The 271756-nt window shown below is 44.3% G+C and overlaps 1 protein-coding gene across 1 annotated transcript; it reads left to right on the top strand.

Annotated features, from left to right (window-relative positions):
* Positions 1-36005: 36005 nt before the first annotated feature.
* On the top strand, positions 36006-175252 carry DYRK1A (dual specificity tyrosine phosphorylation regulated kinase 1A). The gene is given in 13 exon segments (XM_042957290.1): positions 36006-36075; positions 81849-81934; positions 136419-136615; positions 141466-141585; positions 143583-143771; positions 147892-148039; positions 152184-152470; positions 154999-155145; positions 157202-157342; positions 165822-166013; positions 166015-166129; positions 166847-166971; positions 171916-175252. Coding segments are annotated over 12 exon segments (2292 nt in total). The 5' UTR covers positions 36006-36075; positions 81849-81924; the 3' UTR covers positions 172537-175252.
* The last annotated feature ends 96504 nt before the right edge of the window (positions 175253-271756 follow it).

Here is a 271756-nt window from a genome sequence, read left to right as displayed (position 1 = left end):
CTCTTGCCTATCTATCTTCTGTTTTCATACTCCAATGGCAGAGTTGAGTTTCTGGGAGTGAGCCTGGATGGCTCCCAAAGCCATAAATATTCACTATCGGGCCCTCTGCAGGCAAATTTGTTGACCTTTATCTTGAACCACAACTGGTTCTATACCAATCTTTTCTCTCTCTCTCTTTTTTTCCCCTTTTTTTCTCTTTCTTTCTTCTTCTTCTTCTTCTTCTTCTTCTTCTTCTTCTTTTGTTATCAACTTTATTTTCTTTGTTAAGCAATCAGCACACCCAGTGTGGAGCTCAAACTCATGACCCTAAAATCAAGAGTCACATGCTCTACTGACTAAGCCAGCCAGGGCACCCACCCCCCCTTTCTGTCTAAGTTTTATTTAAAAAAAGAAGTATAACTGGATAAAAGACCAGGTACATTCTCCTCTATTGATAACAACTGCCAACACCTTAAGATCTCTGAATATTTCTCAAGGGTGCTTCTTTCTGCCTTTTAAACAACATGGCTTCCAATCAGAAAAGCCAATACACAGTATTGACCTGGGAATTATATAGAAACAGGGCATTCATTACTCATATCAGCCTTGCAGGTTTCCTGTAAGACAAAGTCAAACAAGGTTACCTATCAATTTCACACAGCAGTTAGTGACAAACTGATCTCGAATGATAAGGTGACCTTGAGTTCATTCTCTCTAAAGCATGATCATCTCACCTTTGGACAGGTGGGATAGGTGCTTATGCATACCTTAACATCATAAATATCTCTCCATCAGAATATACTTGTGTCAATTTGACCAGGAACATCTTCCAGGCTATTTGGCAGTCACTTTGACTCATTCAGCTCATTTATTCTTGAAACCATAGCCAGGTAACACACAAGCAGCAGGTGCTCTGTTGGTTCGAATGTACTATTACTCCTTCTGGAAAGGTCAGTTGCTGGTGTCAGTTGTGGCTTTGGATATGAATTGGCTTCCTCAATGGCTGCTTACCCAAGATTTGTACACCTGCATGAAAAGGCAAATGCTAAAAAAGAGTTAATGTTTTTACATGTTGGGGTATCCACATATTGCTTTTAAATTATCCACCCTTGTGTAGACAGGTGGCCGATGTCATCCCAAACAAAGGAGTTCCATAGGCTCTCAGAGGAATATGGAGGCAAAATCTCATACGGCATAGACCATGCATAATAGTGGTGACAGTGATGATGATACTATGACACTACCTGACGTAGACTGAATTTTCAGTCAATCTCCTGGGACTCATCCTACAGGATTTTCCTTCCCCTTGTAGGTCACACTCAGCCATAAGACTTGCTCCAGCCAAAGGTTTGTCGCAGAGAAGAAGAAGCATTAGAAGCCATCACATCTCTTTTCCCTCTATGTAGAGTCAGGCATGTCTCAAGAGAGACTTGCTTTTATTTTATTTTATTTTATTTTTTTTAATGATTTTCTTTTTTTTTTTTTTAACGTTTATTTATTTTTGAGACAGAGAGAGACAGAGCATGAACGGGGGAGGGGCAGAGAGAGAGGGAGACACAGAATCAGAAGCAGGAAGCAGGCTCCAGGCTCTGAGCCATCAGCCCAGAGCCCGACGCGGGGCTCGAACTCACGGACCATGAGATCGTGACCTGAGCTGAAGTCGGACACTTAACTGACTGAGCCACCCAGGCGCCCCTAGAGAGACATGCTTTTGGCCCAGGTCCTGAAATAAAGAATACGCGGTGCAGAGCCATAGATCGCGGACATGTATTATGAAGAACAGATCAGCCACAGCAAGCCGCAGAGACTTGTTAGAACAAAGTTATGTTGTAGCATTGGGATTATTTGTTAGTTATAACCTAACTTAGAGAAAGCCAACTAATATGATGATAACTTGGATTTTGGGTGATTTTTCTGTGATGCTCAGAGCACTAAAAAGATTATATTCTCCTGGCCAAACACTAGCAGTGTGGGAAAGGTGAGTTAGACGTTTTAACTTGCTTAGTGTTACCTAATCAATCAATAATTAAGATTCAATAATTAAGATAACATCTGCAGACAATCTATCCTCAAAACTCACCAACATTTCCTAAAGTAAACACTAAAGACCATACTAGTAATATTCTTACATTTCTCCCCAGGTCATTAAGGTAAAAACCATTGATCATGTTGTTGAAAAATATTCCCAGATTTTGCTTTTCATAACTGCTATGGGTCATCTGTTTGCTCAGTTGCTACTACTTGGGGGTAAAACAAGAAATTTTAAACCCACAGGTATAGTACATCTAAATGTATAAAATGTAGATAAATGTTGTGAATGCAAAGGAAATATCAGCGTATTAATTAAATACATGTATGGTCAATTTATCGTCGGTTGCAATAAAAAGCGCCCAGTGACAGGGATGCCTGGCTCAGTCGGTTGCAAGTTTGAGCCCCGCGTTGCGTGTAGAGATCACTAAAAAATAAGGAGAATAAACTTAAAAAAACAAACAATTGTCAATTAAAAAAAGTGTACAGTAACAAAGGCAATGTGACTTCAGCAACGATAAAACAACAGACTACGGAGCACACAACACAGACGTAGAGTGAAAACAGCCAGAGAGAATCCTGATTGGATGATAGCACTTCTGTGAATCTCAAAAACTGGCAAAAATCTATCATGACAGGAAACGGAGCAGGGGGGTTACCCAGATACTGGTTGGGAGAGGGCAGGAGGGAGCATTCTGGGGGGCTGAAAATGCTCTATGTGCTGATCTGAGTGCTGATGGCACAGGACACACACATGTGAAAATCCCTCCAGCCGGTCACATAAGACTTGTGCACTGTGTGTCAGTTATTCTTTCCATTAAAAAAAAAAAAATTTAAGGTAACCTGCTTTAAGATTCATGAATGAAAACTTGCCAGTGGGAGCATGGGGTATTTTGCAAATGTTGATTGTAAAATTCATTACCCCCTTAAGAAAACATTTAAAACCAGTGTTTAAGTCCAATGGTCTTGGCAACAAGTTGACGTCCGATAGTAGAGTCAAACAGTTAATAGCACTAACTCGGTAGGACACGAGAAAGCTCCAACTGACAAATAGGATGTAACTTTTACACTTAAAACTTTTTAAAGTTCTTTTCTTCTCCCAAAAAGGATGCCGTTGTAGAAATAGTAAAATTCAGATTCTTTGATTGAAGATTTTATTTGATTCTTCATATTAGGAGCTATGATTAGACTATGGAGTGATTCACTGTGATTACGATGTATTAGAAAATGCTGTTTTAGGGGCGCCTGGGTGGCTCAGTCGATTAAGCATCTGAATTTGGCTCAGGTCACGATCCCACCGCTTGTGAGTTTGAGCCCCGCGTTGGGCTCTGTGCTGACAGCTCAAAGCCTGAAGCCTGCTTCAGATTCTGTGTCTCACTCCCTCTCTGCCCCTCCGCCCACTCTCTCTCTCTCTCAAAAATAAAAAAACATTAAAAAAAGTTTTTTTAAAAAGAAAGAAAATGCTGTTTTATATGTTAAATCTTTTATGGGGATATTGTTTACCTAGTTAGTGTTTAAAGCTTACAATGAATAAGATGCAGTGGTGTCTCTTATGAAGACTACAGAGGAGGACAGGTGTCCTGTCCTGAATGAGTTTACAGTGTCATTAGGATTTACCAAAAAATATGCTCAAAGTAGGTGACAGATGATGTAGATGGGAAGCCAAGTGAGTATTAGTACTAACATATCGCAGAAGCAGCGGGGCAGAGACAATTGGAAAAGTTTTCACAGAAGATTTAGGATTTGAACTTAACCTTGACAGATGGGTAGAATTTCAAGTGGGCATGGAGTTTTCCAGGCAAGAAAGAGAGCAATGTGAAGAAGAAATAAAGGTGAGAAACCACCAAGAGAACTTCTCGCGCCTGTGGTCTATGGTTTGACAGGCTAGAAGTTTGCATGAGGCAAGAACAAGGGATGTGACTGGAGAGGTGGATGCTGGCTGTGAGTGTCATGCTCATGATTTTGAACTATGTTTGCTGTGTGGAGTCACCAAAGATTTCTGAACGGGTGCTTAAGATGGTAAAAAAATTGCATTTTCAGAAGGTTATTTGAAGGCTGCTGTTTGCAGGATTAATTGGACGGAAAACACCCTGGGATGCAGGGAGACCAAGCCGGAAGCATGAGGTGGTCAAGAGAGGAAAGCTCAGCCCCATGGTGGCCGTGGTACAAGTGGAGAGGCAGGGATAAGAACCGGTGGATCCTCTAGAAATGAATGGCACCGGCTGGTTGGCTGATGGGGATGAGGAGAACCAAGTGAGAGGTGAGAGGGACAGTTTGGTATTATCTATTCTCTTGTGGGCCAGTCTGATTAGCTGGTGGTGGCTGCTTGAGGTGGTGTATAGAGCAGGGCTGGGAAGCCACCTCCAAGTCCTCCAGAAAGACCAGAGTAGACAATCAATTGTGCTATTGACCTTGAATAGCCAAGGGGAGGCCATGAGTGTAAAGAACTGAGCTTTATTTAGCAGCAGCATGCTTTTACAATACCATTCAGCTTCTGACTCAGTTCTTCTTCAGTGAATCCAGCAATGCAATGCAATTCAATTCAATTCAATTCAATTCAATTCACCTCAATTTATGTGGCACATAATTGAGATCCTGAAGAGTTTTTGGTTTAAATAATCTGTTCTTTTGGGCTTCCGTGTCACCACCGACTTCTGGTCTTCTTCCTCTAACACCACTTCTTGGTATCCTTTGTCAAGTCCCTTCCCTCGCCCTCCTTGGACCTTCAAATATTGGGATTCCGGAGGACTTATCTTGGGCTCTCTCCCTTCACACCTCTCTTATCTATCTCCATGGCTTCAAAAGCCATTTGAACACACAGAAATTCAGAAATTTATCTCTACTTTTCTCCTGAGATCATTTGGGCACACACAACTGTCTATTCAACATCTCCATTTGGATTAAACTCAGGAGATCCAAAACTGAACTCAAAATAATGCCTCACTAATCTACCTCTTTCAGTATTTCCTGGCTCAGGAAATGGCTCTACCATGTACCAGGAAGTCACCTTTGACAATTTCTCCTTCACCCCTTCCTCCAACACCCCACCCTGCTTCCCTTCCACAATACAATCAATCACCAAGTCTTATGAAAACATAGTACCTCTCATATTATTTCTTATTTGTTTCTTTTTTAAAAAAAATTTTTTAATTAAAAAAAAATTTTTTTAACGTTTATTTTATTTTTGAGACAGGGAGAGACAGCATGAATGGGGGAGGGTCAGAGAGAGAGGGAGACACAGAATCTGAAACAGGCTCCAGGCTCTGAGCTGTCAGCACAGAGCCCGACACGGGGCTCAAACTCAAGGACTGTGAGATCATGACCTGAGCCAAAGTCGGACACCCAACTGACTGAGCCACCCAGGCGCCCCATTTGTTTCTTGAATCCATCCAATTCCCTCCAGCACCAACACTCCAAGCCAATTGCCATGGTTTTTGTGTTTTTTTCCCAGTTCAACTACTGTTATTAATGTGTTTTTTTCCCAGTTCAACTACTGTTATTAATAACCCACTGTTATTAATGAAATGCACGCTTTTCCTCTGTTTTTTAAAAAATTTTTAATGTTTATTGATTTTTGAAAGAAAGAGAAACAGAATGTGAGGGGGGAGGGGCAGAGAGAGAGGGAGACACAGAATCTGAGCAGGCTCCAGGCTCTGAGCCGTCATCATAGAGCCTGACGTGGGGCTTGAACCCACAAGCTGTGAGGTCATGACCTGACCTGAAGTCAGATGCTCAACTGACTGAGCCACCCAGGTGCCCCACCCTTTTCTTTTTAAAAGTTACTGTAGCTTTGTAATATGTTTTTTAAATTTTTTGTTTATTTATTTATTATTAACAAAAAATTTTTTTAATGTTTTATTATTTTTGAGAGAGAGAGAGACAGAGAACAAGCAGGGGAGGGGGCAGAGAGAGAGGGAGACACAAAATCGGAAGCAGGCTCCAGGCTCTGAGCCATCAGCACAGAGCCTGACGAGGGGCTCGAACTCACAGACCGCGAGATCATGACCTGAGGTGAGGTGGCCGCTTAACCGACTAAGCCACTCAGGCGCCCCAAAATTATTTATTTATTTAAGTAATCTCTACACCCAACATGGGGCTGGAACTTCAAGACCCAGAGATCAAGAGTCTCATGCTCTTTCCTACTGAGCCAGCCAGGCGCCCCTTATTGTAGTGAGAATATTTTTATAAAACCAGAAGTGGTTGCTATCAAATGCTTTTTTATTGTCAATAGAAATAATCAATTATTTTCTCTTTGAATATTTTAATATCGTAAATTGTTTTAATAGATTTTTTAATAGCAACACATCTTTTCATTTTCTTTAATGTATTCCACATGTTCATTGAAATAGTCATGTAATGTTTGTCTGATATTTTATTTAGAATTCCTGCCTCCTCAGGTTTGTTTGTTTATGTTGTTTGGTTGTTTGTTTAAGTAAGCTCTAGGCCTAATGTGGGGCTTGAACTCATGACCCTGAGATCAAGAGTTGAATGCTCTACTGACTGAGCCAGCCAGGTGCCCCACCTTTTCAGTTTTAAATGATACTACTCTGTCATTTTGTTTATGCTACTGTAGTTGGGTTTTTGTTTTAACATTAAGCTATCATTGCAGAAAAGGTTGGGGACATCTTGTTTGCAATCTAGGACAATTTAGATAGTATTGGCATTATCTATCTCTTAAAGATTGGGTTGAATTCTATGGTTAAATCCATCTGGCATTTTTTTGTGAGAGGCTTTGTCATTTTAGTTTCCTGTCTCTTCTGGGGTCGACTTTGTTAATTTACATTTTCCATGAAAAGTGTTCATTTCTTTTTTTTTTTTAAGTTTATTTATTTTGAAAGAGACAGAGACAGCTCAAGTGGGGGAGGGGGAGAGAGAGAGAGAGAGAGAGAGAGAGAGAGAGAGAGAGAGAGAGAAACCCAAGCAGGCTCTGCGCGGCCAGTGCCCAGAGCCCGATGAAGGGCTTGAACCCACAAAGCCTTGAGAATATGACCTGAGCCAAAACCAAGAGTCAGACGCTTAACTGACTGAGCCACCCAGGCATCCTGAAAAGTATTCATTCTGGTTTCCTATGCATTTGCATAGAGTTGAGCAACGCATTTCAAGTTATGCTTTAGCAGTATCTCAGGAGTTCTGACTTAGTTTTTTTAATTGTGATTATTTCTCTAGATATTACGCAGTTTCAATTGTTGTGTCTCTTATACCCGAATGTTGTTTATGAAAGAATTTTTCAACTTCCAGGAAGTAGCACCTTTTTGGTTTTTAGTGTATTATTTATATCTAGTTATACCACATTGTGATTAGGAACTGGTATTTTGTGCTATTGCTATTTTGAGGAATTATTGGTTATATGGGGAGAAGAATTGAGATTTTTTTGTGATCTAATATGTTATCAGTTTTTGTGACTGTTCTGTGAGCACTTAAAAAGCAGCTTGTTGTGAGAATACAGTATATGTGTCATTGTCATCTACCTCAGTAAGTACGTTATTCAGATCTTTTACATACTTATTCATTTCTGTTAATTTGACCTGTCATAGAGAGAGTCTTCTGTTTCATTCCTTATGTTTCTAGTAATTTTTGTTTTGTGGGTGATAATGCCTTTAAAATATCCTTTTTTTGTCTCTTTTTTTTGCCTTGAATTAACCAATGTGTGAAATAAAAATCATGTTACCTGCTCTCTTTCTTTAGCGCTTACCTCATATTTCTTTACGGATTCTTTGATTTGCAACCATTGTGTAAAACCCTCCAGAGGGTTCCATCTCACACAGAGAGAGGGTAAAGTCTGTCTGATGGCCTGCAGAATCCTATGTGGCCTGGCTTCCCTGATTACTCATCCGTATAGTTCTCCTCAATCCCCACTTCTTTATCAGCTTAATTTTTCTCTGTAGGACTCCTTGTCATTTGACACACCGTATATTTTCTTGTTTATTATCTGTCTCCTTCTTCTAAAACAAAGCATTTTTAGGGTAAGAGCTTTGTCGTTTTGGTTCATGGGTAGTTTGCGGGCACCTATTATACACCTGACACACAGTAGGACAATAAATACTAATGAATGAACAGGTGAACCTTGCTGAGTCACTCTGTTTTAGGTATTTCTCTTGTAGACGGTTTGGCTTAGTGATCCAAATGGAGATGATTTTTTTCTTTAGATGTCATATTTTGACCCCTCACTATAAGCAATGTTAGAATTACTATTCTTCCTCTCTGTCCTTTTCCTCCTACCATGCAATTCTACTAAATCACTAGGTTTTCTTTTGAAGTTCACCTTTATGTTTTTAAATATGCTGATCCCTCATTTATTGGCCCTAAATGATATCTCTGTATTTCTGGTTATAAAAAGGATGGAGAAATACAGTTCCCACCCTCTTTCCACATTGCCCACAGGCTTTCTGAGTTATTTCATTTTTTACATTCTCCGGAGTTTCAGTGTTATTATTCTATTTGATCAGCACAGTCTCCCTGCTTGCCATATAGTTACATGGGCTTAATGTTCATCACTGCTTTATATGTGGTCATGCTATCTTAGCTGGTTAAATTGCATTCTGTAGTAATTTCTTTAAAAAGTGTTCATGGGAACGGTAGTCCCTGTGTGAAATTCTGAGGTTGCATACACTTCCCTGGAGGAGGCCAGGAATGCTCATTAATTGCTGTTGTGAAAAAGTCTGGGGTTCGTGTACTCCTTCCTTCTTATAAGGAGAATGGCTATCTATACGTCTGGTTACCAAAGACAACCCCAGTTCATGCTGTTGCACCAATGTAACAACTAATAACTAATAACCCATTTTGACTCCCTCGGTTGTTCCAGTTAAATAACAAATTATGTGGTCATCCTACATAACTTGATCTTTTTACAGGATGCCTAAAGAAGTATCTTTGAAGAACAGAAACTTTGAGATAATATAGTAATGTTTATCCTTTTATGTGTGTTTTTTCCCCCTGGAACAAGTTATTTCCTTATACTCTATAAAGTCCTCTTTTATCTTTGGAAAGTTTTCTTGAATTGTATCTGTAAATATTTTTTCATATACTCTCTGTTCTCCACCTTGTCTTCATTGTTGTTGTTTTGTTTTGTTTTCTTCTAATGGAATGAAGGTTATGTATGTTGGATCTTATTGGTATTGGTCTTCCATATATTCTTTCTAATCCATTAAAAATATTTATTCATTTTTATTTTATTTTTTTCTTGCTCTTCTTTTTCCTATGTTCCATTTCCATTCTCACGCTTTCCACAGTGTTCTTTCTTCTTTGCGTTGCTCTCAGTTTGACCTTCATTTCCAGGATTTTTTTTTCAATTTCCTTTCTAAGCTTTCATTTTGGGGGGTTGTCTGGGCATTTTTCCTGGCCACTTATATCTCTATTTGAACTTTTGCATTGTAGGGGAAACACATTCACTGAGCTTTTGTAGTTCAGTGTTATCTGTTCGATTTTCATCTACTCTCACAGTGTTCATCTTCATTACAGCAATATTTTTCTATCTAACGTTCATCATTTGTCATTTTTTTCCTTTTTTCATGTACTTCTGACTATAATTATATTAGTTCTATTTTAATTCACTTTGAGATGAAGTAGACTGAGTAGACTAAGTTTTGTATGGACAAACACAGGTTCAGATGGAGGAGAGGTCAAGGTTATGTTTCTGAATATTAGATAGTGTGCCTGGATGCACTCTTTCCACTTTTATTTCTCCCAATGACAGGGGCGCCTGGGTGGCGCAGTCGGTTAAGCGTCCGACTTCAACCAGGTCACGATCTCGCGGTCCGTGAGTTCGAGGCCCACGTCAGGCTCTGGGCTGATGGCTCGGAGCCTGGAGCCTGCTTCCGATTCTGTGTCTCCCTCTCTCTCTGACCCTACCCCGTTCATGCTCTGTCTCTCTCTGTCCCAAAATAAATGAAAAAAAAACGTTGAAAAAAAAAATTTATTTCTCCCAATGACCAAAAGTCAGTTCTGCAGTGCTGTTCCTAATGCTGAGTCTCTCTGCTCCAGCTTTTCTCACTAACAAGATGCCTCTCCTGCAAATATGGCTTTACCATGTGATTTTTATTCAGTACCAATTCCTTGCCTATTAAGAAGCTGTGTCCATTTCAACTATTAAAGTCAGAAAAAGGGGCACCTGGGTGGCTCAGTCGGTTGAGCTTCCAGATCATAATTTCGGCTCAAGTCATGATCTCACAGTTCTCTGGCTGACAGCATGGAGCCTGCCTGGAATTCTCTCTCTTCTTCTCTGTCTGCCACTCCCCTGGTTGCTGCATGCACTCTCTCTCAAAATAAACATTTTTTTTAAGTCAGAAAAAGGGGAGTCTGAGTGGCTCAGTCAGTTAAGTGTCCAACTCTTGATATCGGCTCAGGTCATGATCTCACGGTTCGTAACTTCGAGCCCCAAATCAGGCTCCACACTGGGTTGGTCTGGCAAATTAGTCTCACACACACATAAACACACACACACACACACACACACACACACACACACACACAAGTAGATGGAAAGGCAAGAAATACTACTAGTGATAAAGAGGGACATTTCATAATACTGGAAGGGTGAATTCAACAGGAAGACAGAGGAATCATAAATGTATGTGTATCTAAATGTATGTATATCTTCAAAATATGAAAAGCAAAATTTGTCAGAAATTAAAGAGAAATAAACAAATCCACAATTTCTGATCTCAATAACTGATAAAACAAGCAAGAATAATCAGTATAATCACGGTAGATTTGAATAGCATTGATAGCCAAATCAACCCAATTGGTATTTATAAATCATTTCACCCCAAAACTGCCCAGTAACACTATTTTCAAGTGCCCCTGAAATAAATCATACATTGAGCCGTATATTGATTTACAAGTCTTTTCAAAAATAAATAAATGAGTAAATAAATAACTCATTTATTTTGAGAGACAGAGAGCATGTGTGCATGTGCACACACACACACATGTGAACACAAGCAGGGGAGGGGCAGAGAGAGACAGAGAGAGAGAATCCCAAGCAGGCTCTACACTGTCAACACACAGCCTGATGTGGGGCTCAAACCTATGAACCTTGAGATCATGTCCTGAGCTGAAATCAAGAGTCAGATGCTTAACCAACTGAGCCATTCAGGCACACCAGTGACACACAAGTCTTAACAAATCTCAAAAGACTGAAGTCACACAAAGCATGTTTCCTAACTACAGTGAAATTAAAGTTGAAATCAAAAACAAAACTAACCAGTAATATCTGAATATTAAGTAACACATTCTTAACTAACCCATGAGTCAAATAAAAATCAGAATGAAAATTGAACATATTTTGAATTCAAACCATAATACTTTTTTAAAAGTTTGTATTTATTTATATTTGAGAGAGAGAGAGAAAGCGCACACGTGCTCACACATGCAAGGAGCAGAGAGAGAGGGAGACACAGAATCGGAAGCAGGCTCCAGGCTTTGAGCTGTCAGCACAGAGCCCGACGTGGGGCGCTCAAACTCACAAACCATGAGATCATGACCTGAGGGGAAGTTGGATGCTTAACCGACTGAGCCACCCAGGCGCCCCTAGCAAAATGTGGAGGATGTAGCGAGAGCAAGGCTTAAAAGAGAATGTATTGCTTTAATGCATAAATTAGAAGAAACATTGAAAATTAATTATTTAAACTCCATCTGAAAAAGCTAGAAAAATATGATGAAATTTAACCCAAAGAAAGTAGAAAAAAATAAAATACTTAGGAGCAGAAATCAGTGAAATGGAAAAATAGGCTGACAATAGACACAATCAACAAGACCAGAAGTTGGTCTTTTAAAAAGACTAATAAAAATAATGTAACATTTATCAGACTGATGAATAAAAAAGAAAGAAAATACAAATTATTAATATCAGTCATGAAAACTGAGATATCACCACAGATCCTACAGACATGAGAGCATAATAGAAGGACATTCAAAACAAAGTTAAGTTGACAGGTTACGTGAAATGGAGACATTTTTTGAAAAAATTCATTTATCAAAATAGATACAAGAAGAAACATAATATATAGATATTCTCATATCTTTTAAAGAAATGGAATCTATTATTAAAAAATAGTCTTTCTATAGGGGCACCTGGGTGGCTTAGTTGGTTGAGCACCCAACTCTTGATCTCAGCTCAGGTCTTGATCTCAGAGTGGTGAGGTCAAGCCCCATGTTGGGCTCCGAGCTGGGTGCAAAGTCTACTAAAACAAAACAAAACAAAAGGCCCACTATAAAAACATCAGGCTCAGGTGACTTCACTGGTAAATTCTTCCAAAAATTTAAGGAAGAAATGATACTAATCTTATATTACTTTTTCACAGAAATGAGAAAAAGGGGATATTCGCTGACTCATTTTTTGAGGTGGTATAACTTTGATAATAGAACCTGACAAAAACATTGTAAAGTTATAGACCAATATCTCTGGTGAATGCAAAGATCTTAAACAAAATATTACCAAATTAAATCCAACAATTTAGGTTAACATATCATTACCAAGTACATTTAGCATTTGAAAAGCTATTATTAACTAAAAAGTCACTAACAAAATAAAGGAGAAAAACCAAAGTATCATCTCAATAGATGCAGAAGAGTCCTTCAGTGAAATTCAATACCCATCAGTCACAAAAACACTCAGTAAAGTAGGAAGAGAAGGATATTTCCCGACTTGGTGAGAGTATCTACAAAGGCCTATGGATAATATACAAAAATTCTGAATTGTGAGATAGCAAATGCTTTTCCCTCTGGGTTCAGGGAAGAAAAAACATTTGCTCTCACCATTTATCTTCAACATAATACTGGCGGTTCATATCAGTGCAAGAGCAGAAGAAGTAAGGGACAAAAAAAGCTTATAGTTTGAAAAGAAAGGAGTGACTGGGTGGCTCAGTCAATTAAGCGTCCAACTCTTGATTTTGGCTCGGGTCATGATCTCAAGATTTGTGAGATTGAACCCCATGCTGTTAGCGCAGAGGCTGCTTGGGATTCTGTCTCTCCCTCTCTCTCTGCCTCTCCCTTGCTTATGCTCTCTCTCTCTCTTAAAATAAATATATAAACTTAAAAAAAAAGAAATTGAAGAAGTCAAAGTGTTATTCACCGATGATTGTATACACAGAAAATCCAAAGAGAGTTATACAGTCTATTAGAACTAATCAGTGAATTCAGCAAAGCTGTGGGATACATGGTCAAAATACCGAAATCAATTGTTTATATACATTAGCCACGAAGAAATTGGAGAATGAAAACTAAAGTGAGAAATCTGTTTTAAACAGCCCTTCTAACACTACTGAAGATGTTTACTTTTCCTCACTCCTCACTAAAGCCTGTGTTGATCACTGCTATCAGAGATGTGAAAGACACTCTAGTGGAAAGGTCTGTGTACATTTAAAGTAGTATTGTGGGTAAAGTTCTCATCCCAGAGTGTTTTAGACGGGGAGAACTTTGCACGGGGAAGCACAAGCAAAACTGAATCATGAGCAATTTGTGGTATTACCTTCAGGGTATCCATAAGTTAAACCAGATCATTATTCACAGACTTGGAAAACGCTGGGACAAGAAGCCATGGCTGTAAGCCAAGAAAGAAAAAAATCAGATATTTCCTTAATACCCATTTCAAAAAGAGGAAAAGCAATTAGAAAGCAGCCCATTAAAGGGAAACACCAAGCCAGTAGGTCTCCAACCAGCTATCGAATGTGCCCATGGTACAAATGATGCAACAAATATGTTCTCTTGCTTCTGCCCAAGTTTCAGGAACCGGCTCTTTGAGTTCTTGAGCAGTAAAGAATCTGAGAGATGACTCAATATACTCTCCCCACCCCACCCCCATCCTTTGCACAGATGAGAAATGGCAGCCCAGAGGGGCTGTGAGGTTTGCCCAAAGTTGAAGCACCCATGAACTGCAGAGTGGTAGCACACGGGCCAGCTGACGCCTCTTCCGGGGGCCTCTGCACTCTTCTGCCTTCCTTCTGTCGGGTTTTGAGAGAGAATTTACAAAGCGTTTGAAGCAATTTGAAGGAAAGACCACCAGCCACAAAGGTAACCTGGTGTCACCAACAGTCTTGGAACCTGGAGTTTCCCCTGTAGGGGAGGAAGGACTTTCCTCTACCCTCCTAGGCTGTGTAGCTGGGTGTATGAAATAGACAGACAACAGGCGCATTCACAGCAGAAAAGGTCGACAGATGTATTCACTTTTAGTATAATGCACACAGGGGCGTCGTAGGGACAAAAGAGAATACTGAAAGGTGGGTGAGACTTGAAAGCTTATGTATGTCTTAATAGGGGAATGAGGGGGGTGTAGCCAACTTAGGGGACGGCAGATGACTTTAGGGAAGCAGGGGGCCCTCAGAAGACTAGATGGGATGTATGACAGTTTCTTCTAGTCTCATGTCTCCAGTGATGAGAGTCTATCTTCCCTGCTGAAGACACTCCTGGGAGGGGATAGATGACCAAGTTCCTTTTGGAGATGTCTTCAGGCAGATGAGGGATTTCAGAGAGAGTCGGCCCTGCACCTGCTGTTCCTCAGTGCCTTCCGTTCAAAATAATCAATGTACCAAAAGTCATATGTTGGGGTGGCTTGTCCTGAAGTTCTTCATGGGAAACAGTCTTTATACAAACTCTTTCTTTTTCTGCAGTTCTCATCACCTCTCTAGCAGGCATTCCAGAGTGAATCATTAAAAGCTGGGTGTGGGCGGTGTGGGAGGGTGGGGTGGAAGCTCAAAAAGACTATATGGAGAGAAATGCTTCAGACTATGGACCTGGGATTCCCCAAGACAAGGGTCATCTGCCCCTCTCCTTTCTATCCCAGAACTTGCCATATTACAGTTTTTCTGGTGTATGGCTGGTCTTCCCCACTGGTCTCTCTTTCAGATTTGGAGCCCCATCCAATGTATCTTTGTATCTCCCGCATGATCAGGGTATCTGACACAGTGCAGGTATCCAAATACATGTGGAGTCAATTCATGTGGCAACTTATAAGTCGGTTTGTAAAAAATGGCGGCTGTAGGCCCGAATGTGTCATCTAAGAGAACAATGTAGGATGAAGGCTAGTTCTGGTTTGACAAGTTGAGACCTCCGGTTTGTTGTTGCTGTTGTTGTTTCCTCATTTACTTATGTTTAACCACTCACTGTCTGGATTTCCTTCTTGACAAAAACTTGTAACATACAAAGTCGTGAACGGTGCATACTTGCACTCTCACTCTAGGGCAAAGGATTCCGGTCCCTTTGCAGATCCAGGGATCAGAAAATGGGCCGTACTCTAATACGATGTCACGGGTATAGACGGAACAATTAACTCCCAGCTGGGTTTGATCTATCCTGTGGGGTGCCTGGGTGGCTCAGTCGGTTGAGCGTCCGACTTCAGCTCAGGTCATGATCTCACAGTCTGTGGGTTTGAGCCCCGCATCGGGCTCTGTGCTGACCGCTCGGAGCCTGGAGCCTGCTTCCGATTCTGTGTCTCCCTCTCTCTCTGCTCCTCCCCTGCTCATGCTCTGTCTCTCTCTGTCTCAAAAATAAATAAAAAACATTAAAAAAAAAAAAAGATATATCCTGGGGTTTTTCGGGCTTAAAAATGCTGCAAAGTGTTGGAACTGACATTCCTTTCATACTTTTCTCCCTTATGGAGAGATGTGTCTGCTTTTTGTCGTTGGAGCTACTGACTATCAGGGACCTCCAATCAATAGCTTGGACAAAGCTGCAGGTACAGCAAAAGTCACATGGAAAATTGAAACACGTCACAGAAAGCAGACGAGAGATGGGCGCCTGGGTGGCTCAGTCGGCTACGCGTCCGACTTCAGCTCAGGTCACGACCTCAGGGTTCGTGAGTTCGAGCCCGGCGTCAGGCTCTGTGCTGACAGCTCACAGCCTGGAGCCTGCTTCTGTGTCTCTGTCTCTTTCTGCCCCTCTCCCCGCTTGTGCTGTTTCTCTCTCTCTCTCTCTCTCTCAAATAAATGAAGAAAGCAGATGAAAGAAAGATTAGTAAGAAGGGAGGATATGAAAGTTGTTCCTAAGAACCTAGCAAATAAAGGGGCGTCTGGGTGGCTCAGTTGGTTAAGCATCTGACTTCGGCTCAGGTCATATCTCACAGTTTGTGAGTTGGAGCCCCACGTCCGGCTGTGTGCTGACCGCTCGGAGCCTGGAGCCTGCTTTGGATTCTGGGTCTCCCTCTCTCTCTGCCCCTCCCCCACTCAGGCTCTGTGTCTCAAAAATAAATTAAAAAAAAAAAAAAAAGAACGTAGCAAATAAGGAAGGAAACCAATATTTCTTGGATGTCCACCAGGTTCGTGGTATTCTGGGCTCCTTGTTACTTTTTTTTTTTTTTTTTCCAGAAATGAGAAGTGGGAAGAAGCCTATTTTATGATAACCTGGGCGATTAGAACCTATAGAGACATAGAGCCTGTTTTTTCTCCTGATTACCAATAATTGATTGTAAAAAATTTGAAAAAAGGCACAGAGAAGATAAATGTCACCTGAAATTGTACTACCCAATGATAAATATTACAAAAATTTATTTTAATAATGTACTTTAAAAAAAAGTATGCACTTTTTATTACAAAATTAAATACTACTACTTTATAACCTCCTTTATCTTTTAACAGACTGTGATCATTTTTCTCATGTCATGAAATATTCTTTTATTATGTGTTCTATTTTGACATGGTATGCCACATTTCTTGTTTTTCAATTTTTTTGTTGTTGTTTTTTTTGTTTAGAGAAAGAGAGAGTGGGGGAAGAGGGGAAGAGGAGAGAGAGAGAAAGAGAGAGAGAGAGAGAGAGAGAGAATCCTAAGCAGGCTCCATGCTCAGCATGGAGCATGACACAGGGCTCGACCCCACGATCCTGGTATCATGACTAGAGCCCAAATCGAGGGCTGGGCCCTCAAATGACTGAGCCTTCCAGGCGCCCCCATGATATGCCACATTTTTAAACCGAGGCTCCCCTGCTGGATGTTTAGGTTGTTTTCAATGTTTCAACTTGAGGAAATCCTTGAAGCTTGTGAAGGAGGTGTGGGGGCTTGGCCCCGGGAAATAGATGAGATAAGCAAATGTTGGAAGCCAAGGAGTTTAAACTCAGGTGGGGAAATCACAATTTTCTTGCAACATTTGAAGGCTGGCATTTTTTTAAAGATTTCATTTCATTTCATTTCATTTATTTATTTAAATGTTTATTTTTGAGAGAGAGAGAGACAGAGCACGAGTGGGGGAGGAGCAGACAGAGGGAGACACAGAATCCAAAGCAGGCTCCAGGCTCTGAGCTGTCAGCACAGAGCCCAACACGGGGCTCAAACTCATGAACTGTGAGATCGTGACCTGAGCCCGAGTCAGATGCTTAACCAACTGAGCCACCCAGGCGTCCCTTAAAGATTTCATTTTTAAGTACTCTCTACATCCAAGTGGGGCTTGAACTCACAACCCTGAGATCAAGAGTCACACACGCCACTGACTGAGCCAGCCAGGCACCCCGAAGTTTGGCATTTCTAAGAAGAGTTTGACTTGGTCTGTGCAGAGCCAACAGGGATGACTTCGGGTTGGCGGAAACTCTGGGGAGATCAATTTCTGGTGCATAAAGACGGACTTTCCTCCCCCAAGGGCAGTCAAAAGTCTGGTTAGTTTCAGGAAGTCCTGAGTTTCCAGCTGGTGAAGATGCTTAAGCATAGGCTTAAGATCACGTCTGTGAATATAATGCTTTAACTACGTTTAGAGAGACTGGAGCATTTTAGAGTGTGGAATAAGTCACCTGTTCACCTATTTTTTTTTTGGAAGGGGAAAGCCAGTTGGGAAAGGCTTCAAAAGTGAAAATTTGAATGCAATGTGCTTATTCTATATATCAGGGCCCAATATTTGCATAATGATTGACAGTTCACAAAGATGATAAAGAATCCCCATTTATCTTTTTATTTTTCTTGTTACTACTTTTTTATTTATAAGAATCCCCCTTTTAAAACGAGGGAAAAGATCCAGAGAGGCTAAATCGGCCAGGACCTTACAGCTGGGATGCGGTTGACCCTAGACGAGATCCCCACATTCTTCATCCCTACAACCACTTTTTTCCCAATTGCTCTGAAGATTACTAAGGTCACCAACTCTTCTAGAAAGTCCAGATTCACAGGACATTGCCTATGCCCTGCTTTCCTGCAAGAAAATGAAAATCTTTTCAATGACGAATGTGACCAGCATGTCGCCATACAGTTAACAGATAAGGTCTCCTGTGTGTTTTTTCTGGCCCATAGCAGCGACTTCACGATTAGGGTTTGGACAGGTTAAGGGCCTGGCTCTTCCCATTCTGATAGCCTACGAGCTTATGATGCCTCAGATGACTTCTGCCCAGGACAGAGCGCCCTTCCTTAGTGGTCTGAAATCATATACCTCGAATATATTGGACCCTTTCAACTCAGAACCCTGGACCCCTGGGCTTCGCCCTCCGCTCTACCTGCCTCGCTGCACAGCCCGTCGCCCAGGAATTGGTTCCTGCTTTCTGCTTCCTCCTGAATTCTTGCCTTCATCCCAGTCCTTCTCGGACTAGACATTCTAGAAGGAAATGTCAAGGTCCCATTTTGGCGGCATCTTCAGGTGACCAGCTTCCTGCTGCACCCCTACGACCCCTGGCCCCCCCACCTTCCCATCCCCCTCCCCTCCACCCCTCCATCCCTCCTCTCCCCCACCCTCCCCCCAACCCGCCTTTCTAGCCAGAGTAAATCAGAAGGTACCATGACAGTGACATCCCCACCCCCCAAGTCACACTCCTTCCGTGCTTCACTGAAGCCACTGCAGCCTTTCCTGTGGGTTGACAACCCTCCCAGTCAGGATCCCCACCAGTCTTCAGGAAGCCTGCATCCACTGTGGGAGGGAGAGGAAAGCCGGAAGCAGATGGCCACCCCCTTTCAAGCCCTGGGTGAAGAAGTGTATTCCTCTTGGTTTTAACCATTTCCTGGTTTCAGCTGCTTGCCTACTGAAGCCAGCTCCTGCTGTCTTGCAATTCTGTGGTTGTTTGATTCTCACCAGAACATTTATTTGGTAACTAGTATATGCCAAGCACGGGGGAGGGGAGGTAAAAAAAAGCCAAGTGAGTTAGGTCTCTGCTCTTGAAGAGCTTCTTTTTCTCCCGGCTGACGGAAAAGGGAGCTTTCAATAAAAACACAGGAAGGTAAAGGCTTTGGCCAGGGAACAAGGCCTTCCAGGGGGGAGAAGAGTATGCAGAAAAAGGCCAGTTATGTTCTGGGGTCTCAACTGGCCAAGAAGGACCTAGGGGTTAGACTGTGACACACTAACAAGTAGTAGAAATGTTATACCCTAGGGGCGCCTGGGTGGCTCAGTAGGTTGAGTGTCTGACTTCGGCTCAGGTCATGATCTCACAGTTCATGAGTTCGAGGCCCGTGTTAGGCTCTGTGCTGACAGCTCAGAGCCTAGAGCCTGCTTCGGATTCTGTGTCTCCCACTCTCTCTGCCCCTCCCATGCTCGCTCTCTCTCTCAAAAATAAATTAACGTTAAAAAAAAAAAAAAGAAAGACAGAAACGTTATCCCGAAAGCTAAGAGAGCCCTTTGGGTTGTTCAAATGACACAGCATTTGAGAAAAAGTCCCTGTGGCCCTGGAAAGGAGGGTGACAGAGAAAGGAGACAGGGAAGCTAGGAGGGGGCTTTTCCTCTTTATTTTATTGTGTTTTGTTTTCCGCTTTTCAAACCACGTACTTGAATTGTTTTTATTAAAAAAATTAAACATTATCTGGGCAATGGGATTAATGGCTCCTTTTGTCTGGTCCTCTATACTCTGTGTGTTACATATTTAAGAAGGAAATGTAATAAATAATTTTTGCTTTTAAGAGTCTGGAAGTAAATTCAGATGTGGGAATAGACAGACGTGTTTGCTTTCCTTCATAAATGGACTTTTGACTATTTGGCCCTGCCCCTGAGTTACTAACAGTGCAGGCAGGCAGCTATATAGATGTTAAAAGACTCAGCAACACAGGGGCGTCTGGGGGGCTCAGGCAGTTAAGTGTCCAAACTCAGCCCAGGTCATGGTCTCGCCTTTCCCCGAGTTCAAGCCCTGCATCAAGCTCTGTGCTGACAGCTCAGAGCCTGAGGCCTGTTTCAGATTCTGGGTCTCCCTCTCTCTCTCTGCCCCTCCCTGGTTTGTGCTCTCTCTCTCTCTCTCTCTCATGAATAAATAAACCTTAAAGAAAAAATTTTTAAATAATAAAAAAAAAGAGTCAGTGACACAGAGGTCCTTCTGAAATCTCTGTCCACTGAGAATGCCCGAATTTATAGTTTCTCAAAGTGGAGATACCTGGGGTGAACTGCAGACTGTGCACGAACACTGGTTTGAGAAACACTGCGGTGGTAGAACTAACTATTTCCATGGTAATCACGAACAGAACTGTATCTCTTACGTGGAATTTTCTTTTGCTGGCTTTGCTGACTGCAACAATCTTTCCTCTTGTGCTAGAGAAATTCCATCCATTTTAAGATCAGAAGAGAACATTTCCTGCTTCTGTACAAATCGCTGGACAGTTTCCCCTAAATTTTTACAATTGCCTAAAACGTCAGATGGGATGGAGGAAAATAGGAAGCAAATGGCTAGAGCTCACCATTCATTTAAAAAATACAAAACGAGATTGTATTTATGGTGGACCAGATACAGTGGTAGTGGATGAAAGGCTGAAAATGTAGGATCCTTGCCCTAGGAGCACGCTGGTGGTTAAGAGACAGGCATGCAAATGCAGTATAATAAAGGGACGCCACTGCCACAATCACAGACGTCTTTTGAATTGGATAGAAGCAAAATAGCAAAAATGTTGAAGACGGTAGCAGGAAACGCACATTATCAGTAAACACTGTAGGAATATTAAATGATGTCCATTACGTACCTACATTAAAAAGCCAAGAAAATAATCCCCAACTCACGAATTGTTGAGCTAGCGAAGCGTTGAAGTAAGTGACCTTTGTAGATTTCTGTGTCTTCTACCTAATTTTTAATTCCACATACTTAATTGTTTTTCAGTTTCATTAGGGCATTTTCTCCCAACCTGTTAATTTTGAGGAAGCTATTATATACCTATGAATCAATATATTAAAGTGCATTCCTTTTCAAGTCTTGCCAAAATGTTGCAAAATACTGTTTCAGGGGCGCCTGGGTGGCTCAGTCGGTTGACTGACTTCGGCTCAGGTCATGATCTCACAGCTTGCGGTTCGAGCCCCACATCGGGCCCTGTGCTGACAGCTCAGAGGCTGAAGCCTGCTTCGGATTCTGTGTCTCTCTCTCTCAACCCCTCCCCAACTCATGCACTGTCTCTCTCTCTCTCTCAAATATAAATAAACATTAAAAAAATTTTTTTAAATACTGTTTCAAGCTATTCTCAAACAGTGCAAAGTATATACTATTACATATTCTATTTAACCATTCACATTTTCTATTTAGCCTTTATCTTGATGTCACAGGAAAAGAAAACGTTAACTATAATTCGTGCGATAATACTTGGTAAACATTCTTACATGATAGGAAAGTTATGAATATTGTTCTCCTTTTCATTTATTTTTATTTTTTTTAAATTTTTTAAAAAATTTTTATTTTATTTTTTTTTAACGTTTATTCATTTCTGAGACAGAGAGAGACAGAGCATGAATGGGGGAAGGTCAGAGAGAGAGGGAGACACAGAATCTGAAACAGGCTCCAGGCTCTGAGCTGTCAGCATAGAACGCAACGCGGGGCTCGAACTCAGGGACCGCGAGATTCTGACCTGAGCCGAAGTCGGACGCCCAACCGACTGAGCCACCCAGGCGCCCCTTGTCCTCCTTTTTAAAGATGGCACCGTTAGATCCAAATCTTGGCATCGAACAACCTTGGAAGCAACCTCCTGATGCTAGGAGAATGGAGCACTTGGTCAAAGGTCTCATCAAGAGGAGGTAGGAGGGGGAGGGCAGAGGCTGAGGCAGGGAAAAGGTCCAGGTTAGATCCCCCGGGGAGACAGGAATAGAGATGGCCACAGATAAATCAGAGTGATGGGCATCTAACACTAGCCTAACCATTACATACAGCTTTCCAGTTTTCTTTCCTTTGTTCCCTTTTATTTCTTTTTTTGCAGTAAAGTTAAAAAAAAATAGAAATAGAAAAATTAAAATTAGAAAAATAAAATCAATAAAATCCCACCTCTCTCCCAGATGAGCATGGAATGAATATATATACAGGCAGGGAATAAATAGCCAATAGACATATAAAAGACAGAAGACCTTAAATAATCAAAGAAAGGTAAATTAAAACAAGAGAGTGGTAGAGAGTGGGAAAAGTCATTCTCACACATGACTTTTACGACTGCAAATTGGTGAAATCGCTTCTGAGGGATATTTTGGCAACAGGAATCAAAGCTTTTTAAGGATGTATGCCCTTACCTCACCCTGAGGAATAATAGCTGGACAGGCGTGTTAAATGTATTTATGCGATGTTTATGCAGCTTTACTTATTTATTTGTTTTAAATATTTATTTTGAGAGAGAAAGAGAAAAACATGTGAGAGCGGGGGAGGGGCAGAGAGAGGGAGAGAGAGAGAGAGAGAGAGAGAGAGAGAATCCCAAGTCCCTATGTGAGGCTTGAACTCACAAAACGTGAGATCGTGACCTAAGCTGAAACTAAGAGTCGGATGTTTAACTGACAGAGCCACCCAGGCACCTCTGTACAGCTCTAGTTGTAATAAAAAAGGGAAAACTTCCTTAAACGATAAAGGAACAGTTAAATGAATTATGGCCCACTCAACTGATAGAATACTTGCAGCTGTTGAAACAATCACCTCAATGTTACTTGATTAACAGAAAAATGTGTTCATAACAGAATTGTAAGTAAAAAAGGCATGAAATGCACCTCTATGTGTGTACGCATTCATTCCTAAGAATGTCTGGGAGTGTATATGTCAATATGAAGATATGAATAAGGTTTATCTCTGGGGACACCTACGAATAATCTGTACCTCTTTACTGTTTTCCATTTCGTAAAACTGTTTGCAGTGACCATATATCACTTTTATTTTTTTTGGATCTCAGATGTAGAGAACTGAGTACAGCTGATCCCGTAAATGTATTTTCTCTTGTGACTTAAAAACAAATTTTAATGTTTATTTATTTTTGAGAGAGAGAGAGAGAGAGAGAGAGAGACAGAGTACAAGCAGGGGAGGGGTAGAGAGAGAGAGAGAGAGAGACAGAATCTGAAGCAGGTTGCAGGCTTCAAGCTGTCAGCACAGAGCCTTATGTGGGGCTTGAATCCACAAACTTTGAGATCATGACCTGAGCTGAGGTCGGGTGCTTAACTGACTGAGCCAGGCTCCCCTCTTGTGATTTTTAAAAAACAATTGTCTTGTGGCACTTGGGTGGCTCAGTTGGTTAAGCGCCCGACTTCAGCTCAGGTCATGACCTCATGGCTTGTGCTCATGTCGGGCTCTGTGCCCACAGCTCAGAGCCTGGAGCCTGCTTTGGATTCCGTGTCTCCCTCTGTCTCTGCCCCTGCCCCTGCCCCCTCACACTCTGTTTCTCTCTCCTTCAAAAATCAGTAAACATTAACAAAATTAAAAAAAAATAATAATGGGAGAGCCCCTGATAATCTTTAAAAAAAAATTACAATTTTCTGGATGGCTAGGTCGGTTGAGTGTCCGACTTCAGCTCAGGTCACGGTCTCGCTGTCCGTGAATTCCAGCCCTGTGTCGGGCTCTGTGCTGACAGCTCAGAGCCTGGAGCCTGTTTCAGATTCTGTGTCTTCCTCTCTCTCTGCCCCGTGTGCTCTGTCTCAAAAATAAATAAACATTAAAAAAAATTAAAAAAAAATATTTCTTTCTCTAGCTTATTGTAGGAATACAGTTTATAATACACATGACATACAAAATATGTATTAATTGTATGTTCATGTTATTGGTAAGGCTTTTGGTCAACAGTAGACTCTTAAGAGTTAAATTTTGGGAGAGTCAAAAGTTCTCTGTGTTGGCTGTAATGGGAAGGGGGTGTCTGCACCCCTAACCCTGTGTTGCTCGAGGGCCAACTGTATTAACCTCTTGGTTCATGACATACTACCATTGTCAGTTTAAATAATGCCCGTCTCTTGTCTTATTTTGTTTGTTTTTCATGTTTTATACACATGAATTACTATTAAATTCAGAGCAAACAGTAAAACTTGTATAAGGGGATCAATCAAGGACCTTCATTCAGAAGTCTATAAGAAGAACATGGGTGTCAGATTGAAGCCACACCGCTGTGCAGGGGTAAGTTGTCAATAGTCCACCTTCTCACCTGGTATGAGGGGCAGAGATAGGAATATTTGTTAGTTTGTCCTTGGAAAGTTTGGGTTCTAATTCCTGGCAGGGCTCCATCTAGTGAACTCCTGGGCTTAGTAGGTGCACCACCAAGATTGGTCATTAACACAAGTGGAAACAAACAAAAAATCCGGGCATCTTGGCTTGGATCTGCGAATTAGTTTGCTAGGGTTGCCAAAACAAAGCACCACAAAGCAGGTGGCTGGACAGAAATTTACTGCCTCACAGTTCTGGAGGCTACAACTCCAAAATTCTGGTGTCAGGAGGTTGGTTTCTTCTAAAAAAATTTTTTTTTAATGTTTATTTCTGAGAGAGAGAGAGACAGAGCACGAGTGGGGGAGGAGCAGAGAAAGAGGGAGACACAGAATCCATAGCAGGCTCCAGACTCTGAGCTATGGGCACAGAGCCCGATGTGGGGCTTGAACCCATGAACTGTGAGATCATGACCTGAGCTGAAGTTGGACACTTAACCGACTAAGCCACCCAGGCACCCCAGGAGGTTGGTTTCTTCTAAAGGCTGTGAGCAATAATCCCAACTTCTCTTTTAGTTTCTGGCAGTTATCCCTTGGCTTGTAGAAGGTGTTTTCCTTTGTCTTCCCTGTGTGTGTTTCTGTCTCTGTCCAAATTTCCCCTTTTTAAAAGGACATAAGTCATATTCGATTAGGGTTTACTCTTGATTACCTCTGGTAAGAACCCAATCTCCAAATACTCTTGAGCCATCTTGGTGTGGAAAGAATATGGGCTTTGCAATTACACCTGGGTTTCAATGTTGGCTTTACCAGGTACTGGGGGTATGACCTTGGGAAAGTTTTTTGAATTACTCAGAACTTATTTTCTCATCTGTATAGTGGGGATGTAATGTTGCTATGAGATTGGAGCTACCCCAGAATGTACTGGGTAAATGGAGGCTATTATTATTTGTGAGTTGGGGGGGTCTTTGCTTTTAGAGGTTCACTTCTATGATTGGATATATCCGCCACTGGGTCTGCTAGGGCTAAGTCTCAGATGACAGTGATGAACCTGGTCAACACTGAACTGGCATTTCTACCAGAGTCCTTCCTGCCTACCTGTGTTCACTTGTTTGGAGTCAGTACAACTTACATGTTCCTTTTTAGGTGAAGCCCTATATAAAACTAATTTTACAGCACTCCAACCTGGGCACGATAGTTCATTGATCAATATTGTGTAAGGCTGTCAGGCTGGGGGTAGGGGTGTTGGGGAGAAGGGATATAGCCTTCTAGATATGAAGACCATCAATGCTTTCTATTATGCATGACTATTAGCTCAAGATTCTGCCTCAACCTGATCTTCCAGATTGATTTGACTGAAGACAAGGACACATTTCCCGAGACATTGCCATAAAATTTTGCAGGTTACCTAGAAGTTTAATTATGCAAGTTTCCTTCATCACCAGCAATAAAAATTTGACTCAAATCTAGTGTTACCGGTTGTAAATGCTTAAGTGTTCTGATAGAAGTGAAACTGGTGAATCAGGGTGGGGTGGGGAGCAGGGAGAAGACGAGCCAGTGGAGGAAGAAGTTGATTGTGTAAGTTGTGTAAGGAGAAGTGTGAGCTTGGGAAGAATCAAGGTAGGATCTTTCACCTCAGTAGGGACGTGCTTGGCTACTTCCTTCAAAAACAATCAAGCCGAATGTGGATTTTAATTGCATTAGTGAGTCACTTTTGAGGAGCAGCAATCCAAAAGAACTTAAAAAAATTTATTTATTTTTGCGGGGGGTGGGGGCAGGGAGGGGGGAGGAGAGAGGGAGGGTAGGGGCAGGCTACGCCCTGGGAGGAAGTGGGGCTCCAACCCAAGAACCCTGAGATCATGACCTGAGCAGAACCCAAGGGTCTGATGCTTAACTGACTGAACCACCCAGGTGCCCCCCAAGTGAACTTTTGATAACATGGAGAATCAGTCTGAAGTAAGCTATTTGCCTGACTACTTTTTAGCTAATTTATGTGAGGTTTAGTCTGATTTTTTTCAGGGCCTGGCTAATTTGAGTTGTTGCCTTATACCAATGTTCTGGTAAGTGTAGGAGGGAAACGTTTGTTGTAAATCATTTAAAGCAAGTATCTTTCCTTGAGTCACATAGGATAGAGACCAGTACTTAATATGGGGCCTTTCTGTACGCCAACAAGATCATATCTGTTGCTAATGTATTTGTGAACAGCTTAAAAAAACTGGAACACTATTATATGATGGGAAAATAAGCTTAGAAATCAATAAATTTGTGACTTGGTGTAAAATAACACCCATATCATCCTTTTTAGCGTAACATTTTTAAGTGCCATTTAATTAGCATTGGTACAGAATATAATTTTTAGCCAGTGGCTGTCTACTGCTTACAATGTAGCCAGCACAGCATGGCTACTAGCATATCTAGAATTTAATGCCTGGGAAGCACACCTAGCGATATTTAGCCAGGCGGAAGGGGTATATAAAATAAAAACGCACGGAAGCCAGAATATTAATGAAGAGCGGTGGGCGAAAAGAATCGGGAAGCGGAGATGGTGCATCAAAGAGGAAAACAGGGAGTCGGGCAACCAGGATACAGTAATAGCTCAAGAGGATGAATGTTGGGGGCATTCCGATCCAGAAGGAAAGGCTGCGCCCAGAAAGGTGGGGAGGGGTTTGGAATAGGTGGGAAAGCCTGGGAGAGCGTGCACAGCCTAAAAAAGTTTTTATGATGGCTCCGTGCATAATATCTGATCGTTGGCATTGGCTGCCGCAAAAATCGAGAGGCAGGATTTAATCAAGGTGGCAGCCGCAGGGGCATCCCTGATTCGGGCGAAGCGTCCGGAATTCCTGAGATGTCTGAAACGCGGAGGCGGCCTTTTCCCCACCCCCGCCGCGGCCTCCGTGGGCATTTTCCGGCGAGGGGGGCACGCGAACCCTTCGAAGAACAGTTGAAACGCGCGGCCGTGCGCACCCGGGCCGCCCTCCCGCGGCCGGCGCGCTCCCCGGGGATGAAGGTGAGAGCCCCGGGCCCGGGCGCCAGGGGGTGGGCTTCCCGGGTCCCCGCGCGGCCGCAGAGCCCGGCCCCCTCCCCCTCGGCGCGGGCGGGGCTGCGGGCGCACGACGCGGAAGCGCGGGGTTCCGGGGGCGGCGGCGCGGAGGCCGCGCGCGCTCCCCGGGCCGCAGTCGGCGCGGGCGCGGGCGCGGGGCGGGGCGCGGCCAGGAGGCCGGGGAGGCGGCGGGCGCTCGCGCACAGGCCGGGCCGCCGCCTCGCCCCCCTTCGCTTCCCTTCCCTCCCTCGGCCCGGCCGTCCCCCTCCTCTCCCCTCCCCCGAGCGAATCACGCGCCCTCCTCTGACACTCGTAGCGGGCCCGAGCTCCGAATTTATCCTTCACGTGACCTGAGGGGGTTGGGTGGTTGGTTGGGGACATCGGGGGAGAGGGAAAGGAGGGAACGGAATCTGCCGTTGCCCGAGCAACAGGCCCCGCCCGCCGGCTTGGGGCCGGGGGGCGGGAGGAGGACGTCAGCACGTCAGCCGGGGTTTTGCGTTTTGATTGACAGTTGCTATAGCGACCGGGTCGGTCCGTCGCCATTTTGTTGGTTGGTTTTTTTTTAAACCCTTTCGCTTCCCGCCCGAATAATAATAAAAAGCCCCATTGGAGTGAGGCGGGGGTGGCGGCGGCAAGAGCGGCGGGGGGATTCGGGGAGACTGCTGCCGTCGCTGCTGCTGATCGCGGCCCAGGTCGGGCTCTGGGAGCGGACACCTCGAGCGGGGGGTGCGGGCGCCGCCGCCGCCGCCGCTTCTGCTGCTGCTGTTCCTGCTGCTGCTGTTGGTGCCGCTGCCGCCGCCGGCGAGCGGGCGGGACCGGTGTGAGTGTGAGAGTGTGTGTGAGTGAGCGTGTGCGAGGGCGAGTGTGCGTGCGTGTGTGTGTGTGTGAGTGTGTGTGTGTGTCTGTCTGTGCGGGGACTCGGGGGCGGGCGGTTCGGGCTCTCCTGGCGGAGGAGCCGCCGCCGCCGCCGCCGCCGCCGCCGCCGCTCGGGCCCCGGCGCTTCTCGCTGCGCAGGTTTGGAGCGCGCGCCATTTTGTGAGATTTACAAAATCCTCCTCGGGAAGAAGCCGCCGGGAGCGGCCGCGACTCGGCGCCCGGCCTCGCCGCCGCCGCCCTCCGCGCCGCGCCGGGCCGCGCGGCCCCGCCGCCGGGAGTCGGGGTCCGGGGACTGCGGTATTTGCCGGGGAGGGGGCTGTCGCCTCCCCGGCCCCGGGCGCCGCTGGAACCGCGGAGCCGGAGAGAGACTGAGAAGGCTGCGGCTCGGCCGCGGAGCCGGGAGCGCCGGGGGCGGAGAGAAGCGGCCGGGGCGGCGCTGGCTGCGGAGGCCGCGGCGGGAGCGCAGCGGCGGGAGCCCGAGGCTGAGACTCACCGGAGGGAGCGGCGCGAGCGCCCCGCCATCGTCCCGGTGAGTGTCCGGCCCGGCCGCGGCCCCGCCCGGCCCGGCGCCCGGCTCCCCCCGCGGCCTGCAGCCGGGCCCGCGCCGAGGCCGGCCGGGCGGAGGGAGGGACCTGCCATTTTAGGAGGAGGCGCCGCGGCCCGGGGCCGGCCGCCGGGGGAGGGAGCCCGACAGGCCCGGTCTCGGAGGAGAGGCGGGTGCGAGCGGAGGGAAAGTTGCGGAGGGTGGGAGCAGGGGCCACGGCCTCCCGGGAGCCGGGGCCTGGGGGCCGGAGAAAGCGCCAGACCTTCACTGGTCGCCCGAGCGGAGGGGAGGAGGTTGTCTTCCTCCTCCTCCTCCTCCTCCTCCTCCTCCTCCTCCTCCTCCTCCTCTTCCTCCTCATCCTCTTCCCCCAGCTCCTCCCTCGTCCCTCCTCTCGGTCCCCACCAGTGTGGGATCCGCCGGGGTTCTCCGCAAGGACAATGCACGGGTTAAGAAAATGGGGCTGGCTGCTGGGCGAGGCGCCGGGGAAGGTCGGGAGCCGGGTCCCTCAGCGGCCCTTGGGGTGTGTGCCGGAGCGAGGGCACTCGGCGTGCTCCGAAGTTGTGCAGTGAGTGCAAGTGATCCCGGCCACTCGAGGTGGAGTAATGACCTGTTTAGCAGCCGGAGGAGTTGGTGGCTGAGAATGCGTAAATTATAATTGATACCTGGCTATTGCAACAAAACTTCACAAGTCTATTTACAGGCACAAACCCGCTCTCGTTTGGATCCACCAAAGCTGCCGAATTTCTTAACACCTTTCGAAAGGCCCCTCCCTAGTCTGAAATAGTTAAAAATGGCAAAATTAGTGAGCGATTCCGACTAATGGGCTCTGCTTTTCGTCCAGCACTAGATTATATGGTCCTCGCAATCTAGGTGCAGGACTTGAATGCCAACACCGTTTGGTTTTTGAATTCCGCCCAAGTTGTTAGAAAATACACCGTATGGCATTGTTTTCACACGCATTTTTTAAAGATTAGGATGAAGGGTACCAGGCAGTATTGTCGGGGTTTTACATGTATGAACTTGCTTTTCCTACCGGTAGGAACTGTTAACCCATTTCACAGATGAGGAAACTGAGCTGTGACTCATCCAAGGTCATACAGCTGGGACTCCAGGAGCCAGGAGTCTGTAGCCAGCCTGGGCTCATAATCACTAGGTTATAACCGATTATTATAAACACTGGCAAATTTTGGAGCGATCTGTGAATAATGACTCAGGGTTCTAACCCAGAGATTGTGCCCCTGACAGTGTTGAGCATGGAATTAACTTTGTCTTTGCGGAAGTGGAAAGATTGAAAGGAGACCCTCATAAAGAAACTTGTCAGATCTTCCCTCCACCCTCCCCACCCCCCCCCCCCCAAAAAAAAAAAACAACTATGTAGGCAGTTCTTGATTGGAAGGAATTAAATATTTTTTGGTGCGTTTTGTTCTTCACACTTAATTTTAACTGTAGGCATGACTTAAGTATTGATGAGTCATGAGAAAGTTTTGTGTAAAGTTATTTTTAGGAATTTTTAAATCTTTGAATAGAATTCCTGTATGACCTCTTGTACCTTACATACACAAAATGTTTAAGAATGGATATATTTAGTTTGATTTGGGGGAGTTCTAATAATTCAGTGGAATTACCTTTAGGTTTTGTTTTCCTAAATTTGTCATGTCTTGATTGTTTAGTTACCTTGAGAGAAATAATTATCTTCAGACAGACTATAAATGTGAGACTAGAAGATAGTTTCAAAGAAACAGCAGTTAAGAGAAAAGTTTACTCGGTTACAGTTAAGATTTTTAATATACACATGACTTACACTTAAAGTACCCCAGTGCTTTTGGAAGATTTGTCTTGAAATAGCCCCGGTGCTTGTGTTGGCTGTCCAAATTCGTTTACACTTCCAACCTTATCAGAAAGTTAAGGACTCCTGTTAACATGTGTACCAAGTTCTGTTGTAAAACAGTATAAAAAGTTCATAAGAGGCATAAGCTCAGAAAGTCATTATTCTAGGGTCACCTCTGTGTAAGGTAGCAGGCACACTTTAAAATCTAAAAATGATTATGACTTGAAGGAATAGACTTGAATGAATGGATGGTCATTATTGGTAGGGGATGGGAAGTGGACCAAATGAGCTGGTGGGATCTTTGTTATAAGGAATTTGGGTATAAGATTCTTAAACATGTTTTAAAGACATTTTGGTGGGACTTATTAGAAACTTAAGAGATACACAGAATTACTGTGTGTTGGGATTCAAAAATTAACCCATTACTCCAGTCTTTTAGGGGAACTGATGTTCAAAATAAATGAAAATACTCCATTTTAATGCAGTGTCTTGTTTGGGAATGTGTATAGTTAAAAAAAAAAAAAATATCCTTGGTTAGTATATTTTTACCTCCTAGAATATTGTCAGATGACTGTCCGGTGGGTTTCAGTTTATGGATAGTTATTGTGTTGATGACTTAAAGATGGGGGGGGTGGTTAGGGAACTGGTATTTAAAGAATTTATATACATAGGTTTTTATAGTGCTGTGAATATTTATCTGCCAAAGCAAAGTCAAAGACAACTTACAACAGAAGTTACAGAAGGACCTTTGGCTTGCATTTTGTTTTGAAACTAATATGCAAAAAACGAATATGCTAATTTGTATCGAATTTTGGGTACTACTTGAAAACATTTTTTTTTTTTTTAAATAACAGCTTAGCTACTTAGATTACTAGGGATGTTTTTACATGTGTGTTTATGGTTGGTAAGTATCTAGTTTGGGGAAGAAAATTTGGATAGAAGTAACTTTATTATGAGTGCAAAGGGAATTGCTTAGTAAAAGTAAGTTTAATAGGAGTCTTCATTTTTGACTTTCTTTGTATTTGTGATAAAGGTGTCAATCTTTTTGCTTCAGAATTAGCTTCTCTCTCACTTCAAAGAACTTTCACATTTCCTACGCCCACGCCCCCAAGCAATTTCTCTCATTGCCCCAAGAAAAAAAATGAAACATTTGAACCCAGCAAAATGCAGAAACTTCCAGGAAGAGTCTTTATAAAGAACTTAGCACTTACACAGAATTTTATTGCTCTTACAATTTTGTTGTATTCCTTATCAGTAATTCCAGCTATGAGCTAAGAATCTCTACTTTCTGTTGAGTGTTTTGGTAGGTATACCTGTTTTCTATTTACAAGTAAAAATACTACTTGAAGTTATCAAACACGGTCACCTGAAACTTGGTGCTAAGACAGTTGGCCTTGTCAGGGTATTGTGGGACTTGAGTATACACGGTGATTATGCCTTTAAAAAAATTTTTTTTGAACATTTATTTATTTTTGGGAGACAGAGACAAAACGTGAGTGGGTCGGGGGCAACAGAGAGAGAGGGAGACACAGAATCTGAAGCAGGCTCCAGGCTCTGAGCTGTCAGCCCAGAGATGGACACAGGGCTCAAACTCATGAACTTTGAGATCGTGACCTGAGCTGAAGTCAGATGCCTAACTGAATGAGCCATCCAGGTACCCCTGTGCCTTTTAAAAGACTTCTTACCGTGTATTATCTTCACCGCTGGTCAGTGTTTTGATGGCTAGAGAAATTGTGGTAATTCCTAACCACAGCTTCTACAGTTTTTGAGTAGACATTTGGGGAGGCTAAAGTTTTTGTTTAAATACTTGGAAAAGAATCATCAAATTATTTCAGGTTATCTAAAACTTCTCAGTTGCCCCTAAATGAATAAATTTTTTGAAATCTTGCCTGCAGCGTTAAGCTGCAGCTGTAAAGTTTATCGTTGGTTATGTGAAAATGAAATGTTGGTTTCACAGGACAAAATAATTAATCAAAGATTCGTATTAGGTGATTAAAGACAAGTTGTGTTCCTTAGTGGCTACAGGCAGCCTGAGTTTCATTTTTTAGTGTATGGAAACAACATGGTTTGGAAGTATTGCATTATATAGGCCAGCTAAACATTTTTCAGAAGTTAAGCTTTTGCTTTGAAATCCTTTCAGAATTGTATAACGAGTTAAAATTTTCTTTTGGAGATAATAACTTACAGTACGTTGAATGTCTAAAGTGATGTGGGTCCTGGTGGGCATACTTTGTGCTAATGTAGAACCACTTTTGGGATTTTTGACAGTTGATTTTTTCTACCAGAGTTACGCACCTCCGTTCTAGAAGGGGATTTTTGTTTTATTTTATTTTGTTTTATTTTACTTTATTTTATTTTATTTTTACTTTATTAAAAAAAATCTTTTTTAATTTTTTTTTTCTTTTTAACTTTTATTCAGGTTGTGAGAGACAGGGACAGAGCAGGAACAGGGGAGGGGCAGAGAGAGAGACACACACACACACACACAGAATCCAAAGCAGGCCCCAGGCTCAGAGCTGTCAGCTCAGAGCCCGACGCAGGGCTCAAACTCACGAATGGTGAGATCATGACCTGAGCCTATGACCTGAGCTGAAGGCAGATGCTTAACTGACTGAGCCACCCAGGTGTCCCTTAAAAAATCTTTATAAATGTTTATTCACTTTTTGAGAAAGAGAGACATACAGAGCTTAAGTGGGGGGGGGGAATGGGAGGGTGGGGAGCAGACAGAGAGGGAGACACAGAACCTGAAGCAGCCTCCAGGTGCTGAGCTGTCGGCACAGAGCCCAGTGCTGGGCTTGAACTCCCAAACTGAGATTAAGACCTGAGCTGAAGCGGATGCTTAACTGAGCCACCCAGGTGCCCCTAGAAGGAGATTTTGAAAAATTTATAGTACCATTAAAGTTTTGACAAGGTACTTACCTTTTGCTTGAGGGACATATGCTCATATGTAATAATGCATGATAGCTTAAAATGTATTTTTACTTTAGAATTGTTATGAATTTTCTGTTCCCATAATTAAAATGCTTGTGTAAATCAGTGGGGAGGAGCTTAGGGATCTGGTTTAACATGGAACAAATCTGGTTTTCAACATCCCTTTTATTTTACATAACATCCCTGTTCATTAAGTAACCCTGTAATTTTTCTAAGTATATCAAATTTCCAATGACAAGAGTTGATTTTTCTTTTTTAAGTTTTATGGATATTTGTGGTTAGGGTTTGCATCTGACACCCGTCCAAAATGTGCATAATGTCTAGTTATAGATGGCCATTGGGACAGCGCGGTCCTGTGGACAGAGTACAGGCCTGTGAGATGGTGCTGGGCAGAGGCTCCAGAGTCAGGCAGATCCGGAATCTCAGCAGGTCCTGCCACTCACTGGCCGTGTGATTTTGCTAAGCATTGGTTTCTTCCTCTGTAACACGGGGTTTGTGATACTTCCCATAGTGCTCTCGTGAAGGTTGGGGCAACACATGCACATTTCTTAATAGCTTTCTCCTCTCTCTTCTCCCTCTTTTTCCTCCTCCATTCATACTCATGGTTATGGTCCCAGGATAAACGCTACTTCTTCAGAGAGGCTTTCCCCCAAACCCCAGTCTAGGTAGGGTTCTTTGGCTGTGCGTTCTTATAGGACTCTGCTTTTTTTTTTTTTTTTTTTTAATAGCTCTTATTGCAGATAGATGTACGATTATTCGTATATATTCACAGTTCTACTCATATAATGTCTGTCTCTTCTCTCCATTAGATGGTAACATCCACCTGGACAGGAATAGGTCTTCGATCACCCTTCCAGTACAGCAGAGGTAGATAGACGTATACGTGTATAGAGGATGGAATGAGGAACCTATCTGCCGAGTCCTGTCCCAGTACCACTCCATGATTGTGCAGTCTTGGGCAGAGTAGCTTCTCTGGGCTTGAGTGTTTTATATGCCAGACGTGCACAGCACCAGCCGCCCTGCCCAGGAGTTTGAGACTGGAATGAGATACTGTAACGAGTGCTTTGCAAAAGTGTAAAATGCCATTTAAACATAAGTTGGTACAGTAGCAATAATTTCAGTGGTGGGGTTACCCAAGAATTTATAATTAGAGTTTCAGCTTTACTGAATTAGTTAAGAAGTTATTAATATTTGTTATACACTTCAACTTTCTATATGCATTAATTAGAATACAAGATTGGGCCTTTGTTCTGATTAAATACAGTAGCTTAAACAAGAAGTTTATTTGTCTCTCCTGGAAGTAATTTTAAGGCTAATGTGGTGGCTCCATGGTAGAGGGGACCTTGGTTCCTTCCCTGTGCTTAGGGAAACCCCACTTTCTGTATGGTAGAAGACCGTTCCCCACCATATCCACCATCTAGGAACAGATGTGGCGAAAGCACGTCTCCTTTTAAAGACAAACCTGGAAGTTGCATACGTGACTTTTGTTCACATCTGTTGGTCCAAACTTGGTCAGGTGGCTAGCTGCAAAGGAGGCTGGGATATGTGGTCTCTGGCAGGGTAGCTGGTTGGTTGAAAATCTGTTTCTACTGAAGAAGAGAAGGGGGGGGATTATGAGGCATTTCCTGTCACACCTTGAAATGTTTTGGAAGAAACATACAGAAATAAACCTTGAAAAGACAACTTACTGCACTAATTAATAAGACTTATTTTCCATATTTGGTCATCAATCTTCTGAACTGTGGTGTGCACATTTAAATAGATCACTATTTAGTATCTGCGATATACGCGTATATGGTCAGATTAGAAAACATGTAGCTAAACTTTTAGTAGTGAAGGAATTTTGGCACGTTATGTTACTGACGCTTTTCTAATAGAAACGTGGTTCTTGGTTGCTGTGGCTATATTTTATGTAACCAGTATTTGGAGTCTCAGCTTTTGAGTTTTATTTTCATAGTTTCCTAGTATGTATTCTTAAGGTATGTTTTCATACTCATACTCTCAGCAGACAATTCTGGAATAACACCTGTGTCTTGTCAGGTTTTCAGTAAATGTTTGAGCCCCTGAAGTTGTCAGGATGATAGCAGTGATGTTTAGAAATAAGTTTACTACCCAAGTATGTTCCTCTTAAGTTTCTGTGGGTTTGAACAAAGAGAGTCTAGGATTCCTTTGAACTAGAGAGTGTTACTATTTGATCTAGTGGAGACCCGAGAAACTAACGGTTCTCAAACAGGCTTCTGGAGAACTTCTCAGTGTTGTGAGAGTTCCCAAGCTCAGATACTTCTCTTTCTATAGGTTTGGGATGATGCTCTGGAATCAACTTTCTCTTTCTTTCTTTCTTTCTTTCTTTCTTTCTTTCTTTCTTTCTTTCTTTCTTTCTTTCTTTTGAATTTATTCTTAGAGTGAGTGTGCACGGGAGGGGCAGAGAGAGAGAGAGAGAGAGAGAGAGAGAGAGAGAATCCTAAACAGGTTCCACACTGTCAGCGTGGAGCCAGATGCGGGGCTCGATCCCACGAACCGAACCGTGAGATCATGACCTGAGCCAAAATCGAGCCAAAATCAAGATTCAGAAGCTTAATGGACGGAGGCACCCAGGCGCCCCAGGAGTCTACTTTCTTAATTAGGACTCCAGGTAATCCTGTTACAGTACAGTAGAAACATCTTGAGAAACACTCATAGAGTTCATCTTCTTCATTTTGGGGAAGAAAATGGATGTAAAGAAGCAGCTAAATGACTAACCACTGCCCCAGAATAGGCTGGTCTCCAGGGCTGGTGTATGTTTTCCCGACTCCTGGTTCTTTGTTCTTCATACAAACGCAAGAGAGGACGAAATACCAACTGCATTGGGATTTTATAGGGATATGGGTCATTCTCAAATAGTTTTTTTTATGTGTGAGCTCATTGGTAGTGAATGGTTGGATCACTTAATTGTCCTTTTAACAAATAGAGGTAGTCAGATGAATATTTAAAGGTGGGAGGTTGAGGTTTTGAATAAGGTGTTGTTACTCTCAGTGCTGTAGTGGACAGGGTCGTGGACGGGCAGCGTGAGGGGAGATGGTAGGTAGGTGCCTGCCAGGCACGAGGAGAAGGAACCAAGTAGGTCTTGTCCCCGTTCTTACTTTCTTTTTCAAAATCTGCAGTTCTCACTGTCAAATTCGTTCTTTTAGATGAAGCGAAGAGCTGGATTCCCTAATTTAAGATGGAAATATTGCCAGAGGAGTGTGCTTTATCTGTATATCAAGTTAACACTTTATTCTCATGAATTAGCTGGCGGTCATTTTAGAAATTGGAGATGAGCACCTGTACTAACGAGAGAGCTTTGTGGGAAGGGTGGGGGGAAGAACAGGGCACGTGTGCCCTTGCCGGAGGAGAATGAAGGGCATGTTTTTGGAAAGTGCCAGCTTGTGGTAAGTCCTGGAAAGGTTGATGGAGGCTTTTCTGGTGGCCAGAGGTTGGTGGTATTAGACTGACTGCTGGCCTCCTATCACTAAGAGTGTTGGTAATGAAACTGTGGATAATTTTGAGGAAGACCCGCTTGATTGCTTGATTGGGAGTAGAAGGCTTTTTTTTAAATTCGTGTTCATCATTCCTTTTGAGCGGTCTTATACCATGTCAAACATATAGGAATCGTTCTGATGACCTAGGGAATTTTAGTTCCTAAAGATCACCAAGTAATAATGTCCTCGTGATATAAAAAAAAAAAGAAAAAAAAGAAAAAAAAAGTTCAAGGCCTATAGAATGGCGCCTTATCACCCTCCCACCCCCACCTCACGCTCCGTAGGTCATAGTTGTTGTTTTCCTACCAGAAATGTCCTGTGCATGTAGGTGCAACTGTATATATATGCATTAAACATTTATTGTATGTGTGTGTTACAAAGCTGTATGTTCAGTGTGATCCTGTTATTTTTTAAAATTTAGTATTTTTTAAGGAAATTCTACCTCCAGTGTGGGACTTGAACTCACGAATCCCAAGATCAAGAGTTGTGTACTCCACCGACTGAGCCAGCCAGGCACCCTTGATCCTATTTATTTTTTAAAGTGCACAGACATTGTGATTGTGTGTGTGTGTGTGTGTGTAGTGTCTGTGCAGTTAAGAGCGAATGGGATCGTGCCAGACACGCAGATTTGCATCTTAAGTGTCTTGATCTCTTTGGGCCGTATTTCCCTATCGGCCATATGATATTTGCTTGTTGTTTTTAAATGGTTAGGGAGTATTCCGTGTTATGGATGTACCCCAATTTACTCAATCTCTATTAAAGAACATTTGAATTGTTCTTGTATTTTTGTTTTAAAGTGTTCCAGTATACATCCTTGTGCATATAACTGTGTTCTCTAGAACACTAGCCCTAGATTACATATTTCAAAGGGAAATTACCGGTTCACCAAGTATATGCACATTTGAATATGTCTTGCGAAAGTGTCTTCTCAAAAGTAGCACCAATTTCTACTTCACGAGCTGGGTCTGAGAGTTCAGTTTTCCAGATCTCACCAATACTGGTGTCGTCAGAATTTTAAATCTTTGTCAGTTTAATAGGTGAGTAATGATGTTCAGTTGTTTGGATTTGCATTTCTTTAATTATGAGTGAGTTTGAACATCTTAAGTTGTACTCGGAGTTTTGTACTTTAAAAAACGAAATATTCTGTCAGATACATAATTAAAAATATTTTCTGATTTTCCTGCATTTCTTTGTTCTGTTGAGTGAAAAATGGATGTTTCGACAACCTGTAGATGCTTGTAATTGTAAACGCTTTGATAAGTCGTGCAAGGGGATTCTTGCTCCTCATCATCTGAGTAAACTTTTGACCGGCCTCTGTATGAGGCATGCGCATCGTGCTGGTAGGAGCTCTGACTACAGAGGTGGGTGAGATTTGGTTACCTGTGCTGTTAGTGTTGACGTAGCTGTTGGGTGCAGGCACCGTCGTCATAGTAGAGACCACGGCTGCTGACAGGGAGAGGAGTTGACATGTGAAGGACTAGAAGAATGTAGAGAAGTAAGGATTCTGGGGGTTTGAGTGAGCCTTGAGGAGGAGGGACTGAGTCTTGGTTGAACCTGGGGCATTGGCAGTCTGCTGGGGGCTGTCCTGTGGGTGACCTGTGGTAGCAGGGGAAGTGAGGGGTGACTCTGGAGAATGACAGATTCGTGAGCCCCGAGTATCAGTGCGTGTGTGTGTGTGTGTGTGTGTGTGTGTGAGAGAGAGAGAGAGAGAGAGAGAGAGAGAGAGAGATCCTGGAGGAGGGATAGGGACGGTTGCACTGAGAAATGACAGTGATGGGTCTTACAGATTGTGAGGCATTTAATTTGGGGCAACTGAAGGAGGTTCCACAGGGCAGTGATGAGGGGTCTGGGTTGGGGAGATGACAGTGAGAGAAGCAGGGCCTGCCTGGAAGGTAGCTCGTTCTAGGTGTGTAGGCTTGGAGGAATACGAAGAGGTGAAAGGTACAAGTCAGATGGGAGAGCCAAGTTTGGAGCGCCTTAAAAAGTCTCAGTTATTTACTTTTCAGCAGAACAAGTGAATATCGCTGTGTTCAAACAGCAGCGCGGCCAAAGTTGTGGAGATAGAAAGGAGAGAATTGAACCTAGGTAGCGGTACGGTGCCGGAATGATGGGTTTAGCGGGACGGTTGAGAACGTTTCCTCCCGAAGGCCTGAAGGAACTGTCAAGGAACAGAAGATGGAATTATTAGTGTAGTCAGGCTTCCATTAAGGACAGCTGGAAATCGTTTGTAGCACCATTAAAGATGGGCTTAGAAATAGGGCAGTGGGAGAAGGCAATGCTGCAAGGTGTGACTCTGGGAAGGAAAAGGTTGTATCATAATACGTGGTTTGCGAAGTATAGAGTAGCTGAACACGTGACAGAGTATCTTTGTGTTTTCCTGAAGAGTCTCATCTTCTCTTTCTTTTCACGTGTATCCTTATCAGGATACCAATAATCTAAAATGTATTTATCTCGTGAGGTGTTTGGGATTATTTATGGAGCACCTCCTGGTGCCATCCGTGGAACTGGGGCCTGGGCGTCAGTGCTACGGCAAAGCCTACCGTGGGTGTCCTGATGGGAGTCAGGATCTGGTGGGAGATCTTTTGGGGTCTCTAGAGTAGGCTCATGGACTTAGTCTAGGGTAGACATGAATCTTCATTAAAGGGAACACAGAGTCCATGAAATTGAGTGATTTTGGTGTTGCCTTTTGAAGGTCAATTTTTTGGTCTCATTTTAGGTTCTTTCGGCAGTTAACTTTGAGTTAAAGTTTATTTGAATATAAATAGGACTCTAGTCTTTAAGACAAATTCTGTGTGCTGAAAAATTTGTTCCGATTTGATCATTTCTCCTTGAAAAGAACAACTGTCATCTCAGTAGTGTTTTTTTTTTTTTTTTTTTAACTTCATCTTTACATCAAACACATTCATTACTGAATGACATTACTTCCATGGTACAAAAGATTTTGTAAAAGTTTTTTCAAAGTAGCAGTGGTAGGAAAATTATTAGGATCTCATTTGAGCATACTATTATCTAATCTCACCTTTTCAACTTCCCTATAATGGTTCTATGGTACAGTTCAAAACATCAGGAAAGCTAGGTGAATTTACCGAAGAATTGGCCCGAAGGCCCGCGGTTACTCAGCAGTATTCCAGTCAGCTCTGCAGAGGGAAGAAATTGAAGACAGGAGCCTGAGGATTCAGGAGAGACCGCTTGGAGGAAGGCTTCTTGCTGAGTAAGACGAAGATCCAGACACAGAAAGGATGCAGGCATAGAGGGAGAGTCGAGAAAAAAAGGAAAGTTCAATAGCATGGGCAGGAGTGAAAGAGTGATCTGAGCAAATGAGGAGCAAGAACAACTTTGTTTTTTAACGTCTACTTATTTTTCATAGAACACAAGGGCGGGGGAGGAGAGGAGAAGAGAGAGAGAGAGAGCAAGCTCCAGGCTCTGAGCTGTCAGCACAGAGCCCGACGCGGGGCTCGAACTCACGGACCGCGAGATCATGACCTGAGCTGAAGTCGGCCGCTCAACCGAAGTCGGCCGCTCAACCGACTGAGCCACCCAGGCGCCCCAAGAACAGCTTTTAAACGGTACATTGGGACTCCTGCTAGTCACAGGACCCCGCAACTGGATGGTGTGGCCCCAGCTCACTTCCACAGTCTTACCTTCCGGGTCTCCGGACCCCGTCTGGGCATGTGCTGCTGCTTCGGCCGGTAGTCCTCCCCTTTCTTGAAGTCAGCTCCATTTCCTCCTTCACTTTCAGCTCAGATGTCACCTTGTCAGGGAAAGCTGCCCCCCAGCCCCTGCCACCTCTTCGTTTTTAATATCTCCTGTCTTGCTGCATTTTTCTCTATAGTGCTTATTACACTTGATAATTTTTTTTAGTGCTTAGTTGACTAATGCCTTTCAGAGAGAAGGGGCAGTGGTTGGCCCCCTCCCCCCTTCTTTGGGATTGGCAAGTGTTTGGCACATCCTGAGCACCAAGTAAACATTTATTTGTTGAGTGAATCAATGAACTACATGTTTTGATCTTTACTATTTGGTCTCAAGGACCCAAGAACTGTCTTCTTAAAGATAGGACTGGAAAACCATGTAGCCAGGAAAAAGAATTATTTGCTCCTGGATTCCTTTAACAATGCCTGTGAAATACCTACTGTTTGTGAGAAGCCAGATGTTAGGAATATGGAATAGAAACATCGTGCCTTTTTATTTTTTATTAAAGTTTATTTGACTATGCTGTATTGGATTGTGCCTTCTTTATTAAAGGAGCACATCATTTTCGTAGTTTATTGAAATAGTTACAGCCCTTAGTGTTCATTTGGAGAGGTTTTAAAAATTGTGGAGGGAATCAGCCTGGATACTCTTCACGGTTCCTAGCCAGCAGAGTGAGGTTCATTCTCCAGTGGTCTCTGGAATGTCAATCTGGCATTTGCAGTAGCCAATGTCGGGTTCACATTTAAAATAAGTGCTAGCTTTGACTTCATCTAAAAAGTGACGGAAAAGCGAAGACGGTGATTTGTTTGGATGCTTTTTGGCTTTAACTTTTTCAAGTTTGGACAACAGAATGAAAATGATTCGGGAAAGTTCATTGTATGGATGGATTTTTTTTCTTTTTTTAAAGAATGAGTTTCGTAGTTAGAAAATTATTGAAGCTGTTGATCTTGTCAGGTGAATGAGCCTTAAAAAAAATTTTTTTTTAACATCTATTGTTGACAGACAGAGCATGAGTAGGGGAGGGGCAGAGAGAGAGAGAGGGAGACACAGAATCTGAAGCAGGCTCCAGGCTCTAAGCTGTCAGCACAGAGCCCAACGTGGGGCTTGAACCCACAAACCGCGATATCACGACCTGAGCCAAAGTCGGACGCTTAACTGACTGAGCCACTTAGGTGCCCCCAGGTGAATGAGCTTTTAAAAGTTTATAAGGGATTTGTTTAAAATAGTTCTGAAACCTTTCTCAGTGACAGGTCTGTTGTAAATATTTAGGAAAACAAATATTCAGAATTATTCAGTAGCTGTTGAAGCTCTCCTCTCTGTGCCTGGTGCCATGCTAGGCCCTTGGGAGTGAGTTACACGGACATAAACGTCCTTGCCCTCATGAGGCTTTTCAGTATAGTCAGGAGCTCCCTGGAGAGAAATGTAAAGGAAACACGTTCAGCATGAGCACTTCCTCCTTCCCTCCCTCCCTTTGTTTATTTCTTGAACTTGTTTTTGGTGGCAACATGTTAAGAGTCCTTCAAGCTACGTGTTGCTTTATCTCTGATAACATAGGAAGGAGGTAAAGGGGGGAACATTTATAGTACCATGTAAAATAGAAATTTAGATCTTCAGGGTGTTGGTAGCTTTTTAAAAAAGTTAATGTCGATCAGTGAATTTATTCTCTTAAAAAATAAGCTATTTAACGATAATAGCAACAGTAGCTATTATTAATTGATTGCCTGCTATGGGCCAGACACTGTACATATTCATTATTAGTTATTTTAATATTCTCAGCCACTCTACAAGGTGGTTGGTCGTATCTCTGTTTTATAAGCTAGAAGGTTGAGATGTAGGGAAGTAAATTTGCTTAAGGATCATCATAGCAGATTGCATATGCTGCCTCCAGATAATAGAAAACTTAGTTGAATGGGTAAGTGCCATAAAGTTAAACATTTAGAGAGAAAAGAGAGAGAAACATAGAGCTTCTATAATCCATTAATTGAAGAAATAGATACAAGTTCTGGTATACTGGGATTGATGCCTTGTGCTACTGGTTCATTCGTTTTTTCCAATAATAAACAAAAATGTGTAAACGCTTTTTATTTTTTTATTTTTTATTTTTATTTTTTAATTTTTTTTAATGTTTATTTATTTTTGAGACAGAGAGAGACACAGCATGAACAGGGGAGGGGCAGAGAGAGAGGGAGACACAGAATCAGAAGCAGGCTCCAGGCTCTGAGCCATCAGCCCAGAACCCGACGCGGGGCTCGAACTCGCAGACCGCGAGATCGTGACCTGAGCTGAAGTCGGACGCTTAACCGACTGAGCCACCCAGGCGCCCCTGTAAACGCTTTTTTAAAAAAATTGTTTTTTAAAATGTTTTGTTTATTTTTGAGACAGAGACAGAGCATGAGCAGGGCAGGGGCAGAGAGAGAGGGAGACACAGAATCGGAAGCAGGCTCCAGGCTCTGAGCCGTCAGCCCAGAGCCCGACGCGGGGCTCAGACTCACAAATGGCGAGATCATGACCTGAGCCGAAGTCGGTCGCCTAACTGACTGAGCCACCCAGGCACCCCTAAACGCTTTCTATATTTGAGGAATTCTTTATCTTAAGGGTCTTGGGGGGAAGTAGAAATCTTCAATTTTGAAAGCCAAATTTGCTCACTTTCTCTGCATCTTTTGGAGTTGGGACATGGTCGTGTGACCTGGGGCCTCCAGGCCACTACCTCAGAAGCTAGTGATTTTCAGAAGCAGACACTTTGTCAGATCTGTGTCCCGCAGTGCAAGGGGATGGCAGCTGCACCTGTTTCCCGGAGGTGGGCAGCGACAAAGATTCAGCTGTAGCGTTTGGTTCCTGGTGTCACTGGCGTCTGTCCTGGTTGCAGTGACTGAACCATGTGTTGTCTCCACTGGACCAGATCTGTGGTTTGAATCTTGGGTGTTCTTCATTATGTAGCCTTCCAGTCTGGCCCTCCTGGGGTTTTCTGTGAGTTGCCTAATATGCTTTAATAACTTCCTTTTCAGTTTCAGCAAAGCCAGAGTTAGTTTCTTTTGTTTGCAACTAAGAACCTTTACTTAGATGATGCTAATTAAGGTAATTGACAATTCCAAGAAACTCCAGGGTCAGGGTTACTTGCATCTAGATTAGAATTTATTAGTGGGAAGAGTTCATGTATATTAAGTGAAATAGTTACATGCTGGCTGCTTATTGATTTAATGAATTTGCTGATTTGAATTTGCCTCTTCTAGGTATTGGGGATACAGGAGTGACAAGATAGACAAGATCCCTGCCCTCACAGAGGTTAATTCTGTTGTGAAAAGTAGAGAAAGCAAGAGAGCAAATAACAATGGCAAAGAGTGCTAAATGCCATGATAAAAATAAAGGTGGGGTACTGTAATAGATAACGGGGTGTGGGTAGGTTTAGGAGATGTGTCTTATAAAACATTTACTTTAAAATCATCGTCAGGAGTCGTGACTTGGGTTTTTGACTATGAGGCAGTACATTCTGAATTTACCCACCTTCCGTAACCACCTAGGAAACTGGACAAAATACATGAAACAACGATTTTCAGGTATTGAACAACAGGCAGTACAGAACTGTAATCCCTGACAGATGGGGAGCAAATGAGATGAGCCCTTTGATGGCCCAGCTTTCTTCTTGGGAGGCAATTTTCAGATCTCAGTGCAGGGAGGGGGATCCCAAATAGAGCCTTTGGCCTCACTGAGTTGAGGAAGCAAAGATTGGAGTTGGGGTTCTGCTCCAGCAGAATGGTTCTGTTTTGAGGAGCAGGGTTCTGGAGAGAAGGGAGCTGGGCAGAGCATAAGTCTTCTTAGTGGTCCTCTTCAATGATTGATTGAAGATTAATCTGTGCACATGTAGGGTGCAGTTTCATAAAGGAACAGTTCCTGGGGAAGAAATCCACTGGAAAACTGTAAGCAGAACAATTCTCAGAGCTCACATAGGGCTGGGAAATAATTTGAGTACCTTGTAGCCAGAAGACAAAAGTTCTTGTTAAATGCTGTGTTCATTGAGACTCCAGAAGGGTCATGTCTTAGTAGTGGGGCCAAATTGGTCCTCAAATAAAGGCTTCTCTAGATCTCACTGGAAAATGTTTAAAAACAAGCCTCAAAAGGCACAAACTAATCTTAAAGGAATGTAATTGCCTGCAAAGTCCAATACTCTTTAAAGAAATATAACAAAACCTAATACTTAACAGTTTAAAATGACCAGCATCCAATCAAAAATTCCTAAATATGTGTAAAAGCAGGTTCACCTGGCTTATAGTTAGGATATCAGTCATTTGAAACCAACCCAGAACTGAAAGGTGTTAGAATTGACAGGCAAGGACATTAAAGCAGTTATTGTAGCTGTATCCCATATGTTTAAAAAGGTAGAGACTGGAAAGGTGAAAAAGAGACCCAAATAAAACCATTTAGAGGTGAAAAGTAATGTGTGAGATGAAAAATACATTGGCTGGCATTAATGGCAGATTAGACATTACAAAAGAAAAGATTAATGAATTTGAAGACCTAGAAGAGAAAACTCAATAGAAACAGACAGAAATGACAGAGATAATGGAACTAGCAAACAGGGTAGTTCAGATGGCTTTTATGAAACGTAGGGTCAGATTATGGTTAACGTTGGCACCTTCATACGTGAGTTTTGCTTAAAAAGAACAGTTGTGAATGCTACCTGAATTTGGCTTGATATGTAGTTAAGAGTAGTTGAAAATCAGTATTTCAGTAAAGCACTGGGGTATATGATGGACGAACTTTATTATGCAGTAGTGTTTAGTTGTTTTTTGGTATGTAACAGTGTTTCTCCACAGAGTTAGAAACTTATACAGGTATGATCTCATAGTTTTTGGGGGTCTGAGGCCTGGGTACAATTTAGCTGGGTCCTCTGCTTTAGGGCCTCAGGGCTACAGTCAGGATGTTGGCCGGGGCTCTGGTAACATGTGAGGCATGACTGGGGAAAGATCTCTTTGAGACTCATTCGGTCGTTGGTAGAATTCAGTTTCTTGTTTACTATTGCACTGAGGGTCTCAGTTTGTTGCTACCTGTTAGTAGGCATCTGCCCTTAGTTCTTTGCCGTATGGTCCTTTCCAACAGGGCCACTTCACTTTCTCAAAGACAGTAAAGGAGAGTGTCATCTCTTCACAAGACAGATGTACACTCTTAGGTATCATACCTGCAGAAGTGACATCCTATCACTTCTCCTGCGTTCTCTTGGTTCTGAGAAGCAAGGTCCCGGGCCCCGGGTCAAGGAGCGGGCCATGCCACGAGGCCACGAACAGCATGAGGCCATGTCATAGGAGCCATGCTAGGGTCTGTCCAGTGTGTAGTGGGGAAGAGTGCATTCCGTGGAGTCTGATCTAGGTACCTGGCTTTGAATCTTAGCCCTGTCTCTTCCCAGCTGTGTAAACTGAGCCTCGGTTTTCCTTTGTATAGAATTGGGATAATAGGTGTCTACTATTCATAGTATCGTGAAGAGTAAGTGAATGCGTATAAAGTGCTCAGGACTTTATCCTACCAGCTCCTACTCATCTCTTCTGTCTCCGTTTAGATCTCACATATTTAGGGAGGCCTTCTCTGATTCCTCTTTGACTCCTTCTAACCTCCTGTCTACGTTAGGTTTAAAATACCGTGAACTTTTTCTTCTCATCACTTCACACGTTTTCCACCTGAATTTTATAGCTGTGAGGTTATTTATTTATGTAGCATCTGCTTTCTTTAGCCTAAGCTGCTTGAAAGCAAGGGTCGGGTCTGTTCTGTTCACTGCTGTGTCTTCAGGGCTTGGCACATAGAAGACTCCATAAATGTTTGTTGAGTGACTGAAAGAATGAGGTTAAAATGCACGTGTTGTTGCTTTGAGAAGGCGTTTTTTGTGTCACCGTACTCTGTTTTCGCAGGTACTGGAGTGGCCAGCCTAAAAGATAAGTGGTTAGAAACATTCGTGGTCCTGTGTGCCTGCCCACTAGCTAGCATGGGGAGACTGAAGCATAGTAGTCTTTAAACTGATGGTAAGGGTTTCCAGAGTGGACACTAACTAGTGGTTAAAAAAACCCCAAAAAACGCAAGAGAACTAAGAGGCCTAAGGGACGAAGACATGAATAAAAATCACTCCTGGTGGATCCGAAGCAGAGTACACGGTGGGAAGCTTCTCTTCTCTGTAAATGTGCTCTGCAGACCCGTCCTCAAGATGCTGTGGTGTGGAGGAAATCCGCTCGGAGAAAATTGCCTTCCTGAAGCTTCCCCATGCCCATTAGCATGTTATAGCAAACCCTCTTGTCACCCGGTAATGCGGAAGGACAGACTTTCTCAAGCTTGCTCTGTACACTGTGTGAGTATACGCCTACCACAACCTAGTAAGGTAGTATTTTATTTAATGGATGATAAAATTTAGGCTTAGAGTTGAAGTAATTTTTCGTAGTGGTTGGTAAGGTAGGATTCAAACCAGGCTCAGCCCTCACTCAGCGTTACTATTCAGTGTTTGCTTCTGTGGACTGTGTTGTTAGCAGATACTAGGTGAATTTCATGAGTGCAGAAACCATGTGTATTTTGTGTGCGTTTTGTGTCTAGGACTAGAATCTTGCTTGGCCCTTAATACATGGCTGAATGTTGGCGTTTTGGTATTATTTTATACTGTGTCTCAGCTTCCCAAGTTAAATTACAGTTGACCCTGAACAGTGTGGGGATTAGGGTTGCTGAACCCCCCTGTGCAGTTGAAAATCCACAGAAACCTTTTTTTAAAGAGAGACCTGATTTATTTATTTTTAAATGTTTTATTTATTGAGATGTATTTATTATAATAATATAAATTTATTATTTATTATAATAATAACATACATTTATTTTATTTATTTTTATTTTTTTTTCAACGTTTTTTTATTTATTTTTGGGACAGAGAGAGACAGAGCATGAACGGGGGAGGGGCAGAGAGAGAGGGAGACACAGAATCGGAAACAGGCTCCAGGCTCCGAGCCATCAGCCCAGAGCCTGACGCGGGGCTCGAACTCACGGACCGCGAGATCGTGACCTGGCTGAAGTCGGACGCTTAACCGACTGCGCCACCCAGGCGCCCCTTATTTTATTTATTGAGCGCGAGGGGTGGGGTAAGGGCGGAGAGAGAGGGTCACAGAGGATCTGAAGCGGGCTCTGCACTGACAGCTGCGAGCCCCACGTGGGGCTTGGACTCACGAACCGCAGGATCATGACCTGAGCTGAAGTCACTCAACCGACTGAGCCATCCAGGCACCCTGAAAATCCACATAAACCTTTTGACTCTCCTCGAAGTTAACTGCTAATAGCCTGCTGTTGATTGGAAGCCTTCCCCATAACAAATAGTTGATGAACAGATATTTTGTATGTTATACGTACTATATACTGGGTAGAATAATACGTGTTTCTTAATTTTTTTGGTAGTTCTCGGCTCTGCAGTTCATCTGTGAATTTTTTCAAATTGTCACAAATCTCCAAAAAATTTTTCCAATGTATTTATTGGAAAAAAATCCTCATTTAGGTGGACCCTTGAGTTTAAAACCATGTAGTTCAAGAGTCAACTGTACTTGTAAAACTTGAGAGTTTGGTAGGTAACGGCTAGTGTAATCCAACCAGTGTAATGTATAACAAAAAATAACTTATGTTTTCACTTTGGGTGATCTAGTAGAGTTATGTCCCCAAAGAGGAAACATTTTTGTAGTCTTGGTTCCTCTCCTGTCACTTTTAAATTTACTTTTATTACCAAACCCTCTTGAGTTTTGTTTCTGAAATAGTCTTCAATTAAGTTCTTTCTTCACATTATTGTTAATGACCTCTCCAGAGATCAGATTAGTCTCTTTTGGCTTACTGCATTAGTTTTCTTCAGAATTTTCAGTTTTGGGGTGCCTGGGTGGCTCAGTAGGTTGGGTGTCCGACTTTGGCTCAGGTCATGATCTTGTGGTTCGTGGGTTCAGGCCCCACGGGTTCTGTGCGGACAGCTCAGAGCCTGGAGCCTGCTTCAGATTCTCTGTCTCCCTCTCTCTCTGCCCCCTCCTGCTCGTGCTCTGTCTCTCTCTCAAAAATAAACATTTACAAAAATTATAAAAAAAGGAATTTTTAGTTTAACATGCATGTAATCCAAATTGAATACTAATGAAAGGTTTCTAATGAAAAAAGTTGTCCCCAGACACACCCCTCAGTAGTCCTGCACCCTAGAGCAGGGCTTCCCAAACGTTGTCACCTCAGGGTCTACACGGGCACGGTAGAATACAAGAGGCTGTCTAGGTCCCGAGGTCTTTACGGGATCTGGGCTCATCTGAAATATTCGTGGCCCTGCGTGCCCTGCCTACTGGCTCGCGAGCTCTTTTACCTCAGCTCTTGGTTTCTTCCGTCTACCTCTCTGATACGCTTATTGTACCAGTCAGGATGCTTTTGGATGCTGGTACGGAGATCCGGACTCAGACGAGGTTCAGTTGGAAGTCCAGAGGTAGGATGGCCTCTAGGGCTAATTGATTTGGTGGCACAGTAATGTCTTCAGGGACCCAGTTTTTCCATCCCCCCCTCGAGTCACTCGCTGGCTCCATGCACAGATTAATTAGGTGGCTGCAGCAGTTTGAGGAGTTGTATCCAGACACAACAGTGTCCACAGGAAGAGGAGAGAACTCTTTCTTGTAGCTGTGTAAGAATGTGGAAACTGCCCAGAAACTCTTTGGTAGACTTGTCTGGGTTGTATGACTGTTTGTGAAACGCTCACTAGAAAGGGAAATGGGGTTACCTTTGACCAGTTGGGCATCATCGTGGAGCTGGCTACACCGTCCCCTGAGCACGTGCCTAACTGGGGTGATGTGCACATGGGTCTTGAATGAAAACAGCTTCTATTACAAAGGAAGAAAGGAGAGGTTGGAGGCTGAGTAGGTTAGGTAGGTAACCTTGACTCTGTTTTTGTATTTAGCTTAAAATTTTAGATACTATTTGTTGACTTTCTATTAAGGTAGGTGAACATTTAACTTTAACCCTGCCTTAATACTTTTCTCTTTCCATCTACCCATTATAGTTACATTTTTTTTTTCATGAAACATTTGGTATTTATGATTATGTAAGTACACTATGGAGCTATATTGTATACTATGATTACATTTCCCTCCTTGTATAGTTTTGTTTTTCCTGGAATTAACAATTGTATTTCCGCTTGCTTTGTTTTCTAGGTCCGTGTGACTGAGTTTTCCCATACCTTCCGTTAGGCTCTCAATATAGTTTTTTGCACAAACATATCAGATAGCTAGTTCTCCTGTCCCCACAAGAATCTTCTTAGGGGACCCTTCATCAAGCCTTGCCTGTATGAAATTCTTGCTCTTTGGGCCTAATAGTATTACTTTTGCAAATCTCCAGCAGGGTTGTGTCTTCTGTTTCCTGGTTCTCTGACCTTTACCTTTCCTGTTTTTATCTTTCATTTTGCTGGAGTACAGCTTTCGGTGCTTCCTTTGGAAGGGTGCATGAAAGGTCAATTTTTTGAGACCTTGTCTGAAAGTATCTTTAATCTGTTTTCCCTCCTGATTAGAAGTTTTGGTTGGGTATGGGATTGTAGGTTGAATATAGGTTTTACTGCAAGCTTCTGAGTATATTACTTCATGGTCTTCTAGCTTCATGTAGCAGATATAATTTGTATTCTGGATTCTATTAAAACAAAAACTATGGAAAAGTTAGAGAACATAATGAGCTTCCAGATACTTGTCACTCAGCATCATCATTTATCAATTCATGGCTGCTTTCAAAAAAAAACCAAAACAACAAAAAACCGGTATTCCTGCCTACCCCTCTTTCACTTGAGTTTTTACAAAAACCCAGATATCTGATTTCAGTTGTGAATATTTCAGTATATATCTCTAAAAGATAAGGGCTGATTTCTAAACTATAACCCCAGTACCATTATCATACCTTAAAAAGATTAATAGTAATTTTTCACATATCCAGTAAGAGTTCAGATGGCCTGGATTGCCTCATAATGGTATGTTTTTAAAACGCTTGATTCAAACAGGATCTAAGTAAGGTCCCTTAATCGATCGATTGCTCCTCTGCATCTTTTTTTTTTCCTCCTTGACTTTGTTGAAGAAACGGTGTCTTCTATCTTGTTTTACCTCTAGTCTAGATGTTGAGTGAATCCCTGTGGTGTCATTGACGTGTTCCCCTGTCCCTTGTATTTTCTGGTACTTGGTAATAAGATCTAAGGCTTGATAAAATTCCATATGTAATGCTTTCTCTTTGTTTTTTGTTGGGAGGAGGGTGGTAGGTAGGGAGACTGGTCCGTGGGTGGGTGATCGGTTTCCTTTGGGAGGGACACAATATTCGAGGCTGTTGGCAGCCGTTACATATTACATACATCCATTAATTTATTAGTAGATTCTGGTCCTTTTTGTATGACCCCTCCCCCATGTTTTGTTGTTGCTGTTCATTCTCTGGAAGTTTTAAGGATCTGTTCTTTGTCTCTGGTGTGAAGTTTTGTAGTGATGTGCTTTGGTGGCTGGTTTCATTGTGTTGGACCCATCCTTTTACTTTGGAGGTACCTGTTCTTCAGATATGGGTAAGTTTTTTGTATGCTTTCCTTGATAACTGCTTTTCTTTGGTCTTCTCAAGTGACGTACACTTGGGTTATCTTGTCTATTTGCTATTTGTTAATTCTTACTCTTCTTGGGAGATATTTTTCAACTTTTATCTTCCATCAGGGTTATCATTTGTTCTTTGTTTTTTATTTTTCCTTGAAGTTTATTTCCTTATTTTGAGACAGAGAGAGTGTGGGGGAGGGACAGAGAGAGAAGGAGAGATTGAGAATCCCGACCAGGCTCTGCACTCTCAGTGCAGAGCTCGTGGCGGGGCTCAAACCCACAAACCATGAGATGAAATCAGAGTCAGACGCTTAACCGACTGAGCCATCCAGGCGCCCTGCCTTTTTTGTTTGTTTTGTTTTCTGTTAAACTAGCGTTTTGTTCTACTTCACGATAACATGTATTCTTTTACCTCCTCAAGCACATGATAGTATAGTTTGACACCGTTGTTTTTTTGGTTGTTTGTTTTCCCTCTTTGTGGCATTGCCTCAGTTTCCTCTGGATTCCCATTTTTCTGCTTGTTTTGACTTCTGTCTTTAACGTTGGCACCTTTCCTCAAATATTTGGCCATTTTCGGGCTGGTGGCTTTCACTTCAGGGTAAGGTGTGGTAAAGTGGATGGAAGCTCTCTGTGAGGTGTGAGGCTGGCTTCTTTACTGAAGGCTTGGTGTGGAGATCGAGGAACCCACGAATAGGAGTGTCCCCAGTGCTTTCACTCCAGGCCTCTGGCTGTCGCCTGATTGTCCCCATGCCTGGGGGAGAGGGAAGGGATATTCCTGTTGCTGGTGTTCTGGAGGCAGAATTGGGGAGGGGAACTGGAGTTCACAGTTCTGTGTCAAGACTCTTCATGGATTCGGTTTTGGTTTCCCGCCTCAAAACTGCTCTCTGTTGCACTTGATGTCTCCAGGTCCAGAGCGTCTGTTCATGTCCCCCATAGATTATGCCTTTGGGCTCTTTGCAGACATGGCGGTTGCCAGCCTGGACAGAGCTGGGACTGCAATTTGAGATCTTGCTGCCTTATTTTATTTACTTGTTTACTGAAATGAACTCAGAAATGTTTGCAGGTATAATACAAGTAACTTCTGTTTCCTGAACCACTTGAGAGAAAGTTGTTGACATGATGTCTCTTTCTTTTTGAATATCGTAGCGCATAATTCCTACAAACAGGGACACTCTCTTGCGTAACGTAACGGTAATACCACCACAAAAGGCAGGAAGTTAATATTGATACATCACAGCTGTCTGATCCCTAAGACTCCATTCAAGTTGCGGCAGTTGTCCCGGGAGTGTTCTTTATGGGAAGAGGATACAGTCTAGGATTACTTATGCATTTTATCGTCATGTCTTTTCAACTGTTTTGATCTAGAACAGTTCCTCATCTGTTCTTTCTTCTATGACGTTGATATTTTTGAAGAATACAGGCTGGTTATTTTAGAGTCACCGATGCGTGTTTGTCTGATGTTTTCTTTGTATTAGATGGTACGTGAAGCATCTTTGTAGGACTATCGTAGAAGCGACGCTATATTTTTCTCATTGCATTGTTAGGTGGTGTACTCCTGGCGTTGTGTTTCTGCTGTAACAAATTACCACAGATTGAGAGGCTTAAAAACCACAAATTTATTATAGTACGGTTCTGGAGTTCAGAAGTCCAAAATGGATCTCACCTGGGCTCACATCAAGGTGCAAGCCAGCTTCCATTACTTTCGAAGGCTCTGCTGGACAGTGTCTGTCCTTCTTTTGCAGCTTCTAGAGGCTGTCCGTACTCTTTGACTTCTGGCCTCCTCCTCCATTTTCAGAGTAGTCGCTTTGGACCTTGTCCATCGTCTGCTGCCGTCTCCCTCTCCTTCCTCTTTCACTTTTAAGGACTGTTGTGATGATACTGGTTAATCTCTTTATTTTAAAGTCATCTGATTGGCAAGTTCAGTTTCTCCTGCAACCTTTATTCAACCCTTCGCCCTGTAAAGTAACACGTTTACAGGTTCTTAGGATCAGGACGTGGACATCCTTCGGGGGGGGGGGGGGGTAGCGTTATTGTGCCATATGATCATATGATTTCCCTTTGTCCTGTTTTCTGATAATGTTCACTTTGATCACTTGATTATGGTGGTGCCTTCAGACTTCTTCATTTTAAAGTTAATCCCCGCCCTTGTAATTAGTGTGTGTTTTGTGTAGAGGTACTTTGAGACTATGTAAATAGCCCATTATTAGTAATCAGACTTCTAATTTAGTCACTTATTTTATATCACTATGGGTACCTGATTTTCTATTTTATGTAATGGGTAATAATCCATAATTGTAGTTAGTTACTTACTTTAATGCTCCAGTTGTCCAGGATTTTGTTAGAAGAAGCTCCTTCAAGTTGGTGTCTGTGCCCTTTTGGAATGTCTCCAATATGTTTTGAGCACTTTGCAGGCTTATCTTGAACTTCTGTCTCAGTCTGGAATTGGAATTGGACAATTTTTCCAAGGAGCCCTGTTTTTATTTTTTAAATAATCCTTTGTTTTGAAATAATCATAAACTCACAAGAAGCTGCAAACATAGTTTAAAGTCCCATGTACCTCCTTTATCCAACTTCTCCCAATGGTGAGTTTTATGTTAGCTCTACCAGGATACCCAAATCAGGAAATTGACATATCTGGTACATTTCTGTTAACTAGACAACAGACAGACCTTATTCGGTTTTTAGTGTTCTTTAAACCTACGTGTGTGCGTGTGTAGTTCCTTGTAACTTTATACCGTGTCTAGATTTGTGTACCTATCCCCACAATCAAGATAATAGAACTGCTCCATCACTTTAAAAGAACTCTCTTCTGCTATCCAACCCCTTTGAATTCCCAGCAGCCCTACAACCATCAGTTCATTCTCCATGTCTGTGGTTTTGTCATTTCCATATGTTGTATGAATGGAAGCTTACAGTGTGTAGCCTTTTGAGATCAACTCTTTTAACTAAGCATAATGCCCTCGAGGTCCATTTGTTGTTGAGTGAATCAATAGTTAATTTCTTTTTATTGCCAAGTAGTATTCCGTAGTATGGATGGACCAAGTTTGTTCAGCCGCTCACCTATGGCGGGACATTTAGGTTGTTTTCCAATATATTGTGTAATAATATGAATAAAACGGCTTTCAACGTTTGAGTACAGGTTTTTGTATAAATGTAAGTGTTCCGTTTCTTGGTGGTATATGCCCGAGATTGAGATGGCTGGGTCACAGGGTGAATGCATGTTTAGTTTTGTGAGCAGCTGCCAGACTGCTTTCCAGAGTGTCCGTACCACGTTTTGTTCCCAGCAGCAAAGTACGAGGGATCCCGTTTCTCAATATCCTTCTCACCATTTGGTGTTACGACTGTTTTTCATTTAGCTGTTCTGATAGGTGTAGTGATATCCTGTTGCGGTTTTAATTTGCATTTCCCTAATGACAGATGATGGTGAACAGCTTTTCATGTGCTTATTTGCTCTCACTTCTTCGGTGAAGTAACTGTTCATGTCTTTTGCCCATTTTCTGATTGGATTGGTTTTTTTTTTTTCTGCTGTTGAGTTATGAAAGTTGCGTATTCTAGGTGCGGGGTCTTTGTTCACTGTGTGGTCTGCGCGTGCTCTCTCCCAGTCCCTAGCGTATCGCGTAGCTTGTCACTTCATCCTCTTAGCAGTTTTTTTCAGAGTGAGCGTTTTAAATTTTAATGAAGTTCAGTTTAGTAAATTTTTCTTCAGTGGTTCGTGCCATTTGAGTCAAGTTGGAGAACTCTGCCTAGAGCTCTGGTTCTTTTCATGGAAATGGCATTTAATACGCAAGTGCCGGGCATTAGGTATGCTCACTGCTCTCAAGGTGTGCATGCTCCCAGGCTCTCAGTGGACAGAGCCAGAGAATATGTGTGTGTCCTGAACCTTTCCGGGATCGGGGTGCCTCGTTTTCTTGGTACTTCCAAGTGTCAGCATTCATTCTGTGGCTTCCTTCATTCTCCTCTAAGTCCGCTACCACAGTCCGTCTTCTTTGCACTGTCTAAAAACCTGTTTCTCCATCACCGTCTTTCTTGTTTTATTTTCCTTTATTGATTTTAAGTAGATTTTATATTCATTGGAGTTTTGTGAGAGAGCAAAGGTAAATGCATGGATTACCGTCTATGTTGAATGTATATTTATTGAAGCTGTAATATTCCCCTCTCAGATCAGTTTTTGTCTTTGATTATCTTTTTTTTTTTTTTTTTTTTTTTAAATTTTTTTTTTCAACGTTTTTTATTTATTTTTGGGACAGAGAGAGACAGAGCATGAACGGGGGAGGGGCAGAGAGAGAGGGAGACACAGAATCGGAAACAGGCTCCAGGCTCCGAGCCATCAGCCCAGAGCCTGACGCGGGGCTCGAACTCACGGACCGTGAGATCGTGACCTGGCTGAAGTCGGACGCTTAACCGACTGCGCCACCCAGGCGCCCCGTGTCTTTGATTATCTTTTGCACTGCTACCCTTTTTCGCCTTCCACCCTGATTGTGCTATTCCACAGCCTATAATCTTTCATGATTCTCATTTCCATGGAATGAAGATCCAGTATTCAGGTTCTCTTTGTAGTTGTACCTCTGCCTACCTTTCTGATCTCTTTTTCTGCAGCCCTACTGTATTTGTTCCATGTAGAGTTATTTAAGTAGTTTACATTTCCCCACATGTGTTGCGTTCTCCTTTTCTCTGAACTTTCATTTGGAGCACATTATCTGTACTTCTTTTACAACATTTTCCATAGAGCACAGATCCTGGCATATAGTGGGTGCTTGGTACATTAAATAAATAATACTTCCTTTAAAATGACGCCATTCAAACTGCTTTTATCCACCTTCGTTTCCTAATGGTATCATATGGTATCTTACATAAGTTTCAAAGCAACTCTGTGCACCACTATTCATCTTACATAAATGCTGCTGAATGCTATGGTATTGCCCAAGGTCCATAGGAGTTCAACGACATTTAACAGGCATTTGTGTATCTTATTATGTGGCCAGCCCTGATTTAGATGCTACAGACCCTTGGGGAACAAAGCTGATAAGCGTGCCCCTAGTGGGACCAACGTTAGAATCCTTAAATTCCAGCTGTTGTGGGATGGGTTTGAGGGGAGGTCTTCCATAACCTTAGTTACTCATCTCAGATGTCCTCTCCTTTAGTCTTTCCTAACTCTCCTGGAAGGAGGCAGGAATGGGGTAGAAAGAACAGCTCCATCTTCTGTGTTCTCGTTAGTTCCTTTTGTGTTTACGTGTACACAGCTTTATTCTAGAAAGTGTTTGTAGTACCATTATTTGTATTTGGGGCCTTTGCTAAGTTGAACTGCTGTGGGCAAGACTGGTTTTTTTTTTTCTTCCTGGTATCCAGGATGCTTGGCACATCGTGTATAATATTCTCAACGATTCTCCGAACTCGTTGATAGAGATTGACATTTACCCATGATTGTCATTTCTTAATAGTAGGCAACAATACTCTTCCTTACCCCACTGACTCTATGTAAAGATACAAATCAGTTTCAAAACCTCCACTCCATACACTCTGAAAGAGGTCATCTACGGGTTAGTTTTTAGTGCAGTTTAATAAATCAGCTGTTCTGTTTCTGGATGTGTCTGGAGGTCTCTAGTCTTGAGGTGGAGCCTTGACCCCGTCTCTCGTCCAGCATTAGCCAGCTGGTAGCGCCTGTGTTATTTGTCAAAGAAGTGCGTTAATACAGTCTGTTAGAATTTACTAGCCTTTTTTTTCAAGTCCAAGAAGATAAATTATTTCAGAAGATCTAGAATATTTACTTTCAAACATTTTGCAGACAGGTACATTGTAATTTTCCTTTGTATTTGCATACAAAATGTTAAACTTGATCTTAGCCGAAAGGCCGAGAAGCGATTGCATACAAAATGTTGAGCTTATCTATGGCTGTTTCACAAAGCAGGCCAAACCTGGTGGCTTACCATTTCTTCGCTCACAATTTTCCAATCTGGGCAGGGCTTCTTCCTCCATTCTGCGTGGCAGCTGCGGGGACTGGAGAGTCTGAGATGACTTCGTCTTTCACACGGACGGTGTCTGGTGTGTCTTCCTCTGCACGGCTGTTTCTTGTAACACGCGCTTTCTCACGGTGTGATCTTGGGGTGCTTGGACTTTGTACGTGGTTGACTGGATTTCAGAGGTGGTGACCGGATTCTAGAGGTGCCGACGGCAGGAGCCGCTGCGCCCCCTGAGGCCTTAGGCCCGGACCCGGCACAGTGTCATCGTCGCCAGCTTCTTCAGTCCCGCAGTGAGTCTTGGGCCCGTCCGGATTCAGGCGGAGGAGACTGTAAGATGTGGTCACTGGCAAGAGTGGCTTATTGGGGCCACCAAAGAACATTCCACCGCACGAACAAATATCTTTCTGAAGGGGAGAAGGGAAAAAAGATGACTTCTCCGTTCTTTTTGTTTTGTCTAATCGTACTGGCTTATTCGTTTGATAATGCAGTGTTTGTTAGAGCTCTGTTCAGATAGCTGTGTTGTGTTAGTATAATTTGTCAAATTCAGTTAGACTGTGTATGGGTAGGGTTCATAAATCCACATTTGGGGATGGGGAAGAAAAGATCATGAGTACTTTATGGGATGCTCGGCTCCAATTTCACCTAAGCGAAAGTATCGAAGTACTAGATAGAAACCTTGAATATGTACTTTGTGAAATAAGTGACATAAATCTCCTTTTGGGTCACATGTTACAGTCCATAAAACACCTGTGGTTTTTCTCCAGTAATCCTGTGCTTGTCTTACGTACTGGAGAAAGAAGAGGTAGACCGTCCTCACATCTTCTGTAAGAAACCCAAACAGATCTCTTTTTCCTTAATGTGCAGGATGTGACAGCTATTTCATTTAAACGGCTCGCATCTGGATTCTATTTTGAGGTCATTCTGCTACTAGGCAATGGGTATGACCACGGAAATTCATGAGAAACATTGTGGCCCACAGACCATATAATCAGTCCTTTGGAAAGCTTAAGGCGAGGTGCAGATTTTGGGGGTTGACCCCAGACTTAGCATATTCAGAAGTCTTAGAAGGGATCTGGGTGATGTCAAGTCTGAGGAGCAATGCATTCTCCATGGGGGGTAATATCACCCCCACCAGGGTAATAATTGTTGGAGATGAGGGAGTGAAAAAATTAGGTATTAACGATGGTTTGTGGCCCTCTAAAAGTCAACCCTACCTGACAAAATATTTCAGGTTTCATTTTTCTTATTAAGGAGAAATTTAATTTAAATTTGATTTAGTTCTCTTCCCCCCCCCCCCCCCCCCCCCCCGCCACCTCTGAGGATGGGAATACTTTTAAAAAGGTTGAGAAATATCGTCCTGTGAGAAATATTCTGACATCATACCTGCCCCACAGGACCTGTGACCCCCCCCCCCCCCAATCCTGGGAAACTGTAGTATGTGATTTGGTTAATGTTTCTTAAGACTAAGATTTTACTGACGTTAAGTGGAATTTCTTTTAAAATATCTAGAGAATGGAAACATTTTACTCTATGGCATTTTGCATCCAAGTAGATTGATTTTTATCTTTATGAACAAAGCACTGCTGGAATGGACTCTGTTCTGGGATTTAAAAACCTTTTAGCTCTCTATTAGCAAAAACTCTTCGTGTTATTTAGCTTGTTAACACACAGCTCGCCAGGATCCCTTGTATGCCACAGGAAAGAGGTGTTCCTGTCTCGAGGGAGTGAGGCCTGTCCCTTTGCTTCTGTCTCCTGTGTGGTGCAGGCCGTGGTGGGGGAGGAGGGCTGCGAGGGGTGGAAAGCAGGACCTCCAGTGGCCCTGTTCACGGTGGGGGGTGGGGGGTGGGGGGTGGGGGGGCGGGGGGCGGGTGGGGAGGAGGAGTGTAGGAGTAATACTGTTCCCTGGGTTTGCTGGCCTTTTCCTCTGTTTTGGGCTAGGTATAAATGGAAATGCTTTTTTGTGGGGACGCCTGACTGACTCCTTTGGTAGAGCATGCAACTCTTGATCTTGGGGTTGTGAGTTCGAGCCCCACGGTGGGTGTAGAGGTTACTTAGGGTAAAAAAGTCTTCCAAAAAGATGTGGAGTATGAGAGGATGGTGGTGGGAGAAGTAGAAGAGAAGTTTCCAATATACTACTTTCTGTAAAGAAAACTGCCACATTTTGATTTGGGTATTTCTAGGTCCTTCAAGGGAGTGTTGACATTATTTGTACTTGTTTTGTTTTCTGTGTAATTTGTGCAGGCTCAGGACAGTTAAAGATGTAGTACATCCAGAAAACTGAAGGCCTCTAAAATCTGCATTCACCTCAAAACACGTTGCTTGGCAGCTGACAAGATGCTGGGCTAGATTATTTGTTGAATCAGTGAATGAAAGTCATCCACAGGTTATTTTGAAAAATGTAGTTTTCTTTTCTGTGATTTTATTTTTAAAATTTTAATTTTTGTTAATGTTTATTTATTTTTGAGAGAGAGACAGACACAGTGCGAGCGTGAAGGGACAGAGAGAGAGGGAGACACAGAATCCGAAGCAGGCTCCAGGCTCTGAGCTGTCAGCATAGAGCCTGACGTGGGGCTTGAACCCACAAACTGTGAGATCGTGACCTGAGCTGGAGTCGGCCGCCCAGCCGACTGAGCCACCCAGGCGCCCCTGTTTTCCACGATTTTAGAATCCAGTCTGTAGAATAGTGTTGAAGGAAGAATGAACTGGGAAGATAGAGGAATGTTGGGGGCCAGTGTTTTTCCTACTGCCATGCTTTTGACTCTCCCTAGCCATCAGGATCCTTGTCTTCAAACTTGAGTTATTTTGTAGATGGTCTTTTAAGAGCCCTTCAGGGTCCAGAATTTTATTACCCAATATCGTGACCACATTAGAAATACCGTCAGGTTGATGGAGTTGTGAGAGGGAATTCGTTCCAGTTGCCACACAAACAGCAGGGTACATAGTTAAGCTGCTGTAACTGAGAGCCGGCTAATGGATGGCCCCAAGAACAGAGTCGTCTGGAGGTGAATGGCCTGGTTGGTGGGGGTGACTGCCTCAGTTGGTCTTTCAGAGACGCAGATTTCTTTTATCTTGGTTTGCCACCAGACCCCGAGGTGTGGCTCTCAGTTGTGTTGTCCTTGCCCCAGTTTACAGAGAGACACAGAAGTGTTCACTCCGTGTCTTCCAGCCCACAGGTGGCACCCCACCCTTGTTTGCACTTTTCATTTGTCCGTGACAACTTTGTCCCATGGCCATACTTAGGCGAAAGGGAGGCTGGGAAATGTAACCTCTCTGGGCAGCCATGGGCTTGGCTACAATTACGGAAGAAGGAGGGGACTGTCTTTGCCACAGATAGTGTAGGTGAAGCTATTTAATTTTCTTAGTATACTTTTGGGGGAAGCTTTTTTACTTAAGGTCTTTATTTAAAAAATATGCAAAAAATTATGTAATTACTATAAAGAGGAAGTTTTGGCAAGTGATGGGTTAAAATGCTAAGTAGAATATATCAAAAGACAAGTTTTAAAATTAACCAGAAACCTAAAACTAACCAGCTCTAACTGATGACACCTTTGTCTCCTCAGAGTACAAGCTCGGTAAGAGTTGTTTAATCTGTGGGGCATTCTGTGTTCATAGGAACATTTAGGTACACGTTCAGTCACAGGCCACGTCTCTGTTTTCTGGAGGAGTAGCCCATAGTTCATTTCAGTAAGCTTGCCCAGTAGAAGGAAGCTCCTTCTTAAATACATACCATTAGGCCTCTTGGGCTCTGAATTCTTATCAGAAGTCCCTAAATTTGGCCCTGTGTCAAAATCGCCTTAGGGCCCTTGTTCGAAATGGGTGTTCTGGCCCTACTCTCTGGAGGTGCTGGTGGTTAGGTTTCTGAATCTGAATTTTTAACCAGCCCCTCAGGGTGATTCTGTTGGAGCTGTGAGGCGTCTGGGGACCATGGCTGTACATAGTCCGTGCCTCACTTGCCTCACATGCGGAAGTGCAAAATTATACCTATGTGGCTTCATAGGGTTCAGAGAGCACGAAATGAGTTGTATTTGTAATTATTTCACAACTAAAAAGTACCATCCAGAATTTAGGGAATTTAGAGTGGTGTTATAAGTCACGTCCGTTCCAGGAATCGAGCTTATTTATTTGCCCAACAGACCCAAGGGGTAAGTGCTGTTCTCTCCAGAAATAACTATAAGGTAGAAATCTGGGTTTCCTGATATTGCATAATTGAACGGGGATTCAGAAAAAGTTATCTGCCCAGCGTAACTACCAACAGGGGAACAAGCCGGCCAGATAACTTACGTACTTCTGTTTCCACATGGTTAAGATACCATGTGTCAACTTGATGACTTCAGTTAAGTACCACGTTCGGTGTCATTAGCGTGGGCAACTTGGAGCTTTGCACTTCGGCGAGGCCGGCCTGAATGTGACACGGTCTCTGCCCATTGGGAAGTTACAACCTCATAGAGAAGACTTCCGAACAGAACTTCCGAACAAACGTTCTTAGGAACGTTTTTTGTTTTGTTTTTTTGTTTTTTTTTAAAGACTTAATCCTGCAGCCATAACAGGGCAGGATCTGAGTACGATGTTCGATGTTCGGATGTTCGCGTTCAGAGGAAGGGAGAGGTCCGGCGAGGTGGAGGGCGCAGCTGGAGACGCGAGTGACTTCCCTCTTCTCTCCCCCTTCCCTGAGAGAGAGCAGCCTCCGGCAGGTCCTCGGAGGACTCCTCTCCCCCCTCGTGTCGGGACCTGGGAGGCAGATGAGATGCTAGACCAGCCTGCGGGGGTTACGGCTGCGCCCCCTTCCCTGAAGTAGAGGGAGGCAGAACGAATCCGACGGTGCGGACCCTGTGCTGGGCCCTACGCGTGTCACCGTAGCCGTTCCAGCGGGTCCCGCGAGTGGCACGGGCCGGGTTCGTTAGTGGGAGGAGCGTGGGTCTCACAGCCTAGAAGCACTTGGCGGTGCTGGCGCCGGCTGTGGCTTCTGCACGGATAATCGAAAACGTGGCTGTTCCTGGGGGGGCGGCTTCACAGCACATCTCAGACCCATCCTTCCTTTCGGCCTGGTGGATTTGCCTCGCTTTCGCCCCGGCAGCCTTTCGCCCGGGCGACCTGGCGGGATGCTGCGGCTGGAGATGCGGGCTCAGTAGGAAGCTGCGGGGCTTGTAGCCGGGGAGAGCGGGGAGAGCGGGAGGAGCGGGAGGGGAAACAGGCGGCCTTTGGTGGCCGTGAGTCTCTGCGGGAAATGGGAAGGTTGGTTTCTTTGACAGCGTGCCAAACGTTAGGGTTCAAGTAGTGAGAAGGAGAAAGACACGGTTGGTGCCCTCACGTTACTGACAGCACCTTAGCGTTTGCTGTTCGCGTTAGATTATGTGGGAGACGTGCTTGATGAGCTCTTCCAGGTTGGGGGGCTCCCTGTCGGGTTTTGATGAGCATGAGTGGGGGGGGGATTTTACACGGTCTGTCTCCTAGCGGTTGTCTTTATTATTTATTGAGTTGTTTTTTTTAAGTTTATTTATTTTGAGAGGGAGAGAGAGGGGGAGCGAACAAGTGGGGGAGGGGCAGAGAGCGAGGGAGAGTGAGAATCCCAAGCAGGCTCTGTGCTCTCAGCGCAGAGTCCGATGTGGGGCTGGATCCCCTGAACCTTAACTTGCTTAACTGACGGAGCCACCCAGGCGCGCCTGGTTATTGTCAAGAAGCTTGAACGAACTTACCAAAAACCGGTAAGATTGCAGATCATTCCGAGCGAGAGGTGCCCGTAAATGAAACACACTTTTTTACATGATCCAGGAAGACAAATACAGATTGGAACACTGTTCGGAGGTGACGTTTATAGAATGTCTTTTTTGTGTTAGTTTGCTGTGGCTGCTGTGACAAATCACCGCAAACTTAGTGGCTTAAAAGAATAGAAATTAATTTTCTCACAGTTCTAGATGCCGGAAGTCTGGAATCCGTATCGTTGGGCTGAACTCAGTGTGTCTGCGGGGCCGTGGCTGTGCTTCCTCAGGCGTCTCTATGAGGCTGCTGGCATTCCTTGGCGGCTGGTCACGGCGTCACTCTGGTCTCTCCCTGTGTGGTCACGTCACCTTTTCCTCTCCTGTGTCAGATCTCCCCCTGCCCTTCTCTTTCACGGACACTTGTGATGGCAGGCAGGGCACCTGGGTATCTCCTCAGCTCGAGATCTTTCACTTACTCATCATCACATTAGCAAAGGCCCTTTTCCAAATATGCTAACACCTGTAGGTTTCAGAGGTAAGGATGTGGATAGTTTTTGGGGGGTGACATCTTTCAACTTCCACTCCTGTAAATTATTTGGAAGAGTAGGAAGGTAGCTTTTGAAACAGTAACTTTTAGATCTCTCATGAGTATGTTTCCCGTTACAGTAAGAGTTCATAGTATGTCTTGTAACATTTCAGTGTTAGCTTGATGATCCAGATTTGGGATCCAAATTGGGAGTCTTCACCCCAAATTTCACCACGCTGCATGTCATTTATAATAATGGTTTTAAGCTACTTGTCTCTAAATAATGGGGGTTATTCTTTTAGGGCTGGCTCAAGCTGACAGTGGTAATTTTTATCAAGCATTTATTAAAAATGAATCTAAATTTAGGCAAATGATTAAATTGTTGGCACTTAATTTAGCAATCTAGGAATTTTAATGACTGAGAGGGTGCAGATTGCAGGATAGAGGGAAAAATATACTATGATTATACTTTTTCTAATGTGGCTTGGTTATATCAGACTTGAAAATGTGTTATAGTTGGACTGTTTTTTTTTATTCTGCTCCTTTGTTTTAGCTAATTTTGGACAAATACAGCTAGCTCATTGTGGATAAACTATGAACACACATATTAAACAGCGTTAAAAAAAAAGAAAAGATGTTCACACTTAGAGTGGATGGTGTCAGTGGAGGGTTTTTGAAGTTGTGAGCTAGTCATGGACATAAATGTGTGCATGTGTGTGTTAATTTATATAAAAACTTTGTGTGTGTGTGTTTATTTGAGAGAGAGAGAGCAAGAGGGGTAGGGGCAGAGAGAGAGGAAGACGGGATCCAAAGCAGGCCCTGCACTGACAGCTGAGAGCCCGATGCGGGGCTTGCGCTCTCGAACCGCAAGATCATGACTGAGCTGAAGTCAGACGCTTAATTGACTGAGCCACCCAGACGCCCTTGGTTTTATTTACTTTTAAATATTTATTTATTTTGAGAGAGAGAAAGAGAGAAAGTGTGCATGTGAGTGGGAGCAGGGGAGGGGTGGGGGGGGAGCGAGAGAATTCCAAGCAGGCCCCACATGCTGTGCAGATTCCAATGCGGGGCTCCATCTCAGGACCGCAAGATCGTGACCTGAGCCCAAATCCAGGGTCAGATGTTTGACTGTGCCACCCAGATCGCCCATGTGTATTAATTTTAAAACCTGGTTCTTTCTTGAACCTGCCTATTGTTTTGTCAGCCTTTAAAAAAGTAGTCTTTTATTTCTCGGAACATCTTAAGATACATATTTTGAAGATCTTTTTAGTTATTCCTGTTATTTCTAGTTCCTTGGGTTGTCTGTTGGATTTCTGTTGTGATGGAAGGTTTTTTTGTGTGTTGTAAATACTGTGCATGAGATCTTCACAGGGACTTCTGAAGGTGTTCTGTATTTTGAGGGCAGGGCATCTCTGTTTTCAAAAGTGAAAGTCACCGACACTTTCCACTTCTCATAACCCATTTCCCAAATGTGATAACCATAAACATCAGTCTGTTTAACCTGCCTCTCGCTGAGTACAGTTGTTGCCATGGTTTTTACTGCTACATATGTTACATTATACATTATAAACTCCAGCATACAATTTTTACGAGTTTTGAGTACATGTTTTAAACTCCAACTTAAAAGTTTTTGTTTTAAACAATCAAGTCTTTTAATAAATCATGAGAAGCAAAATATATTTATGAAAATTTACTTATTTGCATTTCAGACACTTTTTATTCCTTTGTGTCGATTTGTGTTTCCATCCATTCTCATTTCTCTTCAGTCTGAAGAAATTCTTTAGCATTTTTCATTGGGTAGGTTTGCTGGCAGAGAATTCTCTCCGATTTTGAACAATCTTGCAAATGTCTTTATTTTACCTTTGTGTTGGAAGGTTCTTTTCGCTGCACATGGAATTTCGGGTTGATCATTTTTTGTCATTCAGCACATGAAGGGTGGTGGGCCACTGTCTCTGGCTCCCATTGTTGCCGATGAGATGCTATTGATTTTACTATATTGTTCTTCTGTGGATATATAGTGTCTTTTTGTGCTCTGGCTGCTTTCAAGATTTTATCTTTGGTGGTAAGCTGTTTGCCCATGATATGCCTGGGTATGCTTATAATTTGAGAGGTATTTAGCCATGATTTCTTCACATTTTTCTGCCTGCTCCTCACAGTTTTCTGTGATTTCACTCACATGTGTCAGAACATTTTATATTCTGTAGGTCTTTGAGAGTCTGGTTTTTTTTTTTTTTCAGTTTTCTCTGTTTTATTTTTTTTTATTAAAAAAATTTTTTTTTAATGTTTATTTATTTTTGAGACAGAGACAGAGCATGAACAGGGGAGGGTCAGAGAGAGAGTGAGACACAGAATCTGAAGCGGGGTCCAGGCTCTGAGCTGTCAGCACAGAGCCCGACGTGGGGCTCGAACTCACGGACCGTGAGATCGTGACCTGAGCCGAAGTTGGACGCTTAACCGACTGAGCCACCCAGGCGCCCCAGTTTTCTCTGTTTTAGAGTGGGTAATTTCTATTGACCTCTCATTTTACTGATTTTTTTCCCCTGCTGTCTTCAGTATGCTGTTAAAATCCATCCAGACATCTGCTTTAGAGTCTTTGTTTGCTAAATCTAACATCTGGTCCATCCTGGGGTTGGTGTTCTATTGACTCCTTTTTTCCCCCCTTGATTGTGGATCACATGGTTTTTTCCTTTGCTTGTTGACTAATATTTGACTAAATCTTATTTTCTTCTTGTTAAGTGTGTTAATGTTTATTCTCGAAGGCTGGTTGGTTACTTTGAATTTATATATATTTGGTTTTATACTGTATTTTGCAAGATCTATGGAAAGCTCAAGGTGAATCCCCTCTAATATGGGGGGATGACTTCCAAACTGAGTCTTCCTTCATATCTTGCCCTGGGTTTGGTTTTAGACACTATTACTATTGGTTCATAGGCTATATTCTAGGAGATCCGGCCCTTAGTCTTGAAATGAGGAAAGGAAGTTAAGAGTATGTGTTTGTCCTGGTTTTCTAGTGAAATAGACCCAAAGGGAGATACATGATTTATTATAGGGAATTGGCTCACCTGATTATCAAGACTGGGAAGTCCTCTAAGATCTGCTGAGGGCAAGTTAGAGACCCAGGAGAGCTGATGGTGTAGTTTGAGTTGGAGTCCAGAGGCCTGGGAATCATAAGAGCTGATGACTTAAGTTCCATTCTGAAAACCCACAGGCTCTAGCTAGACTTAAGAAGAGCCAGTGTTTCAGTTTGAGTCCAAAGGCAGGAAAAAGGTTGGTGTCCCAGCTCAATGTGGTCAGACAGGAGTTCTCTCTTATTGTGGGAGGGTCAGCCTTTTTATTTTTTAATTCAGGCCCTCAGCTAACTGGATGAAGCCACCCACATTAGGGAGAAGTTTATTCAGATGGTAACCTCATCCAGAAGCACCCTCACTACACACCCAGAAAAATGTTTGACCGAATGTCTGGACACCTCATGACCCAGTCAAGTTGACACATTTAAATGAACCTTTGTAAGATATTCATTAGATCTTTCCACGGTGCCTGGGCAGGGACTCCCCACATGCCTACACCTGCTCATTCTACATCATTTCTGTTCTGTTCTCAACATCTTAGCAGTCACTCTTTGCTAAGCTTTGAGTAGACTCACTCTGTCCATGTGAATTCTGGTCCTCTTGGGTCCCCTTTTGCACAGCTTCCTTCTCTCTGTTGCCCTGTCCACCAAGATTCCAGCTGCTTCCGTTGTTGAGATCTTTACTTCACATCTCAGCAGGACCCCCGTGCTTTGCTTGGACTCCAGCTCCTTCCGCCTTGTTGAGAAGTTGTCCTCAGAGAACAAGGGCAAAACAGGCTCAGTGGAGGAAAGTGTTCTTACAAAATAGTAGCTATTCCCCTGGTTATATTTCATAGAGCGGGCACATTTTTAAATAATGCAATGATGTGGGCTTTTGGGCCAGAGGGTTGGACTCTAGAGTAATCGAATTCCACTTCCTGCTTAGTGTTAGAGTCATGGCTGAGGCAGGTGTTATGGGTCCCAGGCTCTGCAGGAACATGCAGCGATGGGGGGTGCCATTCATGAACTCCCCATTAGTGGATGGCTTCATTCTTTTATTCTTTCTCCACGTGTTCTCCTGTAACGTTCTACTTATTTCTGATGTTAGTCCTGTGTTCTTGAAACACAGGAAGCTAGTCAATTCATTCCATAATTGTGAGACTTGCTTAATTATTTGAAGGCATCTACTCACTGTTCCTCTAGTCTTTCACTGATCTTGGCTGATGAGCCTTGGTCCTTGCAGATTCCCATCCATCTATTATTTTCTCAGAAGTTTTAGGTTTTCTCATTGCCACTCATTGTGTGCATCTAGAAGTTAAAAGAATTGTGAGCTTGAGAAGCTGTACGGATACGAAGACTACACATTCAGATCTCTCCTGTCATATTCTTGGCAGGAGTATTTCTGACACTCCTTTCTCAAATCCAAATTGGTTCCCCTTTTTATATTCTGTTCGTAATTCATATTTCATATCTGTTAGCCCAGTTTGCAGTCCTATATTACTGTGATTTTTGTCTGTTTCCCACGTTGGATCATGAGTTCTCTAAGGGCGGGCGTAGTGACGGTAAATTGTGCCCTTGTGTCTCTGGTACTCGGCACGTGATCATTGAAGAAATGGTGAATTTAAAAGTCTCCTTATGTCAAGACATCATCTGATTTTTAGGATAGTTGCGTATATGCCGTTATTTGGCATTATTTTTCATTTGTTTCTGTAAGTGTAAAGGATGATACTTCCGAAGTGTGTACAGATGTACGAACGTCTCTCTTTTGACTTCTCCCCGCTCCCACCCCATCACCTTCCCAGGCCCATTGTCCTAACTAGAGGTACTGCTCTTACAGCTGTGCAGTTCATCTTTCTGGACTCTTTCCTGTGTATTTTCATTTATGTATAAGTATGCTTATGTTGTCATTACATACGTATGTTATCTTTGTACATACTTCTGTGTAGGAGTGGGGTTTAAATGCTCGGTTAAAGTGGCAATCAAGTATTATTTGACTTTTATCATTGATTTGATCATTAGATCTTTTTCAGTGTTTATTTTACTTTCAGATATCCTAAGTAAGGCACATAACTTCTAGACTTTGGTTTCCACATCTGCTAAAGGATTGATTGGAATGAGGTGAAATTGAAGTCCTTGTAACTGTCTGATAATTAAATTTGATGTTACTATATAATCCATCTATATTAGATATGAAAAATGTGCTATCTGCATAATATAAAAAATGTAAGAAGATGAAGAACATGACTGTGGGTAGCAAAAGGAAATGTTGGGGGGGGGGGTTGTTACAGTGTTCAGTTTTTGTCCTCCAGGAGTGGCTGGAAAAGAGTAGTGGGATCATCTGTTTTGGGGACTTTGGCACTAGGGAGTTTGTGGTGTATCGATCTTGCGAAGGTAGCTGATGATATCCTAAAGGGGATTTCTACCTAGCTCCCTGGATTTTCACACCACAGCTGTACATTTAGTAACACAATGAATGCTTCTGGAAAAATTGTGTAGAAACCAAAACTTACATAGGTAAATCTTTGTTAGTGATTTATTTAAAAATATTTTATAGAAAATAGTTTCCCAGGCTACTTTAACCCCTTTCTCCTCTCCCCAAAGAGAAACAAACAAGAATAGAAAAGCAAATTTTGCTGAGTTAACGGTTTGTTTGTAAGCTCTCTTGTGATAAAATATAGCAGAATCTTTCAATTTCTTTTAGTTTCTTTTGTCAAGTAGCTCACATATTGTATGGATTAAAGCATTGTATTTCTAATACTTTTTTCATATATCATCACTTTTATTTATTTACTTTTAATGATTATTTTTGAGAGAGAGCGAGACAGAGCATGAGCAGGGGAGGGGCAGAGAGGGAGACACAGAATCCGAAGCAGGCTCCAGGCTCCCGGCTGTCAGCGCGGAGCCCGACGCCAGACTCGACCACCCCTTTATTTTTTAAAGGAACTTTTAATTATGGAAAACTTAAGAGATACATAGGGAGAGTAACATAATGAACCATTGTGTCCCTGTCATCCTTGCTTCCGCAGTGATCAGGATTTTGCCCGCCTGGTTTTTGAGCATTTTCAGTGTAAGTAATACCGTACTTAAAAATAATTCTTTTTTTTTGGGGTGCCTGGGTGGCTCAGTCGGTTGAGCGTCCGGCTTCGGCTCAGGTCATGATCTCACGGTTTGTGAGTTCAAGCCCCACGTCAGGCTCTGTGCTGACAGCTCAGAGCCTGGAGCCTGCTTCGGATTCTGGTCTCCCTCTCTCTCTGCCTCTCCCCTGTTCACACTCTGTCTCTGTCTCTCTCTCTCAAAAATAAACATTAAAAAAATGTAAAAAAAAAAAAAAAAAAATTCTTTTTTTTTTTTTTTTTTAATAAAAAATTTTTTTTGAGAGAGAGCACGATTAGGGGAGGGAGGGGGAGAGAGAAAAAGAAAGAATCCCAAGCAGGCTCCACGCTCAGCATGGAGCTGGACACAGGGCTCAATCCCACGACCATGAGATCACGACCTGAGCCAAAATCAAGAGTTGGACGCTCAACCGAATGAGCCACCCAGGCGCCCCCAGATTATTCTTTTTTAAAAAAGAGTTCTGGTGTTTAACAGGAATAAAACTGTGCCCAAGCTTTATGTGGAGTTGATAATCCCACATTTCTTAGCACAGACAACATTCTCTGTGGCAGAACGGCTAGACTTTGTGCTTTTTGCACTGAAGTGAGTTCTAGAACTAAGCCAGCCATGGCGAACTCCGTTGCTCCGCCACTAGATTTCGTGTGCCACCTAACTGTACTTCTCGTCGTGTCTTAAATACTGAAGAGTTGTAACTCACTCGTTTCAACAAAGCAACCCGAAGCAGGTGTTTTAGGAGACGACGCGGCTTGACGATCGTGGTTTTTCTCTTCTGTATTGAGAGTCTGCCGTAGTTGAGGAAGCCGGCCTTCCCCAAGGGCGAGATGAGCCAGGCTCGTCCCATTTTCCGGGGCTGGAAGCCGGCACGGGTGCAGTTAGGTAGCTACAGTCCGAGGCCAGTGGCGTGAGGCCCGAGAGTCTCGGTGTAAACGCTGCTCTGCAGGGCTGAGGAGAGAGGGGTCTGCGGGCAGCGTGGGCCGGAGACTTCCGTGGAAGGCAGCGCTGGTGTTGGGCCCGGAGCTTGGCGTGGACACCCAGAGCGGGATGAGGAAAGCTCGCGGAACAGCCCCAGCAACAACGTGGCCTGTACCCGTTGTGGCTGGAGTGTCAGCTTGGGGAAAATTGGTGGCAGGAGAGAAGACTAGAAAGGTGAAGGGTAGCGGTAGCGTGAAACGCACCGGTGGAGAGAGTCGCTCGGCACAGCTGACCGCAGAGCTGTGAATGCTTCACACGTGCTGTGTCACTGATAACAACAACCTCACGGGATCATCCTCACCTTGTGGGTGAGGACGGACACGCGGTCATCTAGGAGTTGGAACCTGGCGCGAGCCCACCCGCTAAGTTGTGGAGCCTGGAGTTAAACCGGGGCAGGCCGGCTGCAGGGCCTTGAGTCAGCAACGCGAAGTTAAGCCACACTAGGTGCTTTTTTGGGTCTTGGTGCGGACAGTGACCTGCCAGTGTATTAACTGATTTTTAAAAAATAAAGACCTTTAATAGTTCATTAGCGTGAGCCTTTTACCTGTATTGGAGTTTTAAAACTTGGGTGTACTTGGAGGTGGTTCTCCTAGTTGTGGCTGTGAGCTATAGGTAGCACGATGGCTTTCACGTTTAAGGTGTCGGTTGAATTTCTTGGGCCTTTTTGTTTGTTTGTTTGTGACTGATTATAAGAGATGTGCTTATTTATAAAAGTTGTGATGGACAGAAAAGTGTAAAGAAGAAAATTTAAAAATCACCCAGAATTTTATTAGCCAGAGACATTCATTATTAATCTTCTATATTTTTCCTCAGAGATTTTTCAGTGTATTTATTTTACTTTCCTGAGATTGTGCTTTGGAGGGAAGGTTTTGTGTTCTTTCTGATACAGCGTGTGACTCTTTCCCTTAAGTCATACAGTTATCGTAAGAACTGACTTAGAGACATAATATTTTGTCATGTGAATACCGTAATCTCTGTCACCTTGTCTTTTTAGTGTTGAAATCTTTTATTTTCTGATTTCTAAATTATTTTTAATGAGACTTGTATATAAAGATGTCGTATTTTCTATCACGAAAGGGATTTCTAGATACGAAATCTAGAAATGGATCCATCTAGAGATGGAACATGAGACATAATAGACCACAAGTGGACCACGTATGAGAGCCGCGTGAAGAAAGGAACACTGCGTGGGAGCCGTACTTAGTGTTGCAAGGCTCGCGTTTGAGTAGACCGTGTACACATTTGGAGATCGTACATTGAGAAAGCAGGAGATTTGAGCAGGAGAAATGGACTGAGGCTGGCTAATTCAGTTGAAGGCACGTCGAGTGTCTTCGTGTTCAGTTGGAGGAAAGCTGAGGAGCGTTTGTGCACGTGAAGAGGGTTTTGTAGGCTGTGTGCAGCTCTTTTCCGTTCCTTCAGTGTGCAGAAGAAACATCAGGAACTTAAGTTTGTATAGGGGAATTTAGCATAGAATTTCTAACTACGGATGGACCATTTTGCTATAGTTTGTCATGAGAATTCATCTTTGAGATGGCTAGATTTTCACTGTTAGGGTTTTTTTTTTCTGCTTAAGAAGAAAGGGGTACTTAAGGTGGTGTTCTAAGGGTTTTTCCAGACCTTTATTCCTAAAATTTATTTTAAAATTAATTTCAGCTTTCTCACCAATTCTGTGTCTCCTGGTCTCATGTGGAAATAAGAGAGCAGTAACACTATGTTAAGATTTGTAGTTTTGATTGAAAGGACAAACCAAGAGCGCAAACAAAACGCTGTACAGCTAGAGAAGTAGCATGTTCGTGTATAAAATCGATTTGCACAGCTGTGAACAGGGTCCCGGAAGTTGAACATCCACCTGGTGACGCCAGTGGAATTTGAAGTATAAAGGCTGGGAAATGTTAACATTAACAAATAAGTCATAAGTATTAAGATTGTGGCCGTGTGACTGCTGATATCCATGCCGGTCCTTTTCACAGGATTTCTATTGATTAAAAAAAAAAATTCTAGGTTAAGATTTTAAGGTCTAGGATTCTAGGAAGATTTGGTTTCATGACAAAATGCATATTCCTTTAAGGAAAATTTGAAAGTACGAAAAATAAGAATAACAGTTTTCTTCAGTTCCTCTCTCTGGAGATCACTGCTATTTATGGTTTATGGATAACCTGTCAGGATTTTTATTTTATTTTATTTTATTTTTTATTTTATTTTATTTTATTTTATTTTATTTCATTTTATTTTTTTATGCACACAACTATTTTTCTGTCCTTTAAAAATGTAATCATACGGTGTCTGCATCCTGCTTTATAACTCACTTTTTCTGTATAGAACAATAGTTTCCATGTTGTTTTTCATGATACCGATGTGTTTATTGAACATCTACCATGATAAAATAGAAATATGAAACTCACCAAGCAGTAGATAATATCACTGGAATAAGAGTATAACAGAAGTAACCAACAGAACATGGTGGTGGGTCATTAAATGCAAATTCAAGGAGAGGCTGGAGTGGCTTACAGCTGGATGAGGGGGAATCGAGGCGGTCTTGAAGGATGGGTAGGATTTAGGTAAAGGGTTAGGCGAAGAAGGGGCAAACTGTAGGTAGGGGAACGATTTGAGCGTCGGTGCAGAAGGAGGCAAAACGGCATTTTATCGAATGCCATGCCACACTCTGTGTTCAGGACAATGAGATTCGAGCGAATGTTTTTAAGTTACAGAGGGTAAGTTAAATCCAGAGGGTAAGTTAAATCCAGGTTGAAAGTGCTGTGCTTCCGGAAGATCTGTGTGGCCGCTATATGCCAGATGAGTTGAGATAGGGGATAAGCTGCCTTTTACGTTCGGTGGTTTCCAAAGTGGGCTGTGCTCAGAAATCACCTGGATTTAAAAAAAAAAAAAAAAAAAAAAGAATTCTTGGGTTCTTCTGCATGCTTCCCGAATCAGTATCTTTGGGTGTGGAGTCTGCAGTCGAGTTTTGAGAACCTCCCTTAGTGTTTCTGAGAATACCACCAGGCCCAGCAGATGCTTTTCGAGGAGGATCTAGAATACCAAGTATGCAATAAGGACCTAGACCAAGGTGGTGGCAGTGGGCATGGAGAAGAATTAAGGCATGAAGCATTTTGAAAATTGGCCAGGACTTAGACCACTTCAAGGGCTAAATAAGTCAGTTTCTAGGGGCGCCTGGGTGGCGCAGTCGGTTAAGCGTCCGACTTCAGCCAGGTCACGATCTCGCGGTCTGTGAGTTCGAGCCCCGCGTCAGGCTCTGGGCTGATGGCTCGGAGCCTGGAGCCTGTTTCAGATTCTGTGTCTCCCTCTCTCTCTGCCCCTCCCCGTTCATGCTCTGTCTCTCTCTGTCCCAAAAATAAATAAAAAACGTTGAAAAAAAAAAAAAAAAGAAGTCAGTTTCTAGTGATGTCGCTGGGAGAGTGCTGGTGTTAGCGACAAAGATGGGAAGGTGAGCTCTGTGAGGAAGGAGGTGAGGGTGCGTCTTTGGTGGGGGGAGTTGAGGTAGTGACATGGCACTGTAGGCGACACCCAGCGGCTCGTTGTAATAGCTACTGAGCGGGAGGGGAGTGTGGAGAAAAGACTCCGGCATTGTCAGTTCAGAGTAAGGCTTTGAAGTATTTCTTTTGGTGGGACAGATGGATCGAGAACTGAGCGGAGGGGGCAGGGGATGAGGCTGCAGGTAACACCTGAGGTTGGGGCTACACGTGAAAGAGACATGGGGGCCTCGAGGCCACACACATTTTAGGAATTTTCTTAAAAGTGTGGCTGGGAAAAAGAAGTGAAACTAAACTCATTTACTACTCTTAGTAATCGTCACGGGCTGGTTGAAGGAAGATGTAAGCTACTAATAACAGTGTGTGTTTTTGATTATTTCTGGGCCTGGTTATTTTTCTGTATTTTGGAAATGTAAAGATAATTAAAAGCAGAGGTTTATAAAATTGTATATAATTATATTTGTATAAAGGTACATGCAGCCGACTAAGTATATGTGTGTGTGCACTTATGTAAATTAATTATACATAATGTGTGTTTTATAAGTAAAATTATATGTGTGTGTCATATAAATATATATGACCACTGTAGAAAAAAATCAGTGCTATCAGAAAGGATAGAGCAGAGTGGTCTTCCAGAGTTGTTCTTAAAAACTAGTCCTGAGAAGGACTTGCAGGCTGTCGATTGAACACACACTCTTCCTGAGAGTCCTGTGTCTGATAGGAATATATAAATGAATGAGATGAACCCAGCTGTTCAGGTTGGGGGGGGGGGGGTCACTGGGGATAACTAAGCATTAGATCTCGCTCTGAGAAGTCCCTTAATTCCTTTTTAATTCCTTTTATGCCCTGGGATCGGTTTGAATAATAGAAGGCTTGAGTACATTATGTGTAGGTGATATGAAACATGTCTTTAAGCAAGCACATCCGCAGTAGCGGTTGAAAAAGTCTCGGTGTTCGTATTACTTTTTTTTTTAATTCCTTAATTAGCAAGTGGGTGAAAACAGGCTCCAAGGCTCAAAATTGATGCTTGTGGGAAGTTGGAAATAACCCAAATACCCCCCAATAGGTATTTGTTTAAAGTAAATTTAGGTCCGTGCAGGGGTGTATGCTCCAAGCATAGAGTAAGGTGCCGCAGATACAAATTGTTGATGTAAAGGTGTGGAAAAAAAATGAGCAGAGATGCCATAGGATATCGGAATTTTGTGTGGCTTTTGGCTGTTCCTATTCAGTTTCTTCTCATTCCCTTTTTAAAAAATAATGAACAATGTAGAGTTTTATAATTAGAAACGCAGTCTGCTTATTTCAGATAAATGATGGGAGAAACACTTGAGGTCCTTAATCTTTTTTTTTAATTTTTAATGTTTATTTATTTTGAGAGAGAGAGAAAGAGGGAGACAGAATCCCAAGCAGGCTCCGCACCACCAGTGTGGAGCCCGGTGCGGGGCCTGAACCCACAAACTGTGGGATCATGACCCAAGGTGAAATAAAGAGGCTGATGCTCAACTGACTGGGCCACCCAGGCGCCCCTTGAGGTCTTTAATTAAAAATTTTTAATGTTTATTCTTGAGAGAGAGGGAGAGAGAGACACAGAATCTGAAACAGGCTCCGGGCTCTGAGCTGCCAGCACAGAGCCTGACATGGGGCTTGAGCTCACGAACTGTGAGATCATGACCAAGCCGAAGTCGGATGCCCAACCGATTGGGCCGCCCAGGCGCCCCTGAGGTCTTTAATTTTAAATGGAGAGAAGACCATCGTTGTTCAGTTCCAGCTTCAGGACAGCCTGCTGGCCAGCGGTCGTTTTTGTGATCGTGATTGGGCTGCAATGGTGACAGCGTGTTTTGAGGCCTGCAGTTCTGATGAGAGTGGGCTGTATGGGGAGACTGGAGCAGGGAGTGCAGATAGGACCGGGAGGGCCTTGACCGTGGCAGGAACACTAAGAGGTGGAGCGATGAGGCCAGCTGGACCTTTCTGAGGGGAACCCGACGTAAGAATTTGCAGAGTGGATGTGTGTCGCAAGCAATAGAAAAGAGGTCCTAGGTGATTAAGGTTCTAGTTGGGAGACGGGGGTGACGGTGACACGTGTAACCTGAGACTGGGGATACAGGAAGGAGAAATGGATTTTTTCCCCCAGTCCTGCCTGGTCTTTCCCCCCTTTTTGTTTTGAGCAGGGGAGAAGGTTGAGGAGATTGTAAATTCAGTTTAACATGCTCCTGGGAGCACTGGCTTTGGAGTCCTTTTGGTTGGATTTGAATTTTCTCTTTACCGTTAGTCTTCGTGTGACTTGTGGAGACTCCACTTCTCTGGGCTTTAGTTTCCTCAACTGTAAAACGGGGATAATAGTACTACTTACTTACATAATTATTTATGGGACTTAAGTGAATTAAAGGAAAATATGTGTACAGTAAAGATAAGACATCTATTCAGTGGTAACCAGGAAACAATAATACCTGGCACATTCAAGCCTGGTTTACTGGGTGGAAATGTGGGCCCGGAAGTCTGCAGAGAGAGGCAGCCAACCCGGTACCGTGTAAGAGCCCGTGTAGCTCCGCATATAACTGCAATACTGGTTGACTTTCATCCTGCATCTTCAAAATGAGCCTTCTGGAACTTAGGTTTGCCTGTGATATATTTCTTAGTTTCTATTTTATTTGGTAGTCACTCTCTCATAGTAGGAATTAGGTTTCTGGAAAGTTTTGTGGTCTGAGAATTTGAGGAACTTAGACTGGATGTAAATATGTTGGTAGTTGGCCTATTTTGAATTCGTGACAGGGCACCTGTACTTGACGCTTACTGATCATGGCTTCCTCCTAGAAACTTTCTAGTCTCTCCTCTCTGGTTTTAAAAACGACATTTGTCAGTGCATTCTGTTACAAGTAATATGCACATGAGGCATTTCCCTCTTGTTTTCCTGTATGTATTGTTGTATACAAATAGTGCCTAATTTTGTTGGCATTTGAGCCCAGATATAGATAGTTCCAGAGAGGCCAAGTAACTTGGTGCTTGAAGTAGCAAAAATTTGGGGCCACGGTTATGTAATCCACTCAGCTCTTAGTTCTTCAACCTTCTCTTTAATGTTTACTCAGGGTTGTGTTTTTTTCACATAGTTTCATGAGAAATCACATCTTCTTCTTTCCTTTAACATGTATGTATCTCAGGTACCTTCACTTCCAGTATGCCATTGGAGTCATGTAATTGTAACCCTTCTTTTTTTTTTTTTTATCTTGCCCAAGGCGTTGGTGCTGTAGTGACTTACCTGCTTTTGGTTTATACCTTCTTTTTAGTTTGCCTCCTTTAATATTGTTTGGTAAAGGGAATCTGTATATCAGTCCGTTATATGCTGTGATCAGATTTTCTCTGCTAGACTAGAGGAGAGTTTCTTTTCTGTTCTTCTAAACTGAAATGCTTTTTACAAATTAACTTACTGCCTATGAACTGTACTTTATGTTTGGGACGGTTGAGGTGGAAGACTGAGTATGGGGTCTAGAAATCAGACATAGACACCCTTTGATTCTTGGATCTTTGTAATTTCCTCATGACTGTTTCAGCGCTTATTAACGAGGGGCATTTTGGTGTGAGGCCAGAGTCCACAAGCTGTGACCTTAGGCCAGGTAGGCTAATCTCTGAATTCGCTCTCCTCATTGATGAAATGGAAGTAACATTGCCCACTTGTCGGGCTGTCAGGAGATGAAGTGTGTCAGCCTGTGTACAGTGTCTCAGTTGAGTGGTTGGTGCGTAGTGTTGAGCAAACGTTTTTTTTTTTTTTCCCTGTCGTTTTGCACAGGATTTCTTTGGGATTCTCCTGTGCTTTTTGCCTTCTTAATTTTTTTAAGACGATGACTGTTTCTAGGGGTTTTGGTGGAGTCCTAAATCGTCTTGGTTTTAAGGATTTCACCTGAAATCCCGGTTAGCGAAAATGCTTTTTTGTCCGTGTTATTTGGTCCTCTTATTGGGAATTAGAATTAATAGATTTCTTTTCCTTGTGTTAGGTTATCAAAACCATATTTAAAACTTTTCTTTTTGCTTTGACTCCTTTGGTTATCATGACTCTAGAAAACGTGTTCCTAAAATTGTTACGTGGAAAAAGAAGACATTTCTTGTCTCTTCCTTAATGTTAGCGTAAATGAACAGAAATTTACAAGGAACGCCAGTCACAGGATAGTTTTTCGATAATCATGTTGTAATTTCAGTGCATGGAATCAAATTGTAGATCTGCCAGCTTAGTTGTCCCCGATTTCATTTTTGTAGCCTGTTCTGTCTTGGGAGTGGGTAGCTTATTTTCAGATTGGCATCTTCTGAACTGTCTAAATTGCCCTTTTAAATCCTATTGTGTATTATATTTTATTTTTTCACGTGGATGAATTTTTTTTTTAAAGTTTATTTATTTTGAGAGGGCAGGAGGGGCAGAGAGAGAGGGAGAGAGAACCCCAAGCAGGCTCTGCATGGTCCTTTCAGAGCCCCAGTGCGGAGCTCAGTCTCACGAACTATGAATGAAATCATGACCTGAACCACAATCGAGAGTCGGACCCTCACCTGACTGAGTCACCCAGGTGCCCCTGGATTAAATTTTTTAATTGTGAAATACACATGTGCGAATATTATACATACCATGCAAAATTAAAAGATGTTTAAAAAACAGCTGTGTGCTTCCACACGGCTTAAGAAATAAAACAGTCCCTACCAGTACTTCCGAAGCCTGTGTCGGGCTGATTCTTTTCACCTGCTGCTTGTGATATACCTACTGATTTATTTTGAAACTGCATACACTTTTTAGTTGTATGTCATTATAAAACATTGTGACATCAGAGAGGAGACGTTGTATCTTCCACTTAGTTCATTAACTCCTGAGTTAATCTGGATTTGCCGTATGAAGCTAATGCGCTCATTTCAAACACAGTTTTGCCGATCTTGATCTTTGAGGATTAGCATTAATTTTCTAAATCTCAATCCGTCACTGCTTTTAATTAGGTGTCTCAGGGTTCTCCCTCGCTCTCCTTCACCTTATCTCTCCCTCCTTCCCTCTGTAGAGAGAGACCCGTACTAACAGATGGAGTCTGACGCCTACCTGGGCATTCCGTGCATTTAAACTTCCATGCGTTGAAATTCTGTCTCTGCAGATGTGCTCTAGGTTACTTTCATGCAGTGATTTTCAGACAACTAAACAAATGGTGTGTAGGTTTAGCTTCAAAAATCAGTTAAGCTCAGTTTCTGGATTGTTCATAGACCGCTTTATTGCCTTTGGCAAAATGTTTGCTAAAACATACTCTAAAAGATCTTGAGGATTATAGGAGGTTCCCGTGGTAGGGAGAGTAGAGGCTTTTCATTAGCATCTAATTGAGCGCCATCATTTGTGAATGACTCCATTTGTAGGGGGAAAGGTGAAAAATTCACTGTGGGTTTTTCTCAGAAGAATGTAAAATATGACTGGATTTTCAGACTTTAGAAAGAAAATTGTGTTTGTAGTTTGCAAAGTCCATCTGGTGTTCGCTGTTACCTACTTATTGTCATAAAACCCTGACCTCGTAGGAGCAGATTTTTTTTGAAAAGTGACCGGCCTGAAGGATATATGGAATTATCGGTAGAATCTTAATTTCAAGCAGTCCAAGGTCAAGACTTACGGAGTTTATTATCGCTCAGTAGATGACGGTTTGGTTGCCGTGTGTGTCCTCAGCAAGTTTCGTAACTTGTAGAGATGCTTTCCCTGTTGCTAAAGGCTGCTTTTCAAATGAGTGGTGATTAATGGATGACTTTTCTCAATTGGACAGGCTTGAGGCATGCTTCTTCCGATCCTCAGATACGCAGTCTGTTGTGCCACTGGCCTGCCCGCATTTCTTACCTTTAGATATTTAATACAGTGATGGAATAATCTGCTAATTTCTAACTGCTTTTAGTAGAATAAAAAGACTGCTAATGCTTTACCTGCTTTTGCTTTTTTTCTTATGAAGTATGAATTATTTTTCTCTCGTATCAGTAGTGTCTATCCTTTTGAAACCATTGAAGTTGGCAAAGTGTCGGTAACATTGTAAGTTAACATTTTATAGGTGAAGAATGTGATGTTAAGAACCCAAGAGATTTGATAGTATATAATTCATAGCTAGAGATTTAATTCACATTTCTTGTCTCCATGGTCTATGCTGGAATTGTAAAGACTTGACCATTCATGAGTGAAAAATTTTTAGAAGAGTATGTCTTTGATATAAAAATCCTTAATCTTGAGGTTTCAAGTATTATTTTTTAAATAAAACTATTTTGAGATAGTACTTCAATGTTCATCCCTCTACCTGTCCATACCCACCCCCTCAAAGTGGGTACCAGTCGGTTCCATGTCTGAGGTTTTACTGTAGAATCTAAACTGGAAAAGTGGTTCTTTAGAAGTGGAGTCTGGAATATAGGTAGTGATTTTAGACATAAGCGGTTCCTAAGTTACAGATAATTCATACATTTAAACCTCTGTCGCCGAGCTGCTCTTTCCAGTTGCTGCTATTTGGAGTACAAATGTCAAGCTTTCAAAGAACTTGGGAGTTCAAAAATAGAAGGAGAAATGAGTGAAAAGCAGACATATTTGAGGGCAATAAATACACATTCAAATCTGTGACCATTTGCCTACAAACGTTCTTCTTCAAACAAGCTTGGTTGTTTTTACCTTTATTTTGTAACACGATTAGAATTCTACCAATTAGGGATTCATTTGGACTAACTCGCATCCTTGTTGAAAGTTGCAAGTATTAAAGTGAATTATTTCCGTCTAGTTGATTTCTTTCTGTCACATACCTGACATGAATCACACTGAGGCAGTAGAAGTTTTAGATAATAATTTAGGAACACAGAACTTACTTAGGAGAAAGGATTAGGAAGCAGGATGATTGGGATTCCCTAATGTAAAATTTAGGGAATTACAGACATCAGGATCGGAGAGAGTGCTAACAAAGAAAAACAACCTAGTTTAGACTTTGTTCAGACAGGGAGAGGATCTGCAATTGTATTCTAAGGGGTCCTCAGTGCCCATGACCAATAATATCTTTCAGTATCACTTAAGTTCCTTTTGGCTGGCCTGGGAACTTGGCCAACGTGAGCAGCATTACTTCATTAGTAATATTTACTGAATTCCACAGTATCCGTTGAAAAAGTAGGTTTGTAGACTGAACTCATTTATAAGTTAGGTTGTAGCCTGTCCTTGTCCTTGTCTCTTGTCTGTTATCACCTGCTCTCAGCTGATAACATTGCGGTTGCCATTGCTTTCCCATCAGTCACTATAAAATTTGCTGCTCATTTGTGAAATACCAATGGAAGCAGTAAATAGGAAGTCCGGTGCAAGACTTACAGTAAAGTAAGAGAAGCCACTTGGGGAGCAGAAGCGGCCTGTGGGCTTAGGTGGGGGCAGTTGAGCAGTGTCTCAGAACTTCATTGACAAATAACCTTGGTAGATTGACAAGTTAATCTTAACCGTCAAGCAAATCGAACTACCTCTGATAGTAAGCCATGATGAGAAGTGAATTCACATTCATACTGATTTGTGAATTGATGGTTATTACAAAATGTACATTTCCCCCCAGATAAATTACATAGAAGAGTGAAATATTGACTTTATTTCATACCTAGAAATGCCTGAAGTTTACATCGGTGGTAGACAGATTTTTGAAACCTTTTCTCCCTGGCAATGGAATACATTACATTATATATATGTATAATGGATTTTCATTAATGAAAATTATTTTCAAGTAAGCTTAATAAATGTTAGTGTACAAGTTTACAGTCACTGTATCTCTGTTTTGGGGATTGTAGTTACGTTAGATGTTCCTCAATTAGGGGTGATTGTCTTGCATCCTTATCTCTTATCATAATCTGTTTTTCTTCACACAGTGTTATAGTTTTGCTGCTGGACTCTTCCCTCCCTCCCCCCACCCCATCAGGATGATATGAGACTTGAAAGAAGACGATGCATACAGGTGACTCAAGTTTTGAAATACAGTAAAGCTATGGCTGTCTGAGCGAATGTGGGAACTGGTGCTGTATTTTGAATGTGGGTGCTTTCTGATAAACATCGTAGTGGGGGGAATTATATTTAGATCGATAAATACAAAGATAGTTGTGATATTTAATAAACTTGACTTTGGAATCTGTTTGATATTAGTGACTGAGTAGTGTGGTATTAACACAAGTACAGCATAGTAATTGCTAGTACATGACTTTTTCAAAAGTGGTTGGTTGGCTAATACTTTGGTAAAAATTGAAGCACTTCTGTCAAAAACAAAAAAATATTCACCTTTATGGTTGAATGCATGTTTCCTTCAGCTCCCCATTAGGATTGAGCAAATCTTTTAAGGGCATACAGAGTAGGTGTTCGTGTATCTAAATTCAGACTGACAGTTAAAGTAAGGATATTATACCCATATGTATGATTCCTTGGAAAAATAAAGTCTGGGATTTTGTTTTTTTCTTCCCTTGTTCCCTCCTTCATCCTTTCCTCCAGCCCTCTCTCTTTCTCTTCTTCCTTCCTTCTTTCCTTTCATCCTTTTGTTATTTGTATTTACATGGGAGAAGCAGTATAAAGGCATTTTTGAAAGAGTATTTTTGATTGAGTTACTAATTGAGGTGATCTTATTAATGGAAAATGGAAAAATGGAGGCTAGCCCATCTATGGCTGTGTTCACACTCTTGAAACTACAGGGTGGCTGATGGATAAAGTGGTAACTTTTAAACTTGTATATTCTTTAAATCACACTGATTGTGAGGCTTTTTGTTGAACCAAGTGCCTTATATTTATAGACTTTGTCAGGATAGTCTTATTGGGTTATATTTATAAACTGTTTGAAAATGTGGTCTTTAACTGGGAACGAAGTAATGACATAAACCTTACATAGAGATTTAATCGCATTATTGGTGTAGCTCTTAAAGTTTTTGTGACTGGTTTTTGTTTTTGGTGATCTATGCTTTCTAAAGGAAAAAGATTACCTTTTTGACTTTAGAGTGGGATTCAAAAAAATGTCTCTACTATTTTGAATGAAGAACTGTGTTTTGAATATATTTTTAAATGAAATTGTAGATGAAATAATGTTTTACATTAATGCGGGATTCACAGAATCTTCTGGTAATTCTTTTTTAAGTAAAAGGTGATTGGGTAATCCTCTTTGATCCGTCTCTCAGACGTGCGCCCTAGAGCTGCCCCGTGTACACGTACTGGCTGAGGGGCTTGTAAAGTCATCGTGGTGCCGAGGCTGAGTGTCACTGTCCTAGAGAAATGAGTAGGAATATTTACGGAGAAAAACTTTAGAATTTGATGAAAATTTTGTTGTCCGATTTTGTAAGTTTGACCTCTTGGTGCCGGAACAGTTTTCAGCACTGTCGGCCCGTGGATTGCTCGTCGGGCACCATAGGGCACATTGGCTTTCCGAAGTAGGTGTTCACTTTCAACCGAGGTCAGTAGAGACACCAAGCATTTGTGGGGTATCTCCTGGATTTATCCATGAATAGTTAATGATTTTGGTTGGAGGTGTTCCTGCATGAAATTTTGAGGTCGTGGCAAAGTTGCTCTTTTCTTTCTCCTTTAATCTCTGTGAGATACAAAGGGTTCCCAAACAGCCTTTTTCTTGAAAGGCTTATGGATGGCATGAGGTGTCTAAAGAGTAAAAACAGTTTATTATAAAGGTTACTTAGTCACTTTTATGAATGCCGGAACACAAAAATTCTACGAAGATTCGATTTATGATCTAATGCGGGCTCTCTCATTTGGCCTGGTGTTCTTTAAAAGTTATCAACACTTGGCGGCTTATGAGGGAAAAACTCAAGAAGGAAGATCTGGCTTTCTCTACATATGTATTAGCTGTTGCTGTATTTCCCTTTTAATGACTTAAAGGTTAGTAATTGTTTTTGAGCACGAAATTAGCAGCTGTCCTGATCATCATTAATTAAGGCAGCAGTCACTCTTGTGTTCCTGTGCACACATTTTATTGTACTTCACCTGATAGAACTTGACCACACAAACGCTCACGAGGAGTTCTCCCGTGAAAGCTATTTCTGGAATGCTGCTGCGTACTCGAAAGTGGGTGTTCTGTTCTCCCTAGGCTTTCATGGCACTGACTCTCTCTGTTGGTTAGATGCTACGACGCCCTGCTCTGTCATCCCACTTGGGTGGTTAGGTGTGGGTCCAGAGCTGCTAGAAAGTGTGTTGAACTAGGTGTTGACTGATGATTGGTCTTTCAAAAGCAAAGGCTTCAATAATAGATTTTTCTTGAGCACCAAGCTAAAGTCAAACTTCGATGCTCCGCTAGTACTTGTGTATATGGGTATTCTCATACCCTTTAGATTTGAGGGTCTTTTTGCATATTGAAAAATAAGACCATAAATGAAGCAAAATTGAATTGTTTTTAAATGCGGGGACAAAAAATTATCTGTGGCCAAACAACTATTGGGCTCACGTTTGCCTTGTACCGGCTACTGTAACGTACTGTGACAGGTGGCCTGCCCACAAGGATCCCTGTGCCTAGAAGCTAAGGGCACCGTTCAGTTGGGGAAGTGGGAAGATATGTAAACAAACGCTGCAGTGGATATTTGTCATCAGTTCTTAAAACTTCTGTATTGAATTCAAGGCCTTAGAGTAAAACCAGAAAGCTCTCTTTGGTTAACAGCATTCACAGTACTTGGCCCTCACCTGACCCCCACGTGCCGACGTTTCGCGAATCTACTTTCGTGTCCTACTCCTTTCTCCTGAGCTCCAGACTCCCGTGGCTGCCCCCTGGCTGTCTGTTCTGCGCACATCCCTGCCCTCCCATTCATTCCCGTTAGAGATGAGTGACAGTCTACCCAAGCACACCGTCCTCCTCGGAGCCTCGGAGCATTCTTTATCCTTGTGAATTAAGAGGTAACCACGTTTCACTTATTCAAGATGCAGAGGGGCACTTGGGTGGCTCCGTTGGTTGAGCTTCGGACTCTTGATCTCAGCTCGAGTCATGATCTCAGGGTCATGAATTCGGGCCCCATGTTGGGCTCCACACTGGGCATGAGCCTACTTAAAAAAAATAAAAGATGTAGAATCACTTCTGAGATTGCATTTGGAAAATGCACTGCCTCAGAGATTATGGTGTACATTAATATAAAAGCTCTTGCCTGTTTTTTTCCAGTTTGTTGGATCAAAGGACCTCCCACCTTATTTGTTACTTATGCTCGTGAGTATCCAATGGAACATAATTTGTGGAAAGCTGTTGGATACAGCAGTCCATACCATGCTTGATGTTGGCATCGTCTTTAACAATTAGGATTGTCGAACAATAGTCATAGGTTAGTCATTTTAAAACTTGAAAGAGTTCTGGAACATATAGAACTACAACTCTTTTAGGTGGAATGCCTTGGAAATTACTTTAAATTGTGCTGATTTGCTCATAGGGTCTTTGTCATATTTCTTAAGCGTATGAATTTAAGTGCTTCAAACTAATATGGCAGAATTTGAAACTTTAGATTCTCTAATTCATCTTATTATTTATTTATTTATTTATTTATTTAAAAAAATTTAATGTTTGTTTATTTTTGAGAGAGAGAGAGACAGAGTGCGAGCAGGGGAGAGGCAGAGAGGGGAATCACAGAATCCGAAACAGGTTCCAGGCTCCAAGCTGTTGTCACAGAGCCTGATGCGGGGCTCGAACCCACAAACTGCGAGATCATGACCTGAGCTGAAGTCGGACGCTTAACCGACTGAACCACCCAGGCACCCCTCTAATTCATTGTAAAATGTGAGTTTTCTAGGGCAAGGTTTCCATATTTAATAGTCGTAGGAGTATGGCATATTATTAGGGTAGCAGTTAGAAGTCAGATCTGTAAATTAAAAGAAAAAATGAACTTTTAAATCTCATTCAGATGTAGGGTGCATTGGGTTTGCACATTTTAATATTTTGGCACATAACTGCCAGTTTGCCTCCTTTCGGGATTGTTCTTCACACAGCCCTGTGCATCTGGTCTTTATGTTTTTCCCTTCTGTAGCTTCTACTCATTTCTTAACCCTGGGCAATCAGATTCCACTTCTAATAATTGAACAAATTTATTGTTTTTGGTGAATGGTAAATCCATTGGATTTATGTTTTGCTCTCAGTCTGTTACTTTTTCTCCCTGTTTATTAAGTAATACGCAGACACTGAAGAAATTTGGAAATTTGTAAGAATAGAGAGAAGTAGGAGGAAGTTCCCAAAGTTCTGTCCAGTTCACACTGGCACGTTTCCTTTCAAGTTTTTGTTTTCTGTGCCACTTTTGACATTCAGGATGGTGTGCTTGGGTTAGAATGTATTTTATGTTATTTACATACTCTCTTTTTTTGGCTTAGCATTGGATCATAAATATTCCCCTGTGTCATCGAAAACTTAGCTAACTTAGTGATCTGCTGTCAGATCACTTGAAACTCGAAGCAAATCTGGAGCATTCGGAACTGTAGCTTTTTTGAGGGTGAAGTACTTTTGGAAATGCACTTTAAAGTGTGCTGATTTGAGGATATTTCATTAGGTGATCATTTCCTAGTTGGATATCTCCTATTTGACACTGGTTTTAAATTTTTCTTTTCCTTTTTTAAAGTACTAACATCTGTGCACAAATGTTTGGTTATGTGTTAAATTACTTTCTTATAATTGAGTCCTAGGAGTGTGAGTATTGGGTTATAGAGTTTTGAAAACTTTTAAGGCCCTTGATACAACTTTTCAGAAAACTCTTTGGTAATATGTACCAATTTATACCCACTCGCATTACATGAATGTGTGTCTTTGGATACATCTTTGTGAGCGTTGAGTTTTACAGTTAAAAATAACTCTAATTCAGCTGGCAAAAAGAAGAATCTCCTATTTTAGGAAATACAAAAGTAATAGTGTATACTCAATAGAGGAAAAAGTTTTAAGTGCTTCAGAAATGTCCAAAGTAATAATTGGTGCCTGGCTGGTCGGAAGAGCATGTGACTCTTGATTTTGGGGTCGTGAGTTCAAGTCCCACAGCAGGTGTGGAGATTACTTAAATAAATAAAACTTAAAAAAAAAAGAAGAAATGCATAAATTAGGCAACAAAGCTAATAGTTTGGTAGATATTCTCCTCCCAGGTTCTGTCTTTCTAGCAAGTCATTTTTATTTAATGCTTTTATGGCATTTGCACTCGTTCGCTTAACTGTTGTTTTGTCCCACCTGGTCTGACAGTTCCCCAAGGTCAGATGGCTATGGCTTATTCTCTTTGTGTACCCTGTGTCTGTTGAGCAGGGTTCCTGGGACATAAAAATGGCTCGGTGAATTCTTTGCAAAAATAGTAACTTTTGCCATCCTTATCCCTAAATAATATTTTAATGTGAGCGTCTGCTCTGATAAATTTCTTAAAATGGTTTTAAGACTTCCACATTATCTTCCGTCTCCTCTCCCTTTAGTATTTCATGTTTGTATTATTTCAGCTTCTAATCGCTAAGTGGAAGCAGTTAATGATGATATGACTAAATATCACATGAAAGAACATACGATATTTACGGGAATGATGAGAAAGCTAAGGGTAGCCACATTGCAGAGTTGAATTTCTTAGTCCTTAGGGCCTTTGTTCTAAAACCCAGGTGAGAACAGATAAACTTACATTTGTTAATTTTAGACTTTAGGGATACTTACTATACGTATCTCCAAAGAATGTTTGAGTTCTGGGAAGATGACAGCAGGACATAGTTTTTTGAATCTCCACAGTTTTCTCTGAAAACAAAGTAACTAGAACAGCGAAACGGATACCTCGTGGACACCACCTCTACAAGATGAAGTGAACGGTGTCCCCACAAACCCCAATGCAAGTGGGTGAGGGCCAATCTCCAGTAACTACAAGACGTGCACGGTGTCCGTGCTTGTACAGAAGGAGGCAGCAGGCCGTCTGAAGGGCCCGAGAACAGGAGAAACGCAGGATCGCCAGCAAAAACTCCCTGGAAAGGGTGGCCAGCAAATTTTGAGAACAGTAGCGGAGACAAAGATGTTTTCAAGTTTCCAGGATATATGGGGCGCGTGGCGAGTTCTGAGGGTCCGAGCCGTCTGGTCCCTATGAACTTTCAAAGACAGTTGAAGCTCCTTTCCTGGCCAAAGCCCTGCACTTGAGGAGACACTGCTGGGAACGGAATCCAAAATAAGCAGGATGGCGACGGTGGAGGCAAAGGGAAAAAAGGTCGGATGAAGTGAGGGAAGGTGAACACACAGGAGATCTCACTTACGAGGCTGTATTTCAGTACCCTTCATGGAGACATAAAAGGACCAAAACCAGAAAAGTTCTTCAGTTTTCTAAGTTTTTTTTTATTTTAGGGGTGCCTGGGTGACTCAGTTGGTTAAGTGTCTCACTCTTGATTTCGGCTCAGGTCAGGATCTCATGGTTCGTGGGTTTGAGCCCTGCATTGCGCTCTGCACTGACAGCGTGGAGCCTGCTTGGGATTCTCTCCCTCCCTCCCTCCCTCCCTCCCTCCCTCCCTCCCTCTCTCCCTCTGTCTCTGTCTCTCTCTCTCTCTCTCTCTCTCTGCCTCTGCCCTTTCCTGTGCTCATGGTTTCTCTTGCTTTCACAAAACAAATAAGTAAACTTAAAAAAAAAAAAAAAGTAAAAATAAATGTTTTTTATTTTACATGAAAATGAGCAACAGGCAAGGATTGCAGTCATATTTCCCACAGAGCTTTTGTAAGAAGAAAAGAATAAGGAGCAGAGTAATATTTGTGCAGACAGTGAAAGCGTGACAGAGAGAAATGTCCATAAAGCTAATGAAAACGATAACCTAGTGTTTTAGAACAAACCCAAACAAATTTAGAAAGTGATATGAATGTGAATATAAATCCGGGTAGAAATCCTAGAAATGTGGTGGTAACTGAAGAAACGGGGAGAAAGTCATTAATAAAAATCTAGAAGCCTAATCTAGAAGGAACACAAGAATGAACAAACACAATAAAGAATTTCTTTAGCGAACTGGAGATAAATAGAAAAAAAAAATTAAACAAAAACTGAAGAAAAATAACCATCTAGAAAAAGGTGACAGTTGTTAAAGATAGGCAGTAAGGTTTCAACATATAGTAATAAGAAATCCTGAAGAACAAAAGTAATGAAACTTAATATATACTAAAAGTTAAATTTCCTGAAATTAAAAAAAAAAAAAAAAAAAGGATTTGCCACCACATTTTGAAAAGGTATGTTGTATACTTGTGTTGTATGGGTCCAGAAATGACCCAACATGTAGACATATTTTTTAAAAATTACTGGACTTAGGGGCGCCTGGGTGGCGCAGTTGGTTAAGCGTCCGACTTCAGCCAGGTCACGATCTTGCGGTCCGTGAGTTCGAGCCCCGCGTCAGGCTCTGGGCTGATGGCTCGGAGCCTGGAGCCTGTTTCCGATTCTGTGTCTCCCTCTCTCTCTGCCCCTCCCCCGTTCATGCTCTGTCTCTCTCTGTCCCAAAAATAAATAAAAAACGTTGAAAAAAAAATCTAAAAAAAAATTACTGGACTTAAAAGATTCTTGGTGGGGCGCCTGGGTGGCTCATCAGTTGAGCGTCTGACTTTGCTTCAGGTCATGATGTTGCAGTCTGTGAGTTCGAGTCTCGCATTGGACTCTGTGCTGACAGCTCAGAACCTGGAGCCTGCTTTGGATTCTGTGTCTCCCTCTCTCTTTGTTCCTCCCCCACTCACATTGTCTGTCTGTCTCTCTCAAAAGTAAAGATTAAAAAAATTAAAAAAAAAAGATTATTGGGGTATCTAGGCAAAGACATAAGTCATTATTAAAGGGAAAGAATAGGGGTGCCTGGGTAGCTCAGTTGGTTAGGCATCTGTCATCGGCTCAGGTCATGATCTCATGGTTCGGGAGTTCAAGCCCCACACTGGGCTCCGGGCTGACAGCTCAGAGTCTGCAGCCTGTTTCAGATTCTGTGTTCCTCTGTCTGTGCCTACCCCACTCGTGCTCTGTTTGTCTTTCTCTCTCTCTCTTTCTCAAAAAACAAACAAACAAACAAAAAAACGTTAAAAATTTTTTTTAAGGATTTAAAAAAAAATAAAGGGAAAGAATAATTAGATTACTTGATTTTGATAGTAACACTTTATGCCAGAAGCAGTGGGGTAACATTTAGTATTCTCAACAAAAACAAAAAAAGAAAGCCTGGAATTTTATATCCAGCTAAATGGACTAAACTATAAAAACAGACAAAGTGTTAGGAACACAGGTATGAATTTGGGGAACTTTGGTTTCTTTTTGAGCACTTCTTGAGGACTCTACTAGAGAATAAACTTGGGCAACCCAGAAAGACTGCAGGGACATGGATAGAAGGGGAGCGTTAAACAGATGCTTGTGGAACTGAAAAGTGAATGATGGTTATCTGTGAGTGTGTTCTAGAATGCCCGTGCTCTCTGCAGTGAAGGTGCAGTTCAAATAACTGGAAAAATGAAAGAAGAAAGTTGCTGATTGCTTCATAGTTCTTCATGGGGAGTAAAAGGGTAGTACTTCAAATGAGATGCTCGGAGGAGAGGACAGTTTAGGGGAGACCGTTACTCGTTAAATTTCGGTGAGGATTTTAAGTAGGGAAATCAGCGGGGCCTACTTCTTCAACTCAAGACACGTAATGAGAGGGAAGGAAAACAGAAGAGGTTTGGGGCTGGCTATGCCAGAAATATGTTAATATAGAACTGACTATCAGAACAAAGTACAGAGCTCTAAACCTGTTTCTTGTGGAGAACTAGAAGCATAACGATGGTAAGAATACCTTGTAATACACAGAGTACATGGTGTGTACATAGCACACGCCCAGGAGATGTGCTCTTATTTTTATGATTAGTGTTCTCACCCCATCCAATCATTACCGTACTATTTATGTTTATTGGGGGCTTGCATTTTCTTAAATTTCTCCTGAATTTGAGAAATTGGGATGTCTTTTCAAACTACACGTTAATGTCTCAAACTTTATGTTAGGCTTGTATTACCAGAGTTAACAGTCCGTTCGAATTCATATCTCATTTACACAACTTAAAATTTGTTTTGAAGGACTGTTTTATCTATTATTGGGATTATGCTACTTTGTGGCCTATGATTTGGACTGTGGAATTAGGCAGAAAGCATTTCCAGGAGCAGGGTAGGCGGAAGGGGAAAAATTGTGATGGGTAAAGGGTGTTATTCTTGGAACCAAGATAGCTGAAAATTAACATTTTGCTTTTTCATACTTACGAAATGATGAATGTATAACATCCATTTTTACATGAATATCTTGTTGCAGTTATTATATTTTTCAACAATATCCTTCAAAATTGAAAGATACCTGAAATACTTAAGCTCTTCTTTTTCCCCATTGAGTAAGACACAACATGTTTGTAATTTTTTTCTTCCTTTGACAGCAGGGACTTTTTCCTATCCCCTCACCTTTTTTATAAGGTGGGGGGGGGGGGGCGGGGGCGCACGCACGTGTGTGTGTAACTATTCCATGAAACATAATTTATGTGCCATAAAAATTTATTCATTTTATGAGTAAATTTGAGTTTTTGTTGATTGTGCAGCTCTCACTACCACAATCCAGCTTACATACTGTTACTTAAAAATAACTCAAGTTCAGGTAGAACTTCTTTAAAGAAGACAGTGAAAGTCACCAGTGATCCTAACATTCAGATTTACTTTGTGTGCTTTGTGGCTCCTTTAGACCATATTTAAGAAACAAAATCGGGGTCATATTTTACTTTTTATAGTCTTTTACAATTTCAACACTTCTCCATCATTAATATTCTTTTATAGCATCATTTTTAATGGCTAATTGGTATTCTACAAATTAGTTACTATTTAACCTATTCCCCATTGTTGCTAATTAGTTCATAAATAATGTTTAAGTGAACATTATTGTGTAGTCTTTTTGTTCCTCTTTGATTTATTGCCTTAGGTCTAATTCCTCGAAGTTGTAGTTGTTGAATTAAAGGATATGTACATTTTAAAAGACTTACGATACGTATTTTCAAATATGTTTTAAAGTACAATTGTCACTTCTACCAGTTACACATCAGAACTTTCCGATGCTCTAGAATCCTGGCGATTTCAAAATGTTTGTTAATTTGATAGACACAGTAACTTAATTATTTTCCCTTGCACATGTTTGAATGTTAGTGAGACCGAATATGTTCTGTGTTATTCATGTGTTATGTTTTATGTTATTCATATGTGAGTTTCCTTTCAATATTCTTTGCTGGTATTTTTTTGAGGTTGTTGTTGTTGTTGTTGTTGTTGTTGTTTTAATTTGTAAGAGATCCTCATTCAAGCTTTATTGTAATACCAAGAACTGTTACAAGCAATTTACATTTTTTTAATGCGTTTACTCTTCATGGTAACTCTGAGATAGGCATGATAAGCCCAGCAGGGATTAGGAGGCCTGCCCCAGGTTGATCCTGTGAATGTAGCTAGGATTCAAACCTGGGAGCAAGCGTGACTCTAGACTCTAACCAGTTACTTAGTTACTGCCAATCAGACATTTTCCAGTTTGCATTTGTCTTTTTAATTTTTGTTCCCAGTATCATTATACAGGATTTTAAAGTTTCTGTATGGAGAAACTAGGTCTTATTAGTGTAACACCTGGGACATAATAGATTCTCAAATATTTCTTGAACAAATGAGAACAAACCCATTAATAATCTGTTGATGGTGGTGACCTTTTATTTTCTGGATTGTATTTCCTCTTTTAAAGAGATTCCCAAGAGTTTCATAAATAATTTACTCTTTGGTTTCGATAAAATATAATAAGCTTATCTGTATTAGCTTTTCTGGAAAGTCTGTGGAAGTAACTGCTGCTTTAAAAAGGAACATTGTTCTTAGGCAAGTATGAGTTGTGAAGAATGTGTATTATCAACAGTGATTTGAATTGTAAATTCAAGTGAAATAAAATATGTGTTTTGGTTCTAGGAATAATTTGATGAAGTTTGGTTTTTGTAGTTTTAGAAAATGGGTAGATTTGGCCACTGTTTAAAAAGATTTTTGAATAAATTGTGGTTTACTTTAAGAAGTAACAAGCTATAAAAGGAAAGCCCAAACTAAGAAAGCTGAAGTAAAAAGTTATTACGGTTTAAGATTTGGATATTGTAGATTACTTTCTCTAAAGGTGTGTAATTTAAGATTTTACCTCTTTCTAAAAGGTTTTGTCTTCCTTTTCCTCTGATGTTTGACATCAGGCTACTTTGTAGTCTTTCTTTAGTTTGGTCAAGACCTGTATATCCTTCATGCTAGTCTTTTTAAAACGTGTAGCATCTTGGGGCGCCTGGGTGGCTCAGTCAGTTAAGCGTCCGACTTCGGCTCAAGTCATGATCTCACAGTTTGTGAGTTCGAGCCCCGCGTCGGGCTCTGTGCTGACAGTTTGCTCAGAGCCTGGCGCCTGCTTCGGATTCTGTCTCCCTTTCTCTCTGCCCCTCCCCCACTCACACTCTGTCTCTGTCTCTGTCTCTCTCAAAAATAAATAAGCATTACAAAAAAATTTAAAAAAACGTGTAGCATCTATATCGTTGAATGGATCTCTGTATTAGAGATTAGATTAGAGAGAAACACAGATTTATCTCCATTTTTATACACCATCCCCGAAATACACTCCATGGAATCAAGTACTCCAAAAAGCAGACACTTGAAAATGTAAATATTTATCTTCTTAATGTAAACCTAGATCTCCTTTCTGTAAAGTTATAAAAGTTAAAAAAAAATGTGTTGGATATTTGCTGTTTCTCTAACCTGCTCGTTACAACCAGCGTTCTTTCCTCCTATTAGAAGTAGTATTTTTTAGGCTATGTTCAGCTGACATGTTAAAAATTCATATTTGTACTTTTCCTCTGTATTAAGCAGTAATTACTCAGTTTACATGCGTATGCTAGTACTTCATTATGAAAGGAAAAAATAATCAGTTTTCCTTATTCTCCTTAGTGGTAAAATCACTTTTAATCTTAAATTTTTATTTTCATTTATTTTTATTTTTTTATTAAAAAAATTTTTTTTTAACATTTATTTTTATTTTGAGAGAGAGACAAGAGAGCTTGAGTGGAAAAGGGACTGAGAGCGAGAGACACAGAATCTGAAGTAGGCTCCAGGCTCTGGAACCCATGAACCGTGAGATCATGACCTGAGCCGAAGTTGGACACTTAACTGACTGAGCTTGAATTTTTCAATTCTTGAATTTTTCAATTCTTCCTTTGGTTACTTCTGTAACTGTAAATATAGTAATGTGTTTATAGCTCTGTTTTATTATTTAAAAAACTAATGACTGTCCTCCCAGAAAGACAAAATCGAATAGCTCTCTATGCTGCTTTTCTTCCTGCCAATTTGTCTTCTTCTAAGTTTTTTTTCTGGGGGCGCTTGGGTGGCTCAGTTGGTTAAGCATCCAACTTTAGCTCAGGTCATGATCTTGTGGTCCGTGAGTTCGAGCCCCACGTCGGGCTCTATGCTGACAGCTTGGAGCCTGGAGCCTGCTTCCAATTCTGTATCTCCCTCTCTCTGCCCCTCCCCTGCTTGCACTCTGTCTGTCTGTCTGTCTCTCTCTCTCTCTCTCAAAAATAAACATTAAAAAAAAATTAAAGTTTTTTTTTGTTGATTATGACTAAGATTTTATAAAACTGATTTAAACCTCTCTTTCTTGATCCATCACTTTTAGACAGTTTCTCTTGATTTCCCAAGATACTCAGTGAGGGTTTTAAGACCTTTTTTATATTTCTTAACTACATCACAGACTTTACCCACCAGATAGTCACTTTTACATTGTATGTACATAAGTGTATACACTTTTACGCAGCTTTCCTTAACTAGAACTGAATCCCATGTTTTGTTTTTGAGATTCTTTTGAAAATTGAAAACAAAAAACTGTCCTGGAAAAGTGGAGAGAGGGAGATGTAAATATTGTGTCACTAAGTTTGTTCCACTCGTAGGTGAGATGCTAACCCTGGGACTCAGGTGTGGTGTTGGCAATATAATGGTTGGTTTTGTAAGAGGATTTAATTGTCTGATACTGTATGAGTTGATATGCATTGAACTTTCACCAGAAAGAACTTTTTTAAAAGCCTCAGATGCAGAGTAATTGTTTATCACACTTGCCGTCACCTTTGGTCTATACATGACCCCCCCCCCCCCTTTTTTTAATAGTATTCTAATAGTAAATACCTGTGCACCCCTGTTGCCCAGCTCAAGAACTTCACTTCCTCTGCCATGTCAGCTTCTCCCCCTGTGAGAGGACTGCAGACAGGTTGGGTGTTTACGGTGAGCCATTGGACTGGCAGGCTTCAGTTCAGCAAGTGTGAATTGGGGTCTTGGCAAGAAGGACTCATTTGTCCATTGCCAGGTTGAGGAGGCCCCAGCGAGAAGTATGGACTGCTGGATTGCCCATCTAGCCCTTCTAGGCACGTGACTTAGTATCCTCACAGGGTCTTTCTTTGGCCTTAGCCTGGGTTTCAGTGGCTGAGACTCCGTGTGTTGACTAGTGGGTACTTCCTAGAGGCACCCGGAGAGGAGTGACCATGTGGCAGATAGTTGTCTTCTTTTTCTCCAGTTTTCCTTTCTCACCCAGGATGGCACTTGCCACTTCCACTGTGGTTTCTGGTGCCAGCTTTCAGCTGGAGGGCTGACATTCCTTTGATCGTTGGTATGATCCCATTGGCCTTTTGTCCTGAAGAAATCTGTCAGAATCTTTGGTTTACTGTTAAGTCCCTATTCTGTGCTTTAATTAATTGATTTTATTTTTGTGACTCCCTACTACCATTTTGGCGGATATTATGGACAATATGAACAAGTATGCTCAGTCTAGCTAGTGCTCTAGATTTTCTTTTTTAAAAGGACCCTCTTCTCCCATCTCAGGAAACTGAACTTCTAGGTGTGGTGTTGATTTCTTTTCTTGCTGGTAGTCTAAGAGGATTTTTTTAAAGCACTATTCCAATTATGGCCTTGGTTCTCTGTTTACTGGTGAATTCTGGTAGCACAGTTGACCCTCGAATGATGCAGTCGAAAATTCAAGTATAATTTTTGACTCTCCAAGAACTTTACTACTACTGTTAACTACTTAACTACTACTGTTGACCAGAATTGTTGCAGGTAATGTAAACAATCGATTATCATGTTTTGTTTTGTATGTTGTATGTATTGTATACTGTGTTCTTAAAGTAAGATAGAGAAAAGACCATGTTACTAAGAAAATCGTAAGAGAAAATACATTTACAGTACTCTTTATAAAAAAAAAATCATGTATAAGTGGATTTGTGCAGTCAAACCCTTGTTCAAAGGTCAACTGTATAAAGAAGTAGGTGGCCTTTTGGTCTCAGGAAAACATTCCTGCTTTAAGTAGTATACTTTAAGTGTAGCACTTAAACTTGCCCATGTGAGAAGCAGCCGTGTTGAAAGTCAATACCTGTACTTCATTTTCTGCCTTTGTGACTTTTGGTTTGGGTCTGTTTGGAAGCACTTTTTTCTCTGTCCCTGATCTTTTCACATGTTTTACCTCCCCATGGACAGATACATGGCCTCTCTTTATTACCTTGAGTTTTGGAGGATGACTGCTTTTCTCTTTCAGGTGCTTCCCACGCAAAGCTCTTGAAAGTGAAATTTTCAGGGGTGCCTGGCTGTCTCAGAAGAGCATGCAACACCTTTTTTTTTTTTTTTAATGTTTATTTGCTTTTGAGAAAGAGAGTGGGGAACAGAGGAATTCAAATGGGCTTCACACTGACAGCAGAGAGCCCCGTGTGGGGCTCCAACCCACAAACCATGAGATCATGACCTGAGCTGAAATCGGCTGCTCAGTCGACTGAGCCACCCAGGTGCCCCAACTATGCAACTCTTGATCTTGGGGTCATGAGTTTGAGCCCCATGTTGGGTGTAGAGATTACTAAAAAAAAATAAAGTGAATTTTTCATATTCATTAAAAAAATTTTTTTTTAATGTTTTTATTTATTTTTGAGGGAGAGACAGAGTGTGAGCTGGGTAGGGGCAGAGAGAGAGGGAGACACAGAATCCGAAGCAGGCTCCAGGCTCTGAGCTGTCAGCACAGAGCCCGACCCGAGGCTCGAACTCGGGAATCATAATAAGATCATGAGCGGAGCCGAAGTTAGATGCTTAACTGACTGAGCCACCCAGTTGCCCCTTTATTGTTCATTTTTAAAATAAGAATAAATAGAAATCTGTCCTCTTGTTTTCACATGACATGGAAATTGACAAGTAAATATTTAATACAGTTTAAGGTGAAGACACTTAACAAAGATGAAACTCTTATTGCCTTGATAAGCACAAGGCAAAATGGGTTTTTAACCCTCAACTTAATTTGTGAGAATCTTGTTTTGATTTAGCGATATGCATTAATAATGGTAATAGTTAAATAAAGGCCTGATCAGTCAACTTTTATATTTCCACAATACTTGGATGAGGGAGCAAAAATACATTTAATATAAAATAACGAGTATTGATAATGTTCTAGGAGTCTTTTTTGTTTCATCAGGGGAAGGAGGAAGAAGATGAAACCATACCCCACATTGAAATAGTTGATCCACAAGGGTAAAGAATATTCCAGGCTTTAAAAATTTATGTCTTTGATACAGATTTAAATAAAAGTTTACCTTCTGTTTTTATAAGTGGACTTAATGAGAAGGAGGGGGTAAAAGAAAGCATGGAGATTCCTCTTAAGTTGGAGACGACAGATACTTGGCTTAATCTTGCGTAAAAGATGGTTAGCAAAACAGAATGGTGGCAGGCTCATTTTATGGAATGAGGTTTTACAAACTTGATTAAAGTAGTTGCCCAAAAATGTTTGAATATTTTTCCAGATTAGATGGCTTCAAATTAATCTACTTGCCATATTTTAGAATTATAAAGTTACATTGTATATCTCCCTAAAATACAAAATCGTTATGGTGTGAGGTCATTTCAGAAAATCGTGGATGACTTATTATTTGGCCTAATAATGGCCTGTTCAGACATTGAGAGGTTGGAGGCTTCTTATATATATTGAGCATCATTAATTATCGATGAGAAGTTATTTAAATATATTTCTTTTTACCATATAGGGGAGAATGTAATTGGGATACTGTATTTAAAAAATTAATGATTAAATTATTCTTAGAAAACTTATTTTCTTTAGTAGGAATTGAATTCTAAAATATACTTTAGTAATGAAGTTTTATTTAGTGAGTTAACTATTTTTAAACATTTTAAGTGTTTAATTTTGGAATCTGATAGTACTAGTCATTGACACTTTCCTAAACTAAACTCCACAATTTAAGTAGCTTAAAAATTTTTTTGATAAACATTTTAAATTCAGGGTGTTTTATCCTGGAGTACCTGTAACCAGGCAGAGGATGTCTCCTTGGGTCTCTAGGCCACTAAAGAAAATAAAAGTGCCAAGGTTTTAATTTTTCCCCCTTCAAGGACAGGAAAGTTTCATGATATGAAGAATGTTTAAGAGGTGGACTAGGAAACATTCCTGTTTACATGGAAAATGCTTTGTTTACTGATGTTGATTGGAAGCTAGTCTTAGGATTGCTTTCCCAATGTGGAGGGAATAAGAGAAGCCTGAACCTGGGAGAACTAGCCAAAATGTTAAAGGCTCATGGACAAAAATGTGAACTAAATTGATTTAAAAATTTTCTCTTATTTCTCTTCTTGCCTTTGTCCTTACTATTAAAGGAGGTTTGTAAGCATTCCAAGTAGTTAAGCACACCAGATGATACCTAAAGTTTGAAGTGAAGTGACATTGAGTCTTTCAGGGAGTGGATTAAATGCTTTGGGTTTGAGAGTGATTTTCAAACTTTTCTTAAGCCTTGATTAGTAGATGCTGTAGGTGATGGCATGGGGAATGATTCCGAGCTACTCTTTTTTGAAAGCTTATATTTAAATATAATTTTCATATGTGCAGGTAAACCAAGATACTTATTGATTCCTGACTGATCTATTGATTATTCATAGATACTGTTTGAAGATGGTTTGAGAGGGCTTTGATTTTCATCTATAGATAGGATCTTTTATGCACTATTTTTCTAAAAAGCATAGTTTCTTTTTTAATAGAATGAGAGGTTAGTATTAGATGATTTTTAAGCTTTCTTCCACCTTTAAAGTTCAGTAATTGATCTCTCTCCTCCAAGAAGCTGACTCTGGTTTGGTTTTATTGGACTTTAAGTGGTTTTCATCCAGAATCTCTAAGTGGAGAGAACATGAGAAGAAGTTAGGAGACAATTATGGGTGGTGGGTGCTTGAAGATGGTGAAGTGGCTTCAGTTTTCTTAAAGGGGAAGATAATATGCAGTGATATAGGACCAACATGCTGTTTTCTTTCAGTCTCGTGCTCAAAATCTGCTCTGTGTCTTAATTCAGTGTAGTTTTCAAATGCTGAAAGTCTTTCTGGAGACATTTACAGACATTGTGCGGAAAAACAGATTTTAAAATCACTAACTTCCTTGGTATGGGATGAATCTGTACTCCATTTAGAAGGAGAGAATTGCTAGGATAGGTGGGACAAGTTGATCTATTTTAAAATAAAATTGTATCTTTTATGAAGATAGAATTATAAGGCACAAATGGGAACTGTGTCTCCTTGACATGTTTCAAAGCATTTCTCTGAATATGTGAGATTGAAGAAATTCTCTCAACAACTAAGAATTGTCTGAACACTGATGTTCTTTAAAATTATCTTTGTAGTTGTTAGTATGTACTGACAGAGGTTTTCTTTAATGTTTTATTCCTTATGAGAAAGTTTACATGTGAATATAACGTGTTTATATTATGCTTATATCTTAGTTGAACTTGGTTCCAAAGAGTCTTGTTTACTTGGTCCCAATTTGCATATCCTAAGCCCTATAGGTTAATACTTAATTTGGGTTTTATTATTTTTAAATTATTTTTGAAGTTATATCGTAACGTGTCGTAATCAGAAGCAAAATATTATTTTTCTTCAGTCTGATAAAATTTAAGACTTCTAGCAAGCCATGTGTTCTGTTATACCCACCTTTCATTTAGCCTTCCCATAATAGAATAAATATGCTTTGTAGGATTCCTCAAAAATGTAATGTTTGAGAATCTTTTTAAATGTATAGAAAGACATTTACATAATGCTTGCTTTTGACTAGGTGGGGGAAAAGTTGAAATGTTGATTGCAGCTTCTGTTAGAAAAACTCATCTATAGAGTAAAAAGTTAAAATGATAACAAATACACTACTTTGTATTCTGTGTGTATTACCATTGGATTGCTTTTGGAGTGGAAGGTAAAATATGATTCTAATCCTTTACAGTTGCTGTTAATTTTGCTCTAAACCTGAAAGTGTTAACAGCAACTTGAAAATGTGACAAAGCTCAATTTCATTTCTTGTTTATTGCTTGTTTTCCTATTGGACAATTGGAAGTAGCTCTGCCCTGGCAACTAAAATAGGCTATTTGCATAACCTAGTTTGATTGGCTAGCATTCCGACTAACAGTTCCAATCATATGGTGCCGGTTTAGTGGTAGGCTATGCTAATTAGCCGCTGTTGCTGGGGTTCTGGATGGTTTCTGTGTGCTGTTCTGCTGCATTGTGTTGCCTGGTGAGAGACGTTGATAAATGAGTGTTTAATGATCTGCAGCAGTTCCCACTCACTGCGGGCAGGCGGATTTTAGAACAGAAGTGGAAATAAGGATTTAATTGCTCTGCTAAATACCTGTAACCAAAATATGTATATTATATCACGGAAGCTAAGTTGTATAAAATCTTCATCTAATTAAATACTTTAGAGCATAAAAGGGAAATATTTAGCTTTGTCTCAAAATATAACTCCGGTAGCAGCACTATGCACAGGTTTTCTAAAACCCTGTTAAATAAAATCGACTATTTTTTATTCCAGATGAGAAATAGTACCATTGCAGTAAGTAACATACTTGACTTTTCTCATGATGTTAACCTTTCATAAAGGTACATGTTTGTTTTTCATAAATTGCTGCAAGCTTTGGGGCAGAATTTGTCTGGTACTGCCCATGTAATCTAGCAAATAGCATAAACTCGAACTCCTGGTTCATGTTCTTCTGTTCAGTTGGAAGATCAGGTGTTATTCACCACCTCCTGCTATTACTGCCTTTCTAATTTAAGTCAGATGTTTTAACTGTTGCTTGTACTATATATATTTCTTGGTTGACATTGAGTCTTTATCGGGTGCTGTTAGGTGGCAGATTCCGTAGGAAATACAAAACCCAGTGCTTTGTTCAAGGAACATTAAGAGGTAAAGAATAACTACTTGGTAAATACTTGCAAAGTTAGATAAAATTGAAAACATTCATACAGAAAGTGCCATAAGGATTTATCCAGAAGAGTACAGGAAAAAAAAAATCAGGCATTTTAAGAATAGGGACATGGGGAATGGGTTGAGTGTTTGGGGAAGGCTTAAAGAGGAAACCCATAGAACTTGTTAAGGTTTTAATTTTTTTTAATGTTTTATTTATTTTTGAGAGAGAGAGAAAGAGAGCGCTAGCAGGGGAGGGGCAGAGAGAGAAGGAGACACAGAATCCGAAGCAGGCTCCAGGCTCTGAGCTGTCAGCACAGAGCTTGACTCGGGGCTCAAACTCACCAACTGAGATCATGACTCGAGCCAAAATCGACTGAACCACCTGTGTTAAGGTTTTAAACATGGCTTAGGATTCAAGTAGCTGGAGAGTAATAGGAAAGAAGAACACTTGAGTGTGAAGAATAGATAGCAGTTGAATGAAAGTAATTTTTCTGGTGTTTCTCATTTGTCCAATACAGATGGTCACACTGATAGATCAAGGGCCCCCAGTGTCTTAGATATTTCACTGCCTGGGCTTCCAGGCAGGCTGGTTGTCCTTCCCTTAAAATAAGAGCTGCTGTTGTAGTGTTCTAGCTCTCCTTTTCTTTGGCTTTTCTTCACTTTGTTTGGTGGCAAGCAGTGCTTTTCCCTTTTGTGTCTGTTGGTTCAAGCATAGGACTTTTTAACTTCTTTTCCTCCTTCCCTTTTGGCCCTAAAGCAGTGAAATACAAGATGGCACCAAAAATAATTCGTGGGAATTTAGATGTCCGTCAAGTCTACGAACTTTTACAAAACCCTTTACTTGTTCTGTCTTTAAGAGTCTAGTTAAATTAGATGGATAAGCTAATTGGACAGTCTTACAGCCTTGGAAAGAATAAAAGCAATTAAACAGTAACATTTGATTTGTAAAATGCTTTCCTAGGCATATATACTTCATTCACCTACATAGTCAAAGGAACATAGACTCTTGGACTCCGGGAATTTAGAATGGTGGTTGAGGTGTGTCTGTACACAACTGTATCCCATGGCAGAGCATGCACACTGTAAGAGAAGTGGAAATTCGGAAGTGGGAGTAATCCTTTTTGGATCAGGACTAGGAAAAGATGTGTGGTGGAAGTGGTATTTCCCATGGTGTTGGGTAATGGATAGGATTTTAGTAGGTGACAGCGTAAGTCAGTAGGGTGTGGCTGATGCTATCTAGTTGAAGGTGGAGGCCCTTTCCGAACATTTTGTTGACTAAGGTTGATAGTAAAGACACGCTTATTGAGGGCCACGAAGGATGGATGGCACTGACTTTCAAGTTTCTCTTGTAAAAAAAAAAAAAACAAAAAACGGATTTTTAAATTCTTTTTAAAGCAGTATTTCAGTTTTACGAAGACATGTCTTCTATGAATGTTTACAAATTTCAGAATAGACATTTCTTTGATTTTAAAATACTAAAACACAACACTGAATAATTTCCAGGTGTTTGATCTTTGTGACTGGAAAGTTTGAGTTGCCATCCCATGAGATGGGATGTGCTGTCGAAGAAGCAGATTTGAGAGGGTGTGCCTATAAAAAGTCCTGTTTTGGATGGGCTACAGCTTCTTTTAACAGCTTTATTGTATTATGATTGTCATATAATAAGCTTCCTCCTATTTAAATACACGATTTGATGGCTTTAAAGCCACATGTACCACCTGTGAGACTTTTACCACCACCAGGATAATGAACATATCCATTCCTCCCTCAGAAGTTTCCTTGTAGTTTTTTGTAGTTCTGCTTCTTGTTCGTTCCCACCTCCCCCCAATCCCTAGGTGACTGCTGGTCTGTTTTCTGTCAGTACACATTACTTTTTCTAGAATTTTGTATAAATGGAATCATTTTGTCTGGTTGGCCTTTTTTGTCTGCTTTGCACTCAGCACATTTTGAGGTTCATCCATGATGGTAGTACATGTCGGTAGTTCATTTCTTTTATTACTGAGTAGTCGTTGTGTAGATACATCACAAAAATTTACCATTCGCTTGTTGAAAAGACATTGAGTTCATTTTACAGTTTTGGTTGTTAGAAATAAAGTTGCCGTGAATATTAATGTACAAGTCTTTGCATGGTCATGTTTTTATTTGTTTTGGATGAAAACGCCTAATAATGGCATGACTGGATCATATGGCAGGTGTATGCTTCCTTTTTTAAGAAACTGGTAAACTGTTTTCCAAAGTGGTTGTGTCAGTTTGCATTCCTACCAGCATCGTAGAGGGCCTTTCAGTTCCTCCACATCTTGCCATATTCGGTGTGGTCATTCTTTTTATATATATATATATATATATATGTATATATATGTGTGTGTGTGTGTATATATATATGTATACACATATATATATGTATACATATATATACACACACACACACATATATATGTATTTTTAGTTTTAGTTTTAGTTTTTTTTAATTTTATTTTTTATTTTTTAAAATTTACATCCAAATTAGCATATAGTGAAACAATGATTTCAGGAGTCGGTGTGGTCATTCTTTTTAATTTTAGTCATTTTAATAGTTGTGTAGTGATATCTCACTCGTGTTTCCCAGTGATTAATGATGTTGAACATCTTTGCACATGCTTGTTTGCTCTGTATATGTTGTCTTTGGTGAAGTGTTTGTACAGATCTTTGTCTGACTTTTCTTCCTACTGTGGAGCTTTGAGAATTCTTGATCTATTTTGGATACAGGTCCTTTATCAGATAATGTGATTTACAAAGATTTTCTCATAGTCCATGGCTTACCTTTTCATTTTCTTAAAAAAATATCTTGGAAAACAGATACTTAAAATTTTTATGAAGTGAAATTTATGTCTTTAAAAATTTTTTAATGTTTATTTTTGAGAGAGAGAGAGCGTGAGCAGTGGAGGGGCAGAGAGAGAGAGAGAGAGAGAGAGAGAGAGAGAGAGAGAGAGAGAGAAAGAACTGGAAGTGGGCTCCAGGCTCCAGGCTGTCAGCACAGAGCCCGATGCGGGGCTCCAACTCATGAACTGTGAGAACATGACCTGAGCCGAAGTCGGAGGCTTAACCGACTGAGCCACCCAAGCGCCCCTGAAGTATAATTTATTGATTTGATCTTTTTATGGGTCATGCTTTGGAAAACACTTGCCTAATTGTCCCAAGATCTAAAAGGTTTTCTTTTTTTCCCCCTTACCTACAGATTTTATAGTTTTAGGTTTTACATTTAAGTCTGTGATCCATTTGGAGTTAACATTCGTTATGGTTCTGCAAGGGGTAGCTAAAAGATCACTTGTTTTTTTTTTTGTTTTTTTTGTTTTTTTTTTTGCAAATGGATATCCAGTTATTCTAGAACCATGTGGCAAAAGGACTGTTCTCTCTCCACCTTTGTATCCTTGTTGAAAATCATTCGTGGGTCTGCATCTTTTCTGTTCTGTTAATCTGTTAGTGTATCTTGATGCCAATACTGTAGTTTTTATTACTATAGCCTAATAACATGTATTGACATCAGTGTTAGTCCTGCGGTTTTCTTCTTTTTTAAAATTGTGACTACTCTGTGTTGATTGGGATTGTGTTGAATTATAGATAATTTTGGGAAAAATTGACATCCTAACAGGATGGATTCTTCAGACTCATGCACGTGGTGTAACTCTCCCTCTGATTCGATTTTTCTTTAATTTCTCTAATTTTTCTAATTTTTAGTGTGCAGGTCTTTCAGTGACATTTTTGTCATATTTATACCTAAGTATTTCATATTTTTGATACTATAAGTGGTTTTTAATTTTTAGTTTCTGATTGTAGTTGCTGGTACATAGGAATACAACTGAGTTTTGTATATTGATCTTGTTTTCTGCAACCTTGCTAAATCACTTAAAAAATGTTTTTTAAATATTTATTTATTTTTGAGAGAGACCGAGCACGAGCAGGGAAGGGGCAGAGAGAAAGGGAGACACAGAATCTGAAGTAGACTCGAGGGTCTGAGCTGTCCACACAGAGCCCGACGCAGGGCTCGAACTCACGAACAGTGAAAACGTGACGTGAGCGAAGTCCAGTGCTTAACTGACACAGCCACCCAGGCGCCCCAGCTTGCTGAATCGCTTATCTTTAATAGCTGTTTGGTAGGTGCCATGAGATTTTCTACATGATTCTGTTGTCTGTGATTAGAGACAGTTTGCTTCTCCCTTTCCGGTTTGATTACCTTGTATTTCTTTTCTTGCCTCTCTGCACTGGCTGGAACTTCCATGGAATGTAGAATACATAAAGAACATAGAATACAATGTTGAATTGAAGTGATGAAAGAGGCTTGTCTTTTTCCTTATCTTAACAGAGAAACATTCAGTCACCACCACTGAGTGTGGTGCTAGTCTTTGCCCTTTATCAGGTTGAGGAAGATACCTTCAAGTCCCGGTTTGCTAAAGGTCTTTTTTTTTTTTTTTAATTGAGAATGGTTGTTGGGTTTTGTCACATTTTTTCCTGCATCTGTTGAGATTCACCAGTGTGGTTTTTTTTTTTTTTAAGTTAATTTGGTGAATAACATTGATTTCTGAATGCTAAACTGTTTCTGAAATAATGGCCACTTGGTAATAATATATTGTCTCTTTTTAAATTTATTTTTATTTTTTGAGAGAGAGAGAGAGAGCACGGTGCTCATGCAGGTACAAGCAGGATAGGCAAAAGGAGAGGGAGAATCTTTTTTTTTTTTTTTTTTTTTTTTTTTTTTTTAAATGTTGGTTTATTTTTGAGAGAGCATGGACAAGGTAGGGGCGGAGGGGGTTGGCGGGGGGGACAGAAGATCCCAAGTGGGCTCTGCACTCAGAGCAGTGTGCCCGATACAGGGCTCGAACTCATGAGCCAGGAGATTATGACCTGAGCTGAAGTCGGACACTTAACTGACTGAGCCACCCAAATGCCCAGGAAAAGAGAGAATCTTAAGCGGGGGCTCGATCTCATGAGAGATCATGACCTGAGCTGAAATCAAGAGTGGGACGCTCAACTGACTGAGCCACCCAGATGCCCCATATTGTCCCCTGTTTTTAGATTGTAGGATTCCGTTTACTATAATTTTGTTTAGTAGTTTTGTATCTTCTGTTCATGGAAGTTCTTGGGGTTTCATTGACTTTTCTGTGTTGTTTTTTGTTTTCTGTTTCATTGATTTCTACTCTGGATGTTGATCATTTTTTTTTTTTTTATTCTTTCACTTTGAATTTCATTTGGATTTTTTCTATTAAGGTAGAAAACAAGTCACTGATGTGGTATGTTTTGGTTTAAATGACACTGCTGTATATTTTCTATTTGTCCCATCTGTTCTTTATTCCCCACTTCCTCTTCTGCGTTCTCTGGATTAACTGAGTTATTTTTTATGTTTTGATTTTTTTTTTTTTTTTTATGATTTGATGTTGGCTTACTTAACTCTTTGTTTTTTAATTTAGTGATTGCCTTTTATCTTATCATAGTCTACTTCCAAATAATACCACATCCCTTCACATGTAGTGTATTGACTTTACCATCGTGTGCTTTCATTTATCTTTTACTGGTTTTCAGCTGTTTTTAACTAGATTTTATTTGTACATATGTTACAGATGCCACACTACATTATTTTTAATGTTGTTTAATAGTTCTCTTTTAACGAGACTTAACTTACTAGAAAAACTGTTACACATTTGCCCCTGTAGATACCTTTCCCTATGTTCTTCATTGTTTTGTTTAGCTCCTCTCTATATCTGAACTCTTTTTCCTTCATCATAAGTGCTTCCTTTAACATATTTTGTAGTGCGGGCCTAGTAGGGACACATTCTTTCATCTTTTGTATATCTGAAGATGTTTTTATTTCTCTTTTGTTTTTGACAGATGTTTTCAGTGGGTATAAAAATTCTAGGTGATAACTTTTTTTCTTTCAGGAATTTAAAGGTGTTGCTCTGTTTGCTTGCATCGTTTCTTATAAGAATTCTTTCCTCATTTTCTTTCCTTTCTATATATATATATGTTTCTTTTTTCCCTGCTGCTTTTAAGAGTTTCTTTTTATCATCAGTTTTAAGCAGAGCAATTTGATTATGATGTACCTTGATGTAGCTTTCTTTGTTTCTGGATCTTGGGATTTGTTGACTTTCTGGCTCTGTATTTGTAATTTTTTTCAAAATTGGAATATTTTGGCTGTGAATTCATTTAGCATTTTTTTCTGCTTAGCTTCTTTTATGAGGAAATTAAGTTACATACTCATTAGGGTATTTGAGGTTGTCCCAGAACTTGAGGAATGTCTTAAATTTATTTTAGTCCTTTTTTCTGTTTTGACAGCTATTTTAGGTGTGGAGCAGTCAGTTGAAATTCTGCAGTACTTTTTATTGCTGTGCCTTCAAGTTCACTAATCTTTTCTTCTGCAGTGTCTAATATATTAATCTCACCCAGTGTTTTTAATTTTACACATTGTGGTTTTCATTTGTACATGTTCAGTTTGTGTCTTTTAAAAAATATTTTCTGTGATTCCCCTTTATCTATTTGAGTATGTGGAATTTGGTTATAATACTTGTTTTAATGTCTTTAGCTGCGAATTGTGAGAGCTGTGTTGATTCCAGATGAATTTTTTTCTCTCGTTATGGGTTGCGTTTTCCTGGTGTTTTGCATGCCTGGTAATTTTGACTGTGTGCCAGACATTTGTGAATTCTGACTTTGTTGAGTGCTGAGTATTTTTCCATTCTTACAGATTTTCTTGACCCTTTTTTCTGGGATAGGTTATTTGAAAATAATTCAGTCTTTTGAGTCACACTTCTGAGATTTTGTAGGTGAGACCGGCAAGTATTTAATCTAATTATTCCTCCCTCCTGTGAAGATACTACCCTGTGTAATTTATCTTGATGCTTCCTAGCCTGGTGGTTGTGTTTGTTGCCCAGCTTTTCAGGGTTTGCTGGCAATCTTTGGCATTCCTTGGCTTCTGCTGAGTTCTCTGGATCCCTGCCTTCATCTTCACGTGAGGTACTTGCTCTGTGCATGCCTCTGTCCCAGCGTCGTCTTCTTATAAGGGCACCCGTCCTACTAGATTAAGGTCCACCCTAATGACCTCATCTTAACCCGTTATGTCTGCAGTGACCCTATTTCCAAGTAAGGTCACATTCTGAAGTACTTGGGGTTAGCACTTCAACATGTATTTTGAGGGGACACAGGCAAACCTGTAATTAAACCCCCTCCCCTGAACTACCACTTTTATGTTCTTAGAGTCTTTTGTTTTTCACTCCTCCTAGGCTGCCTGCTTTCCTTTCCTCTGCTTATCTTACTTAAAACGACCCTACTAATTCTAATTCATCATATTTAGAGGCATTTTTATTGTGCCTTTTATTATAAGTATTTACATGGCTGTTTCTTGCACAGACTTGTAATTTGTTTGAACAACTGGAGAGGACTCATTTTTGGAATTGGATTCCAGCTCTTTGCTCCCATCCCAGTACCGCCTGTAATATTTTATAACTAGTGGGTACTTGAACCGACTATATTAAGAAGTGTGTCTAAGCAGACAAGTTGGAGGAGTGAAGCATTTTAAGAAACATTTAGGAAGAGTTGGAGGCTCAGGAATCTGGAGTTGGGGAACCAGTTAGGTGATCACAGCAGGTCCGACATGCATGAATTTAGTATACAAGTACTCACTGAGCTCACTCAGTACAGAATCCTTTAGTAGGTGTTAGGTAGACCTGTTGAAAATATCAGATCTGCTTCCTGTCCTTAAGGAATTTACTTTCTGTGGAGAGTTAGGACATAGGAGAACGGAGAAGATGCGTACAAAGGAATTTCCTAAGGAACCCTAGACAGAACTTGAAGAATGATTAGTCCTTCAGGGTAGGGAATGAAGAAGAGTTGAAGAAGCATGGTATGACTCCTGGCCGGGTGGCCGAGTATTGTTAGTAGAAACGGGAAGTGTCAGGTAAAGGCATTCTCTTTCTGGGGTGGGGTGGTGGTGAAGGTGGATGAAATAAGGGACAGCTCCTTGAGTTCACATTGCAGAAAATTGAGAAACGGATAGTGAATTGATGAATGTTGGCCTTGCTTTGCCATGAAAGGGAGCGCGACGGATGATAGAATCAAGAGCGGGGCTTCCTGGGTAGGTGATGCACTGCCAGTGTTCACAGCAGGAGTGAGAGGGCTAGAGAACTGGCAGGTGATACTGGGAGGATCGTTTCTGTCTTGCTGATGAGGAAACTGGGGCACAGAAGACTAAGAAAGGTACCGAAGGATGTAGGTAGTAAGTGACGGAGCTAGAATTCAAACGTGGGCAGTAATCATGGTGCTTTCAGGTGGTCATCTAGGCTTGCCTCTGATACTTTTCTTCCAGGCCGCTCATTTAATGTGTTAAGTCTTTCATAAAGAAACTGTAATACTGCCAGACAACTAGAATACCAGCCTCACTTGTCACTTATAGAAGAGGAATAAAAGTAAGAAATCCCAAGCAATTCTGTTGATTTAGACAACGTGCAGAATGTACACCTGAAGATAATGGAACTATTTTTGATCGGTTAGTAACTAAGGAATAGATGTCAGTTGGTTTAAAATAATGAAATGGTGTGTGATATAGGCAACAAATATTTATTGAGCATTTATTGTGCCAAGAATTCCTCTTGGTTCTAGGTATATACTAGGAGATAAGACCTAGCCCTTGCTTTCGTGGAACTTCACGTTCTGACGGATAGAGCTACACAGCAAACCGCTAAACAAGTAGCCAGTAGGGGGAGGTGCGGTGTTTTGCGAGGAAGGTTAGGGGTGTTCTCTCCAAGGGAGTGCTTGACTTCTGGTTCATTTGACTTGTGTCAGATGAATACATTTATCTGTGGGTTATTCCATTTTATAGTGACAATCACAGTCATGCATAAGATCTTGAAAATCTGTTCTTGTATCCTGAACCACTTACACTTTTTTCCCACTTGGAGTAGGGGAATGACAGTCGTGCGTATGAAAGCCCAGGCAGCTCCAGATGGGAAAATAGTGATTTGTAATTGCTGTCCGTTTTGTCACAAAGCCAAGGAAGAGGTGGGAATTCAGTGTCAATATTGGCAGTCTTTTTTTTTTTAATTTTTTTTTGATGTTTATTTATTTTTGAGAGAGAGAGACAGACAGACGGAGTGTAAGTGGGGGAGGGGCAGAGAGAGCGGGAGACACAGAAGCAGAAGCAGGCTCCAGGCTCCCAGCTGAGAGCACAGATGTCCCACACGGAGTCCGAACTCGGGAACAGCAAGATCATGACCTGCACCCAAGTCAGACGCTCAACCAATTGAGCCACCCGGGCAACTCTCAGCATTGGCAGTCTTAACATTATTGTTCATTTGGGGGTAAGGGCTTCTCTGCTTTTAAAACCTTGAGTAGATTTTGCTATCAGAAATGTCTTAGACATTAGGAAAAGAATGCAAAGATATGCAGGAAAATTTTGTTGCTGAAAATCCCTGCTGGTGACCCGTACGTAGTCTCCATATTTCTCAACAGTTAATGTGGAAGAATATTTTAGGACTGAAAGTTGGAAAAAGTTTTCCCGAGCACTTGTCCTCTCAATTCACTCGTTTTGCATAAAATAGATCACACTGCACTGCCTCATTTTATTTATCTCAAGTATTGTAGGATCTCTAAAAACAAAGGCATATTAACTTTTTTCTAAAATATACTGAACTATGTGTGTTAAAAATTATTTTCTTTTTAATGTTTATTTTTGAGAGAGAGAGCGCACGCGCGTGCGCGCATGGGCAGGGGAGGGGCAGAGAGAGAGGGAGACACAGAATCTGAAGCAGGCTCCAGGCTCTGAGCTGTCAGCACAGAGCCCAGTGTGGGGCCCAAACTCATGAACAGTGAGATCATGACCTGAGCTGAAGTCGGTCGCTTTTAACCGACTAGTCACCCAGGTGTCCCTGTTTATGCTTCTTAATACCATATTTGCTCAGTGCCTGTTGTATGCTATAGGCACTGTGGCCACCCCTACTTCCTGCTCTTGAAGCATAGGGTCCAGGGTAGGTGGGAGGGGCTCCTGCTCTGCCGGTATTCTGTCTGTAATTCTTGTGCATGGTTTTGATGAGATTCACTGCTCCAGCAGTAGATACTAGTCTAAGTGACCATTCCTCCTTGTAGCACTTGTCCTCCTTGTTCATGACAGCGATGGCTTAGGAGGGGAAGAGAGGGCACAGCTTTACGTGTGATAATCTCTCTAGTCTTCTAATAGCAGAAGTTAATTCTTTTGTATCCCTCTCCTCAATCTGTGTTTTGAGTCTCATGAGCTGAGTCAGGCAGCAGTGGTTTTTGAGTGTTACATGCTCGTTCACCAAAGATTTGTCCGTGAATGAAGCAGCAGTTCCATTCTTAAGGACCTTGTATTATAGATGGGGTGAAAGATACAATAACACAAACACATGTTTTATTTACCTATATAACTACAATATTTCCTATTATGTAACTATGTGTAATATATAAATACATACACGTGTGTGTGTGTATGCGTGTGCGTGTGTGTATGAATGATAGTTTCAGGGGGCCTCATACTAACCGTACTGCTTCTGATGCCTCAAGATCCCAAATCCAGCCTGCTGCTCTTTTTGATAAATACACAGCCACGCTCACTGGTTTAGGTATTGTCTGTGGCTGCCTTTGTGCTACAAGGGCAGAGTTGATTAATTTCAACAGAGACTTTATGCTTCACGAAGTCTAAAATATTCACACTTTGGCTTTAAGAAAAAATTGACTGACCCCTGCTCAAGACCTTGACAGCCATTGGTCTTGAAGGTATGGTTCAGCTTCAAAGCTAGAAAATAAAGATTGATCTGAGTAGCCAGCAGTGATGACAGATGGTTGGAACTTTGGGAGTGAAGGGGTAGTTTCTGTCCACTGGGTTTGGGATGGATCGCTGTGCTAAATCAAGAGGTGGGGGGTGACTAATTTTGCTTTGAGGTGGGGAGTCTCTTATGTTTTCTGAGAGCATTTATTGTTGGTGTTTTCTAGTAAGTGTGAGTTGTGTATGGTGATTTAAAAGCTGCGCGTTAAAATGATAAAGTAATAAAAGCATATATAAAGTAGATAATGAAAGCTGCTCTTGTTTCCCTAGGGTCCCACTTTTCAGAAGTATTAGTTATTAAGAGCTGTTAAGAGATGGATTTTTCTGTCTGTATTACCTTCTTCCAAATAATTCAAAAAAAATTTGCATTTCTGATCTTCACATTGTGATTTCTTCGTTGACTTTGTTCCTCAAAATGCAAAGAATAATGATTGCACAGTTGAGTATTTGTTACCTGTTAATGGAAAATATTGCAGAAAGGATTTTAATAGAAACTTCTCCGTTGATGAGTAGACACTGTAGATTTTTAAAATTATCCTTTATACCAAATATTAATCATTGCTATTGTATTATTATTATTATTTTCAGAGAGAGAGAGCATGCGAACAGGGGAGAGAGGGGCAGAAGGAGAGAGAGAGAGAGAATTTTAAGGAGGTGCCACACTCAGCGTGGAGCCCGATGCGGGGCCTGATCTCATGACCCTGGGATCGTAACCTGAGCCGAAATCAGGAGTCAGACACTGAACCAGCTGAGCCACCCAGGTGTCCCATAATCATCACTATTTTAAATCTTACAAATCTGACTCAAAATTCTTGTTCTAATGGAGAGGCCCTGTAACCAGATCACCTGGGAAGTATTTGAAAAATATTGATGTCTGGTCCCCTTTCAGACGTAAGAAAGTCCAAATCTTTAGAGGTTAGGGTGTCTTCTGTATTTTTAAAACTCCCCAAGTAAGCTGTTGAGTACGTAGCACTTTTTATACTATAACTGTTTTCATTATGAAAACTTATAGAAAATAAGAACATGCTTCTAGACTAGGTCATGATTTCTTCTGGAAAAACAAATTGTATACTGAGATTTTTTGAATTCAGATACTGAAAACATATATATCAGTAACAGGGGTTATTTAATTTGGTTTGAAGGCTCATGTCAGTCTTTCTGTCTCACCCTCTGCTTTTGTCCCTGTTCTCTAAGAAAAAGTCTACCCTCTCAAAATCAAAAACAAATTTCTTAACTTTGGGGAGGTAACTTTGTATTAGTGCAGACCCTTACTAATTGTAAGTGGCGTACGTGTGATCAGTGTTTTCAAACTTGGAAAGAATATTTAAGTATACACTAGCCTTTCTAGGTAGATATTAATATCTGTATTCATTTTGGTAGGCTACCAGATGTAATAAAAATACCCAACACATCAGTGGTTTAAATCTGTACATTTATTTCTTACTCATGTAACAGCCCACTGACTTCTACCCCAGGGGAAAATTGTCCTGCTCTCTACAGTTATTCAGGGATGGTGGTGGTTTTTCATGTGTTCTATACATACAGTATCCACAGGTCATCACCCTGGGTTTTAGCTTCCAGTTACTGGGTTGGGAAAAAGCATGTGTACAGGGGAGATTTTTATGGGTGAGGCCTGGTTGCACCACACATCACTTACGTTGATCTTCCATTGGCTGGATCTTAGTCATGGGGCCATGTTAGCTGCAGGGGAGGCTAGCTGCAGGGAAGCTGAATGAGGCGAGTTGCATCAGTCAGGAAAAAGAAATGCCTTTAGTTATTGATGAGCAATCTAGTCCATATGGCAAGTGACTAAAGATAGTTAGACACTGATTTATGCTATGTAGTTACTGCTGTCATTGTTCCTTTGCTCATTCTCCCGTGTTTCTGCTAAATAACATCCCCTCTGCCCCGCCCACCATGATCTTTTCCTGGGGGTGGGGGTGATGGTCCCTCATTGTTCATTTATATGTGATAGTCAAGGTTCTTGGATGCAGACAGCAGAAATTGATGCTCGGTTAAACTTGGGTAGAAGAATGTGAATTTCACGGAGGGCTATACGTTTGCCCCAGAATTGATTAGAAAGCTGGAGCCTATGCTAGAAAAAGACGTAGGAACCAAAGAGCCAGGCAGCAGAGGACACAGCCAGGGTTGAGCCAGAGGCCCGTCTGGTGGGGGTGCCATTCCCGGCGCTTTGCAGTGAGTATCTGTGTGATTATGCTCTCGGTGTCCCTGCATCTTGCAGGAGTGACCCCTCAAGTTTCTAAACTCTGACTGAATGGGAACATTTGACTGTTCAAACTCTGGTTACCAGCAAGCCCTGGTTACCAAGGAGTAAGGAAGAGTGAATTTTTGTTGCCGTTTGGCTTTCGTGTCGGTGGTGTAGTTTTGTTTCGTTTCATTTTTTCTTTCATGATACCCGCAGACTGTGATGAGTGCCCAGATCATGCATGACCAAGGAATGACGAACACTTCAGGACCTTTCCGTCAGGAGATACGGTCCCATGTTATGGTGTATGATAGGAGACAGTGTTCCAGTCTGGATTTGGCCACTGACCTTTTTGGACAAGTCACTAAACCTCTCTGGGTAGCAGGTGCCTCTTCTGTATGTAAATTGCGACGGGGAAGTTGATAAGTCTTAGGATCCATTCATCCACTCGTCAAGTAAACATGTAGTGGGTGCCTTTCTGTGCTGGCCTAGTAGGGATGAGTGAGATAGCCCAGCCTTCCCGTAGTTCAGTGGGTGAGCAGAGAAATCATTTGCGTAGAGCTTGGGTGAGGTCCAGCCCAGGGCGGTAGGGCACCTGTGAGGAGTGCCTCTTCCAGACGAGGGGGTGAGAGTGTCGTGGGCAGGGGATGCAGAGGCCGTCGTCGTCACGCACGCACTCGTTTATCGCGTGGCCGCGTGAAGCCTTTGCATTGCTGTCGTTAGGGGAGTGCGCCGTTGAGACCAGACCTTCCCTCTGGGTTCTGATTGTGAGGTGGTGCCGTTTGTGGGCACAGAGCACGCTTGCTGTGCAAACGGCAGAAGACTCAGGGAAGAATGGAGCCCGGGAGCAGTTCGCTCTAAGCTTCTGGAAGGTTCCTTAGGGACGCTGACATTCGATCTGGGTCTTGAAGTTTGAGTTCAGGATTTCTAGGAGCAGAAAAGGGGAGAACCTCTTGACAGGGAGCAGCGTCAGTGCAGCCGAGAGGACAGATGAGAGAAAGGCGGTCGTGACACAAGAAGTGTAAACGCTTCACCCTGGAAGCTCTGGGGTTTGAAAGTGTTGGGGGTTTTGAAACTTTCTGAGGAAACGCAGGTGACAGCATTGGGGAGAATTCAGGCGCGGAGACCAGAGAAGGAGCAGTTACCGGAGAGACCCCCGTCTTCACTTTCTTCTGAGAAGTGGTTGACCGAACACGGAAGCGAGCAGATAGCTTTGTGAGCCGGTTCCGAGTCTGGAGCCACAGAACGTAGTGTGACTGCGCGTGTGCGCGCGGGCGCGCGCGCAGGGAGGCGGAAGTGAGAGAGTGACCAAAGCAGACGTTTCTAGCCCGTGTGGATGGACGGGAGACGCCCCTGGCAGGTCGAAGCGGTCGTACTTGGCCCTCGTGCCTGTTCCCCGGCCATGGTGGGCGCGGCTGACGGAGCGAGCGAGCGAGCGAGCGAGCGTGCCCTCCACCTGAGGCTCAGCTTAGCCTCGGAGCCTCGGAGCCTCGGAGCCTCGGAATCTGTACTCGTGCGTGTTCCACACGGCCACCGGCGGTCTGCGGAGGTCGTACTCGACAGGAAGCCTGGCGGCCTTCTCTGTTGTAAGGGACGGAGGGGGAGAGGCCTGTACTGCTGTGTGGTCCCTCCCCCCTGCACTTTCTCTTTCTCGGTCTTCCTGCCTGCGGAACACCGTTTTCTGAAATGCTCGCGTTCACTCGTTTGTTGTTCGAGGCTTCCGCCCATCACCGGCAATAAAATACCAGCTCTCGGAGGCTGGAGACTTGGCTCATCTTCATACTGTGTCCTTAATGCCACAGACTCTGTCTGGAACTGTACCGTGGGCGGCTCACTCAGTTGGGCAGCCGGCTCTTGATTTCAGCTCAGGTCATGATCTCCTGGTTTGTGGGGTTGGGCCCCGCGTTGGGCTCTGTGCTGACAGCACAGAGCCTGCCTGGGATTCATTCATTCATTCTCTCTCTCTCTGTCTCTCTCTCTCTCTCTCTCTCTCTCTCTCTCTCTCCCTCTCTCTCTCTGTCTCTCCCTCCCTCTCTCCCCCTCCCTCTCTCCCTCTCCCTCCCTCCCTGTGCCCTTCCTCCACATGCATGAACTCTGTCTCTTTGTGCGTGTCTTTTTCTCTCTCTTCTAAATAAGTATTAAAAAAAAAAGTTTCTAGGAGTCGCAGTTTAAAAAACAGCAAATACAAACAGTACCATTAACCTTAGTAATATATTTTATTTCACCCCATATATTTAAAATACAGTATTTCAAAATTAAAAGTTATTTATAAGATGTTTTACATTCTGTGTGTGTTTTACATTTGCAACGCATCTCAATTCCTACTAGTCTCATTTCAAGTGCTCCGTTAGCCATCTGTGACCAGTGGCTCCCGTACTGGACAGCTCAGGTCTAGAGCATAGCAGGGGCTCAGTAAATACTTGTTGAATGAATGAGTGAGTAAATGAATCAGAAGAAGATAGATTGGTTGTTAAAGGAGCATGTAGGTTCGAGGAAGGGTTTTAGTTTTACAGTGAGGACATAGGGCGTGTTTCCGTGTTTGATAGAACCGGGGGGAGAGAGGTGGAAGGTAACAGGAGACAGAGGGGTTAACTGATGGAGGACGCTTCTGAGGCGGCGGTCGGGAGTGGGTTCTGCAGCCCCGGTAGTGGAGGAGAGTTGTCTTGCTGTCTGCTCTCCTTTGAAGAGGTATGTTCTTTGATTCCATTTTAAGAGGCCCAACTCCAGTTTGTTTAGCGTAGAGTTTATTCGTTTTGAGGAGGAGAGAGCCAAGAGGGTGCACGAGCAGGGGAGGGAGAGACGGGAGAGAGAGACTCTCAGGCGGGTTGCGTGCTGTCAGTGTGGAGCCCGACGGGCTCGATCCCACAAACCGAACGGTGAGATCATGACCTGAATTGAAATCAAGAGTCAAGACACTTAACCAGCTGAGCTACCCAGGCGCCCCTAGCATAAACTGATTGGATTGTGTTATAAGTATTCCTTTCCTCATTTTAGATATTAGAGAGTGGAGGGTTATTTTAAAAGCCTCAAAAGTGGTTTCTCTAGCGACTTAAAAACAGAAAAGACCGAATCATTATATTGTGTACCAAAAACTGATGTATGTCATTTATGCCTCAGTTAGAAAAACATTTGCAAAAGAAAGGAAAACATCTTTTTAGGTGGAAGGTAGGAAGAAGTGTCACTGGCACGTATCACCATTTTTACCTTGGTGTCATTCAGCTATGAGAAGAAGTATTTTCTGTGTTAAAAATTAACCAGGCCTGATTTTCAGCATTGTGATGATACTTGGCATTATAAAATCATGTACTGTACCTGTTGGAATATAGAGCAGTTATTATTTCCCCCACATTATCCCTCAGCCCTTACATACGTCGGGTTCTTAAACAGCATTTTACATAGTGTCTCGTGTTACGGGGCATACTGTGCACGTGAGGTAAAGTTCTGTTTGAGGAGGAGACGTAGGCATGGGAGCACCTCTGTGGTGGTTTTAGATGCTCGTGGAGGTCACCGGATGTAACGAATCTGAACAAAGCGAGGCAGAGAAACGGAACACCAGTTTTTGAGGTTACGGCTTCACGGTGTCAGGCGTTGATGTTGTAAGCAAAGCTTTTAAGGATCATCTTTAAAAGTATTGTAATAAATAGAAATTATGAACATATCCGTAGGATTAATAGAAAACATGAACGGTTCCAATATTAAAATGTTTAAGTCATTGGCACAGTGTCCCTGTGTGGTATCGTGCAGGGAGTCAAAAAGCGTGGTGTCCAAAACAACTTAAGAGGTAAGATTAGATGACTTTATTTTTACTATTTTTTAAAAGTTTATTGTTATTTATTTCGAGAGAGCATGAGCAAAGAGGGGCAGAGAGACGGCGGAGGGGAGAGAGAGAACCCCAAGCAGGCTCTGCACTGGCAGCGTGGAGCCCGATGCGGGACTCGAACTCACGAACCGTGAGACCGTGACCTGAGCCGAAGTCAAGTTGGACGCTCAACCGGCTGAGCCACCCAGGCGCCCCAAACCTAGAGGACCTGATGGAAATCCAGTGACCACAAAGTCACTGGTATTGACGGTGGAGGTAGGCTCCTGACTGCGCAGAGTCGGGCGCCTCTCCCCTGTGTGTAGATAGATACGTAGCGCTCATCTCACCGGGAAGCGCGACATCTTCGTACACTCCCGACGGTGGCCTGCTCGGGCGTGTCGCGTGCTGCCGGAGCTGGAAGCGACTGTGGACGTGGTCATTCAGGGGTGTTCGACCTCTTTTTCTGCCCAGGCATCTAGAGCAGGTTGGGTTGCTCTGTCAGAAACAGAGGCTCCCCAGGACAGTGCTCTGGAGACAGGAGAGGAGAGTGATGTGTGTACTTTGGAGCCGCCTCAGATGAAGAGTGATGATATTCCCGCGGAGAGGGGCGGAGAGGGGCCGTTTGGGCGTGGGGCATCCCACGCTCCTGTAGCTGCTACACGGGCTGCTCCCAGGGCCAGTTTTCTTTTTCTTGGCTCTACCTTTTTCGTTCTCCTTTCATGCTTTTGTCCTTTTTCCTCTTTCTCTTTCTTTTTTTTTTTTAAGTTTATTTTGAGAGAGAGAGAGAGAGAGAGAGAGACAGTGCAAGTGGGGGAGGGGCAGAGAGGGCGAGAGAATCTCAAGCAGGCCCCGTGCTGTCGGCACAGGGCCCGCTCAGACTCATGAGTCATGAGACCGTGACCCGAGCCAAAATCAGACGCGTAACCAATTGAGCCACCTGGGCGCCCCACTCTCCTTTCTCTTTTCGACAAAGTTTTTTAACTATCACGTGCCTGATAAAGTGCGAAATACTAGGAGTCAGTCTTTAAAGTTCAGATCATAATACATTTAAGGAACTATCGTCATTCAGCTTAGTACCCTTGCCTGCCTTTCTGAGCGTCATCGCTGGTTTCCAAGTCACCTGGGCTCAAAACCTCTGAGTCATTTTTGCATCTGGCTTGTCTCCTCTCTTCCATATTTAGACGAGCACTCAGGTCCTGTCACCTCTACCTCCGAGGGTCTGTTCATACGTCTCCTTCCTTTTCTATCATTACCCTCCCTCCTGAAGGCTCCCACAGTCCTGTGCTTGAACTGTTGAAATAAGTCCCTGATTGATCTCTGCTTGTGGGCTCTCCCCGTTCTAGCCCCTATTACACACCAATTCTGTTATCAGCTTAAATAATAGAACAGTTACTGAGTACTTAAATGTGCCAGATACCACTTTAAACATTAACTCTTTAATTTTCATAATAATCTTAAGGTGCAAGTACTATTATTAACTCATTCTGCAGATAGAAAAGGGATGCACAGATTTTATTAACTTATCCAAAGTCACACAGTAGCTAGGCAGTAAGTGGCAAAATTGAATCTCGACACTCTAGAATGTGAATGGCTAGAACCAAAGCCACAACTGGAGTTGTGTCGCTCCTGGCACACCTTCCCTGGCACTCTCTTAACCTGTTTCACACAGTCTAAATTCCTTAGCTTGGCAAGAAGACTCTTGGGCCCGGCTTGCCCTTCTGTCCTTAACCTGCTCCTTTGTCTGTATTCTCCAAGCCAAAGTCGAGGCGACATTTGAACTCCTTGCAAGACAAGTGAGAGTGGATGGGGCAAAGTGATTGAGGCACTCAGTGATTGGAAGTAGGGGAGGAGGGGGTGTGCTTGAGAGAGTGTGGGGGTGCCTCCGAGGGAGGGAGTGTGTCATAAGATTAGTCTGCGAAGGGAGGTTGGCGCCCGAGTGTGGCCCGCTCTCTAGTCTTGCCTTCTCCCACAGGACATTTGCATGGGCTCTTTACAGAACTAGAGACACTAGAGAACTGGCCTTTCTGTTTTGTGAAACTCGATGTGAAGTTTACTCGTGTTCTCTAGACTCCTGTGTAATTTCCTCTCTCTTCTGCCACAGCCACCCACTGGTCCGTTTTCACTTGAATTCAAGCAGGGTGTGTTTGGGAAGGGGCACGCAGGCTGGGTGCCGCTTCCCGGCCCCTGTTTTCCTCGCCGGTTCGGTTTTTCTTCGCTCCTTTGCAGGGTTTCAGCAGTCTCACTTTTTAGGAGGGGTTTCCATGTCTCTTGAGCACTCTTGCGCTCACTCCCGGCTTTGGGGCCTGGCTCAGGGTGGCGACGAGAGTGTTCTCTGGAGACGCAGTCAGTCTGGCTTTCTTAACGTGTGAACCTGGGAACTTGGGGCCCCTCTCCAGCTGCTTGACTGGAGCTTCTCTCTGTAAAATGCAACGAGTACCATAATGATGCCATCTCGTTTATAGAGCTTCTGGGGGTACCAAGGCATACTGGAACGGTGTTTGGCACGGACTGAAAGTTCAGTGAATATTACTAATTCTATTTTCATTACATTTTAAAAATTCTGACTACTTAAGAGTATTCCAGTAAAGGGTCATGGAAACTTGTTTTATCCATACAGTTGTTATTCAGGGTACTCTAAAAAAAATTTGCCTGTTTGAGAGGTAAAAATGAAGTCTCCTTGTTACTTATTATCGATTGACTTTTTGACTTCCGGTTAGTTTTCTCATATACTTATTATTCGTTTGTGAGAATTGCATCTTTTGTCCTTTCTGAAGGGAGGGGCATATCTCGGTGTTAATTGTATTATTAGAGAATGTGTTAAGGATACCGTAGAATACTTTGGACAGTAACGGGTTCCGTACTGTTTCCATCTGGCATAGAACTCAGGTACAAGTTTTAAGCACTTTGGCACAGCAGACTCGGAAGAAGGAAAACTAATGATGAGCCCTAAAATGATGTATTTATTTGCTACATAAATATATTTTTAATGAAGGGTTACCTTTTTTTTATGTTATTAAATTTTATAACCTCTATCGAACGGTTATAACAGTTTGCTCAATGCCTAACTTTTAAAGTGTCTTTGGTCAGATGAATATCTTGCCTTTTGGCCATTTTGTAATGGAAAATCCCGTAAATATACAGTGTTTTAATTGGAATCACAAAGCCAAATGATTGCCTCATCGGGTAATTTTAAGTATTATGCTGCAATTCAATATAGGTACCCAAGTACTTAACTAGATTTAAAAATATCTTGTATGTTACAGCTGTTTTGCCAGAACTAAAAAAGAGTGAGGGGTGTGTGTATGGTTCTCTTTTCTGCTTGGGATAGGAGAGAGGGAAAGGTTTTTTTTAATGTGTTGGGTTGAGTTTTTGTGGTTTGGGTCCCCCCCCCCCCCCCCCAGCTGCTCTTGGTGCGCCTGCTTGTGGTATAAAGATCAGGGAAAGTTTGAGGCAGCTTTCTTTCCAAAGGAACCTTCTGTGCCTGAAACTTAGTAGCATCTTCAGACATTTCTTAAAATGCCGTCCGTGGTTGTGGCACAGTCGAAGGTGATGGGCGGCCTGTGGTAGGTGACCTTCCTGCCTATTTCTAGCTGCCTCTTTCCGTGTTTGGGCACGGCAGCTCCTCCTCGAGGGCAAGGCAGCTAAGCAGGCCGTGTTCAGCTTTTTAATGACTTCATACGATTTCAGCTTTTAGATGCATTGTAATACATAGTTTCTCTTCTTTCTGTACTTCCAAGTTTTTGGAAGGCAACTTTAGTGTGCTTACGTAGGCCTTGACAGAGTTATGGCCAGGAGATCTGAAGAAAACTGGAACAGGGTGGGAGAGGGCCCATCTCTGGGTAATTCAAGTTTTATATGTATGTGTGTGCACGTGGGTGTATACATAACATTCTAACATTTTTCTAGATAAATAGCATTTTACTGTGTTTTTGTATAGATTTTTTTTGAAAAAAAAGAAACATTTTAACCACCGTTCTTTAAAGTGCCTCTCTTAAGCTCTAAGCAGACTGTTGGGCAGCCTTTTCTTTCTCTGGCAACAGTCTGTAACATTTCACATCCATGGCATCATACAAGAGAAGGCCTCTGTACTTTGGATTTACGTGATTGGACAAGATGACGAATCCTATTTCGTGTATGAGGAAAGGGACCTGTTTGTTGCCATGCTGCGCTTGATGCTTGTGCTAAGGCAGGCGAGCGGAGGGCTTAAATTCTAGTCCAGCGTATGTCAGGATCGCAAGATGAATGTTCCGGATGGATTCCTCATTTTTTTCTGTGTTCTAAATGAATGTGCTATTTGCATGCTATAGAGGAATCTGTAGGGATGTAGAAAGCAGGGCCCGGGTCCAGAAGGTTTGACAAAAGTGATTATGAACAGCTTGGAACCTGCACTTACCTGTCTGGATTGTTCCAGTGTTCCCCCTTAGCTGTCCCACAGATGACTGACCTGGGAGAAGTGAGGGAAAACCCTTTCTTCTGACTGCAAGTAGGGAGTGGCCTTCGTCGAACGCACTTGTCATGCCGTTGCCAGTCTGGCTGCCCTTTTGCTGTTTGGCGTGCCGGTGACCGCTGCGATAACCTGGCGTAGGTGACTGGAGTCGCCAAACCACAAATAAGGGTCCCTGAGCTGGTGGGGTCTGTATGAGAGACCACTCTGAGACTGAGACCGATCGTGCTGAGCTGGGGAGGGTCCCTGGTGTCATTCCTCTCACTGGAAGCCACGCCAGAATCTCAGGGTCAGCCGCACCATGTGGTCGGAGCCGTATAGTTTCTCAGCTTGCTTGGAAGAATTCGTTCTTTGAATATGACTAATAAATTTGTCGATTTGAATGACATCATCTTTGTAAAACACTAGGAGTGTTTATGGAGGTTGAACTTCCTGAAGGCCGAGTGGCTGCGGTGAGAGGGTGCCTCCTCCCGTTAAAGAAGAGGCTGGCTTTTGGACCGTCTAGTCGGGACCTCGGTCACTTGCCCATTTTCTCTGATGTTCGTCTGGATGCTTGGTGGAGCTAGCGTCACAGCTTGTGTAGATCTTCTAGATCTTTTACTTATTTATTTTTTTTAAACATTTATTTATTTTTGAGAGACAGAAACAGAGTGTGAGCAGGGGTGGGGCAGAGAAAGAGGGGGACACAGGATCTGAAACAGGCTCCAGGCTTGGAGCTGTCAGCACAGAGCCTGACATGGGGCTTGAACTCATGAACTGCAAGGTCATGACCTGAGCTGAAGTCAGACAATTAACCGACTGAGCCACCCAGGTACCCTGATCTTCTAGATCTTCTCAACAGTGGTTGTGGATGTTTTTCTTAGCGGCGTGGTCTCAGGTTAGCCTGATTGGTTACCCGTCGAATTAATGATATTTTGTTTTATATTTTATTTTACTTTGTTTTGTTTTATTTTATTTTAATTTTATTTATTTTATACATATATTTTTTAAATGTTTATTTTTGAGGGAGAGAGAGAGACAGAGCATGAGCAGGGGAGGGGCAGAGAGAGAGGGAGACACAGAATCGGAAACAGGCTGCAGGCTCTGAGCTGTCAGCACAGAGCCGGACGTGGGGCTGGAACCCATGAACCGTGAGATCGTGACCGGAGCCAAAGGCAGACACTCAACCGACTGAGCCACCCAGGCGCCCCTGATGATGTTATTTTAATCCTCGGCTGGAAAGAAACTCCCGTAATTCAGCTCTTGTATATGTGACCAACACACTGGTTTGGTGTGATGGCACTGATATTTCCTGAAAAGGCTGCCTCAGCGGGTCGTGGCTCATTAGCTCTTCCCTTGTGCTGTTACCTGGATTCTGCTAGTCCAGGAGGCATCTTTTTCTGCCCCTCTGCAAGGCTGTCCAGTGAAACATCTAAAATTAAACTTCGGTTAGAAACAAATTCACTTTTTATGTTCTCCCAAAGGATTGGGGGGTGTGTGTGTGGGGGGGGGTGGTTACAGTATTTGTAAATTTAAGACAATTATAAGGCAGCAAGGATCGTGTGACTGCAGTCATGAAGATAAACTTTTTTACGGCATTTGCCTCAACAGCATGTTTGTGAACACTTTGTACAAGCGACCGTTACTTCAGTTGTTGTGTTAAATACGTTGCTTTCTTTCACATATGTTTTTTCTGGTAAAGCATCTGTTTTCAGTTTTCCAAAAGTTTCGTCATAGTTATTTAAAATCATGTATCAGGTAGTCGTACCTAAAATTCTGCAGTATGTTTAATATATTGCAGCGTATTAATAACCTTCCATCTTGTTCTGGGATTTCTAAGTCTTCTAGTGGCAGATTCACTTTACAAACGGCGGGTGCACATTTATGTTTATGACTGTCTGTGCTCTTTATGTTCAACTGCTCATTTAGTCACTTGGGCAGCACTTCCTTCTGGGGCTTCTTCTGTGTGCTGAGTGAGCACTGTTGTAAGTCCCGGGGATTCAGCAGTGAACAAAGCTGGACGAAGGGGGACGTCCTGGTGGGGTTTACGTCTCAGTCCCGTTGCACTAGGAGGTAGACCTTGGGCTTCCGATCACACCACCAGCCACCAACCAGCCACCAGGCTGAGTTAGGTTGGACTTGACTTCTTAAGAGGTTAATCTCACCTGTTAAGTTTGTCTAGAGACACTCTATCTTTGTCTGCCTGTTTTTTGTTTTTGAAACAAAAAACTTCCCCCACCTTATTTCTAGAAATTAAAGGATCGAAGGTTACTTAACACCTTGTTTCTGACAGAGTGGGGAAAACTTTTATTTAAATGGGCTGATTACTGATGAAACATTTTTATATTCTGGGTACTGTAAGAAAAAAAATATTGCTTTCTCCTCTACCTGGAATTTTCATGATTACTGATAACCCATAAAATACCAGGAGGTATTATCTGCTTCTTTATTTTTACCACTTAACAATGTTTTATAATTTTAGAATATTGGGGGCCATATAAATATAAACACATTACATGTTATACCTTGTATGGTGTAATAATTTATGGAATCCAGCAGCTATATTTTGGGTGGCTATTTTCATCTTTTTTGTGTGTGTTCCAGATGCTATTCCTAAAAATAAGTTCTTGACTTCTTATTTCTGCTGCGAGAATGTAATTTGCCTTCTGTAATTGCAAGGGTTAAGACCCGTTTAGTGTAAAGTAAGATTTTGTGTGTTCCAGTTGTCTGTCTGTCCATCTGGTCCATCTTAGTGGTTGCTTGCGAGCTTAGCACGTGCACCCTTAACTTACACGGTGGTGTATTTGCCTTTTATCTGTCCTGTACCTGGTGCTGTGGTTGTCATCTGCATGACGTTTGTAAATGATGTAAACTCTACAGTTTGTTGTTATTTTTGCTGTAAACAATGAGTTCTCTCTTAACACTACCGACAAGAAATATGTTTACTATTTGTCTACGTATCTGCCGTTTCTGTTGGTCTTTATTCCTTAGTGTGGATCTCCGTTTCTGTCTGGTGTCATTTTCCTTCTGTGAACTGTGGACATTTTTGGAGTGCCAAGTCTGCTATTGAAGACTTTTTTATTTTCGTTTGTCTGTGGAAGAGTTTTGCCCGTCTTTTGAAGGCTTGTTTTGGTGGATACAGAATTGTAGGTTAAATGTTTTTTTCTTTTATCATTTTAATTAAAAATTTCTTTTTACTGTATATTTCTGAGAGAGAGAGAGAGAGAGAAGGAGAGAGAGAGGGAGAGAGAGGGAGAGGGAGAGGGAGAAGGAGAGGGAGACACAGAATCGGAAACAGGTTCCAGGCTCTGAGCTGTCAGCACAGGGCCCTGTGCAGGGCTCGAACTCAATAACGGTGAGATCATGACCTGACCCGAAGTCCAGCGCTTAACTGACTGAGCCACCCAGGCGCCCCTTCTTTTATCATTTTAAGATGTTGCTTTGTTTTTTTTTTTCCTGGTGTGCATGGTTTCTGATGAGAAGTCAGTGGTTCTGTATGTAAATGTGTATTTTCTCCCCATTCTGACTGCTTTTATGGTTTTTTCTTCATCAGTGCTTTTAACAATTGAGTGCCTTTGTGTGGGTGTGCGCACATGCATTTTTTTTTTTTTTTTTTAAGAGAGAGGGTGCTCACACATGTGAGCAGGGTGAGGGGCAGAGAGAGAGAGAGAGAGAGACAGACAGACAGACAGACACAAAGACTCCCAAGCAGGCTCCGTGCTCAGTGCAGAACCTGACCCAGGGCTTGATCCCACGACTCTGGGATCATGACTTGAGCCGAAATCAAGAGTCAGGCACTCAACCGACTGAGCCATTCAGATGCTCCTGTGTATTTTTATACTGCTTGGGTTGATTGATTTTGGATCTGTGGGTTGATACTTTTCATTGAATTTGGGAAAATTTCCAACTGTTATTTCTTCATAAATTTTCATTCCCCGATTTTTCTCTCCTTTCCTTTTAATACTTCCTCTAGATAGGAATGTTTGCTTGATTTTGTTGTGAAGGTTTTAGATGCTTGTCTCATTTATTATTATTTTTTCCATTGTATTTTATACTTGTTTTCAGTTAGGTTAATTTCTGTTGCATCGTTTTTACATTCACTGATCTTCTGCAGTGTTTAATCTGCTGTTTGATCCATCCAGTGAATTTTTCATAGTTTTTCATTCTGTAAGTAATCTGTGCACCCAGCGTGGGGCTTGAACTCATGACATTGAGATCAAAAGTTGCACATTCTACCAACTGAGCCAACCAGGCATCCCCATTTCAATTATTATTTATTCCTAGAATTACCATTTGATTCCTTTTTATAGTTTTCTCTTTATTCAGTTTTGCTGTTTGGGGCCACTTGGCTGGCTCAGAGGAGCGTGCAGCTATTGATCTCTGGGTCGTGAGTTGGAGCCCCGTCTTGGGTGTAGAGATTATTTAAATAAATAAACTTAGAAGATTTGCTGTTTTTTTCTTATTTTGTCTGCATTTTCCTTCTATTTTGAAGCCTTTGTATGCCTGTTTTTTCCTCTGCCAATTTCATTATTTCTGTCATTTCTGGATCTATATAGGTGGATTTGTTTTCCTCCTGAAGCAGGCCTCCTTTTTCTGCTTCTTTGTGTGCCTAGTGATTTTAGTTTTTTTAAGTAGGTTCCATGCCCAACATGGGGTTTGAACTCACAACTCAGATTAAGAGTCGCATGCTCTACTGACTGAGCCAGCCAGACGCCCTCTTTCTAGTGATTTTTGATTGGATACAGGCATTAGAAATACTAGGTAGTTGAGCTTCTGGGTTTTGTTGTCCTTTGAAAGGTGTTGAATTTTGCCCTGGCAGGCTGCACACTTGATTCTTGAAGGTATGTTTCAGTGTCTGTTGGGACAGGCAGGAGGCAGCCAGGATGGCTCTACTGCTGAAGCTTGGATGTTTTTTGTGGGGGAAGTCTGCTTTGAATGTCCGTGGTGTTTTTGGGTTTCTCCACCCTAGCTGATTGGAGCACTTACGTTTCCTGGGTGCTGTGCGAGTTCTAATAGCTGTTCAGCTCCTAGCTCCTGGCGCATGCTTTTTGCCTCGCCTCCCACAGGGACCTGTACCCAGCACTTGGGCAGCTTAGTATTTGACCAAAGAATCAAGGGGATTTCTAGGTGTAGGATAATGGAGCTCCTTCTGTGCAGAGCTCCCTCCTTTCTGTGGCCTGCCTTACCAGTTCCAGCCTGGACCTCCCATCTCCATCCTCCCCACTCAGCAAGACCCCTCTGTTGTGTTTGGGCCCCCTCTCCCCACACTGGACTGTGGAAATTGTCTCCAGATAGAAAGCCAGAGTGATTGTGGGGCTCCCCAGGTTTGTTTCCTTTTTCTCAGGGATCACAGATCTGCACGGCCTGTTGTCTTGGGTCTGAAAACAGTGCTTTTGTGCAGCTGCCCAGTTTTGCTCACGGTGCGTGAGGTAGGTCAGTTACGAGGCACTGATGTGATAAGCTTTTAAAAGTACGTGTTTTTATCCCTATCCCATAGTTATTCTTCACAATTGAATTAAAGTTTCAGACTGAAAAATTTCAACATTTATTTGGATCTTACACGAGCAAATTCGTCGTGTTTGTAGACAACTGAATATGCTATTTTGGCTTGTAGGTTAAAGCAAGTTGTGTGTGTGTGTGTGTGTGTGTGTGTGTGTACACGTTATGTATGTACACTCATTTTGTCATGACATATACTGTCCACTAACTAGAAGGGAATAAAAAATCTATTTGTCCTTATCATTAGATAATTTACGGAGCCCTAATGTAGTTTACATCTTATTTTCATAGTTTTACTTTAATATGTATTTCTTTAACACCCGTGGAGCCATGCAGTGTGCTATGTGCTCGGGATATAAAAACGAGTAAGAGAAATTGTCGAGCAACAGCTCTAGCCTGTGCGGTGATTAGACTATTCTTTATTTCTGACTCATGAGCCCCTCATTTTAAAAATACTTCTTCCATCCTTACTCCCTTCAGCTCTCTCCCTTCTCAACCATTTCTTCATATTCTAAATATTCCTGATAGATTCAGTTCATTGTTTCACTGAACAAATATTTGTTGAATGCAGGCCACGTGGCAGGCACTGTTCTTGGTACTGATGATACCTTGATGAATAAAACTTTTGTCATGGACTCCTATCCAGTTACCCTCTTCATCACAGACCTGTGTTTGTAGCCATCATTTAAGTGCAGTCGGCTCTTACTTTAACATTCTTCTCCTTTGTTATGGGTGTGCCTTGTTGCAAGTGATCTTGGCACATTTTCCTACATAATCTTGGTTGCCCTCCCCTCCTTTCTCAGGGGAGTCTATCTCAGAAGCTTGGCCTCCTAAGAGTTTCCACATTTTGTGGATGTTACAGTTTTAATTAGCTTGGATTATTTTCATTTATTTTTGGTCTTTAATACCGTACTTTCTCTTTAAAATCAAATGTGGTTTAAGATGTCACAAGGATGGTCCCCTATCAGCGTATTAACAACAAAAGAAATTCAAGCTGGCTACAGGCAGAGCTACTTGTGGGTTTCACATCCGAGATAAATAAATGGCTTTTTTCTTTGCCGAGGGTCTTCTCCTAGGCTTTTCTCTTTGATGTGTGCTCTCTGTGTCCGGCTGCCTGTTTGAGTCTCGCCATCTCCCAGTCTCCCAGATCTGTTCATGGAATGCTTCTCTGAAGAATCACCGCTAATTTCTATAGTGTTATGGTCCCTGGTTTAGGTTTTTGCTGAAACATCGTAACTGGAGTGGAATGAGAAAGCTACTGCTAGTTGTTCTTCCTTTTTCTCCTCCCTCCCTTCCTTCTTCCTTCCTTCCTTCCTTCAAAATTTTTATGAATATTCAAAAACATACTTATGGTAAAAAAGCTCCATATAGTTCAGAAGGATATAAAAATGCGCACAGGACCCCACTTGCATACTTTTTCCAGCTTACCTTTTACACTATTTGGCAGCAATTTAAAATACTATTTTGGTACTGAACTCCAAATAATGATTATGAAGATAATTTTGAATTAAATATTATAAGACTTGATACTACAGCATGTATTTTGACACATTCTTGAGCTAAAATATTAAAGCTCATTTTTAGTTTAGTTGGACAAGGATTACATATAGCATGGTATAGATAGATGTCAGGTTAAACCATTTGAAATGGCTGTTTTGTAGGCCAGAGGAGGTCTAAGATTAGCAGTTTCCTACAGGTCAGCCTAATACTTTATTAACATCATAGGATGAACTGAGTCCTTGTTCTTCTTAACATTTGACTTGAAAGGGAAGATGCAGGGGCGCCTGGGGGGCTCAGTCAGTTGAGCATCTGACTTCAGCTCAGGTCATGATCTCACAGCTCAGCTCGTGAATTCAAGCCCCGCGTCGAGCTCTGTGCTGACAGCTCAGAGACTGGAGCCTGCTTTGGATTCTGACTCCTTCTCTCTGTCCCTCCCCTGCTCATGCTAGTGCATACTGTCTCTCTCTTCTCTTTCTCCTTCAAAAATAAACATAAAAGAAAGGGAAGAGGGAAACTTTGGAAAGACTAAAAACCGTGGCGATGGGCCTGATTATAAAATCAGGTAAAGAAGGAATTCTCGTATTAGTTTGTCTTCCTGGATGGAGTCTTGTCATAGGAGAAGAATGAATGAATGAATGGATAACTTAAATACTTGTGGGAGGAAATGAAACTTGAGTATCTTTCTGCATTGCACGCATAACAGTTGAACTCAGAAAGGAGACAGTGAGCATGTGGCAAACACACCTATATACAGACCATAGTTACGAGGCCCCATCACTGGGACTGTTAGTAGTTGTGATAGATGGTATAGTAAGTAGCTAAAAAAAAGTACTACAAGTGAAAAACATAAAGTGATTTCTTGTTAGTCCATGTTTTGATTACCTACAGCAAAATTTAAAAAGAACATTGGATTCTTTGTCACCTAGCATACCACCCTTATGTACAGGAGTGTGTATTAGTGTTTTAATAATAATAAAAAGCCCCAAATAATTAACCAGGAAGGCAAATCTCTTGGGGGGAAACCAGCCCTATGGTGTATTGTATAGTCACAATTCTAGCTGAGGTTTGGGTTATGTGCCACTTGGATTAGTTGGAAGTAGCTTTCTTTCATTAAGTTAAGCAATTAAATTGTTTTTTAGATGATGTTCGAAGCCGCTTTGGCATCGTCTGGTGGCCTGTTAGAAATGCAGACCCTCAGGCCCTACCCTAGATGTACGGAATCAGAACCTGCATTTTTCACAAGATTCAGAGGCGATTTGTAAGCACATTAATGTTTGTGAAGTACTGTTCTAGATCATGGGTGGCATTGTCACCTCCAAACAGTGTCACGTTAACCTCTCGGTGCTTGGTGAATTTAATGCACGCAGTTAATCCGTTAATTGATGGGATCTAGATTGAGAAAATGAAACAGATATTTTGGGAGGATAGTTACAATAATCAAGCAGCAGCTGTCAGTTTCTTTGTATTTCTTTCATAGCTATCTGGATGTCACAGAATTGTCCATCCCTTCCTCAAAGTGTATCCTTGAGTCTGATTGTACTCATGCGGGATGATTTGTTGATATTTCGTGATTGTGAGTATGTGTGCGTAGGTGTGTGTGTACATGCCCGAGGCAACAACAAAGTATACAAATTAAAGGAGTAATGAGATTTTGATGAGTCAAGGATGGTAATCTATACTGTAGCATATAAAATAACTGAAAAGTGGGGGCTCTGGGTGGCTCAGTCTGTTAGGTATCCGACTTCAGCTCAGGTCGTGATCTCAAGGTTCATAGGTTCTAGCCCCGCATCGGGCTGTCTGCTGTCAGCACAGAGCCTGCTTCGGATCTTCTGTCCCCACCCCCAGCCCCACACATGTGCTCATTCTCTCTCAAAAATAAACATTAAAAAAAAAAAAAAAGATCTCTAAAAAGTAATAAAATAATTTGTGTGTCTGGGAGGTATAAAAATCTCAGTCCAGCAGAAGGTAAGAAAGGAACATGAAATAGTTGGAGTAAATAGAAGGGTTATAAGTGTACATACATAAATGAAACCCAGGTACATACTGTTTACAAGAGACAAACCTAAAATGTAAGGGAATGGAAAGTTGGCAGCGAAAAGTGGACAAAAGGCATACCACACAAAGAATGAGAAAGTGTGGTGTGACCATATTAAAAAAGGGAAGCATTATTGGAAATAAAGAAGGGCTGTTTATGATGATAAAAGGCTTTTATTTCAGTTTATCTATTTATTTTGAGAGAGAGAGTACAAGCAGGGGAAGGGCGGAGAGAGGGGGAGAGAGAATCCCAGGCAGGTTCTGCGCCCTGTCAGCATAGAACCCCACATGGGGCTCGAACCCATGAACCGTGAGATTATGACCTGAGGTGAAGTCTAGAGTCAGACGGTTCCTGACCGAGCCACCCAAATGCCCCAGGATATTTTTAATACACCTCTCTTGCTAACTGATAGAACAGGACGAGAGCAGAAATAGAAAACCCACATAAGAGAGGATACTTAATAAAATTAGCAAACTCAAAAGATAGGAGCCGGCCTCGTTAGCCAGTCCTGAGTTGAAGGAGATAGCACTAGATTTACACCTACATTGATAGAAAAGCTTAGAGGCTGTAATGAAGAACTTGATGCCAGCGCATATGAAATGTAGACGAAGGAGCCATACTCTTAGAAAAATAACAATTTACCAGACATACCAGGAAATACAAAATTTGAATAGTCCTCTTAAAGAAATACAACTTTTAAGTAATTATTAGCTTTTAACTACCCACAAAGGAAATTCCAAGTCAAGATGGTTTCATCAGTGAGTCCATCACAAAAGGATGATTATGACCAAATTGTGTTCCAGGAAATGCATAGTCGGTTTAACATTCAAAAATCAATCTGTATATTTTACCACATTAACAGTGGATCAGAAAACTCATGTCATTTCAATGGATGCAGAAGAAGCATTTAATAAAATTTAGCATCCATTTGTGAGGGAAAGGTTTTAGCAAACTATGATTAGAAAGGAACTTGATTCATTTGTTAATGGTCATCAAGGAAGAACAAAACCTACATCAACCGCAGTACTAGAGATACGTTGAAAGCTTACTTTCTGAGATCGGGAATAAGACAGGAAAGTAAGTACCTGTGTCCCTCTCTGAGCACCGCCGGGTTCGAGGGACAGTGGCAAGAGGAATGAGGTGGGGGGAAGAATAAGGAATGGGAAGGCGAAACTATCGTTCAAACGTCCAGAAGTGCTAGTGGCTATGGCAGCCTGTTACACGATGCCGATACATTCATCATGGCCAGAAATTCTGTCGAGCAGCACTGTTGAAGAGAGACGGTGTGCAGTTTCAACCACAGTGCCAACATAGGTTTATTTGTTTTGTGATTTTGGTGAGCTAATTCTAAACCATATACGGACATGCAGAGGACTACGAATAACCCAAACCATTGTTGAGGAAGTACAGAATTCTCTACTGGATATTAAAACTTGTAAAGCTGGTTCTTGCACAAGGTTGAAAGAAATCTAGGTAGGTCTGTATCCAGTAGAACAGCGTAGAGAATCCAAAACCAGATCCAAGCGTGCACGGGCATGTGATTTATGATACACATGCCTTGCAGAGCAGCAGGGAAAGTTTGTCTTTGTAATAATTGGTCCTGAGTCAGTTGAATGTCTGTTATGGGGGGGATGCAGCTGAATTCCTGTGGTACACATGCACAGAAATCAAATCCAAGAGCACTGCCCATCTAGATGCGAATGGTGAAAACTCACCTGCTAGAAGATAACAGCATTTCTTGATGACTTGGATATAAGGGAACATTTCTTAAACGGACACCAAAAATACGAATTCTAAAGCAAAAGGTGATGAAATTAGTAGATTGTACTCATCAAAAAAACACCCTTAAGAGAGTGACCATGCAGACCACTTACAACCGACAAAGGGCTCGTACCCAATATGTGTTAAAAATAGGATGTTTTAAATTTTAGAAATGTATCAGGAATAGTCTTTCTTGATAGAAAAATGGAAAAGCAACCTAAGTGGATCTTTAAGCGGCCTTCAGTAGATGAAAAGCTGCTCATAGCCACCAGGAAACTTGTACACGCTCATGTGTTGGTGGAGAGCCACCACATACCTCCAGCAGTGGCTGAGATTAGGAAGACTGAGGGTCCCAGGTGTCAGTGAAGGAACAGAGCAGAAGGGACTTTCATAAACTTCCAGGGGAGAAACGGAGCAATTAAAAACACTACAGAAGTTAGAAACTACAGCGATTAGAAGAGCAACAGAACAGCATCTGTGTATGTGCCAGAAGACCCTTAACAAGACTCGTCCTAATGACACGGTTCATAATAGCTCTGAACTGGAAATAATCCAAGTGTCGGTCGCAAGTAGGTCAGATGGGTTACCATGAAGTAACGATCATGACCAAACTGCAGTTTATAGGCACAACGTGAAGTGAACAAACCCACTTATATAAAGTTATAACTAATCTGGTTTTGGAGGTCAAGATAGCAACTTTGGGGTAGAGAGAATTGGGTATTGATTGAGAGGGGTCAGAGAGTGATGGGGGGGGGTTTCTGGGATGATGCCCATGTTTCTCCCCTCTCCCCTTTAACAAGTTCAATTGATAATTATTTAAGCTCTATACTAATGATTTTTATCCTTTTTTTGCTATATTACAATAAGTGAGTTTAAACCTAGTATATAATGACACTGGTAGTAGAAGCAGAAGCTAGTATTTTGTAAAGTACCAAGATCCCTTATTTGTGTTTTCTTGTGTCTTACTTTTTGAAAACTTCATAATAAACCTAAGGGAATAGGGTTAGTGTAATAATATCTCTGTTTCATAGATAGGGAAGCTAAGACCTAGAGTGGTTAAGTAACTTGCCTTTCAGTGCCTTAGTGTTTTTACTGTTTATAAGAGCTATTTATATATCAAAGAACTTAATCCTATTTATATATATTTAAATTTATTTATATTCCTTCCCAGTTTGTTTGGTTTTTGTATTTTTGTCATGTAGATGTAAAGCCTCCTTTTCCCCCCATTATTTGACATTTAGGTTTCCGTGTTTTTTTGTTTTTTTTAAAATGGTTGCGGACAATACCAGGATAAACATTCTTCCGTGTCTTTGTGCACGTCATCGATTATATCCTTAGGCTAAATTCCCAGTTTTGTTTTGTTTTTTAGCTGAACAGAGTTGTTCCATGTATCTGAATGGACTGTATTTTTTTAGTATGAGTAATGAAATGTTTAGAAAATTGCCCCATCTATCATGATAGTGGCATTGTCCTTTCACTTATTCAGCAACTATTTATTGATCGTGCCCTGTGGGTCAGTTAAGGACCTCAGGCTGTAACGGAGGGGACAGAAGCTAAGGTCTAAGAGCCGTGCCAAGGCAGGTTATGTTCCAGTTTCAGTAATGGGGAGAGGACTCGAGGTTTGCTGCTTCGAAGAGTCACTCTAGCATTTTACTGAAGGGATCCAGAGCTGCAAATGGGCAGAATAAAGACAAAAAAGAGCTCGTGGGGATCTGTTGGAGTCCTCTGAGTGAGACAGGGGTTCATGGAGATGAAGAGAGGGGCCGTATTTGAATGTTCTACGGGAGGTGGAGGCAGCCAGATTGGGCAGCTGTTTGCCCGAGGCTGGTCTCTGGGGGCAGAGAACTCCGACTGCAGGAGCTCTGGTTCCGGGTGACTGGGTGGAAGGCGGCGCCGTGTGCTCTGGTGGAGCAGAGAAGTGGCACTTGTGTTTGGAGGGCGCCGAGCTTTGCTCTCTCCGGTTTGGGGAGTCTGGGCGACCGTCAAGGAAGAGGCTGTTCGCCCCGCGAGAACGGGTGCTGTCCCCACCAGCCGTTACCGCACGGCACAGGGCAGCATCGTGGCCGGTGTGGGCCGTTCATGAGCCGCCAGAGCTGTTCCGAGTATTTTACACACCGTCCCCACAGCCTATGCACGTTTGCCGAAATGAGGTGCGCGAGGCCACGCGGTCGAGGAGCGTGGAGCTCAGGTTCCGAAGTGCGGCAGCCTGGCCGAGCGTCCGGGCTCTTGACCGTGGGGCCTGCGCTGTTGTAGGTCTCAAAAACAGTGCTTGAGGAAAAGTACCCAGGTGCTGAACGACACGGCCTGTTGTCTGGTTGGAGTTAGCTGGTTTGTTCAGGAAGGCACGCACGGGAACTCTGGGCCCTCGGTTGGTTGGCCAGGGTTCGGCGCTTCACCTTTTGGCTTTCGTCTGAGATTACAAGTGTGGTTAAATTTAAGAAGAAAGGTCTTCTTTTCAAGGAAGAATGAACTTTTATTCGCCAGCTACCCAATGCTTGTATGGACCAAGTGTTCATTTTCCATTTCTACCGTGAAAATCGTGACCGTGGTCCCAGCCTTACCTGTGGGATGATTATTGGCCGTTCGTACTCGCGGGGAGCTTGCGGGGTCTGGATCCTCTCGGGACTGTGTCTGAAGAGTTGGAGGAACCCAGCATCCTGTGAATTTGTATCCGTGTATTTGTATGCTCAGCTGTTAATGACCCGTGTCGGTGGTGAGCACCTTGAGGACAGATCTTTCGCTTGGTTTGGGGGATGCTGGAATATTGATCGCGTACACCCGGTGGGTGCGAAGCGGCATCTCAGGGGCGTTCCTTTGAATTGGTTTCTGTGTCTACAGCCACAGCACCCTGAACACGCCCGATCTCGTCTGAGTTAGTTTCTCTGGAGCTGATCCACTGGAGAGGCCCTTCTCAGAAAATCAAAGATTACTTACTTAACTCAAAGTTCTCGATGGAAACCTCCTATGTGAAAATAAGTATTAAGGGTTGTTACCCCTAGCGGTTTATGAAAAGACAAGATTTTCTCTTACCACAGATTTATAGACACGTTAGTCACTGTATTTTATCCCATTGAATCTAGAACTGTTGTGTTGAGTATAGTTATTTGTTTGCAGTGTGTGGTTTTAAAAACTTTTACTATTACTGAAACTCCCAAATCCTAAGGTCCTTGTGGAAAGGACTGTCAGCTAGGTCAAAGGATGGGGACACTGGGATATAAATACATCCTTTCAACCTCACTTACTGTCTTCTCGTAGGAGGAGAGACTTCAGCATGCAAACCTTCATCTGTTCGGCTCGCACCGTCATTTTCATTCCATGCTGCTGGCCTTCAGATGGCTGGACAGATGCCCCATTCACATCAGTACAGTGACCGTCGCCAGCCAAACATAAGTGACCAACAGGTTTCTGCCTTATCTTATTCTGACCAGATTCAGCAACCTCTCACTAACCAGGTAAGTGTGTGCTGTTTCAGAAGTGATTTGTTGGGAGTGTGGCAGAATGGTAAATAGGCAAAAACGGCTTGACGGTTTTCACTTTTTTGTGCCATACACGAGATTCTGGATTGATGAGATAGGATGTCAAGAAGTTTGCGTTCAAGTTTGTCAGCTTTTTCTTTTTTCTGTCTCTTCCACTTGATTAAAAAACACTTACAAACCAACCATAGCCACATTCTCTCCTTCTGTAATAGGGAGGGGAAAAGTTCATTTTAAAGAATGTCTGTTAAAATAAAGAAACTGAGAGCTTATTTTTATAGAAAGGTGGTTAAGGAGAAGAATATAAGAGGAAAACAGGTCAGATTCCAAACTTAAGCAGAGCGGATTTTATGCCATTATAAACAACTTCAGCGCGCAGGCATTGCAATAAATATGAAACTCCTTAAAATGGAGAAGAGAAAATTGTAATGCAAATTAACCGCACTGGTCATTTTAATATTCAGACGAGAGATTTCAGCAGTTGTTTATAAAATGGACAGTGTAACAGAATAAATGCAGAAATCTCTTGGTATGCACACATACACGTGTGTGTTATGTACGTGTGTGTTTTGCATATTTCCTGAATTAACTGCATTCACTACATTGAATTTTGGTTTGGGGAGAATTTTTGTACTGACTATAGTTGTGGTAAAGTTTCTTTCCCCACTTAGATGGAGGGTGTGATGACCACTGAAAAAGGCCCTTAGGAATTTGGGTTGCCCCTGTTTTTTAGGCCTTTTAATATATCAGGTGATGATCAGAACCTTGGGAAATTTCAATATATTTCTTACACTGGATTATTTATTTCTAATTCCCTAGTATGTGGTTTTAATGAGCACCTGGCTCCAGTTAAGTAACATCATGATGAGGGGACACCCTTGTATGTGTTATAAGAAGAATTTTGTCAACAGTTGAGCTGGCTTTACATTCATAAAATATATATAGCACGTGAATAACTAAGATGAATTATGGCAAGACTTAGGAATTTGCTTTATGCAGTAAGTTGAGAAGTTGCGTGTTTGAGAATTGGAGCACGTGGTCCGAGTGTTCAAACTTGGCAGGTGTGTACCAGAAGACAGCTCTGTGGTACATCCAAAAAATAGGAAAAGCACAATGATTCGTTTGCATTGTGCAGCTGACCCTTGAACAACACGGGCTTGAATCGCGCAGACCCACTTAGATGGGGATCTTTTTGATACATACAGCCCAGTACTGTGAATGTATTTTCTCTTCCTTAGGATTTTCTTAATAGCGGTTTCCATTCTCTAGCTGACTTTGTTCATAGTAAGAATAGAGTGCATAATATACAAAATATGTGTTAATTGTTTATTGGCAGACCTTCTGGCTGGCAGTAGGCTAATCAGTAACTAAATTTTTGGAGGGTCAAAAGTTATGTGTGGATTTTCAACTGCACAGGGAGCGTGGCTAGTGTTCCTGACTCCCACGTTGTTCAAGAATCACCTGTACTTTTAAGAAACAGAGTATGTTTGGATTCATTTTCTCACATGTTCAAAAGCAGCCTGTCAGGCAGGGTGCCTGTTTTTATTGTTTTCCAGCTGAAGGGCCTGAGCTCCCACCTGTGACTTCTCCAGGTGTTGACGCCGTAGACTTGGGGGTGCAGCCCAGGTTCTTTCTTCTTAGACACAGTGCCCTTTCTGTTGTATGACACCTGGCATCTATGGAGGGCTAGAAAAAATTCTAGTCCTTTAGTTGTAGTAGGTAATTGTAGCAGGTAATTCGGTCAGCACAGCACCTGTTTTGAGATACAACTGACATCTTATTTGTGGGTTATTTTAAAGTCAGAAATAATTCACTTGATATTTCTGTTTTTTAGTTACAAGATGTTTTTAAAGGATTCATATGATGTAAAAAGACTGTCTTTTTAAATTTTTATTTATTCAGTTTTTTTAATTTATTCTGAGAGAGAGAATAGGAGAAGCAGTGAGAGAGAATCCCAAGCAGGCTCTGCTGTCAGTGTCACTGTCAGTGCAGAGCCCAGTGTGGGGCTCGAACTCCCGAACCGTGAGATCACGGCCTGGGCCGAAACCAAGAGTCAGACGCTTAAGACTGAGCCCCGCCGGGCGACCCAAAAAGGCTGTCTTTTAAGTAACAGTATTCAGCCAGGTATTTCTACCATAGTCCAGAAATTTCTGAACCTAATCAGGCAGATGAGAAGAGATTTTTCTTATAACTGAAGCGTAAAACACTGAAACCGTGGGCTGGTGTAGCATATGGTCTGCAAGTCCTAAGACAGGGACCCGGGGTCTTGACTCACGTAGTTGCAGGAGGCGGCCCTTCTGTCTGCTCCTTGAATGTATGATGGGGACCTTCATGCTTATTTTGTTGATATTTATTAAGCACAACTCCGTGATGTTGCCCTACAAATAGCCTAAAAGTGACTCGGCCAAGAGGGTAGAATTGAGGCCTTCCCCTGACCAGGAAGGAGCTCCTGGCCCAGTGTTGTGTGGTTCAGAGCCCGGGACTTCGCACGGTCTCAGTTGCCATCTCACAGGTGCCCTTTACGAGCCGCAGAACTCCGGCCGAGCATTTCACGTCATAGACTCCGGTCTCCCACTTGCAAGCTGGTGACAAGAACACTGCTCCCTCTCAGGAGATCGCTGCGAGGATTCCAGGAGAGATGCAGAAATCTGTGTGTGCTTCTGACAGGGCGTGGAGCAAGTACTTCTCTTATTTTCTTGTCAACTACTTAAGTCATTCATTTGTTTCTAACCGCAGCAGCTCCGCCTCCCGCCAAACTTTTCTTAGAGTAGTAACGAAATACCTCACTGGTTGAGCTTCTGTAAGATCTCATGGTGGGGTTTAGCCGCATCCCAGTGCTCTAAGGATGGTCTTGCCGAGTTAATTCCCTGCATGAGAAAACGTTGCCAGGGTCTTAAAAAATAAAGAAGGAAATATGTTAAGGCAAACCTTTTTCATTATCTTAACTGCTTATAGCATTCATTCACATAAAAATAATTGACATGCTTATTACCAGTATTGTTACTCGATTAAATTACATCTCCAAGGAACAGTATAAGAATAAAATATCCTGTGCATCTCACTGTACCTGCTCTTTATATTTAGCAAGATAAAACAACATATATTTGAAAAATTAAGTAATTTGGATTTTCTTATTAATTGCTGCTATCTTTGCAGACAAATAGTTCTAACCACCGAAGAGTTTTACCCCCTTAAACTTTATTGCGAACTTTAAGGAGGGAAACATCACGAGGACAGAGAATGAATTAATAGCCTACTACAGTAATTCAGTGAAATTACTCTCTGGATAATAGCTTTTTAGAGTTTGAGTATAGAGACAGAGGAAACCAATGTTAATGTTAGTCTTAGAGAAAAGGCATCTGGAAAACTGCCACGATCGCTCCCATCTCGTCTTACCAAGGGGACGGTGGCCCTTAAGTCCACCATCACCTTACAGACCAACCCTCTGTTTCGTTGGTGTGGGTTGACGTGGTTAATTATCCCAAGACCCCAGACATTTCGGTGAGGCCTTGGTATGATGCATTTGCTGTCTCTCAGCCCCTCACCTTGACCCGAGTGTCCCCGGAGAGGGGCTGTGCCAGGGGATCTGGCTCAGTCATTAGATTTTGAGGCATCACTGTCTGCAAGAGCTAGACGGGAATCCGCGAATGGCTGGTGATGGTGACTGTAGGTACCTTGATGCACGTCGTCGGTTTTGAGGATCTGTTGATGGCAAGAAGCCCTGTTGGGACCACGGTCCGGGATCATGGCACACTAGTGGAGGCATTCCTGGTGTATGTACGGAGGATGCCCCTGCTCTGGTCCCCCTCCCATCTAGCAGGGAGCTCACAGCTGAACTCCGACTACCTGTTACAGGATAAAAGGGACACCGTTTAGGATTCGAGTGGGGAGGTTGTTAATAGAATGTGGTTGGAATTAGTTTTTAAAAGAGTCTCACGAGCTTTGAAGTGTTCTCTGGAACTTACTTGGGGGCCGCTCCTAGTGTAATTGTAAGTAGAGATTTCGGTATTGTGGATTCGTTGGTTTATTCAGCAGGTATTTATGAAACGTATCGTACGTGCCCACCACTGTTTTAGGCAAAGGGAATGATACACCACTGAACAAAGGAATCCCTGGCTTTATGGAGTTTTTCTTGTAATGGGAGGAGAAGGGGAAAAAACTAGAACCGGTAAATGTGTAAATATAGCATGTCAGGTGGCGCTAAGTGCTAAGGCGGGGAGGGAATGCGGACAGTAAGCTCGGGCGTGTTACCGGGGAGAGCGTGTTTTGTTAAAGAAACAAACGCAGGTTTCCGCCTTGCTTACGGGGCAGGTGTTTGTCAGAAGGCAGGGTCGAGGGTGTGGGGGCTGCACGTCTTAGTGCCGGGCTCCAGTCTTGCCCCGTGGCCGCCTTGCTTTGTGGTGCCAGCGGGTCCTGACACCATGTCCTAGGAAGTTGAAAGTTGGGTTTGTCTTTGCCTTTGCCTTTTGTCAACCAGATCGGGCTTTAGGAATAATTCGGAAGAACTTTTTCCTTGTATGATGGAGAAGCCCTCTTGGGCAGTGTCGTGTGCGTCTCCTGGAGTCGTGGGTGTGTCTGTGATCCCACTTTAATTTGGGGAACGGGATCGAAAGCCACAGCCGGCACATTATCTTCTAATTTCACTTCTTTGTTCCAGTGGTCTTCATTGGAATCCAGGCGAAAGAGATAACTGAGAGAGAATGTATGATCTTCTAATGTAGATGTCTTTTTTTTTTTTTTTTTTAATACCTGTACACAGGTTACAGAAGAGAGGGGATTTATACCAGTACAGTATAGTTAAAGTGCTAGTCTTTTCTGTCTATTTAAAGGTGATGCCTGATATTGTCATGTTACAGAGGCGGATGCCCCAAACCTTCCGTGATCCAGCAACTGCTCCCCTGAGAAAACTTTCTGTTGACTTGATCAAAACATATAAGCATATTAATGAGGTAAGATGACTGATTTCTTTTAATAGCATATCTTGCAATAGAGCAGGGAAGAAAAGTTATTTTGTGGCCTTTTTAAATATACTAAACTTTATTCCCAGTGATTATAATATGGATGATTATTGTGTAAACCAGAGTGTTAATGATTTATAGGTAATATAATTGTGTAAAAGAAAAAAACTATATTAACAAGGACTGCAAAAAATTAAGATAATTGTAGGATGACTTCCCTTTTTTCCAAGTTGTATTTAATATATGCTGAGATCATGTTTCTGTAATAACTCTTCTGTAAAGCAAGAAAGGAGAAAAGGAGGGAATAATGACACTGTAAAATTATGCACATGTTAGAATTTTGTGTAAATTATTATATGTCTTTCTGTTTTCGCCATGGATGTCAGGAAACTCAGTGAGATCTAATACCCAGTTAACAGGCATTTGGCCTACTTTATTTGATAGGTCTCTATTTCTGTGGCTTTAAATTGTCTTTTAAATTTTTATGTGTGTGGCTTTATTGTAAATATTTGAAAGCGTTTTTGGTGGGTGTAAGTAGAGTAAAAAACATAGCACTTGGAATTACTCATATCACCTTGGCCCTTTGGCTCCAAAAATTATTTTTCTGGTGTCTTAGGCCTTTGGCTTGATTGCCATCTGCTTCTAGCCGCAGCTCTAGCTCCAATTAATTATGAAATGAGCTTTTCTGGAGAAGAGTGGATGTGTCTATGCTTCCTTTCCTCTTCATGTGAGCCCTGTCTCCTTTCATACTAAAGGCTTGCCCCGTTCCAGCTCTGGAGCCATTTAACTAAAAGCATGTTCTTATGCATGTGTACAGTTTATATCAGTTTGATGCTGTTTAATGCCAGTATAGTTGTATTACTGTGGCAGTGTGGCAAGATAAGATTAGTATGCACTCAATGATGAACATTTCTGCGTTGGATTTTGTACACAATGTGTTAGAAAAGATGTGCCAAACTAGTTTTGATTATCTGGAAAATTGTTAACGGTTTATTAATGTCAGTTTGCTAATATCTGGGAGATTATTAACAAAGCTGCTGTTAACCTGTGGTAAAACCAGAGTTTCCCAGTAGCTTTGCTGAAGCAGGTTTTTAACCATTTTGGCACCTTGTAAACTAGAATTTTTCTGGTGTTATTCTGTGCAGTGTAATTTATAATTTCCTCAGTTAGTTACCAATTACTTGAACTATTGCCTAGTCTACCTGTAATTTTTTAACTGGCTTTAGAAACAATTTTGTAAGAAAAATAGATAGAAGGAGAAGAACTCAACTGTGATCAGCCACAGGGTTTACGGCCCTTATGGGGAAGGGGAAGGGGAAGGAGCGGCTGGCTTTCATTAGTTGTTACGTTATTATAGGCTTAAAAACCGGAATGTCTCAGAGGGCCTTTTGTATTAGGAAAATTTTAGTTCACACCCATCTAAACTTTCATTTTTAAAACCTTTTGTCTTAAGACCAAATATAAAATTGGGATGCAGGAAGCTGATGGGATGAAAAAGCTCTTTATTTGGTTTGGCATGTGTTGATTACATCAGTATCTACACACACACACCCCTCCCTGCCCCATCCCTCATATTATACTCGTACAAGCTATGCCATCTCATTGTATACAAGTTATATCCTAGTTTAAGAAATCAATATAAATCAGACTCTGTTAGTCTTCTTGAATGGGATACTTTGACTAGTCACTTAGCATCTGTTGATAAGATGTATAAACAATATAATTTAAAGGTGAATTTCACCGTAGACGTTTTTCAATGGTTATATATCAGTGTCATTACGTAATTCAGATAGCAACTATAGAAAATTCTTTATTTCATTTTTTTGTATTTGTTCTAAGGAATAAAAATTCATCAGTTTCTTCCTGATGGCACATTTGTCTCACGTGTACTCTTGATCTATATCTCACACACACGCACGCGCACATGGCGCCTCCTCACCCCCAAAGATTTAAATTATACACTTAACACCGGTACATTCTCATTTCAGGTTTACTATGCAAAAAAGAAGCGAAGACACCAACAGGGCCAGGGAGACGATTCTAGTCATAAGAAGGAGCGGAAGGTTTACAATGATGGTTATGATGATGATAACTATGATTATATTGTAAAAAACGGAGAGAAGTGGATGGATCGTTACGAAATTGACTCCTTGATAGGCAAAGGTTCCTTTGGACAGGTAATTTAATGGAAAATGCTGTATTTCCTAAATTAGAGCTTCCTAGTGAATCATGTTGTTATGCCTTTTCCTCAGTAGTACACTTTCAATGTCTGTAAATAGACGTAAACAACAGATATGTAAGTATTTGGGGTTATCGTGGTCCTTCAAAGGCAGTAAAACTGCATCAGCTCTAAAAACTCCATTAGACTTTCCATGTTTACTTTCCAGAGCTATCAAGTACTTACCTTACTGATACATGAGTTGATCGGAATCGCTAACAGGTAGTGTTGCCCCTTTCATGTGGATTGTGTATGGTCTCTGGATGATTCTTCACTACGGATGCAAGAGATAATTACCTTCCTATCTGATACTCCTCTTCAAAAAGAAAAGAGTTCGGTTGGCACAGCAGGTACCCTGCCACTTTTTTAGAGGCTGGGAAAGCCAGGGGCTGTGTCCTGGTTTTTCTCTCAACTTACCTTCTGTTATCAGGCCTTGAAGTGGGCACATGGTCTTCAGGGTTTCCTCTTCCCGTTCTCACAGTACCAGCACGGCTGATACTGTGACTGTGATGGAAAGGATCAGTCAGCAGCTTCTAGCTTCTAGCAGCTTCTAGCAGCTTCTGGCAGGAAAAGAGAGGAAGGGGCTCCCCAACAGAACTCGGTGTTTCTCTTTATTCCTGGCCTCGTCTCCACCCACAGCCCTTCCGTCCTCACCTGCCCACCCAGCCTCAGCGCAGAGCGCAAAACCCTAAATATGGCGGTCTCTCGCGTCAGTTGTGCTCAGACCGAGAGCCATCACACCTTCGTCTTTGCACTTTTAAGAAACTTTTTCTCTGGCTGTGGACCTGCCCAGCTAGCTGCTCCCACTTGTCAGTCCTGTCTCATTGAGTCCCCAAGCTCCGTTTGGTGCGAGGTGTGATTTACTGCTGATCCCAGTCTCCTTTGCCTCCCGCCCTTTGTGTGGTGAGGCCATTACTAACCTGCAGTTCAAACACTTCTTTGGACTTTTCAGTGATGAGGATAGAATGGGTTTCAGAATGACTCTCCTTGAACCACCTTTAGAGAAAAATGGTTTTGTTTTGGGGCCTTTTAAAACTATGGAACCCGCGTGCTCCTATTTACCCATTCCTGCTCTGAGAGAAGGAAAAATAATGCCTTTTTTTCAGCCTGTGCATGCGTCTGATCACACTTAGGACAAAAAATGTACTGTGGGCCGTTAGCAGCCACCCAGAAAAGGCCCAGAAAAATCTTCAGCTATTAAACCTGTAAGGAAATACGTACAAGGTTGCTAGGAGGCCTCTGCAATTCCAGTGTGGCTCTTCAAGGCCCTGGTGCCACCTGTGTATAGTATCTGCCCCTTCCCGCTTTCAAATTCCAAGTAGTTGCAGTGCTTGTAAAGAACTCAGGGACCTTCTCCTTGATTTGTAACCTCTTTTTCTTTGAGTTAGGGGTTTCTCAGTGTTGGGGGAGTCCCTCTTTATGAAGTATTACTTCTTTTGTCAGAAGCAGCTCCTTCTCTCTCAGGGTCTCCTAAGGAAAGGCGTTTTAGTAAAGCCGCACGCGCCCTAGATCCAGGGGTTGCTGGGTCCACCTTGAAAATCACACCAGCTACTTGGGCAGCTGCCTTCAGTAGGACGGTTTTCTAACCCCTGTGTTGTTCACTGTGGAAATGGTGGCCATACAGCCGACTCTCTAAACTTCGTTTTCCATTTTGGTTTTTTGGTTTTCCCTAAATATGTAGTCTTTGAGTTCAGAGTGATGTTTTTCTCCTCCCCTTCACTTTGATTTTCTCATACTTTAATTCCTAAGAGCAAGTGAGCATAGTTAAACGTTTGAAAATTGAGACCCGTTGACCTCAAACTCCATCTCATCGGGTTAGACTGATGCCTGCCTTAGGCTCATGCGTGTTCAGGTTCAGGACCCGTCACTCACCAGGTAATGTCTTCCATACTGACTTGATCAGATTTTTTCTGAACTCTGCCAGATCCTTGTCAAGTAAGATGCTCCTTCATTTCTTTAGCCAATGGTTAGGAGTCTTGATTGCACATTGAAATTTCCCAGGGAGCTTTGGCAGGAGGTTGGCGGGGGGGGGCGGGGATGTTGGGGGGAAAGGAGCTGCTACCTGGGCTGTAAACCAATTAAACCAGAATCTCTGTGGCTGGATTCTGCGCGTTTGTATTTTTTCAAGCTGCCTGTTGAATGTGTAATTCAGGGTCGGAAGCCATTGCTTTAGCATTTAGCCGGTTAACTATTTGCTAAGTCAGTAAATAGTTGGGCCCGTTAGTGGCCTTTGTCCTGGAGACCATTAGGATCCGGGCGTAGAACTGCAGCTCTTGGTGCCGTCAATATAGTCACTGAAACAGAAGAATACCAAAACCGCTTGGTCAGACGTTTATAGGGGTAGCCTCTGATTTTAAAGACAGTAGACACTCTTTTTTCTAGAATTGGATGAAACCAGAAATAATTGCATTTTTCATTCCAAGTTTGATTTAAAAAAATTTTTTTTAACAAGTTATTTATTTTTTTGAGAGACACGGAGATGGCGCAAGTGGGGGAGGGGCAGAGAGAAAGGGAGACACAATCCCAAGGTGGCAGCACAGAGCCTGATGTGAGGCTGGAACCCACGAAACCGCGAGATCGTGACTGGAGCTGAAACCAAGAGTCGGACGCTTAACCGACTGAGCCATCCAGGCACCCCTCCAAGTTTGATTTTAATTGGACCATTTATAATACACCATTGACAATATATTTAACCTTGACTGATGTAAATCTTCATGCATTCCATTCTCTTCCTCTCCTCTAGTGGTACTCAGCCTCCAAATTGGAATTACCTGGAGTTCTACCTACATCTATCTCCAGGCTTTCTGAATACGCTAGAAAATGTATAAAAACTCTTGCCTATTCAGATTGTATGTATTATAAATATAAATTAACATTTAATCAGATGGCTCTTTCTGATTTGTGGATAGTTCTCTTTTATCAATGTATTGATTTCCTGAGTTTTTTAAATGTTTATTTTGTGTGTGTGCAAAAGAGATAGTACGTGAATGGGGGAGGGGCAAGGAGAGAGGAAAAGAGAATCCCAAGCAGGCTCAACCCTGTTGGCCCAGAGCCCGACTTGGGGCTTGATCTCACACAAATCGTGAGATCATGACCTGAGCCAAAATCAAGAGTTGGATGTTTCTGACTAAGCCACCCAGGTGCCCTGATTTCCTAATTTTTACGTAACTCTCTTTGTTAATAATGTGAAACTCCTTTTAAGTGAGTAAAATTAAGATGAGAGGTGTACATGGTGATTTGCTTATGAACACTCCACTTAGCATTGATTCCTACTTTAAAACTATCAAAATCCACTAATTGTGGCTTTTACCTTATATCATGGAACTTTCTGAGTAATTTGTATTAGATATATTTTTTTAAAGTAAACCTATTCTTTTGTTATATACCCGTGTTTGTGAAAGTCTAACTTAAGGTTAGGAAGCTTTCTGCATTTTTCAAATGACTCAGAACCTTATTTTAAATATTTTATCTGAGGGGTGCCTGGGTGGCTCAGTCAGTTGAGTGTCCAACGTTGGCCCAGGTCATGATCTCAACAGTTTGTGAGTTTGAACCCCACTTTGGGCTTTGCCCTGACAGCGTGGAGCCTGCTTCGGATTCTCTGTCTTCCTCTCTGTCTGCCTCTCCACCACTCATGCGTACTCTCTCTCAAAAATAAATAAACATTAAAAAAACTTTAAAAAATAAATAATTTACACATATACTTGAGATTTAAACCAGGTTTTTCTCCCATTAAAAGGTTAGGAGAATTGTTTTATAGTGTCATTTAGTAAAAAAGGTAAAAAAGTAAAGCACTTGTCGTGATGTAAATTTGTTTCTGGAGAAATCTAGCTTTTGTTAAGAAGGCAATATTGTGGATATTTAGAAATACTGTAAGGATACAAAAGAAATGTAACAGAAAAGATTGACTTAAAGTTGACTGTAAAGTAGTAAATGGATGAGACTGAATGGAAACGAACAGGACCTCATCTTAGGGAGATGAGAAGAATGAGAATTAGGTAAATATACAATTAAAGTTAAATGTAGAATGTTGTGCAGTTGTTGCCATTAGTAGAGAATTATTTACCTTTTTTCTCTTTTAGGTTGTAAAAGCATATGATCGTGTGGAGCAAGAATGGGTTGCCATTAAAATAATAAAGAACAAGAAGGCTTTTCTGAATCAAGCCCAGATAGAAGTGCGACTTCTTGAGCTCATGAACAAACATGACACTGAAATGAAATACTACATAGGTAAACAAACAGGCACACAAAGCCATGTGCCCTCACATGGGCCAGAAGTTTGAGTTCATGGTTGTTTTTGAATGAGAATATGTTAATTTTTAAAGTGACAGGTTAAAAATTCAACTGTTTATTTCTGTTGGAGGGCATAGATTTTTGTCGGTTACTCGATCTGGCAGTAATATTCTAAATCTTGGGGAATGTGCATTCCTCGTGGTGTATAATTTAGAAACACAAGAATAGTATCATGTTTTGCAACTTACTAGTGCCATTTGTTTGCTGTAATGATGCACTTTATCCAGGGGTCCTCTTTTTAGCAACTTTAACTGTTTCTCCTACCCTCAGAAATCAGAAGTAAGCGAAATGTATTACAATAATAGAACTAGTTTTGGAATGTCTGAGCCAAGTTCTCAGACTCCTCCTCAGGCTGTTTGTCAGTTTGACAGCATTAGATGCTGTTAAGACTTATTACAACAGAAAAGAGGTAATAGCCACTATTTCTTGAACTCCTATCATATTCCTTGTGCTTTTCTTCCATCATCTGTAATAGAGTAGTCCTGTAAGGAAAGCGGTGGGGTCCTTAGATTATAGACTGTGTTTACAAAGTGTAACATACCCAGGATCCCAGGGGCTCTGCAGCTAGCATCTGAAGCTACCTCTGCTGGAATCTAGACCCTGTGTTTGTTTCCTTGTCTTACAGTGTTTTTCCTGAAAACAAAAAAGAGAAAAATTCTGAAACTAGTGAAGTCAGTTGATATATGGGCCCAACAACATCTGAATATACCTTGTTTAATACTGTTCTCAGTCAAATCTAAGATGCCAAGGATTGTAAGATCCCATTATTCTATGTGCCAAGAAACAAATTGCTACCAAGAGTAAATATAAAATACCATCAAGTTTTAAGATTGAGACCTTAGCATCAACTAACTATAGAAGTTTCTCTAGGCATGTATACATAGCAACTCATTTCCAGAAATGCTGGCCTGACTTGATAAACATGAGGTTAAATTTTATTTAACAAATATCTTTTTATGAATAAGTGGGCATTATGATTCTTTAGTGTGCCCAAAATGGTGGAAACAAAAAATGAATGTTTAAAGATGTAAGGTTCAGATACCAAGATCAGATTTCGTTTATGAAATTGCCTTCATTCCCTAGTGTTACAGTAAAATGACCTTAATATTATTAATTTTTCTTAATTTCTTCTCTGTAGAGAAAACCTGATACAATCCATAGTAATAACATGTCTATTTAAAACCTTTTCCTTTTTTTTTTTTTTTTTTGTTTATTTTTGAGAGAGAGAGAAAAACACAAGTGGGGGAGGGGGAGAGAGAGAGAGAGAGACAGAGACAGAGACAGAGAGAGAGACAGAGCGACAGAGACACAGAATCCGAAGCAGGCTCCAGGCTCTGAGCTGTCGGCACAGAGCCTGACGCGGGGCTGCAACCCACGATCTGTGAGATCATGACCTGAGCCACAAAGTCGGATGTTTAACTGACTGAACCACCCAGGTGCCCCTAAAACCTCTCGTACTCACTGAACATTTACTGTTCAGTGTCAGTTATAACTTGTGTAAATTTGAGCCTGTTTTCATTCAAAGGGCTTAGAAGCTCAAGAAGGACATTTGAAGGATACTTGACTTATAATCTGTGAACATCTTCCTCCTCACTCTTGTGTTTTGTGTTTTGAGTGTTTGCTTAAGTAGTAGAGAAAATGTTGATGGCATTGCATTTGAATTCTGTCTTATGGAAAGAAAACATGGCAAATTTATAGTAAGCATTCAATAAATGTTAGTTATTCAGTTGTATATAATAATGGCTGTCAATTTGTTTTTAATAAACTGACTTTAATGATTATTCATAGCATTAATTATTATAGATGCTTTTGGGATGCATTTTTTTTTTTTAAGTTTTTATTTAGGAAGGTGGTGAATGCACAGTGTCTCAAGAAACTGAGGCTCTATATTGGAAAACAAGCAAAAACTTTAAAATTAGACATAGCCCTGCCAGGAGAATTGATACTTAAAATTTAAGATGTCTCAAAGTCATATTGCTCTTTTGTGATGTCAGTAACTTCTTTTTGTTTTGAAGTAATTGATAAGAATAGTTTATTCTAATAGTTTGTAGTCCTAGGTCTTTGAGACTTAAAAAAAAAAAAAAAAAAGTCTTCTTTACCGTGCAGCATAATTGCTCACGTGGATTATTTGGTATCTGTCATGGGTCTAGTTAAAATTCACTTTAGGTTTAGAACAAAGTCTTGCTGACCCTCAACAAAGTTCAGTTAAAAAGATAACACAACCGTATCCCCAAAGTTCGGTGAAAAAGATACATAAATATACTTGTGTTTGAGCTTTCTTTGACAATGTCTTTAGTGCTCAGCCCATTGTAGTTACTCAGTAAATGGGTAATGAATTGGGAAGTCAGGTGGAACCAAGTGGCTTGATCTTTCATTCGAAGAACTTTGTAATCACAGAGTTTCTTAAAGGAATTTTTGTAATTACACTGGAATTTTGACATCAGTTACTTTCTACATTCTTTTTGTGGCTACTGCTTCATCAAATTAAAACTCTTGACCATGTTGCTGGGGTGTCTTCTTGCCCATGGAGCTCTGTTTATAGTATTAAACCTATGCACTTCACTGATTAAGAGCAGATATTATACATTCTTTTTTTTTTTTTTTTAATTTTTCTTAATGTTTTTTTATTATTATTGAGAGAGAGAGAGAGAGAGCAAGCAGAGGAGGGTTAGAAAGAGGGAGACAGAGAATTCAAAAGAGGCTCCAGGCTCTGAGCTGTCAGCACAGAACCTGATGTGGGGCTCGAACCCACTAACAGGGAGATGGTGACCTGAGCCGAAGTCGGACGTTTAACCGACCGAGCCACCCAGGAGCCCCAGATGTTATACGTTCTTATGTAACCTTTAAGGATTCTTTTTATTTTCAGAGTGTTGAGTTGTACTGTAGACTCCTATAGAGCCGTTTAGCATTTGTATTATTTATCCCAGCTTTGGATTGTTTGTATCAAGAATGATGTGAAACCAATGTTGACGCCCTGCTCCTGGGGAGGCCATTCAGGAGCACACAATGTATCTCCCATTTTTGGGGACCAGAGATTGAATACCGTCATAGTTACTCCAGATAGATCTGTAGAGAAACCTGTTTTTTTTATGAAACCAAGAGACCAAAATGAAGGTAACCTTGACAGATGGTTGTTTTATGTCATTCCAGTTGAGTAACAAGTGTTCAGCTTGGTATATATAAGAATTTTATAGTGAAGGGCAGCACTTTATTGAATGACCTCATCTGATGTGCAGTCAGTGTTAATACGAAAAGCACAATCTTTGAAGCAATTTAGTGTGTATTAAGCCTTTTTAGAGGTCAACACTGATCGCATATAATGGCTTCTATACTCTTTTTTTCTCATTCATGAGCCTGCTTACAATTTCTTCTTATGATTGAGCTTTATTTTCAAGTTTTCCCAAACCTTCAGTTGTGCACAAGATATCCCATGTACCGGTTTGATGAACATAAATCAAATGCCTTGATTATGAACTCTTGTAAAGCATGCTTTTCACATACTTGTTGTATTTGCCTAAAAGAAAAAAGATCTGTGCCTTCCTTTGACAATTGTTACAGGAAATTACTAGTGAGATCCAAGGCTGAGCAAAGCGGAATATGGATATATATCAGAGCCTGAGAGCCGCCTACAGCAGCATGGTCACAACCTGGAGATCCCAGTGGGTGGGGCTTTATATGAAGTTGTGAGGTTGGGTTCTCAGGGAGTAAAAAATACTTTCTCACAGAAGGGAGCAGAAAGTCACTGAAGTATTCTCAGTATTGTTTGTCAGTTTGCTATGTGTGTTTTCAGACCTGATTTCTTTTTTTTTTTTTAAACTAAGCATTTTGGTGGTACTTCTCACGTTATATTGCTGATTGGCAGGCACGACACCTGTTTAATTAGCAGGTGAACAATCTAGATATTCCTGACTGGTTACAGAATGTGCTGTTAGTGCAGAACGCCGATCTCCAAGTTCTAACTTGGTTTTCACTCTACATTTGACGTGGAAATGTTGTTAGACTGTTTGAGAGTTCGTGCATGCATTATTCTCATCTTATTGGTATATATAATTTAAAATGAAACTTTTTCTTCCTCTTTCAGTGCATTTGAAGCGCCACTTTATGTTTCGAAACCATCTCTGTTTAGTTTTTGAAATGCTGTCCTACAACCTCTATGACTTGTTGAGGAACACCAATTTTCGAGGTGTCTCTTTGAACCTAACACGAAAGTTTGCACAACAGATGTGCACTGCACTGCTTTTCCTCGCGACTCCAGAACTTAGTATCATTCACTGTGACCTAAAACCTGAGAATATCCTTCTTTGTAACCCCAAACGCAGTGCAATCAAGATCGTTGACTTTGGCAGTTCCTGTCAGTTGGGGCAGAGGGTAAGTATATTTCAGGACTTGTGTATTAAAGTAGGATTAGGTAAAAGTGTAGGTAGATATTTGAGATGTTATTAATGTGTATACAATTCAGAGGTAATCACAGGATGGTTATCTTTAAAATGTGCTGCTTGAATCACATTGTGTTGAAACCTATTTTGGGGAAGTATCTCTTAAAATGCAAATAGTTAGGTTTTGAATGAGAAGGTATTGGTTTTTTAAAATGGGGTTTAAAAAATGACCTGTGTGCCTAAAAGAGAGAATAGGAGATGAGCGAATTAAATATTACGTGGATCTGTGTATTTTCCAAGTAGAGGTTTTAGTATAAATTTGGGGCTATTCCAATACTAGAGCATCGAATCCTTGCTATGAAATGTTTCTCTAAAGATCAAGATAAATGTGTTTCTCCAAAAACTGGTAAGTTAAGAAAAATACAGGTAATTTTACATTACACATGGTGATCTTGTATAGAAATTACACAGTTGGTTAGTATACTTGTGTTGATAAATAAGTTTAAATCTTTTTTGCCCTGTATACATTCTGACACATGTCCAAACTGGTTTTTCTCAGACTGCTGAAGACAGACCTGTCTATAGCAATAAATGGATTTAGATTTAGCTGATGGAAGAAAGATTTTTCCTGCTATTCTTTCTAGCGTTAATGAAAGCTACCCTTAACAGCGGGTTTTGCATATAGAATAGGAGTGATAGGTTGCTCTCTTCTTGAAAGGAAGTCAGATCCCCATTTGATGATGTTTTACTCACTTCAGACACTGTTCCTATTTACTTGAAAGTATTGAAACTGCACTTCTTAGCGGGGGAAAAAAGGAAAAGCCACAACTGACTTTCAGATACTATTTCATGTTGGCTTTCCGCTTTTTGTTTTTCCCAATTGGATTTCTTATCCTGTGCAACTTTTCTGTTGCACAGTCTCTTTGTGTTTTAAGCATGGCTGGTTAATTTAATCGTGGAGGTTCATAGCCAGTTAACAGGACTATCAGGCTTTTTGTTACTTTCTACAACTTGTCTTCCGGTAGCAGTGTTCTGTAGATCACCGACTGAGATTTAGGGGAGTGGGAAGCAAAGTTTGGGGTTTCAGATGCCTCTGAAAATCAAGAGATGTGCGTAGTTGTTGATGGGGATTAAGTATATTGTGAATGGGAAATACATGCCCATCTTGAAGGTCATTTGAATAGATTTAGATTTGGGAAATTTCTACGCCCTCACCTTTTAAACCTAAATCCTATGTTGTGATCTAATATCAAACACTACTGTGCCTCTCCAGCCAAATTGAGACAACTATCCCTTTAGCTCCGTGAGGTTTAAACTGTGTGAGCGTGTCAGGTGAGAGCGAGAGATCCTTTCTGAGACGCACACCCAGTGGCCCTGCCCTGCCCTTACTGGTTCCGTCTCAGAAGGTGGCCGGGCAGGCGTGTTGCAGGGGATTTGGGTGCACAACCTTGTAGATGACCCAGCCGCTGCTTCGACCAAACCAAATAGACGAGTGACAGACGGAAGCTGGGAAATGAGACCTTTGAGATGTAGGGAGTCGTTGGGGCTTACCGATGCTGTTGGCCCTCCACAAACTTGGAAACGTAATAGTTCTTACCTCTCCCTTTGAATTTCACTTTCTTCATTCTGACAAGGCCTTAGGTTTGGGGTTGATCTGCTTATGGGGCATCAAATTGTTTTTTGGAGACTCGGCTAGAGTTTTAGGTGGGAGCCACAAAAGCATCCGTGAGAAAGCACCACACCGCTGGCCACCTAATTGGACTGTTAAGCGTGAAGAGCTTTAGTTAGGAGGATTTTGTTTGTTTCTTTCTCTTTTTGTTTGCTTTCCTGATGTTTCTAAATACAAATTTATGATGGCTGAAAATGAATTGGTCTCTAGAGACATTCTCAGATTACTTCATTGAAAATTATCCATTTCAAGATTTTTTTCCCTAAGAATTCTCAAATGGAGGTGGAGGAGGACAGGGCAGAAGAAGTGATTGATCAGGAATGACCTCCGGTTGAATTTTATATGGGGGTGTTTCTCAGATACATCTGTGAAACCAGTACAGTAATAGATGTCTGAATTTTCATTTACATTGTACTGAGTTTATTTGACTTGATGCTAAAATACATTCTGTAGGTTAATTAAAATACAGTTTAGTCCTTAAATTAGTGGTAAACCAAGTGCTATCCATGGCAGGAAAGAATAATTAATAGGGAGACCCTATTCTCAATAATGTCTTTTTTCTAACAAAACATAATTGTTTTAAGGTGTATCTTGATTGCCAGTTAGGATTGGACTAAACGAAAGGGCTTGAATTGTATGTTTTGCATTTCACAGTGTGATTAACCACTCTCTTGAAATGTTTGTTTAAGTGATACTTGTAGCATAAAGGTGAAATCAGTAAATGGAACCCCAGCTTAGGAGTTAGGCAATTGTTTTTTCTGTTGATACCAGATAAATGTTCTTAATTCAGTGTTGAGCACAATGAAACAAAACTTATGTTGGAATTAATATGATATTGCAATATATTTCAGATATACCAGTATATTCAGAGTCGCTTTTATCGGTCTCCAGAGGTGCTACTGGGAATGCCTTATGACCTTGCTATCGACATGTGGTCCCTTGGGTGTATTTTGGTTGAAATGCACACTGGAGAACCTCTGTTCAGTGGAGCCAATGAGGTATATGATGATTGCTTTCTAAATTCTGTTTCTGTTTTCATAATTTCCTTTTGTTTTTTAATCTTTGACTGTGTAATCTTAAAATTTTTTTTTAGGAAAAGACGTCTGCGTATAATCAAGTTAAATATTCAAGTGTTGGGTCAGTTTTGAATTTATATTGTTCATTTAAAAAGTTTTTCAATTATTGTAATGGTGAGTTTAGGATTTTGAGATGGGAAGTGAGATCTTTTCATCTGCTAATAAGGAAAACAATAAGTTAGATTAGAAAATGTTACGCATTTTGGTTTAAATGTTACAGATTTTAAGTATAATATAACAGAAAAAGGTAACAAAGGCACGAGGGCCACTATGAAAACGGTGTCAACATTGCTGTAAATTTTGAGGGTACGATTTAGAATTTAAGAAGTGATGGCTGGCAGCCTTGATGAGATTTGATCCGAGTAATTTAGGGTGAATTACGATTATAGAATTTTAGAGCTACAGGCTATATGTACTTCTTTTAATTCATGGGTTTCCGGTCTGTTCTCAGAAGGTGTTGGAAAGTCAGAGGCAGTGCCTAGGAGGGCACGGGAGAGGCCATGCTCTCTTGTAGTCAGAGGAATTGGACTTCCATTGGCTTTAAAACCTTGTGGGTTTTTTTTGTGTTTTGAAGAAAAGTTAACCATTACAGATCTTGATCAGTCCATGCATTTATAAATAAGAAAAGAAAGACCATGACTTACACAGGGTTATACAACTCTTAATATGGCGTCGGAAACGTGTCCCTTCCATCCTTTTAATTCACTTGAACTACAGGAGTAGTGAGCTAGTCCTGGGCAGTAACTGGCATAGTGTGTGTTTGGTATTGTTTTGTCATCCTTAATATTATCCTGTAAATCAGGATCTTTCTCATGAGCTTACACGGTATTAAATTCAATTGTATTAATTCTAACTAAAACATAATGAGATACAATTAACTGTATTTTATTAAATCATGTGAAACTTCAGTGGCTTCCACCTCACCCATTGTAAGAGCCAAGTTCTTTGAGTGGTTCAAAGAATCCCCCATTCCCTGTGACTCCTGCGCTCTCTCTGCGACCTTGCCTCCCCTCGCTCTCCCTGGGCCAGCACGCAGCCTTACTCTGTGGTCCCTTGGAAACAGGAGCCACAGGCCCATGGTACTAAGGCCTTTGCATCAGTGCTTCTCCATGCCTGAAATGCCCTTTCCCCAGGGAGCGCGTGGCTCCTTCCCTCCCTGCCTGGGTCTTTGCTGTCATACCGTCTTCTTGGTGACACCCTGCTTTCGGTTGCAGTGCCCCTTCTCACCCTCCATCTTTGAATTTCCTCATGGTTCTTCGTCGTCGTCTGACCTAATGTATTTCATTATGTGTTTGTTCATTAGTGATCTCTTCCCCTATCGTACGAACTTTTTGGCAGGGATTTTTTTTTATCTGTTTTGTTTACTGCTATGTTCTACTGAGCATGGCTTCTAGCATATAGGAGACACTTGGTATTTGAGTGAATGAACCTGCACTTAAAAATATACTTTATTTGGTCCACACTTTATTAAGCCTGTGGGATTTTTTTTTTGGATGGTTATTTGATTTTACGTGTTCATTTGTTTAATTGTCTGTCCTGCCCTGTGTGGAATGGTGGGCTCCAGGAGGGCAGGGACTGTGTCTCTTTTGTTCATTATCGTGTGCTCAATGCCTAAGAGGACACGCGCAAGATGCTCTGTTTAAAATTTATGGATGAGGGGCGCCTGGGTGGCTCAGTCGGTTGAGCATCCAACTTCGGCTCAGGTCATGATCTCACGGTCTGTGGGTTCGAGCCCCGTGTTGCGCTCTGTGCCGACAGCTCAGAGCCTGGAGCCTGCTTCGGATTCTGTGTCTCCCTCTCTCTCTGACCCTCCCCTGTTCATGCTCTGTCTTTCTCTGTCTCAAAAATGAATAAAACGTTACAAAAAAAATTAAAAAAAATAAAATAAAATTTATGGATGAACGAATGAACTGGTGAGGAGAAGCAGGATGTACTACAGTAGAAGTTACAGGCGTTTTTGTTTTTATTTTTAATACAGGTAGATCAGATGAATAAAATAGTGGAAGTTCTGAGTATTCCACCTGCTCACATTCTTGACCAAGCACCAAAAGCAAGAAAGTTCTTTGAGAAGTTGCCAGATGGCACTTGGAACTTAAAGAAGACCAAAGATGGAAAACGGGTAAAATAGGGAAACTTGATTTATTTATTTATATTTTTATATGTATATTTATTTAGCCTGTGTTACTTATTTCACAGCAGCTGTTGGTAGCTCACTTTGTATTTTGAAATCAGTGTCTCCGTTAACAATTTCATTAAGAACCTAGGTGTCTGCTTTCTTCAAAAGTTGGGTATAGTTTGCCCTGAACTGTCTGTATGGACGAGTGTGTGTTTAATGGGCAGAGTTAAGGCTTCATGTTGGAAACTGTATGTCTGCCGTGTGACACAGCTGATCAAATCAGCGTGCCTCATTTCAGCAGTAGAATCCGAAAGTTCAACCTCTGTCTGTCACAGTGAGTGTATATAACGACGTCACAGTAAACAGTACTGCAGCTGTGGGCAGTAGAGGTCAGGATTGCAGTAAACGGCTTTTTCAAAACAATTCGTTCCGACGGGAGGAAAGAATTTTTGACTTGGGCGATTTGTGGCAAGAATATCAACCGACTCAGTAATCCTTCGGCAGATTTCAGTTCTGGTTCCTAGCTCGGTGGCATGGATGGCAGGGATGTCAGTCCAAAACCCTTGCAATTAAGGTTTTCAAAATGTTAGGTTGTTGTAGTAATTTTCTTCTGGTTTCAGATCGCTAGACTGCGTCAGTTTAACAGAGTGAACGATGGCAGTTTCGCATCCTCATCTCCTTTTTGTTTGATATAAATGTGAAAATAATCATGTGTTTTGTAATCTAGTTTGTCTCTGGTGTAAGAAGAACGTGATGTATAAATACCTGATGGTGTGTGATCTTTGCACCGGACACCTTGGGGTTGTAGTTTAAACACGTTGTTACCACTTAGGACGTTTTATTTCCGCGCCACTTTGTATTTTGCCCCTTGCATTTTAGCGATGCTGCCACCAGGTGTCCTTTCCAGTGAACTGAAGATGATGGTTCTTGGCTTTAATTCACCTTCACGTAGGCTTTTAGTACCAAACGATTTTCTTTAGAAGATTTAAAAATACATCTGTAATTGTATCTTTCATACCTGGTTGTAACTGACTGCACTCTGCCTTATTCTCTGAGCTCTAGGCAGGGCAATATCCGGCAGCCACAGTCAGCCTCCTCCCGCTAAGGAAGGGATGGCAAACACCACACAAGCATCCTGAATCCTTCTGCCTTTGTCCACGGAGCGAGCTCAGTCATGGCCCCTTTCCCCTTGAACCCAGAGCACAGCCTGGGAATCCTTAGCTTCACCAGCCTTCAAGGTAGCTCCAGCCAGTCGATCTGAAATAGAGTTGGAGGGTATGAAACCTCCTTCGTGTTTTCTCTCTCCGCAGTACAGGTGGCTACTGCTTTCTCCATTTGGAATCTTTTTGTTTTTTGTTGTTTTTTTTTCCGCCAGTTTTTTCTTTTTTTCTAAAGAAAACGTTCATCCCATCCCATGCACATCTCTGCCTTATAAAACCACAGTGAAGCTACTATGGGCCGAAACCTATCATTTCTCCCAAACTGATCTATAATTACTTTTTAACAAAATTATGGGGGGGGGGCATTTCAGAAAAGAGTAGATAAATCTTTTCCCTTCTTAAAATTGGAAGTATCTTAACCTGTATTTAATACCTCTTACTTAACTATAGGTTTTATGAGATTTCCCTTAGTTGCAATTAGCAACTCATTTAAGAAACTTAAAGTATAAAATAAGTATTTGTCTTCGGACATAGGTAAATTTTGCACCAACCAAAAACTCAAATCCAGAACCAAATGATTACTTTATGAACGCTGCACTAGGGAGTTTAACCAGAAGTATAAACTCATTGCGTGTGCAATCGTTGGGTATCTTTGTACTGTTTATTTTCTCAGTGATTTTATTTTTACTGGTAATTTCTCACCTATGTGTCAAGAGCCCCTTTTAGCTGCCTAGTAATGATATCTATACTATGTGTATGTTTTTTTTGGTGGGGAAAGTGGATGAAGAATTAAGATGCTGATTTGTTGAAGTATAGTTTAGATACAATAATATAACCACTAGCTAGAATAAGATAACAGAATATTGTTGTGACCCTTTGTCATCCCACCCCTACTTGCTGATTTCTCTCGTCCTAGGTTAGTTTTTGCCTGTTCATAGGTAAAATTCATATGAATGTAGTCCTATAGTATTTACTGTTTTGTTTCCTTCACTTTAACAAACATCATTTTTGGAAATTCATGCGTATTGTGTGTGTCAACAGTTATTTCATTTTACTGCTTCATAGTATTCTATCGAAATTAAAATGTTGTAGTTTATCTGTATGTACCTGTCCGTGGACGTTTGGATTGTTGCCAGTTCGGAACTATTATGAATAAGGGTTCTGGGGACATCATTGCATAAATCTTTTGTACACATGTGTTGTCATTTCTCTAGGGTCATTGCCTGGAGGTAGAATTGCCAGGTCATAGGGTATATGTGTGTTGATCTTCACGAGAAAATACAGTTCTCCAAATTTTTTCATCATTTTACATCCCTACTGAGTATGAGGGTTCTAGTTGTATGACATCCTCCCCATTTGACGTGGTCTCTCTTTCTGAAATTAGCCATTCGGATGGGCAAATGTACGTAGTGGTCTCATTTGCATTTATTTCCCCATGACTAATGGTATGTGCTTTTTAAGCATTCGTAGAGCTTTTTTTGTGACCATCTTTCCAGTCTTTTACTCATTTATTGTTGAGTTGTTTAATTGAGTTGGAGGTTTTTTTGTTTTTGTTTTACACATAATGAATATAAGTGCTTTGTCATACATGTGTCCATATTTTTTCCCCGGACTGTAGTTTACTATTTCTTTTCTTAGTGGTGTTTTTTTGATGAGTGGGAAATTTTACTATTTTCAAATGAAATCAAATCTGTCAACTTTTTTTAGTGAAGGCTTTGTATCTGAAGAAATCTTTGCTTTCCTCAAGTTTGTGAGGGTATTCTGTGCTTTCTTTTAAAAGATTTTTTGATCCTAGCTTTTATGGTTAGTCCTGGGGTTCATCTCGAATTAAGTTTTAAGGATGGAATGAGGTGTAGGAGTTGATGTTCACACCCCCCAGATGCCTGCCTTAGAGTTACAGCATCGTTTGTTGGATAGTTGCCTTTCCCCGTCAATCTGGGTGCTTTTATTCAGTTATTGTTCTTTTTTGTGCGGGCTTGTATTTGCACCCTGTTCTGTTACGTTGCTTTTATCAGTCCTTGAACCAGTACGACAGTGCTGGTTGCATACCGTGTGGGAAGTCCCCAATGCAGGTAGTGTAAATTCACCAGCATCTTTTCTTCCGTTTTAATTTTTTTTTTCCCCTCCCTGTTCCCCAGGTCCTTTTTATTTATGTAGAGATTTTAGAATCAGCTTATAAGTCTGTTAAAAAAAAAAAAAAAATCTTGCTGGAGTTTCTGTTTGGATTGCATTAAGGGTCCATCCAGGAGAATGGACATCTTAACAGTATTGTGTCTTCAGTCTGTGATCATGGTTTATCCATTTATTTAGTCTTTCATTCTTCTCAACAACATTTTGTGGGGTTTAGTGCAGAAGTTTCACACATATTTTTAGTTCGTTTTATTTAATTTCTGATTTTTTCATACAATTTTTAAAGTATCGTTAAATGTCATTAAAATGTCATTTTTAAAGTATCGTTTTCTACTTTTCTCATTGAAAATATGTGGAAATAGAATTGAGTTTGTATATTAACTCGTATCCTAAGATCGTGCTACATGTACCTATTTGTTGTAGTTTTTTATTTGTTTTTAGATTCTGTAGGGCTTTCTACTTACTCACATCCTCCACAAATGAACAGTTTTATTCTTTCAATCTGTATGCCTTTATTTATTTTTCTTGTTTTATCGTACTGACTAGGACCTCCGTATATTGAGTAGTTTTGGTGAGAATGGACATCTCCCCGTGTTCTCAATCTTGTGGGAAAGCATACCTATTTAAGTATGGTGCTCGTTGTGTATGTGTCTTGTAGCTCTGTCGGGTTGAAGGAGTAGTTTCCTGTGTTTTTAGAGAAGTGTCTTACTTGTTTGTTTTTCTAAATCATGAGTGGGTTTTGGATGTTGTCACATGCTTTCTGCACCTGTAGAGATGATCATATGGTTTTTTCCCTGTTATGTGGTAAAATACATCAATAACTCTTAGAATATTAAGCTCAACCTATGATAAACCACACTTCCTACGTATTGCTGGGTTCAGTTTGCTAGTCTACATTGGTAGGAATATTTGTCTAAAATTTTAATATAATGCCTTCATTAGGTTTTGATCCCAGGATTCTGCTGGTCTCATAAAACTATTGGGGAAGTATTCTTTCTTGATTTTTCTGAAAGAGTTTGTATAAGATTGGCATTATTTCTTTTGTAAATGTTTAATAGAGTTCATCGATGAAGCTATCAGGACTGGAGATGTTCTTTGTTAGAAGGTTATTAATTGTAGCTCACATTTTTTGGTAAATATATGGCTATTTGGAGTTTCTTTTTTGAGTCCATTTTGGTAGGTATGGATTTCAAGCAATTTGTCCTCATCTAAGTTGTTGGCTTTGTCAGCATAAAATGACCCATGATATTTCGTTATTATCTTTGTAGTTTCTAGAGGATCTGTAGTGATACAGTCTCTCTTGTATTCCTAACATCGGTCATTCCTGTTTTCTCCTTTTTCCCATTACTCTTGCTAGTGGTTGTCAAATTTGCCAGTCTTTTCAAGCAACCAGTCTTTTGTTTTTTACTGTTGCTTCGTCTTGTTTCTATTTCACTGGTGCTTTTCTCTGTTATTTCTTTTTCTTCTCCTTACTTTAGGCTAAATTTGCTTTTTCTAGCTTCTGAAGGTGGAACCTTAGATCATTCATTTAAAACTTTCTTCTCATAGCATTTAATGGTATAAATGTCCCTCTAACTATTGCTTTAGCTGCATGCAGCAACTTTTGATATATTTTAAGTCTCATTGATTTTGAAACATTTCTAATTTCCCTTGTGATTTCTTTTTACTCATTGTTATTTAGAATCTTGTTATATAATTTCAAAATATTTGAGGATTTTCTAGGTATCTTATTGTTAGCTGATTTCTAATTCAGTAGCATCATGGGTCAGAAAACATGATTTCACTCCTTTAAGTGAAATTCATTGAGACTCGTTTTAGAATATAGCAGGTAATCTCACCTTGTGAATGTCCTGTGTGCCGTTGCAAAGAATTGCATTTTATACAGTTGTTTGGTGTAGTGGTCTACCGATGTCAGTATAGGTCAGGTTGTTCGATTTTTTTTTTTTTTTCATATCTTTTACATCCTTATTTTATATGTGTGTGTACATGTGTCTGCCTGTGGATATTAGTTTTATCAATGACAGAGGGGAATGGTAGCCTTTAGTGATAATTCTGGATTTGTCTTCATCTCCCTTTCGTTGCTTTATGTGTTTCAAAGCTCTCTTAGTAGGTGTGTACCCTTTTAGTATTGTTGTGACTGTGATAAATTGACTTTTTCATTATGATGAAATGTCTCTTTTTATCTCTAGTAATATTTCTAATTGTTAAGTCAGACTTGTCTGGTATTACACTACCTGTACCAACCTTCTTATTCGTAACATTTTCATAGTCTGTACTTTCTGTGCCCTTTAACGTCAAATCTGTCTGTATTTATATATGAAATACAGCTTTTGTATGCAACATTTAGTTGTCAAGCCTTTTAATCCAGTCAGATAGTCTCTTTTTTTCACGTTCAGTTTTTAACCCATTTAGTTATTTGGAAGTTTAGGTTTTAACTGTTGTATTTGTTCTCTGTCTCACCTCTTTTTTCCCCCATTCCTTCTTTCCTGCCTTCTTTTGGGTCAATGGAGTACTTTCTGGTGTTCTGGTATTTTCTTTCATCTGCTCTCTTGACCCTTTAGCTCTTACCCTGTGTGTAATTTTTAGTGTTACACGTACCCTTAATGCATCAGTTGACGTTCACGTAACACCACGTGATCAAGCATGCCCTTTTGTCTAACCGTCTACCTCTTGTGCACGTGGCATCGTACGTCACTTCTGCATATGTTATAACCCTCACAGCAGACACATCGACTGCTTAAATAAAAAGGGACTTTTAAAGAAATTTTGAAACACACACAAAATAAAGATACTAAAAAGGTCTTTTCTGTTTACCTATGTACGTTCTTGATTCCTTCCCACCCTTCTTGGCTTCCGGCCTGAAGAACTTCGTCTAACTTTTTTATTTTGTAGGGAATAACTTTTGCTGATGGTGTCTCTCAGCAGTTGTTTATCTGAAAATATCTTTATTTACTTTCTTAAGGAAGATAATGGACATTTCCATGGATGTAGAATTCTAGGTTGACATTTCAGCAAAAGAGAAAAGAGGTTATAACATTGCTTTGTGTATCACGTTGTTTCTAAAGAGAAGCCAGTGGCTTTTCTAAGTATCCTTCCCTATATGTAATGTTTCTCCCTTTCCCCCTTCCTTCTGGCTGATTTTAATGTTTTCTGTTTTTGTTCAGTTATTCAATAATTTGACTCTTATGTCTCCAGGTATAGCTTTCTTTGTATTTATTTTCCTTGGAGTTGTTAAGTTCTGGGGTCTGTGGGTTGATCGCTTTCGTCAGTTTTTCCTAAGACTGTATCTTTTCCAGTATCTGTTGCCTCAGTCTTTCTTCTCCTTCTAGTTCTCTACTGAAATGTGTGTGACAGGCTCAGCATGATCTCAGAGGTCTCCAGTTTGTTCATGCTGTTTTCTTTTTTGTTTTAGTTTGGATAACTCCTTTGCTCTGTCTTCTGATTCACTGATTTTTTTTTTTCCTCTGCTGAGTCCAGTCTGCTGTTAAAACCATTACGTGAATTCTTGATTTCTGATATTGCATATTTTAGTTCTGACATTTCCGCATTTCCACTTACTTACCTTTCAGGGAAAGGTTGCATTTGGTCTTCTGTCACCCCCCATCTATTCACACATGTTGTGCACCTTTTGAACTAAAATCTTTTACCTATTTGTTTATCATGGTTATTTGTAATGCCGGCCTGCCAGTTTCAGCATCTGGGTGGTTTACTTATGTGGGTCTTCCGACTAATTTTTGCACTTTGATTACGGACCCATCTTTTTAAAATTTCTTGTGTCTGTAGTTTTTTAAATGCACGCTGGACTTTGTATCTGAGAACAGTTGTGATGGAGGTAAACCCTCCCTCCAGAAAGAGATGCACCTCTTACTCCGTCATATGGGACTCAGTCCATCTCCTTTGTAGCTGAGCTGAATCTGGGCCTTGCTTTGTTTGTTCGCTCCACCTAGATTCTGTTCTCCACTGTCTTCCTAGGTTTTAAGCAGTGTCTGTGGAGACCTGAGTGCTCTCTCTGCAGCCCTGCTGCCCCAGGCAGTCTGTCCGTCCTGCTGCTCAGTTCCCTGGGGGCTCATGTCTGGGCTCTCCGCCTGCCCTCCACCTTTGGCCCGTCCACACTGCCAGGAGTTGGTTCAGAGTTGGGCTGGATTCTTCTTACCCACATCTCTGGCATTTGCTCCTTCCCTCACCTTAGGTCTCTTCTCTCCTAGAAAGGGCTTCTCATTTTCTGGAATTCCGTCAACTCTGATTTGTTTAGTTCTTGGCACTCAGATGGGTTTTTTAAATGGAATGATTTTGTGGCCTACCTGCTGGCGTGTTTTTGCTTTCAGAGTGAGAGCCGTGGTCTCTTACGAATTTCTGCATTGTCACTAGAAGCAAAAATCGGTGATGCCATTCTGAATAAATTCAATATTCATAAGCGTCTTAAGGGTTCTACCACCATCTATTAAAAAAGGAGTTTTCAGAAAAATCTCAACACGTGTTAATTTATTACTCAGCATATTCTAAATGCTTTTAATTTCGTTATCTAAATATGAAAGTGGTGGGGGAGCGCCTGGCTGGCCCAGCCTGAAGACCATGCACCTCTTGGTCTTGGGGTCATGAGTTCAGTCCCACACTGGGTGTAGAGATTACTTAAAAAAATAAACGAAATGAGAACGGTAAATCCGGGCGTGTAGGGTTAAACCAGTGAATCTTCACTTGGAGTGATTACCACAGCTTTGGAGAGCCATTGTTAGGAAAGGAAGTGCATCCGAGGTCACGTGTATCAGGCAGAAAAGCGATTCGGACCACTGGGCCGGAGCAGCGGTCGCACCAGAAGGTAAAAGCTTAAGGCTTTTGTGGGCTTCTGTTGCATATTATGTGGTTGTGTTTGTTTGTTTTTACAACCTTTAGAAATATAAAACCCATTCATAGCTGAAGCTATAGAAAAACAGCCCAGGCTAGGCCTTTGTTTGCTGACCCCTGGGCCACATGATCTTTATAGTCATTTTTGGTCTCGAAATTATTTTGAATTTCTCCAACAACAAGCGCATTTGGAATAGTAATGTGTGAAAATCCAGAGAATCTGAGTATAAAGCGTTCTTTTTAATAAAGGTCTCAATATATAACATATTTAAGCATATTTGAAGTTATGCAGGCTTTTACATACTCCATCACATTTAGAGAAAGCTTTTTTTTATCTTTCTTCTCTTCAGGAGTATAAACCACCAGGAACCCGTAAACTTCATAATATTCTCGGAGTAGAAACAGGAGGACCCGGTGGGCGTCGTGCTGGGGAATCGGGTCATACCGTGGCTGACTACTTGAAGTTCAAAGACCTCATTTTAAGGATGCTTGATTATGACCCCAAAACTCGAATTCAACCTTACTATGCCCTGCAGCACAGTTTTTTTCAAGAAGACAGCTGACGAAGGTACAAACACAAGTAACAGCGTGTCCACGAGTCCCGCGATGGAGCAGTCACAGTCCTCCGGAACCACCTCCAGCACGTCCTCCAGCTCAGGTCGGTCCTTCTGATACTCGGGGAGGCCTGGAAGCGTTTCTTATTTTTGTTACAAGGTGGGGGTTACTGTAAAGTCTTTGAAGAATTGGTTGTTGGGATAGGGAGGAGTTGTTTTACCTAAATCTACCCTTTGTAGTTAGTAAAACATTTCACCTGTCCCCAAGCTCTGATACTTAATTACGCGTGATAAATTCTGCTTGGCAGTTGGAAACGAAACCCTTTCTTTCTTGTTTTTTTTAAATGTGTTTTTTTTTAATGTTTGTATCTATTTTTGAGACAGAGCATGAGCAGGGGAGGGGCAGAGAGAAAGGGAGACAGAATCCGAAGCGGGCTCCAGGCTCTGAGCTGTCCGCACAGAGCCCGACACGGGGCTCGAACCCAGAGACTGTGAGATCATGACCTGAGGCGAAGTTGGGCGCTCAGCCGACTGAGCCCCACAGGCGCCCCTCTTAGCCAAAGTTTTCCTTTGGTTTCTTAAGTAGAAATACTTTGTTCACGTGCTTGAACTTTCCCCTAACTTAACCCAAACCAGACTGTCGCGTGTTAGTTCACTGGTCGGTGTGAAAGAACTTAGAGAATTGGATGACTTCCTGATACGCTTTGAGGTTCATACAGCTTTTTGCGCGTGCCGTACCTTCGGTGTTAACGTGAGTGTTGGAATACATACTTGAGCAAAGTTAACTTCAGACTTACAAGTACTGTGTTGTGATCCCGAAGGTGGATCGTCGGGGACGAGCAACAGTGGGAGAGCCAGGTCAGACCCGACGCACCAGCACCGACACAGCGGCGGGCACTTCACAGCTGCCGTCCAGGCCATGGACTGTGAGACTCACAGTCCCCAGGTGAGCTCCCCGCCGTGGAGGCCCGGCCCCGCAGCAGCCGGCCGGGGCCGCGGTGGGCGCCAAGCGCATTTCCGATGGTTGTGTCGTTTACCCCACGGGGTCTTAGTAGCTTCCACGCGTGTAGGGAATTCTGCCCTGTCCGTAACTAAGGAAGCACGTCTTTGCAGTTTTCTCCCTCGCTATGTAGAAGTAGCTAGCGTTTCTTGGGTGCATACCAGCCACTGTTCCGGTTGTTATTCCCTGTGTTTATCTCATTTACGACAGTAGCACTTGGAGCCTTACACTGTTCGAGTTTCCCTTTTAACTTTGGGAACCGACCCTTGATGGGTTCAGTAACTTTCCCTGGCTTGTGCTCTTCATTACTGTGCTCCGACCGCTTCCTGTGATCTTTGGTCACTCATGGTCCTTGATTCCGAAGCAGTTTGTGGTCTCTCACCTCCATGTTGTTTTGGGGTTACTTTGGGGTTTTTTTTGCTTTTGCTTTTGTTTTTAATATCTATTTACTTTTGAGAGACAGAGACTGAGGTGGGGAGGGGCAGAGAGCGAGGGAGACACAGGACACTGAAGCAGGCTCCAGGCTCCGAGCTGTCAGCATAGAGCCCGACACGGGGCTCGAACTCACGGACGGTGAGATCGTGACCTGAACCGAAGTTGGGCACTCAGCCGACAGCCATGCAGGCCCCCCTCGTTTGTTTTTGAAACGTGTTAAAGAAGAGGCTGTAATCGGGTATTTTTCTTTTCAATGGGGTGAAGCAGATGTTGGTAGTAAAAATATTTATGAAATACTCTTTGTAAAATACTAACTCACACTGGGCACTGTGTCACGGTGCTGTGTGACGAGGGGCCGGCGTATCATTTGTAAAAGCGAAGTCAGGACAGGTTGCTGAGTATCACGCCCCATTCTCGTGGCTGGGGCTGCTGGGCGCTGCGGAGAAGACCACAAGCAGCAAGCTGGCACGGTCGGTGCCGTTGCCAGTTCCTAGTGCCCAGCCTCTGGGCGGGCTCGCCATTCCTCATCACCTCGTGTCTCCCCCGTTCTCTGTAGGCGCTGTTTCCAACGCCCCTGCTACTCTTTTTAGAAACTGACCTCTTGCTCAGCCTCTGGCTCCTGGGTCTGCTTGATTCTCTTCTGTCAGCATCTGATCCCCCCCAGGTCTCTCCCGGCTGGAGCCAGCCCTCCTCCTGGCCCGTGTCTGTCTGGTGTCTGTTTGGCCCTACGTCGTGCTAGCCTGTGGTGGCTGTGTTGGACCCGTGAAGAGTTCCTCGGTCTGCTCCCGTGGGGGACACCGTTGCTGCAAGTGTCACCTGCGGCCGCCACTGAGGAGGCCGGTGCCGGGCATTCAGAGGCTTGTCCTTTTTTGTTCTCACCCACGTGGACAGTTTTGGCTCCTCCCTGCCCTTTGAAGCACTTTCCCTCTTTTTCCCTTGGCAGGACGCCCCCTGAGTTTCCCTCACTTGTCTGGCCTTTCCTTCCCTGTCTCTTTTTCCGGATTCTCCTCTGCCCACCCTGTAGACACGGACGCTCCCAAGGCTTGCGCGCTTGCCGGTTGACCTCGCCCACCCTGTCCGATGCCTCAGTACCGTCTTGGCCCAGGTCCCCCCTCCAGCTTCATTTCTGACCTGGGCCTCTGTTTCTCTTTTGTGTTCCTCGTACAGATGGCCCTAGATTCACCCATTTGTTCAAGCCTTACACCTGGGGGTTAGGTTGGGGAGCTGATCCTTGCCTCGTCTTTTCCCTCATCCCACAGTTGAATCAAGTAGTAAATTGTGTGAATTCTGAATATCCTAAATGTGCTTTTATTTTCTTCACTTCATCCCATTGCTACAACCGTCTCCAGCCTGTCTTCCTATAAAGAATGTTCTAACCTGGTCTTCCAGCATCTAACTCCATTCAGCGGTCAACGCCATTTTCTTCTCTGCGGGCACATGAACATTCAGTAAAGCAGTCTGATGCGGCTTTTCCCTACTTTAAACCAGTGTTTGGCTTTTCCTTTGTACTTAAAAGGGAATTTAGACTTCCTGCGAAGGTCTCAGTGATTGCCACGGTCTGGTCCTTTTCAGGGCATTCTTTCTCCTCTTTATTTGCTCTGGTCTTACTGGATTTTTGTCATTTTTTTGGAATATACCACGTTCTTTCTTGTTTCTCACATGTTCTGTGCTCAGCCTGGAACACTTTTCCCCTGTCTCGGCTTTGGTCGCTGCCACTTACACTTCAGACCTTCACTTAAATGTCGCTATTGGTTTTTGTATCCTTTTTGAGATATTGTATGCATATCCACATACAGATATAGATTCCTAATCTTTGTACACAAACGATAGCGTGCCATGCACAAGTTGATGTTTTGAGTTTGTTTTTTTGCTTGTTTTTTTGGGGGGGGGTCGTTATATGTTTTACATGTATTTTTAATATATATTTGGAGCTCTTTCTACATCAGTACCTGGAGAACTTTTTCTTCCTTCTTCTTCACATGATACTCCCGTGTTTAGATATTCCATAAGTCATTTCCCCTGTTAATTTCCAGTCTTTTTTACTATTACAGATGACGGTAGAATGCCACAGACCTATCACTCATACACATTAAGTGTACCTGTGATAGGAACCCCTAAATGTGAAATCGCAGGTCAGAGAGGGATGTGATCTGTAAGTTTCATAATTGCTGTCAATTGCTCTCCATTTAGTTTTGCCAGTTTAGCCTTCCACCAGCAAGACTTTGGAGAAACAATCGGGGAGGGGGGGGTGATCACCTTTGATCAGTCTGAAATGAAAAATGGTATTGGACAGAAGATATTTTTATTTTGCTTATTTGTTCCTCTTTTTTCTTTAAAAAATGTGTTTTAAGTTTATTTAACTTTTTATGGAAGAGACAGAGAGAGAGAGAGAGAGAGAGAGAATGAGAATGAGAATCCCAAGCAGGCTCCACACTGTCAGTGCAGAGCCTGATGCGGGGCTCGATCCCACAAACCGTGAGATCGTGACCTGAGCCGAAATCAAGAGTCCAATGTCTAACCAATTGAGCCACCCAGGCAACCCTGCTTATTTTCTATTTATACATGAATTTGAGTCGTGTTGTAGTTTAAGAGCCGTCAGTATTTTCTGAGAACTTTCTGCCTCTTTTTCTACTGGATTGTTTTCAGTGGTGTGTCTTAAAGTTTGACTCTCCAGACCACTTCCGCTGAGAAAGAAACGCTTTATGTCAGCTCCTGGTAAAAGACATATTTTCCAGCTCATAGGGACAGAGTAGATAAACAAAATGAGTCAAATTAATAGAAATTGCAAGTACTGCTGATAAAAGGTGTCAGGATGTGATCTAGGATGACGATTTGTTGGGTGGGATGCGTGAGGATTTGAGTAAGCCAGACTGATAATAGACCCCACAAAATATGGTAGCCAAAGGGAGTATGAAGTCTCTTTTTTGGGTAGCGGTCCCGGGAGGGTTTTCAGGTCAGTGGCATGGCTGTCTCCCGTGTCCTGGGCGAATAACTCCGGCCCTTAGGGCCTGGCTGTCTGCTGGCATCCACCGGGCGGGATGTGGGAGGTGTTGGTGGGCCAGGTCCGGCCATGACATAAAAACATCAGAACGTTCATTCGTGTTGCACGGACTAGAGCTCAGTCCCGTGGCCATACCTGAGGACGGGGGAGGCTGGGAAGTGTAGTGCCGCCATGTGGACAGCTGGTAGCTGCTGCCACAGGAGTTGAGGCAGTGTCAGCCAGAGTGGTCAGAGAAGACTCGAACCGAAATGGGAAGGAAGCACCCGAGGAGAAATGAGAAGTCAGAGCATTTTAGGCAGGAAGGAACAGTAGGCACAGATGCCCTGAGACGTTGGAAAGATACGACTACCGGGTGGAGGAATGGAAGGAGGACCCGGTGTTGGAGCCCAGGTAGCAAGAGGAAGGATGGCTGGAGGACAAGGTTGGCGAGACGAACGGTGGCGCCCCCCCCCCCCCCCCCCCCCCCCCCCCGAGGCAGACCACCTATGGATTTTGCATTAGTTTGTTTTTCTAATAAGTGCGCGGAGAAATCATTAAAGGATTTTAATTTAAATAGGAAAGTGATTGGATTTGTGTTTTGAGAAGATTTTTCTTCTGTTATGAAGAATGGGTTGGAAAAAAGGCACAAGGATGGAAGCTGGGAGCGGATTTAGGAGGCGGTTGTGCGGTGTGGGTGAGCGGTGGACGGTAGGAGTCTGGGAGAAGGGATGGTGGTGGAGACCAGGGAAGCAGCCAGGCTGGAGCCGTTTCGAAGGCACGCTCCATGGTACTTGCTGATGGTGTGGATGCAGGAGTTACTGAGCCGCTGATGAAAAGAGTGCTCTTACTGAAACGGGAAAGATGGAGAGAAGAGGGGCTTTACGGGAAAGCCAAGAATTCATTTTGAACCTGTCCAGAATGTTTGTTATCTGATCCTTTCCAGAAAAAGTTTGCTGATCCCTGGCATAAACAATGCATCCCAGGAAAGAAAGTGGCCAGTGAAATAAATACATGAGCCTGTTAATGGATATAGCTTGCTAAAAATTGCAGCTTTCATAGTAAAATACTGGTTCGCTCAAACATACTTGGAATTTTGCGTTCTAATTTTTTTGTTTTTAATGTTTAATTTTGAGAGAGAGAGCGAGAGAGAGAGCGCGCGCGGGGAAGGGGCAGAGAGAGAAGGGGGGAGACCCAGAATCCCAAGCAGGCTCCAGGCTCCGAGCTGTCAGCACAGAGCCCGAGGCGGGGCTCGAACTCACGAACGGTGAGATCATGACCTGAGCCAAAGTCGGATGCTCAACCTACTGAGCCACCCAGGCGGCCCGGGATTTTGTGTTCTAGAACTGACACATTAAAAGTTTCAAAAATCCCCTCTCTCTAATTAACATAAATGCTGGTGTCCTAGCTTTCGATTGAAGATTAAGTAAAGCTTGGAAACAGTACTCTGAATAAATGCTTTGAAAATCTTCTTACAGGTGCGTCAGCAATTTCCTGCTCCCCTTGGTTGGTCAGGCACTGAAGCTCCTACACAGGTTACTGTTGAAACTCATCCCGTTCAAGAAACAACCTTTCATGTAGCCCCTCAACAGAATGCATTGCATCATCACCATGGAAATAGTTCCCATCACCATCACCACCACCACCACCACCACCACCACCACGGACAACAAGCCTTGGGTAACCGGACCAGGCCAAGGGTCTACAATTCTCCAACGAATAGCTCCTCTACCCAGGATTCTATGGAGGTTGGCCATAGTCACCACTCCATGACATCCCTGTCTTCCTCAACTACTTCTTCCTCTACGTCCTCCTCCTCTACCGGTAATCAAGGCAACCAGGCCTACCAGAATCGCCCGGTGGCTGCTAACACCTTGGACTTTGGACAGAACGGAGCTATGGACGTTAATTTGACCGTCTACTCCAATCCCCGCCAAGAGACTGGCCTAGCTGGACATTCAGCGTACCAATTTTCTGCTAATACAGGTTCTACACATTACATGACTGAGGGACATCTGACGATGAGGCAAGGAGCTGACAGAGAAGAGTCCCCCATGACAGGAGTTTGTGTGCAACAGAGTTCTGTAGCTAGCTCGTGACTAAATTGAAACTTGAGTTTGTTTCTTGTGTGTTTTTATAGAAGTGGTGTTTTTTTCCAAAAAACAAAGTGCAAAGCTGCTTGCATCAGAAGGAGATTAACACACTGAACCGCTACAAGAGGGCAAAGCTGACTTTTTTTCTTTTTCTGTTTTTTTTTTTTTTTTTTTAACTTGAAAAGATTGCAAAGGGACAATGAAGTTTTTCAAAGAGCCATGTCCACAAACCCGTCGTCACGGAGAGCGCAGAGGTGTCCTCTTTTCGCCTCCCCCATTTTAACCTGCCACACCCCAGCCGTAGTGGGTTTTTTTGTCTTTTCTGTTCCACAGAAGTTAATGTTCAGATGTTGGTCTTGGTCATTTGCCAACTAATTTTAAAATAAAAAGGCACTGCACATAATTTGCATAAAGGGCCCCACGAGGGTGTTTTTTTTCCTTTTTGTTTTTTCCTTTCTCCTCCCTTTACCCCCCTCCCCCCCCGTTTGTTTTGTTTTGGGTGGGGGGTGGGAAATTTGGGTTTTTAAGTCCTCTAAACACACTCGGGCACGGAAACGCAGTACTGTAAGGAAGAGGGACCTCCAGCTGACACAAACATCACCTTCAGCTGTATGGAAGGGACGGTTGTTTTGGAGTTTGTTTGTAAGGCACAGTGAGCATGCTAAGTGGCGGGGATCAGAACTCTCCTGTCTGAACCTACTGAGGAGCAAAGCAGCAATTACACGGGATCCCGTGGGTCTCCTGTTGGAGAGGCCACGGTAGATAGTAATGGAACGTGACTGGTCTCCTAACCGAGGTGCACTGAGAAGCAATCAACGGGTCAGTCGTGGCCAGTCCTGGGGAGGTCTGAGTGGTGGTCTTTGGGATAACCTTTGGCCTTATGGATTTGGACTCGAAATTAGAAGAGCCTACCATTTCAGATGCAATCACTTTTGGACATGCTTTTGCAGACAGTCCTTAATGCTGAAAACACAGAGAATGGGTAATTCAAGAGGCCTTTCTTTTAAAATAGACTTTTGTGACCCACTAATTGTAAGGTATTGCAAGGTCACTTTGCGTGTGTCATAAAGTTGACTTCCTTATTGGTTGAAGGTCACAGAAGTAGTGGTTTGCTTTGATGGAAATAGCTACAGCTGTGTCCCTTCCTGCTTTTTACTTTTTTTGTTTTTTTTTTTTTGTTTTTGTTTTTTTTTTGTTTCGTTTTTGCTTTTTTTCTCGGCACGTGGTATCTCCACCATTTCTTCTGCACAAAGATGTCTTCTGTTCATCCTGAACATTTTTAAAAAATGCAGAATTTTATGTGACTGCTTTTTTGCCTCACAATTATGCTGTGAATTTTACAAAAATTTATTTTCTTTTTTGATAATTTATTGTACCAAAGCTGTTTTTATAGCACATAGATGTCTGTAACCAATAATGTAGCAGTCCTGCACTTTGACACAAGGTGTAACTAGACCATTTTTAAATGTCAGTTGAAAATTATGGCTGTACTATTGCTTAAACAAAACTGGAACTGTTGTTGAATCCATAGCCAATACATCTACAGCAATCTGTGTTCTGAACATAATAGATTGACATCTAATTCAAGATGACAGCATCTGTTACATTCTAAATGTGTTCAGGCTTCCGAAGGTAAAGGGACACTGGATCCAGAAGCTATGGAACCAGCAGTCGATTCTTGTATTCCTGATTAACCTACTTGTAAACTTGAAAGCAAGACCTTGATTGCACCAACAGGTCCAAAATATGAGCACGAGTAAAGCAAAACTCTCATGCGTGACCTGAAGTGAACAGGCTGGTGTTTAACAGGTGCCTAGTTTTGAGATTATGCTGCCTTAATGTAACACAGTCTGGCAGTTGCTAAATTTGTGTTCCCATTTTTAAATTGACCAATTTTAGGGTGTTATACTTTTGAGCGGTTGAATTGGGAGAATGAAGATAAGTAATTTATCTGTCCGGGATCAAAAGAAGCCTAGGAAAGAAGCAGTAATCTACCTCTGCCGATAACCCTGTTCAAAACAACTCAGCAGAACACCACATTACTTTTTATTGGTCAATTCCATGTGGCTGACTAGGTCAGTTTTTTCTGAACAAAAAGCAGGTTTTTATATGTAAACAGTGACAAAAAGAAAGGCTTAAAACTATGTGAATGTGAATGGAAACTTGGAAATACCGTTTTTATAATCCACAAAATTTTTTTGTTGTTAATCAGGAAATCCATATTTATTTTGTAATTAAATGTCAAGCCTGTGGATGATTTTTGAACTTGGTAGTTCATAAAAGTTTACAGTGAATAAAAGGATATCATCTTGAGTATAGCAATATCAAAAGGAATCAGTAGTTACTGCTGTTTAGGACTATAAGGGGAAGATATTACATGGGTCAGGTCATTTTTTTCTGTGCTGGTTGCCACATCTTAGCAAGCACCAAAAACGAAAGCAGTTTTTAAACCGCTATTTACATAAAGGAAATCATAAAATCCAATGCTTCTGCATACTGTGTTATGTTACAGTCCAGTTTTGTGTGCTTTACTACACGGTTTGGTTACAGGACTTCTGTGCATTGTAAAACATAAACAGCATGGAAAAGGTTAAATACCTGTGTGCAGATTGTAAGATCTGGTCCGGACTTGCTGTGTATATTGTAACGTTAAATGAAAAAGAACCCCCCTTTGTATCATAGTCATGCGGTCTTATGTATGATAAACAGTTGAATAATTTGTCCTCAGACTCTTTACTATGCTTTTTTAAAATTAAGAAAGATGTAAACATAGTAAAAAACTCTTCCTATGCAATTAACCTGGTCCAGGTAATGGGTCTGGTAGGTATACTGAGTATAAGTTTGGTCAAATGTGTAAGAAGGAAATGGTGCGACGTGGACCTAGGCTTCCCAAATCCCGGAAAGTGAAAATTGGAGGTTTTGATTTTGATCATTTTGATTTTCAAAATCATTTCTTTATATGAGTGATTACTATATTCAGTTTCTCTCCTATTCAGAGTGCTAATAGCTTGTAGTTTTTAGAATGGATGTGAGGGTTCAGTGGTTTTTCTTTTAATAGGGTTGGACCTTCTGGGAAACAAGAGGAAATACACGTCATCTCGTTCCTCCTTCCCCAGATCCACGTAGGGGGGCGAATCAGGGACTTCGTTGTGTGGAGTCTGGAACTCCCGCCACAGTGAATTGACGTGTAACCTAAAGTCTTTTCCTTTTATAAATTAATATGTAAGTATATATGAGGGTGGCTTTCAGGAAGGCAGAAAACTTGCTTAAAAAGTTAAATGTGATTCCGTAAAAGGCAAGTTGGCCGCATAAAGTTAGACTTCATCAGAAAGAAAAAAAAAACTGGCTTTAGTTTTTTTCTTACGATCTGAGCATTTTGTTTAACTTCGGTAAGTGGCACGTTTTATATGGGATCAGACTCCAAAAATCCTAAGCATATTTTTATTTAAGGAGTATTAGAATGACCTGTAGAAAATCCTTAAGGCTGCGGTAATTCTAGAAGACCCACGAAATGCCTGTCGCATTTGTCCCTGTACCCTCCTCCTCAGCTCCTGTGTTGTGAAACTGACTGTTGTAGTAAGTCATAGGATAAAAAATACATAAACAAAATACAAAGACAGGATAGCAAATGCCAAATTTTTTCCAGAGCACTTCTCCAGTTTCCTTTTGGCCTTTACTTTGCTCTCAGAATACAAGCTCAGTACTCGTTTTTATGTCCAGTTCTGTAGTGGTGACCAGAACTGATAGGTCAGATGGTTTGTTCCAGATACCAGAGGTTGGTTTTTAGTGCCATATATGAAGACAGTTTGAAATTTTAAGATTAAGGCTTGGGCAGGGCGGGCGGGCGGGGGCCCATTCTGGTATCCTGAGATGGTCTTCGGATTTCTTAGAACCCTCCCTGGGACAGCAGGTGGCCCCCCGCATTGAGAAGCCCTTGGTGTCAGAGTAGAGCAGAAGCTCTCATTTTCTTAATCTTGGGTCTCCTTCGCTAGACTTCATTTCCTAGGGTGAAAACATAACAGTAAGTAATTTTTAGGACAAGGAACAAGAAAAGAGACCCGAAGAAAATAGCTTATTTTCTTTGTCGTCCCTCAAAATGCATAGCAGTACCCCGTGTCCGACAGCCGTCCCCCTGGGGGTCACCTGGCCTCGTAGTTTTACGTGTCCCTGTGTTTCAAGCACTAGATATTTTTTGTGCAGACTCCTTGAGCAAGGTAAGTGGACCATCGGTTTGTGTGTGTGTCCTTCTCGCTGGTGTGCGCGCAGCCTGTGTCCCGCCCGGGTTCCGGTTGCTCCAAGCGAGCGGTGAGCACCAGGGTAGGGTGCTCTTGCACGACTTCCGGTGAGCACCAGGTGTTTGTCGTCATTAATTTGTTTCCACTTTCTTACCCTAAATCTCGTCCAAAGACAAAAAGAGAGCTACGTCGCCAACTAAAACGTTCAGATTTCAGCACACGCGGGATAACCAGGGGCGAGTATGCCTCGCTTTCCGGAAGTTTGCATTGTGCCGCTCGTGTTTGCAAAAAGACCCGTGGTAGCACGGTAACGGCCTTTTTTGTGGGAGCGAGACTCCTCTTCAGATTTCCCGGGTCAGCGAACGCCAGGACCCCGGGGGGGGGGGGGGGGAGGGGGGTCTTCGGCCATTTCGGACGTGGGAAAGTTTTCGGCTGGCGGAAACCTGTGACTGCACACCTAGTGGTCTCTTGACCTGAAGGCGGTTGGTTGTTCGTGGTTTCCCACCTTGAGATGACAAATCGTGGCAGAGTTGCTGGTGACGGATGGAGGAGGTGGGGGTGGGGCCTGGGCAGCTGTGGTTCGGGGGGAGCTTTCCGGGTGACGCTGCACCTGTAGCCCGGCGCCTCTCAGGGCCAGGAGGTGCCTGCGGCTCATCTGACAGAAGTCTGTAGTAAAGAGATTTTAAAGTGTAGATTTATTATGGAAGCTTTTATACATACAGATGTATAAACTAAATATAAACGAGCAACTAAGATTCATCACTCACATTGCATCGTAAAATGTCACGGACAAGCCTCCAACAGAGTCAGAAATGGTCAGATGCACGTGTCTCAGACGTCAACAATTTGTGTCTTTCTGGCATCTTCCCTTTTGGAACTGGGTTGATGTGACCTCTCCGCAGCCCTCGGAGGTCCCGTGAGGGTGACACGTGTTAAGGGTCCCAACGGCGGGCCGGGGACGTCGTCCTTCACGCCTTGGCCCCACTTGGTCTTTGTGAAGCGCAGGAGTTCTCCGGGCCACTGGCCCCCTGGTCTGAGCAAGCCGACGTTTGGGAAGCCCCGTGGTTGTCAGCTCGGAATCGGGTCCAGTCCTTGCTCTTCTCCTGGGCAAGTCGCTTTACCTCTCCGAGCCTCCCTTTCCTCTTCAGTAGAGTGGGAGTAACTGTGGCATCCACTACATGGGGTTCTGCATGGGCTTCGGTGAGCTAATAATGAACGTAAGGATCGTAGCTCGGTACGGGAAGCACTCGAAAAACAGAATCTGTAACTGAATACAGAGCTTGACTCTGCAGCACGAATCAGTCTACTTTTTCTATATGTGAATATAGCAGCCACCCCGGGAACTCAGGTGAGTGGCGTTTTCTGTGGATGATTCAACAGGATTATTTTCCAGTTTATGTTTATTCCTGGAGTCTGTCACTGGGTTGTAACTCTTCCTTCAGTACTTCGTTTTGCTGCTACTTACGTCTATTTTACGATTCTGAGGTTGTAGGTTTTGTAGTTTGCTTTGAGGTAACGTATGATATTTAAATGTCTCATAAAGGATGGTTTTCAAGTAGAATTTTCCTCTGCAACTTCAAGGAGGCTGCAGGAGTAACTGTGGAAAGGCAGCGTGGTTAGACCTGGTCGTCTTGTGTCCAGCGGCCCCTCTCCGCTCGTCCCTGTCGCCACCCCGAGGCAGACGTGTGGAGTGGTTAGCCTTCAGAGTTAGGGAGGAAACAGGAGCAGTAGACGATCGGTTCCTGGGTTCATAAACTGATAACCGTGGGGAAGCTTTTAGAACTTAATTGGCTATAACCCACATTTTGAAAGCACGAGGGGGCTAGCTACTGCTGGTTTTCTGTTTTTATTTTCCGTTTATTTTGTTGATGTGGTAGGAGACTGTCTACCTCCACCATCTTGGAGTCCCTCAACACGATTCCCTTTTCATTCCCTTCCTTAGAACAAGCCTAAGGACACCATTTTCTTAGGGCAAAAGCCAGTTCATCAGCTTTAGACTATACGTGACTGGCGTTCCCTCACAGGGACGTGTGCACCACACGGGCCTGTGGCTTTGGATAAAGATGAAAGCAATAGATCTGATAATGGGGTCTGAGTGTTCACCGGAGGTAGAGACAACTCTTTGGGGAGCAGCAGTAACCCCCCACCCCATCCCACCCCCAGCTAAAATTCAGGTAACAGACGGCCGTCTACCTGTAAAGCAAACCTCTTGACAGCTCTCGGTCTTGGGCCTGCCCTGTTCGCACGTGGCTGCCCCTTGGGGCCTGGCCTGCAGGGATGAAGCTCCGACCTCACGCCTCTGGGGCGGCGTGGGCAGGGCTGGCCTCCCTCGCCAATCCCAGACTTGCCTGGTGCTTTGCTGTTTGCAGAGTGCGTACCCGGCATTTATCTGCTTCCCACTGCCCTCTGACCCGAGTCCCGAGTCTCTCCGAGGGCTTCCTCCACGTGTGGGGGTGTGGACGCTGGCAACACTGGTCCCCTCCTTCCTGGAGCTGAGAGCTTTTCCGAAGGTGTCCCCCGCCCATCGTGTAGGGGCTGCGAAGATTCAAGCTTGAGGCCTTCCCATGCGCATGATTACCAGCCGGCCTTTCTCCCCGGCTCGGCCCTGACCCTGCGAGTCCTGTCTCGGCCCTAGCAGAGGGTGACCAGGAGCGGCCGGGTACGAGGAGCGAGGCTGCTCTCTCCTTTACTGGTTGGATTAAGACCAGGAGAAATATCCCTCCTACTTCCTACAGAAGACACCCAAACCAAAGATAGCAGTCAGTTCATCCTGGAGGAGAACATGAACGGGGATCTTGGGGCAACTGATGTGAGGACTCTAGGAGAGGAGTCCCGACACCTGTCGTGTGCAAGGCACTTAGCTGTGTCCGAGGGGTGACACCAACCGGCATGTCACTGTTTGGTTTGGGGAGCGGAAGCAGATAGATGGCGAACGCCTCCCAGGAAGCCGAGTGTATTCTGGTCCAGGTGCTGAGGGAAGTTTCCCTGCGGAATCGAGGCCGAAGCCGATATCTAATGGGCAGATGGGAGTCATGCAAGTGGTGGTGGAAATGTTCTGGAACCTAGGACAAGACAACAGGATGTTCAAGGCCTGGTGTAATGAGAAATCGAGAGGCCTTGCCAGTGTCTGTTGATACACGGATAGGGTCCACGTACTTGGGAAGGAGAGTTGATCGATCTCTGGGATTGGGTGGACAGAGAGAGAGGTGGTGAGGGAGACAAGCCGGGCTTCTTCCAGCTTGTCGACTCGGCGGCTTTGCAGGGGCAGAGTGCTTGCCGGCCGCGGGGCCTGGGGCACTTGAGGGAGAGCAGGCGGGCCGGATGCTCATGTGTTCGGTCACAGGACTCGGAGCGCTGAGGGCCTGCAGGGCATCTGAGGGGAGAAGTCCAGTGGGCGATTTCGTGCCAGAGAACGGATTGAGGGCCTGGGGTGGGAGGTGTGGGTCCTCGTCAGGCAGGTGATGGTGAGTGAGGCAATAGAAGGGGGGTTAAGAGCAGAGCCTGGGCACTTCAACACGAGAAGCCTGTCTGTTCCAAGACTTGTTACCCATCATGCCTTCCATGACCCTGAGGGTGTGTCGGGGAGGTGGAGATGGTCTCGTCCCTCAGCACTCGGTGGTCCGGGGACTGGCCACATCAGCCTCAGAATCCGCATCTTACGAGGGTCCTCGGGCGGCAGTAAGCGTGATCGCTCGAGAAGCAGTGGTCAGCGCCTCCCTTTACATTTGAGACAACCGAAGAGTTTAAGCAACTTGGTCAAGATGGCCCGACTGGCCCGCGACTGGCCTCTAGGGCAGCCTGCTGGAAGTTCTCCATGTTGACTTTGACCTTGAGATCCCCAGGACAACCGACCGCTGGCTGCCCCCTCCAGTTGTCGGACCACCAGAAGCAGAGTTCTGGGTGAGACTAATTTAATCTCAATTAATCAAGATTCTCAGCTTAGGGGCTAAAAGAAGCTTAGTTATTTAAGACCGCCTGCATTGTCCTGATGAATCACCGTAGTGCTGAAAAGTTTTTATTCTGACAGGCTTTTCGTGAACTTGGAAATGAACAGATGTATCTGGATTTTTTCATCCAACTGGGCAACCAAAATAGCTTCCAGGAGGCTCTGAAGAATCCAGACGGAGAATGTGCTGCTTCCTTCCCCTCCCCCTCCCCCTCTTCCCTGGGTCATCTTCCCTGCTTCTGGTTTCCAGGGTCCAGCAATCCCTCACCTGGCGGCAGCTCCGGGGTGTTGTGACCCAAAAGCCCGGTAGCCCTTCGCAGCAACTGGTTGTCCCGTGTGGCGTTCGGTCCCCGTCCGAGCCCACAACTCCAGGCACCATACGTTATCCTTCATCCAGACCTTGCCACGTGAGAGGGACCCTGGGCCGTAGCTCTGGACCAAGAGGTAGGGAGGCTCTCTAGGATTCTCTGAACAAAGGTAAAAAATAGGCTCGGGATGGAAGAGAAAATAGATGTGTCATGTGCCAGCGATCGCCAGGGAAGCCTCACATTTTTTTTTTTCTTTTTTGTCTCCCTGAAATGTTTCCGCTTGCTTTCTTGCTACTGTTACCTGCGTTTCCCAATCCGTGGCTGGCATCAGGCCCTTGGCACTCCTTCCACGGTGGTGGGTCCTTCAGGGACGGGAGAGCTCTAGAAAGGCAGGGCTGACTGGCCTCTGCTTCCTGCCGTTGCCATAGACTAAGTATCAGCACATCACAGCCAGTCTGTGTTCCCATGGCCCATCCAGGTAAGAGTGGTTTGTACCTTTTAACCGGTTGGAAAACGTCAGGCGGATACTTCACGATGTGAAAATTGCGTGAAATTTAAACTTCAGAATCCGGAATACCATCAGATTATTCTTTTTTTTAATTTGCGTTTTTCTCTGGGGTTGCTTTCATGCTACGGTGGCAGAGTTGAGGAACTGCCACAGAGAGCGTGTGGCACGGTCGTTTTCCTGCCTGGGGGATCACAAAGAGCTGGGACACAGCTATAACCCGTTGGGCTTCTGAGTGCCGCGCGTGTGGCCGTGCCTCAACGTTTTGTTTTTTTCTCACCAGTGTTTCCCATCGTGTCAAAACAAGGAAGGTGGAAAGGAAACTTCCGATACCTCCATGCCTCTCAGACGTGGTGGAGGGTGGATTGTTTCGTTACTGATAAAGTGCCTTGATGTGGTTGGTGGCTGTCCTAAAGAATGCCGTAGATGCTGGTGTGACGCCTCTGAACCGAAATATCTCTAACTCACGAGAAAGCAGTGGCCAGAAAAATGGGAAAATTTAAAATTGAGTAATCACAGAATTTCTTCACACACACACACACACACACACACACACACACACACACACAAATGATAGTGTTGCTACAACCAGCGTTTCTGATTGGCTCGTTCGTTCGCCAAGCAGGGGAAACCACAGACCCGCAGTGGGTCAGTTAAACCATGTTTTGATGCAGCGGCTGGAGAACTGTGCCCAGGGAAAGTGAATTCGTGTAGGACTGTTAGCCTTTCTCTGACGACGGCCTCTCCAAGGGTTGAGGATATTGTGGGCGATGTCAACAGTCCGTTAAAAAGCCGGGCAAGTGATTTTGAGTGGCTTTCCCTGACTCTTGTTACAGGGGTTGACCTGTGGCACCAGCAGGGCTCGGTGGTTTGACGAGTCTGTGCCGAGTGACGAGTTACTCAAGACTTCAGCTCCGTCGACAACCTGGGTGGAACATCTGCGGGCAAAAACGTTCTCCAAGTGGAGGAAACGGGTTCCGCACAACCTGAGGTTGACTCAAGATGCGTCGCAATCGACGGTGGAAAAAAATACGTGTGGAATAGAAAAGGCTTCCAAAGCTTGTGATGATACCAGATTTTAGAGCCTCTGGCTATTTGCTGTATCGCTTAAATCAGCAGGTGTTTTGCGGAGAACATTCGAGTCCAGCGTTCTCGAACCCAGTATTGTCAACACTGGGCTGCGTTCTCTCTTGTGGACTGAACCATCCCCGGGTCCGTGGAGTTTTATCCGCAGGAGGAGCGTGATATCCGGACATGGGCTGCCCCACGACAGTTCGCTGGTGTCGTAGTTTTTTTTCAGGTGAGGTTTTATTTCAGTCTCTGAGCTGAGGACCAACAAGATTGAACTTTCTCTGAATGAGAAGCACGGCCCTCAACCACCGCTCCCCAACCCCGAAGAGCTTTGGAAATTAGCTTTGGCTGCAGACTTGGCCCTCTTCACTGATGCCGTCTAAAATCACAAAGCAGAGCAGTGTTTCCTACGCGGGATTCAGACCATGGTAGAGTCCTCGCCACAGGAGCTAATGTCAGAATAACGTCACGCTGCATCACTGCACTTGCCGTGTTGTCAGGAGTGAACACCGAAAGCGAGGGCTCCGTTCACACGCGTTTGCAGCAGGTATAGGACCTCCCACCGCAGTTCGAGCAGGTGCTCTTGTAGACGTGAATGCGAACCCACAAGAAATTCCCATGTTGCGAAATCCACCCAGCCTCCATGGCGGAACTCCGGCCTGACCCTTCAGTTGAAGCGATTCATCTGCCCAAAGGGCAGCCGATGGTGACGAGAGGCAACTCTAGCTTTGCGCCTCAATTCAGTGAAATGTTAAGCCCCTGCTAAAAAGAATGAAAATTGCACTCATTAGTGGACCTCAAGAAACGTGCTCGATAATTATATTTGAGTTTCACCAATTAAATTTTTTTTCTTTTGTGATGTAGATCCACAATATCCTAGATTGTTGGCTTTTGACCCAGAAAACCTCAAAATATTTTACATCTGGCCTCTTCAGGAAAAATTCTGCCCCTCCCTTCAATCGATGGAGCAAAAGAGTTGAGGAGGGGGCGGGGGTTCGGCCTCCCCTGTCAGTGCGGCGGAAGGGCAAGTTTGGGGCAGGGATCCACGACCCTCTGGCCCTGCTCCCGGGGACTTACCTCTGCTCCTCAGAGAGTCTCTGAGCCGGGAGGAGGACGCCACCTCTGTGCCTCCGTCTGTTGGTACAGGAGCAAGTTCTGACACGGGAGCCACCTACAGGACAGCTGCGTGTCCAGCAGCGAGGAAGGCCAGCCCGACGACCAGCTTGCGGCTCCCAGTTTGTGTGCTGGCACCGTCTGCCCTCGGCTCGCGTTGCCGTCAGTTTGCCTGCACAAGGGCAGTGGAGGCGTTTAATTTCTCCTCCCGATACCAACCGATGCTCTGACCCCCTGCACACACCGGCCGGGTGTCCCAAGAATTCAGTTCTGACGCTGTCTACCTGGAGTTAGCGCGGGATCCCACCGGGCAGGGGGCTCAGCCCCACAGGACAGCCCCCGCTTCAGACGCCAGTCGCGAGTCCCGAGCCAGCTTCTGAGCGACTAGCTGTGAAGCAGTTCCCGCGATCTCCTTGGTTCAGTGATTTGCTAGAACAGTGCACAGCACTCAAGAGGGCGCGTTATTTATTGGCTATTATGCAGGACACGAACGAATAGCCAGATGAAGAGCGTGGGATCCAGAGGGGTCACGAGTGCGGGAGCTTCTGTCGCGTGCAGTTGGGGGACACCAGCCTCCTGGCACATGGATGTTCACCAGCTCAGAGGCTCTAAATCCTCTCGTCCGGGGGCGGGGAACGGGGGGAGGGGGTGGGTCTCAGGGAGGATTCATCACATCAGTTTGCGGCCTTCCTCCCCTGGAGGTTAGGGGGTGAGCTGAAAGTAAGATCTAGGCTTCTAGTCAAAGCCTGGTCTCTCTCTAGAAAGACCAGCCCCCATCCTGAAGCTGTCCAGGGCCCCCCAAGGGTCATCATGTTAGGACCAGAGATGCTCCTGTCACTCAAGGAGTGACAAGGGACTTAGGGTTTCTGGGTCAGACACCGGCGACAGAGACCAAGCCTCTTTCTGTGATACCGCAACAGTCCCTGTTCAGAAGCAACAAAAGCTCTGGGCACGTCGCATTTAATGCACACAACCTCCCAGCGAGGGGGGATGGGTCCTGTCCTGACCTTCATTTCCCAGATGGAGGAGATTGAAGCCCCAAGGAGAGAGTGTCCGTGAGTGGCAGCGATGAGGCCAGCCCCCCGGCCCAGGCAAGCAGACTCCAGAAACTGCTCTTAACGCCTCTGCAAACTCCTTTATAGGGACTGCTCAGAACGGATGCCCCGCGCGGGAGACCTTTCTCTGTCCCTAGCACAGTCAGTGGTGAGCAAATCGGCTTTGGAGTCAGGCTGGTTGGAATCCCAGGTCTGCCCTGTACTGGTTGTGTGTCCTCAGGCAAGTTGCTTGGCCTCTCTGAGCCCTAGTCTCCCTCAACTCTAAAACGGGGACGGGGACACCTGCCTCGGAGCGTCCTCAGCGTGAGATGTGAGGACCTACCGAGGGGTGGGGAGTCTGAGGCGCTCTGCTGTGTGTTCAGCGCTAAGCCCCATCCTGCTCTCCCTTGGGACAGGAGTGGTGGGACCCCCAGACAGTGTCCCTGGTTTACGGGCGTTGCTGGCAAGGTCAGAGGGAAGAGGCGGGGGAGTGATTCGAGGACTGTAAAGACCCCTGAATTACCAGGCGGTGTTTCACTGATCTCTGGGAGCCCGGGGTGGCATCCCCATTGTGAGCCTCTGGAGAAGCCCCTTTCTTGGGGCCGGAAGCAGTCAACGGGAGCGTTTTCCTTCGGCAGGCAACACGCCCGTTCTGTGCCAGTCTCCCCCCCCCCCCCCCCCGTCTTGTCCTGGCCTGACACCATCCTGGGGGGGGGGGGTCCCACCGTTAACGTGTCCGTTATGTGCCAGTCTGGGCCGGACACCGCACGCCTTCCTCGTCCCGGACTGGCCAGGGTACTCGACCTCCCTGGGTCTCTGCCCCCTCGTCTTTCAAATGGGCACAAGGGGTGCCTGGGTGGCCGAGTCTGTTGAGCGTCCGACTTCGGCTCAGGTCATGATCTCACGGTTCGTGGGTTCCAACCCCGCGTCGGGCTCTGTGCTGATATCTCGGAGCTGGGAGCCTGCTTTGTAGTCTGGGTCTCCCTCTTTCTCTGCCCCTCCCCTGCTCGCGCTCTGTCTCTCTCTCAAAAATAAATACAACTTTTTCTATTAAAAAAAAAAAAAAGCGAGGATGAGAATATTGCCTACCCTGTGGGTTCCCAGGGATGAAATGAGCGGATACACCCAAAACTCTTAGAACAGTGTGCCGCTTGGAGCCACGCTGAGCACCCCGCCCAAGGACACGGTTTGTAGACTGAAGTCTACTCCCCTTTCCCCCAAACTGCCTCCTGGAGCCGCCTCCCACTGCTCCCCCCCCCCCGGTCCAGGACCCTTGGGTGGCACCTGCGTGTGCCCCCTCAGCGCCCCAGTACCTGTGTCAGAGTTAACGTCTGCCCCCGCCCCCCACCTCCTCCCCCCTCTGCTCTCTCCAAAGCTTGATGTAAAGTAGGTGTGAGATGCCCGTCCTGTTGCATCTGGGAATCCGGCCAGACCAGTAAGGTCTCTCCCCAAAAAGCTTTTTGAAAGTGGTTTTTGCTAATCAAGCTGGAAGTGAATCCCTCCAGCAGGGAATCTGCTAGGGGATCAAGGATGGAGACGCTGTTTCCCTCTGGTACCTGGCGGAACATTCTCAGGCTGGAGAGAGGCACCAGCTACCCCAGCCGGTCCCGTGGGCCATTGAGGCGGGGGCGGGTGGGGGGAGCCTGGCAAAGGCAGGGTGCCAGCCGCCGCGGGGTCAGCGTGGACGGGCGAGGGGCTGTGGCCTGAAGGGGGCCACGGCCCAGGACTGGGAAAGTGGGTGAAGGGGAACCGGGAAATCGGGGAGAACCGCACCAAGAGAATGTTGCTTTTTGGGCCCAAAGCCGATTTTTAAGAAATGGCCACGTGCCAGCATGTCACGGCGGCAGCTTAGGGGTTCGTAAAGATGAAAAGCAACGCCCTTCCAGGTTAAATATACAAACCTGGGTTGGGGAGGTGACAGCAAGGGTCAGCATATGGTCAAAGGAAACTTCAGGGGCTTAAAACCACCTCCGGGACCTTGACCGACTCAGTCCTTCTAGAAGGACTGCAGGGGACCAGCCGGCTGCCCATGTGAGGTGCTTCCAGTGAGTCTGTCTTTGCCCCTTCCTTACCTTGGACTGTCTACCGTGAGGAAGGATTTGTTCTTGCGTGACCAAATTCTCCCAAACCACACCAGCCCGCGAATAAAGCACGGTTTTGGTGACAAAACGGAATTTCTCTAGTCCCCCTACCCACCTTACGACCCCCCCCCCCGCCGTTCTCCCCAAGACTGGTGGGCGGAGTTAAGTTCTCTTCGCTGCAGCTGGAAGGGCCCTGTCTCCAGGCCTCCCGGTCGGCTCTCCTGCAGGACCCGCTGGTCTGTCCCCCTCCCCGGCCTGGGCCTCAACCCTGCAGAGGCAAGAAAGTGGAGGAACCCAGGACCCCGACACTTCCCCAGGCTGCTCCCGGAAAGCTCTGGGCGCGCAGCCCGTGCAGGACTCCTCCTGGACGATTCCGCCCGTTTGCTGTCCTCCCACCTGGCTTCGGGGCCTCGCTCCGTCCTCGGGAGGAATGGTTTCCTCCTTCCCTTTCGTACAACACCTGGCAGGTGCCCTGGCCGGCCGACGGGACAGTGGCGATCCTGGGGCTTCGGGCACCGGCCGCATGCGGCACAGCTGGGGGTGTGTGTCCGCATCAGCGTTCGATTCGTGCTGTCTTTGGTATTTTCTAGAATGATGTCTGCTCTGACAAAATTCAGACTGTAAAGCAGTTCCTGACTGTGCTGAGGACAAACAGGCAAACTTTGGGAAGACAAACTTCCCAAACCAGAAGTGTTCAGAGACATTATGCGTCCCTGCGATAATCTGCCGACATCACCTCGACTTTATAATCTTGTCTTCGCTGAAGATGTGACATTTCACCCCACGTTACTTGAGTAAGCATCTCCTTTTTTTAACGGCAGTTTCTTGCTTAAACAATATAATTATCACACCGAACAAAATGAACAGTTCCTGTCGACAGGTCCAAAGTCAAAGTTTCCCCACCGTCCCCAATATAACATTTTAGTGCTGGTCTGTTCAAAGTAGGATCCCATTAGGGCCCAGACGTTGCGTTTCATTCCGTTACTTAAGTCCCCTTAAATCTAGAACCGTCTGTACTCTGTATTTGGGGCAATAGAAAAGTTCTCCCCACTCTACTATCGTTTAATGGTTTCTTTTTTTTTTTTTTTTCCATTTAAATCTTCGATCCGTTTGGAGTTGCTCTTATTGTGTGTTCGGTGAGGCACAGATTCAACTGTATTGTTTTCCCAGGCGGCTACCCTGGTGTCCCAACACCATTCATTAAAAAGCCCATCTTTCGCCATCCATTAAAGATCCCGCATTTGTCATCTGTCGTACGGTGACACCCAGTTCCTAGGATCTTCCAGACGCTGGTTTGTGAGTCCGTCCACCTGCCACAACCACAATGTCTTTTCATGTTGAGGCTGCGTGACATCTGGCAGCCCCACCCTCTTCCCTTCAGGTCGCCCTTCCTGGCTCGTTCTCCGCCACGTGAGTTGTTGAATAACTAATTTCAGAAGAAAATGCTGTACGTCATGAGCTGGGGAGATTGGACTTCTTTTGATGTGAAATTAGCATTGTATCCAGGAACATGGTATGTCTTTTCATTTGTGAACCTCACTTTCCGTGTCTTTCAGGAGTCTTTTAAAGTTCTCTGCATAAAAGCTTTCCACGTTGCGTGTTATTTTTACACCGAGGTGGTTTTTCTTTGTTTCTGCTCAGTGGGGTTTTTCTCTTCCGCATATCTTCTAGCCGGTTGTTTTATGAACGCATGAAGGCCGTTGGCTTGTTAAAACATATTGATTTAGATAGATAGCACGAGCAGGGGAGGGGTAGGGAGAGAGGGAGACAGAATCCCAAGCAGGCTCCCGGCTGTCAGTGTCTCACCGACTGTGAGATCGTGACCTGAGCCAAGACCCAGAGTCAGCCGGTTAACCAGCTGAGCCACTCTGGCGTCCCAAGGCCGTTGGCTTTTACATTAGTTTTAGATCCCGCCGTCTCACAAAATTCTCTCATTGTGTCTTAATGGTTTTGTCCGTGGGATCTTCGCGTTTTTCCAGAATGCGGCGATGCCACCTGCAGATAGGGACATTTTGTACCCGCCCGCCGGTGCTTATCTGTTTGTCGTTCGCCCGCGTCTAACGATACTGTGCAGTGCAGTTGCGGAGACAGCGGAGACGTAGCGGTATCTTTCTTATTCCTCACTTCAGTGAGAATGCATCCGGGGTTCCCCCGAGAAGAAAATGTCCCGTCTTTGTCTAGTCACCGTTTTTGCCTTCAGCTTTGCTTTGTAATTAGTACAGCCACGGCTGTCCTCTTTTGATTAGTATTTGCGCAGCGTAACCTTTGCCACCCTTTTACCCGTAGCCTTTTTATATCCTTATGTTTTTGATGTGTCTTTGCAAAAACAGTGTCTCGTATATATCATGGATGTGTTCTTGATCCAGTCTGCAAGTCTTTTTGTTTTCAACCGGACCTTCTGTCCACTTAGATTTAATATAAGTACTGATATATTTGGAATTATCTATCATTTGGGATTGCACCGTATATCTCCTCTTTCTCCCCCCGCCCCTCCTTGTGTCTATTCCTGTGCATTTTCTTCTTCTTTTGGATTGATTGTATATTTTGCAATTCTATTTTCAATTGTATTTTTCCATTTCAGTTTTTCAATTCCCCCACTAGTCTGTAAGTTATACAGTGTTCTACTCTATCTTTAGTGGTTACTATAGAGATTTAAAGTGTGACGTTTGTTTATCAAAGACTAATGTTACTTAAGCGTGTCTCCCCTTTTCCTAGACATTGCAGGGGCTTCAGAATATTTTAAACTGTAAACACTCCTCAATTTACATGCTGTTACCATATTTTAATTCTGGATAATTTTAGCCCACAATAGACTTATGCTTGCTTTTTATACAGTCAGCACTCAGTAGGGTTTACCCAAATTCAAATTTACCCTCTTTCTTACTCCTTATTTCTTCCTGCATCCCTGAACTTCTGATTAGGTCTATTTTCATTCTGCGTGCAGAACACCTTTTAGTTTCTTCTTTATTGCAGCAGTAAATTATTTTGCTTTTTGATATTTGGAAACAAGTCTTACCTTCGTTCTTGAAAGATACTAGTTTCCACTTCTAATTTTTAAATACCGTCAGGATTTTTAAGAAGTTATGAACGTAGGACAGGGAGTTCCCAGATACTTTTCATCCTGTGTCTTCAACATTGAACGTACTATGTGGTCATTAATACAGTCATGAAACTGGGAAACTAGCTGACACTGTTATCAGCTAATCTACAGATCTCTTCAAACTTCACCTGGTTTCTGGACCAGGTCCCACCCAGGGCCACACGCCGCCTTGATTTGTCACATATCTCTAGTCTCCTCCTGAGACATCGCCTTGGTCTTGTGTTCCCCCCCTCCATGACCTCGGCATTTTTGAAGAGCTCTGACTAGTTATTTTGTAGAATTTTCCTCGGTTTTGGCTCGTGAGATGCTTCTTGTGATTAAATCATGACTGCACGTTTCGGGCAAGAACACCAGGAAATGATGACGTGCTGTTTTCAGTAATTCATATCAGGAGGCGTATGCTTTTCTTATATCTCAGTACTGGTGATGCTTTGATCGCTTCGTCAAAGTGGTATTTTTCCATTTTCTCCATTGTAAACTTACTAATTTTCCCTTTGTAAGTAGCAGGCATTTTGTGGGAGACGCTCTGAGACCATGCATGTTTGGTATTTAATGTTACGTAACGTATATGACAAATTCCCTCCCCACTCCCAAATTAGTGGCTTTAAGAAACAAATAATTAATTATTCTTGGTTTCCTTGGGCCAGGAGTTGGGAGCAGCTCCACTGGATGACCTCGGGGTGGGGTCGCTCAAGTGGAGGCGACAGTCATCTGAAGGTTTGACTGGGGCTGGAGGGTCCCTGCCAAGGCAGCTCCCTTATGGGCTCTTGTCTGGAGGCCTCGGCCGTCCACTGACTGTGGGCAGAAGGCTCCATTCCTCCCCACGTGGACCTCTCCAGAGGGCTCCTGCAGTGGCCTCATGACATAGCACCTCACTTCAGCCACATGAGGAGCACAAGGGGGAAGCCACAAATGTCTGTGGCTTGTCCTGACAACGTGCCACATCTACAGTATCTTCCTGGGCCAGCGGGTCGGCCGTATTCAGTGTGGGAGGGGACTGCAAAGCAGCATGAGGACCAGGACTCGGGGATCCTTGGTGGCCATGTCCACAGCTGTTGGTTCTTCTGGGCTCCTGGCACCGCTTTCTCCGTCGTCCTTCCTTTTCCGTGAAAGACCACTGACGTTCACTGCAGAATTGTTTTCCCAGCCGTGCGTCAGTCAGGGTCCCATCAGAAGATGGAACCCAGGGGCCCCTGGGGGGCTCCGTCGGTTGAGCGTCCAGCTTCGGCTCGGGTCACGATCTCGCGGTTTGTGAGTTCGAGCCCCGGGTGGGGCTCTGTGCTGACAGCTCAGAGCCTGGAGCCCGCTTGGGATTCCGTGTCTCCCTCTCTCTCTGCCCCTCCCCTGCTCACCCTCTGTCTCTCTCAAAAATAAACATTAAAAAGAATTATTAACCAGAGTAATGGGTGATTGGCTAGTGAGAGAACTCTAAGAGCCGGAAGAGTATAGGGTATAGGCAGCGGTCTCTGCACCTGGGACTGCGAGAGACCCCCTCCCAGAGCTAACCTCCAGACCTCCCGGAGGGGGCGCGGTGGGGACTCTGCTCCACAGACCGAGGTGGGGCTCTGCTCCGTTGGCCGAGGTGCTTCACCAGAAGGGCTCGCGTGAGATCCACCCTCTGCGGTGGGAAGCTGGCCGGAGGGAGGCATCGCATCTCAGAACCCTCGAGGCTGCTCCAGGAGGTGCCCCACGAGCCCCGCAAGAGGAGGAGCCTGGCTGGCCACTCTCTTCCCTGACACTGCTTGAGGGAAGGCGAGTGACGGGCCTCCCCCCCTCCCCCCCCCTTGCTGGCACTTTACTGTGAGCCACCCAGGGCAGGGGGGTGCCACGGAAGCCGTTTGCAGGGCACTCCCTGCAAGCTGCTGGGTGTACCCGAGAAGGCTTCCGGGGAGGGGTGCTTAGCCAATAGCACTGACTAGTACCAAAGGGGCCAAATTATTATTTCTAAAAGATGTTTTATGTGTACATTTGAAAGAGAGAGAGGCCGTGCATGAGAAGGGGAGGGGCAGAGAGAGGACAGAATCCGAAGCGGGCTCCAGGCTCTGAGCTGTCGGCACAGAGCCCGACGTGGGGCTCGAACGCACAAGCCGTGAGATCACAACCCGAGCCAAAGTTGGACGCTTAACTGACTGAGCCACCCAGGCGCCCCCAAAGGAGCCAAATTATTAACATGGGGTCAAGTACTTAGTTTCATAAAGAAGGAAAAGAAAGATCCTTAGTTTTAGTCTAACCACCTGCGTATTTGCGAAATTCCCGAAGTGGCAGCTGCATTCAGCGTGGACTCTCGTTGATGGACGTATTTCAAGTGTGCGCTTTGATCAGCATTGGTGCACGGACACACGTGGCTGGCCATCACCATCAGGATAGGAGAGGCAGCACCTGAGGGAGTAGCCACGAAACGCAGGAGGAAGACGAACAGTAGGGCACAGGGTGAGTGGCGGTGGGGAACTTGCTTTCCCAGGTGTCAGGACGTTCTATAAAGCCACTGCGATAAAACCAGCGTGGTGGTGGTCGTCTAGGAGCAGACAAGTAGATCCCGGGAAGGACAGACAAGCTGGAAGTACGGCCCTCCATCCACAAAGAGGGAAGTAATACCTCGTAGTGCCAAAGTTCCGTTGAGTGAGCAAAGGTCCTGACACGGTGGACACTGGGTGTTCTCCGTCTAATGGGGCCGGTGCGCATAAATAATCGTCGTAACACAGGATCAGCGTGATTCAAAGTTTTATGGGTTCAGAAGAGGAATAGACCAACAGAGGAGGTAACACCTGAGAAGTATCTTCAACAATACATGAGTCTGAAGAATGGGAATGGGCATCGGGGAGTTGGCATTCTCAGCAGAAGGAGCTGCGTAGGTAAAGGCAGAGAGATGTGAGTGCCACGGTGTTTTGACGGAGGTAGAATAATGCCCCCCCACCAACCCGGCCAAAGACGTCTGTGTTCTAGTCCCCAGAACCTTTGATATGTTAAGTTACGTGCCAATGAAGAATTAAGGTAGCATATGAAATTTAAGGTTGATCAGATGACCTTGAGATGCGGAGTGTTTCAGCTTATCTGGATGGGCTCGACATAATCATAAAAGTTCCTGTAAGTGGAGGAGGAGGCAGAAGATGGAGGGCCAGAGCAATGGCGGCATGAGAAGCTCTTGGCCCGCGTTGCTGGTTTTCAAGATGGCGGAAGGGCCACAGACCGAGGAGTACATGTGGCCTCTAGAGGCTGGAAAAGGCAAGTCGGTGGATTTTCTTTTAGAGCCTCCAGAAAGGAACACGGGCCAGCCAACACCTTGATTGGAACCCAGCAAGTCCCATTTTGGACTTGGGACTTCCCGAACTGCAAGATGATACATTGGTATCGTGTGAAGCCTCTCAAGCTGTGGTAATTTGTTAGAGCCTCCAAGGAAACCGACACAAGCACTGAATAAATCAGACTGGTGGAGCATCCAATCCAAAGGGAAAATGGAGGGGGCAAGGGCAGAGTGGGCGCCCGAGGCCACGCCATGGGCTCCTGAGATGTCGTCTAAGGGGCTGGTGCCACAGGAGAGGGCAGTGACGCCTGGTTTAGGGTCATCACATTGGCCAGAGGGTTTGGAGGCAGAGAGGCAGGGAGCGCACTCTTTCTTACCCAGTGATGCAGTTTTCATATTGGCCACCTCACTCTTCGTGACAGTCTCTCCGGGAATTACTGTCCTTGTGCATGAAGGACAGTGCAAGAGTTCGAGCCCCGCATCGGGCTCTGTGCTGACAGCTCAGAGCCTGGAGCCTGCTTCCGTTTCTGTCTCTCCCTTTCTCTCTGCCCCTCCCCCATTCTCTCTCTCTCTCTCTCTCTCTCTCTCAAAAATAGACATTAGAAAAAAAAAAGAAAACACATAGTATCTATAGGGTTCGGTACTATCCGGGTTTCGGGCATCCCCGAGGTTTCTTGGAATGTGCCCTCCGTGGGTAAGGGGGCGACGGGCTTGTTATTACACTCATCGTATGTAAGTCTCCTTTCTAAAGTTCGTCTAACCCAGTTTAAGTCTAGGGCTCGGGGAGGTCAGCCCATAATTATTTTTGTGTTTACTCCAAAGGATTTTTGTTGCAGACAGCGAGCCGCGTGTTTGTCTCTTGGTGGCAAACAGAGCTCGGTCACGTCAGCTCCAGGAGCCGCTGGTTTACGCAGCGTGGTTCTCTTAAGTGCAGTGGGTCTCAGGCTCACTAGTAACAGGTGCACTCCCTAGCAAGAGGCTGCCCTTCCTGAGCTGATCGGGAGTCCTTGGACGCCCTGCCTCGTGAGATCAGAGCCGGACGGACGCCGAGGCCCCCGAGGCCCTCCTGACTTCACTCCGGGTGGCCCTCGGCGACAGCCGTGTGCCGAGACAGAGGGCGGTGGTGCCGTCGTTAGTCCTGAAGCGGGTGGCGGGGGCGACTGAGCAGGTGCTGCCGGGGTCTTCGGCTCCTGCTCGAAGCCCCTTCGCGAGGAGAGAAGGGAAGAGCGGTGATGAGGTGACGAGCTGGGATCTCTTCCCTTCTGTGATCTGTCGGGTGCTCGAGGGGGTACGGGGACCCACCCCCCTCCCGACGCGCTTCTGGGCGTCTCGAGAAAATGCAGGAGTTGAGGGTTTCGTGCCAATCCGTGTGGCAAAGGGAGAATAGTTAGAACGGGCGTGGAGGAGGCCGAGGTGGAGAACGGAAGGCAGGGATGCTCCCCGGGCCCGGGCTGTGGGTGGCGTGTCTGATCAGGATCTGAGGGTCCCAGCTGGGCCCAGGTGTTACCCAGGGCACCCGAGGTCGGTCCCCTCGTCCTGAGCACCCGGGAGGGGACGAGAGAAACGAGTAGGCAAAATAAAGTTGACACAAGGCTTTTCCGGGTCCGGCATCCAAACCGTCCCATATTTCTGGAAGCGCAGTAAACCCAGGAGCCGGGTCGGAGATGTGGGCATTCGGGCTCTAAAACCAGAAAGATGTTGACCATCTGGACGGACGACCAGACGCTGGGGGAAAAGCCCCTCGGCGTCTGCGTTCTCTGTTGTAAAATCGAAGTATTCGGGCGTCTCGTTGAAACTGCAGGGAAGGGAGGGGCTGACGTGTTTCTACAGCGCAAGGAACGGTAGGGGGGCCTGACCACGGCCCACGTGAGCAGGGTCACTGTCACGGGCGCTGCTGTGGAGGCAGGCGTGCCTGTAGGGAGGCCGCCCGCAGGCCCTCCAGCCAGGGGCCTCCCATCCACCTGTGGCTCATCCCCTCCCCGTCCTGTGCTCCGGGCGATGGAGGAACCGAGCCTTCTTCCCGCGGACTCAGAGACTCACTGCCTTTGGAGGAAAAGTCCTTAAGACGAGGATCCGGGGGCTTGGGGACCAGTGACAAAGCTGTTCGGCAGGGGTCACCATGAGGAATTCAGTTCGTGGGGACGGGCTTTTCTGTTCCCTTAGCCAAAAGTATTAGCCATTTATTGTTTCAAGGCAGTAATTCTGTTAGTACAATAAGCGGCCGCTTAATACCTACCGCGGCCCGTATGTCCTCGAGTGTCACATATTGCCAGTGACACATGGACCATTCATTTGTAAGAGAAACGTGGGAAGAATGAAAATAAAAGCCATGACACGAATGGACCCCACAGTCTGTGGGACTTGTGCTAATATTAGAATCGTGGTGATGTGGAAGGAATGAGCTTTTTAGAATCGAGGTAAAAGTTCTGGCACCAAATTCTGCCGTGGGGAGAGGGGTTCCCCCCACGTCCGAGGAATGTTCCAGACGCCAGCCGGGTGTCCTGTGGGCCAACTCAGTTCGGATACTGTCTCCCTAAAAGTAGCGTCAGATCCCACGGGTGTAGGGCTCTGTCCCACAGGACTGCCCCCCCCCCAACCCCAGACACCCCTGGTGAGTCCGGGTTGTCACCTGTGTTTCTGGCCAGTCGGCCTGAAATCAGAAGGCTCCCGTGACCCCCCTCCTTGGGTTTGACTGATTTGCCAGAGTGGCTCACAGAACTCAGGCAAACAGCTTACTTCCTAGATTACCTGTTTATTGGAAAAAAGGTGTAACTCAGGGAGAGCCCGCCGGAACTGATGCGTAGGGCACTGGATGTGGGAGGGGGCACAGCACCCAAGACCCGTCCTGGTGCGTCATTCTCCTTCACCAGCCGGGAAGCGCTGGGCCCTGTCCTCCTGGGCTCCGGTGGGGGCTTCCCTACAAAGGTGGGACGGGCGACCGAGCTCAGATCTCCAGCCCCTCTCCCCTCCGTAGAGCTGGGGGCGGGGCTTGGAGTTCCAACCCTGGGATCGCAGGTTGGTTACCCTGGCAACCAGCCCCCGCCCTCGGGGGCTCTCCGAAAGTCACACCGCGGAGAGGGGTTGGTTATAAATAACAAAAGCCGCCCACTGCCCCTTTACCGCTCTGGAGCTGTTTCGGGGACTGGGAACAAAACTAAGTATTGTAACAAAAGAGGCCCCTGCGGTTCCTGTATAGGAGATTCCAAGTTTTGGAACTGTGTGCCGGCAACAGTGGACGAAGGCCAGATACGTATTTCTTCTTGCAAATCACTGTATCACATTTGGTTAGTGGTAGGAGCGTTCGTTCACCTCTTTGTCGGTTTCCTAAGGGGTTGCTCCTCTGTTGTTTTGGTTCGTTTTCATCATCCTGGATTTACTATCAAATGTCTCATGAAAACAAAAAAGGTGTAAAAATTCTGCAGATCAGCTTATCGACTCAGCAGACACGTACAAATAACATTACGAATGCAGTGGAAGTCTGCACCTCAATAATTTTTTTTTTTTTTAAGATTTTAATCTCTGCACCCAGCGTGGGACTCGAACTCACCGCCCTGAGGTCGAGAGTTGCACGCTCCACTGATTAAGCCAGCCAGGCTCCCCTACATCTCTTAATGACTTTTAAAGAGACTTGAAGAGATTACGGTAACTACCAGGTGGCTGTTTTATATATTGCAAATGCTTTCCTGCTTGCCCCTCATCTTTTAAGTTGTCTGTGATTTTGTTTTTTGACGTATGGAGGTGATACGTTTTCATGTCATCAGAAGTCAAGCATTTCCTCTATAGTTTTGGATTTTTCTGTCCTGCTAAGAAAGGCCTCTTCACCTCAGGATGACATAAGCACTGTCCCAAATGTTCTCGTGTGATATTGTTCGCATTTAAATAGTCCATCTCTTCGGAGCAGATGGCGTGTGTCTCTGCGCGTGGAGGTAAAGCTACAAGTCTGCATCGCCAAGGGAAACGGGGGATTGCCCTTAAGTATCAAAGCGGGGATGTGAAAACAGAGTGTCCTAATTTGCGTTGCTGGTATTTCAAGGGAGGTTAACCTTTCCGCCGCCCCCTCCCCGTGCTTTTTATTTTTATTGCTTTAAAAAATTTATTTTTAAGTTCTATCTACACCCAACGTGGGGCTCAAACTCACAACCCCAAGATCAAGAGTCACATGCTCCACCTACCGAGCCAGCCAGACGTCCCATCCCTCCCCCACCCCCCACCATGCGTTTTAAAGCTTTCTCTTTTAGAAAGCATTTTATTGTACAAAAATAGCATAGGGTAATGAACTCCCTACCTGTGCCCATCACTCAGCTTCAACCACTGTCAACTTATTGATTCATCTCTGTCTGTCCCATGTAGCACCTGAGACTGTGTGTCAACAGACAGGTAGACAGACAGGTCATTGGCATGGAATATAGACTCTGGAAGTAGATCCACACTTACATGGCCCGTTGACTTTCCACAAAGGTGACGAGATAATTCAATGGGGGGAAAATAGTCTTTCCAATGAATGGGCAACAGGATTTCCATGTGGAAAAAATGAGCCTCAAGTCCTATCTCACGTCATGCAAAAAAGTTAATTTGAAGTGGATCCTTGACCTGAATATGAGTGCTAAAACTATAACATTTTTAAAGGAAAGCATAGAGGAAAAAACTAGGAAAATAACTTTTACAACTCAATAATGAGAATACAGACCACCCAATTAAAAAGGGTGCAAGGTACTTGCACAGAGGGGTCCCTGGGTGGCTCGGTTGGATAAGTGTCCGACTCTTGGATTCACCTCAGATCGTGGTCTCTCCGTTCATGAGTTGGAGCCCCCTGTCGGGCTCTGTGCTGACAGCTTGGAGCCTGTTTGGGATTCTCTGTCTCCCTCTGTATCTCTGCCCTTCCTCCACTTGGATTCTCTCTCTCTCTCTTTCTCTCTCTCCCCCCCCCCTCAAAAATAAACATTAAAAAAATACTTGCACGGGGCGTCTGGGTGGCTCAGTCGGTTGAGTGTCCGACTTCGGCTCAGGTCACAATCTCACAGTTTGTGAGTTCAAGCCCCGTGTCGGGCTCTGTGCTGATGGCTCGGAGCCTGCTTCGAATTCTATGTCTGCCTCTTTCTCTGCTCCTCCCCTGCTCATGTTCTGTCTCTCCTTCAAAAAATAAAAAAAATATATTAAAAAAAATACTTGCACATAGACTTCACAAAGGAAACAATATCAATAGCCAATAAGCTCATTAAAAGCGTGTTCAATATTCATCAGTAATATGCAAGTTAAAGCCATAATGAGCTTCTCTCCCCTACGCTGCAGGAGAATGGCTAGCATTAAAGACTGACAACACTCAGTGTCGTGGTGGATGTGGTCACCACGGCTGTCATATGTCATCACGGGCACCATGCTTTGGGGAAATGGCTGTTTCATTTCACGCTAACCACTCACCCTCGCTGTGACCAAGCAGTGCCACTTCCAGATTACCCATGAGAAGTAAAAACATATCCACTAAGAAAGACATTTGTACAAGGACCTTCACAGCGGCTTTATTACTATCAGCTAAAAACCGGGAACAACCCCAATTTCCATCCATAGGAGAGTGGATGAAGGAACCGTGACGGGTTCGTACAATGGAATACTACTCAGCTACAGAAAGGAACAAACTCCTGATACATGAAACCGTATGCATCTTAAAAGCATTATGTGCCGTGAAACAAACCAGACACAAAAGAGTGCACACTGATTCTATGTATGAAGTCCATTTATGCTGACGGGAGCCACAGCAGCGGCTGTCTCTGGGGCTGGGGGTAGGTGGGAAGATTCATGGGAATGACATGAGTCAACTTTCCTCAGTGATGGAAATGCCCCGTATTAGGATAAGGGCTTGAGTCACGCAGCCTCATCCATTTGTCAGAACTCATCGGATGGTATACTTCAGGTCCGTGCATCCCACTTTATGTACACTTTAACTTAGAAAACAACCGGTAAAGAAAAGATCTAACACCTTGAAAAAAGAAAAAAGATGAGGGGTTAAATCTCGTATGTGTAATCCTTGGCGAGGCCATGTTTGAGATACAAGAGGCACCAAAATATGTTTTTTAAAAAAGTATACATATCCCCCCTGTTTCTCTTATCGTTTGCTGCTGGTCGAATAACGACTTGATTTTAAAAAGCGACGCCTCTGAATTATACAATAATTAGGGGAGGAAGCAGGAATTAATTTAAGAAGAGATACAGGGCCATGAGTACGTTCTGAGAAAGATTTGGGGAAGCCAGAGGTCTACAGCGAACCACACTCCACTTGCTTTACTGACTTCCGACGTGTAATAAAGTGGAAGGAGTCTTTTTACTTCATTTACGTTTATTATAGAATCCTGTAACACAGCAAGCGTGAAACTAATCTATCTAAACTAAATATATATATTTTTAGTACACACGCTTTTCTTTGAGGCAGGGTTAGGAATCCACATGACCTTGACTTTCAGACGGGTGCGTGAAAATCAGGAACCCTCATTTAGAATGGAGTCGGGAGGCCGCCAGGGGGACCTCTCACGCCCAGACCCAACCGGAAGAGAGGTACCTTGCGCGGAGATCCTGTCTAACTACCCAGAGGGAGGAAGGAAGGTTTTCTCCTGCCCTGGCCCAGCCAATGAGAGACAGTCACCACCCAGCCAAAGAGAAGCCGCTACAGTTGAACTCCCATTTGCCCCAATGGACTTTCTGTTGATCACGGCTCCTTTCCTCTCCAGAAGAGCAGTCCTCCCCTTTGTTCCTTGGACTTGCCTCTGGTTTTGCTGCGGCTTGTCCCCGATTGCAATTCTCTGCTGATCCCAAGTAAATCCATTTTTGCTGGTAAAATAACTGGCAGTTTTGTTTTGAAGGTTAATAGGTGCTAGAGATGGATGTGCTCTCTTTAGGATGGCTGTGTCGGACTCTCTGCCCAGAGAGAGAGAGAGATCCAGAGCTTCTGGCCAAAGACTAGGCCTTACAGATGTAGCAAGAGCAGGGGGCCGCAGCGTTCCCGCGCAGGGGCAAGCGTTTGGGAGCTCTGAAGGCACAGAGCTCTTGTACTCAGTCAAGCTTAATCTGCTAATCTTAGATCAGTGCTCATTCTGGCCCCGCTTCCCCCACCCATCTAGTTACATGTTTTAAGCATATGCCAATTACGCACCCCTAAGAGCTCATTCTGAGAGATGTGACAGCTTTCCTTGGAAGTAGGCAGCCCTTCTGGGGTGGTACCCATCGGATGCTGTGACCAGAACTAAAATTTAGTCGGGAGGCATCTGGGTGGCTCAGTTGGTTAAGCATCCTTCTCTTGATTTCGGCTCGGGTCGTGATCTCACGATTCACGGGATCGAGCCGCGCTTTGGGCTCTGCGCTGACAGTGTGGAACCTGCTTGGGATTCTCTCTCTCCCTCTCTCTCTGCCCCTACCCCCCCCCCCCCCAACACACAAAATAAATAAAAACTTAATAAAATAAAGTAAAATAAACTTTAGTCTCAATCCATACCCATGCCCTACACATCTGAGTTGAAATCCTAGTATTACTATTTCACAACTGAACAGAGCAAAGACGCTTCAGCCATTGAAGACTCACCCTGAGAGGTGCCCCTTCAGGAAAAACTCGGGGCAGTGGCCGAAGATACTGGAGGAAAAGGAAAAGCAGTGCCCTCGGGCTGTGAGGGTCTCTGGCGCTCCTGCAGGAAGGTGTCCCTGGAAACCAGGACCAGCCTCTCAAGCTGGGGTTTGCAAATTCCACGGTCCTCTGGGTGGCCTGTTCGGCCTGTTTTGCACTTCAGGGAGACAGGAAGAGACAGGATCGGTTGGGGTCTCTCAGCAGATTCCAGGCCCACCGTTTCTTCGGCCATTATGGCGCAGGGGCTTCCCGTTTGAGCAAGCTCCAGGCCCAGTGTGGGGCTCTCACTCACCACCCAGAGACCCAACCTCACCGACTCAGCCTGCCAGGCACCCTCAAGCAGCAGCTGAAGGACAAAGGTGGAGGTTGCAGCAAGGCAGGGAAGGAAGGGCCTTCTCCAGCCGAGCAAGGCCAAAGGCTAAGGAGGCCTTGGGGGGAAGGCTGTGCTGTGTCCCTGGAAAGACTGCTGTCATTACCGGGTCTTTTAACCATCACCTTCTGGTTCATACACTTTATCTGATTAACCTTCAAAACAATCCAGAAAGAGAAATGGGAGTCTTCCCATTTTGCAGATGTGGAGCCCCGCGTGGTCAAGTGGCTGGTCGGGGCCACAGAGCCACGGTGGAGGGCCGAGGCGGGTGTCCTGGCTGGCCCCGCCCATTCCCCCTGGGCTCTGGAGTGCAGGCGGGTGCTGACCCCACCAGGCCATTGATGTTGTGGGAGCTTCCCAAACTACTCCAGCGTGAACATCTTCCAGACGGATTCTCCACAGGGCAATGAGGCAGGAAATTTATGGCTCGGCCTGATTAATGGGCCAGGCAGTTAAGAGTTCTTTGCCAAGCTATGAGCATAATTTAAAGGAACCAAGGCGGGAAGAAAGGCCCCATAACTCACATCCTTAAAGGGTTCTTAGAACAAGAGACACGTTGGATCGTTCAAAACATCTCCCTTCCGCGTGCCAGGAAGAGACCGGTGTGTTTCTGGGTGTTTCAGTCAAAGAACAAGGGGTCTGGATGAATATCCATGGCAGAAAAAAGTAGGGAAAACCCTTGCAGGTCGTAAATTTGGGGCTGATGTTTTCTTTGTTGTTTTCTGATGGGTTGGTATTTATTTAACCCAGTTCTTGTAACCGCCTTCCGCTTAGGGCTCTCATTTGTCACTGTGTGGAATTGAACTGTTGCTGAACTGAAGCAGCTTCGGGGATCCTGGAAACAGCGCCACGGCAAACAGCGGAAGGAGGCCCAGAAGGGGGGCAGTAGACTTCGTTTGAGTCCTGGCCCCTTTACTGCAGGCTGTGTGATTGTAGGAATGTCACCGGAGGGGGACAGAGAACGCCCCCCAAAATGTGCCTCTTTGGCACAGGGATTGTTTCAGGCTCGTTGTTTCTGAGAGACTCCAAAACCCAAGCGAAGTTACCCTTTTATAAGCCACATTTGCGTGTCTGAGGGACATCTCTACGCGTGAGGTGTCTCCCTCCCCGTACCACGAAGAGGGGGAGGGCTAAATCTCCAGAAACTCCTATCCCCAGAGCTGGCGGGGACCTACATCCACAAAACAACCTCTTCACTGTGCTTTTCCTGGTCACTTCCCCTAACCGACGCCCCCCAGCTGCCCAGCATCTTTATCTTTAGCTTAAAGTGACAGCTTTGGCCATTTCTGACCGTTGTTTCTTTGTCCTGGGGCTCGCCCACGTAACCGGGAGGTATACGTGTTATGAAACTCTTGTTTGTCGGTTGGTTTTTTCCTGTTACTCTGTCTTCTCTCAATCTAATTATTGGAGCAGCCAAGGCACCCAGAAGGGAAGGAGGGAAAGCTTTGCCGCCCCTACGGCAGAAGCAAAGATTCTTACCTCGTCCGTCTCCCAGCCCTCTGCCTGCCAGGTGCAGTGGAAGTGAGCATTTTTCTCAAGTTAGATTAGTAGGAGAAAATCTTTGTGGACCTCGTTCCTTGGGCACGGCAACTCCGGGTTAAAAAAAAAAAAGGTCTTGTTTATTGAACATGTGCCTCACCCAAATGCTGTTTTTGTCTGTCTGTTGTGTCCTTTGTCATAAGGCGGGACAGCAGAGGGCAGAACACAGGCCCAGGCCCCACCGCGGCCTGCTGTTTGAGCCGGCCTCCCAGACGGATGGGTTCACCGTCCTCATCAGACCCGTGTCTGTTTAGATAAACTTGGCCGTGGTTGATGTGCACGTGAGGGAAAGGCCGTTGCTAAGGGATATGTTAGAAGCCATGCCACGCAGGTGGCGGGCACGGGTCAAGCCCTTCAGAGCTGTTAGCGCCCGTGTCACCTACCTCTAAGGCTCTCGGGGTAGGGTACGTTGCTCACGGGTTAGATTGACACTAGGTCACCCGGCAGTCGCAAGAGAAGACTGTGCAAAGAGGTGACCCGGAGAACATCGCGCAGTCCTCAACCCAGCGGCACTCTGGGTTTTAGTTTGGCCCGGAGACACCCAAGGCTTTAGCTAACGCTCTTAATGTGCGGCGTGAGAAAATCCGGATGAGGTTTCCCTTTTGTCTTGCTCTGTGTCTCCGGACCTTGGCTTTGTGACCAGCGAGGATGTTGTCTCTGGTCTGTGCCAGCCGGAGGATGTTAAGTCGACTGGATCTGGAAGGGGGGGGGGGGCATGGGCCAGCCGGGTCGGAGTACAGGCCACACCTGGACTTGTGGCTGGCGTCCCTTCTCTCTGATGGTGCCAGCTCTCAGGGGAGTTCGCCATGAGGGCTCCTGTCCATAATGGACCGCTGTCTCAACGTGGGCTGAGTGCTGGAAAATCCCCCTCCGGCAGGGTCCCCCCCTCCGCCAGCCCCCCAGTGCCACAGATTGGTGGCTCCGTGACTGGAGGCCTCTCACATTTCCTCTCTGTCTCTTGTTTTTTTGAGAGAGAGACAGAGGGAGAGAGAGAATCCCAAGCAGGCTCCACGCTGCCAGCATGGAGTCCGATGGGGTTCCATCTCACGACCTTGAGATCATGACTTGAGCCGAAATCGAGAGTCAGACCCTTAGCCAACCGGGCCACCCGGGTGCCCCCGTCTCACGCTCCCATGGGGGACTGGAGACACCGTTTTTTGATACAGCATTCTTACTGCCTGTGACGTCTTTGCTTTCTGGACTCACGCTGGGATCTGACGAACCTTCTGGATCTTGTGAGGACTGCATCTTTAGCCCTCTCCTTTGGGCCACCTCCTGCGTCCGTGGTTAAGTGGTTCAAAGGCTTATTGGTTTCAGTTGCAGATGGAGATTGAAAGATGATCCTAACTGCCTACTTGTCAAAGGCCAGAAGCTGAATCCTTTTATTGGACAAATTACTATATCTGAAAAAAAGTTTTAGAGCACTCTTACCCTAAACAGTGGTCTTACTGGTACCTATGGAAAGACCAAATTAAAAGTGGACACAAAGAAGTATTAGCAGCTAGCCTTAGGGACTCTCTTCAAAAGATGGGAGAACAGAAATGAGACTCAGAGCAAACATTAGAGTCCACATCTAATGGACTCTCCCCGCTCCTCTCCCCACTCCTATACACCCCTTTACCCCCAAATCCCTGTCCTTGACCCTCCAGAAGATCTTTTGAGTCTCTGAGCCCCTGGTCTAGCCCCCCCCCCCTCAAATCTAGCCCCACCTCCTCAGCAAATTCCCTTACATCCCGGGACTCCTGTAACATCCCCAGACAATCCCATAAACACCCAGCTGCCTGTTTCAACTTCCCTTTCTTCCTAAGATTTATAGAGAGCAGGGTCTGCTTTCCAGGCTTGAGGTGTATGAAATGCCAGGAGGTGACTTTAGCAGAAGCTTTCGGGACAGGAGGCAGGGCTCACTTTGCTGTTCCTTACAATTCCTCCTACTTTCCAGGCCTCTGTAATCAGGCCCCGCCAGCTTCGGGCCTTCCCATACAATGTTCTTGATAGATGTATCCCGGACCCCCCCGCCACAAAGACTTCACGTCACCTGGGCAGCAACAGATCTTCTAAATTATAAAGCCTTTTACCTCCTCTTTCAGAAGATCCTACCAAGTGCAGAGAGGAGTTGGGAAGATGAGCGGCCGTTCATAACCCCACACACTAGGACCTGGATTGGCTGCTAATGGTTGTCCTTTCCTCCCATGATTACACTATGGTTATCAGACAAGCCAGCTGCCCCCCTGGGGAAAACCCTCTCGCAGAGGAGACAGATGGCCAGAACATCTCAGGTCCTCCTACAAATGACCAGGAAATGGCTCAGCTGGAGGCTGATATTCAAGGCTTGATAGAAGCAATATTAGAGGCTTTCCCCCCTAAAATAAATTGGCTTAAGGTTGAATTTTGCACCAGAAAGGAGGAGAGCATCTGCAGAACCTTGTTAAATACTTTACATCGGCTTTTGGAAGATGTAATGTATTAAACCCTGAGTTTCTAGAACATTAAACAAAAAAAATCATTTGATTGCCATCTTCGCTGGAAATCTCCCTGAGATAGAGAAGCAAATGAAAGGAAATACAGTTGGATGGATGTATCACACTTCTATCATTCAGATCACCACTCAATTTGGGGGACAGTTGGAAACAGTTGCTTTGTCTTGCCGAGCTCTACAAAACCTGAAACGTGGCTCTAGAAGCAATTCCATCCCACCTGTCTTTACCAGTCCCCAGAAGTCACCTCTTCATCTCAGAATGCTTGTAGACATTGAGACATGGGAAACAGAATCGTCTTGACCTTAAGAAAAAGAAGGAAAGTTCAGGGCGCCTGGATGGCTCAGTCGGTTGAGTGTCCGGTTTCAGCTCGGGTCATACGAGATCACGGTTCGTGGGTTCGAGTCCCACGTCGGGCTCTGTGCTGACAGTTCAGAGCCTGGAGCTTGCTTGGGATTCTGTTTCCCTCTCTCTGCTCCTCCCTCACTCTCACTGTGTGTGTGTCTCCCTCTCAAAAATAAGTAAACATTAAAAAGGAAAAGGAGGAAAAGTTTAAATTGTCCTAGACCCCTGGTTATAGGCAAATATGCCCCCCCCCCAAACTCCATGTTTGGGAAAACTTGGATACTTTCTCTGTGCCTTTGTGATATAGACTTTCTATCTCCATCTTGTCTAGGACCTAAGAGCCACTCTTTGAAATTCAAACTTTAGGGAGATGTTTCTCCCATAAGAGAGAGGGAAAAAAAGGGTTTTTGGAAATTGGGCAAATGAAAAATCTTAAATGTCTTCTCCACCAATACTAGTAAAGGAAGCTTTAGCCATCTCAACAGGTAACCTTCATTTATTCCATCTGCCAGAAATTCAGTTTGGCCCCAACTGCTCTTTCCTAAATGAGGGGGTTTTGCATTATTATACTCAGTTCATGGCTAAAATTTTAAAACGAAAGCTCTAATATTCATTTGTGTCTATATATTCATGTGTGTTTCTGCATGTATGTTATAGATGTGATATTTTTCTACCTCTGAATGGTATTGGCAACATTCATTTGTGAAGAGTTCTATTCAATTGGCTTAAAAACAAACAAGGACTTATAGAAATTAAGGACTGGGGATTCTAAAACTCTCAGAAATATAGAAGCCAAGCCAAATGCTTTTCAAATTCATGAATTTCGTGATGCAGGATAATCTTTGGTAAATGAAAGCTTGTTGAAATCTGTTAGTCTAATTAAGATACGTGTGTCCTCATGGAGACATCAAATGTAATTCAGATTAACAACTACTTGTGTGGACTAATCAAATTCATGTTATCTTTTACAAAACTCATCAGCAAGAAAAGTAACCTGGATGATGGCTAATATCTTGTCGAGTTTTTGTGAGTAATCTAAGCATCATCGCTGGGAACAAATGAGTTAGTGGAAAGGAGTTTCCGGGTAAACTTTTTAGCAATAATTATATTTTATGGTATGTGTCCTTAGAAATAATTTCAACTCTCTTTCTAACTTGAAACTTTAAAGTTTTGTGGAGTTAGATGATGAAAAAGTCGTTGAATACCCAATCAATTACTGAACCTAAGTTTATCTGTTTTTGGCTTCTTATTACAGAAGAACTAAAGATATTCGGGTCTGTTAGTAAACATGTCTTGTGCCACGCTGAAAGATGGTACTATTTTTTAAAAAGGCATATGTTTCTAGAAATTATGAAATGTATTCACAAATTTGCCAATCTAAAGAATGTGGGTGTAACAGGCTGTTCACAACGGCTTACTTCTTAGTTTTGCTAGAAATTAAGGTTTCTAAGGGTTACGAATTCTAACATATGTGATTACAGCTACTAGAAGTAATAAGGAAAACAAGTCTGTATGCAAGGAAAGTAAGATGTTTTTGGATAAGAAAATGTGTAAGATATGAAGATGGATTTTTGTTAAGGGAAAAGAAGGTAAAATTGTCCTAAAGTAAAACACTAGTAAAGAAAGTTGGGAAGAGAAAGAGAATTTTATTTTGTGTGGTCAAGGGGGCTAAAAATGTACTGAGTTGATTATAAGGATTATAAAATTAAGCTTAAAATCAGTAGCGTATTTATGTAAAGCTAAAACCTGATTTTCTTTCAGCTACTAAAAAGATAAACTTTTCTTGGACTATTGATCCGCTCCTGATAAGAGATTTGTTTTTCTTTACCTTTTAAGTAGTAGTCTGCCTAAAAAGCAAAGACTTCGTGTTTTATCCAAATGATTTCCTGGGGCGCCTGGGTGGCTCTGTCGGTTAAGTGTCTGACTCTTGATTTCAGCTCAGGTCATGATCTCACGATTCATGCGACTGAGCCCCATTGCTCTGTGCTGAAGCGAAGAGCCTGCTTAGGATTCTCTCTCTCCCTCCCTTCCTCTCTCTGCCCCTCCCCTGCTTGTGCGCACTCTCCCAAAATAAATAAGTAAACATTAAAAAATGATTTCCTGTGTTCCTTACCATCAGGTCTTTGATTGCTTGAGAAAACTGGGTCTTAATATTAAGAGTTAAATTTCGCCCACGGCTATGTAACCTTTGAAACCTTTTATTACCACTTTGGTCAAAGAGATAATTAAGTATTGTTTCATAATGATTTGTGATGTTTGTGTGGACAATGTTATTAACATAGGTGTTTTGGGAATTTTATGAAATTCCTAGAATGCTGATATGTCCTAGTACAATGTTATCACTTGTAATTCGATTATTATCTGGAAATGTTGCATGTTACAGAAATACGCAAATTTTATAATGAACTCTCATCAGATCTTTAAAAGATCCATGGCCATTTAAAAATCGTGTGCCAGGGGCTGCTGGGTGGCTCAGTTGATTGGGCGTCTGACTTCAGCTTAGGTCATGATCTCATGGTTTGTGGGTTCCAGCCCTGCGTTAGGCTCTGTGCTGACAGCTTGGAGCCTGGAACCTGCTTCGGATTCTGTGTCGACCTCTCTCTCTGCCCCTCCCCTGTTCGTGCTCTGTCTCTCTCTCAAAATGAATAAACATTAAAAAAAATAATAGTAATAAAATAAAAATCTTTTGCCATTTACAGTTATTGTTTTACTGTAATGCTTTTGCAAGCATCTTTTTGTTATTATTTTTAAAATTTTACTATTATTATTATTATTATTATTATTTTGGTTTCATCTTTAGTGAGGCTCGTGGAAAGAACCCTTGAATTCAGGTGTCTGATAACTTTAAGATCAGATCATTGATCTAGCTGCCTATATATCTCAGAGTAACTTGGTAAAATACACCTTTGTGAACAAAGATGAAACATTTATCTTTTTCTCCCTACCTAATCTCTCCAGAATTCAGAAACTCTCACTGAGTATTCTTATTTTTATGGCAAGATAGTTATTTGCATAAGTTTAATAAGAACCTGTTCTCTTTATTCTCCTGTTCTCTAACAATTGGAAATTGGTTATATTACCAAGGCTTTGACTAGAATGTCATATTTGAGAGAGATGTATGTAGATTCAGATATGACCAAATAGCCTTAAGGAACTAAAGTTGACTTTATGGAGCCAATAAAGTCCCTTGGAAAAACAGCCTAGTACCCTGCTTACAGACTTCCCAGAAGTCTTGCCAGATGCTTAAGGAAGGTCACTTCCTGGCAAGTGCAGGAACCTTAGGATATTTTGGGATCCTTAAGAGAGGAATTCACCTAAATCTATAGGTATTGCAGGCCAGTCTGGCAAGTCCTTGGTTTGGCTTCCCGGCCTTTAGAGGCTTTTAAGAGTCCCATTTGAGGTTCCTTATGAAAAGTTCCAGTGAAACAGACTAAGAGTCTATATGGTTAGCTGCTATTCTTGCTATACTTATATAAATAATCAGGTCAAGTTTATTCAGACTAGACTTCTTTTTCTTTCTTTCTTTCTTTCTTTCTTTCTTTCTTTCTTTCTTTCTTTCTTTCTTTCTTTCTTTCTTCCTTCCTTCCTTCCTTCCTTCCTTCCTTCCTTCCTTTCATGTTTGTTTATTTTTGAGAGAGAGAGAGAGACAGAGGGAGAGCATGAGCGGGGGAGGGGCAGAGAGAGAGGGAGACACAGAATGTGAAGCAGGCTCCAGGCTCTGGGCTGTCAGCACAGAGCCCCACGTGGGGCTCAAACCCACAAACCATGAGATCATGACCCGAGCCAAAGTCAGACATTTAACCAACTGAGCCACCCAGGCGCCCCAGACTAGACTTATTTTTCAAACAAATTAATTTTACTGTAATTATCTTTGGTAGAAATAGGGTTATTTTGGAGTGAAAACTTACTTCAATAAGAACTATTAATGCAACTGGTGGATATTAAGTTCCAATTCTGTTTAAAGTTTTATTTACCTGGAACTGGACTGGATCCTGAATTCTTACAGCTCCTTCAAATACCTGGCCACAGATCTCCAAACTACCATTCCCAGGTTTCCCCCACCTTTTGACTTGGAATCACTAAAACCAAAAACTACCCTTTCGCCCAAAGTCCCACAAACTGAATATGAACAACTTGATATAAACTTCACAGAAATCAAAGTAAAAGCTCATGTTTACACAGTCGTGATGCCTGTGGAAGATCCATCAGAAGGATCACCAGAGGCAAACTGCAAATTCAAAGAGATCTGTCCGATTGCCAGCACCTGCCCTCACTATCTGAAGATGCTTCCAGCCTGACATCTAGAAATGTTCTTGACTGGATGCCCCCTGGGCTCAGAAACTGATTTATAATTTGTTCCAATCACTAACCTTTGTTTTTCTTTTGTTCCCATGGAAATGCCTTATTAGATACCTGATTTCTCCTAACTTTGGGAGTCCACCTTTAAGACATTCTCCTGGAACGAGACACAGCTGTTTAACTGAACGGACCTGTTCTCAGGACTGAGTGATTTGTTCAGCGAGATAGGGAGCAACCTATCAATTCAGCTTCTGGACTGTGAAAATGCTTTAAAGTTTCAAAAGTGGGACTAAAGGAGGAGAAAATACCGCCCCCCCCCCCCATGTGTCTCTTGGGCACAGGGATGGTTTCAGGCTGGTTGCTTTTGAGAAACTCTGAAAACCGAGTGGAAGTTACCCTTTTATAAGAGATATTTGGGGCACCTGGGTGGCTCAGTCGGTTAAGCGGCCGACTTTGGCTCGGGTCATGATCTCGCGGTCCGTGAGTTCGAGCCCCGTGTCGGGCTCTGTGCTGACAGCTCAGAGCCTGGAGCCTGTTTCAGATTCTGTGTCTCCCTCTCTCTGACCCTCCCCCGTTCATGCTCTGTCTCTCTCTGTCTCAAAAATAAATAAACGTTAAAAAAAAAAATATTTGCATACATGAGGGAGGTCTCCACGTGTACGGTGTCTCCTTCCAGGTACCAGGAAGAGCAGGAGGGCTAGATCTCCGGACCGTTATCACTGGAGCAGGCGGGGACTTAAATCTGTAAAACAACCTTCCCGTGTTCACTGTGCTTTTCTGGGCCACCTCCCATAACTGACTCCCCCCAGCGGCCCAGCATCTTTTGACTTTGGCTGAAGGCGGGACTTAAGGTGGTGGCTTTGCCTGTCTGTGAGAGCTACTCAGTTTTCCCGGGTCTCTCTCATGTAACCAGGAGGTATACATATTACTAAACTTTTGTTTGATTTTCTCTTCTTAGTATCTCCTGCCTCATGTCTATTTAATTATTAGAGCAGCCAAAGCACTTAGAAGGGAAGGAAGGAAAACTTCTCTTACCCCTGCATTACTTCCTGCATTTCCTGAGTCTCAGTGTCCTCTTCTGTAAAATAAAGAGTTTGAACGGATTATTGGCTGGTTCAAAAGTTCTGTGAGCTTCTTGTAATCACGTCAACCAGATATGATCATTATTCAGCATCTGGAAGTAATGCTCCCTCTGCTAACTCCCCGGAGCATTTTATCTATGTGTTAAAAATGGACATTTATCACTTTCTGTCTTAAGTTCCAGTTATTCATGGACATTTATTTCTTTTTTACCCCCTCCCCAACTGGACTAAGTGCTCTTGGCAGGGTGTCTTTTCCATCCTTGTATCCCGCCACCCCCCCCCCCCCACCCCCTGCCCTGACCCGCCAAGCCCCAGCATAGCACTTGGCACACAACTTTCGTCCAGTAACACTCAAGTGTGGATGAAAAATGCATGAGTGACGATGGCCACTAGTCACTCTTTGTCCTCGGGCGGGGTGACTTGATTTAGAATTTTTCTTACAAAAAGTACATTCTTTCTATTTGATATAATTTAATATATGTGTTCCAAAATGCAGAGTTAGAGACAAATCTCCGTTTTCAAGATACTAGTGTTTTAGAAGAATCTCAGTGAACGGTTCCCCTACAGGGTCTCTTCCTTACCACCCTTTAAATCAAAGCAACATGTTGTTCAAGTTTTCTGGAAGATGTTGCTCTACCGATTTTGTCTCGCCTGCTCTCTCTGCCCCAAGTTGATGGATTATCAGTTGGCAACAATTCCCCTCTCACTGCGGATACAACACACCATTGATGTTGGGTGAAACCAGGTTGGCTGGCTTCAGCCAAAGGAATGTTAGCAAATGTGATGCAAGCAGAGGTCTTAGATGTGCCTGTATGGTTTTCCTTGCCTCTTGTGCCTCTGCTATTTATCATGCAAAGAACATGGGGAAGAGACCACAACACAAACTGCAGCCCAAACTGCAGCCTAGATCAGCCAAAGCACAGCCAACCTGAAACACCATGATTAAAGACTCAATGAAAACGATAATGGCTATTGGGGTTGTTTGTTATGCAGCATTATTGTAGCAGTAGCTGACCATTACTTCCGATTTCTAATTTTATCCTCGTATATGTCTACTTTTCCCCCAAATCCATCATGATTATCTTTGTGCTTTTGGGATAGAGATAGATGCCTTGCTTGGACATCCTTTTTTTTTTTTGGTGGTTGTGACAGGTTGGTCAAGCAGGTGACTTCTAGTGACCAAGCCTGCATTTTGAGAATTGAGTTGAGTATCTTTGATTCTCTATGGTTGTGTCCATGCTTAATTTGTTCTTTATATTTTTTTAGACACTTTAATTTTTAATGTTTATTTTTATTTTTAAGGGGGGTGGTGTAGGGAAGGGTCAGAGAGAGAGAGAGAGACAGAGGATCTGAAGTAGGCTCTGTACTGTCAGTATGGAGCCCCATGCAGGGCTTGAACTCATGAATTATGAGATCATGCCCTGAGCCAAAGTCAGACGCCCAACTGACTGAGCCATCCAGGCAGCCCTGTTGTTCTTTATCTTTTAAAATAATTTGGGGGGGCGCCTGGGTGGCTCAGTCAGTTAAGTGTCTGACTTTGGCTCAGGTCATGATCTCACAGTATGTGAGTTCAAACCCCGCATCAGGCTCTGTGCTGACAGCTCAGAGCCTGGAGTTTGCTTCTGATTCTGTGTCTCCCTCTCTCTCTGCCCCTTCCCCACTTGTGCTCTACTCTGTCTCTCAAATAAAAAACGCATTAAAAATTTTAAAATAAAATAATTTGGAACACAGCCTCTGGAAACATTACATGATTCAGTAAATTTTCTTTAAAAATTAACACATATAGGGGCACCTGGGTGGCTCAGTCGGTTAAGCTTCTGACTTCCACTCAGGTCATGATCTAGCAGTTTGTGAATTCGAGCCCCATGTCAGGCTCTGTGCTGACAGCTGGGAGCCTGGAGCCTGCTTCGGATTCTGGGTCTCCCTCTCTCTCTGCCCCTCCCCTACTCATGCATGTGCACGTGTGCTCTCTCACTCTCTCTCAAAAATAAACATAAAAAAATTTTTTAAATTAACACATATATTGTATATCATGTTTTACGAACTCTGAAGTTCCAAGTCACTCTTCCTTATTTAAACCAATGGATGACAAAAATTTAGAAAATAATAAATAAATAAACCAATGGACGAAATACTTTTCCTAGGATTAAACAATTAAAAAATAAACTTGGCTTAAAATAAGGGCATTCGTATATTTCTTAAATGAGGTGAAGTTTATATAACATAGAACCAACCGTTTTAAAGAAGGGCATTAGTTTTAATCTACTCTAGTAAGTGGCTGGCTATTGCTTCCATCTTAAATATCGGGGTAACCACGATTTGGGGTACACAGTAGAGTCAGAGGGGGAGAGGAGAAGAAAATGCCAAGAGGAGTTCAAGAAGAAGGAGAGAAGGTAGGACCGGGAGGAGAGAAGGCTGGAAAAGGAAGACACCCCCACATGGTTACTCCGTGGCTGTCCCTCTGCTCACAGCCCTGGGCTCCATGGGCTGCGGTGGGTCGAACCAGGGCCCGGGTGCCCCCAGGGCCACCCAGACAACGTCGGCATCCCCAGCATCCATTACTTAAGTCAGTTTCTAATTGCATATAATCTAGGAACTAGTGGGGGGAAAATTGAACTAACAAACATTATTTATTTTTTTTCATTTGCCTTTGCTTTTTTTTTTTTTAAGAGAGCGAGAGAGCGAGAGAGCACGAGTGGTAGAGAGAGGGAGAGAGACAGAGAGTCTTAAGTAGGCTCCATACCCAGTCAGAGCCTGACGTGGGGCTCAACCTCATGACCCTGAGATTATGACCTGAGCGGAAATCAAGAGTGGGAAGCTCGACCAACGGAGCCACCCAGGAGCCCCTCACTTTTTTTTTTGAGAGAGAGAGAGAGAGAGACAGGGCGAGCAAGCCCCTTTGCATTTTCAGGCGGGAGGTTAAGATCTTGAAAGTCCCCAATTTTGACTCGGGTCTAAAATTTCTTGTCTATTCGCTCAGGTTTGGAGCATTTTCCTAACTTGTGAGACTCGAGTCTATTTGGCCTGGATGGTTTCTAATCCTCCTCCCACATTGCCGGGCATCCCTCTCCCTCCTCCCTTGCAGGCTTGCTGATTGATCTCTGCTTCGGCTACTGAGCATGAGTCTATGGCAGGGCCTGGGGACTAGGTTGAACTGCTTTTCCTGGTAATTCTACCACGCTATAAGCTTTTGTTCACACGAGCATGACGTGGGGTTTTCCAGAGGCTGCGTGATGTGTGACATCACAACAGTTGAAATGCAGACACGAGACTCCGGCTTCTATTCAGCCAGACATTCAAGAGACTTGCGCACATTTAAAATACTACCATCTCTGCAATTTTTTTCTTTTGGAAAATATAAATAAACAACTGTTTTTCATAAAAATAAGTTACGTACATTAACACGTAATGGGCTTAATATTTGAAAGGTTTCTCACTTCCTTAAAAAAATTTTTTTTTTTTAACGTTTATTCATTTTTGAGAGACAGAGCATGAGCGGGGGAGGAGCAGAGAGAGGGGGAGACGCAGAATCCGAAGCAGGCTCCCGGCTCTCGGCTGTCAACACGGAACCAGACGCAGGGTTCAAACCCACGAACTACAAGGTCATGACCTGAGCCGAAGTCAGACGCTTAGCCGACTGAGCCACCCAGGCGCCCCCCAAATCTCTCCCTTCTAACGTGGTAAATACTGATGGTTGTCTCCCACATAAACAAAAGCTCTTTGGAGTCCTGAAAGGGGTGCTACGATCTGGAAGCCTGAGGACGGCTGGCCAGTGTGCCTACACTTTCCTCCCCCACAGCTGCTCAGCCTGGTGGAAAGAGAAAGAGAAGATTATGGAAGGGGCCCTGGGTACTCAGCCTCTGCTCTGGTGAGGTCCTGAGTAGGTCTGCGCTGTGGGGCTGCGCCATCGTGGGTCTGCTCTTGGGCGGGGGGGGGGGGGGGGGGGGGGGGGGCACTGAGCCTTTCCAGTGCTGGGCTTTGCAGACCACCTGCTCCAGACTCTCTCTGCAGGTCCTTCCAGGTCGCCGGCCCCAGCAGCAGCCTGAGGCTGGCAGAACATGGCATCTGCACTGAGAGAATTAATATACAAATGGACAATGGAGAGACTATATGTATATATAGTCTCTCTCTCTCTATATATAGACATAAAACCTCGGGCTGCCTGGGTGGCTCAGTCAGCTGAGCGTCCGACTTCCACTCAGGTCACGATCTCGTGGTTTGTGGGTTCAAGCCCCGTGTCGGGCTCTGTACTGACGGCTCGGAGCCTGGAGCCTGCTTCGGATTCTGTGTCTCCCTCTCTCTCTCTGCCCCTCCCCTGCTCGCACTCTTTCTTAAAAATAAACAAGCATTAAAAAAACCAAAAAAACAAAAAAACAACATAAAACGTCTGCAGCAACCAGCTCCAAACAGTCAGGACTTGGTCAGTGACTCGCAGCTCGCCTAGATTTTGCCTCTGCTAACTCAGCCAACCTGAGAAACCAATCCCAAAGGATGCCGCCCTTCTGGTTAGCTTCCCTGCCCCCACACCCTCTGACCACGGCCCACACGGAGCCTTCCCCCTGGTCCAGTATAAAGCTTTGCCACTCCCTGCTTTGCTTGCCTTTAAGTCTCTGTCAGAGCAAGTGTTACGGGCTGTGTCCCCCAGAAATTCGTATGTTGAAGTCCTGATCCTCCCTCTCTCAGAATGGGACCTTATTTGGAAATAAGATCACCGCAGATGTAATTAGTTAAGATGAGGTCGTACTGGGGTAGAGGGGGCCCCTAATCCAATATGACTGGTATCCTTATAAAAAGGGGACATTTGGACCCAGATGAGAACGCTGTGAACACGAAGACGGAGGCCTGGGTGAGGCATTCACCAGCCAAGGCACGTCAAAGTGTGCCCACAAGTCACCAGCCGCTAGGAGAGAGGCCTGGAACAGATTCTCCCTGGCACCTTCAGAGGGAGCCTGGCTCTTCAGAGACCATGATCTCAGACTCCTGCCTTCTAGAACTCTGAACGGGTAAATTTGGACTGTCGGAGGCACGTGCTTTGTGGTACGTTGTTAGCAGAGACCTCGCAGCGAAGGCAGCAGGTGATGGTGGCGGACTCCTTTGCTAGAGCAAGCTGCGGGTAAATGATGATCTTTGCCTGCTCTCACCGGCAGGTCTTCGTCTATTTCCACAGCACCCACCGCCCTGCCGGTGGGAGGGCCAGGCCTTCAGACGGAGTTAGCAGGACCCCGGGCGGCCAGGCTTTTTGTCAGAAGCCCAGAGAGTAGGGGGCTGCAGGAAGCATTTTCTCAGGCTGGGGGTGTGGGGCTCTGACCTGGCCGGGTGATGCCCTGACAGGCTCCTGACTGATCTTCATGTGGGCCCCGGGGCTATTCTGCCGTCCCTTCCGCGGCTGGTGACCAAAGGACCTCCCATGAGGCGGTGGGGGCCTGGGCCTGGCTCAGGGAGGTGGTGGGCAGACCGCTGAGCAGGCCTCTCCCCGACCCCCAGACCCCAGGTGCTCAGGAGGTGGCTGTGCCCCTGGATGGGTGCTGCCCTTGTATCCCTATGGCGTAAAGCGTTCGGGGGTCATTCAAAGGCGTCTCTTGTCCGACTGAGCGCCGCTGCCTCCCGCAGGGGCTAACTGGAAACAAGTTATTTTGAGATCAGCACAGGCTGTACAGATAACAGTAACAGTATATTATTGCTGAAGTAGCGTGAGAAATGTTGGGGGGGGGGGTGGGACAAGAATGTAGATGAGTTTAAAAATAGAAGGCTGTAATTAGCCAAGCGTGGATTTGTTCTAGAAGGCATCGATTACTACGGCAACCACACATCCGGGATTTTCCAGGACAGCCTCCCTTCGGTGGGACCCGATTCTTTTCAGTGAAGGTGATCCGTTAAACGTCCAAATGCAATCGAATGTTATGGGGTTACACGACATTGCGCGTGAATTCACTCACTAAAGCCAAATAAACACTTGATCGTGTCACGACTTCTTGTCTTTCTTTTTTTGCTATGGAAATCTAGTCGCTGCGGCCGGCCGTGGTCTCTTCCGACCGGTTAAGAGCTGGTTCCGAGGCTAAGACTTCAGGTCGGTGTGTGTCCGAAGCGGGGAACCCCGAGACTCGGCGAAGGGGAGAGTAGTCTTCAACTTCTTGACCTTCTTGACCTGGAGACGTTGACATTTTTTTTACTGGCCGTGATTCCAAGGGATCGGCTCTCAAGTCTTTGCTGTATTCCACGGACGCAGCGCCCCATGGAGTGCCAGAGCGGTTCTGCAGGGGGCACGCATGTGGGTTGTTGTGGCAGGTATATCGATCGTGCTTACCCACGCAGGGACAGGCGTGTGCTGAATGGGGGGGTGCGCGAAATCATCCCTGCAGAGCCTGGAGCCCAGAGCTTGGGGCCAGAGAGACCAGAGCGCCTTGGGGGCACCGGCATGCCAGGGTGGGGGGGGTGTGGGCACGTGGGGTAAGAAGCCATCTTTCTGTTTCCGGCCTCGGTGGTTCTCGGAGGAGGGAAGGGTTGGGAGACAGATGGAGGCCAGCAGGAGGACCAGCAGGAGCCCAGGGCCCCGGGGGGTGGGGGTGGGGGGTGGGGGACGAATGCTCGTGTTAGCACCAGAAACCTACATGTTGGAAACTTGCACCTTCATGGCTATTTGCATTTTTAATAAGGATGCCCCTAGTTTTCTGCAGCGTTTTATTAACATTCTTTTGCAAATATCAGCTAATTTTGGTGATAGGAGATAAAAGGAAAGAGGCTTTGATCTAGGATTGGAATTTTGGTGGGTATAATGGAAATCTGAGATTTATTTATTTTTAATTTTTTATTTATTTTGAGAGAGCACAAGCAGGGGAGGGGCAGAGAGAGGGGGAGACAGAATCCCAAGCAGGCTCTGCACCATCAGCTCAGAGCCCGACTCGGGGCTTGAACTCATGAACTGTGAGATCATGACCTGAGCCGAGATTGAGAGTTGGATGCTTAACTGCACCAGCCAGGCGCCCCTGGAAATCTCAGTTTAAAAAAAAAAAAACTCCATAACTCCAAGGGGAAGGCAGATCTTGGAGGGAGGAGCCTGGGACTCCGAGAAGGACGTAAGTTGAAAAACACGCCCCTCTCTACAAGCATCTCTCTAGACCTCTTCTCTGCTTAAACTTCGGGCGGGGTTTGTGCTTTGGTTTTTTTAAATTTATTTTTATTTTTTTAATATTCATTTTTGAAAGACAGAGAGAGAGAGAGAGAGCGAACACAGGCAGGGGTGGGACAGAGAGACAGGGGGACACAGAATCCGAAGCAGGCTCCAGGCTCTGAGCTGTCAGCACAGAGCCCGACGTGGGGCTCAAACCCACGAACCGTGAGATCATGACCTGAGCGGAAGTTGGACGCTTAACCGACACCCAGGTGCCCCTGTGCTTTGGTTTTAACACGAAACTGTTCCGTGTTCTTTACAGCTGACTGTGGCAGCCTTGGGGGTGGCATCTCAAAAAACTTGCCCCCAACACTAGGTTTTGGTGGTAAAACAGATTTTGAGGCGTGTGGACCACCAGCATCCGGAGCTCCGGGGCATCCTGGGCATGGCAGAAGTCCAGCCTCCTCTTCAGACAAGACTGAATCTGAAGCTCTGGGTCTTGGGACCTCGGGATCTGCATTTTCAATACGCACCTAATTGATCTTTAAGCACAGTGGACTTTAGGAGCCACTGCTGCTAACGCTCAGCAAGTCGACTTGAACTCTCAACCCAGTCTTACCTCCTCTGTCCTTAAAAAAGCGGAGGACCACTTCAGGGCTCCAATGCCACGTGCCCGAATTCCTTCTGCTGAGTGGCGTGGGCATGTGCGTGCCTCTGTAAGGCTGACGCCCTGCCAAAAGATAGCCACAGGTGGACATGCCCTCAGTGAGGCTCAAAAGACGTGTACTATTTCCAAAGATAGCAACACCAAACCCGTGCTGATGACTGTATGTCTATATGAGTGTGGCTGCACAGCCTTATATAGCGAGCAGGGGCTCCAGGAGGGATCGGCGGGAGAACAGCGTGTTCAGTGAGCTCCTGAACATGCCATGTTCTCAACGCCCTGATATGGAAGGTCACCATGTGTCTGCGTCTGTCTTTGGAGATCGCCCAGCCTAGTGTGGCAAACAGCTCTTAAGTGCCTGTGGCGAGCAGAGCGGGGCAGCTGAGCCGTAACGTTTGCAAATGGGAGCAAACATCTGGAATGGCTTTTTGTGGCAGTGGGGCTGTCATCAGTGTTACTGACAGGTGCGAAGGAACCTCGTTTGGTTCCGGAGGATAGCTAACCCACGGGGCCACGATAGGTAAGTTGAGGCAGGTCCCAAGCAGCTAGCTGCCGTGCCCTCTGGCTCGAGTGTCATTTTCTCAGTCATTTCTTGGTTCCACCATCTGAAACAGCACACCCGCTTCCCTTGCCTGCCTTCAAAGCACTCAGCGCCCTCGGGCATTAACGCACGTGTTCACCATCAAGTCCCTTCTGGAATGTGAGCCCCAGGGAGGCTCCCAGGCTGTGCCGCTTGTCACAGGATTCCCAGTGCCTAGAGTGTTAGTGAATTCTCAGTAGATGGTATCTCACGGGAAGGGTCGTGGGCTCAAGCTGGGACCTGCCCACCGGAGGTTACTGCTCTGAAAGGGTCTGAGCCATGTCAGCGTCCCTGGCACGCCTAGCTGTACACGACAGTGTGCAAACCTGCAGCCGTGGGTTGTATGCTTCCTCTACACCTTGTCCTCGGGGCGGGTCCCGTCCACATGGAGCCTTCCGCTCGTCTCCAGTGTCCCCCAACACACGATTCTCGCTTCCTTCTTCTGGCTTTTGTCTTCTTGTGCCTGGATCCCCCAACTCCAGTTCTTCCAGGGCAGCTCGAGCAGCTCCTTTGGACCAACCCATCCCCGTCTTCGCGGACTCCCAGCACTCGCTGGCCTTGGGGCCCTGCCACCGGGGTGGTGCTGCCTGGCTCTGGCTCTTCCAAGGTGGGAGGCAAGTGGGAGTGACGGACCCCCGAGTGCTGGGGCCGGAGCATCTTTTGAAGTCCCTCCTAATGCCTTGCGTGTGTTGGGGGGGGGGGCGGCACACAGAAGGTGCGTGTGGAACCCTGTGGTTTTAAGTGTTCAGGCTCCCTCCTTATGGGGACTACAGACAGTTTGCTCACGTCCTCCTCTCTGAGTCACTGCTACGTCAGGATCCCTTGTTGAATTTGTACAGTTTTTACCAAAGTTATCAGAGGCATATAGTGGAAGGGTAACAGACTGGAGTCCCTCTCCCCGCGTGATCACACTTCCCAGGACATTCTTCCAACCCTTCTTGTTCTTCCTTCTGGGCGTTTCTCCCTGTGTTGGTTTCCCGTGGCTGCTTTTAAACTTACCAAAAACTTAGTGGCTTAAAACAACACAGGTCTGTTGTCTTACAGTTCTGGAGGTCAGAAGTCTGAAATGGGTGTCACTGGGCTAATGTCAAGGTGTTGGTGGGGATGGTTCCTTCCAGAAGTTCCAGGGGAGAACCTGTGTCTTTTTGCCTTTTCCAGCTTCTAGAGGCCACCCGTGTTCCTTGGCTCGTGCCCCTTCCTCCATCAGGCACGTCCCTTGGACCTCTGCTTCCGTGGCTCCTCTTCTCCGACCCTCCTGCCTCCCTCCCCTATCTTTCAAGGCCTCTTGTGAGTACACTGGGTTCACTGGATGATCTGGGATCATCTCCCTGCCTCAAGGTCACTGACTTCCTCATATCTGCAAAATCCCTTTTGTCATGTTAGGTTCCAGGGATTAGGACCTGGGCATCTTTGGAGACCATGAGTCTGCCAATCGTACCTCCATATGAGCTTATACTGTTATTTCCTCAGACCCCTCTTTTCCACATGATCTGCTGAGTTTTCTATTACGAGAGTAGAATTTCTATTTGCCCCACCTGTTCCTCCCCCACCCCCCCATCCACCCCCGCCATCTACTCTCAGTATCAAGACAGTGGAATAATTGTTTCATGCAGAGCCAACTCATTTACTGAGATTTCATTCCCTCTCCTGGAGAACATTTTCTCCCTGGACTTCTAGTTGCCTTTATCTCTGTCCTGCAGTTTACTCCCATGTTTCTCCCAGAGCCTTTCCTCCTCCAAGAGCCCCTGGACCTCAGCTCTTTCAGGGCCAGGCTGTGCTCTGGGCACCTCACAGCAAGGTGCTTGGGTTTCAAGGGGGAGAGAGAGAGGCAGAGATGGGGAAGGAAAGATACGGAGAGAGAGGAGAGGTGTGTGTGGGGCGCGGTGGAGAAAGGACAGACTCCAGAGCGCTGAGGACACTGGCCGAGCCCCTAACTGCCTTTGTGGCCTGGCCCTGGGAGTGGGCAGTGCTGCTCCCGATGCATTCCAGGCATCGAATTCTATTCACGAAGGCTCTGTGTTCCAAGGGGAGTTTCAAGGGGAGGCGGACAGAGACACCGCCTCCTGAAGGGAGTACGGCAACATCCGGGAAGAACATGTGAGGACAGAAATACTACAGTCACCAGTCTCGGAAAATACTAATCTACGGTACAGCGTAACACAGTTGTGTCCCCAAAGAAGAAATTTGTTCTCTAATAGACTAGTGGTAGCTGAATAAAAAAAATTACTTGTTTTACTCAATGCCACTTGCTTTTCACCGTATCCCCAGATGCAGCGTGTGTTTTCCTGTGTCCATGGACAACACCAGCACGAGCCTCCGGGAGCCCTTGTGTCTCGTGTTAGTCCCCTTCCTGCTGTCTTTTTTATTTTTTTTCAATATATGAAATTTATTGTCAAATTGGTTTCCATTCAACACCCAGTGCTCATCCCAAGAGGTGCCCTTCTCAATACCCATCACCCACCCTCCCCTCCCTCCCACCCCCCATCAACCCTCAGTTTGTTCTCAGTTTTTAAGAGTCTCTTATGCTTTGGCTCTCTCCATCTCTAACCTCTTTTTTTTAAATTTATTTTTATTTTTTATTTTTTTTCTGCTGTCTTTATTTTATATGACCTTATCTCTTTTTCTTTGCTTACTGTTAGAAAAACTGTTTTTAAAATCATCTTTGCCTTCGAAGGATACATCCAGAAATGGTTGCTCTTTCTAAATATGCTTGAGTATTTGTTTTCATCGTCTGAGAAAATATAAAGCACTCTTGACAGACTTTTGTTTCACGAGAAGACTGATAATGGGTCAATGGCTATGCAGACTATAACCACTCCCCATGACCCCTGTGTGGATTTTGTTTCAAAATCCACACCTTTGAAAATAAATAATTCTACACAACATAACTATAGTATGATACGTAGCATGTGGACCAGTTGATCCAAATCAGCATCAAATACAAGCCTCAGATTATTTGGGCAAAAAGCAAACCTAATAAATTATGTGTTTTTTATTTATTTAAAACAATTTTAACGTTAATTTATTACTGAGAGACAGAGCATGAGCAGGGGAGGGGCAGAGAGAGGGGGAGACCCAGAATCTGAAGCAGGCTCCAGGCTCTGAGCTGTCAGCACAGAGCCCGACGTGGGGCTTGAACTCACAGACTGCAAGATTGTGACCTGAGCTGAAATCAGATGCTTAACCGACTGAGCCACCCAGGCTCCCTGGTTTTTTTTTTTTTCACAGTACCTACAATATTAAGTGTCATATGATGGCAAGCAGCAGCTGCATACAAGCCAGGATGCACAGCCCCTCTGTGATTATGTATTGTGAGTGCCCCTGAGGTCACCAAAGGAGACCCTACTTCTTTGAGCCCTACAGATACAGGGGCTGCTCAGACATCTGCGACACCTGTCTTTTATCTCAGCTCCTGATCACAAAGGAAACTGTAGTTGGCGCTTGGGAAGCTTCAGCCTGATCAGTGGCCTGTATGACCCTCTGCCATGAAGGATATCCAAGTGTGCTTTGCATTCCCGGCCACCCTGTACAGTGGCGCATGTCACGCACTGAGCAACTTCAGGGACACCATTCTCATAGAGGTCGTCCTAGGTTTTTTCCGGCCGACAGCAATAACGTATCTTGAGGAAGGGATGCCTTTTCCTAATTCATGTAGAGGTGCACACTGCCTGGTAGAGGAAAGAACATTGTGACTGGAATCAAGTTTCCCCAGATTGATAACAATGTTTAATGCTTATGTCACCTTGGCGTTCTTAATCTTTTCTGTAGTGCCACACACAGTTGATTTATTGACTTGTTTTCCTTTTTCCTTTGACTTAATGGTCTTTCTCATTATTTTCTGAATATGGCTGTGCTTTGCTTCCTGGAACGGGAGAAAGAAACGGTTCCGATTTCTGCTGCTCGGAGGGAAGTTTGGTTAGCAGAGAGCCTTCGGATTCATAGCCCCAGAGTGTGACCACAGGTGGCTGTGAACACTGAGTAGGTTCATCTGGTCTCAGAACCCCAGAGGGCAGAAGAGCACCCTTTTAAGGCTTGGGGAGTACTGAGTAGGGATTTGCACTTTCCGAGGGATTTGCACTAAGCGGAGAGATCCCGCTTAGATCTCTCTAGAGTCCCTCCGGGGGGGGGGGGGGGCTTTCCCCTTGTGTTCTCTCTTCCTCTTCCCAGGAACCCAGTGCTTTGATTTACCTCCCCTCTATCAGAAATTCAGGGCTTTAATACATCTCATTTGTCAATGAATCTAGACAGGATGATTCTTAATCTCAGAGAACCGCTAATGGTAACTTCAGGCATTTCCAGGGAATTTTTTTTCTTTTTTTTAATGTTTATTTTTTAGAGAGAGTGAGGGGTGGGGAGTGGCAGAGAGAGACAGAGGGAGACCCAGAACTCGAAGCACGGGCTCCAGGCTCCGAGGTGTCGGCAGAGAGCCCGACTCCGGGCTCCAACTCCCAAACCGTGAGATCATGACCTGAGCCAAAGTCAGATGCTTAACCGACTGAGCCCCCCCCCCGCACCCCTCCAGGGGATGTTTTAAATGGTAGTGGTAGTGGGCTCTGACTCACCTGCAAGTGGCTTAAGTAGTAGATTCGTTTGGCTCCACGAAGGTATCATGTTGGGCCTGATACGAATGTTCACCTGATATGAATGAATATAAATGGGACAATTTTCATATCCCCTTAGGAGTTCCTTCGGAGAAATGTATCTGAGGAGGCCCATTTTTTTCACTCCTGGCAGCCCCGTGGCTAAGAAGTGGCCCTTTCATAGCCAGGGCACTGTCACCACAGCTGGGGTCCACGCCAGCTTGGCACTGGGGAACCAGGTGCAGCACGGGAGGCTGGAAACACGGAAGGGGCTCTGGTGGGTACCGGTGACAGGCTGTCTTCTACTGGACATCTGAGGTTAGGCTCCGCGGCTGGCGCCTCGGGGACAGGGCATCAAGTGTGCAGCCCGTTCCCTGACCAGTGCTTGGTGGCATTTGGCCAAACCTTTCCCCCCAGACCGCAGGGTCCTGAGGCTGCTCTTTCAGAAGCAGCCGGAGGGTGGGGAGGGTTCCGGTCGGAGACGCTGAGATGCGAAGCCTGGCTTTGTGCAATGGACAAGTTCCTCAAACCTGTCAGCACCTCGGTTTCCTCGTCTCTAAAACGGGGAGGACAAAGCGCGCCCTGCAGGGTGGTTAAAGGATAGGTGAACCCTTCTGGGGAGACGCTTGAGCACCGTGGAACGCGCAAACACGAGCTGTGCTCATATCACATCTCAGATGAGGTCGACCCCGGATTCCCTGCTGGAATGTTCTCTCGTGCCTCAGATTTTCAGTGGGTGTAGTGGCAGTGGCGACAAAGATTCTGAGAAGCCGGGAAATCATGCGAGCCGAGGCCCCCACGGACGCCTGCAAACCCGGTCGCCGCTTCCGGCCCCGGGAAGTGCACGTCCAGGGCCTCGGGGTCCCCGGGGCCTGGCTGGATGCGGCAAGAAGAAGCCAAGGCAGCCCCGACAAGCCTGCTGTTCTGGGGGCGCCTCCATCACTTGCACCGGAGCCACCGCACTTCACGGCTCTCGGTTCGAGGGCGCGGTGCCAGCCAGCGCCGGACCAACGGGAGGCCAGGATGTCTGGGTTGCTCTCGCGAGAAGCTCCTCGCCGGCGTGGTGGCAGCGGCCTTTCGCCGCGTTGGGCGGAGCTGCGAGGCGGAAGGCAGGAAACCCTCGGCCGACCCGCGGTCACGTGACCAATCCTCGCGACACGGATTGGTCGGTAGCTTCCGGGCCACGCCCCGAGGGCCGGGCCTGCGCTCCGGGAAGGAAGGGCGCTGCCGGCGGAATTGTGTCCTCGCGCGCACTTGGGTCGGCTCGCGCTGGGGGTCTCGCGATTCGGGTCGCAGTCGGCTTCCGAGCTGCTAAGTCTGCGGCTGGCCGGCACCTTAACTGTGCCTTGCTTCCTGTCCTGCGGGACTCTGTTCCTTGGTCCCCAGCAACGTGCAGGCTAGCTCCCCAGAGTGGGGCTTTCCAGAGAAGGATCCAGGGTCCCAGAGGTGCTCTGGGGATGCAAGTCTGCCATGCGGCGTCACATCCTCGTTGTCCCTGCTGTCGTGGTGCTTGAGGGAGGTTGTCGCCGCCCCGAGGGCACCCTCCCAGGAACATCCTTGCAGAGGCCACCCTCTCCTCCCCGCAGTACCCGAGCCCAGGCTGAATTGCCTTCTACTCTGGTTCCCCCTGGGGAACACGGATCGACCCTCAAGACCCCTCCCCGCCCCCGGCTCCGCCTCCGGGCTCCCCAAGGTGGATCTGCAGTGAAACCTATACAGTGACTCACAGTTGCAGACATTCTCTCTCTCCTTTCTGGCAGAAGGTGGCAGGCTGCTGCTGGCCTCATTGCTGCGTCTTCCAAAACACAGATGTGGCTTCTGAGTGAATTCACAGCGGAACCTGCTCAGGATTCCAATGACCCCGGCTTGAATGGACCACGGGGGTCCCTCCTCCACGTCTTTTTCCAGCTCTGTGTAGCGCCAAGCATGATGTGAGCGCCTACTCAAGGAGACCCAGGGAGCCCAGTGGGGCACTCGGTCTAGAAGGGGAGAGAGAACAGGTCTTTTAAACAATTACAACACACTGTGTCACGGTTTCCACAGCCAGGCAGCCGCAGTTAGGCGTTTATTCGTTAAATACAATGACCTTTTGAGTTTGATGTTCTCTCTATTTCGCGGAGGACTCTGAGACTCCAGACGCGGTGAATTATTCAGGATCACACAGCCAGTATGATTGGCAGAGGATTCGAACCCAGATCACTCTGACCCCAGAGTTCAGGCTCTTCTCAGTCCAGCCTTTCCACTCCCTCCCAATTAGCACGGTAAGATGCCCCGGGGGCCAAAGCTGTTGACTTTGCCTGCGTAAGTGTAGGACCACTTTTATGGTTTCATTTGAACTGGTCTTTTAGACAAAGTAGAATAGATGTGGGGGAGAGGGAAAGTGTTTCACACAAAAGAAACAGCAGTTGCCAAGGCACTCAGTATAAAAGAACAAGGATTATGCTAGTGGCCTTTGAACCCGCGTGTGTTGTTCCAATGGCCTTTCCTGTGTTTCATGTTCTGAGTCACTGCTGGGCATCGCCTGGTTGTCCTGTGGGCACCTTGAGCTCAGAATTTCCCAGGCTAAATACTTCCCCTTCTCTGCCACAGCCTGTCTTCTGAGTGGATCTCTCTGGTTCATGACCTCCCCGCACCCCGACGTTCTTGTGGGAACCCAGGCTGCCGAGACCAGGTTGTCTCTGAAGCTCCTTCTCACACCCACGCGTTTGCCAAACTCTAGTGATTTCCGTCTCCACTGCCTTGTGACAGCAGGCTTAGTGCGGTAGCCAGCAAACCGGTTTTCCTGTTTATGCGCACTGCGTGGCGCCCTTAGGGCCTGGCTGGGTGTACCAGTGACTAATCAAATCCACTCTTTTCATTTTGCGGAACGTGTATCAGTTGCTGGGTGTTTGTACCGCCTTCCTCCCTGATTGCTAGTTTGCGTGTCCTTTTACTCTGCGCTCTGAACCTGGGCTTGGTTTGAAAGACCAAACCCAGGAAGGACGCCTGGGTTTCCCGCTTGCTCCCGGGGGGTGACCTGAGACCTCTGCCTCTAGTCTCATTCCTTTCTGACCCATCTTCAGCTCACTGAAAGGACAAATTTTCCTCCAGTAGACGTATATTTTAACTGTATTAGCATAATTAACATATAAAAATGCACTGTTTATTTTTCTTTTTTTTTTCTTTTTCACTTTTTTAATTATTTGTTTTTTCAGGAGTGGAATTTAGTTAGTCATCACTTACACACAACACCCAGTGCTCATCCTAACAAGGGTCCTCCCTAATGCCCATCCCCCATTTAGCCCATCCCCCCCTCCAGCAACCCTCACTTTGTTCTCTGTATTGAAGAGTCTCTTATGGTTTGCCTCCTTCTCTATTTTTATCTTATTTTTTCCGTCCTTTCTCCTGTATTCATCTGTTTATATAAACAAATATAAATTTGTTTCTCAAATTCCACATATGAGTGAAATCATATGATATTTATCTTTCTCTGACTGGCTTATTTTGCTTAGCATAATGCACTCTGGTCCATCCATGTTGTTGCGAATGGCCAAGGTTTCATTCTTTTTGATTGCTGAGTATACTCCGTTGTATATATATATATACCACATTTTCTTTATCCATTCATCCCTCGATGGACATGTGGGCTCTTTCCATACTTTGGCTATTGTTCATAGCGCTGCTATAAACATTGGGGTGCATGTGCCCCTTTGAGTCAGCATTTTTGTATCCTTTGCATAAATACCTAGTTGTGCAATTACTGGGTCGTAGGATAGTTCTATAAAAATGCACTCTTTTCAACGTACAGTTTGGTGACTTATGAAAACTTACTATCCACATTGTAGTAACCACTACCCACACTGACATACAAAATATTTCCACTCCCATCCCCAAAACCCCTAGTGTCTTTTCCCAACTAATTTACACCACATCCTGGACCTGTGTAATTGATCTGATTTTTATCACTACGGGTTAATTTCCCATAAACGTCATGCAGTGTGTACAGTTGACCTTGAACAACATGAGTTTGATCTGCAGGCATCCACTTGTATGTGGATTTTTTACAGTACCGTAAATGTATTTTCTCAGTAACATTTTCTTTAGCTTACTTTATTATAAGGATATCTCACATAATACATGTAACAATACAAAATATGTGTTAATTGACTATGTTACTGGTAAGGATTACGACGAACAGTAGGGTATTAGTAGTTGAGTTTTGGGGGAGTCAAAAGTTATACATAGTGTTTTGACTGTGTAGAGGGGTAGTGCCGCTAACCTCCATTGTTTGAGGGTCAACTGTACTCTTCTGTGCGTGACTTCTTCCACTCAGCGTGTTTGTGAATTTCCTCTGTGTATCAGAACTAGTTTTTGCCATGTGGTATCACACTGTGTAAATACACTAAAATCTGTTTACCCATTCACCTATTGATGGACATTTGAATTGTTTCCAATTCTTGGTTATTATGAATAAGCCTGGTAGGAACATGTGAGGATGCATCTTTTTGTGAGCGTATTTCCATTTTGTTTGGATTAATACCTAGAGGTGGGATGTCTGGGTCATATAGTAAGTGTAAATGCAACTTCACAAGAAACTGTCAAACTTTTCCAAGTGGTTGTTCCATTTTACATTAAAATTTTTTTTTTTTAACATTTGTTCATTTTTGAGAGAGACAGAGTGCGAGCAGGGGAGGGGCAGAGAGAGAGAGAGGGAGACACAGAATCTGAAGCAGACTCCAGGCTCTGGGCTGTCAGCACAGAGCCTGACATGGGGCTCGAACTCGTGAACTGTGAGATCGTGACCTGAGCCGAAGTCAGAAGCTTAACCAACTGAGCCACCCAGGTGCCCCCATTTTACATTTTTACCAGCAGTGGATGAGAGTTAGTTTCTGACAATATCACCAACACCTGGTATTGTCAGGGTTTTAACTTTTACTGTTCTAATAGGTATGTGGTGATATCTCATCGTGGTTTTAATTTGCTGTGATTTGTGGTTGTGAATGTCACATTGTTGAGTATCTGGCTTTTGTTGTCTTCCTTTGAATAGTGCAGATCGTTATTCTGGCAAGTGGTTAATCTGCTTGTAGTTTGGCTAGATTTTTTTTTCAATCCTTGTTTGTAATCTTTGTTGTGGCAGGTCTAGAATAGCCACGGTCTTTAACCAGATTAGTCATTATTCTAAAGCACGGGCTTTCATGAGCCAGTGGGTGGACAGCAGGAATCTCAAGGTGGCTAGGTTGTATATACTGCTGAGTGAACTCACGGATGAATGTGCCGGTGCTGTGTAAGCCTCCCTCAGTCCTTACTTGCCTCTGGACTGGGAGATAGAGCCCTGATAATGTCTAACCCGACGGGTGGAACACACACGATGTGGGATTTAACTTGTTTTAAGTACAAGGATGGAAAGGATATTCTTGTACTTCTAAATTTGTGGATTTAGAGTTCTTGTCACATAGAGATGTGATTTCCCTTTCTGGTTTTATTAGTCAGAGTCTAAGCAGGAAACAGAAATCAAAGCAGTTGTGTTAGTAGAATTTAATATAAATATCTGTCAAGGAGATGTTAAGTTATTTATTAACGAGGTGATTGAAGGGTGAAGCTCCATATTGTGGAGGAAGCCACCGCAGGAAGCCGCTCCTTCCCTTCAGTTGGGGGTAGGAAGTGAAGAAATTGGAATTAAAATTTAGGAGATTGGCAGAGGGCGCCGTGGAGTTGAACCTCTGAGGTTCTCAGGCTCTAAGGAGGAGGTCCCTGAAGTCTGGGCTGACGCCTCTCCCGGGGTGCGTAATGAGGCTGGTTTTGCTGATCGAAAGCTCCAGAACTGGGTCCAAACGGAAGCAACAACGCCGCTTCCCAGGATGCCGAAGGGCTGCCCGGGTGAGGCCGGCAGGAACAGGAAGCAGACAGGAAACAGCCCTTCCCCGCCTCCCCCTCCAGCCCTGCAGTCTCCCTCCGACGCCCCCTTTGTCAGCGCAGGGAGCAGCTGGCAGAGCAGGAAGGTGGCTTGCGGACCTCCAGCCCCGGCACCACGAAGCCCAGGAGGGAAGGTGCATTGGCAGCTGAGGGCCAGGAGCTGACTAACCGGCAGCACACTGATGTTCAAAACTTCTCCACGCGTTACTTCCATGCTCCCCCCCCACACGGGTGCTTGCTCTCGTCTCAAGCCAGCCTCGTGCCTTTCGGCCTCAAATCCTTGCTCGTGCTGACACCCACTAAACGGAGTGTCTGCTCTTCAGTATCCAGTCCAGATTCCACAGTGGCGTCGTCCCCAGATGCTGGCGGTTGCCTCGTGCCCTGGCTTGCACGTGGTTGCTGGCGCATGCATCTTGACTCAGAATCCAGACCTTTGGCATTTTTGTGTTCTTCACGGTTGCCTGACATGCTGCCCAGTGCATGGCAGCTGATCGTTTGGGCACTGACCACCGACCCATGAGCCAGGTCGTGAGAATCAGTCCCCTGACCAAGCCCCCAGCCAGGGGGCTGTGTCCCCACAGGAGAAGCATCTTGGCTCTGCTCTGTTCTTACCTCCTTTTTCACAAGGAGCAGCATTGATTAGATCTTAAGAAGCCTCCATTCGAGTTTTCCTCCCACCCAGACAACTTCTGAGGTTCTGCCCGTTTTAGTTATAAGTGGTTGGAGTCCTTTGGGGTCCCCTCCGCTTTCTAATCAATGATCTAATCAATATTTCCTCAAAACCCCCAGGGGCCCCCTGTTTGCACTGGCCTTTTTGCCTGATGCATTATACATGTGCCTCTAGGACTTCTGGTCGCACTCTACGGACAACAAGGTGGACACTTCATTCCAGAGAACTCCACGACTGCAATGTGCGACAAAAGCAGCTGGGGCAGGAGACCAGACTATATTTCCCGGTGGGCTGCCGACGGCACAGTGGGGGCGGGGGGTGTCCTTGACCCAGGAGAGAGTGTCTAGGCGGACCCGCTGGGGGCCAGAGGTGGAAAAAGTGAGGGCTACAGGGCCAGAAGGGAGCTCCGTGGAGGAAGGAAGGGAGAGAGAGAGGGAGAGTGTTTGCAATGTAAAGTGCTGTGTTAATGCCTCAAAAGTTCCTACAGGAGAGTCCACATGATCCTTCAAGACTTCAGGGGTTGATTTATTTCACTTTATATTTTATTATTTTATTTAATTTATTTATTTTTGCTTCAACCCCCAGAGGAAGACTTTAAGGCACCGTGGCTATGTTCTGGCTTCCTAACTTTATCAGAATACAGCCTTAAAAATGCACTTAAGGGGCGCCTGGGTGGCTCAGTGGGTTGAGCGTCCCACTTCGGCTCAGGTCATGATCTCACAGTCTGTAAGTTCGAGCCCCACGTCGGGCTCTGTGCTGACGGCTCAGAGCCTGGAGCCTGCTTGGGATTCTGTGTCTCCCTCTCTCTCTGCCCCTCCCCTGCTCATGCTCTGTCTCTCTCTGTCTCAAAAATAAATAAAAACATTTAAAAAAATGCACTTAAATAGACCTCAGATCACTTGAGTAGAATTGGTTTTCTTCTCTAAGTGAAGTACAGTTGAGTAGCTCTGGGAGGAGACTCAGCAGCCCTTCATCTGTCTCTAGATGTGGTGCAGGCCACACATATAAAATCGTTGGTGTCTCTCCAAGGAGCTTGGTCTGGAGCCCCTTTGCTGCCGTGAGCAGAATCTGCGAAGGCAGTGGGTTTTTTTTTTTAATGCTCATTTATTTTTGAGAGACAGACAGACAGCCCGAGTGGGGGAAGGGCAGAGAGAGAGGGAGACCCAGAATCGGAAGCAGGCTCCAGGCTCTGAGCCGTCAGCACAGAGCCCGACGCGGGGCTCAAACTCACGGGCCAAGTGATTATGACCTGAGCCAAAGTTGGATGCTTAACCGACTGAGCCACCCAGGCGCCCCAGGCTGTGGGGTTTGCATGAAGGTCCAGGGAGTAGGAAAAGGAGGCAAAGCTTGTGCTGAGGAGGGACTCAGGGACTCCCCTGGGCTTAAACTCCGAAGACTGACAAGTGGAGACCATCCAAATCACTTGGATGCCTTACCTTTGGGTTTGCTGAGAAGAGGCAGAAGACAATAGCGGGCTGTTTTCTTTGAGGAATATTTTCAAAAACCCACCGTAGTCTTTCATGACCTTTCCTCTCCGTCACCTGTCAGCGTACAGGCGGCAAGCCCAGCAGAAGCTTTTGGGTGGAAAGTGCACGAATGGGGGTCTCTGAACCACGGTTCGTGTATTCGTTAATAGCATGGGCACCCGAGTGTAAATCCCAGCACCACCTCTCCAAGTCATCAAACCTTTCTATGCCTCAGTTTCCTCCTCTGTGAAATGGAAGTACAACAGTGCCCGCCTGGCCAGCCTGTTGTGAGGACCAGTGAGTTCTTCTTTGTCAGGTGCCCGGAAGCCGCTAGACAGTAACGGCTGTTGTTAGCCTCACCTCGCGGGGCCGGGCTCCCTTTGTGTAATTGTTGGCGAACTCACGTAGGTATCCTTACGCTGGGAAACAACACCACAGCTTCCCGTTGCCAAGCATAGTTACAAACCACTCCTGCAGCCGGGGGCTCCTGTGGTGGACATCAGGCTGAGTTGTAGACACTGGTCACTGATGTGGGGTGCAGGTGATGGGTGGGTGCGGCCTGGGTGTTGGCGGGACCACTCTGACCTTGGCTCACGCTCACCCTGAGGCAGAGCTCGGCAGTTCAACGTGCCCCAGAATTAAATCCAACGCTGTAACGGATTAATAAGCTATGGAAGACTTTGCCATTGGTTTTTGTGGGGAGGCAGGAAAGGCCTGAAATTGCAAGCTTTAAAGCAAAACTGCCCTCAAACTGGCTTCCGGTCCTGCTCTGGGTTCTCTCCCAGACTGAGATCTGCTGTTGCTCTCTGCCCGGAGTAGGCCCTGATCGCCCCAAATCCCACGGCCGCTAACCCCTGTTCTCTCCAGTTGGACTGTCAGCCTACCCGAGGTCCTCCCGGGGCTGGTGATCACAGGCGCTTCGTCGCCTCACTCGATCACACACGTGTTGTGTGCGAACGTTATGTGGCCTGTGGGGCTGAGGGCGTGAGCATTCGAGGTCCTCTGATCCCCATTCAGCTGCATCACATGCGTTGTCTCCCACAGTTCCAGGCCTTTCTGGAAACAGCTCATTTCCTCAACCCACCACCGCTTACCCACCATCCTAAAGTCCAGAAAGCTCTGGATTTTTTCTTTTTTGAAAAAAAAAAAAAATTCTGGATTTTAAAGGACGAGTTCCATAACATTGCAGCAAGCTCGTTTGGTAGCACTTCTTGACCCGCACTCAGGCTACCTACATCTCACTTAGTGGGAATATTTATGTCTCGCTATGGAAATGCTGATGTATTTGATTACAGGGTGCTGGGGCGGACTTTCCTGGACCGCTATAAATATACAGTCTGCACCACTTACGTGTAAGTGAAAAAGAACGAAATCTTGCCATTTGCAACAACATGGATGGAACTAGAGTGTAGCCCTAAGTGAAATAAGTCAGAGAAAGACAAGTATCATGATTTCACTTAAATGTGGAATTTGAGAAACACAACAGATGAACCTAGGGGAAGGGAAGGAAAAATAAGATAAAAACAGAGAGGGAGGCAAACCATAAGAGACTCTTCGATACCGAGAACAAACTGAGGGCTGCTGGAGGGGAGGTGCGTGGGGGATGGGCTAAATGGGGGATGGGCATTAAGGGGGCACCTGCTGGGACGAGCACCGGGTGTCCTATGTAAGTGATGAATCGTGGGGTTCTACTCCTGAAGCCAAGACTACACTGTATGTTAACTAACTTGAATTAAAACAACAACAACAACAAACTTCTGCACCACCGTCTTCTTGAAATCTGAAACATTCTGAATTACAAAGCACCCAAGAGTTTCAGGCGAGGGATTTGGGACCTGTACACCTTGTATGTCTCTAGACTTGCTGAACACAGAAACTGCTCTCATGGGCTCTACCAGACCACGAAGCCTGTGACCCGATTTGACACAGGTCCCCATAAAGACGCACTGAGGAAATGTGTAGGTGCTCATAAATTCACATGACTGCTCAGATTTACGTGTGCCCAAGTAATTTACTCACCCCTGAAGACAGATTCCCCTGGAAGTGTCTTTTGATCGATTTAGCCCACGCCCTGAGAATTTTGTTGTTGTTAATGTGTCCTCAAATATTTTCGTCTGAAGAGTTTGCCCGTCAAAGGCTTTCCTCATCTAGAGGAATGACTTTCGTTCTTTCTGTTGAGATTACTCGAAAATCTTTTCCGACAGTCGCAAACACGCCCCCAAATGATCTGATAAGGGACCCTTAATAGGTGCGGGGGTGTTAGGCAGGTGCAGAAGCCCCGCCCCTGCTTATCCACCAGGTTCTGTGTCAGAAGCCCCGGTGGGTGGGCGTTGTGTTTGACAAGATCCCCCCAGCAAGTGCAGAATGACTTTCCTGATGTGGGAGAGGAAGTCACAGATATTTTACACATTTGCAGGTATTTTAAAACAGTTGTTGCAAGGTGCAAACCTTCCATTTATAACATCTTGGGATTCTCCAATATGTATTGAGAGGAGAGCTCGGTCATGGTCACGTTCACACTGAATTTCAGGTGCGATCTGTGACCTGCTGGTCCCCTCACCCACTAACTTCTCTCTGGTCCTGAAACTCCACCCCCCCCACCCCCACCCCCGGGGTGGGGGGACAATGATGCAGATGACAGGTATCTTCTGGGTTTTGTTCCTTTGTCAGACACATTGCTCCCCCGGGGTCTTTCTTCTGCTCAACCAAATCTGCCTCTTGAAGAGTCTGTTCAAAACTCTCTCTTCCGAGGAACCTTTCCTACAAACCCGACTCCATATGCTGATTTCTTATAATTAGCCTTCCCTATGCGGTTGGTAAAATGAGGTCTAACAAACACAGTTTGATGGCAATGAACATTTGCATTCATGTGATGTTTCTCTTGAAGTTTTTCCTTAAATTCCCAGGAGTGAGTTTGCCGGATCAAAGCAGATAGACGTTTTTAGGGCTGACAGAGTTCATTGTTTCAGAAAAGACTTGTTGCACATCCGTTGGCGTGCAGGACCGTGCCGGGAGCTGGCAGTCCCACAGGGAACCAAACAGCAAACTCTGAGCCTTCCTGGAGCCGACCTCCAGTGGAGGGAGAAGACCACAATCCAGTAAACAAGTAGATACAGAGAATAGCACATGCGTGACGGCCATGGAGAAAAATAAGGTAGGGTAGGAGGACTGGAGGTGCCTGTGGGCGGCGAAGAGGGGTACGGAGTGGCTGTTTCCTATGAGGCGCTCAGGAAAGGCCTCAGTGTTGAGGTGATATCTGAGCAGAGACCTGGAAGACGGAACTGAGGGAGCCATGCTGATGCTGTGTAAGGGAGAGCAACTCAGGCAGAGGAGTAGTAGGTGCAAATGTCCTGTGGCGTAGGACGCCCTCAGGGATTTCCATTATGTGTATGTTAGTACACTTGATGGTGTCCCACAGGTCTCTGAGGCTCTATTCATTAAAAAAAAAAAAAATTCTCTTTTCTTGCTTCTGTGAACTGAATGCTTACATCTTCCTTGGTCCCCCTAATTCATATCTTGAAGCCCTGCTCATCAGTGTGACGGTGTTTGGAGATGGGGCCTTTGGGAGGTAATTGGGTTTAGATGAGCCCATGGGAGTGGAGCCCCATGATGAGATTGGTGGCCTTATAAGGGGATAAAGGGACCAGAGCTCTCTCTGCCCCTTGAGGACACAGCAAGAAAACGGCTATCTGTAAACTAGGAAGAGAGCTGTCACCAAAAATCCGACCATGCAGGCTCTCTGGTCTGGGACTTTCAGCCTTCAGAGCTGTGACAAATCACGGTCTGTTGTTTGAGCCACCTGGTTCGTGGTCTTCTGTCATAGTGTCTGAGTTGACTGAGAATCTTCTCTTCCTCAGCCTGTGTAATCTCAACTGACCTGTCTTCAAACCTGAGCCTCACTAATGCATTTTGTTAAAAGTCTATTTACTTACTTACTTCTTTATTTTGTTTATAGCATGCACTGGGGAGGATGGTTAACTGATTGAGCCACCCAGGTGTCCCCCCACGAATCCATTTTTCATGGTAGATATTGTACTTTTCAGTATATGTAATCAATTGAGATATATATATATATATATATATATATATATATATATATCCCCATTTCTTTTTTTTTTTTTTTTTTTTTTGAGAGAGAGACAGAGTGCGAGCCGGGGAGGGCCAGAGAGAGAGGGAGACACAGAATCCGCAGCAGGCCCCAGGCTCTGAGCTGTCAGCACAGGGCCCGATGCGGGGCTTGAACTCGTGAACCGCGAGATCGTGACCTGAGCCGAAGTCGGACGCTTAACCGGCCGAGCCGACCCAGGTGGCCGACCCGTTTCTTTACCAATATTAACTATTTGGCATGACATGGTGCTCGTGAGTAGGGAAGGGGTTAACATTAGGCAGGGAGAGATAAGGGGGAGGCAGGTGCTGCGGTGGGAGGGTGAAGAAGCGATGGGGTGGGGGGAGGGGGGGTGGGGGGAAAAAAAGGACAAAGGTATTCCAGACCTGCCTGGGCTACAGGTCATGTGTGGAGTCTCACAGACTTTCTGATAAGGTCCCAATAAAAGGTCAGGGACAAACATCCTCGATGGCTACCCAGTCGGGACCCTTCTCATTCTTGAGAGCTTTGTACTTTCGCTCCATAGGCTCCGGGGCTCTGCTCGCTCTCTGTTGTCGGCGAGATTCATGCTTCGACTCCGTGACACGAGGACTGGCGTCTCCCCCACCTCCTGTAACACTCACACCTTCCTCTCTTCCCCGGGTCTGTCTTCTCTACCTCCTTCAGCTCTTTGAATGTATTTATAATAGCTGAGCTAACATCTTGATTTGGAAAGTTCAACATCTGGGCCTCCTCGGGGGCAGTTTCTGACTGTTGTTGATTTTTTCCCCCCTGTGGGCCATGTTTCCTGTGTCTTTACGTGTCTAGTAAATTTTTTTTTTTTTTTCTGAAAACTGGACACACCGAATAATATGTTGTGGTGACTCTGGAAATCACACCCCCCGGGCTCTGGTGGCAGCAGCTGCTGTGTGTGTGTTTACGCACGTGGTCTCTGTTCTTGGTCACGTGGGCCACTGGGATTTCTAGGGAACTTCCAGACGGGACAGTGTCTGGGAATGGGGCTTTCAGGGGAGCCCCACGCCCCCACGGCCTCCTCTGGGAAGAGGAGGAGGGGTCTAGGGACCAAGTGAAAATGCTACAAAGCTCCCATTTCTTACCGAGATTCAGTCATTTTTCTGGAATAAATCCCCTGGAATTGCTGCAAGTCTTTGGTTAATTTCCAGAGTTGTGAAAAAGTTGCTCTTGGCAGTTTTCTGGCGTTTGCAGCAGAACCCAATTTCAGCCTGTGCCTGAAACTTTTGCATTGCTTACATCCTGATTTGCACAATTCTGCTCACCATTCACTAGCTGCTGTCCTTAATCCAGCCCACCCACATGCGATCAGATCCTCCCTGGCCGTGGCCTCTCTGTGCTCGTTCCTGCCTCGCCGTGACCCTGGCCTTTAGCCCTGAGCCCATGTCACATGCAGGCACTTCCTTTTCCAATTTCAGCGGAAAATAGGGACTGTTTTCCGATTTTATGATCATCACGCTTTCCGTGACTAATGATTGGAGTTTTGGCTACACTTTATATCTAGACTCCCCAGCTCAGTTTTCTTGATACACCTTTTCAAAGTGGAAGAACAGATACGATGAATTAACACTTTTTGGGGGGAGAGGGTGTATGAGTGAAAATCCCAGAGAAGCAGGAGGGAGGGATAAAGGGACTGAGCAGGGAGGGAAAACAAGCAGTCAAGATGGTTTGTCTTCACAAACCTGGCCAAAGAGGCCAAGTGGGTGGCTGGGCCATTGTGGACTCAGAACCGTCCTTCAGGAGGGAAGGAGGGAGGATTTATCCTCTGGGCCCTGTTCTGTCTCCCATTGTCAAAGTTCCCTGCACAGAACGTCAGTCTCCCTCACTTGTGGGTCCTGCCACCCGCTCGGGAATTCCCAGGGGCTGGAGCCCCTCCTGGGGTGCTTCTCTGGCCAGCCTGGCTCATTTCTCTTAGGGAACATGTGGCTTTTGTTCTGTCTTTCCACATGGCCCTTCTGGGTGGTGGTGGGACAGCTGTTACCCGCTGCTTTAGAAGTGGTCCTGCTGGGTGAAATGGTCCCCAGGATGCTTCCCACTCTGGGATGCTGTCACTTTCACAGCCTTCATCCTGGGGCTCAAAGTGTCAGGGGCAGTGACAGCAGCACCGAGAGAGGTTGGGGTGGTGAGATCAGCCAGGTGTCACTGGAGGCCTCATGCGTGCGTGCTTGGCTGTCCCGTCCCGCTCACTTCCGCCTCCGGCCAGCCTCTCAGACACCTGCTTGGCCATGGGACGCCCTCGCTGCTTTTCTTGGAGCAGAATGGCCTTGTCATGATCGACGCCTGTGCTTCCGTGAACCGTGTTTACGTCATCTCTGTTTCTCCCTTGGTTGACCTGCTTTACCTGGTACTTCTCTGCCTTCTGCCCCTTCCCTCCTCAGCTCAGCTTTCGGAGAGCCTTAGAGGTCACTTAGAGCAGAGGTCCTCAAACTGGAGCAAGCATGGGAATTACCCGGAGGTTTTGTTAAAGGCAGAGTGCGGGGTCCCATCCCAAACCCCCGAGTTGCTGACCCAGTGGTCTCTGGTGGGGCCTGAGAATTTGCATGCCTACCAAGTTCCCACGTGCTGCTGGCCCAGGGACCATGCTGAGAAGCCGTGATAGAGACCACCCTCCTCGGTTCTCACGCTCGTATAAGGCACATGCACGCACAGTGGCTGGGAGTGAAGACCTGAGGTCTGGCTTCCAGGCTCAGTTCCCGGCCATGGGTAAGTTCCTTAACCTCTCTGTGCCTCAGTTTCCCCATCTGTGAAGTTGGATGATGGTAGGGTTGTGAGAGGTTGGAGTGGTGCCTGCCTCATTCTTTTTATTTTATTTTGTATTTTTTTAAAAATGTTTTTTATTTATTTTTGAGAGAGAGAGACAGGGTGTGAGCGGGGGAGGGAAAGAGAGAGAAAGAGACACAGAATCCGAAGCAGGCTCCAGGCTCCGAGCTGTCAGCACAGAGCCCGACGCGGGGCTCGAACTCGTAAACCACGAGATCACGACCTGAACCGAAGTTGGCTGCCTGAGCCACCCAGGCGCCCCAATGCCTGCCTCATTCTTCGGTCTGTATACATGTAGGCTGACATCATTCTGGTTTTGCTCGTGGAAGAGGGACACCGAGGGGAGTGCAATTCAGGTCCCAGCTGGCAAGGGGCACATTCTAGAAGCCTAGACTCCTTGTCTTCCCGCTCCGGGGAATTAACTTTTCCACTTATGACGCACCTCCTTTTGGGCTCTGGGTCCTAGAGCTGCTTAAACGAGCTCCCGAGGAAGTCCGTTACTCAGCCTGGAAGAAAGTGGCACCGTTTTGCAGAGACCCCAGCCTTCACCCAACACTTGGGCTGGAGGAAGGGTTGGAATTGGGGGCAGCTGGAACGTGGTGGGGGACGGTCCAGTCCCCGCTGTTGACCTTCCAGCCTGTCCCTCTCAGGGTCCGTTTCCTCATGTGTGGGCTGACGGTCACGTCTACCTCAGAGGTTTGGGCAGAGACTAACTCTGGTAGCACGTCGGGAAGAGGCCCCGCGAATTGTCTGGCACAGAGTGAGCGCTCTGTGGACTTTCGTTACCAGTTGTTCCAGAACACAACGCACTGTCTGCGTATTTTGCTGCCAACACAGGTTTCCTCTCTATTCATTGTCTACTTGGATTACACCAGCATCTCCTGACCTCTTCAGGAGAACTTCTGAGGTGTGGGCCCAGCCGTCAAGACAGTTGGTTTTGACAACTATCCATCGTGGAAACTATCCAAGGTAAATGGCCCCAGGAGTAACCTCATGAGAGAGTGGCCACGCTGGAGTTCTTCAAAGGGATGGGCATCCCCGTGGCCCCCATGGTGCCCTCCGATCGCTACAGAGAACAACTCACATTTTCCCTATTATTTTAAACCACTCCTGGTAGGGTTTTTTTTTTTTTTTTAATGTTTATTTATTTATTTTGAGAGACATTGAGAAAGAGAGCGACGGCTGGAGAGGGGCAGAGAGAGTGGGAGAGAGGGAATCGTACGCGGGCTCTGCTCTGTTAGCCTGGAGCCCAATGTAGAGCTCGACCTCACGAACCATGAGATCGTGACCTGAGCTGAAATCAAGAATTGGATGCTTAACTGACTGAGCCACCCAGGCGCCCCCCAACTCCTGGTAGTTTTCATCCCATGGTCTCACCTTTGTCTTTGACAATCTTTCTGATCATTGGGCGTGGTTTTGCCCAAAGTCCTGTCCTCTGGCTTTAATTATAAAACAGTGAAACGAGATCAACGATCTTGAGATCATTGAAAATTCTCCCCTTCTGAACCTCTGTTTTTGGGGGAAAAGGACAAATCATAAAAAGAAAACTGGCAAACAAAAATAAGAGACAGTGGGGATATATTTGAAACAACCTGGAGGGGGTGTCCTCACATCCCCTCCCCCGACTGTCACTGGGAGTGTGGCCAGTCCCACAGAGACTGGGCCAGCCCTCCGCGTGGGTGGGTCTAGGTTTGTGAGTCCCGAAGCTTGTAGTATTTGGGGGACCCGCTTTAAAAACAAATAGTATTAAATTATGAATGTAGACTTTGGTTTGACAGTACACATTTATGTAAGAGAGAAAAAAATCGCTATCAATCATAAATTTAATAACACACACAGTAAAAAGTCCAGAAAAGTAACCAAATATTTTATTAATTAACTGCCTCAACCACCACTTTCTCTCTCTTTTTTTTTTTTTAATTTTTTTTTAACGTTTATTTATTTTTGAGACAGAGAGAGACAGAGCATGAACGGGGGAGGGGCAGAGAGAGAGGGAGACACAGAACCAGAAGCAGGCTCCAGGCTCTGAGGCATCAGCCCAGAGCCGGACGCGGGGCTCGAACTCACAGACCGCGAGATCGTGACTTGAGCCAAAGTCGGACGCTTAACCGACTGAGCCATCCAGGCCCCCCTCTCTCTCTTTTTTTAATGTTTATGTATCTTGAGAGAGAGAAACAGAGAGAGAGAGACAGAGAGACAGAGCTCGGGCGGGGAAGGGGCAAAGAGAGGGACACAGAATCCGAAGCAGGCTCCAGGCTCTGAGCTGTCAGCACGGAGTCCCATGGGGCACGAACTCACCGACCGTGAGATCTTGACCTCATGATTCACGAGCCTCTGACTTCAGCTCAACCAACTGAGCCACCCAGGCACCCTATCTATCTTACCCTCTTTATATATTTTTTTGGACTGCATTTTCTTTGCTCTCCTCCTCATATGGCAGCAATTTTAAAATACATTTAAACAGGGACGCCTGGGTGGCTCAGTTGGTTAAGCGTCTGACTTCAGCTCAGGTCATGATCTTGCCGTTCCCGAGTTTGAGCCCGCGTCGGGCTCCGTGCTGACAGCTCAGAGCCTGGAGCCTGCTTCGGATTCTGTGTCTCCCTCTCTCTCTCTTTCCCTCCCCCGCTCGCACTCTGTCTCTCTCTCTCTCAAAAATAAATAAACATTATAAACATTTTAAAAAATACATTTAAACAGAGAGAATAGATTGGTAATTCAGTCTTTCCTAGAATCTGTGACCAGCATGTGTTTATTATTGACAGTTGAGAAAAGAGCGATCGTTTGGCTTTAGCCTTACAAACTCATTATTGGCAATGTCAGGTAAAGTTTCAGGATTGTTGTGAAAATGGGACAATATTTAGTGAGTTGCTTTCACACATGAGCTTTACGATTTCAAGGCATTTCAAGTTTTCTTGTGAGTGACTATTCGTAAATATTCTTTGAATTGACATCCCTCACCGACCAGATGGTCATCAATGTCCCAGTTGTGGTGCCATGTTAGGGCTTTTAGATGATCTTTATCAGCATCAGTGTCCCATAAGCAAGAAATTGAAGTCTGGTTGCAATGCGTTCCTCTGATTCACTTCTCATTATTTATTGGATATCAAATTATTCAAGAAGGTACCATTTCTATTACGAATCTATTTCTTTGTCTTAATGACTTACTGTTTTTTTGTATAATCGAAACTTTTTTTGTTAGTAAAATTCTCTATTCAATATTGGAGTAATTTCTGTTGTGCATTTTCATCTTTATAGCTTTGAGGTATCCTAGTAATTAAAAAAATAGTTTATTTATTTATTTCGGGAGAGAGAGAGAGTGAGAGTGGAAGAGGGGCAGAAAGAGAGGGAGAGGTAGTTTCGAGCAGGCTCTGCACTGTCAGCGTGGAGCCTGACGCGGGGCTTGAACCCATGAACCATGAGATCACGATCGGAACCAAAATCAAGAGTTGGATGTTCAACCGACAGAGCCACCCAGGCTCCCCGACTAGTAATTTTTATGTGTATTTTTCTCTCAGTGCTTTAAAAATTTTTAAAGTGTCAAAAAAGACACTTTTTGTGCATATGAGGGAGATCTATAATTTCTCACTTGTTTTATTGAAACATTCCAAGACATCCATTCAAATTGCAGTTAAATGGCGTATTTAAGCTTCACTAATTTTTTGAATAATTTTTTTGCATTCCTGTTGTGTTTGGGTTTCTCTCTTGAATCTTTAAAAACATAGGCTAGAGCACTTATAATATTATTATATCCAAGTTGCAAGGCTTGGACAGATTTATAATGGCATCTCTCTATAATTAGACTCTTCAGAGAAAAGCCAGCTTATACGTGTGGTTAAACATACTCCATCAATGAACCTGTAAAGAAAACACATACCTCTTTCTTTTTTAAAAGTTTATTTATTTATTTAGAGAGAGAGAGAGAACAGAGTGTGCAAGTGGAGGAGGGGCAGAGAGAAAGGGAGAGAATTTCAAGCAGGCCCTGCACTGTCAGCCCAGGGCCCGAGGTGGGGCTCAAACCCACGAACCGTGAGACCGTAAACTGAGCTGAAACCAAGAGCTGGTTATTTAACAAACTGAGCCACCCGAGTCTCCCTGAAAACACATAACTCTTGCAAAATATCATGCTGGTTAACCACTCTAGGTCTTGTTCAGGTGGATTTTTCTCCTATAAGACTATGTAGATGAGGCATGCAAGGCAAATATATTGTGATATACGTGTCACCAAGCCGGGTGAGTTGTTACAGTGGGCAGGAGTATTCCTAGAAATCGTTTATGCACTACACTAGCTGGTAATAACTTAATCTGACATGGAAGTGATTGCGAACCACATACGTTTATATCATTAAACCCAAACGAATAGTAAACCCAGCCCCCTTAGTGAGATACCCAGAATTGCTGTAGCTCCTCCCATTCTACCAGTCATGAGAGGAAGTGTGACACAGGACAAGTGGAAGTGGACAGAGAGCGTGGTCGAATTCTTTAAAAAAAAAATTTTTTGTTTTAAATGTTTATTCTTGAAACAGAGAGAGAGAGAGAAAGAGAGACAGAACACGAGCAGGGGAGGGGCAGAGAGGGGGAGACACAGAATCCGAAACAGGCCCCAGGCTCCGAGCCATCAGCACAGAGCCTGACGTGAGGCTCAAACCCACGAACCCTGAGATCGTGACCTGAGCTGAAGTCGAAGGCTTAACCCACTGAGCCCCCCAGGTGCCCCATGGTGGTCTAAATCTTGGGTCCATGTTTTGGTGTCATTCATCAGTTTTGGAAACAAGTATCAGCTAATATCTTTCCAAATAGTTATTTTGATTCATTTTTTTTTTCTCTCTCTCGTCCTCTCACCACCCCCTCTCCTCTGAGACTCCAATTACATGTATGTTGGATTGTTCCATATTGTCTCACATTTCTCTCACTTTTTTCGTACTTTTTTCTATGTTTCAATTTAGAGAATTTCTACTGACATGTTTTTAAGCTCACTAGATCCTTTGTTTAGCCTGCTGTTAAGACCACTTATCAAATTCTTTACTTTGGTACTGTATTTTTTAGTTCTACAATTTCCATTTGGGTCTTTTTTGGGGGTTTTCACTTCTTTGCTGAAATTCTTTATATTTTCCCCCATTTTGCCTATATTTCCACTAAAAATGCTCACACTCATACCTTAATAAATTTAAAGTCTCTATTTGCTCATGCCAATTCTGGGTTATCTATGGGCCTGTTTCCATTGACTATTTTTTCCCTTTTAATCGTGGGTCATGTTTTCTGGCTTATTCACACGTCTCGTAATTTGTTGTTGTCGTCGTTGTTGTTATTGTTTGGTTTTTAATTAAGTGCTGCAGTTTGCATGTACTAGAGTAGTGGAGACTGAAAGCAGTAATTGTTTCTGGAAAGTGCTTGTCCTTTTGTGAGTTGGGTATCTTGGGGCAGGATGTGATCTTTACAATCTAATCTTTTTTTTTTTTTTAATTTTTTCTTTTTAACGTTTATTTATTTTTGAGACAGAGAGAGACAGAGCATGAACGGGGGAGGGTCAGAGAGAGGGAGACACAGAATCCGAAACAGGCTCCAGGCTCTGAGCTGTCAGCACAGAGCCCGACGCGGGGCTCGAACCCACCGACCGCGAGATCGTGACCTGAGCCGAAGTCGGCCGCCCAACCGACCGAGCCACCCAGGCGCCCCTACAATCTAATCTTTGAGCTGGATTAGGACTAATTCAGTTGAGCTGATTTAAGACTCCTGGCTGCCACTCTAGTTAATTTAGCTCACCTTCAATTTCAAATGTCTTGAGAATGGGATCCCCCTCCCTCCAGCACCTGTGAGACGTAAGCACCATGACACCACAAAATTGCTCTCTTCTTTCCTGTGTCATCCTTTGACTTCCTGGCCACCATTCACTCAGTAAATTTCTGTGAGAGAGAGTTGTCGGCACTCAGGGATGTCCAACCCGTGTTTGGGTTCCTCCAGGTTCAAGTCTACACATCGGCTGTTAAATTCTCAGCTTCCCCTTATCCCTGACAATTGCTTTTCTGCCCACCCCTGGTCCCGTGCTTAACAACTTGCCCCAGGAATGCAAGGGACCACTGGGTCGCTCTCACTAAGACGAGCTAATCTCTCTCTAATTTTTACTTTACTTAAACTTTGAATCTGCGGATCTTCAGTGACTTTAAAGAAAAACAATCTGCCCTCTCTCTGACCCTCCCCCGTTCATGCTCTGTCTCTCCCTGTCTCAAAAATAAATAAAACGTTAAAAAAAAAATTAAAAAAAAAAAAAAAGAAAAACAATCTGAAAGCTTATCGAGTGCTTCCTCATTGCTCAGTGGTGTCTTTTGTGATCTCTTACATCCTGACCAGCAGTGGAACCTCTTCGTTTCTTTTTGATTTTCTAAAATTCCCTCTTTTACACATTGTTTCTTTTAAGCCATTATTTGTTTTGTGTATTGGTTCTGATGTCCTTTCTAATTTAGTTTTTATTTCTGAAAAATTTCCCCCTTCCTTCCTTCCTTTCTCCCTCCCCCCTTCCTTCCTTCCTTCCTTCCTTCCTTCCTTCCTTCCTTCCTTCCTTCCTTCCTTCCTTTCTCCCTCCCCCTTCCTTCCTTCCCTCCTTCCTTCCTTTTCTTTCTTTCTTTTTCTTCCTTCCTTCCTTCCTTCCTTCCTTCCTTCCTTCCATCCTTCTTTTCTTTCTTCCTTCCTTCCTTCCTTCCTTCCTTCCTTCCTTCCTTCCTCTCTCTTCCTTTCTTTCTTTCTAAGTGAAATGAGTGCTTGTGTATAAGAGTGAAGGATAGGTCAGGATAGGTTTTCTAGCTTCATGACTCCAGTACTCCTTCCTCCGCTGATTTTGCAAAATGAAGAAAAAAATATTGCCTTGTGTTTCCTGAGATCTGACGTTCTGATCCCTCCCCCCTCTTTTTTCTGTGCTAGATCTTTTCTCTGTGCCTATTCGTTCCTATTCTTCCCACTGTGGCATTTGTCTTGACAGGAAGGTTCAGTATGCTATATTTGAGGGCTTATAGTCTGGTCCATCATGGTCAGAATAGTGTATCATGGTCCCCTTGTCCTCACTCGTGAACTGAATCCTACTATTCTCAGATTAGACCTCTGTGTTTTCAGTGAATATGGGCCATCGGTGTGGTTTTCCTGTTGTCTGGACTGTTGGAATCCCTCCTTTTCCTCCTACTCAGATCCTCAACTCATACAGGTTGTTTGGCTGTCGATGACTTACCCTAGATGCTCATTTTGTAAGATTCATTGGGATACCTTGTCACCTGTTTTGTTGTAGGAGTTCCAGATCTTTGATTGTAATATACAAGTTGCTTGGTCTCTTTTTTATGTGGGAACTTGGGGACATGAAAGTATAATGCTCTAGAATCTCTCTAGAATCCTTGTCACAATTACCTTAAAATTTTTAAAAATGTTTATTTGTTTTTGAGAGAGAGAGCGAGAGAGAGCGAGCGAGTGGGGGAGGGGCAGAGAGAGAGGAGGACACAGAATCCGAAGCAGTGTCAAGGCTCTGACCTGTCAGCACAGAGCCTGATGTGGGGCTAGACCTCACAAACGGTGAGATCATGACCTGAGCCGAAGTCCATGCTTAACCGACTGATACCCAGGCGCCCGTATCGTTATAATTATCTTTAAAGGATTAAGAGAACAAAAAAGGAGTTTAGTGATGATGCCCTTCTGATGCCAGTCATTTGGGATAATTCTAGAGAGGATGGCTGTCTCCTAGTTTGGTGGCTAGACAAGGCCACATCACCATCTATGACTGTTTGGATGGACCCTTCTCCCCAAAAAGCCCTGATCTGGGTCCTTCACATCTTATGATTTGTCTGTTATGAGCTGAATTGTGTTTTCCCCATATTGTGTCGAAGTTCTGACCCCAGTACCGCAGAAAGTGACTGTGTTTGGAGGCAGACTGTCTAAATGGGTAATTAAGTTAAAGTGAGGTAAAATAGGTGGGTCCTAGTCCTGTCTGACTGTATCCTTGTTAGAAGAAGAGAAGATTAGGACACAGACACATGCAGAGGAAAGACTTTGTGAAGACACAGGGAGATGGCCTATGAGAGAAGCAAAGAGAGAGGCCTCAGGAGAAACTCCAACTGTGCTGATCCCTTGATCTCAGACTCCCAGCCTTCAGATCTGTGAGAAAATAAGTGACTTTTGTTTAAACCATCCAGTCTGGGGTACTTTGTTATGGCAACCTTAGCAAACTAATTTTCTCTCCTCTCTCTCTCTCTTTCACACACACACACACACACACACACACACACACACACAGTGCTTGGGAGAATCTGACATGCTTGTGGAAGTCTGTTTCTGGTTCACCAAGCCCTGTGTTGAAAGATTATACCAGGGCTCTGTTTTCATTTTTGATATCTAAGAAGAGTTCTGTAGACATTTCACTTCTTTAAAAACCATTTTGTGGAAAGAATAAGTTATAATAATTTTTATTTTATTTGACCTTTTAGATTTTCTTACTACCTGTTCTTATTATAGCTATGCCTAGAAGTGTTTAAATTTTTAAAAAAATGTTCATTTAGTTTTGAGACAGAGAGAGACAGAGCATGAGACGGGGAGGGTTAGAGAGAGGGGGGGGGGAGACTCAGAATCCGAAGCAGGCTCCAGGCTCTGAGCTGTCAGCACGGAGCCCAACGTGGGGCTCGAACTCACGAGCCATGAGATCGTGACCTGAGCTGAAGTCAGACGCTTAACCAACCGAGCCACCCAGGCGCCCCTAGAAGTGTTTAAATTATATTAAATATATTCTCTGCATTCCCCTCCCCACTCCCTCTCAGAGTTTCTCTCCAAGGGCTTTCTGGAGAGGGAGCATGGTAGAAAGTAAGGGAGCTTTGTTGGTGGAGAGAAGTGGGTTCAAACCTTTATTCTCCTGTTCCCTTTTGGGATGCTGGTAAGGCACCTAACATCTCTGAGCCTTTGCTTCCTTCTTTGTAACAGTGAAATGATGTCCCTTTTTGAAGGGTGGGCGTGAGGGTTATTATGAGATAAAGCTCTAATTTGCTTCCTGGCGCATAAACCAAATAGGTGCCGTTTTCCATTTTCTCTCTTCCTTGTCCCAACCATAGTTAGCCAGAAAAGAACGATTCTGGACCAGAGAAAATTCCAGTTAGTTGAATATTAGTTGGGATTTGTGTAGAGTAGGAGCGTATTACTTACTGCACCCCAAAATAAATATCATCGGCAGGAATTCGAAGAGGTGCTGCTTCCAGACTCAGGAAGCACCTCCCTAAGCTGTTCTGCTAACTGCTTTCCGAGTATGGTCTTCTCTGCAGAAACAGAGGCTGTTTCGAGAATTCTATATGCGTTCTATTCATCCAGCAACTGGCAAGCTGGTGTCCCACCTAGTGGTCAGCGGGAGATAGCCCATTTCAAAAAGAGATGAGACGGCAATTCATATGATCTGCTGGGCAGAAGCCTGAAGGTCCGTTGTCTGTTCATTCTTTCCTCCCTGTTGACAGTGACCCAGGCCACGTGAAGCACAGGACGTGAGACATGGCGGGGGGAGCCACAGGACGTGAGACACTGCACGTGCTGTGATGACGGGTGGCTGGGGAGAGAGGATCTGCGTGAGAGAGAGTCACCGGAGTAAGAGGCATATTGGTGAACGGTTTTCTTAAAATGTGAAATATTTCAAATATTCAGGAAAGTTCATAACACACTCAGCACATTTACCAGCCAGCTCTGTTGAGTGCTAACATTTTGTCACACGTGCATCCTATTTCTTTAAGAAGCAACACAGCGCACACGCTGGCATAGCTCCCAGTATACCCTTCTAGGATCCTTCCCTCGTCCCAGTCCCCCGCCCAGAGGTAACCGCCGTCTTGAACGTGATGTTTGTTTTTAACGGCATTTAACGATCCTACTGATGGGGCGCCTGGGTGGCTCAGCCGGGTAAGCATCTGACTTCGGCTCAGGTCATGATCTTGCGGTGCGTGAGTTCGAGCCCCGCGTCAGTCTCTGTGCTGACAGCCCGCAGCCCGCTTGGGATTCTGTGCCTCCGTCTCTCTCTGCCCTCCCCCCACTCACCCTTTCTCTCTCTCTCTCAAAACTAAAACATAAAAAAATTCTTTTTAAATAAAAATGAACAAAAAATAAAAATTCTATTAGCATCCCATGTGGGAATCCATATTTTTTTGCATGTTTTCAAGATTTATTAATGTCATACTGGATAGTTTTTTTCTATTATCAAACAAATAATGCAATAACCTTCTTGTGCCATTTTCCCTATGGAACTTCTGCAAGAGTTTATTACTTTCCTAGAAGTAGATCGAGGAGCAGGTATTTTCTTTCCAGAGAGATTGTACCAAATTGCTCTTCACCAAATGACCCAGGGGTGTGAGTGGTCTCATTGCTCTACATCTGCGACGATAGCGAACCTGGTAGACTTTGAAATAGTTTCAAAGTGGATAGTTATGAAATATTTCACAGTGTTTTCATCTGTATTCCCCTAATTAGTATTTCTATTGGGTGTCTTTTTATATGTTTCTTGGCCTTGTATCTCGCTGTCTCGTGAATGGGCTGTTCATATCTTTTGCCTTGTATTTTCCCATTGGGTTTGTTTCCTACCAATTCTCAAGAGTTCTTTATATATTTCAGATATGAATCCTTTTGTGTTTTTCAGTTATACGTTTGCAAAAGTCCCAGCCTGTGACTTACTGTTTTTTAGTAAATACTTTAAGTAGAATTATATAATATGTACACAAAATGCACAGATGATAAGTGTAGAGCCCAATTATTATTATTTTTTACAAAGTGAAAACACCCATGTAATAACGACCCAGATGAGGAATTAGAATAAAACTACCTCCAGCTTCTGACTTTTCCAAGATCTGCCACACTCCAGAAGTGAGCATATGTAGGCTTCTGAGTAATTTTGTCCTGTTTTCAACTTCAAATAAATGAACTCTTCTAGTACACATACTTCGGTTTCTGGTTTTTTTTTTTTTTCCAGTCAATGCTATATTTGTGAGATTAATTTATAATATCGAGTATAGCAGTGATTGTTTATTTTGCATTGCTATTTAACGTTTCATTCTATGCATGCATTACATTCATGAATCCATTTGACTGTTAAAAATATCTCGGTAATTTCCATTTTTGGGCAATTATGAATAATGCTGCTGTGAACATTCTGGTACGTGTCTTTTGGTGCATGAGGAGAGGAAATGCTAGGTCCTAGGGCACACACATGCTTAGCTTTAGTAAATGCTTCCCGTAGGGATCCCACCCGGATCCCCCCTTCATGACCGAGTGCTCACCCCCACCTGTCAGGAGTTTGGTTGATAATGGATCTCAGCTGACACTCGAACTAGGCATTGCGCTCAGCTGAAGGGAGCTGCTTGGCTAAACCATATACCCCTCGCCTTGTGGCATTCTAGACACAATGAATGATAGATGTGGGGATAGAAAAGCCCAGCTACCATGTTGTAAAGTTTATTTATTTATTTTAAGAGAGAGAGAGAGAGAGAGAGAGAGAGAGATCAAGTGGGGGAGGGTCAGAGAGAGAGGGAGGGAGAGAGAATTCCAAGCAGGCTCTGTGCTAACAGTGCAGAGACCAATGTGGGGTTGGATCTCACCAACTGGGAGATCATGACCTGAGCTGAAATCAAGAGTCAGACTCTTAACCACCTGAACCACCCAGGCACCCAACCCAGCTACCCATTAGCTGTTAATTCTGGACGTCTCTGAAGGGCCATCCTAGCTTCAGAGCTCCCAGAGGGATCTTCTGAGGTCTGAATGCTGCGTAGAAGCAGTGAGGGTGAACACCTTTTTCTTATTATTAATATAAGGGGGAAAACAACCTTGTCTTCCTGGAATGAACTCCACTGGTCCTGATGTAATTTTTAAAAAAATATATTTCCTGGATTCTAGCTGGTGTTATTCTGTTACAGATTTTTGGATCTAACCTTATGAGGGATATTGTACTATAGTTTTCTTTTCTCATTTTATCTTTGTCATAAAATGAGTAGGGAAGTGTTTCCTCCTACATATTTCTGGAAGAGACTGGCATTTTACTTCTTATTTGATCTAATTTACTAGTGAAACCATCCAGACCTGGTGACTTTTTTGTGAGGACTTTTCTTTTCTTTTCTTTTCTTTTCTTTTCTTTTCTTTTCTTTTCTTTTCTTTTCTTTTCTTTTCTTTTTTTTTTTCTTTTCTTTTCTTTTCTTTTCTTTTCTTTTCTTTTCTTTTCTTTATTACAAAATTTTTTTTAATGTTTATTTTTGAGAGAGAGAGAGAGTATATGAGCAGGGGAGAGGCAGAGAGAGAGAGAGGGAGACACAGAATCTGAAGGAGGCTCCAGGCTCTGAGCTGTCAGCACAGAGCCCGACGTGGGGCTCAAACTCACAAACCACGAGATCATGACTTAAGCCAAAGTCGGACGCTTAACCAACTGAGTCACCCAGGCGCCCCAACCTTTTTTTCTTTTAAATTGAAGTGTAATTACAAATAATGTGTGAGAATTTAAACTATAAATTCAGTATCATATATATTTTTCTTTTTTTCCTATTTCTTCTTATGCCAGTATTTTTGAAATATACAACTATAATTGCAGCTTTGTCTACTTCTTCCTTCAGTTCTCTTATTTTTACTTCATATAGTTTTAAGCTTTGTAATTAATCATGTTTAATATTGTTATAAGTAATTGGTCCTTTTATCTTTATAAAATCTCTCTCTGTATCTCAGGTAATATCCCTGATCTTGGCATCTACTATATCTAATTTTAATGTAATCATTTCAGTTATTTCATGACTAGTATTTGCTTGGCATACTTCTTCCCATTTTTTAATGTTTCATCTATTTGTGTCTCTATGTTTAAAATGCATTTTTTATGGACACCATATAGTTGGGTTTTGCTTATTTTATCAAGTTGATAATCTTTACTTTTAATTAGAGTGTTTAGATCATTTATATTTAATATAATTATTGATATGAATGGGTTGAAATCTACCATCTTGCTGTTAATCTCGCTATTTGTCGCATCTGTTCTTTGTTCCTTTTTTCTTCCTTTCCTGCCCAATTTACGCTTGACTTCTTTTTTTAAATTTTATTTTATCTCTTCTACTGGTTTCCACAGCCACGCCATCTAAAATTTTCACTACTTACCCCCTACTTTGCTATCCTCCTTCTTTGTTTTATTCTTCTCCTGAGAACTGAGCACTATCTAAAAATACTATGTATCTGACATATTTAGTTTATTTGTTGTTTGTCTCCTTGGGTAGAGTATACCTCTTGAAGGGCAAATATTTTTCCCTGTTTTGTTCACTGTGGAAGTTTTAGTGCCAGGAAACAATACCTGTTACAAGGAAGGTAAATATTTATCGAATAGAATTGAATTTCTAGACAAAGGTCTCAGTCTTCTTTTCTGCTTAACTGTTGATGACCACCTTATTTGATCCTCAGAGGAATGGGGTTTGACAAAATTGACTTACTCACTGGATTTTGAAAGACATCAATTATGTGGTTAGGGACCATTTATAGCTGATGTACCCTTTCACAAAACAAATGTGAATTAGGCCCCCTCTTTCCAATACGCTGAGTGTAACCAAGGTGCCGATCACTTCCTGATTTCCACTGTTGACTTCCTGGACTGGTCTCCTAGGTCAGTAACCTCTTCTCCAGCACACACCTGGCTCAGAGCTGACAATCAAAACCGTGTTTTGAATGAAAGATGCACAGTGACTCAATTAGTGACATCAGGGACAAAACCCAGAAATTATAAAAGATGCTGTGGCCTCTAGGAAAGCAAATTGTAGTTTTGAGATCACTATGTGGATAATGTGCAAAAAGTGAACACAATTAATTTGGCCCAGGTTACCAACTAAAGCAGGCTAGTTTTACACCTTCTCGTCCTTATAAGCAATGTTTCCAAACCCCACACTCAGTGGGATAAGTTTCTGGGCACCCAGCTTTCTTGCCATAGAAGCTAATATTATTCCCACGCTCTATTTCTTACAGGTAGTTTATTGTACCTACCCCATAGAGGTAAGAAGTGCAAAGCTGAATTAAGACCATGGAATTTTATATACATTGCAAACCAAAAAAAATCTGTCGACCCAACACTGGTGATATTCTTCACCCGTTTCAAGGCAGGAAGTCTCTGACCTCCCGGAGGTAAATATATTTTTCCAGTTCTTAGCAATTTCCCCCTGAACTATAGCAAATGTAAAGCATCCTGACAAGTGAGGCAACAGATTTTTCAGTATTATTGACAAAATTCTTCACTGAGATAAGCGTATGACCTATGTCATAGGATACCAGCATAGGACCTGCACTGTGCATTTCAACTTTTATTTTATAATTCTCTGATTAAGGAGAACTTACTTCTCCAGGAGAACTTAAGCCACGTGTTTCTTGTCTGTGGGTTTTCCCAGCCCTTCCCGTCCTAGAGGCCCCCTGATTTTAGCTCCCAGGCCTTACGATCGTGCTCTGGTGATCTTGAACCTTACCTTGCCCCCTTCCATGGGCCTTGGCATTCTTAAACTCCTAACTGTCTCACTCTCAAAGCACCTGTGGCCTGCCAGGTCCCCTCACAAGGCAGCATTCTCATTCCTGGGGCTCCAGTACCTGGGTCTGTGACCCTCCTGCCCAGGAAGAAAGAGCTGTGTATGAGAACGCTGGTGGTGACAGGTTCCAGTCCTGAAGCCACTTGGGTCTGTGTGTCTCCAGGTTTGTGTTTGCTTGATTGCTACTTTGAGACATTCTTCAAACTTAAGTAATTTGGATTTGGCCATTTGGCCTGAGTCAGTGACAGGTGCTCATTTGAATCAGTAGCTGTCAGAAGGCGTGGTTCACACTGAAGTTATAACCTCCAGGGGCACCTGGGTGGCTCAGTCTGTTAAGTGTCCGACTTCAGCTCAGGTCATGATCTCATGGCTCGTGGGTTCGAGCCCCGCATTAGGCTCTGTGCTGACTGCTCAGAGCCTGGAGCCTGCTTCCGATTCTGTGCCTGCCCCTCCCCCACTCGATGCTATCTCTCTCTCTCAAAAATAAATAAACATTAAAAAAAAAAGAAGTTAGAACCTCTGTGACTGAGCAGGGAAAGGAGAAGAAGGGGAGAAGGGGTGGGGGGTGAGGGTTTGGTAGCAGGCCCTGCCTCCTTCCTGATTCTAAGGATGCAGGGGCCTTGTGGATTCCTAATGGGAAAACCTAAGTTGCAGTTACCTGCACAACCTTGCAGACCCATTTTGCTTGCACAAAAACAAAGGCAGGCACAATAATAATGATTCCAACTTACTCTTATGTACCGTGTCACACGTCTTGGTGACCCAAGCCGTCCTGGGTGTCTAAGTTACCTGTAACCAAGGGAAAAGAGGATGCATGCCAGTTCTGAGTGGGGTCCCCTACTCACTCAAATAGGAGAGGATGCCGAGGCAAGAGGAGATGTGCTTCCACCCCTGGGGTCTCTGAGACCAAACTTATCAGCACTTCAAATCCCCGATGCTGGAGGAACCTGAGTCGGGGCTTCAGGGCGCTCAGGACTGTAGGCTTAGGGCTGTGTTCTTGTGATGGTTGGTTGTACGTGTCAGCCTGACTGGGCTAAGGGACAGGGTGCCCAGATAGCTGGAGAAACAATTTCTGGGTGTGTCTCCAGAAGAGATTAGCATTTGAATCAGCAGACTGAGTAAAGAAGATTGCCCTCACCAGTGGGCATCATCTAACCCACAGCAGTCCTGAGCAGAACAAAAAGGCAGAAGAATGTCGAATCTGTTCTCTCCTTGAGTTAGGACATCTATCTTCTCTTGGCCTTTGACATTGACTCTCCTGGTTCTCAGCCTTTGGACTTGGAGCAGGAGTTACACCATCCACTCCTCTGGTTGTCACGCCTTCAGACTCAGATTGAATTACGCCATTGTCTTCTCGATTCTCCAACTTGCAGATAGCAGATTGTGGGATTTCTTGGCCTCCGTAGTCATGTAAGCCAGTTTCTATAATAAGTCTATATATCTATATTGGTTCTGATTCTCTTGAAAACCCTCACTAATACCGTTTTCCTCTCAATCTGTAGAGAGACAAAGGACCCAGGCAAATCCCCACCTTTCCAAGATCCCCCAGGATGATGCTTAATACAGCCCAGGTCTCTATGATTTAGAGCTTATGGGAGTAATTTGGTAGGAGCAGATATCTCGGACATACAATGTGCTACAAATAGGCTCCTTCCTAGCATCATTCTGAGCAGGTGAGATGCTCGTGGAGGAAAATGCTCCTTATTTGCCAACTGGCAGAGCCCAATCACAACTGGGGAAGAAACAGCTACAGGATGGTACTGGGCATGGGATGAGCCCTGGGTCCTCTGACTGATTCACCAGCCATTCACAGGACAGGTCCTGACCTGGGCAGGCAGCTTCTGCTTCCTAACAAAAAGAGAAATGAACCAGATTCTTCTCTAGCAGAACCAGGAGGCTGGCTGCGTTACACCTTCTTCTCTTACACGATCTCTCTTAATTTGTATGAATATATATTAAAATTGGTGCTATACATTTCACGTCCCATTAGTATAATATAACCTGGAGCAGCTGTTGGTAAACTCAGCATTTCAGGCGTGAAAACTCTGAAAAGCAGAGCACTAACGAAGCCTACACAGTCATTCTTATCCCACCTAAGAGTCTCGGATATGTAATATGGATGGTGACCGCACTTGTGCCCTAGTGCATGGCTGGGAACAAAGGTCTCTCTACTTGTGTCTTGAACCTGTCACTCTTCTCCCTCTGCTTAAGAACCAGCTTCTAGTTGTCGTGTCCCTGGTGTAAAACCTAAGGAAAGAAGTCAAACCCAGCTTTGAATTCCCACCTGACCATGTGCTGCGGTGTGCCGCAGAGAGTTTTGGGGCCTTGCACAGGGAAAATCCTGCTTGCTTTGCAGGCTTGGGGGGCTTTGTGGCATCACGGGAAAAATATTTGGTCTTTGTCTTGAGTCCCTGGCACAGAGCTCCTTGGAAGCCTTGGAATAAAAGGTGATAAAAGTGACAGGATCAGTGTTCATCCTAACGAGGTGACTCAGCAGACGAGGGCTGGTCGCCAGAAAGACCACAGCAGAAGCCTGGATCTTTCAGTCCCACTCCGCCCGCCTCTGGGGAGGGAGGGGGGGCTGGAGGTGGAATTAATCACCAATGGCCAGTGATCTAATCAATCATGGCTGCAGAATGGAATCTCCATGAAATGCCCTAAGCAATGGGATTTAGGGAGTGTCCACATTGCTGAGCACTGTCAAGGTGCTGGGAGAGTGGCATACCCAGAGAAGGCGTGAAGTTCTGTGTCCTCCTCCCCTCCCCTGCATCTCTTCCATTTGGCCGTTCCGGAGTTGTATCCTGTATAACAAACTGGTAATAGTAAGTAAAGTGACTTCCTGAGTTCTGTGAGTCATTCCAAAGGATTACCAAACCTGACGGGTGGTGGTCTTGAGAAGCTCTGATTTCTTGGTTGGTCAGAGGACTGGGGGCTTGGGATTTGTGAGTGATGCCTGAACTGGGGAGCCATCTTGAGGAACTGAGCCCTTTAGCTCGTGGGAGCTGATGCCAATGCCAGGGATATTGTCAAGTTGAGTTGATTCGTTGGACACCCAGTTGGTGTTGGACAATCGGAGAAGCGGTGGTAGAAAAGACCCCAGGTATTCGGTGTCGGGAAGAAAAACGTCTCAGGATTGTATATAATGTATGTGTCGTGCCAGTCACAGAGTGAACAATCTACAAATTCATTCATTTATTCCACAAATATTTTTTGCACAACAGTTTCACACCAGACACGGATCCAGGCACGTGGGTGGTGAATAAAATATGAAATGTCCCTGCCCAGATGGGCTTAGATTCTAATAGGGAGGAAAGAGAAAATAAATAACCATGCCACAGGTCAAACAGTGTATTAGTTTCCTTTTTGAGAGACAGAGCAGGAGCGGGGCAGGGTCAGACAGAGAAGGAGACACAGAATCCAAAGCAGGCTCCAGGCTCCGAGCTGTCAGCACAGAGCCCAATGCGGGGCCCGAACTCACAAACTGAGATCATGACCTGAGCCAAAGGCAGACGCTTAACTGACTGAGCCACCCGGGTGCCCTTGGTGTATTAGTTTTCCGGGGCTGCCTAAACCAAATACCATGGACTAGGTGGCTCACACCAGCAGAAAGGTTTGTCTCACATTTCTGGAGGCCAGAAGTCTGAGATCAAGGGCTGAACAAGGGTGATTCCTCCTGAGGGCTGTGAGGGGGAGCTATTCCAGATCTCTTCCCTTGGCTTGTTGGCGTTCGGTTTCTCCTGTGTCTTCACATCGTCTCCCCTCCCTGTGTCTCTCTCTGTCCAAATTTCCCCCCTTAAAAAAATTTTTTTTTTAAATGTCTATTTATTTTTAAGGGGCACCTGCGTGGCTCAGTCGGTTAAGCGTCTGACTCTTCACCTTGGCTCAGGTTATGATCTCATGGTTCATGAGATTGACCCCTGCATCAGGCTCTGTGCTGACAGCTCAGAGCCTGCTTGGGATGATTCTCTGTCTGTCTCTGTCTCTGTCTCTGTCTCTCTGCCCCTCCCCCAGTCTCTCTCTCTGTCTCTCTAAATAAGTAAATAAACATTAAAAAATGCTTATTTTTGAGAGAGAGACAGAGAGAGAGAGAGAGAGACAGAGACAGAGACAGAGTGTGGGCAGGGGAGGGGCAGAGAGAGAGGGAGACACAGAATCCGAAGAAGGCTCCAGGATCTGAGCTGTCGGCACAGAGCCCGATGTCGGGCTCAAACTCGTGAACCACTACATCGTGACCTGAGCTGATGTCGGACGCTTAACTGACTGAGCTACCCAGGCGCCCCCCAAATTTCCTCTTGTATAAAGACACCAGTCACATTGGATTAAGGCCACCCTTAATGACCTCATTTTAACTTGGCCACCTCTGTAAAGATCCTATCTCCAAATAAGGCCACTCTGTGAGTAAATGGGGGTTAGAACTCTAATTTTTTTTGTGGGGGGGAGAAATTCAGCCCATAATAGACAGGTACTAGAGAAGAATATGGAGAGCCAAGCGAGGGTAGGCTTTTGTGTCTAGAGAGAGTGGTCAGGGACGTGTTAAAAGGTGTTATCTGAGCTGAGACCTGAAAGGAGGCAGCGAGCCCTGAGGGTGTCAGGAGGAAGAGTGGCCAGGCAGGTGGGAGGCTCCGGACCCTGGCAGGGGTGTGAGGGGCCTGGAGGTCACGGAGGTGTTGGCTCCCGTGTGAAGGACTGTGTTCATTTCTTGTAACAAAGGACCACAAACTGGGTGGCTTGAAACGACAGAAATGTATTCTCTCTCACTTTTGGAGCCGAGAGGCCTGAAATCAAGGTGTTGGCAGGGCCCTGCCCCCTCTCCGAACTTCTGGTGGCCATCAGCAGCCCTCGGCTCTCCTTGGCTGTAGACACAGCACTCCAGTCTCTGGCTCCACTGTCCCATGGCCACCTTCCCTCTGTGGGTCTTTGTCGGCACATGGTGCTCCTCTCTCTGGGGGTCTGTGTCTCTTCTCCTTTTTTTTTTTTTTTTTTAAGTTTCTTTATATTTGAGAGACAGAGGCAGTGCGGTGCCGGGGGGGAGGGGGTGGGGGTGGTGGAGGGGCAAAGAGAGAGGGAGACGCAGAATCCAAAGCAGGCTCCAGGCTCCGAGCCGTCAGCACAGAGCCCGACGCGGGACTCGAACCCGCGGACTGTGAGATCGTGCCCGGAGCCGAAGTCAGACGCTTAACCGACTGAGCCACCCAGGCGCCCCAGAAGAGAGGGACTCTTAATTAGTTCCGTGAGCTAATTATTTAAACATAAAGCATAAAAGCCTCAGAAGTAGGGCGATGACCGCGGTCTTCAGCTGCAGTTTGGCAAAGTCGTGGAACCCCCCCCACCCCAGCATCTGCTGCGTTGAGCCGCCCTCAGCCTTGCGGGGAGGTGGGCGCCCCGGGGACCCCCTGAGGGTGCAGCGTGGTTCTCTCTGGAAGCTGAGAGCATCGTGTGTTGCACCTCCATCCAAGGCAGGCTTTCTTCGTGCAGAGTTGAAACAGCGCACCTCCCGAGGACTTAAGTGAACACGGGGTTTGCACTTAGCAGGTGGGGAGGGAGAGCCGGCTAGCGGAATCCGTAAGCCGAGTCTCAAATGTCAGATGCTCAGCGGGCTTTTGGCCTGCCCCGAATTGACCTCAGATCACTGTGAGACTCACCCCACCTGTCACATCACTCCCTGTTTCTCCAGCCCGGGTCACCCCGACTCCTGCCTCTGTTTTCCTGTCCCGGGCCGCCAGCGCCACGTCCTGGGGAGCCTCCTGTCAGCTTACTTATTTATTTTGGAGAGTTTATTTATTTTGGAGAGAGACAGAGACAGCGTGAGTAGGGGAGGGGCGGAGAGCGACTGGGAGACAGCGAATCCCAAGCAGGCTCCGTGCCACCAGCACAGAGCCGGATGCGGGGCTGGAACTCACGAAAGCCAGAGACTGACTGTGACCTGAGCCGACACCGAGAATCGGACGCCTCGCCGACGGAGCCACCCGGGCGCCCCTCCACTGTCGGCCTTCGTTAGCCCCAGCCTCCTCTGCTCCCAGAGGAACCTTCTCCACGCACAGCACGAGCCCGGCCGTGCCTTCTGTAAGGGTTGCCACGGCCCCAGCCCCTCAGCCTTGGCCTCAGGGGCCAGGTGGAGTTGGAGCCTGGCGGCCCTGTGTCCCGAGCCTGCTGCGCGTTCATCGTTCTCTGGGCCTCAGTTTCCCCCTGTGAAAATGAGCCGAGGTGGCTGAAAGGGGTGGCCCCACGGCGGGGGTCCCGCAGACTGGCTCGACCCTATCACGTCGGGTCGGGAGGCTGGGCGTCCTGGGGGCTCTGCTGTGCTCCCCCTCGTGCTGAAACCACAGCTCAGGGCCCAGGGGGGCAGTCTTAGATCTTTTGCTTTCAGTTCTTCGGGGGTATACGCCCATGCACTGTCCCTGTTCTTATACCGCCGCCAGGATTTGGGGGCTTTGGGCGATCCGGGCCGAACTAGGTGATGAAACGCTGAGCGTCCTGACTTCTCTGGTGCCCACCGCAGCCACATGCTTCATCCACGCAGGACTGGGTGCCATCTCTCTGAGAAGAGAGCTCTCTTAGAAAGCAGAAGGGTGCTTCTTATTTCTGCAAGATTCTCAGTCCTTTTTAACCCAATATGCATCATCTTCTTATTTTAGGGGCTGAATTAGCTAACATGAGAGCCACGTTGGGGAAGAAATGATAACTTTCAATCGCGCCCAAAAGATTCGTCTCGGGTGGTGACACGCAGCAAAGGGTTGCTAATGAAATAATTGGAAGTTGCTGCTTGAAGTTCGCTCGGTCTTAATAATGCTGACATTCTTAATTTGGGCTGACAGATGAGACCGACAGGCCTTTTTGACAGCCAGACGCACCAGGAACAATTATTTTACCGATAAGTTATTACCATTCAGGCATTCAAAGCTCCCAGAACTTTCTGTCGGCTAATGGGCACTGGGAGCGTGGAGATCTTAGTTTCAGACATGGGAGGGGGCTGCACATACACGGGAGGACTCCCGGGTTGCACTGTGTGGACGCTGGCCGGGGCAGAATGTAGACTAGGCTCCCAGCTCCCTCACTTGCTAACTTTGAAGCCGGGGACAGGCTACTGAACGCCTCAGAGCTCAGTTATCTCATCTCAGAAATGGGGACGAGTAAAGCTAGCCCACCGGGTGCTGTTCGTGAAGCATGTACCTCGGTGCCCGGCAGTGGGAGGCGTGGCGTGGCTGTGTTTGCCCTACACGCTAGGCTCTCACACGCGGAATTTTCTGGGCTAAGCATACACGTGGCCAGCCTGCTTCGCTTTGTCCAAATGACTGTCTTTGAAGGAAGGCTGAGAAAAGGGGTTCAGACTCCTCCCTCAACTTCAGTTCCTTGCTGCAGGCAGGGCCTCCAGGAGGCTGTTGATATTAAAGTCTGGAAGAGCTGGAATGTCAGAGTGTGGAAAGCGCTTTCTCCTTTTGCACGTTCCAGAAGGGGTATTTAGCCTCTGGGGATGTGATCCCAGACTTTTCAGGGTCATAAAAAAAATGGGTCTGCCTTTGAATTTGAGTTGGGCAACGTTTGTCCTCCGTGCTGTGAATGCCGCCATCAGCCCCGCGTGAGGGGACAGTGCCAGGGAGGACCAGGGGGCGATGACCCCGAGCATGGTTCCGCTTGGTTTCCATTGGGCGATGAGGGTAGGAGGACGGGTTATGGAAGGCCGGCCGTGGGATGAGATGGGAGCCATGGGTCACTCTTCTGTCCCTCCTCTGGGGTTCTCCGCTTAGCCTCTCTTGGGTGGGAATTCAGGATGCCAGCTTGGATTTTTCCAGCGCAGCAACTTGGAAGCGATTGGTGATACTATTTCTTGACCGTAATTGTTGAACGCTAGTATGGTCCAGGCACTTAGCTAAGCATGTGCTCATAGCACCTCGTCCGTGCTGGCCACACAGGATAGGTTCTGCTGAGATGCCGAGGCTCAGGGAGGTCGACTGACTTGCCCAGAGGTGCACCGAGCAGGGCAGACGCAAACCTACCTCCTCCCTGAGCTCGGATCGGGTACATGTAAGCCCCGCGCCGTGTCTGTCCTCCAAGTCTCTCCCTCCGCCGTCAGCTCCCCTCTGGTGACCTCGGAAAACTCAGACCAGGCACACTGACAGCTGGGCCTCCTTCCTGGGCCGTGAGCCACCTGAACCTTGTGTTCAAAGAACTGGCAGGGTTGGTGTGCTTGGCGCCATGGAACACTTACCCTGGCTGTGAGTGCGAGGTGCACACAAACATGCGGGGGGACTGATGGCAGGAGAGCTGGGTCATGCTTCTGACTGTCACTGCTGGAAAAGTGACATTCGGCCCCCTGTGTCTCCTTCTGGCCTTCAGCTAGGAGATGAGAGGTGGGACGATCTCCTGGTATAAGCCCTTAGAGCTCTAGATCTCTGTGTGCTATAGGGTTTTACGAAAAAGGAAGCCACACGTTGCTAGATGACGTTGAGGATGTAGTAATGTCCTCTGCCAAACAGTGGGCAACATGATGTGTCTTCCAGAGTATTCTGGGCTTTGTCCAGTCCCCTCGTGAGCCCTGACCCTGCTCCCCAGTAAGTCCTGGCCCTACCCCAGGGGAGTCCTGGTCTTGCCCCCAGGGGAGCCATGGCCCAACTCCACGTGACCCCTGGTACTTACCTGGTTGAACCCCGGGCCTGCCCTTTGAGCAGCCCCCAGTGAGTGGAAGACTGTGGCGCCCCAGTGCCACCTAAGCAGGGTGACTTGGTCCAGCAGTCCAGCAGAACCTGGCCTGCTTCCAGTGCCCAGGGGCACAAAATCCGTATGACCTTCCCTCCTTCTTGGTGGAATCTTTCCCCTTGCCCTCCTTCCTCCAAAGAATAAAGACTCCAGAAGGACCCCCGACTCCCTTCTTCCGCACGGGGCCCCGTAAGGTCTGTGGGTAAGAAGGGAACCATTGCTTCCCACAGAAAGCCCCTCCTGAGCCTGTGCTCGAACTTCACGCCGACAGACTTGGCCCCCAGAGGACAGGTGTAGCCAGAAGGGAAGACGTAACAGACCTCAACACTGCGTATTTTTTTTCTTTTAAAAAATGCACTGGGAGGGGCGCCTGGGTGGCTCAGTCAGTTAAGTGTCCAGCCCTTGGCTTCGGCTCGGGTCATGATCTCACGGTTCGTGCGGACAGCGCAGACCCTGCTTGGGATCCTCTCTCTCCCTCTCCCTCTGCCCCTCCTCTGCTTGTGCTCTCTTTCTCTCTCAAAATAAATAAAGGAAAAATAAAATAAAAATGCGCTGGGAGAGTGTAACTGAAGACGAAGGCTTACAAGAAGAACGAGTATCACTCCACGGGCTTGTTTCCCTTTTTTTAGAAGGCACTTCCGAGCATGACCGACCTTCCTCGTCTTCTCATTATCTCCCTCCGAAGGAGGGGAGTTTAGTGCCTTTTATTTGCCCGACAGTGGAGACCACCGCATGCTATACACGTGGCTCGCATTTGGATCGTGTTCCAGGGGATGCACGGCATCCCCTTTGCGGGGGGTGTCATGCCACATGCCTGCAGCCCTTGCGCTCTGAGCCGCCCTTGGGCTTGACCTTGGCGTAGGCTCTAGGCAGGCAGCCGCTTCAGCCCTCAGCTTTCACCTTCACCTACAGTGGGTGCCCCTGGCAACCACCTCGCCTCCTGTTGAGCCTGAAGAGACACCAGTTCTCTCATTCGCTTTATTCCCCCACAAAACACGAGGGACAGCGCCTGTCAGGGAAAGTTATAGAGGCGGACCGTTCTTGTCCTGATGCCTTCCTGCCCCTTCGGGACGCTACAGCCATGTCTTCTTGGTGGAGCCCACGCCCAGCTCAAATCGCTCCTGTTCAGGTGGGAGAATTATGGACTTGGTGTCGCCCGAGATCGGGGAAGCCACGTTAGAACCCGAACCCCACAGTGTGGCTAACCCCGTCTTGGCTGCCTTCCTTTGTGTCTGTAGTTCTGTTTCCGGATTTCCCTTTCTTTGCGGATCTGACGTGTGGGGTTTTGATGTACTCAGTTCCTAGCGGGGCTGTAACAAATCACCGCAGGCCGGGGGGCTTGAAACAACAGAAATGTGCTCTCTCACCATTCTGGAGGCCGGAAGTCTGACACCAAGGTGTCAACAGGCCCGAGGCTCCCTCCCAAGGCTCTAGGCCTCTTCCAGCTTCCAGCGTCTCCACGGGTTCCGTGGCTCGAGGCCGCAGCTCTCCGGGCTCTGCCTCTGTCTTCACTTGGCCTTCGTCGTAGCGTGTGTCTTTTCCTCTTCCTATAAGACACCGGTCATCGGATTTAGGGCCCACCCCATACCCTCACCTTGATCCTTCACTGATCACATCTGCAAAGACCCTATTTCCAATTAAGATCACATTCTGAGGTTCTGGGTGGACGTGAATTTCTCGGGAAAACCATTCAACCTACTACAGGTGCTAGTGGGGGGGTCAGTGTGGGGTAGTGAGACATTCAAGTCTCAGTAGCCAGCTAGCTCCTTCCTCTGGGGCCCGAGACAGGCCCAGTGACGCTGAGTGGACAGAAGAGTGTCCCTCTGCTTCCCTCCTCCAGCTCCAAGGGAGCCCCGAGTTCTTTCTTGCTCCCCTCTGGCCTCTCCCTGATTCTTCTTGCAGGTGTGTGTTTTGAGATCGTCCTTATTCCTGTCATTTCAAGCAGCCTACGATTAAACCAAAGCCATGGTCTGAATTCTGTGGTTCCTGAGACAATTAAAATTAAACAACAACAACAACAACAACACAACAACACGTTAAAAGCCAAATGTTTTTAAGTCGAAAAGATCGCTGAGACAGTCACAATGTATAAACCGAGAAATTGGTGGGGGGCTCACACCAGAGTCTTTCTGTTCTGTCCCCTGTCAGCTCTGCTGTCCGTCTCTGCACCCCTCTTGGGGTCTGTGGGGATCTCCGGCTGCCTGCTTTGTGCAAACATTATAGGCTTCTAGGTCCTGGGAGCCCTTAGGGACCAGGCTCTGGCAAGTAATTGTGGCCGAGGCTCCCTTCCTTTTAGGAGCTTGTCTGCCCTTATGCAACTCATCACTGCCTAGAGGCAGCATTTGTCCCCTAGAGGACTATCTCCCTATGCACAGATCTGTTAGTTGCAGGTGACTAAGCATCCCATTTGGCCTGGACTGTGGTGGGTGAAGGCACAGCCCAAGATACTGGTTCTCCAATTTCTGGCAATATGGTTGGTTGGGGCGGGGAGGTTTCACCTAATTTGTTTCTCTAGGATCTTTGGCCTTGGAAGCCTCCCTTTTACATTTCAAAGAGTGGACAAGACCCCAGAGACCGTTTGTTTGGATTCCGGTTGACGTCAATTACCTTGGTCAAGCTGCGTCCCAGGGCCGTTCTGAACAGCTGTCGGCCTGCATTTCTCATCTCAGGCTTCTCCCATCCACGGCTTGTTAAGGCCCATTAGCCGGTTGCTTATCTCTTATGTGCATACAGTTTTGTCGGTCAAGCTTATTGTGGCTTCCACAATAAGGTATAAACTCCGGGATGACAGGAATAGCGATCCTGACTGTTGTCATCAGGGAGCCACTACACTGCTCTAACGGGAATGTTATTAATACGATGAGGTTCTGTTTTTCTCATTGCCACTTTTTTTTTGTGGGAGAAGAGGTATGTGAACTACGGGGGATGAAGTCGAGGAGGCCTCGGTGGGTGCTGACCAGGCAGGTGTAGAAGGGGGCAGTGACAGTGGCCTCCCTGGGCCGAGAGAGTTAAACCTTTCACCGCGTCCTTCCAAGCCCAGCGTCGGAGTGGAAGGGAATTGCTGTGAGCTTCGATGTGGCAGGTTGGGGCTTTTCTGAGGTGACCGCAGTGGTGTATGAACTTGTCCCTCCGCCATGGTACAGTGGGGTCTCGGCCTCCTAGAGTCTGGGGTCGGGATAGGGACTGTGGCCAACGCGGTGTGGTGACAAGTTGCTCACGTCCTGGTGCTGCCCTTCACGGAGCAGCTGGGGCTTCTTGCTTCCTGGAGGTTCGATCTTGTGAGAGGTGGGTCACCTGGAGATGTCCACGCTGTGAAAAGCTCATGTCCTGTGGATGTCCTGAGCCATGAGCTGCCACCCGGGGAAAGAACAAGCTAAGGAAACTGAGGCAGCCAGCTGATGGCCCAAGGATCTGAGACACACCATCCTGGCACATCCTCCCCAAATTCCTGACTCACAAAACCATGAGCAAAATGAATGATTGATTGAAGCCTCTCAGTTTGGAGTGGATTCACATGGAATCCTAACTGGGACATTTAGTCAAGACGAGACTGGTCACCCAGCTGGCTTGGGGAGGACGCCGTAAGGAAAGATGCCCAATGAAATGGTAGATAAAGATTTCCGCTGTTGTCCAGGTAAAGGTAAAGACAGGGGTCTGGTAAACCAGGCCTGTGCGGGCCTGGATGAGACCCTGATCTCACTGCCTCTGGGCGTGAGCAGGGCACTTAGAACAATGAACATACAAGATCCACATGCCCAAGGCCTCAACATTGGTTTCACCACTTAGCAAATGCCTACTAAGCACGTACCTACTAGGTACACTGAGCAAGAGGAGCCAAAAGAGACCCAACCGGGCCTCTCAGGGACTTACAATGCAGTGACCAGTCCCGAGAAATCCCTGCATGTCCCCTGGAGAGGAAGCCAACGCAGAGTAGAGTCACTGCCCACATGTGGGGTAGCATTGGAGTAGGGGTGGGCATGCTGGGAGTTTGGTCTTCAGACCTGCTCACGTCCTGGTCCGTCTGTGCCATCTCTGCCTGCTGACGCTCTGGGACGTCCTACTTGATGGCCAGCTTGGAGAGAGACCCAGCCAGGCCTAGCGGAATGGCCCTACTGAGGAAGTCGCTGACACCCCACCAGCTGCTTTCCTCCAACGTTAGTTAGCCAGTGTTGAGCCCCTGCTGGCCTTGACTCCTTGGCTACTGTTCTGCTGCCCCCTCCTGGCTCGACCCTAATGACCCTGTCATCACGTGGGCAGTGCTGGTTGGTGCTGTTTCTTCCTCTCAACCTGAAAGAATGAAGACACTGGATCATCTCAGGATGCTCTGTAACTGACGGTATAACTTTCAATTCAGCATTATAATTGAGCGATTATAATTGCAGCTTGCAATGTAATTTTGGACTAAGTATTGTAATCTCTGAACCTCTGTTTTCTCAGTTAGAAAATGGAACTATTGTTACTGATCATGCAGGGCTGGAAGGATTAAAGGTAATGTATATGGAATACCCTGCACCTATATGCTAATGTGCTCATGAGCGGTGGTTGTTATTGTTGTGGCTTGTGCTCATGATGCAGCCAGAGTCCGAAAAGGAGAGGAGTCATCTGCTTGCCTTGAGTCTATAAAAAACAGTGTTTTTTGAGACTACGCTGGTGGGAAAGAAGCTGGACATGAGATTTAAAATATACTGACTGTGGCCTTCAGAAAGACTGCTTTGTCATTAGTGTACCCAGCTCTGGTAGGGACAAGCATGGTTTGAGGAGCTGGTCTTGTCATTTTCTTGCCTTGGGATTCCTTGATGCAGGAGTCAAGGGGAGGCAGGGCGTGGTCTGCTTGAAGGATCCCTTGGGGATGGAAGTTAGCTCTGAAGTCTTCTTTCCAGAGATGACTTCGGGATTTTGAGAAAATGAAGCATGACATTGTGATTTAGAAAAGTGGCAACCCAAGCAATTGTCGAGAAGACCCAAAATAATATATTTCTTTATGAAAGAAGAAAGATCATACCATTTGAGCAACACGTGTAAAAGGATGTGTGCATCTTGCAGGCTAAAGAAAACCTAAAGTAACATGTAGGAACATGTTAGCAGTGGGGAGATGCTCGATGTTCAGAATCTCCCTTGACTCTGCTCTTCTGAGTCCCATTGGCTACAGTGGGGCCTGCCCAAGTGATGAATGTGGATGCACTTGCCTTTCTGTGGGGTATATATTGATCTTTGGGGCTGAATTGCAGCCTACTGGTTTTAAATAGATGGGTCACCGTCATGAACAATGATAAGACAAGAGGACTTCTTTAAAATTGTAAATTAATGAATTTCATAGAAGTCACTCATAAGGGTGTGCCAAGATATGGGCAGTATAGCATGTTTTGCCAAAATGTCAGATAATGTGATTTGGTAGAAGAAACCACCCTACCATAGATGGAAGGAAGCACCAGATTCTTCCCAGCTAGCAAAGAGTGAGATTTTCAAACTATAATGTAACTGTGAACCAATAGTAGGTGTTTCAGTGGCTGCTGTAGTCACTTGAATGACAAACTATGAATGTCCTACTCTTTCTCTTCCTCCATTTACCTTCCCATCTGCTTGCCCACCTGCCAGTCCCTCCGTCCACCCACCCATCCATCAATCCATCCACCTGCCAACCCATCTACCTGTCTATTCAGCCATCCACTCACTCACCCACTACTCAAATATCCATCCACCCACTCATCCACTACTCACATACTCATCCATCCACCCATCCATCCATCCATCCATCCATCCAACAAATAAGCATTGAGCACCAACTAAGTGCCAAGCATTATGGAAGGTGCTGGGGACAAAGAAGAGTGAAATAATCTTTGACTGTGAGTTTATTGTCTACTGCATAAGATGGATAAGAAAGTTAAAACACAATGCAGTGCTGGTTTATGAGCTCTGAAGACCTAGCTTCAGAAGCCATCTGAGATCAGGGAGAGTTCGGTAAAGATGTCTGAGCCCTCCTGGTGGCTCTGGATTCACATTCCAGGACAAAAGAACAGTGTTTTCAAAGTCTAGGTGGCCTGGGAAGGGGTGTCCTGTCAGGGGATGTAGACATTTAAGAAGGAGTATAATAAGGTGGAATATTGGTTTGGAGAGCGTCCTGGGGCCCAGAACCTGCCCATCCTTGTAGGCCCAGTCAAGGACTTTGGACATAATGCTGCACAGTGGTGATTATTAATCTGTGCTCTGAGGACAGGGGCCCCAGGGTACTTGGGTTTCAGGCACTGGCCTCTGAATCTCTACTCCTGCTGCAACAGGGGAACTCTGCTTTTGTCTGATTTAAATATTGAGCTTCTGTTTGAGAGTTCCTTCAGAGGAAAGTGTCTGCAGCTTGGTCTGAAAACCACGGGAGTGGATGGTGTGGCTCCAGGTATGGCTTCAGTCAGGGAGTTGCTTTAGACCATGCCTCTGTGGCAATGTGGAGGGTGGTTCCACGGGAGTCAGCCAGAAGCAGAGATGGGGGCTCCTCCTTTGGGTACCCGAGGGAATGGACGCACCTCTGTGGGTTTCTGTGGGGCATGGTGAGCGCTAAGTGGGACTGATGCACACAGGGGTGCAGAGGACAGATGACAGATTAGTAACTCTGTCGGGCACAACAGTGATACTGGGCAGGGGTCCCATTAGGAAAAATGGGACGAGATAGTGATGGTGTCCTAAGTGTCTTGTCTCAGCACCTGGAAGCCTCTGGGAAAGAATGGAACCTAGGTATATTTCATGGCAGTTCTTTCATTCACCTCACAGTGTAAGGTGACCAGCACGTCACTTGAAAACTTGGCTGGACTCACAGGCTTCCTTCAGGCCTCCGTGGAGAGGGCTGGCTGGCCAAGCCACTGGCATCCTCCTGGAGAATCTGAGGAGCCAGAGCTGAGGTGCTGGGGTCAGGCAAAGCCAACCCCATGCAAAATGGACAACAACCGAGAGCATGAAAATCTCTTTTAGGAACGTTTCTTTTGTTGAACATTGGACTTTGTCATGTGTTGTTAAAGTTCTCCGGACACTTTGAGTAGTGGCAAGTGACCAGATGAACTGCCTTGCAGGTCCCTAGGTCTCCTTCATTATTTCAAGTTCCATGAGGGGGGCTCCTGGGTGGCTCAGTCGGTTGAGTGTCCAACTCTTGGTTTTGGCTCAGGTCGTGATGTCACGGTTTGTGCGCTCGAGCCCCGTGTCGGGCTCTGCACTGACAGCCCGGAGCCTGCTTGGGATTCTCTCCCTCTCCCTCTTTCTCGGCCCCTTCCCTGCTCATGTTTTCTCTAAATGAATAAATGAATAAATAAATAAATAAATAAATAAATAAATAAATAAATAAATATTAAAAAAACTGAGTTCCAGAAGGTTCGAATGGTAAATGGGTATCGAATGGGTCCCGCTTGGGTGGGCACGTGTGGGAAGGAGCAGAGCTGACTCATTGCTGGGATCTGGCCATAGGCAGAGTATGGAGAGAGGTGAAGGTGAGGTGGGAGAGAGGAAGGGGAGAGGAAGGGGAGGGGAGAGAGAGAGAAGAGATCATTTCAAACCTGTGATACTCTTCTTGGACTGTATGGTGGGAAGTCCAGCATCCTGACTGGTCCTGTGGCGGGATATGGTGCTTCGAAGACACTTCCTGTTCCTACGTGTAGAAAAGGCTGACTCTATGTTCTCATCGGCAGAAAAGGCTGACTCTTTGGACACACACACACACACACACACACACACACACACACACACACACACACAAGAAACCAAGGCCATATCAAATTTCTTTTTTATTGTTCCAGTCAAAAAAAAGAGGAACACCTCAATATGTAAACAGTTTCCCTAACACAGCGAGTTCTTAAAGATACAGTTTTTTCTTCTAAAAAAATTTGGCATTGTAGTGATTTCTCAATACATAATTTGTGCTTTCGCATGTAGCATGCTTTCGTCTCATTGTCCGTGCACAGATGTACTTGGAGTTGAATAAAGGGACTTACAAAAAGACCAAAAGGTGGGTCAGGAGCCAGACCAGTACTTGAGCCCTTCCTGGCTTTCCTTTCCAAAAAGCATGGTGGGAAGGTTGACGACACTGACTTCAGGAGCAAATCTTAGTTACTTCTCAAGAGGAAAAGTCAGAGGCCTTGGTAGGATTTTCTGAAAGATGCCTTTCCTTCTTTTCTGTCTGTTCATCTCTAAAGAGTCATCTAAAGGTTTTGTCTGAATAAAACTTTATTTTGTGCATTGTATTATGTAATATCTATCAATGTCACCTATAATAATTCTTGTTTTGTGATTTTGCTGGCCATGGAGTTTACTACCAATTGTTACTGAAATCCCACCAATGATTTATTCCATTTTTTATAGATTCCCTGAATCATTTCAAAGTGTTTGGCAGTTTTGGCAGGGACGTCTTGCTTTTTTCCACTGAAAGTTATTGTTTTGAAAAACCAATCCTCAGACTTAAGAGCCTTTTAAGTGCTATGGTGGATTTATTAATAAATGCTGCCCTACTATGCTTACTTTCGTCTATCTTCCTTATCCTGCAATTCCAAGTCTTCTACAGTTTAGCACCAGTTTTCAAAATGCATATTTTATCAAATCCTACAACAAGCCATCCATCCCATCCAGGGGGGTCTAGGCACTCTCCCCCAATCTTGCTTTGTGCGTGCCTATCTTTGGCCTCTCTCCCATGTTGGCTCCTCAGACTGTAAGGAAGTCTCCCTTCTGGGTCTGTGTCTTCTACATCCTGCCCAGTCTCCAAGAACGTCAGGACAAATGTCCCTTTATTCCCCGGGAAACGATTCGTGATTGCTTACATAGGAACAGGTTTGCGTTTTTACATTTCAGAACATTGTTGTACCCTCTCCGTTAGGTTGTCTGATTTCTAAAACTAGAGTGAGTTCATTTTTCTCTTTATGCCTCAGTTTCTTTATTTGTAAAGTAGGCGTCAGTATTTGCTCACAGGGCTTTTGTGCGGTTTGTGGGTTGATTCACTCAACACAGTGTGGTCATCTGGTAAGAGCTGGTTGCCGTGAGGTTATAGGCTTGTTGAGGGCAGAGGAAGATGTCATTATTTCTTGATCTTTAGAACAACCTGCCTAGGACATTGCCCACTGTGCTAAAATGTTCACGGGTCAATACTCAGTCAAACAAATATTAATCTAGAACAATAAAATATGGGGCATCTACTAGCTTTCAGCATCTTTTGAGTGGAATTCTCTCCTTGTCTAGTTTTAGTTGGCAGCTTAGATCCCTGAGAATGGAGGAACATGTATGTGCCTGCTCCCAGCATCAGTGAATTTCATACACCTTGAAAACCAAACGTTTTATTTCTCTGTGGAATGTGAGCATCTTATCAAAAACTCAGCTTCTTAAAAGGATTTCTGGGAACAATGTTGAAGGTCAGTTATGTGTGTGCCTTGTTTCTTTTTAGAAGACTTATTCTCTAGGAGTGGAAACTGGAACTGGAACACCAACATGTGCCCCAATGACACCCCAGCTTGATGAGCTGGATCTGAGAGTGGCTAGGATTTGTTCAAACAATTCCTGACAGTTCTGTGTGAAGGTAAGAACGAGAACTTCCAGGCTAATAGAAACGGGAAAGTGTGCAAGACACGCAGCCCTGAAACCAGATTAAGATTTATCCTCAGTTTCATAGATTCAGGATTAAAAAGACTACCAAAGTTTAGGCACTGCTTTCTTTGGACTTTTGAACTAATGAACTTTCCAGAATAATGTTCTTTCTATCTTAGGAAATGGCTCACAGATGACTTCATGTTTTATTGGGCCATATTAAATATCTCAGGCCTTCGTATGCTGATACTTTATTAGGGAAGACAAATACAGTGAATTATATCTTTCAA

Source organism: Panthera tigris, chromosome C2 (assembly GCF_018350195.1).
Source record: "Panthera tigris isolate Pti1 chromosome C2, P.tigris_Pti1_mat1.1, whole genome shotgun sequence".
NCBI lineage: Eukaryota > Metazoa > Chordata > Mammalia > Carnivora > Felidae > Panthera > Panthera tigris.
Note: the sequence above shows the minus strand (reverse complement) of the source record. Positions and strands in the feature narration are given on the sequence as shown.